Below are 288,358 nucleotides of genomic sequence, written 5' to 3'. Positions count from 1 at the left end.
ATATGAAATGGATAAAATATTGTGTATGGACTTGATATAATGCAAATGTACTAATCAATGAATGCAGGATGCAACTTATGTTTTTGGAGATCAGAGAACTAGACTGAAATGACTACCCAAACGGATGGAAGAAATGTTAGTAAGAAGAAATTAGACAGAGGACAGTTAGAGATGAAGAAAAACTTTCTTTCACCAATGCACAGAAGTAGGTGATAACCTTTATTTAATGTAGCAAAGCGGATGCAGAGCATCATGGCATTGAAGGCCAAAGCTGAAACGCAACCCCTTTTGCAAAAAGATAGACACATCACACACAAGGAATGAGTGAATCATCCTAGGGTGCATACATCAAGGGTCGAGGTATGTGCGGCGTTCACAAAGTGAACGTACTTATCATAGACACCCAATGATATAGTTGCCCCAGTTTGTGACAAACATTCCACAAACAGCAAACACAACAAAAAGGAAAGGGACCATGAACCATCCCGGTCACTCTAAATCACTCAATGACATCATCGAGCAACATAGGAACATGATCGAAGCCAAAGATAAACCAGTAAAAAGATAAGACTCACAAATTCAACCAAGTCAAACAAACATTGTGGTCGTCATTGTCAAAAGTGGAAAACAAGAATGATCATGCGGTCTGGTTTCAGAGAATGTGGTACCCCGTCTAAGATAGAACACAGTCTGGTTTCGAGTATACCACACCCTGTATAAGACCCATGATAATAGTAACAAGGACAAATGATAGTGATGTTGATTGATTGATATGACAATTTTAATCAGTTTGAATGTCTGGTTTGATTGAAAAGTTCATCTGTTAATGCATGATTTCATTAAAGCGTAGTGTGTGATTGATTGTCGTTGGATGTATGCTCAGCAATCTGTCTATGCACAGAGGGGATATTTTTGTTTTGTTTTTTTGAGTTTTTACAAAAAAAAATTTGTTCGATTTTTCAGGACTATATTTGACTTTTTAGGGATTATTTCAGGACATTTTTTTGATTTTTTTGGATTATTTCAAGACATTTTTTAAATTTTTTTTGGATTTTTGCAGGACATTATTTGATTTTTTTGGATTTTTTTAGGACATTATTTGATTTTTTTGGATTTTTTTAGGACATTATTCAGTTTGAAAGCTCCAGTAATTGATCACGACAAGGGGCGTGCGCATCCAATGAACATTTGAAAAATATGTACAACGACCAGGATCGAAACATATGCACAAGGACTGGAACTTGAGTATGCAAGACAATGATGTTGACCAATCACAGGCCTGGAACAGAACATTGGGTCAAAGCAAGGATAAGCGTGATAAACTTGCAAAGAGAAAGTATAGCTAGGGGTCATGATAGATGATGAAGCAATAATCTTTTACACATGGTGCCTGTTTGCCAGGTTTTCACCATGGTACTTGCCCAAAGCACCTGTTTGCTAGGTTTTCACTAGAGGGAGAATTATTTTTCTTTACTTTTGTTCTTTTCAATTTTTTTCACTTTTTATTTGATTTTTTCACTTTTTGATTTTTTTGTATTTTTTTGTATTTTTTGATTTTTTTGCATTTTTTCAAGATCATATTAAAGAACTGCTGACAAAAGAACTATGCCCAGTACTTGCCAAGGTGCATGCTATTTACAGGATCAGATAGAGGTTCTAGGGAGGCAAGCTGATATGCCCCCGAGCCATAGGCTATAGTAACTATGAAAGGCCCAACCCAATTAGGTTCAAATTTTCCTTTGATGATGTCAGTAGATTGTGCATTCTTCAGGTTCGCCTTTAAAACCAGATCTCCCACTTCGAAGTGTTGGCCTTTGACCTTCTTATTATAAGAGCGACGGAGATGGTTTTGATATGCTTGCAAATGTGTTAGGGCTATCTGACGTTTCTCATCTAACATCTCAAGCTGATGCAATCGAGAGACTCTATGCATCTCATCATCAATCAAGTGTTGCAAGGAAACACACAAAGAGGGAATCTCCACTTCCAAGGGTAAAATGGCTTCCGCACCATACACCAAGGAATAAGGTGTTGCACCAGTAGGTGTGTAGATAGAAGTGCAAAAAGCCCATAGTGTTGGATTCAACTGTACATGCCAATGTCAACCAGCATCATTGACAACCTTTTTTAGGATCTTGATAATGGTTTTATTTGATGCTTCAACTTGACCATTACCCTGTGGATAGTAAGGACTGGAGAAACGGTGTTGAATGTGAAAACATTTAACAGAGTTCCTTGACATCTTTATTCTTGAATGGACGGCCATTATCTGTGACTATTGCAAGGGGAACCCCATATCTGCATATGATATAATTCAATAGGAATTTTGAAATTTGCACACCAGTGATGTAGGTCATAGGAATAGCCTCAATCCATTTTGTAAAGTACTCTGTGACTGTAATGATAAACTTGTGTCCATTTGCAGATGTCAGGTGAGTCTTGCCAATAAGATTCAATCCCCATTGAGAAAAGGGCCACAAAGATATGATAGAATGAAGCTCTTGGGCTGGTGCATGAATGTAATTTCCATGGATTTGGCATTTGTAGCACTTCTTGACAAAATCATGAACATCCTTTTCCAGAGTGGGCCAATAATACCCAGCACGAACCAACTTTTTGGCTAAGCTTAGACCATTGAAATGGCCCCCACATATACCATCGTGAACCTCACGTAAAGCCGTTTGTGCTTCATTAGAATCCAAACACCTGAGGAGGGTGTGGTCAAAGGAACAACGGTAAAGGGTGTCGGCGATGATGACATATTTGGCTGTCTGGCAGATGAAGGCTCAATGTTGGTGAGAGGAAAGATTAGGTGGTAAGGTTTGGGATTTCAAATATTGATAGATGTCATTGTACCACAGGGAATTAGGACCAACAAGAACACACATCACATCTGCTGTCAGAATTTCAAAAGAAGGGACAAGCAACTGTTCAACCAAAAATTCACATATGTCCATATTGTGGGGCATATTTAACATGGAAGCAATCATTGCCATAGCATCTGCCGATTTGTTGTGAATTCTTGGAACCTGACTGAAATGAATAGCTGTAAATTTTGTCTCGAAGAAATCTACCATATGCTTGTAGGGAATAAGCTTTTCATCTTTTGTTTCATAGTCATCATTCACTTGACGGATGACTAACTGAGAATCTCCATAGACTTACAAATGTGTGATGTTCCAGTGAATCGCTACTCGGAGTCCTGCGACCAGAGCTTCATATTTTGCAATGTTATTGGTACAATGGAAAGTTATTCTATAGGATTTGGGAATAGCATCACCTTGAGGGGTTACAAATAATATACCTGCTTCGGACCCGAATTTGGTATGGGATCTATCAAAATATAATTTCCATTCATTAGAAGATGTGAGAGCAAAGACTGATTCATCTAGAAAATCCGTCAACATGGGATGATCATCATAAATAGGAGCCTCGACAAGTTGATCCGCTATGATTTGTCCTTTTATTGCCTTTCACTCAATGTACTCAATATCAAACTCACTAAGGATCATAACCCACTTTGCTAGGTGACCTGTCAAAGCTACCCTACTAAGCAAGTATTTCAAGGGATCAATTTTTGCAACTAGCAATGTCTAATGATTTAACATATAGTGTTGAAGCTTCTGTGTTGCAAAGACCACTGCTAAACATGCCCGTTCAATAGTTGAATAATTCAGCTCATAACCCACTAGTGTCCGATTGATATAATAAATAGCCCGTTCTTTGCCTGTCTCATCCCGTTGGGCTAAGAGAACTCCCAGTACCATTTCAGTTGTAGAAATATACAATATAAATGGCTTCCCTTCTATAGAAGGCATTAGAATAGGTGGCGACAACAGATAATCCTTTAGAGTTTGAAATGCTGATTAACATTGCTCAGTCCATTTAAAAGTGACACCTTTATGCAATAAATGCTAGAAGGGATGACATTTGTCTACTAATTGAGCTATAAATCGGCAGATTGACTGTAGCTTTCCTTGCAGACTTCTTAGTTGACAGAGATTGGAAGGAGGAGGCATATCCATTATTGCTTTAACCTTGGCAGGGTCGACTTCGATGCCTCTGTGAGAAACAATGTACCCTAATAATTTGCCGGCTGTGACACCAAAGACATACTTCTTTGGGTTGAGTCTGAGCTTGTAGGTTTCCATTCGGTCAAAGATTGGGCCAAGGGTGGCTAGATGACTATCTCTTATGATGGATTTGCATAATAAGTCATCAACATAGTCTTCCATCAAAGTATGCATAAAATCATGGAGAATTGTCATCATAGCTCTTTGATATGTTGCGCCAGCATCTTTAAGACCAAAGGGCATCACATTCCAGCAGTAGGTACCCCAAGAACATGTGAATGCAGTCTTATGTTGATCTTCAGGAGCAATACGAATTTGGTTATATCTGAAGAAACCATCCATCAATGATAGCATCTCATATCCAGTAGTCATGTCAACTATGATGTCTATATTTGGCAATGGAAAGTCATCTTTAGGGCATGCTTTATTGAGATCCCTAAAATCCATATATATTCTAATGCCCCCAATTACTTTGCTAACTGGTACCAAATTTGAAATCCAGTCTGCATAATCAATGGGTCTAATAAAGCCCACATCTAATAATTTTTTCAGTTCTACCTTGACCAAGAGAGCCACCTGGGGATGCATCTTTCTGAGTTTTTGTTTGACAGGCTTGGCATCTAATTTTAATGGCAAGTGATGAAGGACTAATTCTGGATCAAGGCCGAGCATATCTGCATAAGACCACACAAAACTGATCTTTTTCTCAAGAAAGAAATTGACAAAATCTATCTTTTCCTATTTTGATAGAGAAGCAGCGAAATGAATGACCTTAGGGTTGTCAGGTGTACCCAAATTTATTTCTTTGGTCATTTCCACAAGCAATGTTGATTTATCCTGACTTGATAGGGGCATGTCCAATCTTCCACCTTTGAGTGCCTCAGAGAGGTTTTCACTCGCAGGTACATCTTTTATTTTTACTTTTTCATGGTCAGAGAGCGCCTTACGGTTTTCACTCAAAGACCTATTCTTTTGATTTTTTACTTTTTTTTTTTTTTTTCATTTTTATGACTAGAAGATGGAGTTGACTCCCCAAAATATGCTGTGGAATCTAGATCAATAGTAAATCCTACTTTATGATCACCTTGTGGTATGCCTTCTCGTAGTCCAAGAAATTCAGCAATTGCTTCATCATTTTGAAAACAATCTAATGTGAGTGGTTCTTGTTGGTCATGTTGGATAAGCTAAGGATAGACAAGGGGCATGTCATCATCGGTTTTAAGGAGAGAGAGGGCTGAGATGGTAAAGATGTAAATGTCAGTGGTATCACTGTTTGAACTGCTCGTATCTGATTCAGAGCTTGGGTCCCAAAATGACTCTATCCAAGCATTAGGACATGTTTTAGGAGGGGGAGTTATTTCATGTTTGTCTTCCATGGGCAAATCATCAGGGTCAAGGAAAACATTGTCAAGGGCATAGGAGCTAGAAGAAATGGAACTCCACTCCCATTCATTGGAATCAGTTTCAGGTCAGGTATCCTTAGGTGTTGTTTCATCATCAGAGTCATGCCCCTTTCTACACGTGGTCACTTTGGTAGATGAGGGTCCAATTCGCAATGGTACAAAACCTAACCCTAAAGTTGGAGGTCGCATCTTGGGTATAATAGGTTCTATCCTTCCTTTCTTGTTAGGGCCCAAGCCACTGCAGTCATCATATCCCTTTTTTTGCAGCATAGTAAACCCTTTGTCGTACCGCTCCACCGACAACCTAACAGGTGGTGTCTCAGTTGGATCCTTATTAAGCCAATCTATGACATCATCATCCAAAGTTTCTTTGTCAAGTTCACCCCATCTGGTAAATGTAGTGGGGGGCTGATATTGAATGACTATCTTAGGTTCTTTTTGCAATAAATGTGGTTTGCCATGTGATTTTGGAGATATAGGTAAATTCCCAATTAGGAATGTTTGAGCCATTGAATACTCTCCACATCCTTGGTCCTGTATCTTCAATTTTCCTTTGACAACATCTAACAATTCATTAGGATCCACATAATTATGTGAGTGGGCCTCCCTATTGACTAGGACTTGTTGTTTCAAGGAATCCTTTAGATTAGCACAAAATTGAAATGGATTACGATCTCCTGGAATTGTTATCTCAGTCCCATTGTAAGTATATTTTAAACACTGATGATAAGTGGATGGAACTGCTTTCATTGCGTGAATCCACAGACGGCCAAGAATAAAATTGTAAGGGAGATCAAGGTCTAGGACCTGCAAGAAAGTGTTTTCTGTCACTGGACCGACTCTGATAGGCAATGAAATTACCCCTTTAGATGGACACTCAACATCATCATATGCTTTGATTATTATTCTTCTGGAAGAATCAATGTCATTTTCTATATAGCCAAGACCAATGACCACCCTCAAGGTACAGATGTTAAGACCTGCTCCGCCATCTATCAAGACTCGTCGGATCTTGCAATTATGAACAAAGACTTCAAGATGTAAAGGATCATTATGAGGGAGCTTATCAGGAGAAATATCATTATCAGAAAAGGTGACGTGTTGGGAAACAACTAGATGTCCAATTCGGGCTTGAAACTGGTCAACATCAATGTCTATGAGGATAGTGGACTCAATTGAAGCTTTATCTAGGACGACGTGATGCATAGGGGACATTTTCAACAACTCAAGAATTGATATTTGTGCAGGTGTCTTCCCTAGATGATCTAGGAGATTATATTGACTTGTAGGAGTTGATTTAGGAGGGATTGCAGGAGCTCCTTCCAGGACTATTTTGGATCGACTAGTGGTGACTGTGCAAGAAGGATCTGTAGATAGGAAATGTGGAAATCATCAAAGCAAATAGAAAATTGGATTAGCTCAATCACGAAAACTCAATTGCAATGATAACAATCCTAATTACACTCAATAAAGACATGAAAACAAGACATCAATTCAAACGCAGACCATTGCAAACTTGAATGTCTCCTTCATGTGGCTCCATTGTCCTTCTTTCTCCTTCAAATAGCTTTGTTGTGGATCTCACCTACTAGTGCATGAGCATGATGTGAAAGCAAGTAGACGAGATGATAGCGCAAGAATACTCGAAGCGTGATTGATTCGACTAGGGATCAGGGATTCAAAAATGCGATCAATTGGGGATCTTTGATTGAAGAAATTCATCCAATTTATAGATAAATTGGAGAAAAGACAAGATTAGCATGACTTTGATATTTAGAGGCAATTGATTTTAAAAATGGCACAATTGAGTTGAAGAAAGAAGGTTATGACACCTTCTATGTCATGAATTATGACATATTGCCAATGCAAAGATTAGAGGACTAGAAGCTTATGACATCTTACTATGCCAATAGTATGACACATGAGAAATTCATGCTTCCACTGAAGCACAAAAATAGGGAGAGACTAGAGAGAAATTGATTAGGTGGAAATTGAATTTAGCAAATTAGAAAATTAGATGGAAATTAGGAATTAGGAAAATTAGAAAATTAGGTGAATTAATTAACAATTCTTCATTTATTAATTAATTCACAAAAAGAGAGGGAATTAATTAGCCAATTAAATAATATTTAATTGTGACAAGAAGACTTAGGATAAATAAATAAATTATTTAACCTAGAGGGAAAATGACAATCAAGATTAAATGAATAAATCATAAAATTCTTAGAAGATTAGGTCTTGACAAAAGATAATTGATGTAGATTCGATTTGATCATGATTCTGACTTGATAAATGATTTGATTGATAAACAATTGAAATTGGTTGAAAAATTTACCAATATTGATAAAGATACCAAATTGATATGCGCTAATTGACATGATTGAAGAGGACAAGGATCGATGACGAATCGATCATAAAACGACGAGATTGACAAGTTGATAAGAGATTGACAAGATTGACCAAAATCATGATTAAAGATTGCTATCGACAAGACCTAATTCGAAAGCGAGAAAAATGAAGAATACAGAAGAAGGACTCGATGCTCGCAAATGATAAAGACCAAGTGCACAACATAGGAGAAATGTTAATGCGACGCAAAAACCCTAAAATAAGGCAATGTGCAAATGTTAAAGTATGACTCTGCAAGCGTTGACCATTTTTAGATGTCTACATTTTGCCCCTTTTTGAGACAATGCCATTCTAAGCATTGTTTCAAAGAACAATAATGAAATTGCCCGAGACACTAACAATGACATATGCATGCCCCCTCGAGGAATTGGCCGGAAACATCCAGAAAAGAGGCCAATTGATCGATAAGAATGATAGAACATGATAGGAGCAAACAGATTGAAAATTGGAGATCGGATATACGAAGGAAAAGAAATGGAAGGTACAAAAGACCGCGACCAGCATAAGAGGGAGAAGGTACACGTCCATCTATGCACTGACAAAGATCTATAAATGAGACAAAGAGAGTGAAAATTGCTCATTTACACTAGCCCAAGAAGAGGATTTGTTGCTCTGGAAACAGACACTTGCAAAGAGATGGCAAACATTCCAATGGCAGATCACCTCAGAGAACATGTATGCACGTACAGACGATCGGACAATGTGGGAGCAGCGGTATGTATCTCAAAAACCCATATTGTCAATTTTATGAATTTTGATCGCTTGCGGGACATTGCGGGGCCCATAGGGAATGCAGAAACTGACTTCTGCGCCTGTGTGAGTGCATCCTGCGCTTGTGTAGGGTATCCTACACTTGTGTAGGGTATAGGTGTAGGTTGTTGCTACACAGGCGCAAGACTTAGCATAGTTGTGCATTGGGAACCCTAATTTGGCCAAAAACAGCATGCGAATGATCCGAAAAGGGGGGATAAGAATAGGATAGGTCAAAGTAGATGAAAAACACCCTGATTTGGACAAGAAACAAGGAAATGCATCCCGTAGGAGCAAACCCTAAAATTGAAAAAATGTGCTCCAATTGTGATGCAGAGTCGATAGTATCCATTGATCATGCGGGAGAACCGACCTGACTGCTTCATGTTATGACATAGACTTAGGAGCATAGATAGAGATACATTAGCAGGACTTGGAATATACTATATCACATTCATGCCCAAGATTAGGGAAAACACAGGACTACTAACCACATTGGCAGAGCAATGGCATTCAGAGACCTCCTCATTCCATCTGGTGACTGGAGAGGCGACTATGACATTAGAGGATGTATGGCTTATCCTCTGCATTCTGATTCATGGGGAGATGATAGAGTATGACCCGGTGACAGGGAGAGATGCTTTGTGCAGATTATTTGAGTGCAACGTAGATGATCTGGATATCATAGAGAGGGAGATTGGCTAGGAGACAATGGCATCAAAGTATGATCGACGATATGTGGTGATAGCAGTGGTGATAACATGCCTACTAGCAGGGGACAGACAAGGACATGGATTCCCTATTGGATGGGGAAGAGTGCTAGAGTGGATGGCGACAGAGGGGATGGTGTATGCATGGGGACCATGTGTACTTGCTATGCTATATTTTCAGCTACATCAGATAGCATATCAGGGGGTGTAGACGTTGAGCTATGGAGTCACACTGCTACAGGTATGGGCATTTGAGCACATAGCCATATGTCAATCGATTGTAGAGAGACAGGTAGTACCACATCGACCATATATGTACTGCTATGGAGGAGCACTGAGACAGGGTCCTTTTGGATACATATTGTATTGGTGACATGAGCTAGACAGATTAAGAGAGTTCACATGGAGGCCATATCTTGATTGCCCTGGATGGTCAGATGATAGTGATGAGCTATCGTATTGCAGATAGGAGAGGTACCTGATTGGACGACCAGTGAATCACCAAAGAGTGATTGAGATGTACCTACTGGAGAGAGTCAGACGATAGTTTGGAGAGAGACAAGATGTACCTAGAGGGACTGCACACTTTGCCCGATCTCACAGAGAGACGAGTTAGTGGGGGAGAATGATTCAGCCACACATTGCATATGCTGACTTCACACAACTACAACAAAGACAGTGGGATTGGAGATCAGATGTGGTGGACGCCGGGATGACAAAGGAGTATGAGCGATGGTTTGCACGACGACGACCAGTGCCATTAATAGATCCTGATATTCCGGTACCGAGGAGACAAGAGGACTTCCCACTCGTAGGAGAGGATGAGAATAGAGATGAGGACGAGGAGGATGAGGGTGGTGATGAGGATGGAGATGATGAGGAGGATGATGACTATGAGCTAGACTTAGCTGATCAGGAGTCATTGCAGGATATACTCATAGAGCCGAAGACAGCTAGGATAGAGGAGATGGAGATGTACAGGGCTACCATAGCGAGTCAGCATGATCATATTGTGACATTAGAGAGATAGAATGCCATCTTGAGGATAGAGCAGGATCAGTTCAGAGTGGAGATAGCCAGACTTACAGCGGCTCGAGATACAACAATAGCTCAGGCATAGCGAGAAGAACAAAGAGTCACTGAGTATATTGGGTCGATTAGGGATGCCAGTGCACGGGAGATGGCACAGATGTTGGTAGAGACCAGAGAGGAGATATGCCATTGGAGGACACTATATGAGAGTGTAGTTCCACCAGAGTAGAGAGCATTGTCATATCGGGCATGATCAAGGATAGAGAGCAGGGCACGCTCTCAGAGGTCAGTGAGCAGCATGGGGGTGAGTGGACCTATGAGACCACCACAGCCAGGACCAGGAGGGACATCATCCGTGAGACATGGCAGGGATGAGGAGGACAGAGGGAGCACCCAGTGATAGAGGCACGTGCTCCTTAGGACAGAGACAGATGTAGTTTGACATTATGTAGTCAGCCTGTGGGCCATACTTAGGACAGACAGTCCAATTTTGTACTCCGATATTATTTTGATATATGATATGACATGCATCGATATGATGGGATGCAATGTGTTATGACGTATGTTATTATGCACCGTTGATGTACCATTGTGGAACATGTATGGATATATTTTTTTTGTGTGTTTTTGATGCATTTATAATATGAAATGGATAAAATGCTCGATGTGATATTCGATATAATGCAAATGTACTAACCAATGAATGTAGGATGTACCATATGTGTTTGGGGAAATCGGAGCACTAGACTGAACTGACTATCTGAACTGATGGAAGAAATGTTAGTAAGAAGAAAATGAGACAGAGGACAGTTAGAGATGAAGAAAAACTTGCTTTCAGTAATGCACTTTGTAGGTGAGAACCTTTATTTAATGTAGCAAAATGGATGCGTAGCATCATGGCATTGAAGGCCAGAGCTGAAATGCAACCCTTTTTGCAAAAGATAGACACATCGTAGACAAACAACAATCACAACAACAAAAAAGAAAGGGACCACGAACCATCCCGGTCACTCTAAATCACTCAGTGACATCATCGAGAAACATAGCAACATGATCAAAGCCAAAGATAAATCAATAAAAAGATAAGACGCACAAATTCAACCAAGTCAAACAAACATCTTGATCTTCATTGTCAAAAGTTGAAAGTGTTGATAGGACGATCATGTTGTCTGGTTTCAGGGAATGCGGTACCCCGTCTAAGATAGGACACAGTCTGGTTTTGAGTATACCACACTTTGTATAAGACTCATGATAATAGTGACAAGGACAAATGATTTTGAGGTTGATTGATATGACAATTTTGATCAGTTTGAATGTCTGGCTTGATTGAAAAGTTCATTTGTTAACGCATGATCTCATTAAAGCACAGTGTGTGATTACATGTCATTGGAGGGATACTTAGTGATCTGTCTATGCACAAAGGGGATATTATGCTGTTTTGTTTTTTTGAGTTTTTACAAATTTTTTTGGTGTTCATTTTTTCAGGACTTTATTTGACTTTGTAGGGATTTTTTTCAGGGCATTTTTGTGATTTTTTTTTTTTGGATTATTTCAGGACTTTATTTGATTTTTTATGATTTTTTCAAGACATTGTTTCAATTTTTTTGGATTATTTCAGGACATTTTTCAATTTTTATGTTTTTTTAAGGACATTTTTCAAATTTTTTGGATTTTTTAAGGACATTATTTGATTTTTTTGGAATTTTTTTCAGGACATTATTCGATTTTTTTGGATTTTTTTCAGGGCATTTTTCAATTTTTTTGGATTATTTCAGGACATTGTTTGATTTTATTTTTTTGGATTTTTTCAGGACATTATTTGATTTTTAGGGATTTTTTCAGGACTTTATATGATTTTTAGGGATTTTGCCTCCAGTGTCTAGCAAGGCAAGGAATATGACAGATGAATAAATAGGCTTTCTGAAATGATGGTGGATAGAGGGAAGACAAAGGCATTTTATCATGGAGACAATACAGATGCAATTTTCAAGGGCTGTTGCGTGATGGGACAAGAGACTGGATATGACAATGTAAAGAAGTGACATGGCATGAGGGACATGTCAAGAGGTTTTTGAAACTATGTTTAAATTTTGCATCCTTATGTCAGATCAAGATCAAGAAATGAAAAAGGGTGTATGGATAGTGATAAGATATGGATAGGATAAGCAAGACCAAGAATGGATAAGGGACATGGACTGAAGGTCGGGGTAGGCTAAGGGATAGTGGCAGAAAGTTGCAATAAGCTAGGGAATATGGATGAAAAGTTGTAATAAGCAAATGGATAAAGACCAAAAGCTATGATGGACTAAAAGCTGCAAACAAGATGCATGATGCTCATGACGATCCTTAGCCTTGTCAAGATCAAAGGTGGAAAGGGAAAATGGACATGAGGGACAATAGGATATGAAGGGTAATGACAGGGGTTCGATAGGATAATGGAATAATGAAGGACAAAAGGATATGAAGGAGGAAACCTGCCCCCAAGTATGGTATGCAAGAAGTTCATAGATTATGCATGACGCCTATTTGCCAGGTTTCCATCATGGTACTTGCCCAAGGCGTCTGTTTACCAGGTTTTCACTAGAGGGCGAATTATTTTTGCTTTACTTTTTTCTTTTGTCTTTTTTTTTCACTTTTTTTTGTATTTTGACTTTTTCAATAGAAGATGGACACATGATAGGGGATGGAAGAAGGACTCAAACATCTTTTTTTGTTTTTTGGATAGTAGCCTTGAAATAAATGGACCATGACCTTTAAAATTATGCTCAAAGACGTTGGTAGGATAAGGACATGGAAAAAGAGATGAAATTAAGGCAAGGATTTATGTAAAGGATTGGATCAAAGGGATCGAAGGATGGAAAATATGCATTGGATAATGGATAGGGTATTGGAAGAATTGGGCTTTAGTGGATGGAAATGAAGGCAAGATCAACATTGGCACACACCTTGAGGGGTGATGGACTAATGGAGGAAAGATGTATTTTGGATATTGAGATTTTGATGAAGGAATAGCTATGGATTTTGGGACATAAGGGCCCAAAATGGATGAAGAAGGTGATGGAGGAACAAATTTGAGAGGGTTGGATGGAGAAATAGTGATTTTGGATGCCAATTTTGATGTTTCTTTAGGCTTTTGTGCTTCAAGGAGCCACTTAGGGATCCACATGGTTTTTGATTTTTCATGCTTTTGTGGTTCCTTGGAGTGCATTGCTTGCACAAGGGATTTAGGAACCCATATAGATTTTGACTTTTCTTTATTTTGCTTAGTGGGCCTTTGTGGCCATTTGGATATATTTTTTTCTTTATAGATCATATTGTTCTTTGTTTTGACATGTCGATTATATTGGACATGTTGATCCTTGAATACATGTGGATTTCTAGACTTATGACTTTAATACTTGGCATCCAAATTGCTTGGAGGGGGAAATGAATGCATGGATGGATATGAATGAGATGGACTTCTTTTAGATGGATGAAATTTACTCAAGGATGTGTGCCTTTTCTGACCTTGTATAAAGGATGAAGGGATATAAGGACCTAAGATGGATGGAAAGTATGATGGGGAAGGTGTATGTTTTGATTTTGATGGAGGGATACCAACGTCTTGAGAGTGAGTTGTGTAGACATGACCCTTAACATTTTCTTTCATATTGAGGAGTTCTTTCTTATGGAGATCTACTCCTTTGCCTTTATGAATATCTTGACTTGTAGGATACTCTTTTCTTTGGGAAGAAGACGTGAGTCCATTATGAGGTGGATATGAGATGAGAGAAATAATGAGATCTTGAAGTGGATCAGATTGCACCAAAGTGGAAGAACCCATTATGCATGTCGAGGGTTCATGAACATCTTGCACTGACATGTTAGAATCATGAGTGGGATTAGGATCGTGAGGGGGACTAGGATTGTGTAGTGGACATGGTTCAATGACAAGATTTTCAAGAGATGGAATGGGAGAAATAATGGGATCATCAAAAGGAATGAGATCTTGGAGTGTATATGGAGCATTAAGACAAGGAGATGGAGGAACAAAAGGATCTTGTGGAGGATTTAAAGGAATAATTTGATCTTGACAAGGAGGAAGATCATTGGAATCCTCTTTAAAGTTACTTTGCTCTTGACTTTCAATGGGATCATTGGAAAGGATGGAAGGGATATCTTGATCTTTCTTAGGAAGTGGAATGCCAATGGGATTTGAAAGGACATTTTTTTCATGAAATGGAAGGGGATCATTTGGGATTGGATGGACTGGGATATCTTGATCTTTCTCAGGGAAGGGAGTGTCAATAGGGCTTTGGATAGGATGGACAATAATAGGGGAATCATCATGAGTGTCTAGGAAGATGGGGTCCTAGTCAACAATTGGATGGGATGATAAGGTTTCAAGATCTTGATCTTGATCTTTTTTAACACGCGTTTCTTCATGCTCTAAATTATCCTCTTGACATGGGGTTGGACTTTGGATATGCATGGGGGATTTTGGCAAGGGATGAATGTTTTGGCATGAAGGAAATGCACTTTGAACATTTGTGATGGATTCTGGCAAGGAATCAATGCTTGAACATGAGGAAGAGGGACTTCGAATGGGGTCCTCTAAAACAGGTAATGGCAATAAAGTGCATGGTGGCATTGGGTCTTGTATTTTTGAAACATGATAAGGATGTGTATCATGAATTGGATTATCCTGGCAATCAATTATGGATAGCCCTTGGATAATTGCATCCTTGGGTGTATTGTTTGATGAGGACAATATGGAAGGTTCTTGTGAAACTTCTAAAGGTGTAGGGATAGATGCCACTGGAGAGTCAATTTGTTTGTGAGGGGATGAGGCATTGCTAGACATAAGTGTATTATCTTGATCTTCCTCAAAGAACTCACTTGGTAATTTCCTTAAGATCATTGCAATAAAGCCACCTTTCTTTCGAGGTTTTGACATAGTTGTATCTGTAATGTGAACTTGTTTGGCAAGGAGTTGGTTCTGATTTGATGTCATGTTTTGATGTTGAACTAGATGTTGCTCAAATTGGTTTGACATGTTCAAAATTTGGCTTGGTGCATGTTGCAAGCTTTGTTTTTGAATTTTTGGTTGTGGTTGTTGACATTGATATTCCACCATTGGTTGAACTATTTGTTGATATTGTATAGTTGGTTGGACATATTGTTGAAATTGGACCATTGGTTGTGTTGGTTGTATATGTTGGACCATTGGTTGTGTCTATTGGAAATGTTCGAACTGTTGAACAATTGGTTGTGATGGTTGAAAATCTGATTGATAGTAAATACCTTCTTGTTCTTGTTGTGGAGGCACATAATGTTGAAATTGATGTTGTCTCTTTTCTTGAAATTGTTTCATCATCTCTATTTGTGAGAGGAGAGTTGGTATTTCTGATTGTTCAAGAAGAGATCTTACGTCAATTGGCTCAATCTTTGGATTTTGACCTAGAAATTTTTGAAACATTTTGGACATTTGTGATCTATTCTTCTCAATGTTTTTCACTCTTTGTTCCAATATCTCCTCTTCTTGAGCTAGTTTCTGTTCTAGTTTTTGTATTTGGACATTTACATCATCATGATAAGTTTGATCCAAGTTCTGAGACATGTAGAGATTGGATTGACATGATTGATTTCCCAATTGTGATGACATGGCTTCGTAAGAAGGTTGAGACCTCATTTCAACAAACATGTCACTATGAAATGCCACTAATGGGATTGACAAATGCAACCTAAAGGATGACAATGCAACTTAATGTTTTTGTTGTTTTGTCAAGATTTTGACAAACTCATGAATGCAATTCTAAAAATGAGACCCTTAGGAAATTGAGATGATGTCTAGACCTCAAAGGACAAAAGGACCAAGTGACAAAAGGACAAAATGACAATGTCTCACCTATATGCTTGGATACTAAGCTAGGTTTGACCAAATGACATTGATGACAAAAAGACAAAAGTTTGATAAGGTCTAGACTCCCTAACAATGACTTAGGGTTTATCAAAGATTTGGATTACTCAAGTATGACAAAACCTAGTTTTGAGACTATATGCAAGGGGACAATTACTATGCAAATGACCTTAATATGATATGATATTGACCTAAGCTTAATAAAGAGACCTAGGGTATGCAAATGTGACCTAATGTTATGAGGACAAAGATGCAAATGCAAATGTCAACCTAAGGCAAAACCTAAGGTTGAATTATGAAATGGTATTACTCTAATGCAAGAGGACACATGCAAATGGATGACCCTTATTGATATGCAAAGGAGTATGACCTAAGTGAAACCTAACCTTGGTAGTTGACAATGAATTTGTAAAATGCAAACCTAGGATGAACCTAAATCTAAGTGACATGAATGTTGAGACAAGATTTTAAAAAATGTTTGACAACCATGTTTGAAGGTGTTTTGAACTTTGTTGAATGAAATACTCTTGCGTTTAACCTTGTTTTGAATCAATTTGTCTTGTTTTTGAAATGAGATGCAATTCAACTTTTGACAAGCAAAGAAGACAAGATATTTCAACTTAGACTCAATACAATCATGCTCATTCACACATTTCTTATGGTGGGCAAGGACATTAGGTACTTAAGAGGTAGACTTGTTATGGGATTCAAGGAGAATACATAGATGCTTGACCCCACAGGCTCCCCTCCATGGCACTCACTTCTCAGGGCAGCCAAGCATCAGTCCCCATAGAAATCTCCCCATGGCGAACTTAGTATCTCTTCCAAGAATCCAAACTTGTCCTTCTGAAGCAACTAGAAGGATTTTTGGCCTCCAAATACAAGGTGTTTAGTCAAGATTTCTGTTAAGCATTACTCCTTGGTGTCACACAAGCGTGATTGAGACATTAAGCCCACCAAGATACCAAAAAAATGTAGTCGCACAAGAACGATTTAGACCATGAGGCCCTACTTAGATGTTGATATGAGAAAGAGTTCAAGGGTCATCACTTCCTAAGTAACTGCAATTCCCACGTAACCCTTCCTTCAAAGCTTTCGCCCATCAGGTATTTATTTATAGTGAGTTAGAATGCCAGGGTATTCTAGCCGTACTCACTTTGGGTCATTCCCTTCTCACGGTTTTGTCACTTGCTTGCAAAAGCAAATGGTCGGGAAGGCAGACCCTCTAAAGGTGACACACAATCAAAAACATGAGCATGGTATCGAAGATCTAGATTTCTGATCACCCTAAGAAGGATGAGAGCATACTCTCCTACTCCAATGTCAAACTCAACAATCAAAGAAAACATACGTTCATTCCATCCTATTTAGAAATCATACTAGGTGCCTAAATATTAATTACAAACACAAAGATTAGTTGTAGTCCAAGGCAACTTGCAAAACCACCAAGTTAGAAGTTTGATATGCTTGATCTTTGACTATCGAACCTACATAAAATGTGTTAGTAGTTTCATTTTTTGTCTTTGTCATGCATAATGCCAAGGTGCTACACAAAGAATCAGTACCATAAAACCAAAAAGCAGAAACAGAATGCAAAACAAACCAATTTGCAAGTAAAAACATTACTTTTTACCTCTGTTTCTGGACTTACACAGGCGCAGAATGCTTGACACAGGCACATAAGGATGTAACACAGGCACAGAATGATGCAACATAGGTGCAGATCCCTTTGACACAGGCACAGAAGTCTTTGACACAGGCGCAGATTGCTCCTACACAAGCGCAGAAGTGTCCAGAAAGGCTTGCATTACCCTGTTTCTTGGGTTTTTCACCTGCAAATCATCTCAAAAGCACTCAAGAGAATGGTTAGGGGGTTAGTTCACGTCGGGTTCACCAATTAATGTAGATAGGAAATGTGGAAATCATCAAAGTAAATAGCAAATTGGACTAGCTCAATCACGAAAACTCAATTGCAATGATAACAATCCTAATTACACTCAATAAAGACATGAAAACAAGACATCAATTCAAATGCAAACCATTGCAAACTTGAATGTCTCCTTCATGTGGCTCCATTGTCCTTCTTTCTCCTTCAAATAGCTTTGTTGTGGATCTCACCTACTAGTGCATGAGCATGATGTGAAAGCAAGTAGACGAGATGATAGCGCAAGAATACTCGAAGTGTGATTGATTCGACCAGGGATTAGGGATTCAAAAATGCGATCAATTGGGGATCTTTGATTGAAGAAATTCATCCAATTTATAGATAAATTGGAGAAAAGACAAGATTAGCACGACTTTGATATTTAGAGGCAATTGATTTTAAAAATGGCACAATTGAGTTGAAGAAAGAAGGTTATGACACCTTCTATGTCATGAATTATGACATATTGCCAATGCAAAGATTAGAGGACTACAAGCTTATGACATCTTACTATGCCAATAGTATGACGCATGAGAAATTCATGCTTCCACCGAAGCACAAAAATAGGGAGAGACTAGAGAGAAATTGATTAGGTGGAAATTGAATTTAGCAAATTAGCAAATTAGGTGGAAATTAGGAATTAGGAAAATTAGAAAATTAGGTGAATTAATTAACAATTCTTCATTTATTAATTAATTCACAAAAAGAGAGGGAATTAATTAGCCAATTAAATAATATTTAATTATGACAAGAAGACTTAGGATAAATAAATAAATTATTTAACCTAGAGGGAAAATGACAATCAAGATTAAATGAATAAATCATAAAATCTTTAGAAGATTAGGTCTTGACAAAAGATAATTGATGTAGATTCGATTTGATCATGATTCTGACTTGATAAATGATTTGATTGATAAAAAATTGAAATTGGTTGACAAATTTTCCAATATTGATAAAGATACCAAATTGATATGCGCTAATTGACATGATTGAAGAGGACAAGGATCGATGACGAATCGATCGTAAAACGATGAGATTGACAAGTTGATAAGAGATTGACAAGATTGACCAAAATCATGATTAAAGATTGCTATCGACAAGACCTAATTCGAAAGCGAGAAAAATGAAGAATACAGAAGGACTCGATGCTCACAAATGATAAAGACCAAGTGTGCAACATAGGAGAAATGTTAATGCGACGCAAAAACCCTAAAATAAGGCAATGCACAAATGTTAAAGTATGACTCTGCAAGCGTTGACCATTTTTAGATGTCTACAAGATCTTGTCCCTTTATTCTTATGGTGGAAACATACTCATTTGATGCTTGAAAACAATTGATGACATTGTTATAACCAGTATTTGCATAATTTGCTGTTTGGGTAGAGTTTGAAGAAGATGCTTTACCCTTGTCATGATCAAGCAAAGGAGTTTTGAAAATTGTATGATCAGTGTTAGAGGTCGCATTGGGCGGATCTACCTCAATTACTCCTTGATCTAACAAGTCTTGAATCATATGTTTCAATTGAAAACACGATGCAATTTTATGTCCTTTTGACCGATGGTATTCACAATATGCATTATCATTCCACCAATGCGGCTTTACCAATGGTTCTGCCTTGATATCTGGTAACTTGATAAACTTTTCTTGTATTAATTGTTTCATTACTAACTCAATAGGCTCTCCGAATGGCGTAAATTATCGAGGAGGTCCATCCCTTGATCGGAAAGGTTTTCGTTGCTGGTTTTGTTGCTGACCTTGTTGTTGATTAGATTGTTGAGTATATTGTTGGTATTGCGGCTGTTGAGTAACATTACTTGCTGGTGTTTGATTTTGTTCCATAGTTGACATATTAGGAGCACTCAATTTCTTTATTGTGAATGGGGGTTGATTTGCATTCACCGCTCTTGCATCAACAACTCCATCATTAGTGACATTCTTGTTTTTGTACCAAAATCTATTTCTATCCCCTGAATTGTTTGTGTTGTCACTGTCTTTGTTGAGCTTAATGATTCCCTTAGCTACAAGAGCAGTTTCAATGTTCATCCCTTTCTTAATGAGTTTCTCAATGGTACTGGGACTTTTCAATTTGAGTTCATACATCATTTTTGGGACCAAATTTTGAATAAATAAGTTCACTTGTTGTTCTTCAGGTATATCTAGGGAAGAATGACTATACAAGCTTCGCCATCATTGCAAGAAAGTCACTAATGGTTCACCTTGCTTTTGCTTGGTGTTGCATAAATCTGACATAGTCACTTCATTGTCAATATTGAATGCGAAGTGAGATATAAACTTTTGAGCCAATTCTGACCAAGCCTTTATATTCCCTAGCAAATGCGAATACCAATCCATGGCTTGTCCTATGAGACTTCGTGTGAACAAGCGCATTAAATATGTTTACTCATAACTCACTTCAGTACATGCTATGAAAAATGCTCGAATATGGTCTTTTGGATTGCCATTCCCTTTATATTTCTCAAAATTAGGTTCCTCAAAATGCTTAGGGAAGGGAGGCATGTACAAGCTCTTGTCAAATGGATTAGGACATAAATCTTGATATGTGTACAATTTCTTTGTTCCTTTGGTTTCCAATGCATCGACTTGTCGTTGCAACTTCTCAAGCTGTTGTACAATTGTGTCAGATTTTGGAGGTTCATCATTGATCCTAGTGGGTACTCTTTGTCGATAGATCGTGTTTCCCATCGGTTGTTGATGCTCTGAAATTGCCATCTTTGGTGTCTCCGGCATATAATGTTCTTGGTACAGCTCTTGTTGCAGTGGTTGTGCCATGCCTTGATATTGACCTTGTTGCTGTGCTTCTTGTGGTGGAATCATGATTGGTAGCCTTGGTTGATATTGCAATTGAGGGTGTTGTTGATATTGCACAGACATCAATTGTGGTTGTGAAGTATGATAACTTGTTTTGCCTGGCACATATTGAGGCACATGTTGTTGTTGATGCTGATGAATCAGAATTTGCCGACTTTGTGTAAATTGTTGTTGTCTTGATGTAAATCCCATCATTTGCAAAAAACTTTGTTTGGGAGGTTTTTGTTGTTTCTCCTTAAGATGGGGTATGGCACTTGCATTGACTTGCTGTGTTGTTTGTCCAATCCATTGTGGTGGTTGCAAGTTTGAATTAACTTGTAATGACCTATAGAAGACACTGCAACGTGTTGTTGAATGCGATATTGTTGTTGTTGTGCATTGTTTGTTTGCGCATTCGAGTGTGTCTTTTGTGCATTCCTCAATTGTTGCAACATTTGCTGTTGGTGCACACCACTATTTGTGGCTCTTTGTGTTGCCACTATCGAAGGATCTATCACAATATTTTGCATAACGGGTACTTGAGTATCTGGCAAATATATTGAACTTAATGGGACATAGGAACTTTGTTGTATTGTGGAATTGTTTTGGACATTGGTAAGATCAGGCATTCCAGTCGTAAAGATTTCTTGCATCTTAGATTTTGATCCAATTTTATGCATGCGAGGTACAACTTCTTGTTGAGGGACAACTATCAATATTTGTGTGGCCCTCATTTGATCTTGTGTTATAGGTGTTGTATTAAATAACGGATTGTTTATTGTTTCAAATGGTGACTTTTGAGGAATAGTCACTGTCAGCGTTTTTGAAACACGTTTACTCATCAAGGTGTGTTGAGTTTCTTGTTGCACATTTTCTTTGTTTGGATGTGGAGAGAAACTTAACAACTCACTGCCTTGTTGTTTTTGCACATTGATTTGCTCACTTGAGGAGGTCACATTACTCATCATGTCAAGATATTTTTGTGGGAACATCTTAAAGACCTTGTTCAAGAATTTATCCATCTTTTTTGTCAACTTCGGATCTTTAAGGAACATATCAACATCATCGGAAGCATCGAAATCTAATGAAGAATTTGGTAAAATATTTGGATTTGTTTCTTGTTGAATGCCTTGATCTGAACCAAATCCTTGTGAAAGAGTTTGTTCCTCATGTAATGTTTGAATTTCATGTTGCAGGTTTGGTCGATTCCAATCGAAAGGTGCATTTCCTCTTGGTGTTGGTGGAACACTCCCATATCCTAGTTTCATGGGTACAAACACTGGCTCATATAATGGAGGTGGTCCAAGTTGAACCATTCCATATGGTGGTAATGATGTGTTTGATGAAATTTCAATTTGTAATGATTGACTAGGTTGCAACTGTGAGTTTGATATGTCATCAATGGGTTGATATGTTGGTTCGCCCATCTTCTTATATTTTGACCTTGTTTCAACAGGCATGTCACTATGCAAATGGAATTTTTAAAGGATGATGTATGATATGCAACTAAATGCAAACTAAATAGACAAAAATGCAATCTATGGCAAGAATGCAACCTATGTTTTTGTTGTTTTTTCAAGATTTTGACAAACTTTTTGGAATGCAAATCTAAAAAAGAGACCCTTAGGAAATTGAAATGATGTCTAGACCTCCAAGGACAAAATGACAATGTCTCCCCTATATGCTTGGATACTAAGCTAGGTTTGACCAAATGACATTGATGACAAAAAGACAAAAGTTTGATAGGGTCTAGACTTCCTAACAATGACTTAGGGTTTATTCAAAGATTTGGATTACTCAAGTATGACAAAACCTAGTTTTTGAGACTACACACAAGAAAGCAATGATTATGACAATGACTTAGGATACGATATGAAAATGATCTAAGGATATGACATGACAATGCAATGATAAGGATATGCGAAGACCAATGACTTGGAATATGTGGAATTCAACCTATGCAACCTAAATGGAAATCTGTCTTGGATATGACAATGAAATCTAGACTTAGGGAAATGATCTTGGACCTAAGTGCAAAATGAGGACGCTTGCAATGAAAAGGACTAAAATGAAAGGAGATAACAATATGCCTTAGGACCTAAGTGGGACTATGCAAAACCTAACCTAAAGTGACATGAATTTTGAAACAAAGACATTTAATGTGTTGACAACCATGTTCAAATGTTGGATGAATACTTGGAAAAATTTGGAACTTTGTTTGGATTGTGTTTTGAGTTGAATGTTGTTGATTTCAAAAATCCAAGTTGATTATGAGCACTTTTGAAAGTTTGTTTTTAATTTAACCTTTGACAATCACGGAAGACAAAATGTTTGTTTGACTTTTGACTCAAAACAATCAAGCACATTTACAACAAATCTTATGGCTGACAAGGGCAATATCTGTTGAATCCTCTACTTGAAATACAACACTTAACCGGATAGCTAGATGCTTGGTAGCACTATCTCCCCCTTACAGTGCACTCACTTCTCAGGCATACCAAGCTTCGAGTTCAAGGGGCATCACTTCCCAAGAACTTGCTATCTCTAACTAAGGAGTACATGAGAGGTGTCTTCGGCATGCGCGTATCACAACGCCTGAGCCAACAGATAGAAGGTTTTTGGCATCTAAACAAGAGCTTCTAGTAAGGGCATCCATTCAGGTGGGTATTGATCTGGCGAATAAATCATCGCAATACCATTCCAACACCCATTGTCTACAACTTTCATTGCATCCATAGTTATTTAGAGTGGTTTGGAAGAGCTTGGTTTTAGCCCATCACCACTTAGAGTCATTCCCTCTCACCAATGCCTGTGCGAAGTGCCAGGAAAATTAGGAGGCAGGCCCAATTCTAAGGGTTAAAACATATAATCAAACTAAAAGTAATCAAAGCATGCATGGTGTTCATTAACCTTTAGGAAACTAAATGTGCAACTACTTTAAAAAAATCACATGCAAGATGTTTTAATAGAAGTCTTTGACCGCGTCCTGCATAAGATTTGTTAGTAGTTTCATTCTTAGTCTTTGTCACATGTAATGCCAAGGTGCTGCACAGAGAATCAGTACCAAAGAAAACTAGAATATAAGAATAGAATGCAAAACAAAGTAATTTGCATGTAAAAACACTAGTTTCACCTCTGTTTCTGGCCTTTCACAGGTGCAGAATGTCTCAACACAGGCACATAATGCCTTGACACAGGCGCAAAATGCCTTGACATAGGCACAGAATGCCTTGACATAGGCCCAAATCCCTTTGACACAGGTGCAGAATGCCTTGACATAGGTGCAGATCCCTCCTACACAGGTGCAGAAGTGCCCAGAAAGCCCTAAGTTGTCCTGTTTCTTGGGTTTTTACCTGTAAATCAGCTCAAAAGCACTCAAAAACATAGTTAATGAGTTAGGTTCACATCGGGTTCACCAATTAATGTAGATAGGAATTTGGAAATCATCAAAGCAATATAAACATTAAACTAGCTTAATCACAAAAATTAGATTGCAATGACAAATCCTAAAAACATTCAATAGAGATACTGAAAATAAGACATTTAAACCAAATGCAAACCATCGCAAACGCGAATGTCTTCTCCAGAATTCTCCATTGTCCTTCTTTCTCCTTCAAATTTCTTTGTTTGTGGATCTCACCTACAAATGCAAAGGTATAGCATGAAAGCAAGATTGACAAGATGAGATGACAACGTAAGGATACTAGAAGTGTGATTGATTGATCGGATCCTTTGATTGAAGAAATTCATCCAATTTATAGACAAATTGGAGAGATGACAAGATTAGCATGAAGAGATTTGAAAGGAAATTTCAAATCAAAAATGACAAATATGACAAATTATGACAAAATTGACACTTTCTATGCAAGATTGATTGATTGACAAATTATGACAAAATCGACAAGGTTGCTATGCAAAATTGATTGATTGACAAATTATGACAAATTATGACAAGATTGAAATGTCATTCCCATGAAATTAGGGGAAATATTAGAAAAATAGGAGAAAATAGAAAATTAGATGAATTGGAAATTAGGAAATTAGAAATTGATGAAAATTAGGTAAATTAATTAATAATTTTTCATTCATTAATTAGTTCAAAAAAAGAGAAGGAATTAATTAGCCAATTAAATAAATATTTAATTGTGACAAGAAGACTTAGGATAAATAAATAAATTATTTAACCTAGAGGGAAAATGACAAACAAGATTAAATGAATAAATCATAAAACCTTAGAAGATGAATTAGAAATGCAAGGACGACAATTAGGTCTTGACAAAAGATAATTGATGTAGGGTCGATTTGATCATGATTTTGATTGACAGAGGACCAATGCTGACAAACGATTGAGATTGGTTGACAAACTGACCAAGATTGATAAAGAGACCAAATTGATAGGCGCCAATTGACGAGGGACAATGACTAATTGATCCAAATTGACACGATTGAAAAGGACAATGATCGATGACAAATCGATCGCAAAATTGACGAGATTGACAAGAGGACAAGGATCGATGACAAATCAATCACAAAATGAGAAGATTGACAAGAGGACAAGGATCAATGATGAATCAATCACAAGATGACAAGATTGACAAGAGGACAAAACACTAATTCTATCATCGATTAGGATTGACGATGTCCAAAATGAAATCGAATTGCCGATGTCAAAATATGCCAAATGAGCATGCACATTGATGCGATAGGATAAGATCGACCAAAATCATGACTAAAGATTATTATCGACAAGACCAAATTTGAAAGCGAGACAAATGAAGAATGCAAAAGGACTCGATGCTCGCAAATGATAAAGACCAAGTGCGCAACATAGAAGAAATGTTAATGCGACGCAAAAACCCTAAAATAAGGCAATGTGCAAATGTTAAAGTATGACTCCACAAGCGTTGACCATTTTTAGATGTCTACAGAAAGGAACTACGAAACTCAAGTAAAACCCCCATGGTGGAATGATAACCATTATTGTGATTTCCATCGAAACAAGGGACATCACACAGATAATTGTTAGCAGTTGAAACAGGTCATCCAAGATTTGATTGGTAATGGAGTAATAACTATGGATGGACATACAACAAACGAATCTCATATAGCTTTTAAAACTCCACTTCCAAACTATGAGAGGGGTGAATCATCAATAACAAATAATGGTCAGGGTAAAGCAAAGGTAAACTACACTCATACGTATGATAATGTGGTAAATGTGATTGTAGTTAAAGAAAAACAAAATCAAGAATCTGCTCATGCTATCACAAGAAGCAAAGCTAAAATTATTTTTTTGGGTCCTACAAAAAACACGTCATCCACTAAAAAACAATATAATCTAGTGGAGCAATTGCAAAAAATGCCCGCGCAAATATCCATCTTAGAACTTGTAAAGCTTTCACCTGCACACAAAGAAATTGTTGAAAGAGCATTAGTAGATACAACAGTCTCTAAAGATTTGGATATAGATCAATTCCTAACCATGGTGGGACACCTCACAACCCCTCATTGCTTATCATTCACTAAAGAAGACAACATGTCCTCGCAACATCCCCATAATGCTCCCTTGCATATAAAAGTTATCATTCATAAGACATGAGTTAAACATGTCCTAATAGATGGAGGAGCTAGCTTAAACATTTGTTCTTTGAGTCTAGTCCATGCTCTAGGTTATTTAGAAGATGCAGTTGATCCCCGGAAAAAGAGCACCATTAAAGCCTATGATGAAGAAGAGCGTTCTTCTAAAGGAATTGTGATGTTACCCATCAGAGTGGGACCTTTATAGAAAGACACAACATACCAAGTTCTAGACTTGGACTTATCATACAACATACTATTGGGAAGACCCTGGATACATGACATACGAGTTGTTCCATCCACATATCATCAGTGCCTAAAGTTTCCCTACAATGGGTAGGAAATCATGGTCTCAGTAGATTCAAATCCATTTTAGTATTGTAGTAATCTCAAACCAGCTCAAGAAGTCATTGTTCCTCATAATAGGGAGGCATCATCTTCAAATACACAATCTAAAGAAAAATTATTTGCCTTAATTTTGTCAGGTATGGAAAAAAAAATGTAGCTAAGAGATCGAGGGAATGGAGAATATTCAATATCACAATTATTACTTTCTCCTAAATCTTTTGGAAAACCATCAAACTCTAAACAACAACCAATTGTGAAACATCTTCCAATATTTGATGGAGCATTTGTTAGTGATGGGACCTTATTAGAGGAAATAGAAGACAAAGATGTACTACGGTGGCTATTCAAGGACGAAGAAGTACAACAAAAGATCAACAATGTTCGCATACCTACAAAAAAGTATGGAAAAGGATTTAACATTCTCAAAAAAAGGGGATACATTGGAACAGGTCCTATAGGGAAAATAAAATAAGGTATATCAGAACCTATCCAACCTCATACTCAATAGGCTACAGACAAAGTAGGCTTAGGGTATGGACAAGTTACTCTACCAGAAGACACATATTTTAGCCAACAATAAGAAGAATATGAAAATAGACAAGAACAACTGGAAATTGAAAGAGAAGAAACATCAGCTAAGCAATGAGCACAAGCAAACATGAAATGGGGAAAGAAGAAAGCTTCAAATCAACAAGAAAAACAAACTAAAAGAACCTCCCAAGCAACCTTAAATCTCAATCAAAACAAGCATGAACTTGGTACTAATCAAGGAGAACTCATAGAAAGGTTGACAAAACTCAATCTTAGTCTAGAAGAGGTTGAATATGAAAGAAGAAAAGATATAGCAAGAAAAGCCAAAGAAAAAAATCAAATACTATATGAACAAATCTGTAGATTGCAAGCTGCAAGTGAGACAGATTCTAACGAATGGGAATGGGATTCTTATCACTCTGAAGAATCAGCTGAAGAAAATTTCTTTGAAGAAGATGTAGGAGTCGATGTAGTTCACATGTATGCAGGGCAAATGTTAGGAACTAGCTCACTTGAATTAGAATCACATTTGGCTAACTTGGACTTAATTGAGGATAATCAGGAGCTCCTTTTCCAAGGTCATTCTGACGAGAGTACCATTCTAGATATAGATATACATATCAAAAACTTTGATACATCCATCATGACCCTTGATACTCTCGAAACATATCAACCTAATGACCCCCTACCTCTAATCCACCCCAAACTTATTGATTGAGAAAATAAAGAAAACAATATCAGGTCTAATGTTTAAAACCATTTCTTGGCAAAATTAGATCAGGAAAAAGTAAAAAAGAAAGGACGCATCTAACGGTGAAAACCTCCTCGAGGCACCAGAAGATGGGAGATTTGACACTTTACCTATGCACTATCAAGAAAGGTCATCCATTTTGATCGAACCAACAAAGGTAGTTAACATTGGGACAACAGAGCAACCAAAGATCCTACATCCAACAACTTCTATGTCAAAACAAGAAATGCAACAATATATGGAATTCTTCAAATGATGACAAATCAATTTTGCTTGGTCATATGCAGACATGCCTGGATTGGATCCAGAGCTTATTATGCATCACTTAAATGTCATTCGAGGAGCCAAACCAATTAAACAAAAATTAAGGAAAATGCATCCGCATATTGCTCTTCTAGTCAAATCAGAATTAAAGAAATTATTGGATGTCAGATTCATCAAACCTGTAGCTTATCCTTAATGGGTATCCAACATTGTTCCTATTTCCAAACCAGATAAAACTATCAGAATATGCATAGACTTCAGAGATATTAATAATGCATGTCCAAAGGATGACTTTCCTTTGCTTAACATTGACATCATTGTAGATTTAACTGCTGGACACTCCATGTTTTCTCTAATGGATGGTTTCCCTGGATACAATCAGATTAAAATAGCACCTGAAGATCAAGAAAAGACAACTTTCACATGCCCATGGGGTACTTTCTGCTAGAACGTCATGCCTTTTGGACTAAAGAATGCAAGTGCTACATATCAGAGAGCTATGAGAATGATATTCCATGACATGATGCATACATTCATGGAAGATTATGTGGATGACATCTTGGAAAAATCATACAACAGAGAAGACCATATAGGAATACTCAAAAATATCTTTGACAGGTTAGAACAGTATAAGCTATGGCTCAATCCCAAGAAATGTGCCTTTGGTATCACTTTAGGAAAGCTATTGGGATACATTGTTTCAACTAGAGGTATCAAATTATATCCAACTAAGGTCAAAGCAATCATGGAGATGGCATCTCTTAGGAATATTAGTCAACTCAGATCACTCCAAGGTAGACTCCAGTCAATCAGAAGACTTGTTGCTCAACTAGCAAATAAATGTCAACCATTTACTCATCTATTACACAAAAATGTTCATTTCAAATGGGACTATCAATGTGGGGATGCATTCAACAATATCAAGGCATATCTCATGCAACCACTTGTCCTAATGTCACCAATTCCAAGAAAGTCATTGTTACTCCAGGTATCAACCACTGAAGTATCATAAGGAGTTCTTCTTGCACAACAGGATAATGAAGAAAAAGAATGGGCCATCTACTACATTAAAAGAACACTAGTGGGATACAAGCTCAACTATTCACCAACAGAAAAAGCATGCTTAGTGGTAGTTTTTGCTTCTCAAAAATTAAGACACTATCTACTATCTCAATCCATCAAGTTGATAGCTAAATTTGATCCATTGAAGTATTTACTCAGCAAAGCAACATTAACAGGATGATTAGAAAAATGGATGATGATCCTGAGCGAGTTTGATATTGATTATGTTGACAGAAAAGATATAAAGGGACAAGTCATTGCAGACCAACTAGCTGAGGCACCACTCCAGGATAATTGTCCTTTGCAGATTGAATTTCCCGATGTTGATGTCCTAACAGTCACAACAAAAACATGACAATTATACTTTGATGGTTCATATACACAACACGGATCAGGAGCAGGTATTCTATTCATCACACCACAAGGTCATACAATTCCAAAAGCATACAAATTAAGCTTTCCATGCACTGACAATACAACATAATATGAAGCTTTGGTTATAGGTATCGAAATGGCTATAGAATGGATCATTACACAACTTCAAGTCTTTGGAGACTCTCAGCTCGTCATCAATCAAATCAATGATGATTATCAAACAAAGGATGAAAAGTTAATGCCTTATAAAAAGATGGTTGATGATATCAAGAAATACTTTGTAGAAATAACTTTTCAGTAGATTCTAAGGAATGATAACAAAGAAACAGATGCCATGGAAAAATTGCTTCTCTCCTTCAGACACAGGAAAATCAACAGTGTTATGAATTCCTAGTGGAAGAGTTGTTTTATCATGCTCATAATTGTCCTTATTCCCAAACTATTTGTCACCTTGTTGGGCATGGTTCCTCCTACTATGGCCCAACTTACACATACCTGAAAAATAACACCATACCTCATAATTTATCAAAGAACCAAAAGAGAAACTTTATTCACCAATCATCCCATTATACTCTTGTCGTGGATACCTTTTTTAAATGAGGTCTGGACAGTACTCTTTTAAGATGTCTCGAACAAGAAGAATATGAGAAGGCCTTAAATGAAGTCCATAACAACATTTGTGGTACTCATTCAAGTGGTCTTACCCTTTCAAAAAAACTCATATGCTTGGGCTATTATTGGCCAACTATGGAACGAGATTCTTTTCAGATAGCTAGAACATGCAAACAATGTCAGATCCATGGGAATTTGATTCATGCACCAACACAAGAAATTCATGTTTTGGCAACATCTTGGCCTTTCTACCAATGGGGTCTTGATCTAGTAGGAAAGATAAATTCTTCTTCATCTAATGGTCACAAATTCATCCTTGTAGCTACAAAATATTTCTCAAAATGGATTGAGGAAGTACCTCTCACAAATATCACAGGAAAACAAATTGTTGCATTTATCTCGAATTACATCATCTATCGCTATGGAATACCCATGACCATTATCACTGATAATGGGCGACCGTTTAAGAATCAAGATTTCCAAGAATTATGTGAAAAATTCAAGATTCAACACAGATTTTCCACACCCTGCTATCCACAAGGGAATGGGCAAGCCAAAGCATAAAAAAAAAACATTATGAAAATCCTCAAAAAGATAGTGAATGATGTAGCAGAGATTGGCATATTCAATTAAACCCTGCTGTATGGGCCTACCATACTAGTATCTACACACCAACAGGTGCCACGCCTTTCTCTCTTATTTATGGATCAAAAGAAATACTACCAATAGAAGTGGAGATACCTTCTCTATGAGTATCATTAAAATGTCTTATCCTAGATGAAGAACAATGAGTGTCTTGATTGCAGGAGTTATAATTAATCCATGAACAAAGACAAAATGTTTTAGATCATTTAAAGGTATATCAGCAAAGAATGTGTCAAAGTTATAATCATAGGGTCAAACCATGAGACTTTCAAGTTGGGGAACTAGAACTAAAAGAAAATCCATGAAACCAGTCAGATCAAGAAAAGAAAGGAAAGTTTGAACCAAATAGGATAGGTCCATTTATGGTCACAATAGTATTTGGGTCAGGAGCATATCAACTATCAACACAAGATGAGGATCAGCTCGAGGAACCCATCAATAGCATGCATCTGAAGAAGTTTTATGTCTGAAAAAGCAAAAAATTCCCAAAATAGTGAAAAAGTAGAAAAATCCCCAAAACAGTGAAAAAGCAGAAAATAAAAAAAAAATGTCAAATATGAGAAAAAGTGCAATAAAAGCAGATGGTGAAAACCTAGTGAACAAGCGCTATTTGTTCACTATCTCTTCCATCTATTAGTTCATGCTTCCTTTCGCTTGTATTCATTCTTTTCCATCAACGCTGTTCATATTCGTAATATAGCTTTTGTACATACGTAGGCATCCCAGGTGGCTCCTTGAGATGGTTTGGATAATTGGGTATATCATAATGAATTTGTTTCTAGGCTTAAGGCAAAATCCTGCACCTAGCTGGAGGCAAATTTTTTGATCATTTTGAGCTTAATCAAACATGTAGAACAATAGTCGGGAAACTCTTATCAAGCAAAAAATTGAGACACATCCAACATCGAACACGAGATCAAATTGTCAACCATCAAACTATCACAAAGTCAGTCTAAGCACATCACACACTTTTCAATGGATGGTATCTTTTGGATAATGATTTTAACATGATTGTTCAACTTTTGTATCTTGATTTTTGCTATCATGATTTCTGAGTGACTTCAGGATTTCTTTGAATAGAAGAACAAGGAAGGAACATGATATTTTTCTTGTCTATTGTCTATAAATTAATCATTAATATGTGCAATTTTTTCTCGGGACATGATCATCGGAGTATCATCGAAGATATTTCTGATTTGCGTATTGAAATGGTTAATACTGTTAGGACCCGGAGGCAACTGAGAGGGGGGGGTGAATCAATTGTCTAATAATTTTATCTCAAATACAATTTAATCAAACTTGATACTTGATACTTAATACCAGTAAACCAAACTAAAGGTCGGTAAATAGATTAACAGTTAATAACAGTACCGGTGAAACTTAATGCATGAAATAGAAAGAGAAACAATATCCACAACACATAACACAAAGATTTGTACGTGGAAACCCTGTAAGGGGAAAAACCATAGTGGGAAACCTTACCCACAATCAGATGATACTACTGTAGATAGTATGTGTTTACAAATGGGGTTTGCACATGCAGAAAGGCCAGTTGCCTAGAGCTCACTGCTCAATCACAAAATAAGAGTCACATTGACTACAATTGGATGATTAAATCCAATGATAATGTACTGCTCAAAGTAGAATCTCCAATCCTAGATTCAGTACTGGTTAAGCTCTGATTGTCTCCTTCAAAACTTCCTTGAATATTCAAATGATGTCTATGTGAGTGGCTCTTCTTATATTTGCATATACCGAATATCACAACCTTACAATACCTTTTTACCTATCACCACCATATTAATCTCACAATTGAGATCTTACGTATATACCAAAACCTAAGACCAAATGTGTAGGTTGGCTCACTAAGAATATTACAATAAAAATCAATTACAACAAGTCAAGATGCGATGCATCATGTCAGCTCAACAACAATATTAATTTATTAAACTATATCCATAACATGTCGTGCTGAACTGGAATAGATAACTCATGCCAGTCCATAACCTAGACCAATTTATCGGTAACAACAAATATGCCAACCTAATTAGACCAATAACCAAATCTCCAAAACCAAGTTTCCAAACCATGTCTTTGACATAACCAAGTGATCTCCAGATGATACCAAGTCATCCTCAGTGTCGGTGAATGATATAACCTACCAGTGAACCAAATATTGGTGACTATGCATAACTCACTGAACTTGTCGGTGAACATAATCAAAGATCTCCAGAAGGATAAGTGTTGATAAGTGTTGACATCAATGACAAAACCAATGCAACATATCCAAAATACCAACAATCTCCCCCTTTGGCATTGATGGCAACACAAGATGGAAAAACCATCTAAGTGCCAAAGTAGAAATGCCAATAAACCAAAAACCAACAATCTCTAGAATAGATCAATTAAAATATAAATGCAGAGAGTAGAAATCTCTCCCCCAATGAATAATCTCTCCCCAAAGGATAATGTGTTTTTCCATAGATATCTCTCCCCGTTTGACATCAAATTCCAAAGTAATACAAATACTAGATACAACCAGTTACAAATACCAACTTATCCAGCTACTCCCCCTGAGAAGTAGCTCTCCTCCATCAAAGCCGGAAAAAGGTTTCTTTGTAAATTCCGTCAGTTTGATGCCAAGCATCAACTGTCTAAGTCTCTACTGGTGAGGGTATAACCCCAAGCTGTTCTCTGAGATATTCAAAAATTTCCTTAGGCAAAGGCTTAGTAAAGATGTCTACAATTTTCTCTTTAGTATTCACATAAACAATTTCACTTCTTTTGCTTCAACATTCTTTCTCAAAAAACTGTATTTGATAGAAACATGTTTAGTTTTAGAGTGAAATACCAGATTCTTGGATATATCTATTGTTGTTGAATTATCACAATAGATGATTATAGGTTCTTTTCATTTTACCTTTATGTCCTTCAACATTTTCTTAATCCATAATACCTGAGTACAATTAGTTGCTGCTACAACATATTATGATTCTACTGTTGATAATGATGTACAACTTTGTTTCTTGCTCAACCATGAAATCAATCTGCTACCAAGAAAGAATGCCCTGCCAGTGGTGTTCTTTCTATCATCTACATCTCCTACCCAATTAGCATCGGTGTATGCACATAACTCAAAATTTTCATCTTTAGGATACCATAAACCAAGATTTGTTGTGGATTGTGAATACTGGAAAATCCTTTTCACTGTTGATTCATGATTTTCTTTAGGATTACGTTGAAATCTTGAAATAATACATACTGCATTTATTGTATCAGGTCTTGTTTGTGTCAAATACAGTAAACCTCCAATCATAGATTTGTATCTTGTCGGATTAATAGGAGCTGAATCATCCTTCAATGATAGTTTATCAGTTGTAGTCATAAGAGTACCTACCGGTTTAGAGTTTTCCATACCAAATTTCTTCAGTAATTCCTTCAAGTATTTTGATTGACATCAGAATATACCTTTATGAGTTTGTGAAATATGTAATCCTAAAAATAATTTTATCTCCCCAATCATAGACATTTCAAATTGTTCCTGCATCTTGTTAGAAAAGTCTTTACACAATACATCTTCTCCTCCAAAAATGATGTCATTAAAAAAAACTTCAATAACCAAAATGTCTTCATTAGTCACTTTGAAATATAAGTTGCTTTCAACATTACTTTTAGTGTAACCAAGTTTCTTAAGATATTTGTCCAATCTAGCATACCAAGCTCTAGGAGCTTGCTTCAATCCATATAAAGCTTTCCTTAACTTGCAAACCATATCTTTATCATTTGTCAATGAAAATCCATCTAGTTGTTCAATGTAGACTTCCTCTTCAAGATCACCATTCATAAATGCACATTTAACATCTATTTGATAAACTTTATAGTTCTTGTGTGCTGTAAATACAAGAAATAATTTGAGTGCCTCAATTCTAGCTACCGATGCAAAGGTTTCATTATAATCAATTCCTTCTTTCTGTGAATACCTCTTACACACTAATCTTGCTTTGTTTCTGATTACCTTACCATCTTCATTAAGTTTATTTCTAAATACCCATTTAGTACCAATTATATTTTTATTTTTAGGTTGGGGAACCAGTGTCCATGTATTGTTCTTTCCAATTTGTTCTAATTCATCTTCCATAGCCATAATCCAATGTTTATCTTCACATGCCTCAATAATAGATGCTGGTTCAATTTGAGAAATTAAACATACCTCTTCATTTGCCAGTCTTCTACTAGTAATAACTCCTTGATACTTATTCCCAATTATTTGACTTTCAGAGTGATTCAATCTTACATACCTGGGTGTGTTCACTTGTTGTTGTTCTTTAGTCACTGTGGAATTCTCTGTTGGCATTATATGAACCGGTATGAGGAAATGATGACATTGTATGTTGTCAATGATGTCAATATGCTACAGAAAAGAGAACCGGTATGTTACCAAGAACTAGTATATGTGAGATTTGGTATAACATTGTGAATTGGTATATATGTCAAAGTGAAGCAGTGTGCTTGTTCAAGGTGAACTGACATGTGGTTATGGGAACCGGTACATGCAAGTTTTGTATGACTACTAGTTGGTAGTCTCAACTTCAAGGTTTCTGGTTGAAATGCTTCAAGCCTGCGTGATTCAACCGATGACTTTGTGTGATGAGTTAGCATTATAATGAAGAATAGATCATGTTGCCACGTTAGTCTTGTGTGCATGAAGGATCTTGCATGAAGGAAATTGTTCCTATCTACCTCGGGAATGTGCAAAATCTATAAATGGTGAAAATACGTGATGGGTTATCAGTCACCATGAAAGCAGTGGAGAATGAATGATGGAGAATGTCTTGAGATTGGTTCAAGATGGTTGCATTTAATGCAATATTCTCAATGGTCATGATTGAACCATTTGAATTGCTTAACCTAAAAAAGTTTAGGGTTCAGGGTTTATGCTACTGACCTATTTGTTTCCTATAAGGTCGATGTTGTGTTTCTTTCTAAAGTTGTTGGCAAAAGTTGTGTGTATATCCAAGTGAAGAGATACATGATTCTTGCCAGACCAGAGGAAAGAAGTGATACCTGCAGAGTGCAAGTGCAGAAGGTGAAGAGGAGCTAAAGTGGATCTGCATTGGCATTGAGTGCTATTACCAGATCATTGTAATACCTATTGATCTCTAACCACTTCAACAGTTGGGAATCACTTAACAGGGCAGCTTTAACCGGCTTACTGTAAATCCTTTGACAGTGTGACTCAAAACCATTGAGTTCTTGAAATCCTCTAACAAGGTAACCTTTAACAGGGTTTAACCCTTAACTGGGTATTCTAGCCATCCCTTAACCAGGTGATCCCTAACAGGATCAGTTCCTAACAGAACCTATTGTATCAGTCTTTAACCGGATAAGGATCTTAACAGAGCAGACTTCTAAAAAGTTCAAAACAGTTGTTGGGTATTCATCCCCACCGTGGTTTTTCCTAGTTGGGTTTCCACGTGAAAAATCTATGTGTCATGTGTGATGTATTTCATGTGATGGTTCAAGTGATTTGTGTCTGAAGGTAAATCATGTTGATCTAGTTGTTTATATTTTGATGATAGATTACTTGTTCATGCACTAGGGTGAAATGGAAATGAAGTACTAGATTGTATGAAACGATAAGTGTCAACCGGTTAATGCTTGTCACAGTCATTCTTATCTTTATCGGTTGTACTCTATTTTAGACTAGTGTTAGTGTTCATTTGCAGTGTTTACTATCTAACCTGTTTGAGGAAAGTGTTTTTGTCTATACTGATTCACCCCCCCTCTGAGTACCAGTTTGGTACTAACCATTCATCATTGAGTTATCAATTGGTATTAGAGCATCCCCGAGGTCCTCTATGTTATAAGCTTAACCGCTTGAGGAAAAGAACCCAGTCTAATGATGAAGAGGGAAGGTCCAAAGTTCAACAGAGATAATTTTAATAAATGGAAAGACAGAATGAAGATATACATCAGAAGCATGGGTGCTCAACACTCGAGCTATGTTGAGAATGCTTATGTTGCTCCTACCGATACTGTTACCAATGATCAAAAGAGAGAAATACAGGAGAATGGGCAAGTCATGGAAGCCCTAATTAGTAGTTTATCTGACATAGAGTTTATTGATGTCCAAAATAAAGTAAATCCCAAAGAAGTATGGGATACTCTTGAAAATATCTATGGCGGTGATGAGCATGTAAAACAAGCTAAGGAAGAAAGCCTTAGAGGGAAGTTTAAAGACATGCGAATGGTTGAAGGTGAGACGATTCAATAGTATGGAATAAGAATCAAAACTGTTGTCGGAGATATCAAGAGTGCAGGTGGTAAAATGAAAGATTCCACTGTGGTAAGCAAAGTTCTGAGATCCTTATTACCCATCTATGCAATAAGGGTTGCTGCTATTTAGGAGTTGAGATCAATAGACAAGACTAAGGTATCCCTAGACTCCATCATTGCAAAGTTGACAGCCTATGAGCTAAATAGTTTTGATGGCAGTGTTCAAAAGATTGAATCAACTTTTAAAGCTTCTGGTGTACCATCTAGAAAAGGAAAAGAAGCAAGCACCAGTGGTGAACCAAGACAGAGCAAAGAAATGGATGATGAGGAGACTTTGATGGAATTTGAAGCTCTTCTTGCCAAGAAACTTCCTAAAGGAACCAGTAAATACAGAGGTAAGCTCCCTTGGAAATGCTTTTCTTATAACCGGATAGGATATATTGCTATAAACTATCCTAATGGTGACTGTTAGGTCCCAGAGACAACTGAGAGGGGGGGGGGTGAATCAGTTGTCTAATAAATTCAAACCAAAAACTTATTAACCAACTTAATGCTTAATATTGGTAAACCAGTTAAGTATGCCGGTAGACAATGTTAACAGTAAATTGCCATACTGGTAAGAATTAATGCATGAAACATAAACACAAAGTCATCCGCAACACATGACACCTATATTTGTACGTGGAAACCCTGTAAGGGGAAAAACCATGGTGGGAATCCTTACCCACAGTCAAATGATACTACTGCAGATAGTAAGTGTACAAAGAGGGGTCTGCACATGCAGAAAGGCCAATAGCCTAGAGCTCAGTGCTCAATCACAAATGGGAGTCACACTGACTACAGTTGGATGGTTAAATCCAATAATAATGTACTGTACAAAATTGCATCTTCATATGCTGAATTCAGTATCGGTGTAATGCTGATATGCTTCTACAAAAGCCTAACTTCACCTTTAGATGATGTCTTCATGTATGCCTCTGCTTGATCTCGCATATACCTTCACTCAAATCTTTTTCGCATTCCACACTTGATCTTACAAATAAGATCTTACATTTATACCATACCCTAAGACCAATTTTAGTAGGTCGGCTCTACAAGATATTACAATAAAATATTTTACAAATAATATAATATCTGATGCAATAACCGATTAAACATGTCGGCTTAATGCATTTACATCAATAATAAATCATCTTCATAGTGTGCCATGCTGATCTGGAAAAGATAAACCTGCTGGTGTAACCCTAGATAACCTGGACCTATTTGCCGGTAAAGGCAAATATGCAAATAAGAATATATCAATGATTAGTACTTCAAAATAAAGTATCCACATGATGTCTTTGACATTACCAAGTGTCTTCCATGTCATTCCAGGTACCGGTGAACATTATATCCTGCCAGTTGATCATATACCAGTAACTGTTGCACAGATTATTGCTTGCCGGTGAATGTTGCTGGATCTCCAAAGTAGGTGTATTTAGTAGGTGTTGACATCAATGACAAAACCATACCAAAATACCAATAGTGACAACAAGGACAAACCGGAAAGGTTCAAGAAATTCAAAGGAGGAAATCGGAGAAACTATTTTGTGGCAGTTGATGAAGGTGTCACATATGAGGAATCAGAAGATGAAGAAAATGAAGATATTGTATTTGTTGCTATCAAGGAAGATGTGTCAGACAAGAAGGCTCCTGTCTCCCACTTTGATAATTCCAATGAGTGGATTATTGATAGTGGCTGTTCTCACTATATGACTGGTGATCAGAGCAAGTTTCTATCCTTGGAAGAGTATGATGGTGTTGTGGTTTGTTTTGGTAATGATGCACCATGTATGGTCAAAGGAAGAGGGTCCATCTCTCTAAATGGAAAGAGTAGTGCTAACAATGTGTATTGGGTTGATGGTCTCAGATACAACCTTCTGAGTGTTGCCTAGCTAAATGATAGTGGTCTCACTCTGGAATTCAAGAATGGAGTGTGTAGAATCAAAGGAAAGAATGGTGAATTGGTGGCCACCGACATACAGACCAAAGGTAACCTATTTCAGTTGAATGCAAATATCAGTATATGTCTCATGGCCAAGTTTGATGACAACTGGATATGGCATAGGAGACTCTACCATGTAAGCTTTGATAACATTGTGAAGGCCAGTCAGATCAAGGCAGTTAGAGGGTTGCTGGTGCTAAGTAAACTAGAAAATGCCTTGTGCAGAGAGTGTCAACTGGGAAAAATGTCTTCCTTAACTTTTAAAGGTAAATCTTTCACAACAAACAATTTACTTGATCTTGTGCATACTGATTTGTGTGGTCTTATGAAAACTAGGAGTGTGCAGGGTGATAGGTACTTCATGATTCTCACTGATGACTACTCAAGAATGATGTGGGTCACATTCTTGAAAGATAAGTCTGAAGCTTTTGGAAAGTTCAAATCTTTCAGAGTATTAGTGGAGAAGGAAAGCGGTAAAAGGATCAAGTGCCTTAGAATTGATCAAGGAGGGGAATTCACTTCCGGTGAATTCAACAAGTATTGTGAAGAACATGGCATCAAGAGACAACTGTCTGCCCCCCAGACTCCATAGCATAATGGCCTAGCAGAGAGGAATAACCAGACTATGGTTGAAGTAGCAAGAACAACGCTAATCCAAGGAAAGGTTACTCACACCTTTTGGAGAGAATCGGTGAGCACTACAGTCTACACAATGAACCGAGTACTCATCAAGGAAGGTAATGATAAAAATCCTTATGGGTATTGGACTAGTAAGACACATGTGGTTAGCTACTTTAGAGTGTTTGGTAGAAAATGTTACATCAAGAGGAGCGAACACCAGAGCAAATTTGATGCAAAATGTGATGAGGGAATATTCCTAGGGTATTCCACCAAGAGAAAAGCTCTCAAGTGTTTCAATAATAGGACTCAGAGAATTATGGAAAGCATCAATGTGAGAGTTGATAAAACCTCTAAGAAAGCTGAGGAAACTAACAGTAAGAAAGCGGTAAATGAACCGGTTGTAACCTTCTAGGAATCGGTTGCCAGTCAACCAAGTACCAGTAATAGTATTCCTACACCAGTAGATGTAGATGTTGATACTGATGGAGATGAGGATGAAGAAGAAAAGCAAGAGGAATTAGTTAAGACCATTCCTTGGTATGTCAAGCTGAATCATGATCCTAAGCAAATTATAGGTAATAAGAATGCAGGAATCCTTACAAGAAGAAAGATCAGAGAAAACTCATGTATGATCACTGAATTTGAGCCTAAATCATTTAAAGAAGCACATAAAGATGAAGACGGGATCAAGGCAATGGAGGAGGAACTTGACTAGATAGAGAGAAATGGTACATGGTCTTTGGTACCTATACCAAAGCATAAAAATGTCATAGGTACCAAATGGGTTTTTAGAAATAAGCTTAATGAGGATGGCACAGTGATTAGAAACAAAGCCAGACTGGTGTGTAAAGGATATGCCCAAGAAGAAGGATAAGACTATGGAAAAACCTTTGCTCCTGTAGCCAGATTAGAAGGAGTTTGTATGCTTCTTGCATATGCAACTTTTAATGGATTCAAAGTATATCACATGGATGTAAAATCTGCATTCCTAAATGGTGTGCTTGAAGAGGAGGTGTATATAGAGCAACCAAATGGCTTTTCCCTATCTAAAGATAGAGACATGGTGTGTAGGTTACATAAAGCCTTATATGGTCTAAAGCAGGCACCTAGAGCATGGTATGAATGCCTGCACTCCCATCTTGTGAAGATTGGATTTGAAAGAACAAGTGAAGATAGCAATATCTACTTGAAATCTGAAAAAGATCAGATCTTGATCTGTGAGGTGTTTGTTAATGACATTATCTTTGGTGGAGATGACAAGATGAGTCACGAGTTTGCAGATGAGATGATGAAAGAGTATGAGATGTCACTCATAGGGGAGATTAAGTTCTTCATTAGACTGTAGATTCAATAGATGAAAGATGGAATCTTTATCACTCAGTCCAAGTATGTCAAAGAGGTGTTGAAGACCTTTGGCATGGAAGATAGCAAACTAGTTGGTACACCAATGGTGACTGGTTGTAAACTATCCAAAGAGGATGACTCAGCATTGGTTAATGAGAAGGAATGTCAATTAATGATTGGTAAGTTGCATTATGTAGTGCATAGCAGACTAGATATTGCACATGCAGTTGGCATCACTACAAGGTTCTAAAGAAGTCCAAGAGAATCCCACTTGGTTGTAGTCAAGTGGATTATTAGGTATCTGAAGGGAACTATTGATTATGGATTGTGGTATCCATATAGTAAGGATTTCAAATTGAAAGTATTCACAGATGCTGATTGGGTAGGTAATGTGGATGACTGGAAGAGCACAACCGATGGTGCATTCTTTCTTGGTGGTAGACTATTCTCATGGATGAGTAAGAAGCAGAGTTGTATCTCTCAATCTACAGTGGAAGCAGAGTATGTTGCAGCTTTCATGAACTGCACTCAAACAATTTGGATGAAGCATGTATTAAATGGCTTCAAAGTTTCTGTATCTAAACCGGTAAGTATATTCTATGACAATACTAGTGCAATTAACATCTCCAAGAATTTGGTTTTACATTCTAGAACCAAGCACTTTGACCTTAAGTATCATTTCTTGAGGGAAAAGGTTCAGAACAAAGAGATTACACTGGAACATGTTTCCAGTAAGGAGCAGTTAGTAGAAATATTCACCAAGCCTCTCCCAAAGGCTACCTTTATGTACTTAAGAGGTGAATTAGGGGTGTTTCCCCTTCAGGAGGTGAACTAAAGGTATATGCTCCACATCAGTCAGGTATTGCATAGCAATTTTTTTTTCAGGATTAATGTGTTGAAGGATGCTACTCCTCAGGGGGAGCAGCATAATAGAACAAGGAAGCTTGTGCCTCCACTTTGGTATTGTTATCAAAGGAGGAGAAGAAGTGAAGTAGAGAGAAGATATCTGCAGAAAGTGTGGGAGAAGAAGTGAAGCAGAGAGATATCTTTGTATATTGCCATCAATGCCAAAGGGGGAGATTGTTGGCATTATATGAACCGATATGAGGACATGATGACATTGTATGTTGTCATTGATGTCAATATACTGTAGAAAAGAGAACTGGTATGTTACCAAGAACCGGTATATGTGAGATTCGGTATAACATTGTGAACTGGTATATGTGTCAAAGTGAAGCGGTGTTCTTGTTCATGGTGAATCGACATGTGGTTATGGGAACCGGTACATGGAAGTTTTGTATGACTACCGGTTGGTAGTCTCAACTTCAGGGTTTTCGGTTGAAATGCTTCAAGCCTGTGTGACTCAACCGATGACTTTGTGTGATGAGTAAACATTATAACAAAGAACAGATCATGTTGCCACGTCAGTCTTGTGCGCGTGAAGGATCTTTCTTGAAGGAGATTGTTCTTATCTACCTCGAGAATGTACGAAATTTGTATATAGTGAAAATACGTGATGGGTTATCAGTCGCCATGAAAGCGGTGGAGAATGAATGATGGAGAATGTCCTGAGATCGGTTCAAGATAGTTGCATTTAATGCAATATGCTCAACGATCAAGATTGAACTGTTTGAATTGCTTAACCTAAAAAGTTTAGGGTTCACGGTTTATGTTACAGACCTATCTGTTTCCTATAAGGTCGATGTTGTGTTTCTTTCTGAAGTTGTTGGCAAAAGTTGTGTGTGTGTATCCAAGTGAAGAGATACGTGATTCTTGCCAGAATAGAGGAAAGAAGTGAGACCTGCAGAGTGTAAGTGCAGAAGGTGAAGAGGAGCTAAAGCGGATCTGCATTGGCATTGAGTGCTGTTACTAGATCATTGTAATACCTTTTGATATCTAACCACTTCAACAGTTGGGAAATCCCTTAACAGGGTAGCTTTAACCAGCTTACTATGAATCCTTTGACAGGGTGACTCAAAACCATTGAGTTCTTGAAATCCTCTAACAAGGTAACCTTTAATAGGGTTTAACCCTTAACCGGGTATTCTAGCCATCCCTTAACTGGGTGATCCCTAACAAGATCAGTTCCTAATAGAACCTATTGTATCAGTTTTTAACTGGACAAGGATCCTAATAGAGCAAACTTCTAAAGAGTTCAAAACAGCTTGTGGGTATTCATCCCCACCATGGTTTTTCCCAGTTTGGTTTCCACGTGAAAAATATGTGTGTCATGTGTGATATTTTTCATGTGATGGTTCAAGTGATTTGTGTCTCAAGGTAAATCATGTTGATCTAGTTGTTTATATTTTGATGATAGATTACCTGTTCATGCACTAGGGTGAAATGGAAATGAAGTACTAGATTGTATGAAAGGATAAGTGTCAACCGGTTAATGCTTGTCACAGTCATTCTTATCTTTACTGGTTGTACTCTGTTTCAGACCGGTGTTAGTGTTCATTTGTAGTGTTTACTGTCTAACCTGTTTGATGAAAGTGTTTTTGTTTGTACTGATTCACCCCCCCTCTCAGTACTAGTTTGGTACTAACCATTCATCATTGAGTTATCATTCTCTTATGATGTTTGTGTGACTGGATCAACATTTTGTACTGGTGCACTCTGTATAGGTTCATTTATGATTATCTCAACTACCGATTTAGAATCCATAGACCTTGAATCTCTTCTAAAGTGTTCATCAATCTTCAAATTTGCACTCTCAATGATTCTCTGCAATCTCTTATTAAAACATCTATATGCTTTTCTTTTAGATGAATACCCAAGAAATATTCCTTCATCACTTCTAGGATCAAATTCACCAATATACTCATCTTTTCTAATGTAAAATTTGCTTCCAAATATTCTGAAGTACTTAAGAGTAGGAATATCACCAAACCATAATTCATAGGGTGTCTTACCCATTTCACCTTTGATGTGAACTCTATTTAAAGTGTAAACCATTGTATTCACTACTTCTCTCCAATACACATGAGGTAGATTTGCTTCTGATATCATGCTTCTAGCTACATCAAGAATAGTTCTGTTCTTCCTTTCCACAACTCCATTTTTCTGAGGTGTCTAGGATGCTGATAGTTGTCTTCTAATTCCATTCACTTCACAAAATGTATTGAACTCCTTAAATGTAAATTCACCTCCTTGATCTAATCTTAAATATTTGATTTTCTTGCCAGTTTCATTCTCTACAAGTGCCTTGAATAATTTGAATTTCCCAAAAGCTTCTAATTTCTCCCTGAGATTAGTAACCAAACACATTCTAGAATAATCATCAATGATTAGCATAAAGTATCTATCTCCTTGTAGACTTCTTGTTCTTGCCGGACCACATAAATCAACATGAGTTAAATCAAGATCATTATTGGTTTTCTCATAAATACTTTTGAAATTTGTTCTAACTTTCTTTCCCATTTGACATTCCTTACATACCAGATTATGAGGTTTTACAATCTTAGGTAAATCCCTTACTGCCTTAGATGAACTAATCTTCACAATGCAATCAAAATTTACATGACAGAGTCTTTTATGCCATAGCCAACTCTCATCAATGTGTGCAATAAGGCATGTCTTTTCAATGTTATTCAAATGAAAGATATTACCTCTAGTCTGATTACCGGTTGCAATTTCCAAACCAGTTCTATTCATGATTTTGTATTTAACATTCTTGAATTGTAACTGAAATCCTTTTTCAACTAATTGACAAACACTCAAAAGATTATGCTTCAAACCTTCAACATAATAAACATTGTTAATATGGTGCTTACCATCAAAAGATATAGTGCCTTTTCCTCTAATTAAACAAGCTTTGTCATCTCCAAATCTTACTAGACCTCCATTGTATTCCTGATAAGATAAGAATTTACTTTTATCACTAGTCATGTGATGTGAACATCCAGAATCTATAATCCATTCATCCTTTTCTTCAATTTTAGCTGCCAGGGCATGTTCTACCTGTGGAACAGTAGGTATCGGTTGCTCTTTTGTTATTGCAACAAAAGACCATCCATTATCTCCTAGTTCTTCATCGGAATCATCAGTAACTCCTTCATTAGCATAGTAACATGATTTGCCTCTATTCTTCTTAAATTTGTATCTTTGATATTCAGGGTTAGGCTTATATGTTCTTTTAGCTTCTTCTCTCAATCTTGCATGTGCGTTCAGACATCTAGATGCCATATGACCAATTTAATTATAGTTAAAACATTTAAAAGGTGTTTTACCTTCATACTTACTTCCAATAGGACCTTTAGGCATTTTCCTTGCAAGTAGTGCTTCAAGCTCTTCAAGTTTTTCATTTTCCCTTCTGATGTCTTCAAGTTCTTTTACATAGAGTGCTTTCCAATCAGATTTATCAGCTAATGATGAAGATGTTGCAGATGATGATGCTTTGAAAGCTAAATCTGTCTTAATTGTAGCAACAAGACCAAATTCTTCAAGCTCAAATGCTGAAAGTTTTCCAACCAAGGTATCTCTAGATACTGATGTATTAGGCATAGTTCTTAACTCATTAATAGAAGTTACTTTCATTTTGTATGCTAGTGGAAATTCTCTTAAAACTTTAGAAACAATTTTATCTTCACTTAAGGAACCTCCACAATATTATATTCCCAAAACAATTTCATTAACCCTTTCCATAAAAGCAAAAATTCTTTCATCTTCTTCCATTTTCAAATTTTCATACCTGATCTGGAAGCTTTCCAGTTTTGCAATTTTGACAATGGAATCACCTTCATTCAATGTCTCCAATTTATCCCATATGGCTTTAGTGGTAGATTGGTTTGATAGTCCCATGATTTGCTGATTTGACAAGGTGCTCAAAAGTGCTTCTCTTGCTTTGCAATCATTCTCTTGATCCTTAGCCAATGTAGGTGGATTAGATTGACCTTGTGAAGGACCAACATAACCATTTTGTGTAACATCCCATATATCTTTTCCAATGCAATTCAGATGTGTCTTCATTTTGATCTTCCATATACCATAGTTAGCTCCATCAAGTTTCAGTCTATCCTTCCTGAAATAGTTAGTTGTCATAGAATCTCCTCAAGTTGTTAACTTATGCAAAAAGAGGAATTTGCTTTGATACCAATTGTTAGGACCCAGAGGCAACTGAGAAGAGGGCGTGAATCAGTTGTCTAATAATTTTATCTCAAATACAATTTAACCAAACTTGATACTTAATACCGGTAAACCAAACTAAATTTTGGTTAACAGATTAACAGTTAATAATAGTGCCAGTGAAACTTAATGCATGAAACAAAAAGAGAAACAATATCCACAACACATAACACCAAGATTTGTATGTGGAAACCTTGTAAGTGAAAAAACCATGGTGGGAAACCTTACCCACAATCAGATGATACTACTACAGATAGTATGTGTTTACAAATGGGGTCTGCACATGCAGAAAGGCCATCTACCTATAGGTCACTGCTCAATCACAAAATAGGAGTCACACTAACTACAATTGGATGATTAAATCCAATGATAATATACTGCTGAAAGTAGCATCTCCACTACTAGATTCGGTGTCGGTTAAGCTTGAATTGTCTCCTTCAAACCTTCCTTGAATCTTCAAATGATATCTGCATGAGTAGCTCTACTTATATTCGCTTATACCAAATATCACAACCTTACAATACCTTATTACCTATCGCCACCATATTAATCTCACAATTGAGATCTTACATATATACCAAAATGTAAGACCAAATGTGTAGGTAGCCTCACTAAGAATATTACAATAAAAATCAATTACAAGAAGTCAGGATGCGATGCATCATGTCGGCTCAACAATAATATTAATTGATTAAACTATCTCCATAATGTGTCGTGCTGATCTGGAATAGATAATGCATGTTAGTCCATAACCTAGACCAATTTGCCAGTAACAACAAATATGTCAACCCGATTAGACCAATAACCAAATCTCCAAAACCAAGTGTCCAAACCATGTCTTTGATATAACCAAGTGATCTCCAGATGATACCAAGCCATTCTCAATGCCGGTGAATGATATAACCTGTTGGTGAACCAAATACCAGTGACTATGCATAAGTCATTGAACTTGCCGATGAACATAATCAAAGATATCCAGAAGGATAAGTGTTGATGAGTGTTGACATCAATGAAAAAACCAATGCAACATATCCATAATACCAACAAATACTGCCCGTTTTATGCAAGAAACACTCAGGTCATCTTGGTTCAATTATACCTTGATGCTTGTGCTAACTTGCCATATCAAAATCTAGGAAAGTATTGCTCATGTCATCATGGTTTAGCTATACCATTGATGTTTGCACTCACTTCCCACATTTAAAAAATCTCAATGATGACAAAATGCAATAACCTAGTGACTGGTCCGGTCGTAGCTTTCCATTTCATTTGCATTTAGCTTCCATTTTATTCTTGCATGGGATCCCACATGCTCATTTTATCCAAGGTTAAATCTATCGCAAAAATCATCAAGGTATCATCATGAGTGTATACGCAAGTAGACTGATGACTCATCCCTCTCTAGATATTGTCGACCCAACAAAAATCTTATGCTACCCTCTCAATAGAACCAACATCACCATATCTGAATCTTCCTACAACTTGATATCAACAAACTGTTAGTTATTTATCCAATCAACCTTATCAATTCTATCAATCGATCACATCTAATCTATCCTATTATGTCTTATATAGGATGTATCTTTCCTAGAACCATACATTCTGATCATGTCTTATACATGATTTATCATTCCTGAAACCAGACGCTTTGATCATCTTTGTCTTATATAGGAGGTGTCATTCCTGAAACCAGACTAAATCTCAATCTTATCAGTCTAACCAATCAAACTCTATCAATAATCAAGAACCACATCACCGTGATCATAGAACTCGCATTTTCATCAACCACAGTTGAAGAAATAAAATCATTTCTAATCGGGATATCAATTTTGAAAAGATCCAAAAACTCCAAAAATCAATTATCTCAATTGATCTCCTGAGGGGACATCATCATGCCTTAATTTATCAATCAATGTCTGGGGCATCCAATCAAACCAATATCATCATCAAAATGAGATTATTCTTTGAATCAACATGTCATCACACCTCGCTTCAAAGAGGGGAAAAATGCATATGCCTAAAAATGGTCTGAATATAATTCATTAAATAAGAAATTATTTAATTAATCCCCCTTCCTAATTTAATTGAATTCATTAGGCAATTTGATTAAATTCTCCCTTTCATCTACTTATTAATAAATCTAAGGATTTATTCATTAAGTTCATTCCATAGTCCCCTTTGATTAATTAATTCAAATTAATTAATCTTCTCCCCATTTCAATCAATTCTTCTAATCCCCTAATTAATTAAAACAAATCAATTTATGAGTTGTTGAAAATTAATTAGTCTTTTCCTATTATTTGAATTTTTAAAATTCAAATTACCCACATGCCTCCTAACTTCTAACCACCTAACCTAACCATCCCTCTAACCTAACCCCTTCCACCTAACCTTGGGTTTAACCAACCCTATCCTATCTTGCATATTCTAACCTCCTTATCCTAACCTCCTATGGTGTGGATATTCTCTCCTTAAGAAACATGGCACTTTGGCCACATGTCTCCTCTCTTGGACACTTTCCCTTTTATGAGCAAGGCTCTGTGACACTTGTCACCACAGAGATGACAAGTGTCCCTTCCTCCAACCTCTTCTCCAACCTCCTCCAATTTCACCCTTCATATCTTCAGACTCAATCTTGATCGTTGATTCCTGCCACCTCACCCTGGCCTTGGAAATCCTATAAATATCCCCTATTTTAGAGCACAAAGGATCCCATCTCATTATCAATTTAGTAATTGTTACTGTATAACCTAAAAATGGTCTTAAAATAATTAATTAAATAAGCAATTATTTAATTAATCCCCCTTCCTAATTTAATTGAATTCATTAGGCAATTTGATTAAATTCTCCCTTTCATCTACTTATTAATAAATCTAAGGATTTATTCATTAAGTTCATTCCATAGTCCCCTTTGATTAATTAATTCAAATTAATTAATCTTCCCCCCATTTCAATCAATTCTTCCAATCCCTAATTAATTAAAACAAATTAGTTTATTAGTTGTTGATAATTAATTAGTCTTTTCCTATTATTTGAATTTTTAAATTCAAATTACCCACATGCCTCCTAACCTAACCCATTCCACCTAACCTTGGGTTTAACTAACCCTATCCTATCTTGCACATTCTAACCTCCTTATCCTAGTCTCCTATGGTGTGGATATTTTCTCCTTAAGCCACATGGCACTTTGGCCATATGTATCCTCTCTTGGACACTTGCCCTTTTATGAGCAAGGCTCCTTGACACTTGTCACCATAGAGATGACAAGTGTCCCTTCCTCCAACCTCTTCTCCAACCTCCTCTAATTTCACCCTTGATATCTTCAGACTCAATCTTGACCGTTGATTCCTGCCACCTCACCCTTGACCTTGGAAATATTATAAATATCCCCCATTTTTTAGCACAAAGGATCTCATCTCATTATCAATTTAGGCATTGTTACTATAGGCATATCATTTGAGCATTGTTGTTATAGGAAATTGTGTCTTAGATTTAGCTTAATTTGATCATTTTCTAGCATAATTGTTGAATCATGTAGCTTAATAAATCTATTTTCAAGCTTAATTGCATCATCATCATAGCTTAATCATGCATATCATTAGCTTAATTAGTCTCTTGGATCAATCTAGCATAATCAATCTCATCTTTGCATATCATTATCATTTTAAATCCTCCATCTAGGTTTATTCAAGTCACTGGGATTTCTTATCCAGAATCTTTGAGAGCAAATCCATACTCACATCTCTTAGGAGGTGACACGTCGCTTTTTCATGGTTCATCTTTCATTTGCTTCTTATTTTCTAACCATGCTTGTAATGATCTATTGAGTGTTTGTGTTGCAGTTGCAGGTATCACACTTCATAGGCAAGACATGCATGACTGCACCATCTTTTGTAGAACTCGGCCCCATCCAACTGATAACCCATCTGACCTCCTGCCTAGAATTAGGAAGCTACCAATCAAACCTACCAATACTAATGATAGTGGGGCATAGTTGTCTACCATGTCCTGCCACGTGACTAAGTAGCCTGCAATCTGTGGATCGACAAACACCTCCCACAGAGCATCTATCCCACTAACCTCCTCCACATCATATATGACCATCTTTCTTGTAATCAAAATCCGAAGAATCCGATAGATGTCCTCGGGCATCACTATGATCTCACCCGTTGGTAAATGGAAGGTGTTATGCTCATTGTACCATCTCTTGACCAACATGGTGAGTAATGCCCTATTCTTCCGATAGGATGAAATGTGTAACAAGTGAATGAGACCGCAAGCCTCTATAACTGCCAAATCATTGACAGTCAATCGATCTCTCATCACAAAGGTCTTTGGGTATTTCTCTCGAAGCATGAGAACCCCTTGATGGACCTATATCAACACATGGGTATCATCTAGCTATCAGTTACTTCTATAGTAAAACAATCTGTAGACACTTAAAAATAATTATTTTTAATTCCTCACATAATTAATTAATTAATTATATTAATTCAAATTCTCCTCAATATTAATTAAATATAATTGATATTGTCACTATAGTATGTGACTGATTTATTTAATAAATCAATCCCTTTCTTTATTCTTCTAAAAATTGAATTCTCACAAATCTCCCTCTTAGCTAATTAATTTCAATTAATTAGTTAACCCACATGCTTCTTACAAACCATCTTCTTAATTTATCATTAACCTAATAAAGTCTTCTAGAAACTCCCTAAACTCACTTAACCTTATTCTTCTAATTTTTAATTCCCTCCACTCATTCTCTCTCCTAGTCAAATCCTCCTACAAATCCTAATCCCACCTAACATTTCCTCTAATGCCCCTCCTAATGAGTTTCTAATGGCTAATCATCATGATTAGCCATGAAGTCAACTCCTTATCCCTTCCATCCAACCACTATCTTTTAATGCTCCTTTCCTAGGTGAATGTGAGATCTTCAAAATCTCACAATCCTCTAGGCATCTCCTCTCCCAAGGAATTTTTAATTCCTTCTTATCTCTCTCCTAAGTCATTTGGCAAACCAAAAGAGATCAAAAAGGACCCAAAACCAGTCATGCAATGCCAAAATACCACCTTCTAGCAATGGGGCCCACTTAATGAGGAGAGCTTTGAAGCAGATGTCTCTTCTTGGTTGTACCGGGAAGAGGATGATGATCCAGCAAGAATATCCAAAAAAATATACCCAAAAGCATCTGTCATAGTTGAAAGAATGGGTTACAAAGGACATGACCTAGGAGCAGAGGAGAAAGGAAGAAAAGCACCCATAAATCCTATCTCCTATAGATACAATAGAGGCTTGGGGTACACCCCGGTGCCTAAGATTACTATTGTTGGTGCCCCTTCTAGTCCTTCTTCGGATATCGAAAGCGCTGACGAAGAGAAATTCCACGAAATTCCTTATGAATACAAGAAAGATATCTTCCTTGATATTTACATCAATACCATCACCCCCGTAACCCCTCCCACTTCACATGAGCTTCATCTTGTCCATCCTGAACTCATTGATTGGGGCCAATGAGACAAACCCAGTTTAGATATCTACGCTGACGATAATGCTCTCATTGCTCTCCTGATGGTGCGAAACCTAGAAGATTGTAATAGAATCGAGGGTATTCAACTACACAAAAAGGGATACTTTGGTAGTCAGGTTAATGCCCTTAGCCACAAAAATGATAATAAAAGGAAAAGACATGATTCCCTAGGTGAAAACCTCCCTGAGGCACCTTTGGATGAACAAAAAATAAAAACAAAGGGCATATCCAGAAGTGAAAACTTGGAAATGGCACTTGACGAGGAGGGACTTGACCTCCCTATCATTGGTTACCTTCCACAAGACAAATCAAATTTGCTAATAGAAGAAACAAACATCATCAACATGGGAACCAAAGTCATTCCAAAAAATGTGCTCATTACCAAATCCCTCACAGAAATAGAGAAACAAGACTTCATCAACTTCCTTACAGAGGTAAAAATCAATTTTGCATGGTCCTATTCTGATATGCCAGGGTTGGATCCTGCCTTGGTGGTTCACAATCTTGTTGTCCACCTAGAAGCAAAACCTGTAAAACAAAAATTACGCAAAATGCACCCACATATTGCACTCCTGGTCAAGGCGGAACTCCAAAAGATGTTAGAAGTAGAATTTATCAAACCAGTAGACTACGCTGAATGGGTCTCTAACATTGTACCTATTGGCAAACATGTTGGGGGCATCCACATCTACATAGATTTCTGAGATCTAAATGGAGCTTTTCCTAAAGATGATTTCCCACTCCCCAATATAGACATGGTTGTGGACCTTACAACAGGACATGAAATGCTATTGCTAATGGATGGGTTTTCCAGATACAACCAAATTAGGATAGTAGATGAGGATCAGCATAAAACTGCATTCACAACACCATGGGGTACTTTCTGTTATCGAGTCATGCCTTTTGGTCTCAAAAATGTTGGAGCTACATACCAACGTGCCATGACAACAATTTTTCATGACCTCTTACACAAAATTATGGAGGACTATGTGGATGATCTGCTAGGCAAATCTAAGACAAGACAAGAACACATTCCCATTCTAAAGCAGATCTTTGAAAGATTAGAAAAATACAAACTATGCCTGAATCCCAAAAAGTGTGTGTTTGGAGTCACATCGAGAAAATTATTAGGGTTCATTGTTTCCCACAAAGGCATCGAGGTCGATCCTGCAAAAGTAAAAGCTATCATGGAAATTCCTCCACCAAAAACTCTCTGACAACTGTGCAATCTCCAAGGAAAACTCCAGTCTGTCAGGCATTTCATTTCACAGCTAGTAGACAAGTGCCATCCATTTGCACACCTGTTGCATAAAGACACAAAATTCAAATGGGATTGCTTATGTCAAAAGGCCTTTGAGAAATTAAAAGAATATCTATCATCACCTCCAGTTTTGATGCCACCTACCCCTGAAAAACCCCTCATTTTGTACATATGTGCTACTATAGTGGCATTGGGGGCATTATTGGTGCAAACAGATGATCAAGGGAAGGAACAGACCATTTACTACATCAGTCGAACATTGGTAGGATATGAACTCAATTACACCCCCATTGAAAGAGCATTTTTGGCACTAGTGTTTAGCACAGAAACTATGACACTATATGCTAAACAACAAGACAAAATTAATTGCTAAAATTGATCCACTTAAATATCTCCTGTCAAAAGCTTCTCTCACTGGAAGAACCGCCAAATAGGTCATGCTCCTAAGTGAGTTTGACATCAAATATGTGGACAAAAAGGCAATCAAGGGACAAGTCATTGCAGATCAGTTGGCTGAAGCTCCACTTCTAGGTGACCATCCTATTCTCACAAAATTACCAGATGAGTTCATTATGATTGTTTCCACATCCTCCACATGGCAATTATACTTTGATGGCTCCTGCACCCAAAATGGATCAGGGGTAGGAATATTATTGGTCACACCTCAAGGAGATGGCATCCCCAAATCATACAAGATAGCCTTTGCATGTACCAATAACATAGCAGAATACGAGGCACTCATCACAGGTTTGTGTTTGGCTATCCACTAGAAAATAAAGGAGTTACAAGTTTATGGTGATTCTCAGCTCGTTATAAAACAAGTCAATGATGAGTACCAGAAAAAAGATGATAAACTCCTTCCTTATCATGCCATGGTTAAAGATCTTAAGAAACATTTCACAACAATCACATTTAATCAAATCCCATGAACAAACAATAGGGCTGCAAATGCAATGGCCACCATTGGATCCCTCCTTCAAATGCCAGCACACAGTCAGAAGTGTGAGTTCTTGGTCAAGCAATTATTTGTACTAGCATATGACCTACCAAAGTCTGAAATGGTGTGTGTTATCGTTGGTCCTGAGTCCCCTTGGTACCAGTAAACCTTCGCTTTCCTCAAAGACAACACCATTATCCCACATCTCACAAAAACCCAACAACAAACCTTCATCCGCCGATGTGCTCGTTACACCATCCTCGACGACACCGTATTCAGAAGGCATTTTGATTGTTCCCTCCTAAGGTGTTTAGATGAACAAGAGGCGGAATGGGCATTACGCGAAGTACACGAGGGTATCTGTGGGGCACACTCAAGTGGGATCACATTGGCTAAAAATGTTTTGAGAACAAGATACAATTAGCCTAACATGGAGGTAGATGCATATAATTATGTGAAGAAATGCATCCCTTGCCAGCAACATGGTGACAAAATTCATGCACCGTCACAAGAATTGCAGCCATTTATAATATCATGACCCTTCTCACAGTGGGGGCTTGATCTCATTGGGAAAATCCACCCTTCATCTTCCAATGGACATAAATTCATTGTCACCGCCACCGAATACTTCACCAAGTGGGTAGAGGCTATCCCTCTTACTTTCACCACCGGTAAGCAAATATCAAAATTCATCCTGAACTATCTAATCTTTCGGTATGGCATCCCAAAAGTTATTATCATAGATAATGGAAAACAATTTAAAAACCAGGATGTCAAAGAACTCTACCGAAAATTCAACATCCAACATCACTTCTCCACCCCATATTATCCCCAAGGCAACGACCAAGCTGAGGCTTCTAATAAAACCTTAATCAAAATCCTCAAAAAGATAGTCAATGAAGTTGGTCGTGATTGGCACCTCCAACTCCATCCCGCTTTGTGGGCCTACCGCACCTCCATCCACACCCCCACAGACGCCACCCCTTATTCCCTGGTCTTTGGCTCCGAAGCCATCCTTCCCCTTGAGATCGAGATCCCCTCTCTAAGGGTATTGTTGCAGGACATCCTACCAGAGGAAGAATACAGAATTGCCCACTTGCAAGAGCTAGAATTGTTAGATGAAAGGCGCCTCAAGGAATTGAACCATCTCCAACGTATATCAGAACCTCTTGCGGATGAGTTATCACAAAAGAGCCAGAACCCGGGAATTCCAAGTTGGTGATCTTGTCCTCACGGAGAATCAAAAAAATCTACAAGAAAGAGAAAAGAAAGGCAAGTTCAAGCCTAATTGGCTTGAACCATACGTAATCACAACAAAATATGGATAAGGAGCTTATCAGTTGGCTACTCCTGAAGGCGATCCTTTGGATGATCCAATGAATATCATGCACCTCAAAAGATTTTATGCTTAGTCCTCAGAAATTCTTAAATTGTAAAAAAAATCACGAAAAAAATTAAAATAAAAAATGAGAAAAAGATCCTGAAAAAAATAATTACTTTGGTGAAAACCTGGCAAACAGGCGCCTTATGACACAAAAAAATTAAAAAATCAGAAAAAGAAAGAAAAATAATTCATCCATTAGTGAAAACCACTTTGTGGCGCTACAGACAAGTACCTTGGTGAAAACCTCTGCGCAGGCACTAATGTAAGTAACCAGATCCCCTATCTATCATGTCGATACTACATATCATCCGCCACCCAGCCCACCCATGCGCAACATTCCTTATTTTCCACCTCCCAATAAAACATGCATATGATGATGAGTCTTCGCCTGAGTCATGAACAAGGAATGTCCCATTAAAACTGAGCTTTTATGCCTCTGTGTAAGCTTCAAGAAGTCTTGAGAAACAATCCCAAATCCACTAGTCACTCTCCAAGGGATGACCCCTTCCCTCGCCTAGCAACCTAATCCTTCATCCTAGTTCTACTCTTGGCAAGAGGTATCATTTGGTCGCAAGGAAGTGACTTGTTAGATTTTGTTAGATCTTTTCATATAGACTTGCATCTTTTTCCCTACGACTACCACTATTTACGACTGCCTGGGTTCTTCCATATCCAGGTATGTTATGATAGGCACATACTGGAGCATATTTCATAGTATGGAATGTTTGGGATCCCTCTTGTATAATCCGGCGACCTGGTACTAGTGTTTATCAACACTTACCTTCTTGTGTACAAGAGGTATTAGTGTGTTTGAGGGTTTCCTTGCACGAACCCACAACTTTGTATTAATGTTTCTTAACACTTGCATTGTTGTGTGCAAGAAATTCTTGCTTGTCTACAGAGTCAGTCCATGCCCTGGGTTTCTCATGGCATCCTGATTTCTATAATCAGTGGTGCAAGCCACTCAGGGCAACATCAAACTAGGTTGGCTCTCCACATTTGTTGTGCACAAAATCTCACCATCATCCCATCAAATACTAAACTCAATAATCCCATGGAGTTCTCAATTTCCCCCACTTCCCATCTATTCCATATTCTTCTATCTAAGATCATTGTGTTATTATTGGCATATTCCCTCTTTTTATTAATTCAAGTACATCATGTAGAGTGCATTTCTTAGACAGTCATTTTTTCCACAAAACATTTACCATAAAAGATTGCATCACATAAATAAAATATACACTCATCCATATAGCATTACATCTAGACTGCATCATAAATCATTCACATGTGTATTTATACATAAAGCATAAAAAACACTCATCCTGCATCCAAAAACTATGTCAGCAACACATCATAAACATACATACATAAGCATCCACTCTGCATCACAAAATAGATCAGCATAGCACATCCATGATTGCATCCATATATGACATCATAAGAGAAATAAAAATAATCCATCACAATAAATGCTACACATCATCTGTCACAAATCAAATCATGTACACACACACACACACACACACACATATATATATATATATATATAAAGAGGAAAATATGTCCGTCATGATACAATGACCCCTCATTGGGTCCGTTGTGGCGTATATGGGCCCCCGTGAGGGCCCATCTTCCCCCATAGTCTCGCCTCTACTATTCTTCTTTCCAAATTGTTCACGACAGCTTCATATTTCTTCCTCATTTATCCCTTTCACCTTGATTCTTCTTCCTCTTTTTTTTTTTAGATTTTTTCATCCTTTTTTTCAAAAAAATTCTCGAGGTGGCATACACCTCCCATGCTTTACGCTGGGGCATCATTTTCTTCTTCTATCTTCTACACATCGCCAAAATGTAGACACTTAAAAATAATTATCTTAGTTATTTTTAATTCCTCACATAATTAATTATATTTTGATCATGTCTTATACAGGATGAATCCTTCTTGAAACCAGATGTTGCGCTCTGATAATGTTTTATACAGGATGAATCCTTCCTGAAACCAGACGTTGTGATTAGTCATGTCTTATATAGGATGCATCCTTCTTGAAGCCAGATGTTGTGCTCTGATCATGTCTTATATAGGATGAATCCTTTCTAAAACCAGACGTTGTGATCAATCATGTCTTATACAGGATGAATCCTTCCTGAAACCAGACGTTGTGATCAATCATGTCTTATGCAGGATGAATCCTTCCTGAAACCAAACACTCTGATCATGTCTTATACAGGATGAATCCTTCTTGAAACTAGATGTTGTGATCAATCATGTCTTATACAGGATGAATCCTTCCTGAAACCAGACGCTTTGATCACCTTTGTCTTATACAGGATGAATCCTTCCTGAAACCAGACTGAATCTAGATCTTATCAATCGAATCAAACAAGATTATTCTTTGAATCAACGCATCATCACACCTCTCTTTAAAGAGGGGCAAAATGTAGACACTTAAAAATAATTATTTTTAATTATTTTTAATTCCTCACATAATTAATTAATTAATTAATTATGTTAATTCAAATTCTCCTCAATATTAATTAAATATAATTGATATTGTCGCTATAGTATGTGACTGATTTATTTAATAAATCAATCCCTTTCTTTATTCTTCTAAAAATTGAATTCTCACAAATCTCCCTCTTAGCTAATTAATTTCAATTAATTAGTTAACCCACATACTTCCTACAAACCATCTTCTTAATTCATCATTAACCTAATAAAGTCTTCTAGAAACTCCCTGAACTCACTTAACCTTATTCTTCTAATTTTTAATTCCCTCCACTCATTCTCTCTCCTAATCAAATCCTCCTACAAATCTTAATCCCACCTAACATTTCCTCTAATCCCCCCCCTAATGAGTTGCTAATGGCTAATCAACATGATTAGCCATGAAGTCAACTCCTTGTCCCTTCCATCCAACCACTAGCTTTTAATGCTCCTTTCCTAGGTGAATGTGAGATCTTCAAAATCTCACAATCCTCTAGGCATCTCCTCTCCCAAGGAATTTTTAATTCCTTCTTATTCCTCCAATCCCCATGATTATCCCTTTTTGGAGAATTTTAAATTCCTCCTCCCCATTCTTCAAGGAATGTCACATCCCTTGCTCCTCTCAAGACACATCGGGAAGTCTTCCCAATGCACTTTTCTCTTCTCAAGGTACCTTGGGAAGTCTCCCCAATGTACCTTGAGGAGTGTGGAGACAAGAAATGTCTTTAAGGCATATTTCTTGGTCTCCACACCCTCTCTTGGGCCTTGTGTGAGCTCACAAGCAACCCTAGCCCTTCATCTTGAATCCATCCTAGCCATCCATTTTTCCTCTCCTCTTCCTATAAATTGAGGATGCCATCCCTTCATTTTTCATCTCCAAGTTCAGTAATCTTATGCTGCCCTTTTGAGCCTAGGAAAATCACTTTAGCATCCTTATCATGTTCAAATCATATCTCATCCACACTTGATCATCTCATCCTTATCATCTTCCAAATCCATTCCATTTGTGCACAACATTGGAGAGCCATCCACATCAAGCAAGCAAAAGGAGCACATCAAATGGAGCATCATTCAAGGGCATCTCCACTTCATCAAGCTCCATCCAAAGGAGAAGGTAAAAGGATTGTGTGAGATATATACATTTTCATTATTCATGTTTTTATGCATTTCAAATTATGTCTTTGATTTCATATACTTTCATGTTTGATTTGCATGCTTATTAACTAATCCACCTCACAAGTCGTTTTCCCCTCTTCACAATCAGATAATCAACAAATCAAGTGATGACAGTCACGACATCAACCAAGGCTTATCTAATCATCTAATCAATCAATCAAGCATCATATCAAGAATAAGTCAACAACTTTATTTCAGAGATGTTTGGGGTAGTATAAGTGATCAGGGAGTGGTAACTCATATTACAGAAGGAAACTTTGCACAGAGTTCCATTATAATTAACGGGTGGCTTTGTGACTTTCTATGGGCACAAGCTTCTCAAGTAATCCAATCTTACAATTCTTCATTATCTACCTATGGCCTTTTATTCTTAGGTGCTCATTTTGTTTGGGCCTTTGGTTTAATGTTCCTATTTAGTGGCCATGGATATTGGTAAGAACTTATTGAATCTATTGTTTGGGATCATAATAAATTAAAAGTTGCTCCTACTATCTAGCCCAGAGACTTGAGTATTGTCCAAGGACGTGTTGTAGGAGTAGCTCATTACCTTTTGGGTGGAATCCTCACAACATGGGAGTTCTTCCTAGCAAGAATTATTGTTGTAGGATAATGACTAGGAGGATTTAAAAAGCATTATGGCATCAAGATTTTCAAAGTTTAGCCAAGGCTTGGCCCAGGACCCAACTACTTGTCATATTTGGTTTGGTATTGCTACTGCACATGACTTTGAGAGTCGTGATGATATTACTGAAGAGCATCTTTATCAAAAGATTTTTTCTTCTCACTTTGGTCAGTTATCTATAATCTTTCTGTGGACCTTTGGTAATTTGTTCCACGTAGCTTGGCAAGGCAATTTTGAAGAATTGGTCCGCGACCCCTTACATGTAAGACCTATTGCTCATGCAAGTTGGGATCCTCATTTTGGTCAACTGACTATAGAAGCCTTTACCCGAGGAGGTACCCCTAGTCTGGCCAATATTGCTTATTCCAGTGTTTATCAGTGGTGGTATACAATTGGCTTACGCACTAATGAAGATCTTTATACTGGAGCTCTTTTCTTGCTATTTCTTTCTGCTCTCTTTTTAACAACGGGTTGGTTGCATCTACAACCTCAATGGAAACCAAGTGTTTCATGGTTTAAAAATGCTGAATCTCGTCTCAATCATCATTTGTCAGGGCTTTTCAGAGTCAGTTCTTTGGCTTGGACGGGGCATTTAGTTCATGTCACTATTCTTCAATCAAGAGGAGAACACATAAGATGGGATAATTTTTTAGATGTATTACCACATCCCGAAGGGTTGGAACCACTTTTTGCAGGTCAGTGGAATCTTTATGCTCAAAATCCTGATTGCAGAAGTCATTTATTTGGTACTACTAAAGGGGCAGGAACTGCTATTCTAACTCTTCTTGGGTGATTTCACCCACAAACACAAATTTTGTGGCTAACTGATATCGCGCATCATCATTTAGCTATTGCATTTGTGTTTTTCATTGTTGGTCATATGTATAGAATCAACTTTGGGATTGGACACAATATAAAAGATATTTTAGAAGCACATGTTCCTCTAAAAAGCTTATTAGGACACGAGCATAAGGGTCTTTACAACACAATCAATAATTCTCTTCACTTTCAATTAGGTCTTTCTCTAGCTTCTTTAGGAGTTGTTACTTCCTTGGTAGCTCAACACATGTATTCTTTACCTACCTATGCATTCATAGCGCAAGATTACTACCCAAACTGCATCGTATACTCATCATCAATACATTGTCAGATTCATTATGATAGGGGCATTTTCTCATGGAGTTATATTTCTCATTAGAGATTATAATCTACAACAAAATAAGGATAATGTATTGGCGAGAATGTTGGAGCATAAGGAAGCCATAATCTCTCATTTAAGTTGGGTTAGTTTATTCCTAGGTTTTCATACCTTGGGACTTTATGTTCATAATGATGTTATGCTCGCTTTTGGTACTCCAGAAAAGAAAATCTTGATTGAACCCATATTTGCTTAATGGATACAATCTACTCATGGTAAGACCTTATATGGTTTTGATGTACTCTTATCTTCAACAAATGATACAACATTCAATGCTGGCAAAATTTTATGGTTACCCAATTGGTTGAGTGCTATTAACGATAATAAAAATTCACTGTTCTTAACAAGTGGTCCCGGAGACTTTTTGGTTCATCATGCTATTGCTCTAGGTTTGCATACAACTACATTGATTTTAGTAAAAGGTGCTTTAGATGCACGCGATTCTAAGCTAATGCCTGATAAGAAAGATTTTGGTTATAGTTTTCCTTGCGATGGTCCGGGACGGGGTGGTACTTGTGATATTTTTGCCTGGGATGCTTTTTATTTAGCAGTTTTTTGGATGTTGAATACCATTGGATGGGTTACTTTCTATTGGCATTGGAAGCATATTACCTTATGGCAGGGAAATCTTATGTATATAATCTACTGGAATCAACTCACATAGAATAGAGCAGATCTCACCCATGTTACATATAAAATCAAGCAATAATAGAATAATAGGGCAAATAGTAGGGCTATCGGCCCTTTAGAATAGTAGGGGTTTAGAGTAGGAGAATTAATTAACCTGCATGAATCGAGTCTTGACTGCAACTTGCTAGAGTCTCAATTAATTAACTTGCTACAATAAGACAGAGCTGCTTGTTAGAATAAGGTAATTCAAGCTTATTCTAGCATATTATATCTTAATCATAGGGTTCCCAATGCATTCTGAGGGGGGTAATTATAGTTCCCCACGGGGTTTGAATGCTATAATGCCCCCTTCGTTTATGGTAAAGTAGTCTATAGGTAGGGGCCCATCATCACCTTTCTGCTCTATAAACAACAAAATTGACTCTTGCTCCTTTGACTGAGTCAACTGGTACCCTGCAATCAAGTACCATATCAATGACCAAGTTCCATATCAAAAATCAATCTCAGAAACCAATCAATCAAAACTCATAGCACAGATCAATCAATCAATCAAATCAATCCCATATCAAAACTGTTCCATATCGAACAACATCAAGACCCATATCAAACAAGAGACTCATATCGACATCAAGACTCATATCGAAAAAAAATCCATATCGGACCAAGACTCATAACAACATTGACCCATATCGACATCAAGACCCATATCAAAATTTGGCTTATATTGAACAGAGAACCATATCAAATTTCACCCATATCAAAATTAGGACCATATCACTTCAAGACTCATAGCAACAATTGACTCATATCGACAAATGGACCCATATCAAAAATTGACTCATATCGACAAGTAACCCATATCGACCTTGAACCATATCGACTTTGACCAACTGGATCCAAACCAAAATTTGAACCATCTCTAATTGACACAAAGGACTCATATCGACTCATGACAAACATCAATTAACAATAAAAATCAATACAATCAACTCAACTGACACATCGACAAGGTGCATAAATTCATAATGAACCTAAAAATCCAAATGGCACATGTCAAAAAATTTCCAAAAATAAAAAAATTACTCATTGTGTCAAATGCGCTAAAACAATAATTAAATGTGTTGTTTCAAATGCATTGTTTAATTAATCGTATGCTCAACAAAATTCATCATATGCACTAAAAAATCACTTATATGCACTACACTATTTTTAATATGTGCTAAAATCTTACTTGTATGCGCTAAAAAATAAATCAAATGCGCTATCTAAAAATTCATATGTGTGACAACGTTCATCAAATGCATAAAAATAAAATTTGAATGCGCAAAAAGAAACCAAAAAATGAAAATGCGGAAAAATCCCTAACCCTAGCGCAAAAAATTCAAAAATCTTGCAAAATCACCTAAAAAATAAGATAAAAATTCACAAAGAGGGTAAGAAAATCAACTCACAGGTGGCCCATACTCTGGTGGCCTCAGGAATCGCCGAAATCACTCAAATAGATGATGATGGTGTTAGACAGTTCAAATAACTGGAAGACAACTGAGAGTGGGGGGGTGGTGAATCAATTGTCACCAGATTACCAAAACATTAAGCATTTAAACCTTTAATACTGAAACACATAAGATCAATACCAAAATACATAAACCAATTACCGAAACAACAAATATACCAATTCAGCAAAACCAATAATTAGAGAATAGATACCAAGTACATGACACCAAGATTTGTATGTGGAAAACTGGGTAAAGGGAAAAATCACGGTGGGAAGCCTACCCATAGTTAGATAATACTTCTGCAGTAAGTATGTGATTACAAATTGAGGGGTCTGCACTTGCAGGAAGGCCAATAGCCTAGAGTACACTGCTCATTACAAAATGAGTCCCACTGACTACATAGAAATCTAGACTACAATCTAGAAGAAAGAATGAACTACAATAATAGCATCTCCTATGTCTAAATATAGTTCCAGTTAAGCTCAATATCGGAGGACTTAATCCTCTTATATAAACCCAACTCGATCACCTATGATTGACCAAATCCTCTACATGAATAATTATTACATTATTCGCTTGCATACCATCCCTACATGATCTACAATAAGATCATACATCATATATATACAAACCCGTGACCTTAAACAATTAGGTTGGCCACCAAACAATAAAACCTATTACATAATTACAAAACATGTCGGCTTGAGACCAAACAAACATCATCCAACCCATAAGTAATCCCGGAAACACATCGAGGAGTCCCAACAACACATCATATTAAGCCGGTCCATAACCTAGATAGTACCAAACCCAATTTAGGTCCACAAACGCTAAAGCAATGATCCCAATCAATCAAGTATCGAACATGATCACCATCAGCATCCTCAAACTTTACTAGAAGCCGCACCAACACCCCTTACGTATAGTATCAAAAGATATTCAACAAAGCTCTGTCAGTGAAACCCTCACCGGATTAATAAACTAGGCTGACCAAAATACATAAACCAATTACCAAAATAACAGATATACCAATTCAGCATAACCAACAATTAGAGAATAGATACCAACTACATGACACCAAGATTTGTATGTGGAAAACTCGGTAAAGGGAAAAATCACAGTGGGAAGCCTACCCACGGTTAGATAATACTTTTGTAGTAAGTATGGATTACAAATTGAGAGGCCTGCACTTGCAGGAAGGCCAACAGCCTAGAGCACACTACTCATTACAAAATGAGTCCCAGAGACTACATAGAAATCCAGACTACAATCTAGAAGAAAGAATGAACTACAATAATAGCATCTCCTATGCCTAAATACAGTTCCGATTAAGCTCAATACCGGAGGACTCAATCTTCTTACATAAACCCAACTCGATCACCTATGAACGACCAAATCCTCTACATGAATAATTATTACATTATTCGATTACATACCATCCCTACATGATCTACAATAAGATCATACATCATATATACAAACCCTCAACCTTAAACAATTAGGTCAGCCACCAAACAATAAAACTTATTACATAATTACAAAACATGTCGGCCTGAGACCAAACAAATATCATCCAACCCATAAGTAATCTCGGATACACATCGAGGAATCCCAACAACACATTATATTAAGTCGGTCCATAACCTAGATAGTGTTGGCATATGCACACTCTAATGAGACATTGTAGGTGATTGAAGGTTTTGTCATTGATGGCAACCTTACAATCCTATGGCACTGACAAGATAATTCACCGGCATCATCAGATCACACTGTACACCAGCACTCAGACCACTAGTACCGTCAGGGAAAGGAAGCATACCGGCACAGAGGCCGATAGGATTTTTGATATATTATATTTTGTTTATTATTGTATAAACTTTGTAAGCCGACTTGGCAAGTTATAAAATGACTCTTATATATAAGAGAGATCATTGTAGACATTTTGTAAGCGAAGAAAAAAAAGATATTAGGCAGACCTATTATGCGAAATATAGGTTAAAGGTTTTATGTAAAGAATAGAGTAGAAACCAGTACTGGATCTGGGATTATAGATTCTATTGTAAAGCAGTACAAGATATTGGATTTGTATAATCCACATTGTAAGTCAGTGAGACTTCCCATTGAGCAGTGAGCTCTAGGCTATTGGCCTTCCTGCATGTGTAGGCCCCTCTTGTAAGTAATATTCTCTTATTGGCCAATAAGTGAATATTGTGGGTCACAAATCCCACTGAGGTTTTTCCCACACTGGGTTTCCTCATTAAATCCTTGTGTCATGGTGTGTTTTTCATGTGGATGCTTTTAATTCTATTTATTGCATTATTTCTTGCATACCGGTACACTGTTATAATATGTTCTACATGTTTTAAGTTAATAAATTCAATTCATCAGTTAGATACTGATTCACCCCCCCTCTCAGTATCTGTGGGCATCCTAACAATTGGTATCAGAGCCTGGTCCTCTATTTTTAGAAGCCTAATAGCTTGAGGAAGATCTTGACACCGATAGAGATGGAAAATCTGATGAAGCAACTTGAAGTAGCTCTCTCAGATTATGATACAGAGAAATTGAAAAATATCAAACTAGAAGATGATCTAAAAGTAGCTCAGGATATCATTCAAGCAATTCAAGAGAATCTTACTATTGCAAGAAATAAGAGAAGGGAACTTTGTGAAAAGATGCAAAATGAGAATGATGAAAAGGAGTCACTTAATGATATGATAAGAAAGTTGAAACTGGAGAACATGACAACAAAGAATGAGATGCAAGATATGACTATGAGATTTTGTAAAGAAATTGAAGATAGGAAGAAGAATGAAGAAAAATTGACTAGAAGACTAAGTGATGCAGCAAATGAAAACACAAGACTTATCTATGAAAATGATTTATTGAAGACAGATCTGATGCACACTCAGAATGACTCCAATGAACTGATGAGGCATAAAGAAGTCTTAGAAAGAGAACTAGAAATTGCAAATCAAAATAAAGAAAAATTCAAGAAAAGCTCAGAGGAACTTGGTAACTTGCTGAAGAATCAAAAACCTAAAGGTGACACTTTTGGAATTGGCTTTGAAGTTGGTGAAAGCACTGGTACTGCAAACACATAGGATCACAATGAACTAGTAAGGCAACCTAATGCTTATAAATTCAATGGAAAATGCTTTAACTGTAATAAGTATGGTCATAGAGCAAATGAATGTAGATCTAGAAATTATCAGAATATCAACACACCCACCGATCAATGTTCAAAATGCAACAAAGTTGGTCAAAACTCTAAAAATTATAGAATGAATGTGAGATGTTATGTTTGTGGAAGATTGGACATTTATCTAACCAATGCAGAACAAAAACTAGCATAGGTTATGGGAAAGCTATTCAGAAGAATAATGTGACTTGTTATGCATGTAACAAGATTGGGCATATTGCAAAATTTTGTAGAAGTAAAGGATCACTGGAAAACAACAAAAGTTCTAGCTTGAAAGGTAAAGAAAAATTTGAAGAGGTTAAGCAAGAATTCTCAAAACAATGGATTAGAAAAGCTGATCTAAATATTGGGAATGCTCCTCCACTGGTAGAACCAATCAATGCTTCACCGACAAGGCAAAGTGATGCTTCACCGGTAGGACAGAGTAGTGCTCCACCGGCAAGAAGTTCTTCATCAAATTGAAGAAAGTTTCCTTGAGGTTTTGGCAATATAATGACACACATGCTATTATTCCCTCGGTTAAAGATGAGAAGTTGGAAATTACTTCATTACCGGCAGACAATGTTAAGTGAATACTTAACCGGCATGCATTAAATATGGTAGATGGCAAATAAACATTATAAAGTTGTGGTTTTGGCTCCATTTCATTTCACCATGATTTCAAACATTCGTAGAGCACGAGAGCTAAGGATTTCCAAGCAAAGAGGTGAAGCAATTCAAACAATCAATCCATCCAAGACAGAAAAAGGTATTTATTATCATGGCATCCACCTTTGCACTTGAATATATAGCAAACCCTACTGTAGTCAAGGTTATAAAATGCCTTAGGCCTGTATTTCAACTAGTTCTCAAGGTAGCAAAGAAAGATGGCAATGTAGGTGCTTTCTCTCAAATACCAAAAGGAGTTGTTTATACTGAAGACCCCAGAATTTACATTCACTGTAACATAGAGGAATTGGGAGATGAAGAGATCAAAACAATGTATAAATCTTTCATATGTGATAATTCCAGAAATATGAAACCGGAACATAAAATCATTGAAACCCTAGGATTTACTGAAATCCTTTGCATTCCTGAATTTCCCAAGGATGTGATTAGGATAGTCTTAAGCAGGGTACATGGTGAATTTTTCTAGTTAGATGCAATTCACAAAATCACCAAGGAAGCTGTGAAAGCTATCACAGGGTTACCGTCCACCGGAAAAGACCAGACAAGACTAAGAAGGTCTCAAATGACCTAGTAACTAAACTGACTGGTGAAACATCCGACAGAAGGTCCTTGAGGGTAAATGATGTAACAGATACAAATGTGAGATTTGTTAGCATGATTTTAGGGTATAAAGCTACTCATGCAAATAGACTTAACTCAGTTTCAAGTTTATGCATTAAGAGTGCTTATGACACGGTTACAAATAATGTGAAAATTGACATATGTGAATGGTTAAAAGATGAGTTAATTGACAACTTAGGCAAGATAAAGAAAGATAAGAAAGGAACTTTTAGATTTGGTAATCTGCTTTTATGCTTAATGCTACACATAACCAAACAAGTTCCTGGTATAGGCTATAAAGTACTTGGATTTGATATACCGGTAGGAAAACAGTTAACAGAACTATTCAACAACATGGGTGAAGACAAAGAAAAGAATATCCATGAATACTTTCAAGCACTTAAGGCCAAAATGAAGAAGAGAATCAGATTATCATAGAAGATTGTTGAAAAGTACAAGGATGATATATGTTTTGTAATAAAAAAGGATGAGATCTGGATGGAAGCAGTCATCCCAAGAACAATCTGGGTAACAGAGATGGGTTATGAGACAGATGATCATATAATTGAGACTTATGCTAAAGCACTTCTGGAAGCACCAAATGAACCAAAGGAAGAAGTATTTGGTAGTGTTGAGACCATAGAAAAATAAATTCAATCTCAGAAGAGAGTGAAAAAGGTTGAGGCAGTTGTGAGAAGAGGTTCTAGACAGGCAAAGGCTATTAAAGAAGATGTATTAAAGCAAACCGGTATCACTAAGGATGAGTTAGGAACTCTATAGCCTGAGACTCACCTATCACCGATAGGCACTTCTTCGGAGAGTGGCATGCTTATAGCTTTCAAAAGAGTTGTAAGGAAAAGAGATCCTTCACCAGAAACCACACCCTCACTTAGGAGAACTAGACAGAAACAACAAGCAGTAAGATCTTTAGTTAAAAAGACTACACCAAAGAAGAAACTGACACCAGAAGAAGAAGAGTACAAAACAAAACTTGGCCCCTCTTGACATATTGCTAAATGAAATTACAGAGGAAGGGAAACTCAAAAACATAGGAAAGGTCTATGACACTTTGATAGCAGATGAAAAAGAACAAGTGGAAAATAGTGTTATTTTGCACATGGACATGTATAAGAAGTTTTTTATGGAAGTTGTAGATGAAGTACCAGATGAACTATTCAAAAGACTGGAAGCAAGAAGACAAGCTGTTATAGAGCCTGATAAGAAAGTCAAAATTGAAAAGTTACTAGTTGTTTATCCAGTAAACTCACCTAAGGAGATAGATGACTTAATTGTTGAAGCCAACCAGTCAGTATTCTCTACTGCACACCGGCATATTGCTTTAATGGTTGGAAGAGTTAATGAGGTAATTGAAGAAGCAAAAAATGCATGGGACATATTTCTTGTTGAGAAAGAGAAAGAGGAAGAATACAGGAACCCCAAACCAATAAAGGTATATCAGAAGTAGAGAGACAAAGGAAAAGGAAAGGTTGGTGGACCTTCGAGTATCAAAGTAAAAGACAACTTATCCCCACCTCCTTTAACATCACTAATAACAACTACAGAAGATCAACTGGCAGTTGAAAGTATAAATGTAGAGGATCTCAATCCTAAGCCTGAAGTCTTATAAACAGTAGATGTTGATACACAAAAGATCAACATTGTGGTAGATAAAGATACAACTGGTAAGAAAGACATGGATAGTGAGCCACCGGTAACTAAGCAAACTGATAAAAAATGAGAGAAATCGGCAGATGATAACACAGGAGAACAGACAGAGAAACAAGAAGAGCAAAAAGCCCCAGAACAGGAACAGGTACAGGAATAGAGTCATGAGGAAACAGTACAACCGACAACAGGAGAAGTACACAAACCACTGCTTAAAGAAATGCAAACACAAATAGACCTACCAGAGGTCACAACAAGCTTGGTTACTTCCTCCACCGGTGGAATTCAGTATGTTGGTTCCTCCTCAGTAGACCACAAATCAACAAATGTAACTGAAGTACTTTTGGATTCAATCAAAAGGATAACAGATTGTAGTTCACAGGCTTATAAAGATATAGATGACACAATCCCAATTTTGAAGGTAATTGCTCCTAACTGTAACATAGACAATAAAGATTCTTTAGGACAACTTGATACTTTGTGTAAATACATCACTGAAAACACAGTGACTATTGAGAAAATAAAGGAAAAGACTTTGAAGAATAAGGTAGAAATTGAAAAGAAAAAATTCTTTGAAGATCAGATAAAGAAGTGTACTAGAGAATTTGACACACTTCTACCAGAACTATGTAACTTATTAAAGGAATACAAAACTAAGTACAAAGACACATGCAAGACAAAAAATTTGACAGTAGACATAGATAAAAAGATGGGCAAGGTATAGGATGAAATCAATAAACTTGCAGATAATTTTGTTAACTCACCTAATACATTATCAGTTTTTGAGCAAAGGATAACAAATTTTGAGGAAGAGTTACTTAAGTTAGAAAGAGAAAAGGAGAGAATAGTGGATAAGGCAAAGAATTTGAGATTAAAACTGAGTCCAAGATTGGACTATCTAGCATCATTGCAGAAGGAAATATCTGAGGCACTGATACAGGGACAGATTACATCGGCAGAGCATATGTAGCACCTCACCGGTACAGTTAAAAGAATAGAGATAGCAATAAGAGATAGTAAGAAGTTTATGGAGAGTATAAACTTGATTTTGGCAGAACTATTTCAAATTGTAACTACCTAGTTACAAGGTTGAGGCTACAACTCTATTGACACCTTGACAACCTTTGTCATTGATGCCAAAGGGGGGGTAGTAGTATGAGAAAATAACTGGCAAAATACTTATTTACTCAGGGGGAGTTCTTATATTTTTGGTAACACATTTTTGGATTACAAGTTTTGGATACACTTTTGAATTTTCTCATGAGTGTTGCCATCAATGCCAAAGGGGGAGATTGTTGGCATATGCACACTCCAATGAGACATTGTAGGTGATTGAAGGTTTTGTCATTGATGGCAACCTTACAATCCCATGGCACTGGCAAGATAGTTCACCAGCATCATCAGATCACACTCTACACTGACACTCAGACCACCAGTACTGGTAGAGAAAGGAAGCATACTGGCATAGAGGCCGATAGGATTTTTGATATATTATATTTTGTTTATTATTGTAAAAACTTTGTAAGCTGACTTGGCAAGTTGTAAAATGACTCTTATATATAAGAGAGATCATTGTAGGCATTTTGTAAGCAAAGAAAAAAAAAAGATATTAGGCAAACCTATTATGCGAAATATAGGTTAAAGGTTTTATGTAAAGAACAGAGCAGAAACCGGTACTAGATCTGGCATTATAGATGTTATTGTAAAGCAGTACAAGATATTGGATTTGTATAATCCACATTGTAAGTTAGTGAGACTTCCCATTGAGCAGTGAGCTCTAGGCAATTGGCCTTCCTGCATGTGCAGACCCCTCTTGTAAGTAATAATCTCTTATTGGCCAATAAGTGAATATTGTGGGTCACAAATCCCACCGAGGTTTTTCCCACACTGGTTTTCCTCGTTAAATCCTTGTGTCATGGTGTGCTTTTCATGTGGATGCTTTTAATTCTATTTATTGCATTATTTCTTGCATACCACTACACTGTTATAATATATTCTACATGTTTTAAGTTAAGAAATTCAATTCACCGATTAGATATTGATTCACCCCCCCTCTCAGTATTTGTGGGAATCCTAACAGATAGTACCAGACCCAATTTAGGTCCACACACGCTAAAGAAATGATCCCAATCAATCAAGTATCGAACACGATCACCATCAACATCCTCAAACTCTACTAGAAGCCACACCAACACCACTTATGTATAGTATCAAAAGATATTCAACAAAGCTCTATCGGTGAAACCCTCACCAGATCAATAAACTAGGCTGACCAGCATATAAGATAGCATCTGATCACCAAATCAATGCCAACTTACTGAACATATATCTAACTAGCGTGAATAGCTAATCTAAGCCAATTCCATAAGCTAAAACATACCAGATTAACATGATCTAACCAACCGAATACCGGTAAACAACCAGAAGAGCTAGTGTTGACATCAATGACAAAACATCAATGCAACGCATAATCAATTCCTCCAAATTGCCAATAATCTCCCCTTTTGACATTGATGGCAACACTAGATGTGAAAAATATCCAAGTGCCAAGAAATTCCAAATGAATCTCCCACACAAGAATATGGGAATGAAGTTCCAATCCATACTCTCCCTGTAGATGATATCACAGTTAAGTTCTGCAAATTTCTCCCCCTAATGTATATAACTCAAGTTTTTCACATGAATATCTCTCCCCCTTTGATATCAATGCCCAAGATCTGACATAAATATAAAATCAAAATCATAAACCACTGAATCACAAGACTAACTACTCCCCCTGAGTAGTAGCATCACCACATCAATCCAGAATGAATAATAGCTTTGATAATGCATACCAGACTGATGCCAAATAGCATCAAATCTATTTTTTGTTGGAGGGGCAGATGCTGGCAATTGAAAATCAATTGATTGGTTTCACTATGTTGTCATTGATGGCAACATGGTATTGTGTTCCAACTTCATGTTTTTGATTCAGTTCTATTCCTCCAGGAACTTCACAGACACTACGCTGACTCTGATAGGACAAAAGGATTTCTTTGGTTACCGGCAATGGAAGCCGACATGGTTTAGAATAAGGTTATCAGTATTGGAGGTCGACATCTCTTGGATCCGACATCGATAATTGGTTTTAATATTTATGCATTTATGTTATCTAGCTAACATGTAATTTGATATTGTATATATCTTTGTAAGCCAACATAAGGCATGATAATTTGTATAGGGTATATAGGTCAGTTTGATAGATCATTTTTGAAAAAAACATAAATGAATCATCATGCAAATATGTAATTGAAAGGAGATGCAAAATATATCAGAGAGATTATGTATGTGAGGATATTCATGTAAGGGTTATTCTGATAAAGGGTTTAAGGTTACAAACTGGAACAGACAGAGCTTAAACTAGAACTGTATTCTGGCATAGAAGATGCTATCTTAGGAGTTCAATACTTCTCCAAATTGTAGTCTGGATTTTTATGTAGTCAGTGAGGCTCCTTTTGTGATTGAGCAATGTTCTCTAGGTTGTAAGCCTTCTTGCAAGTGCAAGCCCCTTATATTTTGTAATATCTCTTCATATGGCCAGTGGGTTGATATTCTGGGTCACAAATCCCACTGTGGTTTTTTCTCATTGAGGTTTTCCACATATAATTTTATGTGTTATTGTTCAAATTTATGTGATTGGCTTATTAGTTGGTTTACTTCTTTCAATTTTGTATGTACTGTCATACCTGTTGGTGTATGCATGTTTTAATAAGGCTAAACTTGATCATTCTGGTATAGCACTGATTCACTCCCCCCTCTCAGTGTTATTGGATTCCAACAATTGGTATCAAATTCATGTGCCTCAGAGGAAGTTTAACAACTTGAGGAATATCTTGAATCCAGAATCCATGGATATGGATTTGGAGAAGCAACTTGACATGGCACTTGAAGATTGTGATGTTGAAAGGTTGAAGAACTTAAAGCTACAAGATGAATTGAATTCTGCTAAGGAATTCATTTCTTGTCCAATACGAGAGGTTATCATCTGTTCAAGCTAGGAGGAAGGAACATTTGCAATGTCAGGATGATGAAGAGAAAGATGCACTTAAGGAACAATGTCAAAAATTGAGTCAGGAGAACATGGTTATGAAAAATAAAATATAAATTATAACTATGAGGATGTCTAAGGAGATTGAGGATTGAAAGAAAAAGAAAGAAAATCTTGTTGTATCTTTGAAGAACAAATTTGAAGAATGTGGTAGGTTGGTTCATGAGAATGATATGTTGAGAGTCGATTTAGTACAATCCTAGAGTAATGAACAAAATCTTGAGAGACAAATGATAATTCTAAGAGAATATCTAACTACTACAAGTGAGTATAAAGAAAAAATCAAGATTATCTCAGCACATCTAGATGAGTTATTGAAGATACAAAGGCAGATTGGAGATTCTAGTGGACTTGGATTTGAGCAAGGACAGAGTTCCAGTACTGCTAATGAAGATCAAAACCTTAACGCACCGGTAAGGCAATTTAATGCTTATAAATTTAATGGTAGATGTTTTTTTTGCAATACATTTGGTCACATGGCTAGGAAACATAGAAACAAAGCAAATCAGAACCCTAATTCTGCTCACGTTGAATGCTCTAAATGCAATAAGTATGGTCATAAGACAAAAGATTACAGAATGAATGTTAAATGCTATGCATGTGGAAAGTTTAGACATATGGCTAATTAGTGCAGGTCAAGCAATTTCACTGGTTTTAGCAAATAAATTCAAAGGAACAATGTTACATGTTATGCATGTAATGAGGTTGGACATATTGCTAAATCTGGTAGAAGCAGAAATCCACCGGTTGGTAATGGAGGATCAAATGAGAAAGGAAAAGAGAAGGTTAGTGAAATCTAACAAGATCATACTCAGAGATGGGTTAGGAAGACTAAAGAACAATCATCAGATGGAAATGCCTCAGTTATTTATTCGACATAAGAGGTTGCTCCTGTACCGATAAGTAGCTCATACGATAGCTGAGACAGATGCCTTAGGGGCATGAAAATTTCATAAAGATGTTGTATATGCCTCGAGAAGAGGTTCTGGAAGATGTTCCAGATATTGGAGATGATTATCCAACATGGATATGTTCTGTGTGAGTTCTGATATCTTTCACCGGTAGTCATTTATGTCAATGGAAGATTAGGGTTTTTCTTAGAGGTTAAAAGGTCGAATTCACTTCGTTATTGATCACCTTTCATTTAGAGCGATCAAAAGGTATTTATCTTTAAACATGGAAGTGGGATCATCATCTATTCCTATTTTTATTGCAAACCCGACTGTAGTAGACGTGAAGGACTGCCCTAGGCCAATTTTCAAGTGGTATCCACATGTGGCTACGCTGGAAGATTCGATTGGAGTATTTTCCCATATTCCAAAGGGAGTTGTCTATGTAGAAGATGTCAATGCATATATTCACTGTCACATTGAGGACTTGGGAACATCAAAAATTAAGGGCATGTATATGAGTGAGCTGATGGGAGAATCTGGAAATATCAAATCGACATACAAACACATTGAAGACTTAGGGTTTACCGACATTCTAGACATTTTAGAATTTGACGATGAGATAATCAGATATATTTTGAGTAGAGTACATGGGGAATTTATATGGTTAGATAGACCTTACAAGATCACCAAGGAAGTCATTCGGGAAGTCACTAGTTTACCATCAGTTAGTAAACATCTAGAGAAGAATGTTTTGAATGATTTCGTGAACAAAATCATTGGCGTGACATCTAACAAGAGATCTATGAGAGTGAACACTATTACCGACATGGACATGAGATTTGGTAGCATGATCATCGGGTATAAGGTAACTTAGTCAAGTTGACTGAATTCGGTTTCCAGTTCCTGCATATTAGCTGCATACAAAATGATGAGAAAAAATGTGAAATTGGATCTATGCGGTTGGATGCTAGATGAGTTGTTAATAAACCTAGGAAAAATTAAGGGTGAAAAGAAGGGAACCTTCCGGTATGGCAACTTGATAGTTTGCTTAATGTTATTTTTCATGAATGATACACCCTATTTTGGTAAGAGGAAATGATCATTTGACATCCCAGTAGGGAGATAATTGAAATAGTCAATTGTTGCTTTAGGCAGTCAGAGAGATGATAAGGTATGGGGATATTTCAAAGTGTTCCAGAAATCTATGAAGTCTAGGGTAAGGGTTCCTAAGCATATTGTAGAAAAATATTTAACTGACATATACTTCATGGTGAAGAAGGATGAAACGCTTATGGAAGCAATTAAGCCTCAAAAGATTTGAATCGAGGAAATGGGCTATGAGGTGGATGCACAGATTCTTGATTCCTACGCAAAAATGTTAATTGATGCACCTATTGATGAGGCAAAGAAGCCCTGTGGTACTGCACAATAGAAAACACATGTGTTGGTATTTTGGTATGGTTTTGTCATTGATGTCAACACCTACTAACACTTATCAACTCTGGCACTTTGGAGAATCACTTTGGAGAATCAACAACATTCACCGGCAAGCAAATGACTCATGCACAGTCACCAGTATCTGGTACACCGACAAGAAATAATGATCACCAACACTTGGAATGGCATGGAAAACACTTGGTTCTGTCAAAGACATCATTTGGACACTTTGTCTTCGAGATTTGATTATTGGTATATTTGTATTTGCATATTTGCTGTTATTGGCAAATAGGTCCAGGTTATACACCGACAGGATTATATTTTCCAGATCAACATGGCATGCTATGGAGATGATTTATTATTGTTGTAAATGCATTAAGCTGATATGTTGAATTGGTTATTGCATCGGATATTGTTTTATTTGTAAATTGATTTTATTGTAATATCTTTTAGAGCCGACCTACTAAAATTGGTCCTAGGTTATGATATAAATGTAAGATCTTATTTGTAAGATCGAATGTGGAATGCGAAGAAGAATTGTGTGAAGGTATATGCGAGAATAAGCAGAGTTATACACGTAGAAATCATTTGAAGGTGAAGCAAGGTTTTTGTGAAAGCGTATCAGAACTACACCGGATTTGAATCCAACATAATTGTAGTAAGTGTGACTCCTATTCTATGTTTGAGCAGTGAGCTCTAGGTGCTTGGCCTTTCTGCATGTGTAGACCCCATTTGTATACACTTACTATCTGTAGTAGTATCATTTGATTGTGGGTAAGGTTTCCCACTGTGGTTTTTCCCCTTACAGGGTTTCCACATACAAATATTGGTGTTAAGTGTTGTGGATGACTTTGTCTTTTTGTTTCATGCATTAATCTTTACCGGTATTGCAATTATCTGATAAAACTGTCTACCGGTATAAAAGACTGGTTTACCGGTATTAAGTAATAATTTGGTTAAGTTGTTTTTTGTTTGAATTTATTTGACAACTGATTCACCCCCCCCCCTTTCAGTTGTCAATTTGGAGAACAAGTTAGAGCCACCTTCAAAAGTATTCCAGAAAAATCCAATAATGCTCTTGACTTAATTCACACTTATTTATGTGGTCCATCTAGAACTAAAAGTTTACAACATGATAGATATTTCATGTTAATCATTAATGACTATTCTAGAATGTGTTGGGTTACTTTTCTCAGAGAAAAATAAGAAGCACTTGGGAAGTTCAAACTGTTCAAAGCAATGGTAGAAAATGAAACCGGTAAGAAAATCAAATGTCTAAGATTAGATCAAGGAGGAGAATTTACATCTAAGGAATTTAATGCATTCTGTGAAGTGAATGGAATTAGAAGACAGCTATCAGCACTCGAACACCACATCAAAACGGATTTGTTGAAAGAAAAAACAAAACTATCTTGGATGCAGCTAGAAGTATGTTATCAGAAGAAAACCTACCACATGTATATTCGAGAGAAGCAATAAGTACAACGGTCTATACATTCAACAAAGTTCACATCAAAGGTGAAACCGGTAAGACCCCTCATGAACTATGGTTTGGTATTACTCCTACTCTTAAATATTTTAGAATATTTGGAAGTAAATGCTATATTAGAAGAGATGAGTATATTGGGAAATTTGATCCTAGAAGTGATGAAGGAATATTTCTTGGTTATTCATCTAAGAGTAAAGCATATAGATGTTTTAACAAAAGATTGCAGAAAATTGTTCAGAGTACAAATGTGAAGATTGATGAACAATTCAGAGGAACTTCAAGGTATATAGACTCTGAACCGGCAACATAAATTATAACAAATGAACCTACACTGAATCCACTGGTACAGAATGAAGATCCAGTTACATCGGTATCATCTAAAAATTCCACAGTAACTGAGGAACAACAACAAACAAAGACACCCCAATATGCAAGACTGAATCATTCTAAAGATCAGATAATTGGAAACAAGTATAAAGGAGTTGTGACAAGAGGAAGATTGGAAAATGAAGAGGTATGTGTCATGCCCAAACTTTTGGGCACAACGGAATAATTTTTTTTTTATAAAATACTTAACTTTGAATGACTACTTAATTAAAATAATGCAAACTAGTTTGGTCTTAACTATGTTTTGAGTGAACCAAACAATTAAATTAATTAGGCGATAAATAATCTAAGTTATAAGCGAGCTAATATTTCTCCAAAAGAGTTATCACTAATCTTCCATTAATAAATAATTAAACTCTCTTAGCAATTAATCTCAAACTTAATATATGATCTTTAAATTAATTGACCAATAGTCTCTTATAGTTCTTAAATTACAGTGGGTCTAAAATTAATTTACCCTAACTCTTTGATTAATAAATCTATTAAATAAAATTTCCATTAATTAAAAGGTGTCTAATAAATTTCAGAATAAAGGGGCCAACTTGACATACATTGGTCATTTTAATCCCCTAAGATTTATCCTCCCAAGAGTTTAAAATCTTCTTGTTAAAATGCTTTTACCCCCCTTTTTTTTTAAAATTTAAAAGTGCAATAATTTATTCACAAATAATTTTTTTAATTCCATGTAAATATAGAATTTAATTACATATATACATATATGTTGATAAGACATATATATATATAACAAGTGTGAGGGAATGTAAACAAAATATATTCACACACACACACACACACACACACACATATATATAAATGTGTGTTATACCCAAGGGTTAATGGAGCTCTTTTTTCTTTTATTTCTTTATTTTCTTATTACCTCACATACCCTTTTCTTTTATTCCTATTGCTAATTTGCCCTAACCCGAAGTTAGGGTTATGGCATGTGTGTGACAACCTAATATCTTTATTTTTTTGTGTGTGTGTGTTGTGTGTAGCTTCTTTTTTTTTTTTGTGTGTGTGTGTGTGTGCAGGTGCGGGCGCGGCGGCCCAAGCTTCATCACTCAGCGGAGCCGAAGAGGAAATGGCAGAGGGGAGCCGAGCGGACGAAGCGAGGGAGGAAGGAAGGCAAAGGAAAGGGAAAATGGCGGCAGGGGTTTCCCCTGGGCGCCACTGTGTTTATCCACAGTGCGGTCGAGTGCTGTCCACTATGGGTAAACACAGTGGCGCCCAGGAGCCACCACCACAGTGGTTGCCCACAGTGGGGGACCCGGTGTCGTCCACTGTGGTTTCCCACAGTGGCGGCGCCGAGCCATCCACTGTGAGTAGCCACAGTGGAGGCATGGCCGCACTGTCCCCTGTGCTCACAAGGGTTCGGCCTTCACCAAAAACATGGTGATATTAATTTTTTTTATTTTACTTTTTTTGTATTTTTTTTTTTATAATATGTTCATCATTTATATATATATATATATATATATATTTTTTATATATATTTATATATGTATGTATATATATATATATATAAATATATATGTAGATATATATATCTATTTCATTTTGTTTAAGAGATATATAAGTTTCCAGATTAATATTTTTTTTATGTGTAAAAAAAATAAAATATATATATATTTATATATTATAACATGCAGAAAACTAATAAATGGTTTGCAGCATAAAATAGATGTAATATATATTTTCTAGGTTTTTTAATAATTAGGCTTTAAATTTTGCCCTTATCTTTTTTATTTACAAAACCCAAACTAATTATTTCCTTCACTTATTAGACCTAGTTTAGAGGAAAGAAGATGACTATATTGTTTCTTTGCTTAAAGCATTTTGTAACTAATAATGCATTCTAACAACAATCTTAAAATATAATCCCTTTTGGTAACAAAATAAAACTAAAACTAAATGCTAATCTTTTTCCTTTGATAAAATAAGCTACTAAAATAAGATTTATTTTCTGCAATACTAAAAGGACAAATAACAGATTTATTTTATTTGCAGCAGCACAAATAAACAACAGATTTAATTTATTTTCAGCAGCATAAATAAACATACACTAACAGATTTAATCTATTTGCATTTAATTAAAAAGGCCTATATGCTTGCTTTTCTCATTTTCCATAAGATTACCTACATGAGGAATAAATGAACTTATATTTTTCTATATGATAAGATCACTACAAATGTTATTTTGGTAACTATTAGGAACTTGATAAAAGTAGTACACATTTTATTTTGCAAAGGCAAATCAATAGGACAAAGGATTTCCTTATAACATATTTATGGTACAATGTAGATAAAAATACAAATGGGATTAAAACCCTACTAGTTTCTTCATTCCAATGAGAGGGAACTTAAATAAAAATACATATTTTACTTTGCTTTTGGAAAGATAAATACAACATTGACTCCTCTTTTCTTTTTGTTACAATTAAATACAATCTTTTTTTTTTCTAAAAACTTTTTCTGCAACTTAAAAAATAGCAACTATTCCCTTTATCTTTTCTTTTCCATCCCAAGCATCCTGCAATAAAAATGCAACTTGACCATGGAGAGCTCACCTCCCAGCCTAGGCTTACTAGAAGCCACCCCCGAGCTTGGAGAACCAAATACTAGACGGGTCACAAAGAAACAAACAACACAACAACAAAAGCAAACACTCAACATGCATTTTCCCATCCCAAACTACACTCTCACCACAACTTGTGATGATCTTTCCATGGGTGGAAGTGGACCAAGTACCATTGGGGAGATTGCAAGCATAATACAACTCAAGCCACCTCATGGCAAAACAAAATACAACAAATTTCATCTCCACACCTTATGCCCCCCAAAGGCATAAAAGCCATATTTTCTCCCCTTATGACCCCCAAATGCATACACAAGGCTATGCAGCAAGGGTCACAAAGGACACCCTTGAGAATCACTCTCCATAAGGAGAACCTCTCACCCAAGGCTGTCATACTTCTTCCACCCCAAGACCATCCTACTCTCCCAAGAGTAGGAGGTCTTGGACACTCCCAAAACAAGAACACATAAACAAAGAACATGGAAATGAAAATTTACATTTTTCTCCTACAAAACAAATTACATATACACATCTCTTCATACAAGCATTTCTTTCTTTCAAAAACAACATAAACAACATAAACAAAAAGAAGTAAAACCAACCTTAATCTGCCAATAGGTATGTTAGACTTAGTTGGGGATGAGCTACCCAAATCCACACAAACTTTCCACCAACCCTTCACCAAAATTCTATTCTACAACTAAATTTCAAAAATTGCATAATCTCCAACAATGGAGAGTGGGTGATTACTCACTAAGTCCCTAATCCTTGCCTAAGAAGGCCTCTCACACACTTCCCAACCCCTTGGGTGAGGTGAGAGTTCCCATTGGTTGCTCTTCCCAACCTCTTACATATTAATAAAACTAGAAAGGGAAAAGGTGAGAGAGGATGGGGAGAGAGTTTGACATCAAAAGGGAAGGTTGTCTATCCTAGGAGGAACCTTCTAAGTTGAATTTTCGCTCACCTTGGGAAAACCAATTTTTGAGGTGACTAAACAATCACATGGGAGTAGTCACATGCTTCAAAATACCCCTAACCCCCTTTGGAAAAGCCCTAAAACTAACCCTAGGAGTCCATTTGACCCCTTAGAAACCCAACTGAAGTTAACCTACAGGTCAAACCTGAGTTGACCACTCCCAAGACTCCCTACCCAAGGCAAATTTGGGACCACACTCTTTTGTTTGAATGGCTTTGGTAGAAACAAAACTCCCTCCAAGAGACAAGTCAAAATCAATGACACTAATTAGCACGTGTCAAGTGACACAATAAAATACAATATAAAAATCACACATGGAATTTGTCTCTTATAGGTTTACACAATTAAATAAAATCAAATTAACACACATGCATAATTTACTTTCACAAATAAAATACATTACAAACGGGGTGTTGTCTCTCCAAATAGACAACCCCTGGCTTAACAAACGTACATTGGTCTAGGTTTGGTTCTCCATATTTATTCCATGGTCACATGGATAATTTTCCTGCGCATCTCAATTAACACATTAGTAATTCCAAATAATCACAATTATACATAATTAAATACATAGATTTCATTTCACATCAAACACTCATACATTTGACAATAATAATTCAACATCTCATTCATTCAAATTCGATTCCACATAAGCAATTATCATAATTCTCAAAATTGAACCATTCATAAAATAAGCCTCATTTTTCTATCATCAAAATGAAGTCCTGCAATTCCAATAATGACATTCACGATTTCAAAGTAATTCTATTCTAGCAACATATAAAGTTTCATAATCAAAATGCATAAAGTGAAGCATCAATATACGTCAATGTGATCCAAATCATGGAGTCATATAGGTTCTAAATCCATAAAGCATCCATAATAGTCTCAATATGCAAATAACTGAAAATGTCAAGCTGAGTCGGGGTAGGACCTCACAGTATGTCTTATTTCACAAATTGAACCATCATCAGTTAATGAGGCATGTGAAGATAAACATTGGACTAAAGCTATGGAAGAAGAATTAGAACAAATTGAGAAGAATAACACTTGGACATTAGTTCCCCGGCCTAAAGATAACAATGTAATTGGAACCAAATGGGTATTCAGAAACAAACTTAATGAAGATGGTAAGGCTATCAAAAATAAAGAAAGACTAGTGTGTAAGGGATATTCTTAGAAAGAAGGAATTGATTATAATGAGACCTTTGCACCGGTAGCCAGAATTGAGGCAATCAGATTATTTTTGGCTTTTGTAGCACATAAGAACTACAAAGTATATCAAATGGATATTAAATATGCATTTCTAAATGGAGATCTTGAAGAAGAAGTTTACATTGAACAACTTGATGGATTTTCTTTGACAGATGACAAAGATATGGTTTGCAGGTTAAGGAAAGCTTTGTATGGATTGAAGCAAGCTCCAAGAGCGTGGTATGCAAGATTGGATAAGTATCTTTTGAAGATTGGTTTTTCTAAAGGTAATGTTGACAACAACTTATATTATAAAGTGACTAATGATGACATCTTGGTTATAGAAGTTTTTGTTGATGATATAATCTTTGGAGGAGAAGATGGATTATGTAAATAATTTTCTATTAAAATGCAGCAAGAATTTGAAATGTCTATGATTGGATAAATAAAATTCTTTTTAGGATTGTAGATTTCACAGACTAACAAAGGTATATTCTTGAGTCAATCCAAGTACTTAAAGGAATTACTAAAGAAATTTGGGATGGAGGACTCTAAACCGATAAGCACACCTATGACTACAAGTGACAAACTATCACTAAGGGATGAATCTACACCTGTTAATCCAACTAGGCACAAATCTATGATAGGAGGTTTACTGTATTTAACACAAACCAGACCTGATATCATGAATGTAGTATGTATTATTTCAAGATTTCAGAGTAATCCTAGAGAAAATCATGAATCAACAGTAAAAATGATTTTTCGGTACTTACAAGGCACTACAAATCTTGGATTATGGTATCCAAGAGATGAAAACTTTGAATTATGTACATACACAGATTCAAATTGGGTAGGAGATGTGGATGATAGAAAAACACCACCGACAGAGCATTTTTTCTTGGAAACAGACTAGTTTCTTGGTTGAGTAAGAAACAGAGTTGTACATCCTTATCAACAGCAGAATCAGAATATGTTACAACAGCAACTAACTGTACACAAGTACTATGACTTAAGCAAATGTTGAAAGACATAAAGGTAAAATGCAAGGAACCTATAACTATCTATTGTGATAACACTGCAGCAATTGATATATCTAAGAATCTGGTACTACATTCTAAAACCAAACATGTTTCTATCAAACTGAATTTTCTAAGGGAAAATGTTGAAGCAAAAGAAATAAAACTGGTTTATGTGAATACTAAAGAGAAGATTGTAGATATTTTCACTAAACCTCTGCCTAAGGAGACTTTTGAATATCTTAGGGATCAGCTTGGGGTCATACCCCCACCGGTAGATACTTAGAGAGTTGATGTTTGTCATCAACCGACACAATTAACAGAGAAATATTTTACTCTGGCTTTGATGAGGAAGATACTTCTCAGGGGGAGTAGTTGGTATACTAAATTGGTTGGTATTTTGTATATGAACTTGGTTTTATAGTAACTTTGGCATTTGATGTCAAAGGGGGAGAGATTGGTATGGAAAAATACAAGGAAACATTGTCACTCTCAGGGGGAGACATTACTTATATTTTGGGAGATTGTTGTCTTTTGTTTGCTTTTGGTATTTGGCATTTTTGTTTTGGCACTTTGATGGTTTTTCCATCCTGTGTTGCCATCAATTCCAAAGGGGGAGATTGTTGGTATTTTGGTATGGTTTTGTCATTGATATCAGCACCTACTAACACTTATCAACTCTGGCACTTTGGAGAATCACTTTGGAGAATCAGCAACATTCACCGGCAAGCAAATGACTCATGCACAGTCACCGGTATCTGGTACAGCGACAGGATATAATGATCACCGACACTTGGAGTGGCATGGAAAACACTTGGTTCTGTTGAAGACATCGTTTGGACACTTTATCTTGGAGATTTGATTATTGGTATATTCGTATTTACATATTTGTTGTTACCAGCAAATAGGTCCAAGTTATACACTGGTAGGATTATCTTTTCCAGATCAGCATGGCGCACTATGGAGATGATTTATTGTTGTTGTAAATGCATTAAGATGACATGTTGAATCGGTTATTGCATCAGATACTGTTTTATTTTTAAATTGATTTTATTGTAATATCTTTTAGAGTCGACCTACTAAAATTGGTCCTAGGTTATGATATAAATGTAAGATCTTATTTGTAAGATCGAATGTGGAATGCGAAGAAGAATAAGCAGAGTTATACATGTAGACATCATTTGAAAGCATATCAAAACTACACCGGCACTGAATCCAGTATATGAAGATGCTATTTTGAGCAGTACATTCTTATTGGATTTAATCATCCAATTGTAGTCAATGTGACTCCTATTTTGTGTTTGAGCAGTGAGCTCTAGGCACTTGGCCTTTCTGCATGTGCAGACCCCATTTGTATACACTTACTATCTGCAGTAGTGTGATCTGATTATGGGTAAGGTTTCCCACTATGGTTTTTCCCCTTATAGGGTTTCCACGTACAAATATTGGTGTTAAGTGTTGTGGATGACTTTGTCTTTTTTTTTCATGCATTAATCTTTACCGGTATTGCAATTATCTGATAAAACTGTCTACTAGTATAAAAGACTGGTTTACCGATATTAAGCAATAAGTTGGTTAAGTTGTTTTTGGTTTGAATTTATTTGACAACTGATTCACCCCCCCCCTCCTCTCAGTTGTCTCTGGGACCTAACAACATGAGATTGAAACAGAGTTAAATTTCTTGGAGAAAATAGAGGATTCTTTACTTCACCGAAAACCAAGATAAACACTATAGATACCCTGGTTGAAAGAAAAGGAAAGGGGATTATGGGTACTTTACCCTCAGTTTTGAAAAATATTAAGATAGTGGAAATTGAGCCCCCGGTAAATACAAATGTACAGACAAATATTGAGATACTGGTTAATACAGAGAGTGAACAAGTTAATGTTGTACAAGATGATAATATTGAAAGATAACAGTCCTCCAGATATAAATGTATAGGTTGAGGTTATAGTTCCTACAGAGGAACCGACAGTTACACAGACTGCACCAAGTGGTGAAGCCACTGGTGCGAGTGAGGAAGCTATAAAGGATAAATCTTCAGAAGAGAAGAAAGGGGAATCCAACAAGGAACTAGGAGATAGTCATACTTGAGAGACCTGTCTCTATTATTTTTTGATCACTTTGTTGTATTTTGACAAACATGATATCCCTTGTACATTTCGACAATTTTTGATATATGTGTGTGTGTGTGTGTGTGTGTGTGTGTGTGTGTGTGTGTGTGTATATGTATATGTATATGTATATGTATATGTATATGTATATGTATATGTGTATGTGTATGTATATGTATATGTATGTATATCTATGTATATGTATATGTATACATATACATATACATATACATATATATATATATATATATATATATATGTATATGTATATGTATCTATATGTATATGTATATGTATACATATACATATATATATATATATATATGTATATGTATACATATACATATATATATATATATATGTATATGTATATGTATCTATATGTATATGTATATGTATACATATACATATACATATAGACATATACATATACATATATATATATATATATATAATGCTCTTGATTTTTTTGATTTTGGTTATGATGTGAATGTATGATTCATGATGCAATGGGTGATAATGTGATAATGTATTGTTGTGATTATTTTGATTTATGAGATGAATCTTGAAAATGAGATGTATGATAATAATAATGATGTGAGATGTAACTTGAAAATGAGATATATGATAATGATAATGATAATGATAATGATGTGAGATGTATCTTGAAAATGAGATTTATGATAATGATAATGAAATGATACTAATGCAAGATTAAAATGATATGCAACCAAATGCAAGATTAAGATGATATGCAACCAAATGCAAGATTAAGATGATATGCAATTTTAATGTAATTGTATGCGGCTAAATGATCACTTTAATTTTGTCGTTGTGATTCCCGTTTAGTCACTTGTTTGTGATCTTTTTGTCATCATTGACTTTTTGATATGTTGAAAGTTAATACAAGCATCATGGTATAATTTAACCATAATGACCTGAGTAAAACTTACATGGATGTTTGATATTGCAAGACGACACAAGTGTCGAGGTATAATTTAACCAAGATGACGTGAGTGTTGCTTGCGTAAAATAGATAAGAGTTAACCATTTGCATGTGCAAAGTGGAAAATGTCTTCAATGATATGTTTATGATCATGTCTTGAGACAAATTTGTACCATACAAATGATTGCCTCATAGACAGGAAACCAAGGAAAAATATCAAATTCCTTCGTTGCTTCTCTAGCTCAGTGCATCCTTGAGTAGCTCAGGAGATCCAATGATTCAGAAATCAAAATACAAATAATCAAAACTTCATTTATAAAATGTAAGCAAATCATAATTCATAAAATCATCGATCTTGTATGTGTTAAAGATGCAGTTGGATAACAATCCCATTTTCTATCCTGATAAGCAGTTTCCTTAGTATGTTGCGATCCTTGTGTGTTGTCTGAATGCTAAAGTGGGATGAATGTTGCCCCTAGTTATGGACACTCGTCGATGTGGATATATACATTGATCACCAAGCCATGGTGAGATATGATATTGATAATTGTTTAGAGAATCAAGGATAGTGACTATGCTAAGTATGTCTAGGATAATGTTGTGTGTATAAGTGTTATGCGAAGGCTATGGGCTGAGACTAGATGGATCAGAGATGAGTACTGATAGATAGAGGAGTTGTTCTCTCACAAATAACACCTGCTGCCAAGTTTTCACCACTTGTTTTTATTGCACTTTTGATTTGTTTTTTATTTTTTTGTATTTTTTTAATTTTTTGTGTCACAAGGTGCCTGTTTGACAGCTTCTCACCATAGTGACGATTTTTGATACTTTTTTTTTTTGCTTTTTCGCTTGATCTGTGTATTGGATGACTAAAGTGTAGAACTTATTTAGATGTATGTTGTTGGTTGGTTCATCAATCATGTCCCCTTATAAAGTTGACAACTGATATGCTCCTGATCCATAGGTTGATATGATGACAAAAGGACGCAACCAATTAGGTTCAAACTTCCCCTTCTTTTCTTGATCTTGCTAATTTCTAGGATTTTTCTTTAGGATGAGATCACTGACTTTGAAATCCCTTGGGATGAATTTGTGATTATAGATTTTGCACATTTTTTGTTGATATGCCTTGAGATGGTCATAGGCATGTTGTAATTTTTCATCAAGAAGCTCCAATTTATGCAACCTGTTTACTCGATATTTCTCATCTAGTACGAGGTCCTTCAAAGATACTCAGAGAGATGGGATTTCTACCTCAAGAGGGAGAACTACTTCTAAACCATACACCAATGAATATGGGGTAGCCTCTGTAGGTGTCTGACTGCTTGTTTTGTAGGCCCAAAGTATCAAATTGAGTTGTACATGCCAATCCTTGCCAACATTATTTATTGTTTTCTTGAGGATTTTCAAGATTGTTTTGTTCGATGCCTCTACTTGACCATTCCCTTGTGGGTAGTATGGTGTAGAGAAGCGATATTGGGTTTTGAATCATTCGCATAGCTCTCACACATCTTGATTCTTGAAAGGACATCCATTGTCTGTGATGATGGAACTGGGAATGCCATAGTTGCAAATGAGATAGTTGAGGATGAATGATGAGATCTATTTTCCAGTTATAGTGGTTATCGAGATTGATCCAATCCAGTTGGTGAAATACTCTATTGTAGTGATAATGAACTTATGCCCATTTGAAGAAGAAGGATGAATTTTCCCTACCAAATCAAGTCCCCATTGATAAAAAGACCAAGATGTGGTGAATGGATGCATCTCTTGTGCTGGTGCATGGATAAGGTTACTGTGAATTTGACATTTAGGGAACTTCTTAGAAAATTGATAGGCCTCTCTTTCCATTGTCAGTGAGTAATATCCCATTCTCAGAAGTTTCTTGGTGAGAGTAGGACCGCTTGAATGCGTACCATAGGTACCCTCGTGAAGATCATGTAAGGAAGAGTTAGATTCATTGCGATTGAGGCATCGAATAAGAGTACCATCTAGACCTTAGTGGTAAAGTGTGTCAGCGGTTAAGGTATAGCGGGCGGCTTGCCGGATGAAGCTACATTTTTGGTTGTGAGATAGGTCGGGAGGGAGAGTATTATTTTTGAGATAATCATAGATTATCCCGTATAGAGGTGAATCTGAACCAGTTAGGGCACATATGACTTGGGATGCATAATTATCATAGGCTGGGGAAAATAATTACTCTACCAGGAACTAGTAACGACTCTATTTATCTAGAATTTGTAGTAGTGAAGCGATAGTGGCCATTGCATTGATATCTCTATTGTCTAATCTTGGGATTTGCTCAAAAGTGCACAAAGTACTATTTGAAATCATCCACCATTCTTTTGTAAGGCATTAGCTTATCATCCTTTGTCTGATAATCATCATTGATATGATTGATAACTAATTGAGAATCCCCATAGACTCTCAATTCTGTGATTCTACATTCCACAACCATTTTGATTCCTATTATCGGCGCTTCATATTCAACAATGTTGTTGGTACATGGAAACATCAATCTATAAGATCTTGGAATTGTGTGCCCCTCTGGAGTGACAAATAGGATGCCAGCACTCGATCCATGTTGTGTATAGGATCCATCAAAGTATAGGGTCTATTGCTTGGGGGTGATAGTGAGTACATCCATGTCTATAAATTCCACCTGCAGTGGCTGTTGGTCTAGTAATGGTGCTTCTTCCTGTTGATCTTCAATTACTTGTCCTTTGATAGCCCGACATTCTGGGTACTGGATATCAAACTCACTCAGAATCATGACCCACTTAGCTAATCATCTTGTGACAGTTTCCTTGCTAAGTAGATATTTGAGAGGATCAATTTTTGCTACCAGCTTGATTGTGTGGGCTAACATATAGTGGCAGAACTTTAGAGAAGCAAACACCACTGGCAAGTAAGCTTTCTCAATGAATTTATAATTTAGCTCATATTCGTTTAAAGTCCTACTGATGTAATAAATATCCTTCTTTTCCTGTTGGGTCTTCTTATGCTAGCAATGCCCCCAATGATAATTCTATTATTGATATATAGAGAATGAGCGGCTTGCCTGCTATCAGAGGTACCAAAATTGGTGGATTCATCAGATATTGTTTGAGCTGGTGAAATGATTCTGCACATTTATCTTCCCATCTAAAAAGTATATTCTTATGAAGTAGATGATTGAATGGGAGACATTTATCTATTAGTTGAGTGATGAATCATCATATGGATTGCAACTGTCCCTATAGAGATCTGAGCTGGCTAATGTTCTTGGGAGGTGGCATTTCCATGATCGCCTGTACCTTTGTTGGATCTACTTTGATCCCCTTTTCTAATATAATGTAGCCTAATAGTTTACTTGATGTGACCCCTAAGACACACTTCTTAGGGTTTATTCTAACCTTGAATTTCTCCAATCCTTGGAAGATTTTATCTAGTATGCCTAGGTGTTCTGCTCAAGTGAATTATTTAGCCAGTAAATAGTCCACATAGTCCTCCATGACAGTATGCATCATGTTGTAAAAGATTGTTGTCATGGCTCTTTGATAAGTTGCTCCAGCATTTTTCAAGTTGAAAGGCATGATGTTCCAACAATATGTTCCCCATGGACAGGTGCACGTAGATTTATCTTGATCTTCTGGGGCTATCTTGATTTGATTATAGCTAGAGAAGCCATCCATTAATGATAACATTGTGTGGCAAGTTGTTAGATCCACAATTATGTCAATGCTTGGCAAAGGAAAGTCATCCTTCAGACATGTTTTGTTGACATCTCTAAAATCTGTACATATTATAATGCTTTTGTCAGGTTTTGAAACTGGTACAATGTTTGAGATCCATTCAACATAGTCTATAGGTCGGATGAATCTAACATCTAATAACTAATTTAGTTTCGCTTTGACCAGTAATGCCACATGTGGATTCATCTTTCTTAATTTGTGCTTGACCGACTTAGCTCCTGGAGTGATGGATAAATGATGCATGATAAGATTTGGATCTATTATGGGCATGTCAGCATAAGACCAAGAAAAATTGATTTACTTATCCTTGAATAATTTGATAAAGTCTGGTTGTTCTTCTTCTGTGAGTGATTCTGCCAGATGTATGGTTTTGACTATTGCTTCAATACTGATGTTTATTGATTGAGTTGGCTCAATCAATATTGGTGACCTTTCTTGATAATGTTGAGGAAGAGTGTCAAGTCTCCCATCTTTAGGTGCCTTAAAAAGGTTTTCACCCTCAGATGCGTCCTTTATTTTTACTTTTTGTGATCTAATACTGCCATTGATTGGTTTTCACCATTAGATCCTTTGTTTATTTCATTTTTGTGACTAAGAGACTTGGCACTCCCCTGATTGCAGATATCATTATTTTTTTTTTAGATTCAATATCATAAAGTCATTACATATCACCAGAAATGTCTGAGAATATCCACATCTAGGTACTGTAGGAGGGTGAAATAACCAAAAATATATAGATCCACGAGTACCTCCACTTATGGGAAGATGATTACAATAATTACATCATAATTTTATGAACAAAAAGATCAAAATAGAGAGATATAACGAACTATAAGAAAGATATTTCAGATTTTGGAGAAAATTTGTCTTCCACTGGTGGGATCCAAGCCACCTAGCCCATGTTTCCATCCTGCCATACTTCCACATGGCCATCAAGTATGTCCTGCTTGTGGGGGTGTGAGGTGCGCTCATGAATCAAGTCAGCTTCCTCCCAAGAAATCTCCATGTGTAGGTGTCTATGGTCCATCTGTCTTATGAAGGTCATGAGTGCTTGCTCAAATGCAGCCTTTCCGAGTTCATCTCTCTCCCATGTGAAGCTATGGGACAGCTCTCTGATGTAAACAGTGGTGGCACCTTCCTTTATCCATCTATCAAACTTTTCTGAGTCTAACTTTATAACCATAGTGACCTACATTGAAACGTTATGAAAAATGAGTCTCCTAAGAGACTCAGTGAGGTGCCTAGTGCTGCTATTAAAGACATCATCATTACGGTATTTCCAAATGAGCCAAATAACTTCTAAAGATAAACAGGGCCAGAAGATATTTGCAATTTTCCTACAGCCCTTAATGTAGCCTAAAATAACATTTATGATTTCAACACAATTAGTTTCCAGATTCAGATGAAACAAGGTCCATATTTCCTTTGGAAAGTGATAGTCAAAAAAGATATGTTTCACAGTTTCTGGAATTCTACAAATTTTGCAATTTAGGTAGTTACCCTCCTTGTCCTTAATGGGGAGTTTATTTAACAGTAGTCTCCAACCAAAGAATTATTTTTTAGATTCATTTTGAGTCATCCAGAATTTACCTAATCTATCTTTCCATACCTTTGGTTCCCATTTTAGATCCCAACAATTATTTAGGTGAAGAAAAATGGTATCTGCCTCGGTGAGGGATGCATAAATTTTTTTGGCTTTAAGAGAGGGGAAAGGTGTGCCATCAACCCAACAAAGCGCTGAAAAGGAGAAGAGGGGGGAGAAGGGTGAGGTGGGGGAAGAGTATTCGCTATGGCCGACTTAAGGATGTTATAGGTTGTGCTCTGGGATAACGAGATAGAGAAGGTAAGTTTCAGATCCTCCCATGTTCTCAATTTGCTATTCTCCAAAATCTTATCAAAATACTTGATTCCCATATTGTGCCATTTAAGTGCAGAGTAGCCTTGAAGAGCTGCCAATGGTTTCCCATTATGTATTAGATTCCACCATATAGATCTATCACTGGTAATTCGCCCCTGTCTATTTCCATTTACATTGTATTGTACCAAGTGCTTCACCTGTTCCCAAGCTTTCCATAGGGACTTAAAGACCTCTGACCCAATTGGGGCTACCCCTATCTATCCAAGAATAAGGTTAATCATGGGGAGATCTTTCCATTTCTTGGGTTTCTTAGGAAATGAGGATGAAATATTGTTCCTTATTAGGATTTTCCGTGGCTCCTCTCCATCCATGGCTTTGAGGATCCATTTGGATGTGAGGGCTATCCCTTGTATTTTGAGATCTTTTAGCCCCATCCCACCATAGAGTTTATGCATAGTGCACCACTCCCATATCACTGCATGTTGCTTCCTGGTACCTTTTCCATCAAACCAAAGGAATTCCCTTATCTATTTTTGGATATGGTTAAATTGATAGTTCTTGAAGAGTTAAGTAGAGGAGAAATAGATGTTATAGGTTGCCAAGATCTTTTGACAGACCTGGAATCTTCTAGCCAGAGATAGATAGTTCCTATTCCATTTAGAGAGCTTCTTCTCTATCTTATTCCTTACCCATTCCCACATTTATTTTAGGTTTGGAAGGATAGAGAAGGGGATGCCTAGATATTTAACAATATGGGTAGGACCCAGCCAGTTGAGAGACAATTTTGAGAGCCAGTCTGGGGGGTTTTCATCCCAGCCAAGTAGGTTGGATTTGTGCATAGCAATCTTACTTCCAGAGGCTAGGAAAAATATATCTATATTTTTCAGTAGAGTAGTAAGGTTCTCTTCATCAAGTTTAATTAAAATTGTAGTATCATCAGCAAATTGAACATTACAGATTTCCTTTTTATTAGGTAAGGATATGCCCCTGATAGGAGGAGTGACAGAGGAGCCTTTGAGTAGATAGAACATTGCATCAGTAGCTAGGACGAATAGGGCAGGGGCTAGGGGGCAACCTTGCTTGATTGATTGGTTAGTGCAAATTTGGGGGATCTCATTCCATTCACTTCAACTAAGGCATTAGCATCACATGATAGTGTTTTGACTAGTTTGCAAAACACAGGGGGGATTCCTAGTGACTGGAGCATCTAAATAATATATTCCCATTCTATTATGTCATAAGCTTTCTCGAAGTCTATGAGTAACATAGCTCTATTCTGCCTTGATTCTTTTGCCCAATGGAGTGATTCCCAACATGTGATTAAGTTCTCTAGTATATACCATCCTTTGACAAACCTTGTTTGTGTAGTAATGATAATCTTAGGTAGAATTTTTTCCAATCTGCTTGCTGTCAACTTTGCTAAAATCTTATATGACACATTTAATAGTGTAATGGTTCTCTAGTTTTTAACTAGGGTTCTATCACCCTCTTTAGGAATAAGTTTGATAAGACCTTGGTTTATGTTTTCTCCCAAGGATCCATTGTGAATAGCCTCAGAGTATAGCGCATGGAGATCATCCACAATCCATTCAACATTTTCCTTGTAAAATTATACTGGGAATCCATCAGGGCTAGGGGATTTGTCATTACTGAGGGCCACTATAGCTTCTTTGATTTCAAGATATCGTTATTTTGTTCATTGGTAGAGCACGTTTCTGGGTAGACTGAACATAGGTATTGGACAATGGATTCATCATTTGGGAATATTGGTATATCATGATGTTTGGGCTCTTCCCAATCTATGAGATCAGGATATATGAGCGGTAAGGAGTCTTTTGGTGGGTTAAGATCAGCCTCTGTAAGTATCATAATGTAGTCCTCGTTATAGTTGTTTGGGATACTAGTGAGGTCTATGATATTTTTGAGGTCTTCAATGGTATTATCTTCAATGTTTCCTTGTTCGTATTGTTGTTGCTCATTCTCACTAACCTCATAGATACATCGTTGTCCAAATTCAAGCAATCGAGATTCTGAGCTTCGTCCTTCCTGAGAAAGGGGTGTGTATGCATGAATGGTATCCACATCAATATCCTTAGTAATATCAGAATAACTTTCCCACTCATATTCATTGGAATCAGTTTCAGAATCACTGTCTTAGGTTACCTCATTGTATCTGAAAGGTATGTTGTATGGTGAGAAAAAATAACTGATGATTGATACTAGTTTAGTAGCTTGTTCTGATTCGGGGTCGGTGCTAGCTTGTACTCTTTGCATTTGTTCATACACTATTTCCCTTATGTGATTAGCAATTTCTTTAGGTGATGGTTTCACCTTGGTTTGATTAGGTTCTTGCACATGATGCACTTTCTTATAAGAAGCTTCTTCCCTTTGAATGTCCAGTTCCTCTTGTCGGTTCTCGTTTTCTTGATGCTTTTTCTCTTTCCTTGTTGTTTATGCTACTTGGTGTAGTGCTTCTTGCCATGAGTCTTCATTATATTTTTTCTTTTCTCTCCACTGAGGTTTTTGATGGTTATTTTGCTTTTGCATAGGTAGCACATGTTGTCCATACCAAAGTCCTATTTTGTCTCTTGCAAATTGTGAAGGAGGTTGCAAGGGTTCTATAATGCCTTCTTGGCACTTGCTAATAGGTCCTTTTCCTTTGTATCCCATTCGTTGCATGATCCGGAACTCATTTCCATACCATTTTGTTGGTACATCCATTTCTATGGTAGCAGCTCTGAATTCTTCTTTATCCTTGTATAGCTAGCTAAGAATGTCTTTCTCTTTTGATTCATCGGCCAGTGTGCCCAGTTGGATAAATTTACCATCAAAATTGGTGATGGGCTAGGTTGCTTGATGTCTTTATGTGGAGGTTGTCCATAATATTTTAGTGACATGGGCAATTTAGATAGACATAAGGGCTCAAAAGAGTACTCCCCCATGCCTTGGTTCTTGATGTTCATCTTTTGCTTGAAGTCTATGGATAGAGACTAGACATCATTTTGATGATTGGATGCTAAGGAAGCTTGGGCCTCCCTATTATGTGGAATCAAGCTATCTTGAGCTACCCCCATAGCGTTGCAATATTGAAAAGGGTTATTATTTGCAGATATTGAAATTTCTTATCCATTGTAAGGGAACTTGATACATTGATGGTATGTGGAAGGCACCACTTGCATTTCATGGATCCATGTACGACCCAATAGTTTATTGTATGTCAAGTCTATGTCCAAGACTTGGCACATGGTGTCTTTTTGTATAGGACCTACCTGAATGGGTAGTATTACAGTTCCTTTAGGTGACCTCTCTTTATCATCATAGGGTTTGATGGTGATTTTCCTTTTTTGATCAATAGACTACCCAGAGAAGCCCAATGCATAGATAAGCTTTAAAGTACATATATTGAGACCAACTCCTCCATCTATTAGCACTCTTTTTACTCAATGTTTATAAATGAAGACTTCGATATGGAGTGGGGTTCTATGCAGATGATTTTAGGAGACATCATTGTTTTTAGAAAAAGATGTTATGTGGCCCCATCATATGGGCCACCATGGCTTGGAATCGATCAATATCTAGATCATTTGGAACATTTTTTTTTATAAGTGCTTGTTCGAAGATATCCTTGTGTTTTGGTGAGAGTTTGAGTAACTCAAGTATAGATATTTGAGTGAGAGTTCTCCATAGTTGCTCGATCAAGTTATAGTGAGTCTTGGGGAGAGTTGTCGACGTGGATGCGTTCCCTTTCAAGACATATTTTTGCACTTTGGTTGTCATATTTATTGACACATGTTCTTGTTCATCTTTAATTTTTATGACATTTACTTGATTGTCACATGTCGATATGTGATTGATGGTGTCCTCATTTATGTGATTAATACGAGCTCCCTTTGTATTGTTCGATGTTGAAGCTCCTCCCTTGTCGTAAGTTGGAAGAGAATTTTTGAAGGCTTGATGGTCACCATTCATTTTGTGACCATCAACTATTAAATCACCCTTGTCTATCATGTTTTGAACTATGTTCTCCAGCCTCATGCAATCATTGTTGTTATGTCCTTTGTTTCGATGAAAATCACAATAATGTAAGTCATTCCACCAAGGTGGTTTGACCTAGGGTTCAAAATTTCTTGTGGATGACAATGTGATGATCTTATTCATCAAGAGTTCCCTAAACACTGATTCTAAGGTTTGTCCTAATGGTGTGTATATGCATTGATATGGGAAAGTATTGGCGTGGCCTCTCTAATTTGTGTTGTTTCCTTGGTTAGTGTTGTTGTTGTCTTGATGATTTTTGTTGGTGTTTGATGTTGAAGCTCCTTGATTGGTATTTCACCGATAAGTGTTAGTTCCTTGATTAGCACTTTTTTTTATCATTATTGGATGGTGGGTTGCTTGATAAAGTCAACACTAGTTGTTTAGACTTCACATTGTTGGCATCAATTACCCCATCATTAATAATGTTTTTATTCCTTGTCCAAAATTTGGATTTGTCCAAAGTGTTGTTATTGTTTCGATTGTTAAAGGTGTTAGTATTTGATGAATTAACACCTTCCTTAAAGAAATTTAATTTTCCTTTCTTGATGCAAGCTTCCTCTACTTGGATACCATTTTCTATCAATTTTGCAAAAGATGGTATGCATTGGAGTTTGATTTGATAACTCATCTCACTATTTAGATTATTGATGAAGATTTCCATCTTTTCCTTTTCAGGAACATCGTGGGGATATCCCGAGACCACGCGCATCCACCGTTGTAGAAACACCATGAATGTTTTATTGCTCTTTTTTTTTTGTTACACACATCCAACATTATGATTGCGTGTTGAATGTTATAGGAGTATTGTGTTATGAATTTATTTACCAATTCATCAAATGATCTAATGGGAGGTGTAAGTTTAGACAACCACTCCATTGTTTTCCCTCCCAAAATTCTTGGGAACAATCTCATTAAGTAAGTGTCATTGTGAGAAAACTCTAAGCTCATGGTACAAAATTACCGAACATGATCACGGGGATCACTTTTACCAGCGTAATTGTCGTACTTTGGTATGTCTGAATTTGGGGGAAAAGGTACCATGTTTAATCTCCTATCAAAAGGATAAGGATAGATTTTGTCCAAGGAGTATCATACTATAGTTCATTGTTGCATGTCTTGCATTTGTCTTTGTAGTGTTTGGAGTTGTTGTGTAAAAGAAACCATGGGTGCATTTGTCCTTCAATGGGGAGATTCCCCTCATTCATTAAGATTGTCCCGATTGCGTGCATGGTCTTGTTTGTGGGTGTTGTCTTGTTCATGGGTACGATCTTGGTTGTGTATGTTTTATGGATCATGTGTCTCTTCTTCTCTTCATTGTTCTTGATAGACATAGTTTCTTGACCTTGTTCTTGAAATTTTCTCATCTATATTCCTTAGGTTTTTTGTATCAAAATCCTTAGGAATGTTGACTCCCTTGCCAATTAGCATGAGTAGATATTTTTCCTTATATGCTTCTATAAGTCTTTCTACAAGTTTTTAGAAAGCTGCATTTTCTTGGCATTCTTGGAGAAGTTCTTCGGTGATATTTGTTTCTCCCATGTTTGCATACTCATCAAAAGGATTGGACAATCTACAACCCATACTTGATTCTAGTTTTGATTCCATCTTTTTGTTTCTCTAAGATTGAGTGACAGCGAGCATTAATATATCTCAACTGTGATAAATTCTTCTTCTTCTATTGGGGTTCTTGGTGGAGTTAGTGGCTTAGGCTGAACTTCATTATAAGTGATAAGTAACTGTGGGAACAAAGCGAGGTTAATCCTTCCTCCACTATTTAAGCGTTGGTTGAATTCTTCTTTCTGAATGTAAGTCCTACTTCTCAAAGTCTCTTCATAAAATTCATTTGTTTTTCCTTGGATATACAATCACATATGACGCAAGAATGTGTGATGTGATGCAAAGAGTTGACAATTGATATAGAGAAATTTATTGCTTTTTATAAGTGCCTTAGAACTAGGTTGTCTCTTCTTCAATGTAGTCTTTTGATGAAGACTTCTTCTTAAAATATGAGGAGTGGTCATACACAAATGATCAATGTTTTATGTTGATGTTTGGATATGGATACTTTGTTCAAAAACTCAAGTTTACTTTATCAAGTAGAGGTTTAGTTTGATTTTCCTCCACGACAAAGTGTGTCAAATGATATGGATAATGTCTCCTAATATGGAAACTTGATTTGACAACTGGAGGACCCAACTAGGTATTTTTTGATACGATCTGTTGGATGGTAGAACTTTGATCATTGTTCTGATACTCCTTAATTTTGTTGGATGAAGTCTGATCTCAAGCTAGTTAATGATTTCAAAACTCATTCTAAGAGTGCTTTGTTGGATTTGGAAATTTTCTCAGTAATGATCTTTTTTGAAGCTTTGTTTTTGGATTTGCTAGAGGACCTGAAAGGGTATTTGAAACTGTTGATGAAATTTTTCCAAAGTGATTGGTTAGCTCTCTATTTTTCACTAATTTTGACCATGCGCTAAGACAAAGACCTGATGCGCTAAAGGAAGTTATCGAAGCACTAAATAATGTTCGCTATGCTGCCTTTCCCACACACTATTTCAGGTTGTTTGATAATAAATTTGCTAGATAGGTTATGCGCTAATATGTCCCTGTCATGCGCTGAGGTTTAGTATGTATACTCTATAATATGGTTTGAACATGTTAGGTTGATGCTTGAATGTGCTACAATGAATTTGATAAGCACTACCTAAATTTTTTACCAGTTTGACACTAGTCATGCGCTAAGTTGCGTGATGAAAGAGCTAAGTTTTGGTGTGAATGTGCTATTGAATGTTTGAGATGTGCTAGGTTGTTGCTCCTATGCGCTAACTGTCCTGATTTATTTGTTTGATTTTTTTACTGTGATGTTGAAAAATAACACTTGTGACTTGATGGATGATTTTTTGAAAATGACTTGAAAACATGACATATAGAAGAGATAACAATTTGTCTATGCTAAACAAGTAGTGTATGTTCTTTTGAGGATGTTTTCAAATCCCTGATGTTTTCACTGGTTTGGATTACAAAGAAAACATATCAAGCAAACTCTTTATTCAAGGGTCATCAACAATATCATAGCCCACTAGTCTCGATACTTTGTCAGCTCAAACAACCTTGTCACCTCCTAGGGGGTGCCCGTTTTTTTGCCTTTTGCCAAAAATTAACCCAAAGTGAATTGCTTCACAATTGAGTAGTTATCTTGGGAGATATATGGTGAGTGATCTTGGGGGCGGATTCTTCCTTACCCTTGCACTATGACATTGCCAATGTTTGGCAATTGGCTTGGTTCAAAGTCTCTAATGCTAAGGTTTTTAATCAGGCTTTCATTCGGTCTTGAGTGATAAACTCCCTCGGGAGGCTTCCCAACCTTTAGAACAAAGGCTTTACATATCTTAAAAATACTGGGAGAAGGCTAATCACTGAGAAAAACCATTGAAGGGGACTTTCGTTAGCCTCCACATTTGATTATAGTGGGTTGGAACACTTGGCGATAAAGTTGTTTCCCACTTAGGTTGTTCCCCTCTCATCGGCCATTAATGGCACCCTAAGGGCAACTCGAGAGGGCAGGCCTTCTAAAGGATTTAATTGCTTGAAGTATAAGAAAGTATAAGAGTGGTTTGGCTTTTTTCTCACCCAATTAAGGGGAGAGCATATACCTTTCACTTTCAAGGCAAGGAAAACAATATTATTTTTAACTTTCAAGGCAATGATTTACTAAGATCTATTTGGAGATGTTTCTCCAACAAGCATGGTGTTCTTTTTATCTCTTCTTAGCAAAATGTGTGTTTCAAAACTTTGGAAAATAAACCTGGTCAACAAAAATAAAATCGTGTATTGGTCAACAAAATGAAAATCGTGTAACCAATCGTCAATGAGGTTCTTTTTATTTTGTACCAAAGAAAAATGAGGTTCTTTTTAGTTTGCACCAAAAATGAAAGTGAGATCCTTTTTAACTTTACAAAAGTAAAGTTTTGTTTGTAATTCTTTTTAACCTTTTGCAAAATAGAAAGTAAGGTCTTATTTTAAGCACCAAAGAAATGATGAGGTTCTTTTTAGTTTGCACCAAAATGAAAGAGAGATTCTTTTTAACTTTGCAAAAATAAAGGTTTGTTTGTAGTTCTTTTTAACCTTTTGCAAAATAGAGTTCATTGGAACATGCTAATTCAAAGTCCACTTTTTGGGAGATTCATTGATGGCATGCGAGGGCGGCAAGTGCAAAGGTCGAGCTAGGGCATCCGCGCCCTAGCCCATGTTTTCTTTCTCGCAGGGCGGGTTCTAAGCGACATTCTAGGGAGGGGGCAATTTTTTTTCTCTCATTGTTGTAGGTGGTAGCTCGGGGGTATTGGGGGTGCTAGGTCCCTGATTCTCATTCGGCTGTTGCGATTGGTGGTGCAAGCGGGTTTGGGAGGGCTCGGGTTTGGGAGCCTCCTTTGGTGAATATTGGGAGGTGAGAGGGGTGGGTTTTTTTAGGGGGAGGTTTTTCTTTTCCCCTTTCCATTTGGGGTGGGGAATTTTCTATTGTGCATGATGGCTGATGCACGAGAAGTGGCTTCAGAGGACTCTCCTAGCCTGGATTTTTTAGTAGCTTTGGTTTTAAAATCCCTAAATCATGGCATTAAGACTTTTGATAATAATCTTTTTGCTCCCGACTCGGGGGTTGTTGGCGTTGGTGTATCCAATGAATCCTAGAATTCAAACCTTAACGATTGTCTAGAGAGATGCAAAGAGAGGCCAAAATTGGTAATTCTGCTTGAGATGATTGTCGAGGATGTTGAATATTTTTCAAAGCATTCACTTTACTGCAAATTTTTGGGACTGAGGGTTTCTTTGCAATTTCTAGAAAATTGGGCTCAAAGGACTTGGGCGTCAGAAGGGGAAATGGATATTATGTTGCTTGCAAACAATTACTTCATGGTTACATTCAATTACATGGAGGATCACAATAGGGTCTTTGAATGAGGCCCATATTTTAATAACCAGGTGGGGTTGTTCATCAAACCTTGGCATGCGGGATTTAACCCTTCGGAGGAACTCCTGAATTGGGTCCCAATTTGGGTTAGAGTACCTCATTTTCTGTTGGAATGTTGTTGGGAGGATGTGTTGTGGATGATAACTTCATTACTTAGGAATCATGTTGGATCTTCATTGCAAACCTTAGGGAGAAAGGTAATGACTTTCACTCGTATCTATGTTGAAATTGATCTTAGTAAGCCTTGTAGCTAGGAAATCAGAAATCATCACAAACAATATAAAAACTAATCTAGCTCAATCACGAAAGCTAAAATGTAATGATCTATCCTAAACACACTCAATAGAGACATGAAAATTGAAACATTCAAAACTAAAGATTATGCAAACCAAATGTGGATCTGAATGCTTCCTTCATGCGGCTCCATTGTCCTTCTTTCTTCTCCAAATAGTTTTGTTGTGGATCTCACCTTCAAGTGCATAAACCTAATGTGAAAGCAAGATTGACATTGACACAAGAGTACTCGAAGCGTGATTTGACAAAGTGATTAGAAATTCAATCATCTGATTAGGGAATTGAGATTGAAGAAATTCATCCAATTTATAGATAAATTGGAGAAATGATCAAATTAGCATGATAATGATTCGAATGGAAATTCAAATCAAGAATAGCAAAATTATGACATGTGTATGACAAATTGCTATGCAAGGATTTATGACAATTTATGTCAATTTATGACAAATTGCTATGCAAAGATTTATGACAAGATTTTGAAATAGAAATAGACATTTAGGAATTTAGGAGAAATTAGAAAATTAAGTTGGAAATAATGACTTGGAAATTAGGAAATTGATGAAAATTAGGTAAATTAATTAATAATTTCTCATTCATTAATTAATTTACAAAAATAGGAGGAAATTGAATTAGAAATAATGAAAATTAGAAAATTGGAAAATAGGAATTAGGAAATTAGAAAATGAGGAAATTAGGAATTTAGTGAATTAATTAATAATTTTTCATTTATTAATTAATTCACAAAGAGGGAATTTAGAAATTTAGGAAATTAGGAATGATGTGAAATTAGGTAAATTAATTAATAATTTGTCATTTATTAATTAATTCACAAAAAGAGGAACAATTAGCCAATTAAATAAATATTTAATTGTGACTTGAAGACCTAGGATAAATAAATAATTTATTTAACCTAGAGAGAGAAATGACAAACAGGATTAAATGAATAACTCATAAAACCCTAGAAGATGAATTAGCAATGCAAGGATGACAATTAGGTCTTGATGAAAGATAATTGACTCAATCATGATCCGGATTAACAAAGGACCAATGTGATAAATTATTTGATTGATAAATGCACCAATTGACGAGGAACAATGACTAATTGATCCAAATTGACATAATTGAGACAAACAACGATCGATGACAAATCGATCGCAAAATGACAAGATCAAACATAACAACGATCAATGACAAATCGATCGCCAGATGATAAGATTAATAAGAGGACAAAACCCTAATTAGGATTGACGATGTCCAAAATGATGACAAATGAGCACGCACATTGATGTGATAGGATAAAATCGATCAAAATCATAACTGGATAGTGTTGTCAACAAGACCAAATTTGAGAGCGAGATGAATGAAGAATGTAGAAGAATGAATCGATGCTCGTAAATGATAAAAACCAAGTGCGTGACATAGGAGAAATGTTAATGTGATGCAAAAACCTAAAATGAGGCAATGCGCAAATGTTAAAGTATGATCCCGCAAGCGTTGACCATTTTTAGGTGTCTACATTTTGCCCCTCTTTGAGACAATGCGATTTTAAGCGTTGTTTCAAAGAACAATAATGAAAATGCCCCAGACAATGACAATGACATATGCATGCCCCCTCGAGGAATTGGCCAGAAACATCCAGAAAAGAGGCCAATTGATCGATAAGAATGATAGGATCGAACGGATTGACAATCGGATATCGGATGCATGAAGGACAAGCAATCAAAGACGCAAAAGACCATGACCAACATGAGATGGAGAGAGTGCACGTCCATCTATGCACTGACAAAGATCTATAAATGAGGCAAAGAGAATGAAATTTGCTCATTTGCACTAGCCCAAGAAGAGGATTTGTTGCTTTGGAAAAGAACACTTGCAGAGAGATGGTGAACATTCCAAGGGCAGATCACCTTGGAGAATGTGTACACACATTCAGACGACTGGTCGACGTGGGAGCAATGGTATGTATCTCAAAAACCCATGTTTTCAATTTCATGAATTTTGATCGCTTGCGGGACATTGCGGGGCCCATAGGGGGTGCATAAACTGACTTCTGCGCTTGTGTAGGGTGAATCCTGTGCTTGTGTGAGGTCTTCTATGCTTGTGTAGGGTACATAGGCGCAGGTTACATGACACAGGCCCAGGTTCCTTGACACAGGCGCAGTTGTGCATTTGAAACCCTAATTTTGGTCAAAACAGCATGCAAATGATCCGGAAAGGGGGGATAAGGGTAGGATAGGTTAGATTAGATGAAAAACACCCTGATTTGGACATGAAAATGAGGAAATGCAACCCGTAGGAGCAAACCCTAAAACTGACAAAATATGCCCCTATTGTGATGCAGAGGCGACAGTATCCGTTGATCACACGAGAGAAGCGACCAGACTGCTTCATGCTACGACATAGACTCAGGAGCACAGACAGAGATACATTAGCAGGACTTGGGATATACTATGTCACATTCATGCCCGAGATTAGGGCAAACATAGGACTTCTTACCGCATTGGCAGAGCGATGGCATTCAGAGACTTCCTCCTTCCATCTGGCGACTGTGACACTGGAGGATGTATGGCATATCCTCCGCATTCCAATTCATGGAGAGATGATAGAGTATGACCTAGTGATAGGGAGAGATGCATTGTGTAGATTATTTGAGTGTGACGCAGATGATCTGGATATCGTAGAGAGGGAGATTGGCTGGGAGACCATGGCATCGGAGTATGATCGACGGTATGTGGTGATAGCATGTCTACTAGCAGGAGACAAATGAGGACATGGATTCCCTATTGGATGGGGAAGAGTACTGGAGTGGATGGCGACAGAGGGGACTGTGTATGCATGGGGACCATGTGTACTGGCTATGCTGTATTTTTAGCTGCATCAGATAGCATATCAGGGAGTTCAGACTTTGAGCTGTGGAGTCACATTGCTACAGGTATGGGCATTTAAGCACATAGCCATATGTCAACCAATTACAGATAGATAGGTAGTACCACATTGACCATATGTGTACTGCTATGGGGGAGCACTGAGACAGGGTCCGTTTGGATACATATTATATTGGCGACACAAGCTAGACAGATTGAGAGAGTTCATATGGAGGCCATATCGTGATTGTCTGGGATGGTCAGATGACAGTGATGAGCTACCCTATTGTAGAAAGGAGAGGTACCTGATTGGGCGACCAGTGAATCACCAGAGAGTGATTGAGATGTACCTACCAGAGAGAGTCAGACGACAGTTTGGAGAGAGGCAGGATGTACCTAGGAGGACTGCACACTTTGCCCGATCTCACAGAGAGACGAGTCAGTGGGGGAGTATGATTCAGCCACACATAGCATATGCTGACTTCTCATAGCTACAATAGAGACCGTGGGATTGGAGATCAGATGTGGAGGACGTTGGGATGACAGATGAGTATGAGAGATGGTTTGTACAACTACGGTCAGTTCCATTGACAGATCCGGATATTCCAGTTCCTAGGAGACAGGAGGACTTCCCACTCATAGGAGAGGAGGCAGGAGATGATGAGGATAAGGAGGATGAGGGTAGGGATGAGGATGATGGGGATGATGAGGATGGAGATGAGGATGGGGATGACGAGGACGGAGATGAGGATGGGGATGACGAGCAGGAGGCATTGCAGGATATACCCATAGAGCCAGAGATAGCTAGGACAGAGGAGATGGAGATGTACAGGGCTATCATAGCGAGTCAACAGGATCACGTTGCGACATTAGAGAGACAACAGGATCAGTTCAGAGCGGAGATAGCCAGACTCACAATGGCTTGAGATGCAGCAATTGCTCAGGCACAACGAGAGGAACAGAGAGTCACTGAGTATATTGGGTCGATTCGGGATGCCAGTGCACGGGAGATGGCATAGATGCTGGTAGAGACCGGAGAGGAGATACACCATTGGAGGACACTATATGAGGGTGTCGTTCCACCAGAGCAAAGAGAAGCTTCATATCGGGCACGATCTAGGACAGAGAGCAGGGCATGCTCTCGAAGGTCATTGAGCAGCATGGGAGTGATTGGACCTATGAGAACACCACAGCTAGGACCAGGAGGGACATCATCCGCAAGACCTTGCAAGGATGAGGAGGACAGAGGGAGCACCCAGTGACAGAGGCACGTGCTCCGTATGACGGAGAGTGGACATTATGTAGTGTGACATTTTATAGTCAGCCTGCGGGCCATACTTAGGACAGACAGTCCAATTTTGTACTCCGATATTATGATGATATATGATATGCATCGATATGATGAGATGCAATGTGTTATGACATATGTTATTTTCCATGTATGGATGACTTATGCACTATTTATGTACCATTGTGGAACATGTATGAATGTATATATTTTTTTTATGTGTTTTTGATACATTGATAATATGAAATGGATAAAATGCTTGATGTGATGCTTAATATAATGCAAATGTACTAACCAAATGGATGCAGGATGCAGCGTATGTGTTTGGGGAAATCGGAGCACTAGACCAAACTGACTATCCGAACTGACGGAAGAAATGTTAGTAAGAAGAAATGAGACAAAGGACAGTTAGAGGCGAAGAAAAACTTGCTTTCAATAATGCACTTTGTAGGTGAGAACCTTTATTTTAATGTAGCAAAATGGATGCGTAGCATCATGGCATTGAAGGCCAGAGCTGAAATGCAACCCTTTTTGCAAAAGACAGACACATTGCAGACAAACAACAATCACAACAAAAAAGAAAGGAACCATGAACCATCCTGGTCACTCTAAATCACTCAGTGACATCATCGAGCAACATAGGAACTGTAGCTTAGGAAATAGTAAATCATCACAAACAAGATAAACATAATAGCTCAATCACAAATGCATTCATTGCAATGAATCTATCCTAAGAAACATTCAATAGAGACATGAAAACAAAGCATACAAAACTAGAAATTATGCAAACCATAGACATGATTTGAATGCTCCTTCATGCGGCTCCATTGTTCTTCTTTCCTCTCCAAATAGTTGTGGATCTCACATACAAGTGCACACACAATTGAAAGCAAGTAGACGAGATTTTTGATCAAGAGTACTAGAAGCGTAAATTCGATAGTCTGATTCCCAATTAAGAATTAAGGATCAAGGGATTTGAGTGAAGAAATTCATCCAATTTATAGAGAAATTGGAGAAAAAGACAAGATTAGCATGAAATTGATTCGAATAGAAATTCAAATCAAGAATAGCAAAATTATGACATGTGTATGACAAATTGCTATGCAAGGATTTATGACAATTTATGACAATTTATGACAATTTATGACAAATTATGACAAATTTCTATGTCATTTCCATGAATTTAGGAGAGAAATAGGAGGAAATTGAAATTAGAAAATTAGAAAATTAGGAAATTGAGAATTTAGGAATTAGGAATTTGGTAAATTAATTAATAATTTGTCATTTATTAATTAATTCACAAAGAGGAATAATTAGCCAATTAAATGAACATTTAATTGCAATGAGAAGACTTAGGATAAATAAACAATTTATTAATCCTAAAGGAGGAAAATGACACACCAGGTTAAATGATTAAATCACGAAACCCTAGAAGATGAATTAGGTCTTGATGAAAGATAATTAACTTGATCATGATTTGATTTTGGATTGATAAATGACCAGTGTTGATAAATGATTTGATGACAAATTGACCAAATTGACATGATTGAAAAGGACAAGGATCAATGATGAATCGATCGCAATATGACAAGATTGACAAGGACAAAGATCGACCAAAATCATGATTGAAGATTGTTGTCGACAAGACCAAATTCGAAAGCGAAATAGATGAAGAATGCAGAAGAAGGACACGATGCTCGCAAATGATAAAGACCAAGTGTGTGACATAGGAGAAATGTTAATGCGACGCAAAAACCTAAAATGAGGCAATGCGCAAATGTGAAAGTATGACTCCGCAAGCGTTGACCATTTTTAGGTGTCTACAGGAACATGATCGAAGATAAATCAATAAAAAGATAAGATGCACAAATTCTAACAAATAAAACAAACATCTTGATCTTCATTGTCAAAAGTTGAAAGTGTTGATAGGACGATCATGTTGTCTAGTTTCAGGACATGTGATACCCCGTCTAAGACAAGACATAGTCTGGTTTCGAGTATACCACACCCTGTATAAGACTCATGATAGTAGAGACAAGGACAAATGATTTTGAGGTTGATTGATATGACACTTTTGATTAGTTTGAATGTCTAGTTTGACTGAAAAGTTCATCTATTAACGCATGATTTCAGTAAAGCACAGCATTGGATTGCGTGTCGTTGGATGTATACTCAGTGATCTGTCTTATGCACAAAAGGGATCATTTATTGCAAAATGCTTGTTTTTTGGATTTTAATGTTTTGAAATGTTTTTGTGTTCATTTTTTTCAGGATGTTATATGACTTTTTAGAGATTTTGTTTTTTAGGACATTTTTCAAATTTTATGATTTTTTCAGGACATTTTTCAATTTTTAAGAGATTTTTTCAGGACATTTTTCAATTTTTATGATTTTTTCAGGACATTATTTGGATACAAAAGTCCCAGTGATTGATCATGACAAGGGAAATGCACCTAATGTGCATCAAAAAGACATTCATATACCGGGACCAAAACATATGTAATGATGTTGACCAATAACAGGCCTGTAATAGGACATTGGGTCAAGACGAAGATAGACATGATAAACCGGCCAAGAGAAAGCATAGCTAGAGGTCATGACAGATGACGGAGCAATAATCTCATTACTCATGGCACCTGATTGCTAGGTTTTCACCATGGTACTTTCCCAAAGCACCTGTTTGCCAAGTTTTCACTAAAGGGCGAATCATTTTTCTTTACTCTTTTGCTCTTTTTTTCACTTTTTTTTTGTATTTTTTTTTTGCTTTTTTCAATTTTTTGTATTTTTTTTTTTGCTTTTTTCATTTTTTTTGTATTTTGTCAGGATCATATTTGAAGAAGTGCTGATAGCAAATTATGCCCAGTACTTGCGAAGATGCATGCTATTTATAGGATCAGACAGAGGTTCACCTTCTGGGGTAGCAAGCTGATATGCCCCCAAGCCATATGCTGCAGTTACTATGAAAGGCCCAACCCAATTAGGTTCAAACTTGCCTTTGATGATGTCAGTAGACTGTGCATTCTTGGGATTTGCCTTTAAAACCAGATCTCCCACTTCGAAGTGTCGCCCTTTGACCTTCTTATTATAAGAGCGACGGAGACGGTTTTGATATGCTTGCAAATGTGTCAGAGCTATCTGACGTTTCTCATCTAACATCTCAAGCTAGTGTAACTAAGAGACTTTGTGTGTCTCATCATCAATCAAGTGTTGCAAGGAAACATGCAAGGAAGGAATCTCCACTTCCAAAGGTAAAATGGCTTCCGTACCATACACCAAGGAATAAGGTGTTGCACCAATAGGTGTGCGGATAGAAGTGCGATAAGCCCATAGTGCTGGATTCAACTAAACATGCCAATCTCGACCAGCATCATTGACGACCTTTTTCAAGATCTTGATAATGGTTTTATTTGATGCTTCAGCTTGACCATTCCCCTGTGGATAGTATGGAATGGAGAAACGGTGTTGGATATGAAACTTTTCACAGAGTTCCTTGACATCTTTATTCTTGAAGGGGCGACCATTATCAGTGACTATGGAAAGAGGAACCCCATACCGGCATATGATATAATTCAATAGGAATTTTGAAATTTGCACGCTAGTGATATAGGTCATGGGGATAGCCTCGATCCATTTTGTAAAATACTCTGTGGCTGTAATGATAAACTTGTGTCCATTTGCAGATGTCAGGTGAATCTTGCCAATAAGATCCAATCCCCATTGAGAAAGGGGCCATGGAGATATGACAGAATGAAGCTCTTGGGTTGGTGCATGAATGTAATTTCCATGGATCTGGCACTTGTAGCACTTCTTAACAAAATAATGAACATCTTTTTCCAGAGTAGGCCAATAATACCCAGCATGAATCAACTTTTTGGCTAAGCTCAGACCATTGAAATGGCCCCCGCATATACCATCGTGAACCTCGTGTAAAGCCGTTTGTGCTTCGTCAAAATCCAAACACCTAAGGAGGGTATGGTCAAAGGAACGATGGTAAAGGGTGTCGGCGATGATGACATATTTGGCTGTCTGTCGGATAAAGGCTCGGCATTGGTTAGCGGAAAGGTTAGGTGGTAAGGTTTGGGATTTCAAATATTGATATATGTCATTGTACCATGGGGAGTTGGGACCAACAAGAACGCACATCACATCCGCCGTCAGAATGTCAAATGAAGGAACCAGCAATTGTTCAACTAAAAATTCACATTTGTCCATATTGTTTGGCATATTTAACATGGAGGCGATCGCAGCCATCGCATCTGCCGACTTATTTTGCATTCTGGGAACTTGATTGAAATGGATAGCCATGAATTTGGTCTTGAAGAAATCTACCATATGCTTATAGGGGATAAGCTTTTCATCTTTTGTTTCGTAGTCATCATTCACTTGCCAGATGACTAATTGAGAATCTCCATAGACTTGTAAATGCGTGATGTTCCAGTGGACTGCTACTCAGAGTCTTATAACCAGAGCTTCATACTCTGCAATGTTATTGGTACAATGAAAAGTTATCCTGTAGGACTTGGGAATAGCATCACCTTGAGGGGTGACAAACAAGATGCCAGCTCCAGACCCGAACTTGGTATGGGATCCATCAAAGTATAACTTCCATTCATTAGAAGATGTAAGAGTAAAGACTGATTCATCTGGAAAATCGGTCAATATGGGATGATCATCAAAAATAGGAGCCTCTGCAAGTTGATCTGCTATGACTTGTCCTTTTATCGCCTTTCTCTCCCTATACTCAATGTCAAATTCACTGAGAATCATGACCCACTTTGCTAGGCGACCCGTCAAAGCTGCTCGACTAAGCAAGTATTTTAAGGGATCAATTTTTGCAACCAACAATGTTTGGTGGCTTAACATATAATGTCGAAGCTTTTGTGTTGCAAATACCACTGCTAAGCATGCCCTTTCAATAGTTGAATAATTTAGCTCATAACCTACCAGTGTTCGGCTGATATAATAAATAGCTCGCTCTTTGTCATTCTCATCTTGTTGGGCCAAGAAAACTCCTAATGCCATTTCAGTTGTAGAAATATACAATAAAAATGGCTTGCCTTCTATAGGAGGCATTAGGATAGGTGGCGACAGCAAATATTCTTTAAGAGCTTGAAAGGCAGATTGACATTGCTCAGTCCATTTAAAAGTGACACCTTTATGCAGTAGATGCTAGAATGGGTGACATTTGTCAGCCAACTGAGCTATGAAGCGGTGGATTGACTGGAGCTTTCCTTACAGACTGCGTAATTGATGGAGATTAGAAGGAGGAGGCATATCCATTATTGCTTTAACCTTGGCAGGGTCGACCTCAATGCCTCTGTGAGAAAAAATGTACCCTAGTAACTTGCTAGCTGTGACACCAAAGACACACTTCTTTGGATTGAGTCTGAGCTTGTATGTCTCCATTCGGTGAAAGATTGGGCCCAGGATAGCTAGATGACTATCTCTTGTGACAGATTTGCATAACAAGTCATCAACATAGTCCTCCATCAAAGTATGCATGAAATCATGAAAAATTGTCATCATTTCTCTTTGATATGTTGCACCTGCATTTTTAAGACCAAAGGGCATCACATTCCAGCAATAAGTACCCCAAGCACAGGTGAATGTTGTCTTATGTTGATCTTCAGGAGCAATGCGAATTTGGTTATAGCCGGAGAAACCATCCATCAATGAAAGCATCTCATATCCAGCGATCATGTCCACTATGATGTCGATATTTGGCAATGGAAAATCATCTTTAGGGCATGCTTTATTGAGATCCCTAAAATCTGTGCAGATTCTGATGCCCCTAGTTACTTTGCTAACTGGTACTAAATTTGAAATCCAGTCTGCATAATCAATGGGTCTAATGAAGCCCACATCCAGTAATTTTTTTAGTTCCACCTTGACCAAAAGAGCCACCTGGGGATGCATCTTTCGAATTTTCTATTTGACAGGCTTGGCATCGGCTTTCAATGGCAAATGATGAAGGACTAATTCTCGATCGAGGCCAGGCATATCTGCATAGGACCATGCAAAGCTGATCTTCTTCTCAAGAAAGAAATTAACAAAATCTATCTTTTCCTATTTTGATAGAGAAGCAGCAAAATGAATGACCTTAGGGTTGTCAGGTGTACCCAAATTGATTTCCTCGGTCATTTCCACCAGCAATGTTGATTTGTCCTGACTAGATAGGGGTATGTCCACTCTTCCACCTTTGGGTGCCTCAGAGAGGTTTTCACCCGCAGGTACATCTTTTGTTTTTACTTTTGCATGATCAGAGAGTGCCTTACGGTTTTCACTCAAAGATCTATTCTTTTGATTTTTTACTGTTTCTTTTCTTTTTTCATTTTGATGACTAGAAGAGGGAGTTGACTCCCCAAAATATGCTGTGGAATCTAGGTCAATAGCGAATCCTGCCTTATGATCACCTTGTGGCATGCCTTCCCATTGTCCAAAGAATTCTGCAATTGCTTCATCATTTTGAAAATAGTCCAATGTGAGTGGTTCTTGTTGGTCATGTTGGATAAGCTGGGGATAGATGAGGGGCATGTCATCATCGGTTGTAAGGAGAGAAAGGGCTGATATGGTAAAGATGTTAACATCTGTGGTGTCACTATTTGAACTGCTTGTATCTGATTCAGAGCTTGGATCCCAGAATGACTCTATCCAAGGATGAGGACATGTTTTAGGAAGAGGAGTTATTTCATGCTTGTCTTCCATAGGCAAATTATCAGGGTCAATGAAAATGTTGTCCAGGGCATAGGAGCTAGAAGAAAAGGAACTCCACTCCCATTCATTGGAATCAGTTTCGGGTCGGGTATCCTCAGGTGTTATTCCATCATCAGAGTCACACCCTTTTCCATGCGTGGTCACTTTGGAAGATGAGGGTCCAATTCGCAATGGTACAAAACCTAACCCTAAAGATGGAGGTCACCTCTTGGGTATAACAGGTTCTAGCCTTCCATTGTTGTTCAGGCCTAAGCCACTGCAGCCGTCATATCCTTTCTTTTGTAGCATATTGAATCCTTTGTCGTACCGTTCCACAGGCAATCTGACAGGTGGGGTCTCAGTTGGATCTTTGTAAAGCCAATCTATGACATTATCATCTAAAGTTTCTTTGTCAAGTTCACCCCATCTTGTAAATGTAGTGGGAGGCTGATATTGAATAATGACCTTGGGTTCCTTTTGCAATAAATGTGGTTTGCCATATGATTTTGGAGATATTGGTAAATTCCCGATGAGGAATGTTTGATCCATTGAATATTCTTCGCATCCTTGGTCTTGTATCTTCAATTTTCCTTTGACAGCATCTAACAATTCATTAGGATCCATATAACTATGTGAATTGGCCTCTCTATTGACTGGGACTTGCTGTTGAGGGGTATCCTTTAGAGTAGCACAAAATTGAAATGGATTAGGATCTCTTGGAATTGTTATCTCAGTTCCATTGTAAGGATATTTTAAACATTGATGATAAGTGGATGGAACTGCTTTCATTGCATGGATCCATGGACGGCCAAGAATCATATTGTAAGGGAGATCAAGGTCCAAGACCTGCAAGAAAGTGTTTTCTGTCACTGGACCGACTCTGATAGGCAATGTAATTATCCCCTTGGATGGGCGCTCAACATCATCATATGCTTTTATTGTTATTCTCCTGGAAGCATCAATGTCATTTTCTGTATATCCAAGGCCAATGACCACTCTCAAGGTACAAATATTAAGACCTGCTCCACCATCTATCAAGACTCATCAGATTTTGCAATTATGGACAAAAACTTCAAGGTGTAAAGGATCATTATGAGGGAGCTTATTAGGTGAGATATCATTATCAGAAAATGCGACATTTTGGGAAACAGCTAGATGTCCAATCCGGGCTTGAAACTGGTCAACATCAATATCTGTCGAGATAGTGGACTCAACTAAAGCTTTATCCAGGACTGCACGATGCATGGGAGACATTTTCAATAACTCAAGGATTGATATTTGTGCAGGTGTCTTTCCTAGATGATCCAAGAGATTATACTGGCTTGCAGGAGTTGGTTTGGAAGGAGCTGCAGGAGCTCCTTTCAGGACTATTTTAGATCGACGAGTGGTGACCGCGTAAGAGGGATCTTGTCCCTTTATTCTTAGGGTGGAAACACACTCATTTGACACTCTGAAACAATTGATGACATTGTTATAACCAGTATTCGCATAATTTGCTGTTTGGGCAGAGTTGGAAGAGGATGCTTTACCCTTGTCATGATCAAGCAAAGGAGTTTTGAAAATAGTATGATCAATGTTAGAGGTGGCATGGGGTGGATCTACCTCAATTACTCCTTTCTCTAATAAATCTTGAATCATATATTTCAATTGAAAACATGACACGATTTTATGTCCTTTGGACCGATGATACTCATAATATGCATTATCATTCCACCAATGCGGTTTTACCACTGGTTCTGCCTTGATATTGGGTAGCTTAATAAATTTTGCTTGTATTAATTTCTTCAATACCGACTCAATAGGCTCTCCCAATGGTGTAAATTGTCGAGGAGGCCCATCCCTTGATCGGAAAGGTTTGCGCTGCTGTCTTTGGAGTTGGCCTTGTTGTTGATTATATTATTGAGTATGTTGTTGTTGAGTAACATTGCTCATTGGTGCTTGATTTTGTTCCATAGTTGACATATTAGGAACACTCAACTTCTTGATCATGAATGGGGGTTGATTTGCATTCACCGCTCTTGCATCAACAACTCCATCAGTAGTGACATTCTTGTTCTTATACCAAAATCTGTTTCTGTCCCCTGAGTAATTTGTGTTGTCACTGTCTTTATTGAGCTTGACAATTCCTTTAGCTACAAGAGCCATTTCAATGCTCATTCCTTTCTTAATGAGTTTCTCAATAGTACTGGGACTTTTCAGTTTTAGTTCATACATCATTTCTGGGACCAAATTTTGGATAAACAGATTCACTTGTTTTTCTTCAGGTATATCTAGGGAAGAACGACTATACAAGCTTCGCCATTGTTGCAAGAAAGTCACCAATGGTTCACCTTGCTTTTGCTTGGTGTTGCATAAATCTGACATGGTCACATCACTATCGATGTTGAACGCGAAATGAGATAAAAACTTTTGAGCCAATTTCGACCAAGTCTTTATATTTCCTGGCAGATGTGAATACCAATCCATGGCTTGTCCCATGAGACTTCGTGCAAATAAGCACATTAAATATGTGTCCTCATAACTTACTTCAGTACATGCCACAAAAAATGCTCGAATGTGATCTTTTGGATTACCATTCCCTTTATATTTCTCAAAATTAGGTGCCTCAAAATGCTTAGGGAATGGAGGCATGTATACACTCTTGTCAAATGGATTAGGACATAAATCTTGATCTGTATACAACTTCTTTGTTCCTTTAGTTTCTAACGCGTCAACTTTTCGTTGCAACTTCTCAAGTTGTTGCACAATTGTATCAGATTTTGGAGGCCCATCATTAATCCCGGTGGGTACTCTTTGTCGATACATCGTATTTCTGATCAGTTGTTGATACTCTGAAATGGCCATTTTTGGTGTCTCCAACGTATAATGTTCTTGGTACATCTCTTGTTGTTGCGGTTGTGCTATGCCTTGATATCGACCTTGTTGTTGTGCTTCTTGTAGCCTAGGTTGATATTGCAATTGAGTATGTTGTTGATATTGCACAGGCACCAATTGCGGTTGTGAAGTAGGATAGCTTGTTTGCCTTGGTACATATTGAGGCACATGTTGGTGTTGAGGTTGACAAATCATAATTTGTTGAATTTGTGCCAATTGTTGTCGCGGTGTATATCCCATCATTTGTAAAAAGCTTTGTTTAGGTGGTTTTCGTTGCTTCTCCTTAAGATGGGGTATAGCACTTGCATTAACTTGCTGTGTTGTTTGTCCAATCCATTGTGATGGTTACAAGTTTGCATTAACTTGTAATGGTGCCGAAGGCATTGCAATTTGTTGTCGAATGCGAAATTGTTGTTGTTGTACATTGCTTGTTTGCACATTCGACTGCACTTTTTGTGTATTACTCAATTGTTGCAACAGTTGTTGTTGGTGCAAACTACTATCCGTAGCTCTTTGTGTCGCCATTATCGAAGAATTTGTCACAATAGTGCTTGGCAAATATATTGAATTTAACGGGACATAAGAACTTTTTTGCATCGTAGAATTGTTTTGGCCATTGGTGATATCAGGTATTCCAGTTGTGAAGCTCTCTTGCATTTTAGATTTTGATCCCATTTTATGCATATGAGGAACTACTTCTTGATGAGGGATAGCTGTCAATATTTGCGTGGTCTTTATTTGATCTTGTGTTACAGGTGTTGCGTTAAATAATGGATTATTTATTGTCTCAAATGGTGACTTTTGAGGAATAGTCACTATCAATGCCTTTGAAGCATGTTTACTCATCAAGGTAGGTTGAGTTGCTTGTCGTGCATTTTCTTCATTTGGATGCGGATTGAAACTTAACAACTCACCACCTTGTTGTTCTTGCACATTGATTTGCTCACTTGAAGAGGTCACATTACTCATCATGTTAAGATACTTTTGTGGAAACATCTTAAAGACCTTGTTCAAGAACTTATCCATCTTTTTTGTTATCTTTGGATCTTGAAGGAACATGTCAACATCATCAGAAGCATTAGAATCTGATGAAGAATCTAGTTGGACATTTGGATTCATTTCTTGGTGAATGCCTTGATCTGAACCAACTCCTTGTGAGAGGGTTTGTTCTTCATACAATGTTTGTATTTCATGTTGCAAGTTTGGTTGATTCCAATTAGAAGGCGCATTTCCTCTTGGAGTTGGTGGAACACTCCCATGTCCTGGTTTCATAGGTACAAACACTGGTTCATATAATGGAGGTGGTCCAAGTTGAACCGTTCCATATGGTGGTAGTGATGTGTTTGATGAACCTTCAATTTTCACTATTTGACTAGTTTGAAACTGCGAATTTGCTATGTTGTCAATGGGTTGATATGTTGGTTCGCCCATCTTTTTAGATTTTGATCTTGTCTCAACAGGCATGTCACTTATGCAAATGCAATGTTTTTTTTTTGGAATTTTTCAAAGACAATATATGATATGTAACTAAATGCGAACTAAATGAAGGAGAATGCAATCTATGGCAAGAATGCAACCTATGTTTTTGGTTGTTTTTCAAGATTTTGACAAACTTTTTGGAATGCAAATCTAAAGGAGACCCTTAGGAACTTGAAATGATGTCTAGACCTCAAAGGACAAAAGGACCAAGTGACAAAAGGACAAATGACAAAGTCTCCCCTATATGCTTGGATACTAAGCTAGGTTTGACCAAATGACAATAATGACATAAAAAGAAAAGGTTTGACAAGGTCTAGACTTCTTAACAATGACTTAGGGTTTATCAAAGATTTGGATTACTCATGTATGACAAAACCTAGTTTTTGAGACTATATGCAAAGGGACAATTAATATGCAAGTGACTCTAATATGATATGATAATGACCCAAGCTTAATGAAGAGACCTAGGGTATGCAATGTATGACAATGGTATGACTTTAATGCAAGAGGACATATGCCAATGAATGACCCTTATTGATATGCAAAGGAGTATGACCTAGGTGAAACCTAACCTTGGTACTTGACAATGAACTTTGCAAAATGCAACCTAGGATGAACCTAAATGTAAGTGACATGAATGTTAAGACAAGATTTTGAACAATGTTTGACAACCATGTTTGAAAGTGTTTTGAAGTTTGTTGGATGAAATGCTCTTATGTTTAACCTTGTTTTGAATCAATTTGTCTTGCTTTTGAAATGAGATGCAATTCAACTTTTGACAAGTAAAGAAGACAAGATATTTTAACATAGACTCAAAACAATCATGCTCATTCACACATTTCTTATGGTAGGCAAGGACAGTAGGTACTTGAGAGGTAGACTTGTTATAGGATTCAAGGAGAATACATAGATGCTTGACCCCACGGGCTCTCCTCCATGACACTCACTTCTCAAGGAAGCCAAGCATGAATCCCCATGGAAATCTCCCCATGGTGAACTTAGTATCTCTTCCAAGTATCCGAACTTGTCCTTCTCAAGCAACTAGAAGGGTTTTTGGCTTCTAAAAACAAGGTGTTTAGTAAGGATTTCTATTAAGTGTTACTCCTTGATGTCATGCAAGCATGATTGAGACATTAAGCCCATCAAGATACCAAACAAATGTAGTCGCGCAAGCACGATTTAGACTGTGAGGTCCTACTTAGATGTTGATATGAGAAAGAGTCCAAGGGTCATCACTTCCCAAGTAACTGCAATTCCCACGTAACCCTTCCTTCAAAGCTTTCGCTCATCGGGTATTTTTTTATAGTGAGTTAGAATGCCAAGGTATTCTAGCCATACTCACTTTGGGTCATTCCCTTCTCACGATTATCACTTTCTTGCAAAAGCAAATGGTCGGGAAGGCAGGCCCTCTAAAGGTGACACACAATCAAAACAATGAGCATGGTATCGAAGATCTGGATTTCTGATCACCCTAAGAAGGATGAGAGCATACTCTCCTACTCCAATGTCACACTCAACAATCAAAGCAGAAACATGTTCATTCCAACCTATTTAGAAATCACTAGGTGCCTAAAAATTAATTGCAAACACAAGGTTTAGTTGTTTCTCCAAGGCAACCTGCAAAACCCACGTTAGAAGTTTGAGGTGTTTATTCTTTGACTGTCGATTCTGCATAAAACATGTTAGTAGTTTCATTTTTTGTCTTTGCCATGCATATGACAAGATGTTGCATAGATAATTAGTACCAAAAACCAAAAAGCAGAAAACAGAATGCAAAAACAAACAATTTTCAAGTAAAACACTGCATTTTCACCTTTGTTTCTGGACTTTACACAGGTGCAGAACCCATGACACAGGTGCAGAACTCATAACACAAGTGCAAAATGTCTCTAACACAAGCGAAAAATGCTTAACACAGGCACAAATTGTCTTACACAGGCGCAAAAGTCCCTAGAAAACCCTGCATTGCCCTGTTTTTGGGTTTTTTGACCTGCAAATCAACTCAAAAGCACTCAAAAACACAGTAAAGAGGTTAGATGGTTAGTGTTCACATCAGGTTCACCAATTAATGTAGCTAGGAAATCAGAAATCATCACAAACAATATAAAAACTAATCTAGCTCAATCACGAAAGCTAAAATGTAATGATCTATCCTAAACACACTCAATAGAGACATGAAAATTGAAACATTCAAAACTAAAGATTATGCAAACCAAATGTGGATCTGAATGCTTCCTTCATGCGGCTCCATTGTCCTTCTTTCTTCTCCAAATAGTTTTGTTGTGGATCTCACCTTCAAGTGCATAAACCTAATGTGAAAGCAAGATTGACATTGACACAAGAGTACTCGAAGCGTGATTTGACAAAGTGATTAGAAATTCGATCATCTGATTAGGGGATTGAGATTGAAGAAATTCATCCAATTTATAGATAAATTGGAGAAATGATCAAATTAGCATGATAATGATTCGAATGGAAATTCAAATCAAGAATAGCAAAATTATGACATGTGTATGACAAATTGCTATGCAAGGATTTATGACAATTTATGACAATTTATGACAAATTGCTATGCAAGGATTTATGACAAGATTTTGAAATAGAAATAGACATTTAGGAATTTAGGAGAAATTAGAAAATTAAGTTGGAAATAATGACTTGGAAATTAGGAAATTGATGAAAATTAGGTAAATTAATTAATAATTTCTCATTCATTAATTAATTTAAAAAAATAGGAGGAAATTGAATTAGAAATTATGAAAATTAGAAAATTGGAAAATAGGAATTAGGAAATTAGAAAATGAGGAAATTAGGAATTTAGTGAATTAATTAATAATTTTTCATTTATTAATTAATTCACAAAGAGGGAATTTAGAAATTTAGGAAATTAGGAATGATGTGAAATTAGGTAAATTAATTAATAATTTGTCATTTATTAATTAATTCACAAAAAGAGGAACAATTAGCCAATTAAATAAATATTTAATTGTGACTCGAAGACCTAGAATAAATAAATAATTTATTTAACCTAGAGAGAGAAATGACAAACAGGATTAAATGAATAACTCATAAAACCCTAGAAGATGAATTAGCAATGCAAGGATGACAATTAGGTCTTGATGAAAGATAATTGACTCAATCATGATTCGGATTAACAAAGGACCAATGTGATAAATGATTTGATTGATAAATGCGCCAACTGACAAGGAACAATGACTAATTGATCCAAATTGACATAATTGAGACAAACAACGATCGATGACAAATCGATCGCAAAATGACAAGATCGAACATAACAACAATCGATGACAAATTGATCGCCAGATGATAAGATTGATAAGAGGACAAAACCCTAATTAGGATTGAGGATGTCCAAAATGATGACAAATGAGCATGCACATTGATGTGATAGGATAAAATCGATCAAAATCATAACTGGATAGTTTTGTCAACAAGACCAAATTTGAAAGCGAGATGAATGAAGAATGTAGAAGAATGACTCGATGCTCGCAAATGATAAAAACCAAGTGTGTGACATAGGAGAAATGTTAATGCGATGCAAAAACCTAAAATGAGGCAATGCGCAAATGTTAAATTATGATCCCACAAGCGTTGACCATTTTTAGGTGTCTACAAGCCTTTTCCAGATGCTATAGATATGTGTGCGGGCTCTTATTCTTGGGTCCAATAGCTGGATTATGAGACCTTACCATTTTGGTGTTGCTTATGTCATGAGTATGGTCATTTATAGTGCAAGTGCCCTAGGTATAAACCAGTTGTGAATTAGCCTCAACTCACGTCACGTAACCTTGATGGGGCTGATAAAGGAAAATATCCCATGTCTAGTGTGACTATGGGTGTTGATGGCTTTGTCCCAGTTAAGACAAAGAATAGGAACCATGGACAAAAGAGGTCTTTGTAGGAACATTAGGAGGAGGATACTTTTAACATATTTGAAGCCTTGGATGACCTTAGTCAGTAGGAGGTGAATCTGAGGTTGATTCCCTTGGATCATAGTGCAGTAGGGTTGATGCCTGATAGTATGGACTTGGATCCTACTTGGGGTCTGCAGGAGGTTGGAAGTTAACAGATGGAGATGGATCAACAGGTATTGGCTCATATGGGACCCATCTCTAGTGTTGTAATGAAGATAGATGGTGGGGATGTCTCTCTTGCAACACAAAAATTGGACTCTGTTGGGGTTAAAAGTAATAAGATATCTTTATAACTGGGTCTTCTTTAGAAATATATCAAGAAAGGTGCAATGAAGATGAACTCGAAGGTGGGCAGAAATAAGGATTTGGATAATATTAAATTGATGGGGGAGAACTTGGTTGAGTTAGGGTCAGTAAAGACCCCAAATTCTCATTTTTCTAATCCCCTGAAATGATTGTACTTTCATGGAATGTGAGGGGCTTGAACAGTGGCCCTCGACAAAAAGTTATTCGGGATTTGATTAGGAGTCATTCTCCTAATGTCCTTTTCTTACAGGAAACTAAATTATCAGTAGAAATTATGTTGGGTCTGGTGCCTAAGGTATGGGGGAGAGGCGAATGTCAGTGTATTGGGGCAGTTGGCTCCTCTGGAGGCATGGTGTGTCTTTCAAACCCCTTGAGGATTCACCCTATTTGGTGGGTTTCTTCCATATCATCTTTATCCAGGGTGGCCTCTAGTCTTGAGACTAGGGAATATATCTTGCTTACTAACATTAATGCTCCCACTGATCTTCAGGGTAAGCAGAACTTGTGGTTGCATATTACTTTTATGCACGAGCTTTTTCCTCTTCATATGTGGCTTATGGCAAGTGATTTCAATGTCGTCTTATAATTGAGTGAGAAGAAGGGTGGTGTTATGCGGTTGGAGCCTTCTTCCCTCCTTCTTCGAGATAGTTTATCAACCTTGAATCTTGTTGACATAAAGCTCGGTAATGGTCTATTCACTTGGCATAATGAGATTAGGGGAGTATTGGATTGCAGAGTGGCTGGATCGGTTTCTGGTTTCTAATGTTTGGATTGGGGGGGGTTGGTCCACTTGCTCTGAGATTTTAGATTGGAAAGGTTCAGACCACTGGCCCATCAAATTGGTATCCTCTTCTTCTTGGGTTGCTCACTCTCCTTCTTTCAAATTCCATCTTATGTGGTTACGAGATTCTTCTTTGCAGGTTCTGGTTGCAGAGTGGTGGAAGAAAGGGAGAGCCTATGGCACTGCCATGTACACTTTTGCCAAGCAACTGCAATTTGTTAAGTTTTAGCTTAAGCGGTAGAATCGTCAGCATTTTGGTGATTTCTCTCATGCCAAGATAACTACTCAATTAGAGTTGAATGGAATTACTAGAGAGATTAGTGTAGACACTTAAAAATAATTGTCGTAATTATTTTTAATTCCTCACATAATTAATTTTAATTCTAATCATGTCTTATACAGGATGAATCCTTCCTAAAACTAGAAGTTGTGATCAATCATGTCTTATACAGGATGTATCCTTCCTGAAACTAGACGTTGTGATCTGATCATGTCTTATACAGGATGAATCCTTCCTGAAACTAGACGTTGTGATCTGATCATGTCTTATACAGGATGAATCCATCCTGAAACCAGACGTTGTGATCTGATCATGTCTTATACAAGATGAATCCTTCCTGAAACCAGACATTGTGATTTGATCATGTCTTATACAAGATGAATCCTTCCTGAAACTAGACATTGTGATCTGACCATGTCTTATACAGGATGTATCTTTCATGAAGCCAGACGTTGTGATTTGATCATGTCTTATATAGGATGAATCCTTCCTAAAACCAGACGTTGTGTTCTGATCATATCTTATATAAGATGTATCCTTCCCGAAACCATATTCTATGATCATGTCTTATACAAGATGAGTCCTTCCTGATATCAGACTGAATCTAGACCTTATCAATCGAATCAAACAAAATTATTCTTTGAATCAATGCATTATCACACCTCACTTCAAAGAGGGGCAAAATGTAGACACTTAAAAATAATTATTTTTAATTCCTCACATAATTAATTATGTGATTATGTTAATTCAAATTTTCCTCAATATTAATTAAATATAATTGATATTGTCACTATAGTATGTGACTGATTTATTTGATAAATCAATCCCTTTCTTTATTCTTCTAAAAGATTAAATCCTCACAAATCTTCCTCTTGGCTAATTAATTTCAATTAATTAGTTAACCCACATGATTCCTACAAACCATCTTCTTAATTCATCATTAACCTAATAAAGTCTTCTAGAAACTCCCTAAACTCACTTAACCTTATTCTTCTAATTTTTAATTCCCTCCACTCATTCTCTCTCCTAGTCAAATCCTCCTACAAATCCTAATCCCACCTAACATTTCCTCTAATCACCCTCCTAATGAGTTGCTAATGGCTAATCATCATGATTAGCCACAAAGTCAACTCCTTGTCCCTTCCATCCAACCACTAGCTTTTAATTCTCTTTTCCTAGGTGAATGTGAGATCTTCAAAATCTCACAATCCTCTAGGCATCCCCTCTCCCAAGGAATTTTTAATTCCTTCTTATTCCTCCAATCCCCATGATTATCCCTTTTTGGAGAATTTTAAATTCCTCCTCCCCATTCTTCAAGGAATGTCAAATCCCTTGCTCCTCTCAAAGAACATTGGGAAGTCTTCCCAATGCACTTTGCTCTTCTCAAGGTACCTTGGGAAGTCTCCCCAATGTACCTTGAGGAGTGTGGAAACAAGAAATGCCTTTAAGGCATATCTCTTGGTCTCCACACCCTCTCTTGGGCCTTGTGTGAGCTCACAAGCAATCCTAGCCCTTCATCTTGAATCCATCCTATCCATCCATTCTTCCTCTCCTCTTCCTATAAATTGAGGACTCCATCCCTCCATTCTTCATCTCCAATTTTAGTAATCTTATGTTGTCCTTTTGAGCCCAGGAAATCATCTTGGTAACCTTATCATGTTCAAATCATATCTCATCCACACTTGATCATCTCATCCTTATCATCTTCCAAATCCATTCCATTTGTGCACAACATTGGAGAGCCATCCACATCAAGCAAGCAAGAGGAGCACATCAAGTGGAGCATCACCAAGAGGTGCCTTCACTTCATCAAGCTCAATCCGATAGAGAGGTATAAGGTTTTGTGAGGTATACATTTTCATTATTCATGTTTTCATGCATTTCAAATTATGGCTTTGATTTCATATACTTCCATGTTTGATTTGCATGCCTATTAACTAATCCACCTCACCAGTCTTTTATCATCTTCAATTAGAGAGCATGGATTGTCAGAAGCCTTGTTGAGGGAGGAAGTCAGGCCAGTCAAGGTTTTAGAGGAGTGGGAGCTTAGGGAGGAAATATAATGGAAACAGAGAGCTCAAATTGATTGCCTTCAAGTGGGAGAAAAGAATATTATGTTCTTCTTCAATTTGGTGAAAGCAAGAAGGCATGGCAATTCCATCCTTGTCTGAGTTAATGATAGAGGTGAGCATTGTTTATCCTTGCAAGAGATTTATAGCGAATCTATACAGTATCTCCAATCCCTTTTTAGGGAGGATGCTAAGGGGGAATCAAAAGAGGAAATTCGGGTTCTTGCTTGTATCCCTTCTCTAGTTACTAGGGAGATGAATGAGAAGCTAATGGGCTCTATTTTGTTGGATGAACTTGAGAGGATTGTTTTTCACACGAAGAAGGGGAAGGTGCCAGGACCGGATGGGTTTCTAATTGAGTTCTATCAATAATTCTAAGATATTATCAAATTGGACTTATTGGAGGTGATCCAAGAGTCCCAGAGGAGTAAGGAGATGCTTTGGGCTTTGAATGCGACTTTCATTGCACTCATCCCCAAGTGTGATGGGACTGATCGATTAGGCCAGTTCTGTCCTATTTCCCTTTGTAATGTGATTTATAAGATTATTTCTAAGATGATAGTGGAAAGGTTGAAGAATTGGCATGGGCGGGTCATTTCAGAAGAGGAGAGTGGGTTTGTGCAGGGTCGTCAAATCTTGGATGGAGTGGTCATTGCTATAGAGACCATTCATTCTATGCTACATTCCAAGGAAAAAGCTATGTTTATCAAGCTGGACATGGCAAAGGCTTATGACAGAGTTTGATGGTCCTTTCTCCTGAATATTCTTAGGGCATTTGGTTTCGCTAATGAATGGATCCAATGTGTTATGAGTTGTGTTTCGTCTACCTCATTCTTGGTGCTAATTAATGGAGACCATATAGAGTTGTTTGGTGCATCCAGCAGCCTTTATCAGGGGGATCCTCTTTCCCCGTACTTATTCATTCTCCTGGTTGAGGGTCTAGGGAGATTGATTAAGTATAATGTGGGGCTTGGTACTATTCATGGTTGGATTTGGGGTAATGGCATACCTCCTTAGTCCCCTTTGTAGTTTATGGATGATACGACCCTGATGGGATTGGCTAGGATCAAGGAAGCTATAAATCTGCATAAAATCTTCCATTATCTTCTTCAATACGCCAAGAACTATTCAGTTGAGGATTGCTAATATCTTAAGATTCAAGGTTGGGTCTCTTCCCTTGACTTACTTGGGTATTCCTATCTCTACTGATAATCCACCCAGGGACTCTTGGAGGTTATTCTGGACAAATTTCGCATGAAGGTTGAACATTGGACTCATAGATGGTTATCCTTTGCTGGAAGGGTTCAATTGATCCAGTTGGTGGTACATTCTCTTCCGATTTATAGGTGTGTTCTCCAAGTGGCCCCAAAGTGGTTTGTGAAGGAATTGGATTCCTTGGCAAGGAAATTCTTATGGGCAAGCAACCTGTCCTCCCATAAATGGAGTCTGGTCAATTGGGACTTGGTGTGCAGCCTGAAGCAGTTGGGGGGGATTGGCTTAAGGAAGTCTTCTTTATTTGGGGAGGCTTTGGTGGCTAAATTGTATTGGAGGTGGTGTGTTGAGAAGGATAGAAGCTGAGCTAGGATTTTGTCATGCAAGTATATGCATAGGATCCCGAAAGAGGAAATTTCAAGATATCCGCTTGTGGGAAAAGGCTCTACAATTTGGAGTTCTCTCAAGAAAGGGGCTACACTAATAAAAGAAGGTCTATTTTGAATCTGTAAGAAGGGAGAAGAGGTTATTTTTTGGTTTGATTCTTGGGATGGCTATCCCCCCATTACTGATCAGTTTCCTAATTTAGTGAATCTTTGCTAGAGGTTCTTGGAGGCAGGGTCGTCTAGAGTGAGTGACTTTAAGTCTGGTTATAGGTATGGGCAACTAGAGATGGTGCGGTGGAAGGTTCCTACTGAATGGTCGGTTGTTGATATGGAGGAAGATTGCAATGAGCTTTATGGTATTTGGCTAGTAGACAATGTAGTTCCCTTAAGGATAGGGATAGACTTGCTTGATCCTCGAATCCTAAGGGTGTTTTTACTATTGCCAATGGGTACCACGAGCTGTTGTTCCATCACTTGGAGGGGAGGGAGGTGCACTGGTGGAAATATGTTTGCAATAATTTCTCTTGGGTGAAGTGTAACTATTTTTCTTGGACTTTGGCTTGGAATAGGTGTCTCACCTAGGACAATATTTGCAAGCATGGGTTCCATGGGCCTTCCATCTATATTTTGTGTGGTAATGGAGAGGAGGATTCCTCTCACCTATTCTTCAGATGTCCTTTCTCATTTTTTCTCTGGCATTACTGGTGGGGGGTGTGGAAGCACCCCTGTGTTCACATGGATTCTTTGGTGGAGTTTTGGAGTAGTTTGGGCAGGCCTCCTATTTTGTCCTCTTTTCTCTAGACTGTCTGGCACGTTGGGCCCATTTTTATACTGTGGCAGATTTGCTTAGAGAGGAATAGGCTATTCTTTAGGGATGTCAAACTATTAGTTCAACAAGTGTGGAATAGAATCATTGGCATGATCTAGGAGACAATGGAAGCTAAATGTGAGGTAAATTTTCCTCTTGATAGAGGAGAGGCTGGTATTGTGAGTAGGTTGGGTTTGTAGGAGATGTCTCTTGTCTCAGCTTGTGCCAGAAAGGTAGACATGCTAAGTAGAATGTCCAAAGGGATGAAAGTTGGTTGCCCCCTCAGGATGATTTCATCAAGATTAACACTGATGGCTCCTCTCGGGGTAATTTGAGCCCTGCTGGGATTGGAGGGGTTGGTAGGGATTGTTCGGGGGTTGTGGTTTTCTTCTTTTCAGTTCATAAAGGGTGGCACTCTAATAATTTTATGGAGGGATTAGAAATTGTGTATGCCCTAGAGTGTGCTTTTGAGTTGGGATGGCATAAGGTTATTTGTGAATCGGATTTGCAGATTATTGTTAACCTGTTGAATGAGAAAAAGGTGAGTGGGATTAATTGGCAGTTGGCAGGGATTGTTCACCAGATTTTGCAAACTAGTGCTATGATGGAGAAGGTTTCCTTCATCCACATTCCTCGGGAATGAAATAGGGCAGCTGATTGCTTGGCTAAGTGGGCCTTGGGAAATGGTAATGAATGGAAAGTTAAGGGTTGGCAGCATCTCCCCCCAGATTGTTGTTAGGACTTGCATAAGATATTTGCTGAGGATATGGATAGTTATGAAGCTGGTTGATTTTTGGTCGGGATTTTTGGTCTCTTCTGGAGCTTTGGGGCTCTGGTTTTGTTTTGTAATGCTGCATTTTGATTATTAATAAAGTTTTTACCCCTTTATTCAAAATCCTTTTGCAAAATAGAAAGTAAGGTCTTGTTTTAAGCACCAAATAAATGATGAGGTTCTTTTTAACCAACGGGAAATGAGTTCTTTTTAAACCAACTTGAAAAGCTAGGAAAAAAAAACAACCAAATTCCTACATCTAACTCCTCCAGTCTGCAAGAAATGATTAGTAACCTACAATAAAAAGAAAGTTATTGAAAAAAATTAAAACCTTAGGCAGGCTCACACAAGCCTAATTTTCCAACTCTGTTACAAACTATCCCTTTTCTCTGTCAGAGTTATGCATTGAACTTCTGCACAAATGCACTACAGAAAGGTATGCTGATGACTCCAATGCGCTACTTTGATTTCCTAATGTGCTACGCTGATACTTCTATGCGTAAGAAAAAATAGAGACTGTTATGCACTAAAAATAAGCTCCAAAGCGCTATAAGAAGGCTCCTACACACTAAACAGTGTAATGAAAGTGCTACTATTTGCCACATATGTGCTAAAGTATACTCCAGATGCGCTAAAAGGGTATTCCAGCATTCTTGTAATCCTTGTCCTACACAAAAAATGATGTTATGTATGGGGATGTGCCCCAAGGTGGGCGCCATAAATGTATGTGGGAAAATGTGGTGATGAAAATGAACAACTCGAATACAAAAGACCCACACACTAATGAGACTCTTGGTGCAAGTATATGAATTGATTCAATCAATTGAACTTCCCAAGGGGTGTCCCATTATTCTCTGTCTCACGGGATCCCTAAAGTCAATGTTTTGCTCTCAGATCATTGAGCAAGTGACTTAGGAATGACAACTCCAAGAACGAGTGATGTTTGATTTCTATGCATGAATGCATTCTAAGATGTATTGATATTAAAACTATGATGATTAAGCTAGTATAAAGATGACGATATGATAAAAGATTAGCCAATTATCCTAACATGAATATTCTATGATATTAAAAATGCGTCTAAATGCTATTATGATGATTTAACAAAGAGAGGCTAAAATGCTTAGTAAATTAAACTATAATGTAGATGCATGAAAGATTGTTGATATGAAAAATGAGGAATGAGAGCTCTATTTATAGGGAAAATAGGGCAATGGATGGTTAAGATTGAATAATCTTAAAAAGGGCTAGGATTGAAATTTAATCAATCCATGTTTACAATTCTCATCAATGAAATGGTGATAATTGTCAACAAGAGGTTGCTTGAGAGGAGATGTAAGAAGCATTAAATGCCTAAAAAGACATGAAGGTTACCCTAGGAGGTAAGGGTTAAGGTTAAGTTAGGGTTATCCAATGGATAAAGCTTATACCCAAGGGGTAAACTCTTGTGCAAGGGTTAATATGATAACCAAGGTTAAAGCCATGAATGCTTGATGAGACCTTTGGGTTATATGAGGGTTAAGTTAGAGAGAAAGTCTCTAACCATGCAAGAAGGTTGAGTTAACCATTAATGGTTAGGAAGACTTTGAGGGTTAACTTGTTGAAGACATAAAGCCTTTAATGTATTTCAAAGACTTTGGAGGCTTTGAGAAGTGACTTCTCTTTGCTTAGGAATGTGACAATAATTAGGAGATGAATTAGGCTAAAATGGAAGTGATTAGAAGAATCTAGAAGGGGTTTAGGAGGCAAGTGGGAGATGTAGGAAAATGCAAGTGGATGAGGGAAAAGGATTTTAATTAAAATAAAATTACTTTATTTCAACTAAAATAGATGCAACTTGCATAAATACAAGTGGGGGGATTTAATAAATAAATTAGATTTATTTATTTGCAAGGATTAATTTAATTAAATGTAAATTTAATTAAAAAGGGGTAAAGGGGAATTAATTAAATAAAGTGATTTATTTAATTAAAGGCTAGAAAAGGTTTACGTGAATTTAATTAAATGAATTGAGTAATTTATTTAATCATATAGATGAAAATGAAGAAATTAATTAAATAGAATTTAATTAATAAGAGGAATGGGGTTAAAATAAATATTAAATATTTATTTAAGAAAGTGGTTAGATTTATACGTCTACACCTTTCAATAACTAAAAACACATAGAACCTGAAATTTCCTTTCATTAATTGTGAGTGCAATTAAGAAAATAAATAACCATAGCTATATATCTCGAAACCCTACATTAAGCAACACACGCAGAGAATCAAAAATGTATGTTCATAAAAAACAATCAAAATGTAGACCTACTCATTAACTAAAAATGCTCATAATCTAAAATGTCCTTCCATTAACTACGACTACAATTAAGAAAATAAATAATAAGGCAGAGAGCCTGAAATTTCCTTTCATTAACTAAAAATGCAAAGAACCTAAAAATTCCTTTCATTAAGTAAAAACGCATAGAAGTTGAAATGTTCTTCCATTAACTACAACTACTCAAAAGAAAAAAAATATCAAGGCAGAGAATATGAAATTTCCTTTCATTAACTAAAAATGCATAGAACCTAAAATGTACTTTCATTAACTACGAGCACAATTAAAAATAAAAACCATAGCTATAAATCTCGAAACCCTACTTTAAGAAACAAAAATGACCTGCAATAGATGCACATAGAAGAAGTCAGAAATGAACGATAAAACACACATAGAGAATCGCAAATGCAGGTTCATAAAAACAATCAAAACATATAGCTCGCACATATGCAAACAAAAGAATCCTAAAACCCTAAAAACATAGAGAAGCTGAAATTTCCTTTCATTAACTACAAATGCATAGAACCTAAAATGTCCTTTCATTAGCTACAAATGCATAGAACCTGAAATGTCCTTTCATTAATTGCGAGTGCAATTAAGAAAATAAATAACCATAGCTATATATCTTGAAACCCTACATTAACCAATAGACACAAAGAATTGAAAATGCACGTTTATAAAAAACAATCAAAACGTAGAGCCCACTCATTAACTAAAAACACACAGAATCTAAAATGTCCTTCCATTAACTATGACTGCAATCAAGAAAATAAAAAACAAGGCAAAGAACATGAAACTTCCTCCCATTAACTAAAAAACTCATAAAACCTAAAAAATTCCTTTCATTAAGTAAAAAAGCATAGAACCTTAAATGTCCTTCCATTAACTATGACTAATCAAAAGAAAAAAAAAACAGGGTAGAGAACATGAAATTTCCTTTCATTAACTAAAAATGCATAGAAGTTGAATTGTCCTTTCATCAACTACGAGTGCAATTAAGAAAATAAAAAACCATAGCTATATATCTCGAAACCCTATATTAAGAAACATAAATGACCTGCAACAAATGCACATAGTGGAAGTTGGAAATGAATGGTAAAACACACATAGGAAAAATATACAGAATATAAGTGTAGAATTTCAAATTGAAAAGGTACTTGAAATCGGCAGCTAAAATCAATTACCTCCCTTCTGCACAAACAGACACTTAAACCAAACAGAGTCGAGAATCACCATTCAAGCAAAACCCACCAAAAGCCCAAAGAATCCCACACACCATGAAAACGAGAATAGTATCAAGACAATAAATACCAAAATTAATTATGAACTGTGAATGCGAACACAAGACAGATAAAAATGCAGAGAATGGAAAACCAAAATAAATGATGGTATGATGTTCGCAATGATAGAACCGACAGACACACTGCCCAAGTACATGAAATGTCCCTCAAAATAGCCAAGTCTTTAACCCCATTTAATGCAGGCTCTTCTCATGACTATCAAAGCCATCAATACAGGATGTGGTAGGTGTTATATGACCTTACCGCCATGTTCCTCTCAAAAAAAGAAGAAGATGATGTGGTTGTAGCTATCTTGTCATTGACTATCAAGCAAACGATGTGGCAGAAGATGTAAAGACTCACCAAAAACACGTCGGAAAAATGCACCTTGCTAGAAGGCTAACACTTTGGCGATCAAAAGCCGACACAAAGAGCCTATCGGCTAAAAATTAATTGTTACTTTTTAAAGTATTTAAAAATATTGAAAATTTAAAATTATTATTAATTAAAATATAATGTTAAAAATTTAATATGTAGATCACATCTTTTTAATATTAAAATTAAATGAGAAGAAGCTGGTTAATCAGTTAAGCTTGAATTTGTTTAATCCTTTGTGAACCACTTAGAATTTTAAAAGAAGTGGTGTCATTTATATGTGATTGAAAGTATTTTTTGTCAAGATAGTTTTTAAAGATTTTATATTTAATTTAATTTTTTTTTTTTTTTTTTGTGAATTGAGGTTTTCATTTTAGCAGAATATATAGATTAACTAGTAATGATATTTAAAAGTTATTAAGTTTTTAATATGCAAAAGTATTTTCAATTTATTATAAAATAGTTTATGACTACAGAATGAAGATTAATTATATTTATGAAAGAAATTACAAAATAATTTTAAAACAACAAATTATAATTAAGAGAAATAAATAAAGACTTTTGAAGTAAGATACATCTGAAAATTGGAAACTGTGTGCGGGAAAAGCGGGTCAATGAAACTTAAAATATGAAAATGTGGTCTCAAAGAGGCTTGTTCACACACCCATGGGACTTATTGGTGCAAGTTATGGAGTCATGAAGGATGACTCAACTTCCCAAGGTTGGTTCCATGGTTCTCTATCTCACAAGGTCCCTCAAGCCAATGCCTTTGCTCTCAGATCACTGAGCAAAGTGGCTTAGGGATGAGGAATGGAAGAACGAGGGATGCTTTGGATTGATGTACATATGAAATGCATCCTATCTATGCATGATTCTATAAATGCAATAAACTAGATTATAAGATGACAAGATTAGTAGCAATACTATCCTACCATGATATACTAGTTAGTGATTTAAGCTAATGATAAAGGAAATAGTCTAAAATGCTTATTAGATTAATTCCTATTACAAAGAGAAGCTAGATGTATTAATAAATTTGAGCATAAATGAGATACTAAAAGCTTGCATGGATCCTTAAAATGGAGGAATGAGAGTTCTATTTATAGTAAAAATAGGGCAATGGATGGTCAAGATTGAAGGAGTTAATCAAGGGTCAGGATTGAAAGTTATCAATCCATGTTTACAATTTTCACCAATGAAATGGTGACAATTGTCAACATAAGACTAGTTGAGAGGAGATGAAAGAAGCATTAAATTCTTGAGAAGAACTTATGGTTACCTTAGGAGGTAAGGGTTAAGGTTAGGTTAGGGTTATCCAATGAATAAAGCTTTTACCCAAGGGGTAAACTCTTGTGCAAAGGTTAAAGGGATAACCATGGTCAAGGCAATGAATGCTTGATGAGACCCCTGGGTTAGATGGAGGATAAGTTAGTCAAAAAGTCTCTAACCATGCCACTAAGGGTTAGTTAACCATTAATGGTTTGAAGACTTTGGGGACAAATTTGTAAGAGTCCTTCCAAATTTGGGGGTATTCAACAAGTTAGCTTGTTGAATGGATAAAGGCTTTAATGCTTTTAGAAGACTTTACTCCAAATTTGAGAAGTGACCTCCTCAAATTTAGGGAAAGGGGATAATGAATGGGTTTGGGTTAATTGATTAGGATTAGATAGATTCTAGAAGAAATTAGGAATAGGGTTTAGGATGGAAGTGGGAGATGTAGGAAAATGCAAGTGGGTGAGGGAAAATAGAATTAATTAAAATAAATTGCTTTATTTCAAATTGGTTGCAATTTGGGAAATTGAATAAATTAGATTTATTCAATTTGGGATAAACTATTCATTAAATGTAAATTTAATTAAAAGTAAGAAGAAGGGATTTAATTAAATAAAATGATTTATTCAATTAAATGATGTAAAGGGCTTAAGTGAATTTAACTAAATAGATTGAATAATTTATTTAATTAAATAGAAGAATGTGGGTGTTTTAATTAAATTAGATTTAACTAAATAGAGGAATGGGAATAAAATGAACATTGAATATTCATTTAGGAATATGGTCATTTTTATGCATTTACATTTTGCCCCTCTTTGAAGTGACGTTTGTGCACGTGTTGATTCAAAGAAAATGATGTGTTGCCATGATTTAGTTATGATCAATTTTTATGTCGTTTTGAGATTTTCATGTCGTACCCCAGATTTGATAAACGATGCCCTAGATTTTATAAATGATGTTGATAATACCACCTCGGGAGATGAATAAAAACTTTTTAACATTTGATTTGATTTGGATAATTTTGATAATTTTCATTGCGTTGTAAAATTTTGTCTATGTTGAATGCGGTTAGTTGATTCATCTCTCTATAATGATGTTTGGTAGGGTTGTATGAGACACCACGAGCAATTTACGTGTTCCTCCATATAACCCTACTTTCGATTTACCCTATAAAAGGGAAAAAGTGATTTCTTTTTGTCTTATTTGTGCTTGTTGACTTTTAGAGAAAGTGACACTTGGAGAAACATCAACATGCCAGTTCCTTATGCTTCTCATCAATTCGAGCGCTTGTGGAAGTATCAGAGGCCCATTGCGTATGGACCACCGGTAAGTCAACCTTTTTGACCCCTTTTGGATTTTTTATTTTGTCATTTTTTATCGTGTTTTCAATTTTGTCACACGGATTTTTCGATTTAGCTCGTCAGGGTCAAAGCATAGTGCATACGAAAGCTTTCGTAGCGCGTAGGGTTCAAGAAAATAGGCTAGTGTCCAAAAATATTAGGGTAGCACATCTGCAGGTTAGGATAGTGCTTAGGATTAGGTTAGCGCATCGAGATCGCAAGGTAGTGCAGAGGGCAAAATGGGTAGCGCATAGGAGATACCTAGCGCATAGGGTTTCTAGGGGGTCGCATGGGTACGCCTAGGTAGCGCGTAGGTATGACCTAGCACATAGGGTTATATTTGTAGTACAAGAGCAGGATAAAATAGCACATAGGGTAGTTTAGTGCTTGGGGTAGGTTAGGTCGCGCTTTGGAGAAAAGGGGTAGCATGTAGGTTCTATTTAGCGCATAGTAAGTAGTTTAGCATGTAGACAAAATTGTTTAGCGCATAGGGGAAAAATTTTGGTAAAGTGTGATGTGTGGATGAAGAAAATTGGTAGGTTGGTGCTAGTTTTGCTGGGATAGGTGCAAATTGTCGGTCTATGTGTCTGTTGTCATTGTTTTGATAAGTTGTCCAATATGAGTTCCGATATAACTTGATTTGATTTGCAATTTTTCAAGTTGATATAGATTTGATGTTGATTTGATATGATGTGGTTTTTGATATAATTTGGTTTTTGATATGGATGTTTTTGATATGAACTTGATTTGATTTGCATTGTTTCAAGTTGATATATATGTGGATCTTGAGTTGTTTTACAAGTTGTGTTGATTGTGGAACTTGAGTTGTGTTACAAGTTGATATAAATGTGAAACTTGAGCTGTGTTACAAGTTGATTTGATTGTGGAACTTGAGTTGTTTTATAAGTTGATATGATTGTGAAACTTGAGTTTTGTTACAAGTTGATATAAAAATAGATTGATATGATGTGGAACTTGATTAGATTTTCACAGTTTCATGTTTTGATATGAATTTGATTTTGATATCAATGTTTTTGATGAGGAAACTGATATTGGACTTGTTTTGCTTTTCAACAGGAGCGCCTTGGAGTGGTTCGGTCGTGAGAGAGATTTTCAAGACTGTGGTCATTGATACCATGATTGACACATGGTGATAGGGATATTATTGAGAGGTGTGGCTTGTCCTCATTGTTAGAGATGCCTCAGTTTATTGTGAACTAGGGTTTATTGACAACATTGGCTGAGAGGTGGCATAGTGATACGAATACCTTTCAATTGGCGACAGATGAGATCACAGTGATGCCTGAGGATTGTTATCTGATTCTATGGATTCCTGTGGTAGGTGCATTGCTACCCTATGAGCAGACTGAGGAGGGTGGGATCAAGGCACTTCACTGGATTCTGCAGGATGATACTATTTGCGGGTATGAGATCCCCTGGCAGGAGTTCTTAGATTTGGATTACGCTCTACCATCAGTTTTGGCAGGTTTCATAGGTGGTTTCCTATGTCCCGACCGTAGGTTGAAGGGACTGGCAGTGGGATGGGGGTTAGTTCTGGAGGACATGATGACATAGGGTCACCAATTTGCATGGGGGTCGGCTATGCTGGCCCACTTATACAGGGATTTACATCAGGTGGTATATTTGGGTTATGATAGTTTATCAGCTAGAGCTACGTTGCTACAGGTATGGGCATGGGAGCATATTCCCACAGCTAGGCTACTGGCGGACAGAGATAGGCCTATTGGGTGTGCATACACATACGAATATCAAGGGATAGTTGTCCAGTGTAAGCTGGGCAAACTAGAGCACTGGAGGAGAGTTTTGGATGATATTGATACGGTCGTTTGGCGACCATATACAGGTTGTGAGGTATGGGAAGAGGAAGGGATGGAGATGGCCTATGTATATATGTCCAGGAATCTGATAGGGAGGACTCCCTTTGTTATTGAGAGGTTTTTGCATAGCCGGGTGTTATGGCAGTATGGTCGATAGCAAGGGATTCCATAGGGAGCATGTTTTTATGCTCGATGTAGACAAGACATTCTAGAGTGGCGACCTATGATTAATAGCGCGGTGGTAGTTGAGGAGTTCTTCCACTTAGTCAGCCAGATATGGGACTATGCCCCTAAGATAGTGGATGCAGGGATGACTAATGAGTTTGCAGCACTCTTTACAGCGTGTGCAGTGCCCAAGATATCTGATCTAGCGGAGATGATTCTTGCTTTTGATGATGATGAGGATGATTAGCCTAAGAGACTAGGGAGACAGGGAGAGGTGGGTGAGGAGGTAGATGAGGGAGGTGGTGATGGAGGAGGAGATGATGGTGGAGATTGTGGAAGAGGTGGTAGAGGTTGGCGAGTGGATAGAGGTAGATTGGATCGGGGGAGGAGAGGAGATAGGGGTGGAGATGGTGGAGATAGAGGGATACGGGTGGAGAGAGCAGTGTTGTGGGCTACGATGGATAGAGGGAGAGGAGGTTTGGCTATCAGAGCTAGGGGTGAGGAGAGGGTTGGGGAGGTGATAGCGGTAGTGGGAGGGTATGATGACTTCAGACAACCAGCCCAGAGGAGGAGGTCAGATGCTTTACCTCAACCTACACTGAGGATAGGTAGAGGGATAGGGGGTACCCCTTCACAGGTACCCCTATAGATATGGATTCTGATGCATGTGGAGGATGCGCAGATTAGATCACTACAACTATCAGTGCAGCATTTGCAGACACAGTTGTTGTCGCATCAGCGTTAGATTATTCAGCTGACCATAGAGCATGATACTGAGATAGAGCATCAGGGTCGAGTAGAGGAGCTCGCAGTGAGTTTGCAGAGAGCGACAACAGGTGGCCCGATGAGAGACACCTTAAGAGAGTTGGCTTTGAGAGCCAAGGAGGCAGAGTACTACCGGCATCATTATGAGGATGTGGTGCCCAGGGAGCGTCGAGATCCAGTCGATCTCGAGAGACTGGATCGAGGACAGAGAGCAGAGGCGTGACAAGGCCTCCTAGACAGGATCCACCTGGAGATCCAAGTGCTGGGACATCTGCAGCGAGACCGTCTCCCTCAGGAGATAGTCATACCTAAGAGATGTTGTCTCTATTGTATTTTGATCATTTTGTTGTATTGGTACAAACATGACATATTTTGTACATTGATCATTTTGAGATATATATGGCATCATTTTCTTTGATCCTTATGTGATGTGTTATGGATTATGCTTTTTATATGATTTGGATTATTCTATGATGATGTAATGCTTAGATAAATGTATGTGATGTGAAATGGGATAAATATGATATGATAATGCATGATGTTGTGAGATGTACGATAATGATATGCTATGAGATGTATCTTAAAAATGAGATGTATGATAATGATATGTTGTGAGATGTATCTTAAAAATGAGATGTATGATAATGATATGCAACTAATTTTAAAATGATATGTAACTAATTGTAAAATGATATGCAACTACTATAAAATGATATGCAACTAATTTTAAAATGATATGAAACTATTTGATTTTGAGCATCCTTAGTCTGCATTCGTCATCCCTATATAGCCACATGTTATATGCTTTCTTTGTAGGTATCATCATTGAGCATTGATTTGTTTTGGGATATGTTGAAATTTTATACAAGCATAATGGTATAATTGAACCATAATGACCTAAGAAAATTTACATGATTTTTGATTTTGTGAGATAGCACAAGCATCAAGGTATAATTGAACCAGGATGACCTAAGTGCGGATTGTGTATAAACAGACAAGATTAAACCATTTGTATGCATAAAGTGGAATCATGTCTTCAGTGATATGTTGTGAATCACATCTTGAGACAAGTATTTACACAATACAAATGATCGCCTCACAGATAGAAAACTAAAAAAATTGGAGTCCCCATGACTTTCTCTAGCGTGAAGCTTTTGTTGAGAACATGTAGAGGATCCAATAATTCAAAAAGTTCAAGTGCAAAAATAGTCAAAACTTTATGCAAGATGCAACATTTGATACTTCAGAAAATCATTCATCATATTTTGTGAATCTCGTTAAGTGATCAATGTGTGGTTTTTGTGATTGTTGAGTTTTGTTTGTTGGATATGATGTTTTGAGTTTGCGACAAGTTTTTGACATCTTGAATGTACTACAAGCTGATTAATATTGCCCCTAGCCGAGTGTTCCTCTTAATGTGGATATGTACAGGGATTACCAAGCCATGGTGAGATGCGGTGAAAGGATATGATGATAAACCAGGATAGTGATTACTCTAAGAATGTCCTGGATAGATATTGTGATAAAAATATCGGGCGATGGCCGATAGTGTTTTACTTGTGGATATCATGGTATGGATATAGATAGAGGAGTTGTCCTCTCACAATCACGCCTGTTTTGCCAGGTTTTCACCAGTTGCTTTTATTGTTCCTTTTTATTTGCTTTTTCCTGATTTTTTGATATTTTTAATTTTTTTTTACTTTTTTGTGCATTTAGACTACTCAAGTGTAGTATTTCTTCAGATGGATGTTGTTAGTTGGTTCATCGAGCACATCTCCTTCTGAAGTTATTAGCTGATAGGCGCCCAATCCATAGGCTGATATAATGACATAGGGACCTAACCAGTTAGGTTCAAATTTCCCTTTCTTTTCTTGATCTTGCTGATTCCTAGGATTTTCCTTGAGTACTATGTCACCAATTTTTAAAATTTGGGGAATGACCTTGTGGTTTTAGCTTCTGCACATGCATTGCTGATATGCTCTAAGATGAGTGTAGGTACGTTGACGTCTTTCATCTAGAAGTTTGAGCTCTTGCAGTCGGTTAACTCAATACTCTTCATCTGGAATTAGGCCTTTCAAAGAGACTCTGAGAGATGGAATTTCTACCTCTAGGGGTAAAATTGCTTCTGATCCATATACCAATGAATATGGTGTAGCTCCCGTTGGTGTGTGGATGCTAGTTATGTATGCCCAAAGTGTTGGATTGAGTTGTACATGCCAATCTTTGCCTGCATCATTCACTATTTTCTTTAGGATTTTCAATATTGTTTTGTTGGATGCTTTTGCCTGACCATTCCCCTGTGGGTAGTAAGGTGTAGAAAAATGATGTTGGATTTTGAATTTTTCACATAGTTCTCATACATCTTGGTTCTTGAAAGGTCGTCCATTATCCATGATGATAGAACTTGGAATGCCATATCTGCAGATCAGATAATTAAGGATGAAATAGGCTATTTGTTTCCCTGTTACTATGGTCATGCAGACCACTTCAATCCACTTGGTAAAGTATTTTGTTGTAGTTATAATGAACTTGTGTCCATTTGAAGATGAAGGATGAATTTTGCCAACCATTTCTAGTCCCCACTAGCAAAAGGGCCAAGATGTTGTGAATGGTTGCAGTTCCTGTGCTGGTGCATATATAAGATTGCCATGGATTTGGCATTTGGGAAACTTCTTTGCAAAGTGATAAGAGTCTTTTTCCATTATCGGCTAGTAATATCCCATTCTTAGATGCTTTTTAGCAAGAGTAGGACCACTTGAATGTGTGCCACAGATACCTTCGTGAAGCTCTTGTAAAGCGGATTCAGATTCATTACAATCAAGGCAACGAAGAAGAGTACCATCTAGACCTCGACGATACAAAGTATCAGCAGTAAGAGTATAATGGGCAGTTTGCCAGATAAAGTTGTGTTTTTGGTTTCAGGATAGGTCAATGGGTAGGATATTATTCTTAATATAGTCGTATATCGGTCCATATAATGGAGAGTCCGAACTAGTCAAGGCATAGATAACATGGGATTCAGAATGGTCATAGGTTGGGGAGAACAGTTGCTCTACCAGAAACTCGTAACGATTCTGTTGCTCTAGAATTTGCAGTAGTGAAGCGATAGTAGCCATTGCATCAACTACTCTGTTGTCCAACCTATGTATTTGCTCGAAGGTGATGTGTACAAAATATTGTTTGAAATCATCCACCATTCGCTTATATGGCAACAGCTTATCGTCCTTTGTCTGATAGTCATTGTTGATTTGATTGATGACTAGTTAAGAATCTCCATAGACTTTTAATTCTGTGATTCTCCATTCTACAACCATTTTGATGCCTATAACTAGTGCCTCATATTCAACAATGTTATTTGTGCATGGAAACATAAACCTATATGGTCTTTGTATGGTGTGCCCTTCAGGAGTGATGAACAGAATGCCAACCCCTGAGCCATGTTGAGTATAGGATCCATCAAAGTATAGGGTCCATTGTTTGGTAGAGATAGCAAGAACGTCTCTGTTTGGAAATTTGATCTCCATAGGTTGTTTTCCAGGTAGTGGTGCTTCAGCCAATTGATCTGCAATTGCTTGTCCTTTGATAGCTCATCATTCTGTGTAGTGGATATCAAACTCACTGAGAATCATGACCCATTTAGCCAATTTGCCTGTAAGAGCTGCCTTGCTGAGTAAATATTTGAGAGGATCATTTTTTGCAACTAGCTTAATTGTGTGAGCTAGCATGTAGTGCTAAAACTTTTGAGAGGCAAATACCACTGTTAGATAAGCTTTCTCAATGAATGTATAGTTGAGTTTGTATCTGTTCAATGTCCTGCTGATGTAGTATATAGTGCATTCCTTGCCTTGTTGATCCTCTTGTGCTAACAATGCCCCCAGTGATATGTTTGTTGTTGAAATGTAGAGAATGAGTGGCTTCCCTGCTATTGGTGGTACTAGAACTGGTGGGTTCATTAGATACTGCTTGATTTGATAAAATGATTTTGCACATTTGACTTCCCATCTGAATGGTACATTTTTATGTAACAAATGATTGAATGGGAGACTTTTATCTACTAATTGAGCGATGAATCACCTGATTGATTAGAGTCATCCTTGTAGAGATCTGAGCTGACTAATGTTCTTTGGTGGTGGCATCTCCATAATGGTTTGTACCTTTGTTGGATCCACTTCAATACCCTTAGTTGAAACTATGTAGCCTAGTAACTTGCCTGATGTAACCCCGAAGACACACTTCTTAGGGTTGAGCCTGACTTGGACTTTCTTCAATCTGTCAAAAATATTTTCTAATATGTTTAAATGATCTGCTCTGGTGAATGATTTAGATAGTAAAACATCCACATAGTCTTCCATGAAGGTATGCATCATGTCATGAAAGATTGTTGTCATTGCTCATTGATAAGTTGCTCCTGCATTCTTTAAGCCAAAAGGCATGACATTCCAATAGTATGTTCCCCAAGGATAGGTGAATGTTGTTCTATCTTGATCCTCTGGGGCTATCTTGATTTGATTATAGCCTAAAAAACCGTCCATTAGTGATAGCATTGCATGGCTTGTTGTGAGGTCTACAATTATGTCGATACTGGGTAAAGGAAAGTCATCCTTGGGACAGGCTTTGTTGACATCTCTAAAATCAGTGCATATTCTGATATTGCCATCTGGTTTTGATACTGGTACAATGTTGGAAATCCATTCAGCATAGTCGATAGGTCGAATGAACCCGACATCTAATAGTTTCTTCAGCTCAGCTTTAACCATGAGTGCCACATGTGGATTCATCTTTCGCAGTTTTTGTTTGATTGGCTTAGCTCCTGGAGTTTTGGATAAGTGATGCATGATCAATTGTGGATCAATCCTAGGAATATCTTCATATGACCAAGCAAAGTTGATTTTCTTTTCTTTATAAATTTTAATAAATTCTGATCTTTCTTCCTCTGTTAGAGATTCTACAAGGTGTATATTTTTGGCTACTTTTGTAGTACCAATGTTGATTGATTGAGTGGGCTCAATCAATATGGGTGATCGCTCGTGATAATGCTTAGGAAGAGTGTCAAGTCTCCCATCTTTAGGTTCCTTACAAAGGTTTTCACCCTCATATGTGTCCTTTATTTTTACTTTTTTGTGATCTATTGCTGCCATTGACTGGTTTTCAGCAATAGATCCTTTATTTTGTTCATTTTTGCGATTGAGAGACTTGGCACTCCCCTGATTGCAGATGTCGTTACTTTGTTCACTGGTAGAGTCTGTCTTTGAGTTAACGATACATAAGTAATGGATAATGGATTCATCATTTGGGAAAATTGGTATATCATGAGTTTCAGGTTCGTCCCAGTCTATGAGGTCAGGAAAGACAAGTGGTAAGGAGTCATTTGGTGGATCAAGTTTTGCTGTTGTAAGTGTCAGGACGGAGGTATCATCGTGATTGGTAGGGGTATTAAAGAAGTTAAGGATTGCGTCAAGGTCTTCAATGGTATCATTTTCCGTATAGACTTGCTCATAATGTCGTTGCTCATTTTCCTTGGCGTCATAGATATTTTGTGGACCAAATTCAAGTGGTCTAGATTCTGTGTTGTGTTCTTCTTGAGAGATGGGTGTATGACTGTCATTTGCACAAATATCTTCAGTAACATTAAAATAGTTGCCCCATTCATATTCATTGGAATTAGTCTCAGAGGTATTATGTCAGATTCTAGTAGTGTTGTGAACTGGTATGTTGTAGGGTGAGAACAGGTCTTTGATAATTGATACAATTTTGATAGTTTTCTCTGATTTTGTGTCAGATCCTGCTTCCACTCTTTGCATTTGTTCATATATTGTCTCTCCTCGGGGAGGAATGATGTTATCAAGAGGTGATTCTTTTTTGTTGGATATTGGTTCTTGAATATGATGTGCTTCTACAGTAGATGCTTCTTTCTTTTGATTGATAGGTTGCCTTTGATATTGCTTTTGTTCTTGATGTTCACGTTCCTTACGTATTTTCTCAGCTAACTCAAATAGTGCCTCTTTCCAGGAGTCTTCTTTGTATTTCTTCTTTTCTTTCCATTGAGGTTTTTGATATTTGTGTGGTGCCCTCTTTGGTAGTAGAGTGAGTTCAAAGCCTAATCCCTTTTTGTCTTTATTGAATTGTGAAGGAGGATCCAAGGGTTATGTGACGGCTTCCTGACGCTTACCAATAGGTCCTTTACCCTTGTATACCATTTGTTGCATGATTAAGTAGCCTTTTCCATACAGGTGTGTCGGTATAGCTACCTCCACAGTAGCTACTCTGTCTTCTTCCTCATCTTTGTACAACCAACTAAGGATGTCTTTTTCCTCTAATTCATGTGCTAAAGTACCTAGTTGGATAAATGTGCCATCAAACTTGGTGATGGGTTGTGTTGCTTGATGCGTTGATGTTGTAGGTAATCCATGAGATTTAGGTGATGTTGGTAAGCTGGTCAAAAACATGGGTTCCAAAGAGTACTCTCCCATGCCTTGTTCTTTGATTTTCATTTTCTGCTTGAAATCCATAGATAGTGATGTAGACTTTTCTTGCTGAAGATTTGGTGTTGAGTAACTTTGTTTTTCTCTATTATGTGGAACCAAGTTGTCTTGGGCTGCCCCCATAGCATTGCAATGTTGAAAAGGATTATGATCTGGTGGTATGGAAATCTCTTGTCCATTGTAGGGGAACTTAACACACTGAGGATAAGTAGAAGGTACTACTTGCATTTCATGTATCCAAGGTCGACCCAATAAGATATTGTATGTGAGGTCTATGTCTAAGACTTGGCACATAGTGTCCTTTTGTATTGGTCCCACTTGAATTGGCAACATTACTATTCCTTTAGATGATCTTTCTTCATCATCATATGCTTTGATAGTGATCTTTTGCGTGGATCAATAGATTGCTTAGAGAAGCTTAATGCATGGATAAGTTTTAAGGTACAGATATTGAGTCCAGCTCCCCCATCTATTAATACTCTTTTGACTCAATGCTTGTAGACTAAGACTTCAATGTGGAGTGGAGTATTGTGTGGATGGCTCAATGAGATATTATCATGATCAAAAAAAGTGAGGTTATGAGGCCCTGTCATATGAGCTACCATGGCTTGGAATTTGTCAGCATCCAGATCTTGAGGCACATTTGTTTCTAATAACGCTTGTTCCAATATGTCTTTGTGTTTTGGCAAAAGTTTTAGCAACTCTAGTATAGATATTTGAGCAGGAGTTTTGCGCACTTGACTGACTAGATCATATTGAATTTTGGGTACGGTGTTTGTTGTTGACATATGCCCTTTCAAGTCATATTTTTGAGCTCCAGTTGTTACATTGACAGATTCATGTTCATGCTTATCTCTGATTGTGATGACATTTACTTCATTGTCCTCAGTTGATATATGATTGATGGTGTTATTGTATATGTGATTGATACGAGCTCCACGTGTATCATTCGAGGTTGGAGCTCCATCCTTGTTGTAGTTTGGAAGAGGATTTTTAAAGGCTCCATGGTCACCATTTGTCTTGAGACCATCAACTGTTAAATCACCTCTATCGATCATGTCTTGAACAATGTTTTTTAGTCTCATACAATCATTTGTTTGATGACCTTTGTTACGATGAAAATCACAAAAGTGTGAGTCATTCCACCATGGCGGTTTTATTTGTGGTTCAAAGTTGTTGATTGCTGGTAAGGAGATAATTTTGTTTGCCAGGAGTTCTCTGAATGCTGACTCCAATGATTGCCCTAGTGGTATGTAAATGTATTCTGGAAAATTGTTTGCATTACCCTGTGAGTTTGGATTAGGTCCTCGATTAGTATTATTGTTTTGGGCATTGTTGGCATTGTTTGTGTTGAGTTGATCTTGATTGGTAGTTGGTGCACAAGTGTTAGTGCCTTGGTTAGCACCTTTGGGATTCTTTGTAGTTTGAGGATTACCTGATAATGCGAGCATGAGCTGCTTTGATTTTGGATCATTTGATTCATTTCCTCCTTCATTTCCATTGTTTTTATTTCTGGTCCAGAATCTGGATTTGTCTAAGTTGTTATTGTTTTGGTTGCTGTAGTTGGGTGAACGCATTCCTTCTTTGAAGAATTTCAATGTTCCTTTCTTGACACATGCCTCTTCTACTTGGATGCCATTCTCAATCAACTTGGCAAAAGATGGTATGCACTGAAGTTTGAGTATGTAACTCATCTCACTATTCAAGTTGTCAATGAAGATCTCCATCTTTTCCTTTTCAGGCACATCACGAGGATATCTCGAAACCATATAGCGCCAACGTTGAAGGAATACCATGAATGTTTCATTATTTTTCTGCTTGGTATTACAAACATCTAGCATAGTGATAGCATGTTGAATGTTATAGGAATATTGAGTTATGAATTTTTTGACTAACTCATCAAACGATCTAAGGGGAGGTGTGATTTTGGATAACCATTCCATTGTTTGCCCTCCCAAGCTTCTTGGGAATAACCTTAACAAATAGGTGTCATCATGGCTGAATTCAAGACTCATTGTACAGAATTCTCGAACATGATCATGGGGATCACTTTTCCCATCATATTTGTCAAATTTTGGAATGTCTGAGTTTGGGGGAAAAGGCACCATGTTTAATCGTATGTCAAAAGGATAAGGACAAATTTCAATTAAGGAGTACCGTATTGTTGTCCCTTGCTGCATGTCTTGCATTTGTCTTTGTAACATTTGCATTTGTTGAGTGAGAGAAATCAAAGGTGCATTATTTTAGCGAGGGAAGAGTTCTTCCCTTGCATTAGTTCTAGGCTGAAAGGGTGTGTGGAACGGTATGTTTGGTTTGGGGATGTTTTGCTCGGGCAAGTTTTGTTCTGGTAGATCTTGCTCATGTATGTTTTGTTCTGGGTCACGAGCTTCTTCCTCTCTTTGTCGCTCTTGATATTCATAATGTTGAGATCTTGTTCTAAAAATGTCAATGTCCAAATCTTCAGGAAGTTTAACTCCTTTGCTTGTGAGCATGAGCAGATATTTTTCTCTATCATTTTCCATGAGCCTTTCCACAAGCCTTTGAAATGAAGTGCTTTCTTGACACTCTTGAAGGAGTTCCTCAGTAATTTCAATGTCCTCTAGATGCGGACGCTCGAAAGGATTTGATAATCTCCGATTCATGTTGGATTCCGGTTGCATTTCTCTTTGTTTGTTTCGTTGAGAGCGAGTAACAATGGGCATCTAGTAAAAAATTTCTATGACAAAGGGAATGAACTCCTCTTCGATGTGTTGCTCAGGGGTTGGTGGTTCTAATTGGGGTATGTTGTAAGTGATGCACTCTTCGGGAAAAAAAGCCAGATTTATTTCCCCTCCTTGGTTTATGCTTTGACTGAATGCTGATTTTTGACACAATGCTCTACTCCTCAATGGTTCCTTGTCAAATTTGTTGGTTTTGTTTTGAAGATACAAGGTATATGATGAAGGAATGTGCAATGAGATTTGAATAGTTGGCGATTGATGTATAAAAACTTATTTCTTTTGGCGAGTTTTGAAGAACTCGGTTGTTGTTTCTTCAACTTAGTGTTATGATAAATATTCTTTCTTCTCAGAATATGAGGATTAGTCATGCACAAGCGATCAACGGTTTCCTTTGATTTGTTTTGGATTCAGTTTAGCTTGTTTTGGAAACTCAAGTTTTACTTTATCAAAATGAAGGTTTATATGCCCCCTCATGACAAAGTGTGTCAAACGATATGGAATACGAGCTTTCGCGATATGGAAACTCGATTTGACAACTTGGAGTTTTAAAACAAGCGTGTTTTGGGATAAAAATCCGTTTGATTAAAGGACCTGTTTGACACTTGTGATGATGTTTCCTGATTTTGATAGGAGAGATATGTTTATCTTGCGACTAGCTTCAGATTTTGGACAACTTTGTTCGATGGAAATTTTGCTTGAGAAATAGCTTTTTATACTCTTTTTTTGGTTTTCTGCTTGATGAAGTTCAGGATGATGAAGGAAAGCTTTCGAAATTGTTTTCAAAATTTTCAAAATTGACCTCTGTTTTGCCCCCTGTTTTTCTGGTTTTGGCTATGCGCTAAAATAGAGATGCAATGCGCTATAGAAATTTCTCAACGCACTAACGAAAAGACTTCACACGCTAACTAGTTTATTTTGATTTTGCCTTGGTTCAAAAGGTTATGCGCCATATGGGCCACCTATGTGCTAACTGTTAAACCCTACGCACTAAGGTTTGGTTTCCACGCGCTAAGCTGATGCTTCAACGCAATAAACTATTTTCAAAATGCGCTACTTGAAATTGCTAGTTTTGGTTTCTGCTGAAGCGCTAATGTTTACACTTTATGCACTAAGGAAGGTCTAATGTGCTAAAAGATGGTTTCTACGCACTAAGAAGTTGCTCTTACGCACTAGGAAATTGCTATTACACGCTAAACTGTCATAATATTTTGACTTGGTTGTTTTTCTATGGTTTTTGGAATTTTTCTTTGAGTTTTTAGTGCTAATAGATGATTTTCTGAAGTAACAAATGAAATCATGGCACCAAAGAGACAACCATCTTTCTTAATCTAAACAATAAGTGTATGTTCTGCAAGGACGTGTTCAAATCCTCAATGTTTTGACAAGTTTAGATACAACATGCACTTCAGTCAGACTCTTTATTCAAGGGTCATAAGCAATATCATAGCCCACTAGTCTTGATACTGCGTCAACTCAAACAGCCGTGTCACCCCCTAGGGGGCGCCCGTTTTTTTGCCTTTTGCCATAAATTAACTCAAAAGTGAATTGCTTCACAATTGAGTAGTTATCTTGGGAGATATATGGTGAGCGATCTTGGGGGCAGATTCTTCCCCACCCTTGCACTATGATATTGCAAATGTCTGGATACTGACTCGGCTCAAAGTTTCTATGCTAAGGTTTGTAATCAGGCTTCTCGTTCGGTCGTCAGTGATAAACTCCCTCAGGAGGCTTCCCAACCTTTAGAACAAAGGCTTTATGTATCTCAAGGATACTGGGGGAAGGCTAATCGTTACGTGCAACCGTTGAAAAGGACTCTTATCACTTTCCACTTTTGATTATAATGGGTTGGAACACTTGGCTTGAAAGTTGTTTCCCACTTAGGTCATTTCCTTCACACCGGCCAAAAATAGCTTTAAGAGTTTTTCAACCCCTTGGGAAGGTAGGCCTGCTAAAGGATTTATTGCTTGAAATACGGAAAGTGTAAGAGTGGTTTGGCTTTTTGATCACTTAATTAAGGGGAGAGCATATACCTTCCACTTTTGAGACAAAGCACACAAGTTCTTTTTAGCCTTTTAAAGCAATGATTTGCTAACTCTATATGGAGATGTTGCTCCATGAAAACATGGTGTTCCTTTTAACCTTTCAAGGCAATGATTTTCTGATCTATTAAAAATGAACGGTCAACAAAATAAATACAATGTTTTGTCAACAAAAGAAATCGATTCGAAAGGGGGAGATCTTCCTTCTTTAGTTGCGAATGACCTTTGGACTTTGTGTGATTCTTTACCTTGCAAAAAATTTAAAATGGGTCCTTTTATGCACCAAAGGATGGTGAAGTTCTCTTTAAGCCATTTGTTTGCAAAACTTGAAAAATTGATTTGTTCTTATTAAGATCCAATTTGAAAATTTCTCTCCTAGAAAAGCAAGGAAAATTTGTTTTGTTTTGTGGTTCTTTTTAAAGCCCAAACAAAGTGAGTTCAATTTTATCCAACAAGAATAAAAAATCTTTAAATTTTAACTAACTTAACTAAGTTAGTAAAAATTTAAACTATTTATGATCCTAGAAGTAAAATTAAGCTCCCATATGCAAGAAACTGTTAAAAATCCTACAATATAACAAGTAAAATCGTTAGAAAAATATGTAGGTTTGGTGGACTTCAACAAGTCTAATTTCACATTTGGTTACAATTTTTAATTTTGTCTCTGTCTATGATGAGCTACAGAATAGATTGTATGCGCTACGAGATAATCAGGATGCGCTATCAGACAGACCCGATGTGCTAAATTGTTTTCCAAATGCGCTACTCTGTTATTCTCCCGCGCCGAGATCTACAAGAAAATGTTAGTGGGGATGATGTGCTAAGGTATGATCTGTACACGCCGATGAATGAGTCCCACGTGCTAAACAGTGAGCTAGATGCGCTGAAAGATAAACCAGATGCGCTAAGGGATGTTCCCTACGCGCTGATTCTTATTTCCCACGTACCTGCAAAAGTGTTTATTTTTAAAAACCGATTTGATTAATGGGGTAGTTCCCCACGGTGGGCGCCAGAAATGTGTGTGGGAAAAGCGGGTCAATGAAACTTAAAATGCGAAAATGTGGTCTCAAAGAGCCTTGTTCACACACCCACAAGACTTCTTGGTGCAAGTTATGGAGTTATGAAGGATGACTCAACTTCCCAAGGTTGGTTCCATGGCTCTATATCTCACAAGGTCTCTCAAGCCAATGTCTTTGCTCTCAAATCACTGAGCAAAGTGTCTTAGGGATGACGAATGCAAGAACGAGGGATGCTTTGGATTGATGTGCATATGAAATACATCCTATCTATGCATGATTCTACAAATGCAATAAACTAGATTATAAGATGACAAGATTAGTAGCAATACTATCCTACCATGATATACTAGTTAATGATTTAAGCTAATGATAAAGGAAATAGTCTAAAATGCTTATTAGATTAATTCCTATTACAAAGAGAAGCTAGATGTATTGATAAATTTGAGCATAAATGAGATAATAAAAGCTTGCATGGATCCTTAAAATGGAGGAATGAGAGCTCTATTTATAGTAAAAATAGGGCAATGGATGGTCAAGATTGAAGGAGTTAATCAAGGGTCAGGATTGAAAGTTATCAATCCATGTTTACAATTTTCACCAATGAAATGGTGACAATTGTCAACATAAGACTGGTTGAGATGAGATGAAAGAAGCATTAAATGCTTGAGAAGAACTTATGGTTACCTTAGGAGGTAAGGCTTAAGGTTAGGTTAGGGTTATCCAATGGATAAAGCTTTTACCCAAGGGGTAAACTCTTGTGCAAAGGTTAAAGGGATAACCATGGTCAAAGCAATGAATGCTTGATGAGACCCCTGGGTTAGATGGAGGTTAAGTTAGTCAAAAAGTCTCTAACCATGCCACTAAGGGTTAGTTAACCATTAATGGTTTGAAGACTTTGGGGACAAATTTGTAAGAGTCCTTCCAAATTTGGGGGTGGATAAAGGCTTTAATGCTTTTAGAAGACTTTACTCCAAATTTGAGAAGTGACCTCCTCAAATTTAGGGAAAGGGGATAATGAATGGGTTTGGGTTAATTGATTAGGATTAGATAGATTCTAAAAGAAATTAGGAATAGGGTTTAGGATGGAAGTGGGAGATGTAGGAAAATGCAAGTGGGTGAGGGAAAATAGAATTAATTAAAATAAATTGCTTTATTTCAATTTGGTTGCAATTTGGGAAATTGAATAAATTAGATTTATTCAATTTGGGATAAACTATTAATTAAATGTAAATTTAATTAAAAGTAGGAAGAAGGGATTTAATTAAATAAAATGATTTATTCAATTAAATGATGTAAAGGGCTTAAGTGACTTTAACTAAATAGATTGAATAATTTATTTAATTAAATAGAAGAATGTGGGTGTTTTAAATTAAATTAGATTTAACTAAATAGAGGAATGGGAATAAAATGAATATTGAATATTCATTTAGGAATATGGTCATTTTTATACGTCTACCGAAACAAATGCAAAAATATTGTAAAAAGTATTTTAATGTATGTTTTTTATTAAGCGGTGAAGGAAGGGCCCTAATCCTAGACATTAACATTACAACAAACCTATCAAAAAACAACCACTAGCACAAAACAACTAGAAGCACACAACAAACCAACCATGAGACAAACATAAATGTCTGTATTGATGTCCAAACTAAACTACTAAAAATATTAGCCAACCAAACATGCCATTAAAGATCATAATATAGAATATTACTAAAACCATAACAACAGATAACTAAACCTATATCTATACCCTATAAAAAAAAAACCCAAATCAAGAGACTACTTTCCTTAAGGAGACCCTAATTCTTTTCCAAGATTTGGAGGTTCTTCTTTTCCAAGATCCGAAGGTAGTTTAAATCTTAATGATGAAAAAATCTTATCGAATTCTTTTATCATCTTGCATTTAGGTCCGTTTGAATTGTTTGCTTTCAATTAATTTCAATTGAATAAATTGTTTCGATGTCAACAACTTCAATCTTGGACCCTACTCCTAACCCCGCTGATGTATGGGGCAAAAAAGATGATCCAGATCCTCCTCCCTCTGTCTCTGTTTTTGGTTGTCGCGGGGTGATCTTGTATCCCCCGGCCTAGGTATATTTTAGGATGTAGAGTCCACTTTGTAACTAAAAATCACCTTTAGAAATTTGTATTTCTAGTTTTTTAAAACTTACTAGATTTTTAACATTTCAAGATTTTAAAGATTTTTTTGTAATTTGCACTTTAGAAAATCGATGATGACTCACAACTTTTTATTTTAAAAATAGTTTTCAACTTTACATTGCAATACAAAACATAAATTAAAAAAATTAAGAAATTAGATCAAGCATTTGAATTTTAAATACAAATATCGAAATTAAAGATTTAATATTAAACATTAGTTTTGATTTACTAAAATTAATTAAAAATAAACATTTAATCATTAATATTTAAATTTTAATGTTTTCCAAATTTAAACTAATATTATTTGTCAAAAATATTTAGAAATATAAAATTGAATTAATTAAATTAAAACCTTTTATATACAAACTTTAATTCTTTTGTGACATAGGATGCAACAAGTTATTGCATACAAATTGATATGCAACATAGAACACAACATGAAGATGTATTCATAGACAAAAAATAAAATCACAATTAATATTGATAAAACTGAAAAACAAAGCCTCACATTACAACAATGAGCCTTTGTATAAAACCTACATTCTCCTTTGATTGATATTCTAAAAATAAAAAATTCATCCAACATTTTTAAAAATTGGTCTCACAAAAGCAAGTTCAGTATGTATAATTAGTATAAGTGCAAGTGCTAGTAAATAATACACATTTCCAATTTATCTGTGTTAGTATCACCTTATTGAAAATTTTCGTTGTCAACATTTATGAAGATTCAGTCTCATCCTTGAACAGTACATCTCCATGAATTTTCATGTTTAGACAGACCTCAAATTACAGAATTGTTTAATCAGTGGTTTCCATTCTGCCCCCTGCACTGCAGTTGGTGATATCCCCAAAGGGGTGGGGGCGCTTTTGCCCTGATCCAGGCGATGACGAGATACGAGATGGAGATTGGGCATTCATCCCCACATCTGAGAATCGTGGCCTGGCTGGCCTCCTCCCCACATCCGAGAGTCGAGGAGGTCTGGGTGGCCATTGATGGGGTTTTGAATGAGGGTGGGCATAATCACTTTGGGAGGCTGAATTAGGCGTCCTGCTTGGTTGCTGGAGACTCACTGTTTCAGAGACAGAATAATCTGCATAAAGCTTCCGGATGATATCCTCTCTGTGCTTGGTGAAGGTATTGTACTCTGTTTTCATAGTTTCAGAGTCCTCTTTCAATGCTTGGAAGCTGCTACTCAATTGGACAGTAGCAGGTGGAGTTAAAGGAGAAGAAACAAGTGGAGATGAGCAGGGCAGAGATGGAGTGGAACCAGGTGTTTGGCCTTCCACAGCAAGTAGCCTTTGTTTCAATTCCGCAATGTGCGATTTTAATTGCTCATTCTCCTTTTGCAGCTGCTTGTTCTGTTCAATTTGGGAATCGGGTATCTCTAACTCTTCATTTGCAATGCAAGCCTGTAACATCATTGAGGTAATTTTCCATTAAAGACCTCTTTCTTGAGCACTTCCAAACTACCCTAAATTAGTACATAGATTGAATAAAGTCTGGCCACAACTTACACTTGTTCGAATTTCCTTTGCTCGGTTTGCCCAATGAAGAGTATTCTGTGTTTCTGAATAAGATGTATTGCTAGGACTGATGTTTGCACTCATAGTTGTGTGGCAAGCTCCACCCAACGAATCCTGCAATCACCCAGTAAGATCTCTCTGAGTTATTATAAAACAAGTTTGCCCAAACCACCATTAGAAATTTCAGACTTTACTTGCATAACAGTGCTAAGAAACCTAGGTCGTTGAGGGTATGAATAATGGCATTCCTACCTTGAGAAGCTGTGTAAGTTTAGAAGCTCTATATGGAATGTGACTTTTCCCTTCCACCAGAGCCTTAATGCAGCTACTGAGGGCCAAAAGGGATTTATTTATATTGGCCCCTTCTACAGATCTCAGCGTCCGTTGATCTGTGGCAGTAGATCTCTCAGATCCAGCCAAATCTACAAGAGATAATTTACCTGAACGAGTAACAGTGGTTGATCCTTCCTTTAGTCTGTATTCCACCGCAACCTACAACATGAAGTTATGAACTGTGTAAGTGCAATCCTTGCATGGTATTAGGTAATGGAGAATTGCAGTGTAAACTTAGCAGTCCCATTAAGTTTAAGTTTAAGAGTGTGAAGTGCAAACCTGCAGGATAGCATGGGATCATGATGAGGTCTCATTGAGTCGAGTGGCCTCTGTTATTCGGTTATGGTTGCCTCTATAGAGCAAGATCATCACCTGTGAAACACCAATTTGCAGTGCTCCTTATAACTCCTTGGTAATCAGAATTAAGATGAGTTATGATTTTGAAGAGTTCTAAACATACCTCATGAACTGTACTCGTATGGTGTTGGGTTATCTCTGAAGAGACATTCCCCTGAAGGAAGAAGAGGGGCAAAGATCAGTTACCCAAGTATCAGAAGAATGCTCAGCTCAGCCTCAAACAGACATATTGGGAGAGGTTTACAACATACCTGTTTATCCTCTCTGAGAACAAGAGGCTTGCCAGGTGACAGGAGATCCTTCACTGCTTCATTGTAGACCTCAAGATAAGAGATTGAAACAACATGTTCACCATTAAAGCTCAACTGTTGAAGCTTTGCAAAGAGATCTTTTATGGCAAGAACCATAACACCTGGATTCCTCTCTGTTCCAAGCATAGTGTGGGTTTTCCCTGCCCCTGTTGCTCCATAGCACAACACAGAGGCATTTATTCCTTGCAGAACACAATCAACAAGCTCCGCAGTGCTGGACAAATTCAATGTTTTCCCAGTCAATCATATGCCACACTCAGACAATAGAACTTCAATAACATGCTAAGAAATTGTGCCCAAAAGCACTTCAGAAAAAAGAAAAAAGAAACCCAAGTTATATACATACCTTGTGTCATAGACCTGTTTCTGGTCCACAGAGGGATCGAAAACTGCATCAAATGTGTATTGCCGATCACCATCCCTCTTCAATCTCAAATAGTCATTGTCATTAACAAAGTCCTTCAAGAAGAGATCCTTGTTGTTGGCAACACAAACACAGTTTTGGGCACCTGCTTCCTCTTCTTTCTTTGACAGTGGCCTCACTCTCACATAAACCATTATCCTCTCTGTATCTTCTCCACAAATAGGCACTATCTCAGAGGCATTCCCCTGTTTGCCCCTTGTGCTTACTTCACTACTCCAATCTTCTGATTCAGGCTGTGAAATAGGAAAACATAAACTGGGTAAGGGATTAGTGCAGAACCTAGATTTAGGATTGCCATTACAGTGGCCAAAAGGTTTCCCCATTGCAGATGTTTTCCCAGAGACATCTGAATGTCTGCGGCGAGCCTTGTCTGTGAGTTTTTCAGCAGGCTTGCCCATACCTGGCATTTTGGACCCTGGATTATTAACCATAGACATTCTCCTGCCTGTTTTCAAAGGCCTAGGAGGAAGCTTTTGGGCTTCAATCTGAGGCTCCTCCTCCCACTGGTTCTGTGTCAAAGCTCTAACTTTTTGGCTGCAAGAGCAGAAGAAGAAGAAGAATTTAACCATCTTCCCCTAGCAGGGGAGGAATCAGCAGCAGGACAACCCTAAAATGCCATTTTCTTCTTTCCACTCTCAAATTGCAAATTGCGATGTATTCAATTCTTTACTGTCATTCAATCCCCAAATGCTATTCCATTCCTATTCATTCCCTTCTCTTGTGATTACATTGCATTGGGATACTGCCCAAAGGTAAGACATCTTCCGATAATTTAGTAGCAGAGATAAATCACAGGAAAGGATTGGAATTCGGGATAGCCTGCAAGATACCATGACGGAGGGGAGGAATGGCATATTTTTTAATTTGAATAGTAGCATTGTATTGTATATAAATTTCTAATGTTATTTGGCGCCTTTTAATTAGTATTTCTAAATTGATTTTGATATTTATTATCTTATTATGTTACATATTTATTATTAAGGATTATAGTTTAATAACATTTAAATTAAATTTTAACGGTAATTTTTTTTTTATGGAGGTCCAGACATGGGAGTACCACGGCCCAGCAAGGGCATGAAGTCTGGGCATGAAGTCCGCAAGCTATCAACTCAGTAACCATAATTTTTAGAAGATATAATATTTTTGAAAAATGTGATTATATAGATTGGGTGCTATTGATATTTAATACATTTGAATGTTCTCATTATTTAATTATATTGGTAATTTTTAGTAAATATAATATTTATGAGGACCATGATCATAAATATTAGTATGGTCCCAATAAATTTGAATAATATGATCATTAAATTAATTTGAGTTTTTTCATGTAGGTGGGAGGTTCAACTCTGACCCACGAGTTTAAATTAACTTTTCGGGCATTTTCACGGCAATGTTTAACAGATATATTTATGAGGAGAGTGATAATAAATATTAGTATGGTCCCAATAAATTTGAATAATATGATCATTAAATTAATTCTAACTATTATTTTTTGGAGTAGATTTAAGACTTTTGAAGAGCACAATTATAAATATTACATGCTCCATGAATCTTTTTGAAGAATATGGTCCTTATATACTCAACTATTATAAATAATTTAAATCATTACTTGTAAATCAACTTCAATGGTAATTTTAACAAGATACACTTTTTAGAAAGAGTGATTACATATATTATGTATGATATTAGTATTTTTAAAGAATGTAATTTAAATGCATTTGAATGATGTCAGTATTAGATAGAGGTCCTGCTAAATTTGAATAATATGATCATTAAATTAAATTCTAAGTATTTTCTAAAAAAATTAACACTTTTGAATGGTACAATTATTAATATAAAATGCTACATTAACATTTTTAAGGAGAATGGTCCTTATATATTTAAATATTATAGGTATTTAAATTAATTTAAGTGATTATTTATAAATCAATTTTAAAGTAGTTTTTACAAGTTATAATGTTTTTGAAAAATGTGATTTTAGTAGATATAATATTTATGGGTGTGATCATAAATATTAAATTGGTTCCAATAAATTTGAGTAATATAATAGTTAAATTAACTACAATTATATTTATTTTTTTAGATTTAACACTTTTGAGGGGCACCCTTATAAATATTGCATGCTACATTAATATTTTTAAAGAGCATTATCCTTATATATTTAAGTATTATAATTGGCCTGTTAAGGGGTGTGGTTGGGTTCAATCTAGCAATGACCGTCTCTCCATTGACAATTGGATGAGACCCTCATAAGGTTGGGTGAAAATAAATTTTGACGGAGCCTCTAAAGGTAATCCTGGACCATTAGGGGCAAGGATTGGAAGGGAGAAGTGGTAGCTCTAGGTGCTCAAAAAATTGAAAAAGGTGCAAATAATGTTGCAGAGACAGCGACGACGATGCTAGCAATTAAAGTTGGCAAGAGATTAGGTGCTAGGAAGTTGCATCTAGAGGGGGACTCGTTGATAATCATACAGCCTCTAATGAAGGGAAGTATAGAGGCATGACATTTACAAAATCTGATTGCTAATGTTATTGAGGAGCTTAAATTTTTTGAAGAATATCAAATTAGCCATGTTAGGAGAACAGGTAATATGGAGACAGATATATTATCAAAATGGGCTTTGTCATTTAATGAGGTGGGAGTTTTAAGACTTGAAGATTTTAGGTAGAAGTTTTTTGATGACGAATAAGATGGCAAGAGGATAACTTACATTGCATGAAGGAGCCCACAGATAACAGAGAAGTAAAGGGTAGAGACAACGAGCATTTAAGGCTGGGAGTAGTTTTATTGTTGGAGGTCGAGTGATTACTTATAACATTTAAGTGACTGTCTTCTCAGTTTAGTGTCGTCTTCAAGAAGAAAGCTGAGTGAATTACAGGGGCTCTTTGCAAGGAAGGAGCGAAATAGAGTGATGCGAGGTGGTAAAGCGATGTGGAAGGAAGCTATGGAGGCCAACTTCACTTTGCGCTCCAAGAAGCAACTTTGCCTATTCTATGGTGATATAACCATTAGAATACTCCAACGTTTTTTCAAATTCTCGGATGAGTTGTTGCCACAATGTGTGGCAATTATTCTGGAGAATTCTTTCAACCTGGTAAAGAACAGTTACAAGACGTGAATGGACATCTATTCGTTGATTATGGTATGGGGTTTGGAAGTTGGGGAGAGTATAGGTACAGTGAAGAGGGTGATGGGGATGACAATTCATGAAGATTTCTTGGTAGGAATGGACTCTTTCCTGGAGTGGGCAGTACCGGGTGTAGGTTTTGACATGCGGAAAGGCTTGGTGCAAGGTCTTCATGGTCACAAAGTAGGTGTAATACCATTTTTACGATGGCCGAAGGGGCTATGTCAGTTTCACTGTCAAGAGGAGGCGAGACAGGGATGAGAGGCTTTAAAATTGCTAGTTGAAATCAAAGAATTAGAGGTTGTAATTGAAATTGCAAAGGTGGAAGGGGATAATGGTGGGAGGAGAGTCTTGCACCCAAGGAAGCGAAAGGAAACAAAGATGCACAAGCCAACTGAAGAACGAGGCTCGTGGTAGAGGCGAAGTTAGTGAGTTGGTGTGATGTCAGTTATTAGGGTTTTTGGTTTGTTGTGGATTTCCTTTGTCCTATTTATTGTTTAAAATTAGTGGGATAGTGATTGGAGGGGGTAGTTTCTTTTTTGGGCACTGTAGATGCCAATGTTCATCTGAAAACCTTTTGTAATGGCATGTTTTAGATGGGGTTTTTGGTTTTATGGCTATTTAGATAACTCTGATGGAAGACAATCTCTTTTTGTAAAGCAATTTTTGAATATCAATAAAATACTATTATTACTGAGCAAAAAAAATAGTATTATAATTATTTAATTTAATGTAATCTTGATTTTTTAGATATGGGTTAGTCATTATAAATATCACCCTACATTAATATTTGTAGGAAATGTGACCCTATAATACATTTGAATATTTAAATTGATTTGATCATAATTTTTAATAAATAGAGTATTTTTTAGAAGTGTTTATTTACACAATGTATTGATAATTTATTTGAAGAAATATTATTTATCTATTCCATAAATATATCCTTCAAATTTAATTCCAACTCCAATTTTTTATTAGTGAAACATTTTAGGAGTATAGCGTCGTAAATTATATACCCTTACAATTTCACACTCTATTTGACCCCTTGCTTTATTGTGTCCTCTCTTGGGTCATTTCAAGCCTATTTGGGTCTTATCCTATCCATTATCGTCAAATACTCAAATTAGGACTTGATTTAGCATCACAAACCCTAATGCTCGTGACTCTTTTGGAGGCCCTATTTTGGTGGAACTATGTTCAACTGTTGTGAAAAGCGTCCCTTTTACACTCCAAAATCCTTTTATGCTCCAACATCCTTTTTACGCTACAACATCCTCTCTAATGTCCCACCAAAATTTACCAAAATTGTAGCCAATGCAAGAGTTAGTCTTTATGTTTTCAAATCTAATCTCAATTTTGATACGTGATAGTTTTATGTCAACCTAAACTCAAAAATACCTTGAGAACCCTATGTAAGACAATCATTTATCATTCACAAATCCCAATTTTCAAGAAGCTATCATCACAAATTCTAATGATCAAGCATTCCTAATTCCTTCATTCAAGAGTAGATTTGAGTACAAGGAACAAGAAGCTACAACAACCTAGCTTCAAGTATGATTTCATGATTGATTTTGTTATGATTTATCATGTTATTGCATCAACAATTGGAGGAATTGTCTAAAGAGCATTGCATCACCACCACTATCAATCTTAAGGAGTAGTCTTGTCAATTCAATATTTCAATTATGATTTAGCCTCTACCCTAATAGGGTAAGCTCTCTTTTTGCATCTTCATTGATGTTATGGTGGTGGGAACACCAAGATAAGGTTTGACTTAGGTAAGGCCCTAGACAACACAACCATTTTCTTCTCTTTTGTGTGTGCAGGTACAAACTCAATAGTAGAGAGTTGTAGAATCACACTGGGCAGACCGAGATAAACAATCCCAAACTTCAAATAGGTAAAAAGCCTTGGACTATGTTGATTAGCTCACTTGTCTAACACTTTTAGTTTAATTTTTTGGAGGGAAAGATTTATATAGCCTCTTAATCTAGGAATCAAAGAAATTTGTTGATAAAGACACCTTCAAACTAGGGTGCCTAGCACACTTGTCTGAAATATTCATCTCTAGATTGTTGGCACAAGTTCTTCTCTATCTCTTGATTCAAATTTGTAATTCTATGTTGGTTTTCAATTTTGTAACCTTATGTTTATGTTGAATGTTTCTAGTTTCCTATCATTTTACCTAGACAATGCATATTCATATCATATCAAATAGACTCTTCAAAAAGGGAACGATTGATCAAAGTGTTCATCTTTTCTTTTGGATTGAAGTTGAACTTTGTTGGTTGTTCCCTAGTGAAAAATTAATGAATGTGGAAATGGTGAATGAATAATATCTTAGTTTGCATTCCTGGGCTAAGGCTTCTATTTCCATCATTGCAAGGAGAATGATTATAATATTATGTTACATTAATATGTTTGGAAGTATGGTCATTCAATTAAATCTTTAAAAAATATATAAGTTAATGCACCTCTAGTTTTATGTTATGATTTAATTATAAATTATTAACAAAAATATGTAAGCTAATAAATTGTAAATTTTTCTTAATATCCTCTCATTCAAGGGTTAACAGATTCTTCTAGCAAGAGAATGGATGATAAATGAAAGGTTTCATCTAGAGGAATAAAACTTAATTTCAATGGGGCATGAAGCATTAAGGTCAAAAGATGAAAAATTTAATGGAAAAGGGAAGCCTTAAGAGTGGGAATTGAAATGACATATGTGATGTCCCTATTTCAAATATATAAATTACATTGAATGATTACCTTTAATCTCTAAACCATATTTGCATAAACTTGAAAATAAACAAATCGAGTGTGTCAAAATGACCCCAAAAAACTAACAAACTAAAACCTGACTTAATGCAACTAATGAAGATTATTTTATAATATATTTAATCATGATATTACACCCACTTTTATGTTCAAAATATTAGTTCATAGCAATGAACACCTGCTACAAATTACAATGAACAAACTTCCACTTTAGGTATCCAAACACAAGAAATAGCTACAATTTCAACTGAAACTTCTCCAAACTTCCCACACTTTATTTAATTTTAAAATATATAAAATAACATCCCAAAAATAGCCAAGAATAGCAATATAAAACTAAAACCAAAGTTCTAAACTATACATTGAAATCCTCAACAAATCTCTTGCAAACTGCTAGAGAAAACACTAAAAATGGAAAGCATTAAGCACCAATATAACCTCTAGATGACATTTACCTTGGATATCCTTGTTAACACTTAATTTGAGCCTCAATCTCCTTTTTTAATTATCCATAGTGCTACCAATTAAGAATCCACCCTCTCTTGTGGTAATATTTTTTAAAGGCATGTCACCATTCTTTTGTTGTGTTACTCTGATGCTACAAACAATGCACTCATCCATGTTTCCCATGAGAGGTATATAAACTCAACACCTTCATTGTTTTTATTCCAAGATTCACATTCAAAGATATCCAAAACATCCTCGTAAGTTCTATCAATAAGCTCTTCTACTAAAAATTCAAAGAGGATAATTTGATCATCCCCATGTTCCATCTTTTCTAGTGTAGCATCATAAGTTGTACTCACTTACAATTTCATCCTCACCTAGGCTTAACTTTGGTGTTCCGACTTTCGATTTTTTATTACTGTGTTGATTTTGCTCACACCCCCTGTTAATCCTACATTCTCATAATTTTCTCTGCTTCCCCCTCTTGTTGAGTCTTGATTTTTAAATATCAAGGCTTTGGGCTCCCTAGTCCTCCTAATCAGGAGCCATGTTTGGGCCCTACAACAATCATCTCAAATGAGCAGGAAATTGGATCATGTGTTGGCCTACTCCAAGAATTTAATTTGTTTTCGAGCAATCAAGTATAAAAGGAGGTCTACCTTCTCATTTCAAAGCTAACAACTTCTGTGATCTCAAGTACATTTTGACGAAATTCAATTCAAGTGAGTGAGAAATCAGTCATTCATCAAGCATTGGAGCAAAACTAAAGTCAAGTTCAAGTATTGAAGATAGCATCCATGATCAATGTTTTATGAAGGCATTCTATATGAAACCCTAAAACCTTTGTGTGAAGGTCAAATAAAACTTAATCAAGGTATACAATATTGTTTCAATAATTTCAACCTTTCCCTCAAAAGGAAAGTATTTTATTACAGTCTTTCATTACATTTATCAATTCAATTTCATGGTTAATTCCAAAACTGAGGTTTGACCTAATGCAAACCCCTATTCCCAACATCTTTCCCTCTCCTTCTATGTCCAAGAAATAGGTGTAGGAGCTATACTCAGGAATTTTGATAGAGTCGACAGTGATGAACATGGTCAACTTTCGATGACATAAAATTTAGAGGACCAGGCAAATCTGTGCTACCTAGTCCTGAAAAATCAAACTGAACTTTTGGGAACAGGTTCTAAACATCTTTTTTTGCCCAGATCTTAGTTTGTGGCTCTATGGGATATCTGTAGTAGTTTGTTTACAACAGTTTACTTCAATTATTCATAATTTAACCCTAATTTCATAATTGCATTCCAAATTCAACTAAGAAAGAGGATAACCAATAATAACCAATGAATCCAATCAAAATCTCAACCCTCTCCTCATTTGGATTGACTCTAGATCTATTTGGGTTCAATCCTCTTCCAATCCAATTGTGTTAATTAGGTTATTTAGTGGATTTACTTGGTGAAACCCTAATTCCTAATTTTCATAACATTACATTTTGGTGAACGCGACATCTTTCATGATTAATTTTAATTTATTGTTTCAGATATGATTTTGTATGCATTTTAAAATTAAAATTTGTACTCGGTTTTTATTTTCAATTGAATTACATAAATTTAGAGGTTAATTTCACAAAAAACCTTGTTTATTATTCTAAAATTAACTTTTGGGTTGCATAATTTTTCAGGTATATTTTGAAATGTGATTATTATGACATGTTATGTTATGATGTAAAGGTATTTATTGTTCAAAATCACAATTCACATTATTTAATTTCTTGGTTAGTCAATCATTGTTATAACAAATTATATTTCTTAATCATTATTTTCAATTTTGGAATTCAAATTTCCCTTTTTGGTGCATGAGTTTTGTTACCATTAGCCCTATATACAATATTCCAGTGAGAAAAAGTTGTAAACTTAAGGCTTCCCAAGGTTTAAACATTAAGGATATGGAGCCTCAATTGGATCACTTCTTCCATGAGAATGTTGGTGTTTCCTCTAACCAACAAATGATATCATTTATCCCCATTCTCCTCATACTTCTCATGATGTGGATGAATTGCTAACTAGGGTTACTATTGACCAATTAGAGAATATTGACAATTAATTTAAAAATCTTCAACAATGGATGCGTCAAAATAATGGCAAAAAGTGATAAAATTGGTGTTGATTTGTTGTGTGTTCTTTCTCATATTGTGGACACTAATATCATACCAATCAAAAGTTGTGTCAAAGTCCTTAGTTACTCTCAACCCACTAGTCAAGTTAATCATTCTATTCCTATGCCTACATCCTTGCCTAGTTACATCTTCTATCATGACTACTACACAAAATGTAAATCCTACACAGGTTAGTCATGGGGCAATCCTATTAATCAATATTCTTGCATACCTCCTTCTTTGAGCCTTCCATTTGTTTTACAACCATCTTTGATACCAACATACCACAATTTTCCACCTCCTTATGCTCAACCTCCACCTACATATAACAATGTTACTCCTCCATCACAATCCAACATGACCAATTTTAATCCATTCACCAAAGCAACCATCAATAACTTAGCTTAAACTATTACATCCCTACAACATCAATTGGCTTCTATTACTCAATCCAAGTTCAATGTTCCCACATTTGATGTAGTGAGCCCACTATCTGATGACATTGTCTTTGAAATTCCCCCTAAACATTTGGAAGTCTCTCAATTGGAGTTTTATAATGTAAAAGGTGACCCCTTGACTCATGTGAAGATATCTCAAAATTTGTGTAATGATTTTTGTTGGCATTTTGATGATGTTGTGATTGTCATTGATGGACACACACTTGCTTTGTGTACACTTTCTTGATTCATGAGTTATGCTCAACCGGTATTTGTTCCGACCGGTATTATGTATTACAGTCTTTAGACTATCGGTGTTTTGCAGAAAATGCTTACTGATCACAAACTGACTGAAGACCTAAAGCGGTATGAAGACCTCAAGCGGTTCAAGGATATCAAGCGGTACGAAGGAACAAAGCAGTAATTAACATTTTTCCAATCTTCATTTCTGACAACCGGTAATCGGTAAATTGTATGAACCAGTATTACTCTGTGATGAGTTATCATCCACAGACACTTTGGCGGTGATTTTGTGCCATGTTACCAAAAGTATCTAGATGCACTAAACCTAGGAACTTGTAATGTAATCCTATTGGACCAACATGAAATCAAACTCCTTTATAAGGACATCATGTCTAGGATTTTAGGTGATGATGAGGTTTTGTATGTGCGATCATAGAAGAGAAGATTAGGTCTGTGTGAAGAGTAGGAGTGTGGAGATATTGAAGACTGAAGTAATGCTGAAATGCAATAACAATGAGCTATAATGGATCTAACCAAGCATACTGTGCTAGTATCTAGATCACTCACTTGTTGATTACTCACATCTTTGACAAGTCTGAAACCCTTAACCGGGTAGGCCTAGCAAAGCCTTTTTAAATCCTCTAACAAGGTGGTTCACAACTGTGAATTTGAAATTCTCTCACAAGGTAGTCTTTAACAGGACTTATCTCCTAACAGTGATCTAGATTCCTAACAGGATCTGTTCCTGGTGAAGAACATTGTATGACCTTAACCGGTCTGACCTTAACTGGTCTAGTTTCTATTCTGCAGATAGTTACTTGTGAGTTTCTTCTCACCATGGTTTTTCCCATTTGGGTTTCCACATCAAAACTTCTTGTGTTATGGTGATTGTGCTCTTGTGGGTGAATGCTTTGTTTGCTATTTGGTTTGCATTTATTTTAACCAGTTTATTTATAAATTTGTCATAGCGGTTATCTGCTAAACTGTTTAAGTGTTTGAGTTCAGTGTTTTTTGGTATACTAATTCACCCTGCCCCCCCCCCTCCCCCTCTTAGTATTCATCAACTTTTCTCATGACCAAAGACTTGCGACTAAATTGTTTACTAGAACCTTTAGGTATAATGCTTTGCAATGGTATTGTTCTTTGTCTCCTTGTTCTATTAATTCTTTTCAACAATTGGCTAATATTTTCATTCAAAAATTTCAAAATAATATTGTCCTAAAATTACTTTGACTGATTTGATTCATTATAAACAAGGAGTTAAAGAAAAAGTGACTAATTTTATTGGTAGATATAAACATTTGCATTCTCAAATTGTTAACAAGTGTTTGGTCATGGTGTTCAAATAATTCTTATTACTAATTTACAAAAAGACATTAGAGATAAGCTTCTATTTTCTGAGTTTACTTCCTTCACATAATTGTGTTCAGTGCTTCATAATTATCAAATTCAAGTGAGTCAATTTGAATCATCCTCTTAAATGGCTACAATTGATAAGAATGAGGTTTCTCAACAATTTTTTGTGAAGTTTAAACCCAACAAAGGTTACATCAAGATAAATGACAACATCAACACTCAAGTGGCAGCCACAACATCAGGTGTAGCCCCTTTATCTAAATACTTTAGAAAAGAATTAACTCCTCTTTTTGAGTCTTTTTATAGTATAATGTCAAGGTTGATAAATTCTAATGTGTTAAAACTTCCTCCCATCAAGTACACTTCTAAACCATTCCCACTCTACAATGATCCCAAATCCTTTTGTCAATATCGTCGTCGACCTAGCCATGATATGAAAAAATGTTACACATTGAGGAACAAGATTCAAGACTTCCTTGATAATAATACTACATTCATAGTTGGTGTGAATGACAAAGGAAACAAATTCATAGCTCCTCCTAATCAAAATCTCCACATATTCACCAATTCTTGCTTTCGCACATTACCAATTTTGTTCAGTCTGAGTCTCTTGCTTTTTTCTCCTAGTGACTTTGGTATGGAATCTAACAATGTTGTCAATCTTGTTCACAAACCTACACCTCCTAAAGACATGCATTAATTTTGATCCTAGTAAGGCTATTTTTGCACCTGATGGCCTATTATATATAACTGCCAAGATCAAAGACAAACTCTCATGAGGGGTGCTCATTGGTCCAATCTATATGGTGAATGTGAATAATGAAGAATATCTTCATATCTTACAATTGCATCAAGTAGCATATGGTAAAATTATGTTGTGGTCAGGGTGTATGATGATTTCTCTTACCCTACTATTGGTTCTATTACTCTTCTTGTCTGGTACTAAGTTCTTAGACATGACTTTTGCTATTATTCCTACATCAGATCAATTTCATGTGAATTTTGGACATCCTTGGCTCTCTTCCATGAAAGATATCCATTCTACAATTCATAAATGTTTGAAATTTCTTTAGAATGGCACTATTATAATAATAAATCATAGTTTGAAATTCCCATATAATGACACTATTATAACAATTAATCGTAGCCTTTACCAACCCACTGTAAAGTGTGGAAATATATCTCTTGATTATTTTTGGCCTAAACAACCTGAACCTCTTAAGCCTCATAGTGACATCCTTTTGTTATCTTACCAAAAGTGGAAAAATGAGAAGATCATGTTCTTTAGTAGGCCTAGAGACCCTATACTTATGGATATTCCTCCTCCTCATAATGGATATGGTATTCTTCCTACTCCTTCTATTCCTCCTATATATGCCCCAGTTCTACCTACCACATCTTACAAAGTAAATTTCTTGGCATCTTCTACATCTCAACCAAGTGGGGTTTCTCTCGTTCCTTCTTTAAGGGAAGAAAAGAAGCCTATGTCCAATAATCCTTCACCTTCGCAACTCTCGACTAAAACTAAAAGGAATTGTTGTGTGAGAGAACGCTAACAAAGATGTTATTCTAGGGCTCATGAAATTTCTTCCCAAACCATTTCCTCCCTGAAGACACCCAATGTTGTTTTGATCCCATTTGTCCAACCTTTACCTAACCCTAGGTAGAAAGTTCAACTCAAATCACCGAGATAAAAAATGCTTAAGAAAAATGAAGGTTCGAGTTATTTTTGTATTAGAGATCCTATTTTTATTATTCTAGATGATGATATGGATTATTATGTAATTCATGCTAACAATGTTGATTTTAATCATTTTAATGATTCTAATGATATGTATGAGCTTATTTATGTTAATCATGATTTATCTTCACATTTTTCAAAAGCATTAACCCTAGCTCCTATTAACAAATAAAAGTGACTTGTCATCAAAGCATGGTACTTTTTTGGAACTTGCAGTAGATCCATCTATTGTGCTCAAAGTGGCTCCTCTTAAATCTTGTCCACTATCCCTAAATGATGTTCAACAAGATTAAGAGGTGGATGATTTGCTTGACTAGCTTCATTCGTGTAATAGATTCTCTTTTGTGTGTTTTCTTGTTTGTAATGTGCTTCCCTCACGATGTGTTGCTTGATATGTTTTTGTGCCATGTTAGGTTCTCTTTGGATGACCCTTTTTGTTGGTGTAAGGTAATAAAGATGTTGAATCTGTTGTGACATTCTTCTATTTGTATATCCTTTCTTTTATATGTTGTTCCTTTTGTTGTCTGTACTTGGGGATGATGCAAAGCATTGAGATCTCTTTTTGGTCTATTCCATGTTGACTCAAAAAGATACTTGTTCTCTTCTTCCATTGTGTTTGTAGTTCCACTACCTTTGGGGGATGAGGTCAATTCAATACAAATACTCTTGATATATATCATTTATCATAAGAGCATACTAACCCCACAATTAGTGGATCCCTTATGTGCTTTCTCCTATATTTTTTGTGACCATTATCCTTTGATTTGTCCTTTCTTGGGGTATCTCATGATGGTCATGTGCTTGTGTTTTGGATGCATTCCACCTTAAAGAAATTGATCCTGATAAGGTGTTTGCAATCACTTTAACATGGGGGCATACAATTCTCTCAATATTACACTTTTTGCATTCAACATGACATATTTTTGGTACTCAAGTTACTTTGCAAACTAAGCCCTTTGCTTTGTAATTTGGTATTATTCTTTTTCATGACCCACGGTAGGAAAATCTTACTAAGATAGTACAATCAAGTGCTCTCCCTTTTGATTTCTTATGTTGTCCCTTTTATCTTGATATTAGAGTAGTAAGATCCTAAAGTCCCTTGGGGCTTAGTGTGTCTTGTCTCTTTGATATCTTGGTGGAATTTTTTCAATGCTACTTTGTACTTTAACATGAGTATTCTTAGTCTCATACTCCCACTAAAGTGGAGGCTAAATGTAGTGTCATAAATTGTACTCACTTACAATTTTGTCCTCACCTAGGCCTCACTTTGGCATTTTGGCTTCCAATGCTTGATTACTATTCTGCTCACACCCTATATCAATCATGCATTATTATTATTTTCTCTCCTTCCCCCTCATGTTGAGTCCTGATTTTTAAAGACCAAGTCTTTGGGCACCTTAGTCCTCCTAACCAAGACCCATTTTTGGGCCCTACAATGGTGATCTCAAATGAGGGGAAACTAGATCCCGTGTTGACCTACTGCAAAAATTTAATTTGTTTCTGAGCAGTCAAGTATAAAATGAGGTATACCCCTCTCATTTGAAAGCTAACAACTTCTATGATCACAATTACATTTTGATGAAATTCAATTTAAGTGAGAAAGCAATCAATCATTCATCAAGCATTGGAGCATAAGTGAAGTCAAGTTCAATTATTAAAGATGGCATCCAGGATCAATGTTTTGTGAAGGCATTCTGTATGAAACTCTAAAACCTTTGTAGGAAGGTCAAACAAAACTTCATCAAGGTATACTTTATTGTTTCAAGCATTTCAACCTTTTACTCAAAAAGGAAAGTAATTTATTATGGTCTTTCATTACATTTATCAATTTAATTTCATGCTTAATTCCAAAACCAGGGTTTGACCTAAGGCAAACCTAGGTATTCCCAACTTATTTCCCTCTCTTTCTATGTGTAGGAAATAGGTGCAAGAGTTGTACTAAAAATTTGTGGCTGAGTCGATAGTGATGAACATGTTTAGCTTTTGATAGTGAAAAATTCAAAGGACCATGGCAGATCTATGCACCTAGTCTTGAAAAATTAGGTTGAACTTTTGGGAATAAGTTATAAACATCTTCTTTTTCCTAGATCTTAGTTTTTGGTTCCATGGTATATCTGTAGTAGTCTATTTGTGATGATTTACTTTAATTATTCATACTTTTACCTTAATTTCAGAATTACATTCCAAATTCAACTAAGAAAGAGGGTAACCAATAATAATTAGTGAATCTAATTAGAATCTCAACCCTTTTCTCATTTGGATTGAGGCTAGATCTATTTGGATTTTAAACCCTCTTTCAATGTAGTTGTGTTAATTAGGTTATTTAGTGGATTTACTCGGTGAAACCCTAATTCCTAATTTTCACAACATCACATCTAGTAAATTATTTTTTCCATATTTATTAACATAATTTTAGTATGAAATGCATGCTAATAAAAAATTTGATTGATATCTTCAATCAAAGAATTTTTACCTTCAACTTGTTAGATAGAAAGGTCGTTCTCTTCCTCCTTGATTGGTACAAATATGTCTTGTGACTATGATGAAATAGCTTCGATTCTAGGCAAACAACTGAGAGGGGGGGTGGGGCAGGGGGTGAATCAGTTGTCTCAAAAACTTACACAATTTAAACTTATTCTCAGATCTGATAATTAAGCATGAAAGCATAAATCAGTAACACATCAAGAACACACATAACACCAAGATTTTTGATGTGTAAAACTCAAGGGAAAAACCACAGTGGGAACCTACCCACAATATGATGATACTTTGTTATAATTATTGTAAATATTACAATGGGGAATGCAAATGCATTCAAGCATACTTCCTAGAGCTTACTGCTAAAAAAAAAAGGGCTACCAACTAGGAAAGACTCACTATCTTGTTTGATATTGTTGCTTCTAGGATATGTTGTCGTCATTGATGTAACATATTCCCATGTTTTGGTGTTTTGGTGATTGCAAAAAGTTGATCTGGTTGGTTTATTTATTTGATATGTTGAATAAACTAGAGATACTTGTTTCAATGTTGGTTTCATGATGTTATGTGGTGATCTGATCGAGTAATGGATTCTGGTATGAGGATTGGTTTTTCTATGTTCAGTGTTGCAGTGTTCTGGTATTTGATTTGTTGTGCTCTGGAATGATTACATCTTGAGTTGCAGATTTGGGAGAGTGTTTGGGATATTCATGTGTACCTTCAATTCAGATGGTTCATGATTTGGTGCTCTGCAAGTTATCTTTCTAGTCCCAGTTGCTGTTGTTTGAGTGTTCTTGAGTATCGACATGTTGATCGATGAAGATTTGATTAAGTGGTGTTGGTACAACTATTGTAGATGATTTTAACCTGATTGTTGGTGTTTCCTAATCATGTCCTATTTTTTTTGCTGGTCCCCATTGATCATTGTGTGCATTATTGTGGATCTTATGGGTCTGGTGATGTTCTTCATGTTATGCAACATTTTCGGTGGTGTAGCATGTTGTAAATGATTTTGGCAAGATTTCTAGTGGTGTTGCGTGTTCGAGGATTTGATTTGGGTCCATGCTATGTTGTCTTGGCATTGTATTGGTTTGGTGATTTATTTATGTATTGTATGATGTAATTTTATAATTAGGTCTTGAGGGTTGAGCCAACCTTGTAGTCAAGGTTGATGACTTGTATAAATGGGTATTATATTCATGTAATTTGGAGATTGATGGTTGTTAGGTGTTGTGTCTACATTATCATAAAGTGATGTATATGTGAATAAACAAATTCATCTTTTAGTGAGAAGTGTTGAGCAGAGAGTGTTGCAAAGTGGGCAAATGTGCTTAACTGGAACTTTCATCAGGCATTGGGAGATGTTATTCCTGTGCACTTGATTTGTTGGCGGCCTGCAAGACAACAAGAAAATATCAAATGCACCCATGAAACATTATATCAAGAAATCCTAATGAAGAAAACATGTTCATCATATCAAATTGCTCAAAATTGTCTCATGGTCCTCTATCTCCAAGGATCTTCAAGATTAAAGGTGGCTCTCAGATTGGAAGAGAACTTGATCTTTTAGATGTCAACCTAAAGAACGAGAGATGAAGAATGATCTAGGATCAAAATGGATGCAACTAAGATCCTAGTGATTAGATGAAAAACTATTGATATGATACGAATGAAGAACTCTGATAGATGATATGGAAGATGGAGGCGTATTTCCAAATTGAAAGATTAAGTGATTTAATTAAGCTAAGATGAATATGAGATGTGAGAATGCTATAGAATTGAAATGAAATTAAGCTAAATGATAATATAAAACATGATATAATCTAATCTATGATGCAATTAGGATGGCCTAGATGCTTGAGTGTGAACAATTGGAGCTCCTTGATAACCTACACAACAAAATAACTAATGTAGACACCTAAAAGTTGCACAACAAATTAAGTGAATTTTATTCATTTAAGTATCCCTAATTCTTCCAATTAATTAAATTAAGATTTAATTAATGTCCATATTCTTCTAATTAGCCTATTAATCAAATTAAAGATTTGATTAATATTTCCCTTCTTCTATCTAAGTCATTTAATTAAATTTGCATTTAATTAAATATCCCCCCCCCTTTAGCGATTTTAATTAAATTCACATTTAATTAAAAATTTCCATTTATCCCCTTTCCCCTTTTAATTAAATCCACATTTAATTAAAACTCCCCCCACTTGCAAAAATACAAAATTCACATTTAAATAAATCAATATTTATTTAAATCTATCAAATACAAGTTGCAACCAACAATTGAAATAAATCAATTTTATTTTAATTAAATCCTATTTTTTCCTCACCCACTTGTAAAATCCTACATCTCCCACTTGCCTCCTAATTATCCTTCTAGAAATCTCCTAATCCCATCCTAATCATTACTAATCTCCTAATCATGCCCTTTCCCTAAATTTGAGGAGGTCACTTCTCAAATTTGGAAGAAAGTCTTCTAAATGCATTAAAGGCTTCATTTCTTCAACAAGTTAACTTGTTGAGTTCCCCAAATTTGGAAGGAATCTTACAAATTTATCCCCCAAAGTCCTATTAAGTATTAATGGTTAATTCAACCTCCCCTCATGGTTAGAGACTTTCTCTCTAACTTAACCCTCATCTAACCCAAGGGGCTCATCAAGCATTCATGGCTTTGACCCTAGTTATCCTATTAACCCTTGCACAAGAGTTTACCCCTCAGGTAAAGGCTTTATCCATGGGTTATTCACTAACCAAACCCTAGCCTTACCTCCTAAGGTAACCATCATAACTCCTCACACATTTAATTCCCCTTACATCTCCTCTCAAGCCCTCTCAAGGTGACATTTGTCAACTTGGGATTGGATTGAATCCCTCACATGGATTGAAAACTTTCAATCCTAGCCCTTGTTGAGATTTCTCAATCTCAACCATCCATTTATCTATTTTTCCTATAAATAGAGCCCATCCCTTATTCAATTGATCCAACCACTTGTACATCTAAATTATAGTAATTTTGCTGGTTAAGGAGTTCATTCATGTCATCTTCAAGCATTAGCACTAGCATTATAACATTTAGCATTTGCATCATGTTTTAGGACATCATCTAGTTTAAATGCATATCTTTTTATAGCTTAATTAACTCATCTAGTATCAATTAATCTTTAATTTGGAATCAATCTAGTTTCATTATCTTCATCATCTTGAGAATTTAGTCTTGCATCTTGCATCCTAGCTCTCATCCATCATCTTTGCATTCACTAGGATATTAGTTGCATCCATTTTGATCCTAGAATCATATAAATCTCATTCTCTAGGTTGTCATCCAAGAGATCAAGTGCTCTTCCAAGTGAGGGTTGTTGGCATTTTTGATGATTATGTTGTGATTGTCATTGATGGACACACACTTGCATTGAGATTATTTTTGTTTGCATGAGTTATGCTCAACCGACAATTGTTCCAACCGGTATGATGTATTATAGTCCTTAGACTATTGGTGTTTTATAGAAAGTTCTTACCGGTCTGAAGCGGCATGTTAACCTCAAGCGGTTCGAGGATCTCAAGTGGTACGAAGGATCAAAGTAGCAGAGCACATACTTCCCAGTCTTCATTTTGTCAAACCGGCAACCGACATTTTGCTTGAACCAATATTTTGTATGAACCGGTAATACTCTATGATGAGTTACCATCCACCGATTGTTTGATGGTGCCAACACTTTAATGGTGCTTTTTGTGTTGTGTTACCAAATATGTCTAGATGCATTGAACCTAGGAAATTCTAATGTAATCCTACTAGACCGACATGAAATCAGATTCCTTTAAAAGGACATCATGTCTAGGGTTTTAGGTTGTTGATAATGTTGTTGTTGTGACAGTGGATATTGCGGCTAGGGTTTAAGGTGGTTGAGGAGTTAGATAGAGTATGAATGTGTAGAAGACTAAAGTAATGCTGGAATGCATTAGGAATGAGCTATCAAGGATCTAACCAAGCAGTCTGTGCTATTAGCTAGATCAATCACTTGTTGATTACTCACATCTTCGACAAGTTTGTAGCCCTTAATCGAGTAGGCCCAAAAGCCTTTTGTAAATCCTCTAACAAGGTGGTTCACATCTATGGATCTAAAATCCTCTAGCAAGGTAGTCTTTGATCGGACTTATCTCCTAACAGAGATTGAGATTCCTAACAGGATCTGTTCTCGTAAAGAACATTGTAAGAGCTTAACCGGTTTGACCTTAACCGGTTTGGTTCCTATTCTGCAAATAGTTACTTGTGAGTTCCATTTCACCATGGTTTTTCCCATTTGGGTTTCCACGTCAAAATCTCTTGTGTTATGGTGTTTATGCTTATGTGGGTGAATGCATTATTAGCTATTTGGTTTGCATGTGTGTTAACCGGTTTGTCTGTTAAACCATTTTACCGGTTTACTGTTAGTCTTGCAAAATGTTTAAATGTAAAGATTTTTGGCATACTAATTCACCCCCCCTCTTAATATTCATCAATTGGTATCAGAGCCAGCCTTTCTATAAGTTTAACCACTTGGAAAGAGATATGGGGGAATACACATTGAGGGAACTTACTCATCAGCTCACTCAGTCTGAGCAAGCCTATGATGATCTTATGGTCAAATACAAGGCATCTCAAGCAAAAAGGAGAAAACATGCAGAAAAGCTGATGGAGCTATCTGAAAATAGTTCCTCTGATGAAGCGAACATGGAAGCCCTGATTCAAGAAGTAGAAAAGCTGAATGAATCCAATTCCAACCTAAGAAAAGAATTGGAAGGACTAACTATACGAATGTGCCAAGAACTTCAGAACCGAAGGAAAGCTGAAGATCTGGTCAAAGACAAGGATCATGAAATCTCGAAGATAAAACAAGAGATTAGTGCCCTAGCTGCTCAACTCCATGCGAGCAAAGTGGAAAAGGAAGACATGCAAGGAGAACTGAACATTGCCATCTCTGAGAATGAAAACCTAATGGAAACAAATGTTGCTATTTCCAAAGAACTCTCTGAGTCAAAGGAAATACTTGCTAAGTTCAACAAGAGTACTGTCAAGCTAGAGCAAAAGCTTGAATCTGCCAAACCGACAAAGAATACCAATGGACTTGGTTATTCTGGTCATGAGGAAGGTGAGATCTCTGATACAAATGCTGGAGCATCAAAGAAACAACCGACGTCAAAGGATAAAGGTAAGCAAAAGTTTAAACTTGTTTACTTTAACTGTCTTAAAGAAGGACATACTGCAAATGTGTGTAGGAGTAAGGCTTACAACAATTTTCCTTATTTCCTAAATGATAAGCCTAGATCCTATAGATTCAATGGTAACTGTTATGCATGCAACAAGTATGGGCATAGAGCATCTGAATGCAAGTCAGTTATGAACAACATTGGTAGATATCCTTAGAGGACCCAAGGAGTTGGTCCTGAACCTTTTATGAACCGGAATCTCAACCGGTCTAGTTCCTTCAATCATCAGCCAAGAAGTGGTGGCTATCAAGCGGCAACCAGATGGAGAGAAAATTGTATGGTCTGTCATGGTCATGGTCACACTGCTGCAACATGCAGAAGGAAGAATGGCAATATGAATAATGGACCTTGGAGAGCACCTGGATTGGTCTGGTATCTCTGCAACAAACCGGGTCACATTGCCAGATTCTGTAGACCAAGAAAGAACATATCTGATGATATACCAGTCACTTTGGAAGGAAACATTGATGTTGACACTGTTCAAGCAGACATGAACAGAACCTGGAAGAAGAAACCAACAGTGTTACAAGAGGAACCGGTTTCTGCACCTAGTGTGGAAATCACGGAACCAATAAACTAAGCTTTAGAAAAGCTTAGGGGGAGCAAATGACGAAATGTTTCAAACCCCCAGTTTACACTGGTAAAAGACCTTAACCGGTATGCAATACCTGTCAATAGGCAGAAGACCAGAAATGGTTAAAGGCAAATTAGGGTTTACACCCTAATGGTGGAGCATTAATTGTAGTAGGTGAGGAATATGTTTAAAAGGATTTTTCAAATCATTTCTCACTATCTGTTTTCGAAGCAAAGGAGGTTTTTGAGTGTAGAGTGACGACAAAGCGATTTGTGTTGTGAGTCTGAGAATTTAAGAAACCTTGAAGGAGATTCAAATTCAAATTGCAAACAGCTAAGTGAAGAACACAAAGCGGTGATTCTGCAACCGACAGAGTGCGAGGTGGAGAAGAATCTGAAAGCCCTAAATTCACGTTTTTCGAAAGGTATTTTTTGAGTTTTCAGTTTCTATCATGGCTTCTGCATCCCATACTAGCTCTACTACATCTGTAAATTCAACAAGCTTTATTCAATGCAAGTCTAGATATAATACCCTATCACAAGTTCCAGTTGGTGTGATAGTAGAAGAGGGAATCTCAGATTACATAGATTGTAAAATAGAAGACCTAGGGTCTCTAGCAATTCACTCGCAGCTAGGTTTGTTCTGTGGACAAGATAAAAAGATCAAACCAAAGTATAGTATCTTGGAGAAGAAGAAGCTCCACAATGTTGTTTATTTTCTGGAGGATTTCATAGATAATCACATTAGGATAATTCTGAGCAGAGTTCATGGTGACAAGATGTACCCGGAAAGAACGCATGATATAACACCACAAGCAATTCATGTCGTTACCGGTTTCTGCAATACAGGGGAAGTGCCAGCCCTAAGGACGGTAAGCAAAACTGAAATGTCCAAGCTCACCAGTTCAGTGAGTGACTCATGAGGTATGACCGTCAATTCTATCAAGGACGATCTGGTGAAATATGCATGTATGGTGATTGGATACCAGATGTTCTGTGTGAGGCCTCACCTCAACTCAGTCTGACATTCAGTGGATTTTATATTTTAGACTATTATGGATACTTTATTTTGATGCATTTTGAGACTTAGAATTTATATGATTTCAGGACTTGGATAACATTGCTATGATTTGATGATTTACTTACATGCTTTATGAGATAGAACACTACATAATTGTTAGATAGGATGATATTGCAATGTTAGATGTCGTTATTGAATTTGCAGGACTTTACTCTGAATATAGAACCATGATGTATGTTTAGTTTATGCGAATTGGGATGAAATTGCTTATGTGAATTTGCTTGATAAAAGATGTATTCAATCTGCAGATGAAAATTGTATGCAAGTGATGATGTGCATTGTTATAGTATTGAATTATATTATATTTGGATATTTGGAAGTACTAATGTGTAAATTGAGATGCGCAGGAAATTTACCATGTGACCATGGAAAAATACGGAGAATCAAACCTAGACCTATGTATGTTCGTAAAGCCAGGGTTTGTCTATTTGGAGAGACAACACCCTGTTTGTGTTGTATTTTATTCGTAACAGTATATGCTGCATGAGTGTTAAGTGTTATTTAAATTTATTGTGTAAAAAACCACAAGAGACAATTTCATGTTTCATTTTTGTAAAAGTGTTTTATTTGTGTCACTTGACACATGTGTGGATTTAAATTTAAATGTTTTATTTTGTCTCTTGGTGGGAAAGTGTTTAATTTTAGTTTTCTTAAAATAAAATAATGTGTTGTCATAAATATTTTGGGAATATAATATTTGGGGTGGTCAACTTATGTTTGACCCGAAAATAAACTTCAGAGGGGTTTAAAATGGGTTAAATGAACACCTAAGGGTAGTTTAATAGGGTTTCCTAAAGCCCATAAGGTATACCTAGGGGTTAGGGGTAATTTTAGGCAAGTTTCTACCTTATAATGGCCTTTTTAACGCTTTAAAAATTGGTTTTTTTGAGTTGAGCGAAAATTGAAAATTAGAAGTTAAACCTAATCAAGATTTTTCCTTTTGGAATGAGAGTCTTTTTGCATTTTTGCTTTCTTTCTTCTTTTTTTTTTTTTTTTTTAGAATCCTGTGAGAACTCAGAGAGTGAGCTTCTTAAGGAAGATTTTTGGGAATAGCAGGGTAATCACCCACTCTCCATTTTTGGAGACAGAAGAAAATTTAGAAGAAAAATAATGTTATGGAATAGAGGAAATTGAATATGGGTAGAAGGAAAAAGATTTGTGGATTGGACAACTCTTCATCAGAAATCATAATAACCTTTGGGCAGATTAAGGTTGGTTTCAATTTTTACTTTTAATGCTTTTTTCTTGTTTATGTCTGGAAATTGTTGAATGAGAAATCTGTATTCTTGAAAATGGATGTTTGAAAATTCTTTTGGTGTTTTGTTTTATGAATGAATGTGTTTTGGGAGTTTTCTCAAGATCTCTTACTCTTGGGAGAGAAGAGGATCTTGAGGGTGGTAGCAGTGACAACCCTCGAGTGAGAGACTCTCTTTTGAGAGCGATCACAAGGGATCTTTGTGTGACCCTTGCTGCATGGCCTGTTTGTGCAATGGGGGTCATAAGGAGGGTTATAAGGCTAGAATGCCTTTGGGGGGCATAAGGATTAAGGGGTTGAGATTCTTGATATTTTTATTGTGCCATGAGGTGGCTTCTTGTTTATTTCATACTTGCAGTTCTCCTCAGGGTATTTGGTCCACTACCACCCATTGAAAATGTTCATCACCAAAGTGTGGTGCTGTGAAAGCCAAGTTGGGAATGTGTCTGAAAAAAAAAATCTATATGCAATGCCTTCTATGTGTTTGCCTGTTTGTTACCCGTCTAGGAATTGGTTCTCCGAGCTCGAGGGTGGCTACCAGTTAGCCTAGGCTGGGAGGTGAGCACTCCGTGGTCATATTTGTGTTTTCTATTATGCAGGAAATTCAGAGGAAAGAGGATAGGATTCATGAAAGGATATTCAGAAGATTGTATTTGAAGATATTTGAATTCAGTTGCAGATGTTTGTTTAAAGTTGTTGTAAATAAATGCCTCATTCAAGAGAAAGGAGAAGCAAGTTGTAATTTGTAATAGTAGACTTGAAGTCTTATTGTTGTGACTGTTCAGAGAAAACATTCTGTAAATTTGGTAGAATATCTTAGAGATGTTTTAAAGAAAGAAAAGCTTGTTATTTCTACTTCTGGTTTAAAAAAAAAGAAAGGTTAAATTGTGTTGCATGCAAAAAAAAAAAAGCTTCTTGTATTATGGAAAGAAATAAAAGATTTGTTTTTCATTTAGACTTTAATTATATTTCACTTGTGGCAAATAAAAGATTATTGTTGTTGAAAGATTTCTATGTATTTTAAAAAAAAAGTAGATTTATGAAATATTAGATTAGAGGAGAAAAATCGATGAAAGATTTCCTTTTATTTTAGAAAAGTATTTTGTAACCTTTAAAAGTATTTAAAATTGTATTTTGGGTTAGCATTGCTTTAAAAGCTCAATGATTTTATATAAATAAATATATATACTTTTAGATCTGAATTAACTTCATATTCTTTCCCTTTACTATATTAGTTTAAGTTTTAGCAAGTAAAATTCTTTTTTTTTTTTTTAAATATATGTAAATGTTATATTGAATTTAGGTTTATCTTCTTATCTATGATTATTTAATTTTGCAAATACCAACATATATATATATATATATATATATTTATATGTTTTATTTTAAAAAAAAAATTAATTAAAAAAAATAAATTAAGTTTTGGGGTCCCCGCGGACTCCACTGTGTGTACGCACAGTGGACGACCGCGCGACACCCACTGTGTGGGCACACAGTGGTGCCGCGACGTCCACTGTGCGCTCACACAGTGGCGCGCGCGCGGCCAGACTTGTTTGTTCCCTCCGTGACCTGCAGAAAAAAGGGGTTTTCATGGCCACCAAGGGCTTCGGCCTAGCCATAACATGGTCAAAAAAAATATATATAGATGAATTCATGGCCGCCAAGGGCTTCGGCCCAGCTAGGAACATTAACAGTTAAAAAAAAATATATAGGGTTTAAACCCTAACCGGGTGGGGTTAGGGCAGGATAATATTAAATAAATTAATAATTAAGCTATTTTGATTATATGAGAAATAAGAGGGAAGATTAAACCCTTAATTAGGGTTAAGGGAAATATGAAACAAATTTTAGGAGGATATAATGGTTTTTAAAATTGGAATTAAAATATTGGCATTTTTGCCAAATAAGTATTAAATATATATCTTGATTTTAATATTGGGATGAATTATAAAGAGAGATATAAATGAATTGAAAAGACTGTATAGTCATATCGGAGGATAAATTAAAATATCTCTCCTAATCCTTTAGTTTGATTAATTTAATAAAACTATTGAATAAGTATTTCTTGGAGATAAAATTCAGCCAGTAGGTTCTTTGCAACTAAAATTTAAAAAAATTAATCGATGCTCAGTTCGTTTCGGAATTAGCTCGAATTTAATAATGGAAAAAAATTCTTTAACGCTTGTCGCAAGAGCGAACTTGTTAATTAAAATAGTATCTTTTAAAAAAAAAAATTGTTCCGTTTTTGCCCTAAATTTTGGGCATGACATTTTGGTATCAGAGCAAGGTTTCCACACTAGGAACCTTACTCACTTACGTTTCGCCTTAAATATATTTAAAATTATTTTGTTAAATGGAATTTTGAATTTAAATAAATTTAATTCTCAAAGAAATAAATTAATTGTTTTTTTCTTATTTTCTCTTAGGATGCCTCCGTTGATGCGACAAGCTCGCAAGCGCGGACGGGGTCCTAGACATGAGCGCCTAGCTCGCGATGAGGAAGAGAGGGAGGCATCGGTTCCAGAGGAGAACCCAGGAGCACCTCCCGAACAGCCAAATGAACCTAACCGTGACCTTCTAGCAGCCATTTAGAATTTTATTGGCATTTTTCAGGAAAGGATTCCAACAGAGAACCCTCCGGTTAGGAGTCATGACTCTGGGAGTCATAGATTTGTTGATAGAGAACGAAGAAGGAGCCTAGCTCCAATTCCTGTAGAGAGCCAGGGTGGTAATGAGCCAGAGTCAGTGCATATGCCAGGACCACCTCCTGCGGTGGAACCAGTTTATTTTGAGAGAGGTCGTCGAGATCCAGGGGATCTCATCAGGGAGGTCATGCGCCTCCAACCACCATCCTTCGGAGGTTCTATAGATGGAGTAGAGGCCGAGGCATGGCTTCTGAGTCTTGAGAGGTGCTTTGCGTTGCGTTCTTATGAGAGCAACTTGAAAGCACGTGTTGCAGTTCATCTTCTGAGAGGGACAGCCTCCACCTGGTGGAGACAGGAAGAGTACAAATGCGGATTAGTACCTGATACACTCACTTGGGAGCTATTCACAGAGAGGTTCCATGAGAGGTACCTATCAGAGCACTTCAGGCAGTGTCGTATAGACGAATTTCATGATCTCCAACAAAAAGGCTTGTCAGTAACCCAGTATGAGAGTAAATTCTTTGAGTTGTTGCCATATGTAGATTATCTAAAGGATGAGAAACTTCTTGTAAACCGCTTCATCCAAGGAATGAATGCCGGTATAGCCGAGCCTATTAGGATGTCCGCTCCAGAGAGCCTTCGGGTTGCTGTAGAGAAGGCACTGATTGTCGAGGAAATTCAGGTTAGACCTCAGGACAATAGGGATCGGTATCAAAACCGAAATCCCGCACCTCAGACTTATGGATTCCAGAAACCACATTGGAAGGGGAACAACCGAAATTCTCAGGGGTTCTCCAAACCCCCTCCTCCACAACAGACACCACAGAACCAGAAACAAAAGCCTCCACAGTATCCGCAGGGCTCCAAGCCCAAGCAGTGGCAGACTCAGGGACAGAAACGTGATCAGAAAGCACAGGGGCAGTACACACAGCCGGCGGGGACTCAGCAGTCCTCCAGGGGTGGGTACAACAGATCCAGTAGGACAGGAGGTCAGGCTTTTTCTAGGCCTCAGGGTGCCCAGTTCCAGGCACGGGGTGCTTGCTTTACTTGTGGAGCCATGGGGCACTTGGCGAGGGATTGCCCTCAGGGACAGGTAGCAGGGAGTCAGCGGATGGCCGCTTCAGAGCCGACAGTTGGTGATATGGGTAGGTCCCATAGAGTATTCGCAGCGGTTGACAACCGCCAGGCTGATCATCAGGCCACGGTTATCGAATCTTCAGGTATTATCAGAGGTAACATTGTATCTATTTTGTTTGATTCAGGAGCTACTGACTCCTTTATATCTCCATTGGTTGTGGAGCGTTGCGGGCTAGTGGCAACTAGGCAGGATGTCAGTTGGGAAGTGGAATTAGCTTCAGGGGTTAGAGTGTCAGTGGAATCAGAGGTTAAGGCATGTCAGCTACAGATTGGCAAGACCACCACTTTAGTTGACCTTAGAGTGACTCCACTTGGATCTTATGGAATCGTACTTGGCATGGATTGGCTTTGTGCCCACAGAGCCAAGATGGATTGCCACCTGAAAAGGATCGAGTGTGAGGATGATCATGGTTCGCCCATAGTTATCATCAGAATTCAGAGGCCCGTGTCTCTTCGTATGATTTCCGCAATGCAGCTTAAGCGGAGCATGCGGAAGGGATGTCAGCTTTTTGCTATCACTATCAGTGATAGAGGAGAAGAGGAGGAAAAAGAAACATCGCTAGATGACCATCCTATCCTTCAAGGATATTCAGATGTATTTCCTTCAGAGTTACCGGGAATGCCTCCCCGCAGAGAGATTGATTTTCATATAGACCTAGTACCAGGAGCCGAGCCAGTTTCTAGAGCACCTTATAGAATGACCACAAATGAGCTTAATGAACTTAAAATTCAGCTTGAGGAACTTCTTGAGAAGGGTCATATCCATCCTAGCGTATCCCCGTGGGGTGCACCAGTCATCTTCGTTAAGAAGAAGGATGGATCTCTACGATTGTGTATGGATTATCGGCAGCTAAATAAAGTAACCATCAAGAACCGATATCCTTTGCCCAGAATTGATGATTTATTTGACCAGCTTCAGGGTGCCAAAGTCTTTTCCAAAATAGATCTGAAGTCAGGATACCATCAGTTGAGAATAGTGGAAAGTGATATCCACAAGACCGCATTTCGCACTAGATATGGTCACTATGAGTTTACCGTAGTCCCCTTTGGACTTACGAATGCCCCAGCAGTTTTTATGAGTCTCATGAATGGGGTGTTCCGTACCTTTCTAGACTGTTTTGTTATTGTGTTCCTCGATGATATACTGATATATTCTCGGAATGAGAAGGAGCATGAGGAGCACCTGAAACAGGTATTGCAGTGTTTGCGAGATAACCAGTTGTTTGGCAGCCTATCGAAGTGTGCTTTCTTTCGATCTGAGGTCAAGTACCTTGGACACGTTATTTCTAGTGATGGGATCTCAGTGGATCCATCAAAGATTAGGGCTATTATGGATTGGCCAGCACCTACCAGTGTGACAGAGGTCAAGAGTTTCATGGGTTTAGCAGGATATTATCGACGTTTTGTCGAGGGTTTCTCCAGAGTCGCACACCCTATTACCTCTCTTCAGCGTAAAGGGAAGAAATTTGAGTGGACAGAGAAGTGCAAGAAGGCCTTTCAGGAACTCAAGAAGGCACTTACTAGTGCTCCTATCCTTGTTGTACCAGATCCTTCAGCTGATTTCATGGTCTGTACAGATGCTTCCCTAGAGGGTTTAGGGGCAGTTCTTATGCAGGGTGGTAGGGCCATAGCTTTCGAGTCTAGGAAACTTAAGACTCATGAACTTAATTATCCCACTCACGATCTTGAGCTCGCAGCAGTAGTGCATGCACTTGTGAGGTGGAGACACTTCCTTTTAGGACATCACTTTGAGTTGCATTCAGATCATCAGAGTCTTCAGTACATCTTCACTCAGCCGAACCTTAATGCACATCAGAGGAGATGGATGGAGTTCTTGTGCGAATATGATTTTGACGTTCACTACATCAAAGGAAAGGAAAATGTAGTTGCAGATGCTTTGAGTAGGAGACGTCATGAGATTTGCACCATATCCATGGGAACAGACTTGAGGGACCGTATACTTCGACACTTGTCAGAGGATGGATGGTATGCAGAGGTATGTCAGGTATTATGTTCTCAGGTTACTCTAGAAGGGAAATATGCGGATTATTCTTTAGAGTCCGATGGACTGTTACGCCATAGAGGGCGCATTTATGTACCTTCCTCCGGAGGGTTGCGAGAGTTCATTGTCTCAGAAGCTCATAGAGCTCCTTATGCAGCGCATCCCAGGGTTAAGAAGTTGCATGCAGACTTGAGACAGTTGTATCATTGGCCGGGAATGCGGCAGCTCATTGCTGAGATAGTAGCTCGGTGTCTCGAGTGTCAGAGGGTAAAGGCGGAGCACCGCCATCCTGGTGGGTTGCTTCAGTCTCATGCTATACCAGAGTGGAAGTGGGATACTATATCCATGGATTTCATCATTGGTCTTCCTATGTCTTCTCGTCACCATGATGCTATCTTGGTGACAGTTGACAAGTTGACCAAAGTAGCTCACTTTTCACCAGTTTTTACTACATTCACAGCTCCAGCAGTAGCACAGGTGTTCTTGCGAGACATTGTTAGGCTTCATGGCGTGCCCCGCAAGATTAATTCTGACAGGGATTCTCTTTTTACTTCTACCTTTTGGAAGTCATTTCATACTTGCAGTTCTCCTCAGGGTATTTGGTCCACTACCACCCATTGAAAATGTTCATCACCAGAGTGTGGTGCTGTGAAAGCCAAGTTGGGAATGTGTCTGAAAAAAAAAAAACTGTATGCAATGCCTTCTATGTGTTTGCCTGTTTGTTACCCGTCTAGGAATTGGTTCTCCGAGCTCGGGGGTGGCTACCAGTTAGCCTAGGCTGGGAGGTGAGCACTCCGTGGTCATATTTGTGTTTTCTATTATGCAGGAAATTCAGAGGAAAGAGGATAGGATTCATGAAAGGATATTCAGAAGATTGTATTTGAAGATATTTGAATTCAGTTGCAGATGTTTGTTTAAAGTTGTTGTAAATAAATGCCTCATTCAAGAGAAAGGAGAAGCAAGTTGTAATTTGTAATAGTAGACTTGAAGTCTTATTGTTGTGACTGTTCAGAGAAAACATTCTGTAAATTTGGTAGAATATCTTAGAGATGTTTTAAAGAAAGAAAAGCTTGTTATTTCTACTTCTGGTTTTAAAAAAAAGAAAGCTTAAATTGTGTTGCATGTAACAAAAAAAAAAGCTTCTTGTATTATGGAAAGAAATAAAAGATTTGTTTTTCATTTAGACTTTAATTATATTTCACTTGTGGCAAATAAAAGATTATTGTTGTTGAAAGATTTCTATGTATTTTTTAAAAAAAGTAGATTTATGAAATATTAGATTAGAGGAGAAAAATCGATGAAAGATTTCCTTTTATTTTAGAAAAGTATTTTGTAACCTTTAAAAGTATTTAAAATTGTATTTTGGGTTAGCATTGCTTTAAAAGCTCAATGATTTTATATAAATAAATATATATACTTTTAGATCTGAATTAACTTCATATTCTTTCCCTTTACTATATTAGGTTAAGTTTTAGCAAGTAAAATTCTTTTTTTTTTTTTTAAATATATGTAAATGTTATATTGAATTTAGGTTTATCTTCTTATCTATGATTATTTAATTTTGTAAATACCAGCATATATATATATATATATATATAAATATTTATATTTATATTTATATATATATTTATATCTTTTATTTTAAAAAAAAAATTAATTAAAAAAAAAAAATTAAGTTTTGGGGTCCCCGCGGACTCCATTGTGTGTACGCACAGTGGACGACCGCATGGCGCCCACTGTGTGCACACACAGTGGACGGCCACGGCCGCCACTGTGTGGCCACACAGTGGTGCCGCGGCGTCCACTGTGCGCTCACACAGTGGCGCGCGCGCGGCTAGACTTGTTTGTTCCCTCCGTGACCTGCAGAAAAAAGGGGTTTTCATGGCCGCCAAGGGCTTCAGCCCAACCATAACATGGTCAAAAAAAAAAATATAGATGAATTCATGGCCGCCAAGGGCTTCGGCCCAGCTAGGAACATTAACAGTTAAAAAAAAATATATAGGGTTTAAACCCTAACTGGGTGGGGTTAGGGCAAGATAATATTAAATAAATTAATAATTAAGCTATTTTGATTATATGAGAAATAAGAGGGAAGATTAAACCCTTAATTAGGGTTAAGGGAAATATGAAACAAATTTTAGGAGGATATAATGGTTTTTAAAATTGGAATTAAAATATTGGCATTTTTGCCAAATAAGTATTAAATATATATATCTTGATTTTAATATTGGGATGAATTATAAAGAGAGATATAAATGAAAAGACTGTATAGTCATATCGGAGGATAAATTAAAATATCTCTCCTAATCCTTTAGTTTGATTAATTTAATAAAACTATTGAATAAGTATTTCTTGGAGATAAAATTCAGCCAGTAGGTTCTCCGCAACTAAAATTTAAAAAAATTAATCGATGCTCAATTCGTTTCGGAATTAGCTCGAATTTAATATTGGAAAAAAATTCTTTAACGCTTGTCGCAAGAGCGAACTTGTTAATTAAAATAGTATCTTTTTAAAAAAAAAATTGTTCCGTTTTTGCCCTAAATTTTGGGCATGACAGTCTGAGCCAGCAGAATTAACTCTGTATCTGCTGCAGCGGTAAATGCCACTTACCAAATGATCAAGGAGGATGTATCATTTGACCTATGCATGGGGATGCAAAGGCAACTCCTATTGAATCTGAAATCAATCAAACAGGATAATACATTGAGGTTCAAGTCTGGACAACTACTAGTTGGGCTATTCTTTTACTTCCAAGGCTATTTTCCAGGAGTAGGTGATGTCCAGTGGTTTGCTGACCAACTGGTAATGAAGCAAATCAAGGAAAGCATTCAAGTAGTTGGAACCGGTTACCCTAAAGTTTTGAACAAGTACTTTGATGATTTCAGACACAAAATGAGTTAGAGGGTGAGAATATCAGGTGATATTATCAAGAAATATGAAGATGATATCTGTTTCACCATTAAAGTGGATCAATGCATAATGGAGGTTGTTGAGCTCAGACAGGAGGAAGTGGAGCCTATGGGCTATGAGGTAATGAATGATATGCTGGAAGGATATGCCTCAACCCTTATTGCCTCACCACTTGATCCAAAGGCAAAAAGAACCGACACTTACCTTGAAAGGATAACACCAGTTGAGGAACCCTCAACAAAGAAAGGAAAAGAACCTTCTGTGAAGAAGGCAAAAATATTGCCTTCAACATCGACACTGGCTACTACAACCAGTCCTGTAGTGACCAAGTGGTCACCGGCGAAAAAGAAACCTGAAGCGGCACTTGCTAAAGTGTTCGAGAGAAAGAGGAAGACAAGGAATACCTCTCCAGACTTAGAAGAAACTGTGTCTGAGGAAAAACCAAAGAAGACACGTCAAGCAAAGAAAAAGACAAAGAATGAACTGACATCATCAGCACCAATAAATATTGACATCTCCTCCTACAAACCTTTGACACAATGTCAAAGAACTATCAAAAACATTAGGAGAAAAGTGTTGAATGATTTGATTGATTGTTTTGATGACTTTAATGATGATGAAAAGGAAGCAGTTGAAAATAAAATAATTCAGTATTTATGTGTTAATGACCGGTTGCCTTCAGAAATTAGATCTAAGACACTGGATTCTTTGTATAAATCCTTAGACAATAAATGGCGCATTGCCATAGAGCAGGAATAAGAAATGAGAGAAAAAGTTTTTGCTGAACATTTTCTTGATGTATCAAATTTGGAACTGTTCGAATTAATGAACAAATACAAAGGCCTCTTCTTCATGAGAAGAAGAAGACTCCTGTTACTGGAAGGGAAGGGTAAAGAAGTGCTCAAGAATACACACACCCTTGCTCTAGAAGCTCTGAAGATGCATAAAGTGGCTGAAGCCAATAGGAAGGCTGATCAAGAATTGACAATAACTAAACCAGATGAAGTGTTTGATGATGAAGGAAATCCAGTTGCTGAACCGATCTACACTATTGATGTCGATGCTCTGGATGGAGAAGAAGTTGTTCAGGTTACACCATTGGAAGTTACAGGATAGGAGAAGCAGGCAGAAAAGGAAGTAAAGCTAAAGGAAATAGAGGACAAAAAGGAGGAAGTGAAGAAGCAAGAGGAGAAGAAGGAGAAGAAAGATGAAGAGGAGAAGAAGAATAAAGATGAAGAGGAGAAGAAGAAGAAGGATGAAGCAGAGAAGAAGAAAAAGGAAGAAGATGAGGAAAAATGGAAACATGAAGAAAAGAGAATAGAAGAAGAAAAGAAAAGAAAAGAAGAGGAAGAAGAGAAAAAGAAACAAGAAGATGCAAGGAAGAAAAAAGAGGAAGAGGATGAGAAGGAAGAGGAAAAGAGAAGAGAAGTGACAAAGAAGAAAATAGAGGAAGACAAGGAAGGAGAAGCGGTAAAAAGCACGCAGATGGAGACACCTAAGGAAACTGGTAGTCAAGCCAAACTAGTTGACCTTACCAGTCCCATTGACCTCTAGTCTGAAAGTGTAATGGAGCTACTACAGAGCATCAAGGTTGCTCAAGAACGCCTTGAGGTGTTAAGGAGAAAGAAGGAGGAAGATGTGATCCAAGTTGCGGTGGACACTCTTACCGATTTGTTACCCGATACAAACCTCCCCAGTATCGACTCATCATTGGCACAACTAAAGCTCATGTGCACAATAGTAGATGATCAAGTGCAGAGCTTAGAAGAGGTAGAAGAAGCAAATGCTAAGAAAGAGCATCAAAAGGCTCTAAATATTACTCTGTTGAAGAAGTTAAATGGGCTCTGGACTGAACTCCAAAAAGCACAAAAGGATATAAGGGATGCTTTGGATGAGGGGAATCTTCTACTCAGCAAGATTTGCCAACCCCATCTATTCTGTATTGATGTGCTTGCATAGAAGCAAAAGCTTCAATCTAACTTGCAGTCCTACATGAGTACATTCAAGCCACCTTATGACTCCTTTACAACCTATGGGCAAACCGTTCATCGGTTTCACTCCCAGACAACAAAAATGGAGCATGAGATCAAAACCCAATCTTGAGATTTGCAGGAGCTACAAGTGGTTCTCCTCCCACGTCTACAAATTCTTCAGAAGTGCTATCTAAATTTGGATGCCTTAATAGTGACACAGAAGATGAGCACAATTGATGCCATGGAAGAATAGGTCTCCTAGATGCAGATAGAGAAAGAAGTAGCCACCTCCCTACTTGAGTCCTGGTCTTTATCTATGAAACAATTCTTCCAGGATTTTAAATATGTTTTTGACAAGTTTTATTCCTTATTGTCATAAACTTTTATTATTTTAATACCAAATGGAAACAAGGGTTGTTCAACTGTACTTTGTCATTGTTGGCAAAGGGGGAGAAGTATTCTAAGAGGGAGAAGTATCTGGTATTTAAAATTTTAATGTATGCTTTGATATCTCTATGTGAAAAATAGTTAAAGGGATATTGTATATGCTTAGGGGGAGCAATTTTGCTATTATCATGATTTTGTTCTAAAACACTTAGATGTCAAAATTTTATTTTCCTAAGTGTTGCCATCAATGCCAAAGGGGGAGATTGTTGGCATTTTTGATGATTATGTTGTGATTGTCATTGATGGACACACACTTGTATTGAGATCATTTTTGTTTGTATGAGTTATGCTCAACCGGCAATTGTTCCAACCGGTATGATGCATTATAGTCCTTAGACTATTGGTGTTTTGCAGAAAGTGCTTACCGGTCTGAAGCGGTATGTTAACCTCAAGCAGTTCAAGGATCTCAAGTGGTACGAAGGATCAAAGTGGCATAACACATACTTTCCAGTCTTCATTTTGTCAAATCGACAACCAACATTTTGCTTGAACCAGTATTTTGTATGAACCGGTAATACTCTGTGATGAGTTACCAACCGGCATTTTGTGATGAGTTACCATCCATCAATTGTTTGATGGTGCTGACACTTTAATTGTGCTTTTTGTGTCGTGTTACCAAATATGTCTAGATGCATTGAACCTAGGAAATTCTAATGTAATCCTATTGGACCGACATGAAATCAGATTCCTTTATAAGGACATCATGTCTAGGGTTTTAGGTTGTTGATAATGTTGTTGCTGTGATAGTGGATATTGCGACTAGGGTTTAAGGTGGTTGAGGAGTTAGAGAGAGTATGAATGTGTAGAAGACTAAAGTAATGCTGGAATGCATTAGGAATGAGCTATCAAGGATCTAACCAAGTAGTCTGTGCTATTAGCTAGATCAATCACTTGTTGATTACTCACATCTTCGACAAGTCTGTAGCCCTTAACCGAGTAGGCCCAAAAGCCTTTTGTAAATCCTCTAGCAAGGTGGTTCACATCTGTGGATCTAAAATCCTCTAGCAAGGTAGTCTTTGATCGGACTTATCTCCTAACAGAGATTGATATTCCTAATAGGATTTGTTCTGGTAAAGAACATTGTAAGACCTTAACCGGTCTGGTTCCTATTCTACAGATAGTTACTTGTGAGTTCCATCTCACCATGGTTTTTCCCATTTGGGTTTCCATGTCAAAATCTCTTATGTTATGGTGTTTATGCTTCTGTGGGTGAATGCATTATTAGCTATTTGGTTTGCATGTGTGATAACCAGTTTGTCTGTTAAATTGTTTTACCAGTTTACTGTTAGTCTTGCAAAGTGTTTAAGTGCAAATATTTTTGGCATACTAATTCACCCCCCCTCTTAGTATTCATCAAGGGTCACCTTGAATCTTGAGGATCTTTAGAGATAGAGGAGCATGGAACGATTTTAAAGAGTTTAGATTCACTAATTTATTTTGTTGATTTCTAACCTATAATGTAATGTTCCATGTGTGTGTTTGAGTTGTTTCCCTTGTAGTGCAGGCTGATCCCACATTTCTAGCACACATTTTTGGTGCCCATCATGGGGCTCGACCCTTGAAATTTCAAAATTTCTATTTTTTTTTCCGCAGGATTCACACCTACAATTTTTCAAACATAGATTAGCGCATACAACCTCTGTTATCACACATTTGACTAATCTTATAGCGCATTTGATGGATATTATCGCACATATGATAAATCTTCTAGTGCATTTAACTTTTCTTATAGCGCATATAACATATCTTCTTGCGCATTTAACTTTTCTTATATTGCATTTGACTGATATTTTTGCACATATGACTGTTCTTTTAGCGCATATGATCTTTGTTTTTGTGCATATAAGGAAGAGACAAAAATTTGTAACCAAGATTTTAAATTAGGTTTGTGGAAGCCCACCTAAGGTTTTGGATTTTCACTAACTTCTTTCTTTGCAGGTTTCTAACAGTTTCTTGTAGATTTGGAGGAGTTAAGTTAGGATTTAGTGATTACTTTTGTAGCTTTCTCAAAATTGGTTAAAAAGAACTCATATTTCCTTTTGGGTAAAAAAAACTTCATTTTTCAATTTGGTGTTCTAAAAAGTAAGAACAACAAATCAAATATTTACTTTCTTGCAAAGTTGGGATTCATACCTCAAATTCTAGGTTCTAAAAAGAAGAACAATGTTTCATTTTCCTGCAAAGGTAAAAAGCACAATCAATCTTATTTTTGCAAGTTAAAAAGAACAATCAACTTGTCCATTCTCACAAATCAAGTTACTTTCAAGCAAAACATGTTTTTATTTCGTTGACCAAGATTTCCATTTCCTAGTTAAAAAATCAATTGCTATGAAGGATTAAAAATTAACACCACGCTTGTTGAATAAAGGATAGAAAATAATTGCTTTGGAAGGATAAAAAGAATTCTTGGATTTCATGTCTCGAAAGTGGTAGGCATATGCTATCCCCTTAATTAGGTGATCAAAAAGACAAACCCACTCTTTTACACTTTTTTTACTTTAAGCATTTTACATCCTTTAGAGGGCTTGCCTTACTGAAGCCTTGAGGGGGCTAGTGAGAAGGGTACAACCCAAGTGAGTATGACTAAAGCCAAGTAATCTAACTCACTATAATCAAATCACCTTTTGAGATGAAAATCCCGAGCGACAAAGCATATTTGAGTTTTCTCTTTTGAGTTATCTTATATCGAGCACTTTGTAGGGCCTTGAGGTCTCAATCATTCTTGTGTGACTACATCTTGTTTGATATTTTTTTGGGCTATAGTCCTCAATCGTTCTTGCACGACTTCAAAGGATATCTTTGAACAAAGTCCTTATTATGAACCATAGAAGTAGAAACTTGGAGCAAACATTGGCAATATCATAGTGCAAGGGTGGAGAAGAATCCACCCCCAAGATTACTCACCATATATCTCCCAAGATAACTACCCAATTGTGAAGCAATTCACTTTGGGTTAATTTCTAGAAAAAGGAAAAAAAATAGGCACCCTCTAGGGGTGACAAGGCTTTTTGAGCTGACGGAGTATCGAGACTAGTGGGCTATGATATTGTTGATGACCCTTGAATAAAGTGTCTATTTGATGTGTCTTTTATTTTAAATCAAACCAGTGATAACATTGGGGATTTGAAAACATCCTCACAAGAACATACACTCAATGTTTAGCATATAGATGACCATTGTTTTCATGTGTGCTATATCTTCTTGTCATGAACATTGAAACATCTTGTAAGTTAAAAATCAACCAATACAACAATCAGTTTCAAAAACAAAGAGCAAAGAGCAACCTTAGAGAGAAGAGAATTTCCCAATCCAACTAGCACCTTGGGAAGGGGTATTGAATCTTCAATTATCTTAGAAGATAATATTTTATCCAACGAGATTAAGGAGTATCAAATAGAGTGATCAAAGGTTCCATCATCCAAAAAATATTATCCAAACAATACCAAGTTAGGTTCTCAAGTTGGCAAATTAAGTTTCTACATCGTGAAACTTGATTCATCTTTTGACACACTTTGTCATGGGAGCGAATAAAACTAAACCTCTACTTGGCAAGTAAGATGGAGTGTTCAAAACAAAGTATCCATATCAACCATCAACATCAACATTGATCATTTTGTATGACCACTCCTCATATTTTGAGAAGAAGTCTTCATCAAAAGACTAAGTTGAAGAAGAGACAACCTAGTCCTAGAGCCCTTAGCAAAAGGATTAAATTTATCTACATCAACCGTCAACTCTTTAAATCACATTGTGTTTTATTGCATCATATGTGGTTGTATCTCCAAGGAAAAACCAACGATTTTGACAAGGAACCTTTGAGGAGTATGGCTTACATTAAAAAAGCAACATTCAATCAATGCGTTAACATTGGAGGAAGGATTAATCCCACCTTATTTCCAAAATTTACATCAATTACAATGAAGCTCGACTTGAGCCACCAACTCCACCAAGAACCCCATTAGAAGAGGAGAAATTCACTACTATAAAAATCTATTGATGCCCATTGTCACTCAATCTCAAAAAAACAAAGGAAAAGATCCACAACCAGAATCAAGTACAAGTCAAATCCATTTAATATGAACATTGAAGAAGAAGAGATCACCTAGGAGCTTGTCCAACAATGTCAAGAGAATTCCACTTTCCAAAAACTCATGGAAAGGATTTTAGATGTCAATAAACAAAAAATATCTCCTCTTGTTAACTAGTAAAGGAGTCAGGATTCCTGAAGATTTTGACATAGGAAATTTAAAGAATACTAATGAAATATTCTCACAAAAAAGGGAAAGGACCTATACAGACAATAGCTAGAATCAAGAACATCTAAGAGGAGAGGACACACATGATCAAGACAACACCCACAATCGAGATGATATCCATAATTATGACAATGTTAGTGAACAAGGGGATGCCCGTCATAGAAGGTCCAATGAAGGAAATGTGCCCCTAGATCTTATTACACAACAACTCCATGCACTCCAATGAAAATGTGAGATATACAACAAGGGTCTATAATGAGGTATCCTTTGGAGGATATTTGTCCTTACCCTTTTGACATGAGGTTAAACATGATACCTTTCCTGCCAAATTCAAATATACCAAAAAATGATAAATACGATGGTAAGAGTGATCCTTGCGATTGCGTGAGGGAATATGTACTACAAGCTTAGAGTTTTCTCATAATGATACATAGATGGTGAGGCTATTCCCAAGAAGTTTGGGAGGGAAAACAATGGAGTGGTTGTCAAAACTCACACCTCCCATCAGATCATTCGATGAGTTGGTGAATAAATTCATTACACAATACTCCTACAATATCCAACATGAGATCACTATGCTTGACATATGCAACACAAAGCAAAATAAAAATGAAACATTCGTGGTGTTCTTACAATGATGGAGACATATGCTTTCAAGGTACCACGCGTTGTACCTAAAAAGGAAAAGATGGAGATCTTCATAGACAATTTAAATAGTGAAATGAGTTATCAACTCAAACTATAATGTCTACCTACTTTTGCAAAGTTGATCGAAAATGGCATCCAAGTAGATGAAGCCTCCATCAAGAAAGGGACCTTGAAGTTCTCCAAGGAAGGTGTTAGTTCATCAAGTAATAACACCTATAGCAATCAATATAATAACAACAACTCAGACAAGTCCAAGTTTTCGACTAGAAACAAAAATGTTGTTAATGATGGGGTCGTTGATGCCAACAATGTAAAGTCTAAACAACTAGTGTTGAATTTATTAGGCAACACATCATCCAAAAATGATCAAAGAAGTTCCAATCAAGGCACTAACAATTATCAACACACTACCAACCAAGGAGCATCAACATCAAACAATAATAATAATAACAACAACCAAGGAAACAACAACTACCGAGCTGACAATAACAACAATTAGGGGAACAACAATAACCAAGGGGCAATGCTAACAATCCACCTCCCCCACATCGAAGAACATATACACCATTGGGACAAACCCTGGAATCTGCATTTTGAGAACCCTTGGAAAACAAGATCATCACATTGCCAGTCATAAGTAACTTTGAACCCCAAGTCAAACCACCATGGTGGAATGACTCATAATATTGTGATTATCATCAAAACAAGGGGCATAGAACAAATGATTGCATGAGGTTGAAAAACTTGGTTCAAGATATGATAGACAAGGGAGACATAACAATGGATGGACATAAAACCAATGGTGATCATGAGGCTTTCAAAAATCCTCTTCCTAATGAGGGAGGAGCATTAATGTCAAACAACAACAAAGGAGCCCACATCAATCACATATACGAAAACACCATAAATCACATATCAACATATGACAATCAAGTTAATGTCATAAAGATCAAAGATAAACAAGAAAATGCATCGGTAAATGTGACAACAGGGGCTCAGAAATATATCTTGAAGGGGAGAACATCTAAAGCAACAAATATCCCCAAGACTCTTTATAACTTGGTCGATCAATTACAAAGGACACCCGCTCAGATATCAATACTAGACTTGCTCAAACTTTCACCAAAACATAAGGATATATTGGAGAAAGCTCTTGTAGAAACAACTGTTCCAAATGATCTGGATATCAATCGGTTCCAAGCCATGGTGGCCCATATGACATTACAATATAACTTATCCTTCTCAGAACATGATGATTTCTCTTTGAGTCATCCACACAACACCCCGCTCCATATTGAAGTCCTAATCTACAAACATCGAGTGAAAATAATGCTAATAGATGGAGGAGTTGGTCTCAATATATGTACCTTAAAGCTTATCCATGCATTGGGCTTCTCCGAGCAAGCTATTAACCCTAAAAAGAAGATCACTATCAAAGCCTATGATGATGAAGAAAGGTCATCCGAAGGCAGAGTGGTACTACCCATTCAGGTAGGACTAGTGCAAAGAGACACATTGTGCCAAGTATTGGACATAGACTTGACATAAAACATTCTCTTGGGTCATCCTTGGATCCATGAAATGCAAGAGTTACCTTCCACATACCATCAATGTCTCAAGTTCCCCTACAATGGACAAGAGATTTCAATATTAGTAGATACTAACCCCTTTCAATATTGCAATTCTATGGGGGCAACTCAAGATATCTTAGTCCCACACAACAGGGTGGCCCAAGATTCCTCATCATCCACCAATCAAGAAAAAATCAAGTCATTGTCCATAGATTTTGAGAAAAAGATGAAGTTAAAAGACCAAGGTATGGGGGAATACTCTTTTCAACCCCCATGTCTATCTAAGTTGCCAACTTCACCAAGGTCTCATGGACAACCTTCCACATCAAGACATCATGAAGCACAACCCATCAAGAAGTTTGATGGTAAATTTATCCAAATCAGCACACTGGTGAAAGAATTAGAAGACAAAGACATCCTTAGCTGGCTATACAAGGATGAGGAAGAAGTAAGAGTTGCTTCCCTAGAAGTAGTCCTTCCCACATAACAGTATGGAAATGGGTTTAGAATCATGTAGCAAATGAGATATAGAGGAAAAGGACCTATTGGAAAGCATCAAGAGGGCATCATAGAATCCATACAACTCCATTCACAACTTGCAAAAGACAAAACAAGACTTGGGTATGGCCAACATGTTCCATCTATGCAAAAGAGAGATCACAATCAAAAACCTCGATGGAGAGAAAAGATAACACATAACAAAGACTCATGGCAAGAAGCACTACATCAAGTAGCTGCAAAAACAAGAAAAGAGCAAGAGCATGAAGAAAATGAGAAATGACAAGAAGAACTTGCTATCCAAAGGGAGGAGGCTTCTTATAAGAAAGTACATCATGTACAAGAACTTGATCAAACCAAGTCTGAGCCACAACCTGAAGAAATTGCTACTCAAAGAAGGGAAACTCTGTATGATTAAATTCAAAGAGTATAAACAAGTACAAACCCTAAATTAGAACATGCTACCAAACTAGTATCGATTATCAGTGACCTTTTCTCACCCTATAACATACCTGTCAGATTAAGTGGAGTGACCAGGGACAATGATTTTGAAATAGATTCTAATGAGTATGAGTGAGATACTTGTTCTGATATTACTGAGGATATTGAGGTAGATACAGTCCACACGTATACACCCATACCTTATGAGGGACAAGGCTTGATATCTAGATCGTTTGAATTCAGACCACAACATATCTATGAGGCTAGTGAAAACAAGTAGCGTCAATACGAAAGAGGCAATATCGATGAGAGTACCATCAAAAACCTTGAGACTATTATAGACCTCACCCATGCTACAGACAACTATGACAATATCTCTATCATGAACCTCACAGCGGCAGACCTTGACCCGCCAAACAACTCCCTACCTCTCATATATCCTGACCTTATAGACTGGGAAGAGCCTGATCACCACAATATACCAATATTCGAAAATGATGAGGCCATTATTCAAAACCTCTATTATGTTAACCCAGAAACATGCTCCACCAACAAATCACATAACAATATCTACAATCAGGGGAGTGCCAAGTCTCTCAGTCGTAAAATAAATAAAATGAACACTCGATCTAATGATGAAAACCATCTAATGGCAGTATTAGATCATATTAGATCGTAAAAAATTAAAAATAAATGATGCATCTAATAGTGAAAACCTCTTTGAGGCACCTAAGGATAGGAGACTTAACACTCTTCCTAAACATTACTAGGAGAGGTCATCAATTTTGATTGAGCCAACTCAATCAATAAATATTGGCATTGAAGAAGAAACACGAACCGTACATTTGGTGAAATCACTCACAGAAAAAGAAAAACCGGACTTTGTCAAATTCTTCAAGGAGAAGCAAATCAACTTTTCTTGGTCTTATGTAGACATGCCAAGGATAGATCCAAATCTCATCATGCATCACTTATCAATCGCTCCTGGAGATAAACCCGTCAAACAGAAATTAAGGAAGATGAACCCACATGTTGCCATATTGGTCAAAGAAGAGATAAAGAAGTTACTTGATATAGGAAACATCTGACCCATTGATTATGTGAAATGGATTTCTAACATTGTGCCAGTCTCTAAACCAGATAAAATCATTAGGATTTGTATAGACTTCAGGGATCTGAACAAGGCTTGTCCAAAGGATGACTTTCCTTTACTAAGCATCGACACCATTATTGATCTAACAACATGGCACACAATTGTATCCCTCATGGAGTGCTTTTCTGGCTACAACCAAATCAAGATAGCTCTGGAAGATCAAGATAAAACTGCATTCACATGTCCCTGGGGTACATACTGCTAGAATGTCATGCCTTTTGGATTGATAAATGTTGGTGCAACCTATCAGAGAGCGATGACAACTATCTTCCATGACATGATGCATACTTTTATGGAGAATTATGTGGATGACTTGCTATCTAAATCATTCACAAGAGAAGAACACCTAGACAAATTGGATAAAATCTTTCAAAGACTAGAACAATTCAATGTCAGATTGAATCCTAAAAAGTGTGTTTTTGGGGTCACATCCAGAATTTTTTTGGGATAGATTGTATTAGAAAAGGGCATTGAGGTGGATCCAACAAAGGTTCAAGCTATCATGGAAATGCCACCTCTTAAAAACATTAGCCAGCTATGATCTCTTCAAGGTAGGCTACAATCCATTAGATGATTCATTGCTCAATTAGCCGACAAGTGTCTCCCATTCAACCATCTACTTCATAAAAATGTACCTTTCAGATGGGAGGACAAGTGTGCAGAATCATTCCATCAGTTGAAGCAATATCTCATGAATCCACCTATTTTAGTATCACCAATAGCAGGAAAACCACTCATCCTTTATGTATCAGCAACCAAAGTGTCACTGGGGGCACTACTAGCACAAGAAGATTCATCAAGCAAAGGAAGGGCTATCTAATACATCAATAGGATGTTGAATGGATATGAAATCAACTATACATTCATTGAATAAGCTTTCATAGCAATAGTGTTCACTTCCCAAAAGCTGCGACACTTTATGTTAGCTCATACTATCAAGCTAGTGGCAAAGATCGACCCACTAAAATATCTACTTAGCAAAGCCATTCTCACAGGGAGGTTAGCTAAATGGGTCATGATCCTAAGTGAGTTTGACATTCAGTACATGAAATGGTGGGCCATCAAAGGATAAGCAATTGCAGATCAACTGACAGAAGCACCACTCTCAGACCAACACCCACTACAAGTGGAATTTTGAGATATGGATGTGCTCACTACCACACCCAAGAAATGGACCCTATAATTTGATTAGTCCTATACACAAAATGGATTAGGTGTCGACATTCTATTTGTCACTCCAGAAGGACACATAATTCCGAGATCATTCAGGTTTATTTTCCCATGCACCAATAACATTTCTGAGTACGAAGCTCTAGTCACAAGTATTAAAGTAGTCATGGAATGGAGAATCACATAATTGAAAGTATATGGAGACTCTCAATTAGTTATCAATCAAATCAATTATGGCTATCAGATGAAAGATGATAAGCTCATGCCCTACAAATGCATGGTGGATGATTTCAAAAAGTACTATGTACACATCACCTTTGAGAAGATTCCAAGACTAGGCAACAGAGTTGTTGATGCAATGGTTGCTATCACCTCACTTCTACAAATTCTATATAAACATAATCATTATAAATTCCTAGTGGAGCAATTGTTTTCCCTGGCTGATGACAAGTCAACATCCCAAGTCATATGTGGCCTAACTGGTTTTGATTCCCCTCTATATAGGAATATCTATGACTATCTCAAAGATAATACCCTCCCACCAGACCTATCTTGTAACAAAAAAAAAGATTTATCCAACAAGAAACCCACTACACCTTAACCATTGACACACTTTATTGCTGAGGTCTGGATGGTACTCTGCTTCGATGCCTCAATCATAACAAATTTGACTCCGCCTTGCATGAGCTTCACGAAGGTATTTGTGGTACACATTCAAGTGGTCCTACTCTTGCTAAGAAACTTTTGAGGATGGGATATTACTGGCCGAAAATGGAGAAAGAGTCCTATCAGTTTTCTCAAAAATGTCCTAAGGGTCAAATTCATGGTAACCTCATACATGCACTAGCATGGGAGTTGCAACCATTCACCACATCATGGCCTTTCTATCAATGGGGACTTGACCTAGTAGGAAAGATTCATCCTTCCTCATCAAATGGACACAAGTTCATCATCACAACCACATAATACTTCACCAAGTAGATTGAGGCAGTTCCATTGACTGGAAAACATATATCTTCCTTCATTCTGAATTACCTCATATGTCAGTACGACATCCCTAGTTCCATTATCACAGATAATGGAAGACCTTTAAAAAATCAAGATGTACAAGAGCTTTGTGAGTGATTCCATATCCAACATTTCTTTTCGACACCTTATTATCCACAAGGGAATGGCCAAGCAGAGGCCTCAAACAAGACAATCTTGAAAAATCCTCAAAAAGATAGTGAATGATGTCGGTAAAGATTGGCATGTCCAGCTTAATCCTGCACTTTGGACCTATAGAAAAATTATCCATACACCTACAAGAGTTACACCACACTCATTGGTGTATGGATTAGAAGCTATCCTACCTATTGAGGTAGAGATTTCATCACTCTGGGTATCCTTGAAAAGCCTCATTCTAGATGAGGAGTATTGAGTCAATAGGCTACAAGAGCTAGAACTGCTAGATGATCGTCGACAATGTACCTTTGATCATTTCAAGGTATATCAACAAAGAATGTGCAGAAGCTACAACTAGGAGGTCACCCCAAGGGCCTTCAAAATCGATGACCTAGTCCTAAAGGAAAATCCTTGAAATTAGCAAATCGAGAAAAGAAAGGGAAATTTGAACCCAATTGGTTGGGACCCTTTGTTATCATATCAGCTTATGGATCCAAAGCATATCAGTTATCAACTTTAGAAGGGGACGTTCTCGATGAACCAACCAACAACATCCATCTAAATAATTTCTACACTTGAGTCATCCAATGCATGGATCAAAATAAAAGAAAAAGCAAAAGAAAAAAAATAATATTAAAAAGTATAAAAAATCATCACTAGGGTGAAAACCTAGCAAATAGGTGCTCTTTGACACAAAAAATAAAAAAATCAAGAAAAATACAAAAAAATGAAAAATAAATCAAAAAGTACAATAAAAATAAATGGTGAAAACCTAGCAACATGTGCCACTTGTGAGAGAGCATCTCCTGTATCTATCAATATTTGTATTTGAGCCCATAGCCACCACAAAACACTTATACACACAGTGTTATCCTAGACATACTTCACATAGTCATTATCCTTGATTATTTGAATCAGTTATCCAACTCATATCCCACCATGTCTTGGTGCTCAGTATACATATCCATAATGAAGTAGTATCAACAACAAGGAGAAAAATCCCGACATCGTTGGGGGCATTTCTCCTTGAGGGTTTTCAATATTGGACCAAACACATAGCAAGACAACAAGTTGCTAATCCTATGAGGATCCGGTTAATACTGAGAGGGGAGGGTGAATCAGTATTAAGACCAATTGAAAATTTAAACCCAAAAACAAACTTATTTTAGATCTGAAACCATTTAACAAATGTCTCAACTTCTGTAATCAGATCTAATAACCTCTTTATCAGATTTGCTTAACACATTAATCAAATCATTTACCAACACTTTCACCAGCAAAGAAATCTTATAAACTTGAACATTTAACAACTCATTTACCTTATCAATAAGATCAAATACTTTCTCAAACAACTTCATATCAGTACTGGTAACTTGTGATAAACTTTTGATAAAACATCATAACCAGTGTCTCAGAAATAATGCATGAAATGAAATATAAACAAGAACATCACATGAAAAACATTTCACACATGAACACCATAATTTTTTGATGTGGAAACTCAAATAGGGAAAAACCACGGTGGGAGTTGGCACCCACAAATATTTGTACTCTTTCTAAGTACACCCTGGTAGGAGCTTACAATATGCCCGGTTAGGAGCAGACCTTGTTAGGAGTCACTCAGTTAGGGGATTTGCCTTGTAGCCTAGTTAGGAGCTTGATGATCTATTAGGATAAACCTCATGAGAGGATTTAACACTCTTTTGAGAGTTACACTATTAGGGGACTTAAATGTTTAAGGCCTGTTAGGACCTACCTGGTCAAGGGATTTAACCTGCTGCAACTGTTAGGGAACAACAATGAAAGAATGATCTGTTACTTGCACTTCTCTGCTTGCTTGATCAGAACAAGTTATACTCGACACTCTGCAACTCTTAGGAAGATCTCACACTTCACTTGGATGGCTTAACACATTCTCTAAGACCACCAACACAATAAACATCAACTGTGTCAACCTAAATAGCCATTTCAACTAGGTCGGCCACAAAACCTAATTACATAATAAATTTACAATTAGATCACAAGAGATCATCATAGATCATTATACAAATTATTACAACAAATTACAAGGCAATATCAACTGTTGGATGATCGTAACTCATCACAGAAATTTGATATGTATCCTAAAAACACTCTACTAAGAATTTCGCTAATTCCCAAGAAACTCTTCCTTGAATCACACCAAAGCAATAATTAAATCTTTCATGTGGGTTGTGTCGTGTTACCAACTTCATGTAGACTCACCGTTGATCATCGTTATAATAGAAATTATTATCGGTTTGATGATTTCTTCACCAGTCTTTAAACCCTACTAAAAGCTTAGCAAGACTTCATCAGAAATTTGAAACATGCCTTCCCGTAATCTCCACAAGTTCCGATTCTAGTCATATGTATCTTTCCATGATACAATTTCACCATCCAAACCGCAAATCACCAATCATCGTCGATCAACCGATCCAATCAAAACAACTCTACTTTACTGGTTAAAGTCATATTTCATAGACTTTAGCTCTCTGCCGATAAACCCTGTCTTCCGGTAAACCAAATCACTTAGATGACCAAAAAAAACATCAAGAACATCATTTGATATCAGTTGCCAGCAATGACAACACAAATAACTGATCATGTCATATATTCATAGAATCTCAATTTCTTCATCACAAATAGACTTTTGTCCTTTACTGGTGCAGTCATCCAACTTCAACTGCATCACCTCATCTGTATCAGTTATGCCAAATACCAACAATCTCCCCCTTTGGCATTGATGGCAACACTAATCAGATATACAATCAGAGTAACATCATCATCTACAACTCGCTTGCCAATATCACATCATCTGTCAGTTCTCCTCCTTTTGTCATCTCCCCCTTAACCAACACTTCACTCAATCTAATCTTAAACTTCTCCCATATCTATCATATCTGATTTCTATTCATTTATTCTCCCCCTTTGATAACAATGCTAAAGATGCATCACTTGTCTTCAATTTTATTGCTACCTCTTCCATCATCTCTGCTACTCAAATCAAAAAATTATAAGAGAGTATTAAATCAAAACTTTACGACAGACTCTCTCCCCAAAGGAGTAGCATGTACCTTTATCAATCCTTAGTGAAAAATAAACATGAAATCCACAGGATTGATGGATCTCCATCATTTTAGTTCTTATAGTGTAGGGGTCTAGCCCCTAGTTTACCTCTAAGAAACTCAAAGGTAGCCTTCGGTAAGGGCTTAGTAAAGATATCAACTAACTGATCTTTACTCTTCACATATTCCATCTTCACCTCCTTTTCTTGAACTCTTTCCTTTAGGAAGTGATACTTCAATTAAATGTGCTTGGTTCTAGCATGAAGTACAAGATTCTTAGAAATTTCAATTGCACTTGTATTATCATAATAGATAGTCACCAGTTCTAACATATCTATCTTGAATCCTTCTAGCACTTCTCATCCATATTTCCTATGTGCAATTCATGGATGCAACTACATACTCAGTTTTAGCTGTAGATTGAGAAACACAAGTTTGATTCTTTCTCGCTCATGCCACTAATCTTCCTCCAAGTAGAAAATCGCCACTGGTTGTGCTTTTCCAATCATCCATATTACCTACCCAATCAACATTGGTAAGGACATCCAAAGTAAAATCACCTTTATAGCAATACCATAAACCATAGTCTACTGTTCCTTTGAGGTACCAAAAAATTCTTTTCATAGCCACCATGTGACTCTCTTTAGGATCTTTTTGAAATCTGGCCACCAATCCTATAGCATGAGCAATGTCTGGTTTGCTATGGACAACATAGTGTAGCTTTCCAATCATAGATCTGTACTCTTTTTCACTAACATCGGGTGAATCATCTTCCTTTGACAACTTGCAACCAATCACCATCGGTGTTCCTACTAGTTTGCAGTCTTCCATGCCGAAAGTCTTCAACATCTCTTCGATATAATTGGTCTGACAAATAAAGATACCACCATCTAGTTGTTGAGCCTGTAAGCCAATAAAGAACTTAATTTCACCGATTAGAGACATTTCAAATTCCTTTTTCATAATATTAGCAAAGTCCATACACATATCATCATTGCCACCAAAAATGATGTCATCAAAAAACACTTCTATTATCAGCATCTTGTCTCCATTAGTCAAGGAAAATCCAAAAATGTTGTTGTCCTCACTGGTACGTTGGAATCCAATCTTGATCAAATGTGCATGTAATCTCTCATACCATACTCTCGGTGCCTGCTTAAGACCATACAAATATTTGTGCAATTTACTCACCATGTCTTTATCATCAGTCAAGGAAAATCCATCTGGTTGTTCAATGTATACTTCTTCTAGAATCCCATTCAAAAGGGGAGACTTGACATTCATTTGTAGACTTTGAATCCTTTATATGCAGCAAATGCCAGTAGAATTCTTACACCTTCTAATCTAGCAACAAGTGAAAATGTTTCACCATAATCCTCACCTTCCTCTTGAGCATACCCTTTGCAGACTAACCTTGCCTTGTTTCTTACAATCCTTCCTTCTTCATCCAATTTATTCGTGAAGACCCATTTTGTTCCAGTTACATTCTTATCCTCCGGTCTAGGAACAAGTGACCATGTTTGATTCTTCTCAATTTGATCTAATTCCTCATTCATTGCCTTAACCCAATCATCATCCTTTAGTGCCTCATTTACTATCTTAGGTTCTATTGTAGATATCAAACATAAGTTCTCTCTGATCTTTCTCCTAGTTTGCACACCTACATTCTTATCACCAATTATCAGTTCTTGTGAATGATTCAATCTGACATATCTAGGTATTGCTTGTGTTGGTTATGTATCTTCTTCATCTGGTTCTTCATCTTCTTCTGCACTATAATCGCTTACTGATTGAGCACCTAGTTATGCATTTTCCGGTTCTTCATTATTCTTTGCTTCCAGTTCAATGATCACAAACTTTTCCTCATTATCATCCTTTTTAGATTCTAATCTTCTTGTGCCTTCAGACTTATCAGATAAATCATCAACTTTTACATTATCACTTTCAACAATTTTCTTAGTTCTCTTATTGTAATATTTATATGCCTTACTCTTAGAAGATTAACCAAGAAAAATTCCCTCATCAGATTTTGCATCAAACTTCTTATGTAGATATCTCTCTTAATAAAACATTGACTTCCAAAGATTTTAAAATAGCTTACATAAGGATTTTTTCCATACCATAGATCATAGGGTGTCTTATTGTTACCTCTTTTTACCAGTACCTAGTTTAAAGTGTATACAACAATACTAACTACTTCTCTCCAAAATTTTTTGGATACATTACCATGTAATAACATGGTTCTTGCAGCTTCAACTATTGTTATGTTCATCCTTTCTTCTACGCCATTCTGTTGTGGTATCCTTAGAGAAGACATCTATCTCTTTATACCCTATTCATCACAATAATTAACAAATTCATTGGATGTGAATTCACCTCGTTGGTCTAATCTTAAACACTTCAAGTTCTTATTGGTTTCCTTCTCAAATAGAGCTTTAAATGATTTAAATTTATTAAATGCTTCTGATTTCTCTCTAAAAAATGTTACCCACATCATTTTAGAATTGTCATTGGTGAAGATCATGAAATACCTATCACCATAATAACTCTTTGTTCTCATAGGGCCACAAAGATCAGTATGTACCAAATCTAAAACATTCTCAAAAATACCATTCTTTCTCTTGAAAGAAATAGAGGTCATCTTACTGATTTGAGAATCTTTGCATATCACACTATCTGGTTTGATAAGTTGGGGTAATCCTCTTACAACACTTGACTTTCTTATCTTAACCAAGTTATCAAAATTAACATGACAACATATTTTATGCAATAACCAACTGTCTTCCATTCTTGCAACCAGACAATTATTAATATTACTATTCAAATGGAATAAGTTACCTCTAGTTTGCTTCCCAGTAGAAATCAGTTCACCATTACCTCCAAGAATTCTGCAGACTCCACTCTTAAATTCAAGCACATAACCTTTATCATTGAGATGGCCAACACTTAAAATATTATGCTTAAGACCATCAATAATACATCATCAACATTACTCTTCCCATTTAGAGAGATAGAACCTTTACCTTTCACCATGCAAGGGGAGTTGTTTCCAAATATAACAACACCGCCATCAAATTCATTAAGGGTTATGAACTTACTTTTGTCTCCGGTCATGTGGTGTGAGTAGCCATGTCTATAATCCATTCATCACTATTCTCCATATGAGATACTAGTACCTTTATATCAAACAGTGCCTCCTTCATAGCTACAAACACAATTTTTTCATTGTCATCTTCTTCTTTGGCTCTTTGAACATTCTCATCTCCTCAATAGATTGTCTCTAACTTTTCCCAAACCTCACCTGCAGTTTCTAATCCTTTAACATCAATATATTCTAAATCAAAAAAAGTACTTACAATAGCTTCTAGGGCTTGCATGTTATCTTTCTTCTCTCTGAGTTCATCCGGTGTCAAGGGAGTAGTGGTAGGAGCAACATATGTTGTTTCAACTTGCTTCCAATATTGTGCACCAAGACCTCTGATGTAGATCTTCATTTTATCTTTCCAAATCTTGGAGTTATCCTTGTTGAACTTGGGACCCTCTTTCTTCATCATCTTGAATTCCTCATAATATTTTCCTCAAGCAGTTAGGCTTTTTGCACACAGAGGACCAATGCTCTGATACCAATTGTGAATCCTATTAGGATTCGGTTAATACTGAGAGGGGGGGTGAATTAGTATTAAGGCTAATTAAAACTTTAAACCCCCCCAAAAAATTATCTCAGATCTAAAACCATTTAACAAATGTCTCAACTTTTGCAATCAGATCTAATAACCTCTTTCTCATATTTGCTTAACACATTAATCAAATCATTTACCAATAATTTCACCACCAAAGCAATCATATAGACTTGATCATTTACCAACTCATTAACCTTATCAATAAAATCAAATACTTCCTCAAACAACTTCTTATTAGTACCAGTAACCTCTGATAAACTTCTGATAAAACATCATAACCGGTGTCTCAGAAATAATGCATGAAATGAAATATAAACAAGAACATTACATGAAAAACATTCCACACATGAACACCATAAGTTTTTGACATGGAAACCCAAATAGGGAAAAACCATAGTGGGAGTTGGCACCCATAAATATTTGTAATCTTTCGAAGTACACCCTATTAGGAGCCTACAATATGTCTGGTTAGGAGAAGACCCTTTTAGGAGTCATCCGGTTAGGGGATTTTCCTTGCAGCTCAGTTAGGAGCTTGATGATCTATTAGGATCAAACACATGAGAGGATTTACACTCTTTTGAGAGTTGCCCTATTAGGGGACTTAAATATTTAAGGCCTATTAGGACCTACCCGATCAAGGGATTTAACATGCTGCAACTGTTAGGGAACAACAGTGAAAGAATGATCTGTTACTTGCACTTCTCTGCTTGTTTGATCAGATCCAATTATACTCAATACTCTGCAACTCTTAGGAAGATCTCACACTTCACTTGGACAACTTAACACATTCTCTAAGACCACCGACATAATAAACATCAACTATGTCAACCTAAATAGCCATCTCAACTAGGTTGCCCACAAAACCTAATTACATCATAAATTTACAATTAGATCACAAGAGATCATCATAGATCATTATACATATCATTACAACAAATTACAGTGCAATATCAACCATAGGTTGATCATAACTCATCATGGAAATCCGATCTGTATCCTTAAAACACTCTACTAAGAATTTGGCTAACTCCCAAGAAAATATTCCTTGAATCGTGCCAAAACAATAATTAAAACTTTCATGCGGGTTGTGTCATGTTACCAACTTCATGTAGAATCACCGTTGATCATTGTCATAACAGAAATAATTACTGGTTTGATGATTTTTTCACCGGTCTTTAAACCCTACTAAAAGCTTAGCAAGACTTCATTAGAAATTTGAAACACGCCTTCCGGTAATCTCTAGAAGTTCTGGTTCTAGTCATATACATCTTTCCATGATACAAGTTCACCATCCAAACCACAAATCACCAATCATCCCGATCGACCAATCCAATCAATACAACTCTGCTTTATCGATTAAAGTCCTATTTCACAGACTTTAGCTCTTTGTTGGTAAACCCTGCCTTTTGGTAAACCAAATCACTTAGATGACAAAAAAAAATATCAGGAACATCATTTGACACCAGTTTCCAGCAATGACAACACAAATAACTGATCATGTCATCTATTCATAGAATCTCAATCTCTTCATCACAAATAGACTTCTATCCTTTTATCGGTGCAGTTATCCAGCTTCAACTGCATCACCTCATTTGTATCAGTTATGCCAAATTCCAACACAAGTATGAGAACAACCAACAGTATCCACAACAACGATACAAGAGGCTAGACATCAAGGAATTGAACTGGCTTGAATTGGACAAAAGGATCTATTTGCAAGATCTTTTATTTTGACAAGAACACTTTTCAGATAGCATGCATGCTTACGTATGGTTGTTAATATTTTTTCTTATCATATCTCCTAAGCAACTCAAGGATGTCTTATGACTAGAGAAGCAAGGAAGGAATGTGATGTTTTCTTTGTCTGTTGTTTGGGAGTGGAAGCTTCTATTATAACAATTTGTCTTACGACATGATCAGGCAACATATCACTAAAGACATTTCAGATTTGTATGGGACAAAGGTTAACTCTTATCTATTTTACGCAAGCAAAACTTAGATCATCTAGTGGATGAATCAACTCTCCTAGCTCTATCAGTCATGGGAACATGTGTGTAATAAAATACTCTCTATACTCCGCTGTCATCCCAGCATCAGCTACATCCTCCAACATGCTCCATACACAAAATTGCAAGGAGTAGAACTTAGCCCAGGCTATAGAAAAATCCAATGTAGGCCCCTAATTTGTCATCTCCTTGTGTACCCTAGTGTACACAGTCATAAGGGGTACGACCCAAAATAAATCTTCTCAAAAATAAATATGGCACCTCAAAACCATCCTCAAGCCAAGGCTCACACAGTCGTTATAGCCTCTACACTACTGAATCCATGTCATCCAAAGCCCTCCTCCAATACTCTAACTTCTTGAGCATTGGCTGGGAAGCGACCTAGTTATACATCATCACAAAAAGTACCCTTGCTGGTATAAAACTCTCTCCAAGTGGATGGGTCATTTCTATGTGCTCCCATGCCCAAATCTACATAAGAGTGCACCCGGAAGCTAGACTGGCTGCATCATCATAGACCACCTGATGGAGCTCATGATATAGGTGGGAAATAAAACATATCCTCCACACATATCATGTGCATGACTACACCATCTTTCATAGAACTTGGCCCCATCCAACTTATAACCCATGTGACCTCCTGCCTAGAATCAGGAAGCTACCAATCAAACCTGCCAATACTAATGGGAGTGGGGCATAGTTGTCTACCATGTCCTACCATGCCACTGAGTAGCCTGCAAACTATGGATCGGCAAACACCTCTCGCAGAGCGTCTGTCCCACTGATCTCCTCCACATTATAAGTGACCATCTCTCTTATAATCGGAATCTGAACAATCTGATAGACGTCCTCGGGCATCACTATGATCTCACCTATTGGTAAATGGAAGGTGTTATGCTCATTGTGCCATCTCTTAACCAACGTGGTGAGTAGTACTTGTTAGGTCCCAGAGACAACTGAGAGGGGTGGGGGGTGAATCAGTTGTCTAATAAATTCAAACCAAAAACCACTTAACCAACTTAATGCTTAATACCGGTAAACCAGTTAAGTATGCCGATAGACAGTTTTAACAGTAAATTGCTATATCGGTAAAGATTAATGCGTGAAACATAAATACAAAGTCATCCATAGCACATAACACCAATATTTGTATGTGGAAACCCTGTAAGGGGAAAAACCACGGTGGGAAACCTTACCCATAATCAGATGAGACTACTGCAAATAGTAAGTGTACATAAATGGGGTCTGCACATGCAGAAAGGCCAACAACCTAGAGCTCACTGCTCAATCACAAAATGGGAGTCACACTGACTACAGTTGGATGGTTAAATCCAATAAGAATGTACTGCACAAAATAGCATCTTCATATGCTGGATTCAGTACCGGTGTAATGCTGATATGCTTTCACAAAAACCTAGCTTCACCTTCAAATGATGTCTTCATGTATACTTCTGCTTAATCTCGCATATACCTTCACACAATTCTTTTTCGCATTCCACATTTGATCTTACAAATAAGATCTTACATTTATACCATAACCTAAGACCAATTTTAGTAGGTTGGCTCTACAAGATATTACAATAAAATCTTTTTACAATCAATATAATATCCGATGCAATAATCGATTAAACATGTCAGCTTAATGCATTTACAACAATAATAAATCATCTTCATAGCATGCTATGTTGATCTGGAAAAGATAAACCTGTCAGTGTAACCCTAGACCTATTTTCCGGTAAAAGCAAATATGCAAATATGAATATACCAATGATTAATTCTTCAAAACAAAGTTTCCACATGATGTCTTCAACATTACCAGGTGTCTTCCACATAATTCCAAGTGTCGGTGATCATTATATCTTGCCGGTGAACTATATACCAGTAACTGTGCAATAGTTACTTGCTTGTCGGTGAATGCTGATGGATCTCCAAAGTGCTAGTGTTTTAGTAGGTGTTGACATCAATGACAAAACCATACCAAAATACGAACAGTACCCTATTCTTTCGATAAGATGATATGTGTAACAAGTGAATGAGACTACAAGCCTCTATAACTGCCAGATCATTGACAGTCAATTGATCTCTCATCACAAAGGTCTTTGGGTATTTCTCCCAAAGAATGAGAACCCCTCGATGGACCTATATCGACACGTGGGTATCATCCAGCTATCAGTTACTTCTATAGTAAAACAATCAAACAATCAACAAATCTAGTGACGACAGTCATGACATCAACCAAGGCCTATCTAATCATCCAATCAATCAATCAAGCATCATATCGAGAATCAATCAATAGCTTCATTTAAGGATTCATATCAAAAATCAAGTACCATAGCAACGACCAAGCTCCATATCAAAAATCAATCTCAGAAACCAATCATTCATGTTTCAATCAATCAAGACTCATATCACAGATCAATCAATCAATCAGATCAGTCCCATATCGACAATCAAATCAGTCCCATATAGAAACTGTTCCATATTGAATAGCATCAAGATCCATATCAAACAAGAGACTCACATCGACATCAAGACTCATATCAGAAACAAATCCATATCGAACGAAGATTCATAATGGCATTGACCCATATTGACATCAAGACCCATATCAAAATTTGACTCATATTGAACCAAGAACCATATAGAATTTGTCCCATATCAAAATTAGGACCCATATCGCTTCAAGACTCATAAAAACAATTGACTCATATCGACAAATGGACCCATATCAAAAATTGACTCATATCGACAAGTAATCCATATCAACCTTGAACCATATCAACTTTGACCAACTTGATCCAAACCAAAATTTGAACCATTTCTAATTGACTTAAAGGACTCATATCGACTCATGACAAACATCAATTAACAACAAAAGTCAACACAATCAACTCAACTAACACATCGACAAGGTGTAGAAACTCATAGCGAACCTAAAAATCCAAATGGCACATGTCAAAAAATTTCCAAAAATAAAAAAATTACCTGTTGTGTCAAATGTGCTGAAACAATAATTAAATGTGTTATTTCAAATGCACTGTTTAATTAATCGTATGCATGACAAAATTTATCATATGCGCTAAAAAATCACTTATATGCACTACATTATTTTTAATATGCGCTAAAATCCTACTCGTATGCACCAAAAACTAAATCAAATGTGCTATCTAAAAATTCATATGCCCGACAATGTTCATCAAATGCACAAAAGTAAAATTTGAATGCACAAAAAGAAACCAAAAAATAAAAATGCAGAAAAAGCCCTAACCCTAGCATGAAAAATTCAAAAATCTTGCAAAATCGTCTAAAAACTAAGCTAAATATTCACAAAAAGGGTTAGAAAATCAAGTCACAGGTGGCCCGTACTCCGGTGACCTCTAGAATCGCTGAACTCACTCAAATATATGATGAAGGTGTTGGACAGTTCAAATAACCGAAAGACAATTGAGAGGGGGGGGGGCTGAATCAATTGTCACCAGATTACCAAAACATTAAGCATTTAAAACTTTAATACTGAAAAACATAAGATCAATAACGAAATACATAAACCAATTACCGAAACAACAAATATACCAATTCAACACAACCAACAATTAGAGAATAGATACCAACTACACGACACCAAGATTTGTATGTGGAAAACCTGGTAAAGGGAAAAACCACTGTGGGAAGCCTACCCACAGTCAGATAATACTTCTGCAGTAAGTATGTGATTAGAAATTGACAGACCTGCACTTGTGGGAAGGCCAATAACCTAGAGCACACTGCTCATTACAAAAGGAGTTTCACTGACTACATAGAAATCCAAACTATAATCCGGAAGAAAGAATTGTTAGGATTAATGATAGTCCCAAAGATACTGAGAGGAGGGGTGAATCAATATCTAACTGGTTGACAGATTCTTTAACCTTATTAAGTATTTTGCATTCCAAAATAGTGTATCGATAAATAAAAATTAATGCAGTAAACAGGAACAATAAAAACATCATAGAAAGCACACCATAACACAAGATGTTTAACGAGGAAACTCGATGTGGGAAAAACTTCAGTGGGATTTGTGACCCACAATATTCACTCACTAGCCAATGAATAAATATTACTTACAATGAGGGGCCTACACATGCAGGAAGACCAACTACCTAAAGCTCATTGCTGAATCACAAGATAGAAGTCTCACTGACTTACAAAATGGATTATGAAAATCCAATACAATGTATTGCTTCAAATCAGCATCAACTATGCCAGGTTCAGTACCGGTTTAAGCTCATACTATAACCATAAACCTTATACAAAATATGCCCTTATTATTTGCTCATTCCTATCTCATCTCCTATTCCATCCTATATACAAAAATGATTTACAAGATCTCATACATATATGAGTCTATTACAATATACCATGTCGGCTTTACAAAAAGATATTTACAATTAAATACAACAAACAAAAGTTTATTCCTGTCGGCTGGGGTGCCAGTATGCATTGTAGCCACTATCGGTGAAGTGTCTACTGGTGCTGGTGCTTGCCAGTGTCTTTACTAGATGAATGTCAGGTGGTTACCAAAAGGTTGCCAGTAGGTTGCTGGTAGGTTGCCATCAATGAAAACACCATCATTTCTCACTAGAGTATAGAATGCCAACAATCTCCCCCTTTGGCATTGATGGCAACACTCATGAGAAAAATCTAAAAACTGTTTCCAAAAAGTAAAGTCCAAAAAATTTACCAAAAATATGTGCTCCCCTGGAGCAGATGATCTCCTCTGAATAACCATTTTTCTCTATTACTACTCCCCCTTTGACATCAATGACAAAGGTTGTCAAAAATTGTCAAATGAGTGCGAAATTTCACCTTAGGTTTGTAACCTGTTGGTTACAATCTGAAATATATCAACCAAAACCAAATTTAAACTTTGCATGAATCTATTGCTATCATTCATGGTTGCCTCAGTTTGTTGGATTGTGTCGGTGAGATGATGCATATGCTCCTCCAGTGATATTTCTCCTTGAATTAATGCCTTAGAGATCTCATTTCTTAGAGAGATAAGGTTATCCAGTTTAGGAATAAGTTTATGCTTCAGCTCTCTGGCATTTTCTTTGATCCTTGCTTTTGCCTTCTCAAATTTCTCCAACTTTTCTTCAAATTCTACTATTTCTTGCTCAATAACTGATATAGGTTTGGATGAACCAATGATGTTATCAACTATATCATCTATTTCCTTTTGTACTCTACTTATTTCTTTCTCAATGTCCTTGGTCAACAAATGTGGCTTGCATGTTTCTCTATATAGTTCCTTATACTCCAAAATTATTGTATTTAGTGCTGGTAAAAGTGTGTTGATATGCTTAGTGCATTTCTTTATTGTTTCCTCAAAGAATTTTTCCTTTTCTTTTTCCATTTTCTCTTTGAATGTATCCTCATTTACCTTATCCACTGTTATTACATTTCCAACAATAAATTTAGACAATGTGTCTAACTTTCCTAAAGAATCCTTACATTATCTACATTGCATTTTGGTGCAATCATCTTAAGAATAGGTATTGTGTCATCAATTGCCTTGTAGGCCAATGCATTACAGTCAGTTATCTTCTTAATTGAGTCCAGAAGTACCTCTGTCACATTAGTATGTATGAATTCAGATGTCTGACCAACTGCCTTTATTATTTCAGTGCTTCCAGTGTTAGTAACCAATTTTCTTGTATCGACCACCAGTGGATCAGTCTGAGTTTCCATTTTTATTAGCAATGGTTTGGGTTTCTGAGTGATTACCAGTTTTGCTATCTCAACATGTACTTGTGCCTCTATCAGTTGGTCTGTTGGTTTCTCTGTGTTATCAACTACTGGTATCTCTATCTCTGTCAGTTTCTCAGTGTCAACATCCATATTACCAGTATTCATTCCACTATCCAAAGGTTGCTCTGTATGCTTTCTTTGCATTTAAACCTCAACATTTTCTATCGATTGCTTAGCAATGTTTCCACTACCAGCAATATCATTTTGTACCTCTATGTTGTCCTTGTCCACAATAATGTTCACTTCCCGAGTATCAACATTCATGGTGAATAGAATTTCTGATTCAGGGTTAGTTTCATCATGTGTTATGTCCAAATTTTTAGTAGCTGGTGTAGTATCAACATGTATCGGTGTAGTATCCAAGGGTGGTGGTAAGTTGTCAATTATTTTGATGTTTGGTATTCCACCAACTTTACCTTTCCCTTTGTCCTTTTCCTTTTGATAGACTTTGAATGTTTTCTTGGGTCGGTTTAATTCTTCCTATTTTTCCTTTTCTACAAAAAGGATATCCCATTTGTCAGTTGTTTCCTCTACAATTTCATTTACTTTGCCAGCCATTAAGCTCACTTGTTGGTGACCGCTTGCAAAAACTAATCTGTTAGCTTCACAAATTAATTCATCAATATCCTCTTTCAAGTTAACTGGATGTATAGCTAAAAGTTTTTCAACCTTAAGTTTCTTATCTAACTCCATTACTGCAATCCTCTTTGTATCTAACCTTCTATATAGATCATTTGGTAAATCATCTACAACTTCAATTAGCACTTTCTTATAGATGTCCAGATGTAGAATAATGTTGTTTTCAATACTTTCCTTTTCTACATCAGTGAATGTGTTATACAACTTTCTCACATTAGCAAGGTTACCGTCATCAATTATTTCATGTAGAAAGTTATCCAAAGGTGGTATCACATGTTTGTGTTTCTTCTTGGGTGTCAACTTCTTTGCCGGTTGTCTTACCACTTGTTGCTTCTTTCTCATAGTTCTTGTTTTCTTGGGTGAAGGTTTTCTCTTCCTATCAACTCTCTTAAACTCAACATGTATCTCATTGTCTGATGATGTGCCAACCGGTGAGATATGTGCCTTCGGTTGCAATCCTTCCAGTTCACTTTCCTTTACTCTAGTAAGGTTCATAACATTTTCTTTTATTTCCTTTACTTGTTTTGATGCACTGCTTATGTACTTTTCTCTTTTCTACCTTTGTTTCAGTGTTTGTACACCACTCTCAATTATTTCTGCACTACCAAACACTTTTTCTATTGGTTCTCTAGGTGCTTCTAACAGGGCTTTAGCATTAGTCTCAATAATATTTACATCAGCCTCATACCCCATTTCAGTTACCCATACAGTTCTAGGAAGAACTGCTTCCATCCATATTTCATCTTTCTTAATCACAAATCAAATTTCCTTTTCATATTTATCTACTATGCTCTGTGGCAATCTCTCTTTGTTTTTCATTTTTGTTTGGAAAGCTTTGAAATATTTGGTTATATTGTTTTCCTTAGTAGTACCCATACCAGTGAAGGCTTCTTGCAATTGTTTGCCTACCGGTATGTCATATCCAAAGTATTTATGTCCAATACCAGGGATTTCTTTTGAGAAATACAACAAAAGACATACCAAAAGATTACCAAAATGAAATGTCCCTTTCTTGTCTCCTTTTATCTTTTTCAAGTTATCTACAAGTTCATCTTTCAGCCATTCACACATCTATTTTTGCATCATTATTTACCATATCATAAGCACTTTTAATGCAAAGACTAGAAACTAAGTTAAGTCGGTTTGCATGTGTGGTTTTATAGCCTAAAATCATACTTATGAATCTCACATTGATATCCTTGATGTCATTTACTCTCAGAGATCTACTATTAGATGTTGCTTCGGTTAAGGTCATGATTGTGTTGTTATGTACCTTCTTTGTCTTGTTTGGTCTGCTGTTGGTAGAGGGTAAACTTGTCACTACCCTAATTGCTTGCCAGGTGAATTTGCAGACTGAATCTAACCAAATAAATTCTCCATGTGCCCTACTTAGGACAATTCTCACTACTTCCTTTGGAAATTCAGGGATGTTCAAGATTTCTACAAAACCTAAGGTTTCAATAACCTTGTGCTTAGGTTTGACATTTCCATTTTCATCACAAATTACGGTATTAAACATCTTTAATATTTCCACAGAACCTAATTCTTCAATATTACAATGAATATAAATTCTAGGGTCTTCAGCATAAGCTACACCTTTAGGAATTTTTGAGAATGCACCTATGGAATCATCTTGCTTAGCTATCTTGGGAATAATTTTGAAAACGGGTCTAGGGCATTTTACAATTTCCACAACAGTAGGGTTTGCAATAAATTTGGGAGCAGAAGATGAAGCCATTTGAAAAATACCTTAATCTGCTTGATAATGTTTGAGTGCTTGAAAGAAATCGCTTCACTTCTTCACCTTGAATGCCTTTGCTCAGATTTTTGCACTCTCTGCTAGTTTGAATGCTCAATGATTCAAAAATGAAGGAAAATCGATTATTTATAATGAAATTTCATTCAACAACCACAATAAATGCTTGTCGGTTAAGTGAAAACTTAACACATCTGCCGGTAAAGAAGAAATCTATCTTCTGACCATCTACCAAGGGTAATCAACATGATGTTCAATTTTCTGTAATACCCCCAAGGGTTACTTCTCAGTTGGATGAAGAATCTCCTGCCGGTGGAGTAATACTTTATTCTACCGGTGAAGGAATAGTCTCATCAACATTCTGATTGGTCTTTCTAATCCATTGTTTTGAAAATTCTTTCTTTACCTCATCAACCTTTTCTTTGCCTTTCAAACTGGGTCCTTTATTATTTGTCAGTGAAGTCTTACTTCTACAAAATTTTGCAATATGTCCAATCTTGCTACAAGCATAACAAGTCACATTATTTTTCTGAATAGCCTTTCCATAACCTATGCCAGTTTGTGTTCTGCATTGATTAGATAAGTGCCCAAATCTTCCACAAACATAACATCTCACATTCATTCTACAGTTTTCTGAATTGTGACCAACTTTGTTGCATTTGGAACATTGACCAGTGGGTGCATTAAAGTTTTGATTGTTTCTAGATCTACACTGATTTTCTCTATAACCATACTTGTTACAGTTAAAGCATTTCCCATTAAATTTGTAAGCATTAGGTTGTCTTACCGGTTTACTATGATCTTGATTGTTTGTAGTACCAGCACTTTCACCAACTTCAAATCCAAGTCCATTAGTATCTCCATTAGGTTTCTGAGTTTTCAGCATATCATCAAATTCTTTTGAACTTTTCTTAAATTTCTCTTTATGTTGATTTGCAGTAGCCAGCTCATTTTCCAAAATTCCCATCTGTCTCATAAGTTCAGTTTTATCATGTTGCATGTGAATCAAATATGTCTTTAACATATCATTTTCATGACAGATTCTTAGATTTTCATTTCCAGCATCATTGAGTCTCCTAGACAAGTCATCTTCATTCTTTTTACTATCTTCAATGTCTTTACAAAATCTCATTGTCATATCTTGTATTTCATTCCTCATAGCCATGTTTTATTGCCTTAATTTGTTCACAAGCTCATTAAGAGTTTCCTTTTCATCATTATCATTCTGCATCTTCTCATGAAGTTCTTTTCTTTTATTTGTAGCAATAGTAAGATTCTCCTGAAGTCCTTGAATGAATACTTGTGCAGTCCTCAGATCATCTTCAAGTTTGATATTCTTCAACTTCTTTGAATCATAGTCTACAAGAGCTCCTTCCAATTGCTTTCTTAAGTTCTCCATCTGTACTAGTGTCAGAATCTTCCTCAAGCTGTTAGGCTTTTGAAAATAGAGGACCAGGCTCTGATATCAATTGTTAGGATTAATGATAGTCCCAAAGATACTGAGAGGGGGGGTGACTTAGTATCTAACCGATTGATAGATTGCTTAAGATTATTAAGTATTTTGCATTCCAAAACAACGTATCGGTAAATAAGAATTAATGCAATAAAAAGGAACAATAAAGACAACATAGAAAACACACCATAACATAATATGTGTAACGAGGAAACTTTGTGTGGGAAAAACCTCGGTGGGATTTGTGACCCACAATATTCACTCACTGGCCAATGAAAAATATTACTTAAAATGAGGGGCTTACACATGCAAGAAGGCCAATTACCTAAATCTCACTGCTTAATCACAAGATATAAGTCTCATTGCCTTACAAAATGGATTATGAAAATCCAATACAATGTACTACTTCAAATCAGCATCAACTATGCCAGGTTCAGTACTGGTTTAATCTCATACTATAACTATAAACCTTATAAAAAATATGCCCTTATTATTCGCTCATTCCTATCTCATCTCCTATTCCATCCTATATACAAAAATGATTTACAAGATCTCATACATATATGAGTCTATTACAATATGACATTTTGGCTTTACAAAAGATATTTACAATTAAATACAATAAACAAAAGTTTATTCCTAACGGCTGGGGTGCCGGTATGCATTGTAGCCATTGTCGGTGAAGTGTCTATCGGTGCCGGTGCGTGCCAGTGTCTTTACCAGATGAATTCTAGGTGGTTGCCAGAAGGTTTCCAGTTGGTAGGTTGCCATCAATCACAACACCATCATTTCTCACTAGAGTGTAGAATGCCAACAAGAATGAACTGCAATAATAGCATCTCCTATGCCTAAATACAGTTCTAGCTAAGCTCAATACTGGAGGATTTAATCCTCTTACATAAACCCAACTCGATCACCTATGATCGACCAAATCCTTTGCATGAATGGTTATTACAGTATTCGCTTGCATACCATCCTTACATGATCTACAATAAGATCATACATCATATATATACAAACCATCGACCTTAAACAATTAGGTCAGCCACTAGACAATAAAACCTATTACAAAATTACAAAACATGTCGGCCTGAGACCAAACAAATATCATCCAACCCATAAGTCATCTCGGAAACACATCGAGGAGTCCCAACAACATGTTACATTAAGTCGGTCCATAACGTAGATAGTACTAGACCCAATTCAGGTCCACACACGCTAAAGCAATGATCCCAATCAGTAAGGTATTAAACATGATCACCATCAACATCCTGGAACTCTACTAGAAGCCACACCAACACCACTTATTTATAGTATCAAAAGATATTCAATAAAGCTCTACTGGTGAAACCCTCACCGGATCAATAAACTAGGCTTACCAGCATATAAGATAGCATCTGATCACCAAATCAATACCAACTAACTAAACATATACCTGAGTAGCATAAATAATAGATCTAAGCCAATTCCATAACATAGAGCATATCGGAGTATACCGGATTAACATGATTTAACCAACCAGAAACCAAACATCCTACCGGGACCAACCAGATACGAGTAAACAACCAAAAGAGCTAGTGTTGACATCAATGCCAAAACATCAATGCAACACATAATCAATTCCTCCAAATTTCTAATAATCTCCCTCTTTGGCATTGATGGCAACACTAGATGTGAAAAACATCCAAGTGCCAAGAAATGCCAAACAAATCTCCCACACAAGAATATAGGCAATAAAGTTTAGATCCATACTCTCCCTATAGATGATATCACAGTTAAGTTTTGCAAATTTTTCCCCCTAATGTATATAACTCCTTAAGTTTTTCACATAAATATCTCTCCCCCTTTGACATTAATGCCAAATATCTAACATAAATATAAAAGAAAAATCATAAACCATTGGATCACAAGACTAACTACTCCCTCAGAGTAGTAGCATCACCACATCAATCCAAAATGAATAATAGCTTTGATAATGCATACCGGAATGATGCCAAATAGCATCAATTAGTATTTTGTCAGAGGGGAAGATGTTAGCAATTGACGCTCAATTGGTTGGTTTCACTATGTTGTCATTGATGGCAACATGGTATTGTGTTCCGATAGGAAGTTCACAGACACTACACCGGTACCGGCAAGACAAAAGGATTTCTTTGGTTACCGGCAATGGAAGCCAACCTGGTTTAGAATAAGGTTATTAGTATTGGAGGCCAACATCTCTTGGATCCAGCATCAGCAATTGGTTTTAATATTTATGCATTTATGTTATCTGTCGACATGTAATTTGATATTGTATATATCTTTGTAAGCCGACATAAGGCATGATAATTTGTATAGGGTATATAGGTCAGTTTGATAGATCAGTTTTTAAAAAAATCATAAATGAATCATCATGTGAATATGTAATTGGAAGGAGATGTGAAATATATCAGATAGATTATGTATGTGAGGATATTCATGTAATTGTTATTTCGGTAAAGGGTTTAGGGTTACAGACCAGAACAGACAGAGCTTAAACTGGAACTGTATTCTGGCATAGAAGATGCTATCTTAGGAGTTCAACACTTCTCTAGATTGTAGTCTAAATTTTTATGTAGTCAGTGAGGCTCCTTTTGTGATTGAGCAGTGTGCTCTAGGCTGTAAGCCTTCCTGCAAGTGCAAGCCCCTTATATTTTGTAACATCTCTTCATATGGCCAGTGGATTGATATTGTGGGTCACAAATCCCACTGTGGTTTTTCCTCATTGAGTTTTTCCACATATAATTTTGTGTGTTATGGTTCTCATTCATGTGATTGACTTATTGGTTGCTTTACTTCTTTCAATTTTGTATGTACTGGTATACCAGTTGGTGTATGCATGTTTTAATAAGGATAAAATTGACCATTCTGGTATAACACTGATTCACCCCCCACCTCTCTATGTTATTGGATTCCAACAATTGGTATCAGAGCCTTGTGCCTCGAAGGAAGTTTAGCAACTTGAGGAAGATCCTAAATCCAGAATACAGGGATATGGATTTGGAGAAGCAACTTGAGATGGCACTTGAAGATTATGATGTTGAAAGGTTGAAGAACTTAAAGCTACAAGATGAATTGAATTATGCTAAGGAATTCATTCTTGTCCTACAAGAGATGTTATCATCTGTTCAAGCTAGGAGGAAGTAACTTTTGCAAAGTCAGGACGATAAAGAAAGAGATGCACTTAAGGAACAATGTCAGAAATTGAGTCAGGAGAACATGGTTATGAAAAATGAAATTCAAGTTATAACTATGAGGATGTCTAAGGAGATTGAAGACCGAAACAAAAAGGAAGAAAATCTTGTTGTATCCCTGAAGAACAAATTTGACGAATGTGGTAGGTTGGTTCATGAGAATGATATGTTGAGAACTGATTTAGTACAATCCCAGAGTAATGAACAAGATATTGAGAGACAAATGATAATTCTAAGAGAAGATATAACTACTACAATTGAGTATAAAGAAAAATTAAAGATTAGCTCAACACAGCTAGATGAGTTATTGAAGAGACAAAGGCAGATTGGAGATTCCAGTGGACTTGGATTTGAGCAAGGACATATTTCTAGTACTACTAATGAAGATCAAAACCTTAAGCCACCAGTAAGGCAATTTAACGCTTATAGATTTAATGGTAGATGTTTTTTTTGCAATAGATTTGGTCACATGGCTAGGCAATGTAGAAACAGAGCAAATCAGAACCCTAATTCTGCTCCCGGTAAATGTTCTAAATGCAATAAGTATGGTCATAAGACAAAAGATTGCAAAATGAATGTTAAATGCTATGTATGTGGAAAGTTTGGACATATGGCTAGTCAGTGTAGGTCAAGCAATTTCACCAGTTTTAGCAAATCAATTCAAAGGAACAATGTTACATGTTATGCATTATTGGACATATTGCTAAATTTTATAGAAGCAGAAATCCACCGGTTGGTAATGGAGGATCAAATGAGAAAGGAAAAGAGAAGGTTAGTGAAATCCGACAAGATCATACTTAGAGATGGGTTAGGAAGACTGAAGAACAATCATCAGATGGAAATGTCCCGGTTACTTATCCGACAAAAGAGGTTGTTGCTGCACCGACAGGTAGCTCATACGGTAACTGAGGCAGATGCCTTAGGAGTAGGAAATATTCATGAAGATGTTGTATATGCCTCATGAAGAGGTTCTGGAAGATGTTCCAGATATTGGAGATGATTATCTAGCATGGATATGTTTTGTGTGAGTTCTAGTATCTTTCACTAGCAGTCATTTATGTCAATGGAAGATTAGGGTTTTTCTTGGAGGTTAAAAGGTTGAATTCACTTCATTATTGATCACCTTGCATTTAGAGAAATTAAGAGAGACTAAGAGTGATCAAAAGGTATTTATCTTTAAACATGGAAGCGGTATCATCATCTATTCCTATTTTTATTGCAAACCTGACTGTAGTAGAGGTCAAGGACCGCCTCGGGCTAATTTTCAAGCGGTATCCACATGTGGCTACCCTAAAGATTCGGTTGGACAATTTTCTCATGTTCCGGAGGGAGTTGTCTATGTATAAGATGTCAGGGCATATATTCACTATCGCATTGAGGACTTGGGAACATTAGAAATTAAGGGCATGTATATGAGCGAGTTGATGGGAGAATCTGGAAAGATCAAATCGACATACAAAGACATTGAAGACTTAGTGTTTACCGACATTCTAGACATTCCAAAATTTGACGATGAGATAATCATATATGTTTTGACCAGAGTACATGGGGAATTTATATGGTTAGATAGATCTTACAAGATCACCAAGGAAGTCATTCGGGCAGTCACTGGTTTACCATCGGTTGGTCAACATCCAGACAAGAAGGTTTTGAATGATTTCTGTAGATAGGAATCTGGAAATCATCACAAGCAATTAATATTAAACTGGTTCAATCACGAAAACTAAAATGTAGTGATAACAATCCTAAAAACATTCAATTAAAACATGAAGACAAGACATTCTAAATGAAATCTAAGCAAACCAAATGCAGATGTCTCCTTCATGCGGCTCCATTGTCCTTCTTTCTTCTCCAAATAGCTTTGTTGTGGATCTCACCTACTAGTGCATGATCATGATATGAAAGCAAGTAGACAAGATGATTGCTCAAGAGTACTCGAAGCGTGATTGATTTGACAAAATAATTCAAAACAAGTGATTATTAGATTGAGATTGAAGAAATTTATCCAATTTATAGATAAATTGGAGAAATGATCAAATTAGCATGATAATGATTCGAATGGAAATTCAAATCAAGAATAGCAAAATTATGACATGTGTATGACAAATTGCTATGCAAGGATTTTATGACAATTTATGACAATTTATGACAAATTGCTATGCAAGGATTGATTGATTGTCAATTATGACAAATTATGACAAATTTCTCTGTCATTCCCATGAAGTTAGGAGAAAAATAGGAGAGAAATGAAATTAGGAATTAAGATAAATTAGGTGAATTAATTCACAAAAAAGAGGAATAATTAGCCAATTAAATGAACATTTAATTGTGATGAGAAGACTTAGGATAAATAAATAATTTATTAATCCTAAAGGGGGAAATGACAAACAAGGTTAAATGATTAAATCATGAAACCCTAGAAGATGAATTAGCAATGCAAAGATGAGAATTAGGTCTTGATGAAAGATAATTGATATCGATTTGATTCTGATTAACAAAGGACCAATGTGATAAATGATTTAATTGATAAATACGCCAATTGACGAGGAACAATGACAAATTGATCCAAATTGACATAATTGAGACAAACAACGATCGATGACAAATCGATCACAAAATGACAAGATTGACAAGAGGACAAGAATTGATGACAAAATAGATTGCAAGACGACAAGATTGAAAATGACAACGATCAATGACAAATTGATCACAAAATGACAAGATCTAACATAACAATGATCGATGACAAATCGATCGCTAGATGATAAGATTGATAAGAGGACAAAACCCTAATAAGGATTGACGATGTCCAAAATGATGATAAATGAGCACGCACATTGATATGATAGGATAAAATTGATCAAAATCATGACTGGATAGTGTTGTCGACAAGACCAAATTTGAGAGCGAGATGAATGAAGAATGTAGAAGAATGACTCGATGCTCGCAAATGATAAAAACCAAGTGCATGACATAGGAGAAATGTTAATGCGACACAAAAACCTAAAATGAGGCAATGCGCAAATGTTAAAGTATGACTCCGCAAGCATTGACCATTTTTAGGTGTCTACAATTTCATGAAAAAAATCACTGGAGCGACATCTGATGGAAGATCTATGAGAGTGAGCACTATTACCAACATGGACATCAGATTTGGTAGCATGATCATTGGGTATAAGGTAACTCAGTCAAACCGGCTGAATTCTGTTTCCAGTTCCTGCATTTTAACTACATACAAAATGATGAGAGAATATGTAAAATTGGATCTATGCAGTTGGATGCTAGATGAGTTGTTAATAAACCTAAGAAAAATTAAGGGTGAAAAGATGGGAAGCTTTCGGTATGGCAACTTGATAGTTTTATTAATGTTATTTTTCATGAATGATGCACCCTGTTTTGGTAAGAGGAAATGGGCATTTGACATCCCAGTAGGGAGACAATTGAAACAATCGATTACTGCTTTAGGAAATCAGAGAGATGATACAATATGGGGATATTTCAAAGCATTCCAGAAATCTATGAAGTCTAGGGTAAGGGTTCCTAAGCATATTATAGAAAAATATTCAACTAACATATACTTCATGGTGAAGAAGGATGAAACACTTATGGAAGCGGTTAATCCTCGCAAGATTTGGATTGAGGAAATGGGCTATGAGGTGGATGCACAGATTCTTGATACCTATGCAAAAATGTTAATTGATGTACCTATTGATGAGGTAGATAAGCCCTGTGGTACTGCACAACAGAAAACACATGAGGTTGAAACAGAGTTCAACCAGAAGAAAAGAGAGAAGAAAGAAGGAAAAGCAAGAAAATTTGTTGAGAAGGTCTAATAGGACATCAAGGCATTAATTGATGTTGTCCTAGAGAAAGGCAGAAAGAGGAAGATTCCAGAAGTACACATTGAGCCTGTCACTACAGAGTCTGAATCTAAGGATGACACACCATTGGAATTCAAGAGGGTTGTAAGGAAGAAAACAGAGGAAGCAAAGGTAGAAGCTAAAAAGTAATTGGTTAGGAAGGTTACATTCAAAATACCAGCTCAACAATAAGCACCAAAGTAACCACTTTAGCTGCATCTGGTATTGCAAAGAGGAAGAAGAAGAATGACACTGATACAACTATTCAATCTGGTAATGTGAATATCATTCCACCTAAAACTTGTGCAAAATTAGTAGGTGAAATCACCAAGGATGGCATGTTAAAGAATGTACATTTTTTCTATTCTCATTTAGAGGATGATGAATAAAGAGAGGTAGAGGAAGCAGTCTTATTATACTTAGATATTTATAAGAAAGCCTTAATAGAAATTGAAAATTAAATATCGGCTGAACTGTATAATATGTTAGATGCTAGGAGACTGTCTGCAATGCAAGAAGATAAGCATATCAAAATTCAAGAGTTAATATCTATTTGTGTTACTATTGCCCCATAAGAAATGGAAAGGACAATTGAGGTGGCAGATAGAAAAGTTTTAATAGCAAACATAGAATAACCAGTCTAATGCTACGAAGGGTAAATGAAATAATAAAGGAGACTCAAAAAGCATGGGTTAAATTCCTTGGAGAGAACAAAGGATTATTTACTTCACTGGAAACCAAGACAGACACTGTAGACACCCTGGTTGAAGGAAAAGGAAAGGGGATTATGGGTACTTCACCCTCAGTTTTGAAAAATATTAAGATAGTGGAAATCAAGCCCCCGGTTGATACAAATGTACAGACAAATATTGAGATATCGATTAACACAGAGAGTGAACAAGTTAATGTTGTACAGGATACTAATATTGAGGATAATAGTCCTCCTAATAAAAATGTACAGGTTGAGGTTATAGTTCCTACAGAGGAACCAACAATTACACAGACTGCACCAAGTGGCGAAGCCACCAGTGCAAGTGAGGAAGCTATAAAGGATAAATCTTCAAAAGAGAAGAAAGGGGAATCCGGCAGGGAACCAGTAGTTGGTCCATCATTGTTGTCAATTAATACCTCACAAGTTGAAAAGAAAAACATAACAAAGATGAGTCCTACTGAACTCTTGATGATGGCTGCACAAAAACTAATGAAGGAGGGATCTACAGATAAAGGGATTATTGATCAATCAATTACTGTTTTACACAGACTAGTCCCAGAGTGCAAGATTGACAATGAAGCGATCCCATCCGGAAAGCGTAAGACAATTACTGAGCATATTTCAAAGGATTTTCAATCCTTATAGCAGATTTAAAACCAACAAGCACTGGAGAGGTTCACTCAGGCTAAGAGAGTTGCATTTGATCAGGTGATTGAATCTGAGAAGAAAAAGATTGATTGGAAGTTGAAACTGATAGAAAATTCTTTAAAGCAATGTACAAATATTTATAGGGTATGTTGCAACACAAATATACTTACAGCTAATGTGGATAAGAAGATAAAAGAACTTCAGGAGAAAATTGAAAATATAGCTAATTCCTTTGACGGGTTGATTTCATTGACTACATCCATTGATGGTCAAATTTTGATTTTGGAAAACCAAATTTCTATTCTTGAGAAGGAAAGAGACAAAATTATAAGAAGATCTAGAAGTCTAAGAGGCTTGGTGAGTCCCCAGTTGGATTCACTTAGTGTACATAAGAAAGAGTGTATGGATGTGGTGGGAAAACCCACACTGGTAGAGGTAAATGAGAAAGAGTCATTTGCACATATATTAAGTGGACTTGTATCTATTTCTGACACATTCAAAACAGGTTAGGATACCTATCTTGAGCTACTGGAGAAGGCTTATCTAGAAATTTTGAAATTTGTTAAGCTCCGGTAAGCTATTTTTGGGATATTCATTGTATAGTGTTTTGGATCTTTGACATTCTTTTTAAAAATTTTGATGGCATTGATGTCAAAGGGGGAGTGATATAGATGAAAAAAAAGAATAGGAGTTGTATACATTAGGGGAAGATATGGAGATGTGGAGTATTTTGCATTAATGAATATTCAGCTCATGAGGAGCAGGCAGGATGAAACTGATAGATGAAACCTTGACCATTTTTCACATGAGTGTTGCCATCAATGCCAAAGGGGGAGATTGTTGGCAATTGACACTCAATTGGTTGGCTTCACTATGTTGTCATTGATGGAAACATGGTATTGTGTTTTGGCTTCATGTTTTTGATTCAGTTGTGTTCTGATAGGCACTTCACAAACACTACACTGACACTGGTAGGACAAAAGGATTTATTTGGTTACTAGCAATGGAGGCCGACATGGTTTAGAATAGGGTTATCGGTATTGGAGGTTGAAATCTCTTGGATCCGACATCGGCAATTGGTTTTAATATTTATGTATTTATGTTATCTGGCCAACATGTAATTTGATATTGTATATATCTTTGTAAGTCGACATAAGGCATGATAATTTGTATAGGGTATATAGGTCAGTTTGATAGATCATTTTTTAAAAAACATAAATGAATCATCATGCGAATATGTAATTGGAAGGAGATGCAAAATATATCAGAGAGATTATGTATGTGAGGATATTCATGTAAGGGCTATTCCGGTAAAGGGTTTAGGGTTACAAACTGGAACAGACAGAGCTTAAACCGAAACTATATTCTGGCATAGAAGATGCTATCTTAGCAGTTCAATACTTCTCCGGATTGTAGTCTAGATTTTTATGTAGTCAGTGAGGATCCTTTTGTGATTGAGAAGTGCTCTCTAGGCTGTAAGCCTTCTTGCAAGTGCAGACACCTTATATTTTGTAATATCTCTTCATATGGCCAATGGATTGATATTGTGGGTCACAAATCCCACTGTGTTTTTTCCTCGTTTAGCTTTTTCACGTATAATTTTATGTGTTATGGTTCTCATTTATGTGATTGGATTATTGGTTGCTTTACTTCTTTCAATTTTGTATGTACCGGTATACCGGTTGGTGTATCATTCTGGTATAACACTGATTCACCCCCACCCCCCCTCTCAATGTTATTGGATTCCAACATCAGAAACCCATAATCTATCTATGAGGTACTCAAATGAATCTTTAGGCAAAGGTTTAGTGAAGATGTCTGCAATCTACTCTTTAGTGTTCACATAAACCAATCTAACTTCATTTTCTTCTACCTTTTCCTTCAAAAAGTTGTACTTGATAGATATGTGCTTTGTCTTAGAGTGAAATATCAGATTCTTTGACATGTCTATAGCAATAGAGTTATCATGGTGAATAACTACCAATTCATTGTAATGCACTTTTATGTCCTTTAACATTTTCTTCATCCATAGAACTTGTGGACAGTTAGTAGCAACAACAATACTCAGCTTCAGCAATAGATAAAGAAGTACATGACTATTTCTTGTTGATCCATGAAATAAGTTTCTTTCCAAGAAAGAAAGCTCCACCAGAAGTACTTTTTCGATCATCAATATCACCTGTGAAATCCACATCTGTATATGGACATAAAGTAAAGTCATCATCTTTAGGATACCACAAACCATATTCAGATGTTCCTTGTAAGTATCTAAAAATCCTTTACATCATACTCTCATGATTTTCTCTAGGATCACTTTGATATATCTTGATGCAATTCAAAATGCATTCATTATATCTGGTCTATTTTGAGTCAAATATAACAGACCTCCAATCATAGACTTGTATCTCGTAGGATTTACCAGTGCTGATTCATCTCTCCTTGTCAATTTCTCACTTGTAACCATAGGAGTACTAACCGGTTTAGAATTTTCCGTACCAAATTTCTTCAACAACTCTCTAGCATACTTAGTTTGACATATGAAAATACCTTTATCAGTCTGAGTAATCCGCAAACCTAAGAAAAATTTCATTTCCCCAATCATAGACATCTCTATTTCATTCTCCACATTGTTAGAAAATTCTATGTACAACTTATCCTCACCTCCAAAAATAATGCCATCAACAAAGACCTCAATAATCAGTATATCATCATCAGTGACTTTATAATATAGATTACTGTCAGCATTACCTTTAGTGAAACTAAGTTTTAAAAGATATTTGTCCAACCTTGCATACCATGCCCTAGGTGCCTGTTTTAATCCATATAGGGCTTTCTTTAACCTGCAAACCATGTTTTTATCATCTGAAAGTGAAAAACCATCAGGTTTCTCAATATAAACTTCCTCATAAAGATCCCTATTCAGAAAAGCACACTTAACATCCATTTGATAAACCTTATAATTTGTATGTGGAGCATAGGCAAGAAATAATCTTACAGCTTCAATCCTAGATAGGTGCAAATGTTTCATCATAATCAATTCCTTCCTTCTGAGAATATCCTTTACAAACCAATCCAAATTTATTCCTAAAAACCCATTTAGTTCCAATAACATTCATATTTTTAGGCCGGGGAACTAAAATCCACATGTTATTATTTTCTATCTGATCTAATTCTTCTTCCATAGCTTTCATCCAACATTCATCTTTGCATGCTTTAGTTACTAATTCTGGTTCAATTTGAGAAATTAAACATTCATCAGCTTCCAACCTTCTTCTTCTCATCACTCCTTTGTTCGTATCCCGAATGATTCAACCTTACATACCTAGGAGTCTTCTAACTCTTTGTTCCTCTTCCCTCATCTTCAATTACTATTGAATTTTTTGATACTACCGGAGTAACTGGTGAACCAAGGGAAAATATCCTAATGCAAGGTTAGTTTGTCAATTAAAATCAAAGCACACAACATACAAATAAAAGACATAATCAACAATCTATTATACTTTGACAAGAGAGTTCTCTTGTTCCTTTGATTTGGACTCTTGATGAAGTCAAGAATGTGCCACTCCTTAGCTTGATTGGATTGGTCCAATGTAGATATGTGGTTGGCTCTCCAAAGTGTGCAAAATGATGATGGACATGGATAGATGGATGGAAGAGTGAAGTTGTGGATGATGATCAAAATGGATAAGTATGCAAATGAGAATGATTTGGCTATAGTTAGGGTACCTAGATGGATTTCACTAAGCAAATTACCAACATGCACTTACAAGATTTTGAGATGAGATACAAGGGGATGGAGTCCTTAATTTATAGGAGGAGAGGAGGAGAAATGGAGGGCTAGGATTGACCCAAGATGAAGGGTCAGGATTTCCTATGAGCCCACACATGGCCCAAGAGGAGGTGAAAAGACAAGTGTGGAGACCAAGAGATATGCCTTAAAGACATTTCTTGTCTCTACACTCCTCAAGGCTCAATGGGAAGACTTACCAATTATCCTAGGGAAGAGAAAGAAATAAACTATTCCTTGAGGGATGGGGATGAAGAATTAAAAGTTCTTCAAAAAGGATGATCATAGGGATTAGAGGAATAAGGAGGAATTAAAAATTCCTTGGAGGATGGGATGTCTAGAGGAATGTGAGATTTTAAAAATCTCACATTCACCTAGGAAAAGGGCATTTAAGGAAGGTGGTTGGATGGAAGGGACAAGGAGTTGACTTTGTGGTTAATCATGATGATTAGCCACTAGCAACGCATTAGGAGAGGGATTAGAAGAATGATTAGGTGGGATTAGGGTAGATGGGATTTGTAGGAGGATTTGACTAGGAGAGAGAATGAGTGGAGGGAATTTAAAATTAGAATAATAATGATAAGTGAGATTAGGGGGCTTCTAGAAGAATTCATTAGGTTAATGATGGATTAGGAAAAGGGTGACTTGTAGGAATCACCTAGATTAATTAATTAATTGAAATTAATTAATTAAAAGGAGGAATTTGGAGAGAATTAATATTAGGGATTTTAGAAGAATAAAGGTAGATTGATTTATTAAATTAATCAATCAACAGACTATAGTGACAACATTAATTATATTTAATTAATATTGAGGAGGAATAGGAATTGGAACAATTAATAAATTAATTATGCAAGGAACTTAAATAAATTAAAATAAATAATTTAAGTGTCTACATTTTGCCCCTCTTTTACACAGCGGCGAATTTGGCGATGGGTAAAAGATATAAGAAGAAGAAAAGAAGAAAAAGATGCCCCAATGTAAAACGTGGGTGGTGTATGCTGCCTTGAGAATTTTTTTTTTAAATTTGAAGAAAATTTTCTCGAAACAAAGAAGAAAGAAGAAGGGGGGAGAAATGAATGAGAAAGAAAGATAGAGCAGATTAAAAAAAATAGAAGAGGAGATAGAAGGAGTGAGAGCATGAAGGGAATGGGCCCACAAGAGGGTCCATATAAGCCACAAAGGGCCCAATGAGGGGTCATTGTTACACACATGCCTTGGAGCAACTTAGAGCCTAGAAGAAGAGAAGGAGAGATGGATCGCATTCCAACACATGAGCACCGCGTTGAGAGGATTTGATGTTATGAGAGACCCGTGGGCTATGGACCCCCGGTATGTATGACTATCCTCCTCTGTGAATTTTTAGGTTTAGGCTAGAATTAGGGCTAAAAGTTTAGTGAGGTAGATGCGCTAATCGTCATTTTAGCGTGCATGCTTCTAGGGTAGCATGAGCACTAGTGAATAGCGCGAGTGGAATGTGAGAAGCAAGCATTTTGGGGTAGGCACTCGTGCTCGTGCTTGAGGAGTTTTAGGGTTAGGTTGGGGATGAGATAGGGATATTGCAGTGCAAGCGCTCATGCTAGGGTAGTTTAGGATATGGTCGGGTGGGGGGAAAAGGTTGTCCTGCGCGAGTGGTCACACTAGTTCACTCTAGTGTCCCTAATGGGGGTCTGTCAGCGCATGCGCTTGTAGAATGGCGCGAGTGCCATGTATTTGGCATGAGCGCTGAGTGAATCAGCACATGCTCCAAGGAAGGAAGGGATTAGAAATAGGCTAAGAATTTTGAGGTGGCGTAAGGTATGGGTGCATAAGGGGGCAGGATAGGACTTAAAGATGTGAAATAATTAATTGGATTGTTGGATGTAGGCTGATTTGGGGCCATTGGCATCGAAGGAGCACTAGCCAACCACCATGAGATTATATCGACGGTTGCATTCGGATAAGTCAGACATCCTAGTTATTGTGGGGTTGCATTTTGTGGGTAGGTGGTTGAGGATTCGAGACCATACTAAGATGATGACAACTTTAGTTGAGAGGTGGGATAGTAGATATAAAACCTTCCACCTACCTACCGGTGAGACGATGGTGACTCTACTAGATGTATGGAGGATCTTAAAGAGCCTCATTCACGACATCATCTTGGAGTATCAATTAGATGCAACATATTTTTACCTGTGGGAGGTTTGGGAGTATGAGGCCCTACCAATGTTGGACAAGAGCAGGATGCATTTGGGTAGGGCGATGGGTATCTGACATATGCCTCATCTGGTACTTGTGATTTATGGATTTTTTAGTGGACAGATTCTACCTGATCTTGGAAAACATGGGTTTTCAGTTGGATGGAGCAGGTGTCTTTATTTCATGGTACATGATTTTGCGCAGTATGCCTGGGGAGCCACAATGTTGGCTCAGTTATACCACGATATGCATCTTGTGGTGTACATGGAGTATGCCATCTTATCTGCGAGAGTAATACTTCTCCATATCTGGGCTTAGGAGCATATTGTAGTTACCTGACCACTAGGTGTACACCATAGGTGGGCCAACAACCATATATAGACAGGTACAAGGGCTTGCTACATTATACACAGATAGGATCGATATGGTTTTGGCACCACATTTTTTATGAGCTTATGTAGTTTACATAGCGGCCATTTTTGGATAGTGAGACATGGAGGGGGGAATGACAGCTACACTGGGCTGGAGTGGAAATGTGGTTGTTTGGCAGGTCTGTATATATCATGGAGTACTATGCCCCTTACAGAGTATCGAGACATTTCGGCCTAGTCTAGGGCATAGTTGGAGACATACCATTGTATCCTCAGACAACATGAGAGGAGAGATTTTGGGGCCCGACAGTGAGTCCATTGGAGGGCAGCACTAGTTTCCCGACAATGTCATACTTGGTTTGGGATGAGAGGCTCAAGGAAAGAGAGGATCCAAGAGGATACGGGAGCTAGGGGAGGGACATTTTCTAGTGTACCTTACGATTCCTGGGGTTCTAGAGGATGATGAGCTACAACCGACAGTAGCTGAGATAGTCGATAAAGAGGATGATGGATTGGGTGAGAGGGTTGTGGTTGCAACAAGGAGGGGTGCTAGCGGACAACACATGAGGGTTAGGGTGGTATGGAGGAGAGATCTTGAGGTAGGAGAGGGATAGACAAGAGAATTACCAACAGGAGAGGCTGCAGAGGGAGGGGATGGTGGGGGAGGGAGGTTGTACCCATGGATAATCTAGAGACACAGGTAGAGGGTAGGGGAGGAGTGTCATGGGATGACTTTGATAGACTCTAGTGGGAGAGAGATGCCACCTGAGTGAGGCTTCACTCCCTCAAGGATGAGGTATAGATAGAGAGAGATGGGAGGTAGAGCCTGGAGGAAGAGGTGGAACGGTTACAGTGGGAGATAGTAGACTTGACAGAGAGCCTCCATACAGCGAGGAAAAAGGTACATGCTCTAAGAGGGGAGAGGGAGGATTTTGAGTGGATGCTAGAGGAGGCACGAATAGGGACCACCATTGAGGCTTTAAAGGATGGTCTCTGCCAGAAGGATGATGAGTTAGAGGAGTTGCGTATTGGCATATGTGCAGAGCATGATGACATGATGATATTGTATGTTGTCATTGATGTCAATATGCTAAAGTATGAACCGGTATGTTGTAGTAAACAAACTGGTATGATATGGTGAATCAGTATATGTGAGAACCAGTATGATGATGTAAACCGGTATATGTGAAAAAGTGAAGCGGTATGTTTTTTCAAGGTGAACCGGTATGTTGGAATGAGAACCAGTAAGTGGAAGTTTTGTATTGGGGTTTCATTTGGCATGACTACCAGTTGGTAGTTTCAGCTTCACGGTTTCTGGTTGATGCATTCCAAGCTTGTGTGATTCAACCGTTGACATCTTGTGATGAGTTAGCATTGTAATGAAGACCAGATAGTGTTGCCACGTTAGCCCTGTGTGCGTTTACAAAGCTATATATGACACAATCCCAATTTTGAAGGTAATTGCTCCTAACTATAATATAAACAATAAAGATTCTTTAGGACAACTTGATACTTTGTGTAAATATATCACAGAGAACATTGAGAAAATAAAGGAAGAGACATTGAAGGACAAGGTAGAAATTGAAATGCAAAAATTCTTTGAAGATCAAATAAAGAACTGTACTAGAGATTTTGACACACTTCTACCGGAACTGTGTAACTTATTGAAAGAGTACAAAACTCTGTACAAAGACACCTATAAGACAAACTTTTTGACAGTAGACATAGATAAGAAAACAAGCAAGGTACAGGATGAAATCAATAAACTTGCTGATAATTTTGTTAACTCACCTGATACATTATCAGTTTTTGAGCAAAGGATAACAAATTTTGAGGAAGAGTTACTTAAACTAGAAAGAGAAAAGGAGAGAATAGTGAATAAGGAAAAGCATCTAAGATTAAAACTGAGTCTAAGATTGGACTATCTAGCATCATTGTGGAAGGAAATATCTGAGGCACTGATACAAGGATAGAAAACACCGGCAGAGCATATGCAGTACCTCACCGGTACAGTTAAAAGAATAGAGACAACAATAAGAGACAATAAAATTTTTATGGAGAGTATAAACTTGATTTTGGCGGATCTATTTCAAATTGTAACTACCTAGTTACAAGGTTGAAACTACAAACAGTACTGACATCTTGACAACCTTTGTCATTGATGCCAAAGGGGGAGTAGTGGTATGAGAAAATTCAATATCATAGGAATCATATGCTCAGGGGGAGCACACATTTTTGGTAACATTTTTGGACTTCACTTTTGGACTTCACTTTTGGATACACTTTTGAAATTTCTCATGAGTGTTGCCATCAATGCCAAAGGGGGAGATTGTTGGCATATGCACACTCTAATGAGACATTGTATGTGATTAAAGGTTTTGTCATTGATGGCAACCTTACAATCCTATGGCATTGACAAGGCATTACACCGGCAAGATAGTTCATCGGCATCAACAAATCACACTCTACACTGGCACCGGCACAAGGAAGCATACCGACATAGAGGTTGATAGGATTTTTTGTTTATTATTGTAAAAACCTTGTAAGCTGACTTGGCAAGTTGTAAAATGACTCTTATATATAAAAGAGATCACTGTAGACATTTTGTAAGGGATGTAAGCAAAAAAGGAAGATATTAGGCAAACCTATTATGTGAAATATAGGTTAGAGGTTTTATGTAAAGAACAGAGCAGAAACCGGTACTGGATCAGGCATTATAGATGCTATTGTAAAGCAGTACAAGATATTGGATTTGTATAATCCACATTGTAAGTCAATGAGACTTCCCATTGAGCAGTGAGCTCTAGGCAATTGGCCTTCCTGCATGTGCAGGCCTCCTTTTGTAAGTAATATTCTTTTATTGGCTAGTAAGTGGATATTGTGGGTCACAAATCCCACCGAGGTTTTTCCCACATTGGGTTTCCTCGTTAAATCCTTGTGTCATGGTGTGATTTTCATGTGGATGTTTTAAATTTTGTTTATTACATTATTTCTTGCATATCGATACACTGTTATAATATGTTCTGCATGTTTTAAGTTGAGCAATTCCAATTATCGGTTAGATACTAATTCACCCCCCCCTCTCAGTATCTGTGAGATTCCTAACACCTTGTGCGCGTTAAGGATTTCCTTGAGGATCTTGCATGGAGATTGATCCTATCTACCTCGAGAATGTGCGAAGTCTGTATAAACGGTGGAGAGCGTGTGATGGGTTATCAACTTCTTGAAGTGGCAAAGAATGAACGTTGGAGAACATCTTGAGATATGTTCAAGACTGTTGTATTCAATGCAATGTGATTAACGGTCAGGATTGAACCGATTGAACTGTTAAACCTAAATGTTTAAGGTTTAGGGTTTATGTTACCGACCTATCTATTTCCTATAAGGTCGATGATGTGTTTCAATTTGAAGTTGTTGGCAAATGTTATGTGTATCCAAGTGAAGAGATGCTTGATTCTTGCCAGACCAGAGAAGTGTGTTGCTACCTGCAGAGTGTGATTGCAAAAGAAAAGGAGCTAAAGTGGATCTACCTTGGCATTGTGTGCTATTATCAGATCAGTCTATTACCTATTGACTTCTAACCATTTCAGCAGTTGGAAAATCCCTTTACCAGGTAGCTTTAACAGGCTTTTGTGTAAATCTTTTAATAAGGTGACTCAATTTAATGAGTTCTTCAAATCCTCTTGCGAGGTAACCTTTAACAGGGTTCTAACCTTTAACCGGGTATTTAGCCATCCCTTAACCGAGTGATCCCTAGTAGGATCGGTTCCTAGAAGAACCTATTGTAAAAGTCTTTAACCGGACTAGGCTCCTAGCAGAGAGAACTTCAAAAGAGTTCAAAGAACAGCTTGTGGGTATTCATCCCCACTGTGGTTTTTCCCAGTTGGGTTTCCATGTGAAAAACCTGTGTGCCATGTGTGATGCTTTAATATTTTCTGTTAAGTGGTAAAGCATGTTGAACTAGTGGTCATTATATTTCTGATGATATATTACCTGTTTATGCATAAGGGTAAATTGGAAATGAGATATTAGATTGTGTAGAGATCTAAGTGTTTAATGGTTTATGCTATTCATACTCTCACTATGTGTAACTGGTAGTGTCGTGATTTAGACCGGTGTTATGGTTTACCAGTTAAGTGCAGTCCTTGCAGTCAAACTGGTTGAGCAAAATTTTTTGTTTATACTGATTCACCCCCCCCTCTCAGTACCGGTTTGGTATTTACTGATTCATCATTATTCATCAATTGGTATCAGAGCATCTTCGAGGTCCTCTATGTTGTAAGCTTAACCACTTGAGGAAAAGATCCTACTCTAATGATGAAGAGGGAAGGTCCAAAGTTCAATAGAGATAACTTCAAGATATGGAAGGTCAAAATGAAGATCTACATTAGAAGCATGGGTGCTCAACACTGGAGCTATGTTGAGAATTCTTATGGAAGCCTTAATCAGTAGTCTATCTGACATTGAGTTTATTGATGTCCAAGATAAAGATAATCCCAAAGAAGTATGGGATGCTTTGGAGAATATCTATGGCGGTGATGAGCATGTGAAACAAGCTAAGGAAGAGAGCCTTTAGGGAAACTTTGAAGACATGTGGATGGTTGAAGGAGAGACCATTCGACAATATGGAATAAGAATCAAAACTGTTGTTGGAGACATCAAGAGTGCAGGTGGTAAAATAGATGATTCCACTATTGTTAGAAAAGTCTTGAGATCCTTATTACTGGTCTATGCAATAAGGGTTGCTGCTATTCAGGAGTTGAGGTCTATAGACAAGACAAAGGTATCCCTAGACTCCATGATTACTAAGTTGACAGCTTATGAGATAAAAAATTATGATAGCCATATTCAGAAGACTAAATCAGCCTTTAGAGTATCTGATGCACCATCTAGAAAGGGCAAAGAAGATAGTACCAGTTGTGAACCAAGACAAAGAAGAGAAATGGATGATGAGGAGATCCTGATGGAATTTGAAGCTCTTCTTTCCAAGGGACTTCATAAGGGAACTGGTAAATATAGAGGTAGGCTCCCTTTGAAATTCTTTTCTACAATAGGATAGGACACATTGCTGTAAACTGTCCTAATGGTGATAACAAGGACAAACCAGAGAAGTTCAAGAAGTTCAAAGGAGGAAATAGGAGAAATTGTTTTGTAGTAGTTGATGAAGGTGTCACTGATGAGGAATCAGAAGATGAAGATAGCGAAGACATTGTGTTTGTAGTAGTTAAGGAAGATGTGTCAGATAAGAAGGTTGTTGTCTCCCACTTTGATAATTCCAACGAGTGGATTATTGACAGTGGCTGTTCTCACCACATGACTGGTGACCGGAGTAAGTTTTTGTCTCTGGAAGAGTATGATGGTGGTGTTGTTCAATTTGGTAATGATGCACCATGTATGGTAAAAGGCAGAGGGTCCATCTCTTTGAATGGAAAAAGTAGTGTTGATAATGTGTATTGGGTAAAAGGTCTCAGACACAACCTTTTAAGTGTTTCCCAGCTGAATGATAATCGACTCACTCTAGAATTCAAAGATGGAGTGTGTAAAATAAAAGGTAAGAGTGGTGAACTGATGGCCACCGGTATGCAGACTAGAGGTAACCTATTTCAGCTAAATGCCAATATGAGTACATGTCTAATGGCTAAGTTTGATGATAGCTGGATATGGCATAGGAGACTCTGCCATGTAAACTTTGACAATATTGTGAAGGCCAGTAAGATCAAGGCAGTTAGAGGATTGTGTGTACTGAGAAAACTAGAGAATCCTTTGTGCAAAGAGTGTCAACTAGGGAAAATGTCTTCCTTAAATTTGAAAGGTAAATCTTTCACTGCAGACAATTACTTGATCTTGTGCATACTGATTTGTGTGGTCCTATGAAAACTAGGAGTGTGCAGGGAGATAGGTATTTTATGATTCTTACTAATGATTGCTCAAGAATGATGTGGGTCACATTCTTGAAAGACAAGTTTGAAGCTTTTGGAAAATTCAAAGCCTTCAGAGCACTAGTTGAAAAAGAAAGTGGTAAGAGGATTAAGTGCCTAAGAACTGATCAAGGAGGAGAATTCACTTTCAGTGAATTCAACAAGTACTGTGAAGAGAACGACATCAAGAGGAAACTGTCTGCCCCCCAGACTCCACAATAGAATGGTCTAGTAGAGAGGAACAACCAAACTATAGTTGAAGTAGCTAGAACTATGTTGATCCAAGGGAAGGTTGCTCACACTTTGCAGAGAGAAGTGGTGAGCACTGTAGTCTACACTATGAACCGGGTACTCATCAAGAAATGTAAGGATAAAACTCCTTATGAGTATTGGACCAGTAAGACACCAGTGGTAAGCTACTTTAGAGTGTTTGGTAGCAAATGTTATATCAAGAGGAGTGAACATCAGAGCAAGTTTGATGCAAAATGTGATGAAAGAATATTCCTAGGATATTCCACCAAGAGAAAAGCTCTTAAGCGTTTCAACAATAGAACTCAGAGAATTGTTGAAAGTATCAATGTTAGAGTTGATGAAACCTCTAAGAAACCTAAGGAAACTTGTAGTAACCTTCTGGGAACCGGTTGCAAAAAATCCTACCACCAGTAACAGTGCTCCTACACTGGTAGATGTTGATGCTAATGAAGATGAGGATGAAGAAGAAAAGAAAGAAGAAACAACTAAGATCATTCCTAGGTATGTAAAGCTGAATCATGATCCAAAGTAGATCATAGGAGACAAGGATGCAAAAATTCATACAAGAAGAAAGGTCAGAGAAAATTCTTGCATGATCTTTGAATTTGAGCCTAAAAAATTTAAAGAGGCACATAAAGATGAAGACTAGATCAAGGCAATGGAAGAGGAACTTGACCAAATAGAAAAGAATGGTACATAGTCTTTGGTACCCAGACCTAAGCATAAAAATGTCATAGGCACCAAATGGGTTTTTAGAAATAAGCTGAATGAAGATGGTATAGTGGTAAGAAACAAAACCAGACTAGTGTGAAAAGGATATGCTCAAGAAGAAGGAGAAGACTATGGAAAAACCTTTGCTCCAGTAGCTAGATTGGAAGAAGTTCGTATGCTTCTTGCATATGCACCTTCAAGGGATTCAAAATATATCAAATGAATGTAAAATCCGCATTCCTAAATGAAATACTTGAAGAGGAGGTGTATATAGAGCAACTAGATGGGTTTGCCCTATTAGAAGACAATGACATGGTGTGTAGGCTACATAAATCCCTGTATGGATTGAAGCAAGCACCTAGAGCATGGTATGAACGCTTACACTCCCATCTTGTGAAGATTGGATTTGAGAGAACAAGTGAAGATATAAATATCTATCTGAAGTCAGAAGGAGATCAGATTCTAATCTATGAGGTATTTGTTGATGACATAATTTTTGGTGGAGATGACAAGATGAGTCATGATTTTGCAGATGAGATGAAAAAGGAATTTGAGATGTCACTTATACGGGAGATTAAGTTCTTCATTGGACTCCAAATTCAACAAAGATGGTATCTTTATCACTCAGTCCAAGTATGTCAAAGAGGTTTTGAAGACCTTTGGCATGGAAGACAGCAAACCAGTTGGTACATCGATGGTGACTGGTTGTAAACTATCAAAAGAGGATGACTTAGCATTGGTGAATGAGAAGGAATATCGATCAATGATTGGTAAGTTGCACTATGTAGTACATAGAAGACCGGACATTTCACATGTAATAGGCATTACTGCACAATTCCAGAAAAGTCCAAGAGAATCCCACTTGGTAGCAGCCAAGCGGATTCTGAGATATCTGAAGGGAACTACTGACTATGAATTATGGTATCCATACAGTAATGATTTCAACCTGAAAGTGTTTACAGATGTTGATTGGGATGGTAATGTGGATGATCCAAAAAGCACAATCGATGGTGCACTCTTTCTTGGTGGTAGACTGGTCTCATGGATGAGTAAGAAGCAGAGTTGTATCTCTTAGTCTACAATAGAAGTGGAATATGTTGCAACATTTATGAACTGCACCCAGACAATCTGGATGAAGCATGTATTAAGTGGCTTCAAAGTTCTTGTATCTGAACCCGTAAGTATATTTTGTGACAACACAAGTGCAATTAACATTTCCAAGAATCTGGTTTTACATGCTAGAACCAAGTACTTCAAGCTCAAGTATCATTTCTTGAGGGAGAAGGTTCAGAACAAAGAGGTTGTACTGGAACATGTTTCCAGTAAGGAGTAGTTAGCAGACATAATCACCAAGCCTCTATCGAAGGCTACATTTACCTATTTAAGAGGTGAATTAGGGGTGCTTCCCCTTCAAGAGGTGAACTAAAGGTGTGTGCTCCACATCAGTCAGGTATTGCAATTGATAAATCTTTTTTAGGATTGGTGTGTTGAAGGTGCTACTCCTTAGGGGGAGCAACATAGTGGAACATAGTTGTTTATGCCTCCACTTTGGCATTATTGTCAAAGGGGGAGAAGATGTGAAGCAGAGAAGATATCTACAGTATTGGGGAGAAGAAGATGCAAAGAAGATAGATATCTTTGTATATGGCCATCAATGCCAAAGGGGGAGATTGTTGGCATATGTGCAGAGCATGATGACATGATGATATTGTATGTTCTCATTGATGTCAATATGATGAAGTATGAACCGATATGTTGTAGTAAGAAAACTGGCAAGAGAACTGCTATGATATGGTGAATCAGTATATGTGAGAACCGATATGATGATGTAAACCGGTATATGTTAAAAAGTGAAGTGGTATGTTTGTTCAAGATGAACCGGTATGTTGGAATGAGAACCGGTAAATGGAAGTTTTGTATTGAGGTTTCATTTGGCATGACTACCGGTTGGTAGTTTCAGCTTCAGGGTTTTCAGTTGATGTATTCCAAGCTTGTGTGATTCAACCGATGACATCTTGTGATGAGTTAGCATTGTAATGAAGACCAGATAGTGTTGCCACGTCAGCCCTGTATGCGTGAAGGATTTCCTTGAGGATCTTGCGTGGAGATTGATCCTATCTACATTGGAAATGTGTAAAGTCTCTATAAACAGTGGAGAGCGCGTGATGGGTTATCATCTTCCTGAAGCGACAAAGAATGAACATTGGAGAATGTCTCGAGATCTGTTCAAGACTGTTGTATTCAATGCAGTGTGATTAATGGTCAGGATTGAACCATTAAACCTAAATGTTTAGGGTTTAGGGTTTATGCTACCAACCTATCTGTTTCCTATAAGGTCGATGATGTGTTTTAGTTTGAAGTTGTTGGAAAATGTTATATGTGTATCCAAGTGAAGAGATACTTGATTCTTGCTAGACCAAAGAAGTGTGTTGATACCTACAAAGTGTGATTGCAGAAGAAAAGGAGCTAAAGTGGATCTGCCTTAGCATTGTGTGCTGTTATCAGATCAGTGTATTACCTTTTGACTTCTAACCATTTCAGTAGTTGGAAAATCCCTTAACCGGTTAGCTTTAATAGGCTTTTGTGTAAATCCTTTAACAGGGCTACTCAATTCAATGAGTTCTTCAAATCCTCTTGCAAGGTAACCTTTAATAGGGTTTTAACCTTTAACCGAGTATTTATCCATCCCTTAACCAGGTGATCCCTTGAAGGATTGGTTCCTAGAAGAACTAATTGTAAAAGTCTTTAACCGAACTAGGCTCCTAACAGAGCGAACTTCAAAAGAGTTCAAAGAACAGCTTGTGGGTATTCATCCCCACCATGGTTTTTCCCAGTTGGGTTTCCACATGAAAAACCAGTGTGCCATGTGTGATGCTTTAATATTTTCTGTTAAGTGGTAAAGCATGTCGAACCGGAAGTCATTATATTTTTGATGATATATTACCTATTTATGCATAAGGGTAAAGTGGAAATGAGATATTAGATTGTGTAGAGATCTAAGTGTTTACCAACTTATGCTATTCATACTCTCACTGTGTGTAACCGGTAGTGCCCTGATTTAGACCGGTGTTACGGTTTACCAGTTAAGTGCAATCCTTGCAGTCAAACTGGTTGAGTGAAAGTTTTTGTCTGTACTGATTCACCCCCCTCTCAGTACTAGTTTGGTACTTACTGATTCATCATTGCAGGTCCGAGTGTAGAGAGTAGAGGTAGATGTCACATGGCTGTGGGGGGAGAGGGATGCGGCCTCTTTAGATGGTCATCCCCACAAGGCTTGGATAGATGTATTATAATATGATATAGCAGAGGGAGAGGGCAGAGAGGGTAGGTTGGGAGGCATCCTACTATAGGGGCTATACCATAGAGTAGTACCTGTGGCACAACGAGTAGCCTCGTACACTGAGAGTGTGCAATCCCATAGGACATAGAGTTAGCGGTCCACACAGATCCAATAGACAGGTGGATTGGTGGGTTTTAGGCCACCTAGAGGAGGGGGAGCAGAAGGATTAGGGGGAGGAGGTGTGGAGGAGGGGGCTGGAGAGACAGGGGGAGAGAGCTAGCTCCATTTTGGCTTATGTGTTATATTTTGACCCTTCGGGGTGATCATTGTATTATGACAGACATATTCATCTTTTTGAGCGCTTATATATATATGATTTGCGGTGGCAGTGATGCATGTACTTTATTATGATGGACTCTATTTATTATTTTGTGATGCGATGCATGGATGTATTGTGCTGACCTAGTTTTGATTCAAGGTGGATGCTTATGATATATTAGTGACATGTTTATGGATGTAGGATGAGTGATTATGCAGGTCCACATGTTTTGATGTGCATATATGTTGTATATGAGGATGTTTAATGTATGATGAATATGTAATGCAATAATAGATGTATATGCAAATGATTTATGATAAATTATCCTAGATGCAATCTATATGAGGAATGGATGATGAATGTAATACCACCTACACAGATATTGTAATGTAAATGATTAATGCTATGCAAATGATGTGATCTAAATGAATGATGAAATGAATGAATAATGTAATGTAAATGTAATCTAAGTGAATGAATTAATGCCTTCTAATATGAATAGATGATGTATGCAATGCAATATAAATGCAATCTCAGTGGTTAATGCTTGTGAAAATGATAATCTAAGTGAATAGTATAATGAAATGAATAGATAATGTAACCTACATGGATAGATATTGGAATCTATATGAATAATGAAATGAATGATATTGCCTAAGTGGATAAAATGAATGGATAATGAAATGAGTGATGCATTCTAAATTCATAATGTTTTTTTTTTGTGAATACGCCAGTAGTAATACAATGATCTTAGATAAAAATAGAACAATAGGGGAGAGTTGGGGGGGGAATTGAAGACTCCATGGGATTATTAGATTGGTAAGTTTACGACTTTATGGAATGATGGAGAGAGTTGTGCACAAAAGATGTGGAGAGCCAAATTAGTTTGATAATTCCCTAAGTAACCCGCACCACTGATTATAGGAACTAGGATGCAATGAGAAACCCAAGGCGTCGACTGACTCACAGTCAAACGGGAATTCCTTACACACAATTATGCAATTGTTGATGAACACTAATGCAAAGTTGTGGGTACGTGCAAGGAAACCCTCAAACATACGAATACCTCTTGTACATGAGAAGGTAAGTGCTGATAAACACTAATACTAGGTTCCCGATTCATACAAGAGAGATCCAAAACATGCCATGCTATGAAAATATGCCCCAGTATGCACCTATTATAAACATACCTGGATATGGAAGATCTGGGCATTCGTAGATAGATGCAGTCATAGGGCAAAAGATACAAGTCAAAATGAAAATCCAAGAAATCAAACAAGACACCCATTCATGACCAACTAACACCTCTTGCCAAGAGTAGGATTAAGATGGATTAAGATGGAGGATTAAACTACCAAGCGAGGGAAGGATTCATCCCTAGGGTAAAGGATAGGGTGGGTGGATTTTGGATTAGGCAAATGGCCAGATGACCTTGAAGATTAACTTGCAGACTCAGGACTGACCTCAAGCCTTGATGAAACTCACATAGAGGCACAAAAACTCAGTTTGATGGGACAATCTTTATTCACGATTTAGGTGAAGACTCATCATCATATGTGTGATTTATTCCAGCGAGAGTGGAGGAATGTCGTGATGGGTGAATTGGATAGTGAGGATGATGGATATGAGGTGATGGAGTGCTGACCTGATAGACAATGGATCTAGATTATTTACCTTAGTGCCTACATGTAGGTTTTTACCAAGGTACTTACCCATAGTGCCACAAAGTGGTTTTCACCAATGGATGAATTGGTTTTTCTTCCCTCTTTTTTTTTTTATGTGTCACAAGGCACCTGTTTACCAGGTTTTCACCAGAGTGACAATATTTTTTTCAGGATCTTTTTTATCTTTTTTGTATTTTTCCTGATTTTTTTATTTTTTTATTTTTTTTTATTTTTTGACAATTGATGACTTTCTGAGGACTAGGCATAGAATCTTTTTAGGTGCATAATGTTCATTGGATCATCCAAAGGATCTCCTTTAGGAGTAGCCAGCTGATATGCCCCTGATCCATATTTTGTTATGATTACATATTGTCCAAGCCAATTAGGCTCAAACTTGCCTTTCTTTTCTCTTTCTTGAAGGTTTTTCTAATTTTCCATGAGGACGAGATCACCAATTTAAAATTATCGGGTTCTGACCTTCTTGTGGTAACTCATGCATAGGCAATTCTGATATACCCAGAGATGGTTTAAGGCCTTGAGGCACCTTTCATCAAGCAGTTCTACCTCTTGTTGTCTAGCAATTCTGTATTCTTCATCTGGCAGGATATTCTACAATGACATCCATAGAGAGGGTATCTTGATTTCAAGAGGGAGGACGACTTCAAAGCCAAAGACAAGGGAATAGGGGGTAGCACCTATGGGTGTGCGAATGGAGGTGCGGTAGGCCCACAAAGAAGGGTGGATTTGGAGGTGCCAATCACGACCAGCTTCATTGACCATCTTTTTGAGGATTTTGATTAGGGTTTTGTTAGAAGCCTCAGCTTGACTGTTACCTTGTGGGTAATATGGGGTGGAGACGCGATGTGGGATGTCGAATTTCTGGCAAAGTTCTTTAACATCCTGATTTTTGAATTGTCTATCATTATCTGTAATGATAACTTTTGGGATTCCATATCGACAAATCAAGCAGTTCAGGATGAATTTTGATATCTTCTTACCAGTGGTAAAGGTAATAGGGATGGCCTCTACCCACTTGGTGAAATATTTGGTGGTGGTGATAATGAATTTATGACCATTGGAGGATGTAGGGTGGATTTTCCCAATGAAATCAAGCCCCCACTGTGAGAAGGGCCAGGGTGGAATGAATGGTTACAATTCTTGTGATGGCACATGGATCTTGTCACCATGTTGTTGGAAAGGGATGCATTTCTTCACATAATTATATGCATCTACTTCCATTTTAGGTCAGTAATATCCTATTCTCAAGAGGTTTTTAGCCAAGGTGAGCCCACTGGAGTGTGCCCCATAGATGCCTTCGTGCACTTCACATAGTGCCCATTCAGCCTCTTGTTTATCTAAACACCTTAGGAGGGAACCATTGAAATGCCTTCTGAATAAGGTGTCTCCAAGGATAGTGTAACGAGCACATTGGTAGATGAAGGTTTGTTGTTAGGTTTTGGTAAGGTGTGGGGGAATGGTGTTATCTTTTAGGAAAGTGAAGGTCTCTTGATACGAAGGGGATTCAAGACCAACGAGTATGCACACCATTTTGGATTCTGGTAAATTATATGCCAGTATGATTAATTGCTCAACCAAGAACTCACACTTCTAACTATGTGATGGCATCTGAAGGAGGGAGCCAATGGTGGCCATTGCATCTACAGCTCTATTGTTTGTTCATGGGATTTGATCAAACTTTATTGTTGTGAAATTTTTCTTAATATCTTAAACCATAGTACGATAGGGAATAAGTTTATCATCTTTTGCTTGATATTTGTCATTGACTTGTTTTATGACAAGTTGGGAATCACCATAGACTTGTAATTCCACTATCTTCCATTGGTTGGCCAAGCATAGTCCGGTAATTAGTGCCTTATATTCTATGATGTTGTTGGTACATGCAAAGGCTATCTTGTATGACTTTGGGATGCAATCTCCTTGAGGTGTGATCAATAGTATTCCTACCCCTGATCCATTTAGGGTGCAAGAGCCATCAAAGTACAACTGCCATGTGGAGGATGTGGTGACAATCATTATGAATTCATCTGGAAATTTTGTAAGGATTGGATGGTCACCTGGAAGTGGAGCGTCAGCCAGTTGGTCTATGATTACCTATCCCTTGATTTCTTTTATGTCTACATATTCAATATCAAACTCGCTTAACAACATAACCCATTTAGCGGTTCTGCTAGTGAGGGCATCTTTTGACAAGAGATATTTAAGAGGGTCAATCTTAGCTATCATTTTTCTTTTGTTGTTTAGCATATAGTGTCAGAGTTTCTGTGTACTAAATATCAATGCTAAGCATGCTCTTTCAATGGGGGTATAATTCAGTTCATACCCCACTAGTGTTCAACTGATGTAGTATATGGCTTGCTCTTTCAATGGGGGTATAATTAACTTCATACCCCACTAGTGTTAGACTAATGTAGTATATGGCATTCTCCTTTCCTTGATCATCTATTTGTGCCAATAATTCCCCCAATTCCACTGTAGTAGCACATATGTACAAAATAAGAGGCTTTCCCGGAGTAGGAGGCATAAGAACTAGAGGTGATGCCAGATATTCTTTGAGTTTTTCAAAAGCCTTTTGACACAGGTAGAACCATTTGAATTTTACATCTTTGTGCAATAGGTGTGCAAATTGATGGCATTTATCTGCAAGTTGCAAGATGAAGCACCTGATAGATTGGAGTTTCCCTTGGAGTGATGGGATGGGGTTTGGGATAGACTAGCCTAGTCTATGCTCTTGGATCCTTTCCTTGGATCACCAGGTGTTCTAACCACCCCTAGGGTCTCTAGGACCTCCCCTGCTTGTGGAATCCCTTGACCTTGCCCAATCCACCCACCAACAAGTTGAAAAACTACTCCTAAGCTCTCACCTACTCATGAGATTCAAGAGTCGTTACTTAGGCTAATAAGGGTTTGGATTGCTCCACACCTTCCTAGGTCTTAGCAAGGATAGGTCAGGTTTAAAACATGGTTTTTCCACCCATTCATGTGCCCCCAAGAGGTTTCAAGCTTTCAACCCCTTACCGATTTCACTATTTTGTGTTTTGCCTACAAAATAGGGCTACAAGGATTATGACCAATTAGGCCTCCTATCCGGTCCTATAGGGCTCCCTCTTACAAATGATGCACTTGCTTGGGAAACTTCCTAAAAGACCTACTACTCATTTGGCAAGGACTCAAGGATTTTCTAGGTTTTAGGCCTCCAAGTGTTCGTACAGTGCCCTAGGTGGATTTTAAGGTTTTTAAGGGTTTTTAAGAGGGTTTTTAGGCCTGCCAAGGTCACAGTGTAGGTTTGGTGCTCTTTCCACCTTTCCTGGATTGGTGGAAGCTCCTCCTTCACACCAATGGTTCTTCACTCACCCCTCTACAACTCTTCGAAAGGGTGCCTCCTCCTTTGACCTTCCTTGCTCTCCAAGACCTCTGCAACTTAACCCTTCCTAGTCGGGCACTGTCCAGTCTCGCCTAGGAGTGGGTCTTCAAATGGCCTCCTTGCATTTTCAAGGGCCTTTCTTGCATTGAATTATAGTATAGGGTTTTTACTCTCATTCCCCATGGTTTCATGGTGATTCCACAATAGGGAATGGAGTCATGAACCCATTGACACAAACCAATCCAAAACTGGACAGTGAGAAGCAATTTATAAAAGATTTACAAGCACACCACACTTGCCAAACAAAAACATAATCTATATGCTCAAAATGAAATTATTTACACCATAGAAGACACTCCACATAGTTTTTCTTGTAAATCAATCCATTAATGATCTTTCTTTACTCCATTTGTGCCAACTGGCAACAAAATTGCAGTCACAGTCAAGTCACTTTGCTTGGGCCATACAATAACTGACATCCAACCCATTAACTTAGGGTTTTCAACTACTTATACTACCCTTCCCTCAATCTATGTTCCCATATTAGGGTTGTCCATGCTAACCTAAAGATTTTGACCTCTAGGTGGAAAAGTTGCTTGATAACTTTTAAAAGATGTCATGCAACTTTTGAGCAACTTTCTCAATGTTGCTTTTCTTGACTCTTAGGCCCACATTGGGCTAACCTAAGGACACCATCATGCTATGAAGGACCCCTAAACACCTCAAAGGCACACATACCCTCTATTTCCAAAAAAAAATCAACTTTTGACTCATGACCCTAGGACCTTAACTAGGACCTAAACTAAGACCAATGAGCACATGGCTCTTATTGTATATACAAAGGATTCTTAAAGAAGCAAGAACACAATCAAAACCAAATGGTGGGAGCCCTTTGAAGGGTGATCCTACACCATACTCCCCCTCTACAACAAACTAAGGAATTAGGGGAGTGAGAATAGCCGGATCAATGCCAAGCTTCTTGAACTTGCTCTCCTCCACCCAAGTAGCTTCAGATACAGGTTGGCCTGCTCATTTCACCAAGTGCTCCATGTAGACCTAGTGTCTAGTAGACTTCTTCACCCTTGACTCCAAAATATCCTCTGCTATAGGCTACTTCACTTGAGGTAAGGATTTCACATCCAGGTCTTGTAGCACCTTGGCTTGGTTCTCAGTCTGCCCTTCCATCTCACCCCTGTACATGATTAGATCAGCAACATTGAAGACTAGTGAAATGGCTAAGTCTGAAGGAAGTTCAACCTTATAAGTGTTCTCACCATATTTTGCCAAAATTCTACAAGGTCCTACCCTCTTCATTTTTAGTTTGGTAGGCTTACCACTTTGCATCCTAGCTTTGCTCAAATGGACCATCAAATAGTCACCCACCTTGAATTGAACCTCTCTCCTTTTCTCATCCATTTTGGCCTTTAGTTTTTGAGTGGATTCAAGGATGGCTTTCTTGACTTTCTCTTGGACTTCCTTGATGGTTTGAGTGAAGTCCTCTTCTTGGCCACTCTTCATCTCCATAGAACCAAGTTCCCTGAGTTCACACACTCCTCTTGGATGTCTACCATAGACAACCTCAAAAGGACTTCTTCTAGTGGTCCTATTTACACTATTATTATATGCATACTCTACTTGAGGAATGATTAAATCCCATGTCTACTCATACTCCTTAGTTAAACACCTCAACAAGTTGCCTAACACCCTATTGATGACTTCAGTTTGACCATCAGTTTGTGGATGGTAAGCTAAGCTAAATGAGAGATTAGTTCCAAGTCTCCTCCATAAAGTTTGCCAAAAATGGCCCATGAACTTGTTGTCCCTGTCTAAAACAATGCTTATAGGGAGTCCATGAATTCTAACAATCTCCTTAAAGAAGAGATGTGCAACATAGCTAGCATCATGTGTAGTTTTACATGGAATGAAATGGCTCATCTTGGAAAATCTATCTACTACCACATAGATGTTGTCCATACCTATCTTTGTCTTGGGAAGTCCTACTACAAAGTCCATGCTTATACATTCCCAAGGCCTATTTGGGACTGGAAATGGTTGATAGAGACCAGCATTACTTGATCCTCCTTTTTCTCTTTGACACACACCACATTGCTCCATATACCTTTTCACATCTCTTGGTAACTTTGGCCAATAGTAGTACCTCTGTACTAGATCCAAGGTTTTGTTGACTCCAAAGTGTCCACTTAAACTACCATTGTGTTTCTCTTCGATGAGGTTTTCCCTCATGGATCCTCTTGGCACACACAACTGATTACTTTTGAACAAGAGACCATTTTGCAAAGTGTAATCTGCATACTCACCATGGAAATGGTTCTCAAACTCCTTGCAAACCTTGTAAGCTGATGATAATTCTTCATCTCCTTCATAGAGGTCCTTGAAACCTTCTATTCCTATGCTCTGCAATTGTAACTCTTGAACTGTCAACAACTTCCTGCTTAAAGCATCTGCCACCTTGTTGAGTTGCCCCTTCTTATGCTTGATGGTGAAGGTGAAGGATTAAAGGTATTCCATCCATTTCAAATGTCTATTGCTAAGCTTCTCTTGAGTGTTAATGTAACTCAAAGCCTGGTTGTCTCTGAACACCACAAATTCCTTTGGAAGTAGGTGATGCCTCCATTTCTTTAGAGACTGCACTAACGCATATAACTCTAGGTCATAGGTTGAGTACTTCTTCTTTGCTTCATTAAGCTTCTCATTGAAAAATTTCATAGGTCTTCCCTCTTGACTCAATACACCCCCTACTACAATTCCACTTGCATCACACTCCAATGTGAATAGCTTGTCAAAAGTAGGTAGGAGTAGGATAGGTTTTGTGGCTACTTCTTGCTTCAATAATTGAAATGCTTTGTCAGCCTGCTCAGTCCATCTAAACTTAGTTTTAAGGCCTCCTTTTATGGTTCAAGGACTAGTGCACATATTCCACTGAAGTTCCTCACAAACTTCCTATAGAATTGAGCTAAACCATGGAAACTCCTAACTTCAGTCCCTGTTCTAGGTGCAGGCCAATTCAAGATTGCCTCCACTTTGCTTGGATCCATCTTCAAGGTTCCCTTAGACACCACAAATCCTAAGTAGACCAGATCTTGCTTCAAGAAGTCACACTTCTTTAGGTTGATTGATAATTTCTCTTCATGCAACCTCTCTAAGACTAACCTCAAATGCTTAAGGTGCTCCTCTTTGGTTCTGCTATAGATGAGAATGTCATCTAGGTACACCACTTCAAACCTACCTGTGAAGTCTTTTAAGACCTCATTCATCAACCTCATGAAGGTTCTTGGAGAATTGGTGAGTCCAAATGGCATCACAAGCCATTCATACAATCCTTCTGTGGTCTTGAAAGTAGTATTCCACTCATCTCCCTCCTTAATTCTAATCTGGTGATAACCACTTTTAAGGTCCAATTTAGTAAAATACATAGCACCTCCTAAAAAATCCATCAAATCCTCTATTCTGGGAATAGGAAACCTATACCTTATGGTGATCCTATGGATTGCCCTTGAGTCAGTGCAAAGACTCCACTTGCCTCCCTTCTTTGATGCTAGCACTACCGGGATTGCACATGGGTTAATGCTCTTCTTGATCAGTCCTTGTTCCAATAACTCCTGCACTTGCCTTGCTACCTCCTTGTTTTGGTCAGGTGTGAGCTTATATGTAGCTTTGTTAGGTAGGGATGCACTAGGAACAAAGTCTATTTGATGGCTTATAGACCTTCTTGGTGGGAGTGTTGTAGGTGCTCCATCACTCACTATGTCCTTATACTCTTGCAACATGTGCTCACCTCCTTGGGTACCTCTGCCTGCAACTTGTCTTCCTCCTCATTTGGCTTCACAAAGATGGCACACTTCACTATCTCCTCCTCATGTAGCAAGTGTAAGAACTCTTTACCAGTAGCCAATAAGACACTAGGTGTTCTTGAAGTTCCCTCTTCATTCTCTGTCAAAGACTGAATCTTGAAGGTCTTGCTATCCTTCTTGAAGGAAATGGAGTTCTCCTCTCCATCATAGATCACCTTCCTATCAAATTTCCAAGGTCTACCTAGCAATAGGTGATAGGCATCCATGGGTAACACATCACAAAGGATCTTATCCTTGTATCCTCTAATAGAAAACTCTACCCAAGTCTATTAACTGAGAAGCACACTCTGCTCATGATTCAACCATGTCACCTTATATGGGTTAGTGTGGGGTATCCTTGTGAGTTTCAACTTCTTGTTTGCCTCTAATATTATGTTATCATTTGACCCTAAATCAACTATCACCTTGCAAACTTTACCAAGGATCTTGCATCTCACCCTAAACAATGCTCTCCTATGCCTAGGTTCATTCTTGACTGGCTATCTTATCAAGACCCTATTGAACATTAGATTTTCTCTTATCTTTGATTCAATATGGTCCACCTTAGGTGTCTTTCTACTAGAAGAGTCTTCATGTGCATAAGCAACCCTCTTTCCACTATTTGATGATGTAGGCTTGACAGGGCATCTATAGGCCGGGTGTCCCAGTTGACCACAATTGTAACATTTCATGGTTGCAAAGTAGGAGTCACCCCTGCCGATACCTCTACCCCTACTTGGACCACCTTGTGCACCTCTTCCTCTAGAATGGCCCCCTCTGAGATTGGTTTCACTGCTATGCTCAGTCGACTTGGCTTCTCCTTGGTTCCTTTGCTCATTTGCCTTGCTTTGGTAACCACCTCGGTGATTCATTTGTTCTCTACCTCTGCCTCTACCCCTATTATTGGAGTCTCCTTTCCTTTTGTTCCTCTCTTCCACCTTGACAGCAAGTTGATGACATTTTTGGACAGTGGTAGGAGTCCATAGGCTTATCTCCTCTTGAATGTTCCACTTTAGGCCGCTTAGATACCTAGCCACCTTAATAGATTCATCTTCTTGGACTTTGGATCTAAGACAAAGCTTTTTAAATTCTTTGATGTAGGAGATTACATCAAGGTCTTTTTGCTTCAATCCCTGTCTCTTCTTATGAAGTTGGACTTCGTAATCCTCTAGTAAGTAGTTCTCCTTGATCTTACTCACCATGGCCTTCCAATTGGCAATAGGTAGCTTCCCCATGCTAACTCTCTCTTCTTGCAGGTACTTCCACCATGTTAAAGCTACTCCCCTTAATCTTGATTTGGCAACCTTAACCTTTTGAGCCTCTGTCACTCCCTCACACTCAAAGTGGTTTTCCATACCCTCAATCCATTCCATGATGGTATCAATGTCCATCCTTCCACTGAAATGTGGCAATCCTTCAAAAGCTTTGGTGTTCAAAGCCTTAATAGCCTTTACAAATGGTTCTTCATTGAACAAGGGATCTGGTTTAGGTATAATGTCATCTATGTCTATAGTTTTCTTGCCTTTATCCTTGGTGTCTTCACCCCAAGGTCCTTGTGTCCTCTGATCCACCACTTCCTGTAGCTTATCCCTTATCTCACTCATAACTTCTTCAAGGAGTCTATTCTTCTCCTTCTGCTCTTCTACCTCCCTAGCCAGCTTTGCATTAGTGACCATTGTGCTTTCCCCTACTAATTCACTAGAATACAGAGACATACATAGTCCACCAAATCTTTAACTTTCTCTGATACTAATCTGATGGGATGGGGTTTGGGATAGACTAGCCTAGTCTATGCTCTTGGATCCTTTCCTTGTATCACCAAGTGTTCTAACCACCCCTAGGGTCTCTAGGACCTCCCCTACTTGTGGAATCCCCTGACCTTGCCCAATCCACCCACCAACAAGTTGAAAAACTACTCCTAAGCTCTCACCTACTCATGAGATTCAAGAACCCTTACTTAGGCTAATAAGGGTTTGGCTTGCTCTACACCTTCCTAGGTCTTAGCAAGGATAGGTCAGGTCTAACACATGGTTTTTCCACCCATTCATGTACCCCCAAGAGGTTTCAAGCTTTCAACCCCTTACCAATTTCACTATTTTGTGTTTTGCCTACAAAATAGGGCTACAAGGATTTTGACCAATTAGGCCTCCTATCCGGTCCTATAGGGCTCCCTCTTACAAATGATGCACTTGCTTGGGAAACTTCCTAAAAGACCTACTATTCATTTGGCAAGGACTCAAGTATTTTCCAGGTTTTAGGCCTCCAACTGTCCGTACACTGCCCTAGGTGGATTTTAAGGTTTTTAAGAGGGTTTTTAGACCTGCCAGGGTCACAATGTAGGTTTGGTTCTCTTGCCACCTTGTTTGGATTGGTGGAAGCTCCTCATTCACACCAATGGTGCTTCACTCACCCCTCTACAACTCCTCCAAAGGGTGCCTCCTCCTCTAACCTTCCTTGCTCTCCAAGACCTCTACAACTTAACTCTTCCTAGCTGGGCACTATCCAGTCTCACCTAGGAGTGGGTCTTCAAATGGCCTCCTTGAATTTTCAAGGGCCCTGCTTGCATTGAATTATAGTATAGGGTCTGTACTCTCATTCCCCATGGTTTCGTGGTGATTCCACAATGGGGAATGGAGTTATGAACCCATTGACACAAACCAGTCAAAACTAGACAGTGAGAAGCAATTTACAAAAGATTTACAAACACACCACACTTGCCAAACAAAAACCTAATCTATATGCTCAAAATGAAAGTATTTACACCATAGAAGACACTCCACATAGTTTTTCTTGCAAATCAATCCATTAATGATCTTTCTTTACTCCATTTGTGTCGAATCACAACAAAATAGTCATAGTCAAGTCACTTTGCTTGGGCCGTACAATAACTGACATCCAACCCATTACCTTAGGGTTTGCAACTACTTATACTACCCTTCCCTCAGTCTATGTGCCCATATTAGGGTTTTCCACACTAACCTAAATATTTTGACCTCTAGGTGGAAAAGTTGCTTGACAACTTTTAAAAGTTGTCATGCAACTTTTAAGCAACTTTCTCAATGTTGCTTTTCTTGACTCCTAGGCCCACATTGGGCTAACCTAAGGACACCATCATGCTATGAAGGACCCCTAAACACCTCAAAGGCACACATACCCTCTATTTCCAAAAAAAAGCTCAACTTTTGACTCATGACCCTAGGACCTCAACTAGGACCTAAACTAAGACCAATGAGCACATGGCTCTTATTGTATATACAAAGGCTTCTTAAAGAAGCAAGAACACAATCAAAACCAAATGGTGGGAGCCCTTTGAAGGGTGCTCCTACACCATGGAGGCTGTGCAACTATCTGAGGGTCTTTGGGGGAGGCATTTCCATGATGGATTCCACCTTTGCAAGATCAACCTCAATGCCTCTACAAGAAACAATAAAACCTAATAGTTTTCCTGATGTGACACCAAAAACACACTTCTTAGGATTGAGGCACAGTTTGTATTTTTTCAATCTTTCAAAGATCTACCTTAAGATAGGGATATTCTACTGTCTTGTCTTTCATTTTCTTAGAAGATCATCCACATGGTCCTCCATGATTTTGTGAAAGAGGTCATGAAAAATTATTGTCATTGCACGTTGATATGTGGCTCTGGCATTTTTGAGTCCAAAAGGCATGACCCGATAACAAAAAGTCCCCCATGGTGTTGTGAATGTAGTTTTGTGTTGATCTTCCTCTATGATCCTGATCTGATTATATCTAGAAAATTTGTCCATAAGCGATAGCATCTCATGTCCCATTGTGAGGTCCACAATCATGTGTATGTTGGGGAGCGAGAAATCATATTTAGGGCAAGCTTTGTTTAGATCTTGGAAATCAGTACAGATGCGAATGCCCCCAGCAGGTTTGCCGACAGGTACAATGTTGGATACCCATTCAGGGTAGTCTATTTGTTTGATGAATTATGCATCCAACATCTTTTGGAGTTCGACTTTGACCAGGAGTGCAATATGTGGATGCATCTTGTGCAACTTCTATTTTATGGGTTTCGCATCTGGGTGGACAAGAAGATTATGAACCACCAAGTCAGGATCTAGACTTGGCATGTTAGCAAAGGACCAAGCAAAGTTGATTTTTGTCTCTGTGAGGAAATTGATGAAGTCACATTTCTCTTGATCAGTGAGGGACTTGGCAATGAGCATATTTTTTCAAATGTCTTCAGTGCCCATATTGATACTGTATATTTCCTCTATTAACAAATTTGACCTATCTTGTGGAAGATGACCAATGATAGGGAGGTCAAGTCCCTCATCCTCAAGTGCCTTTTCTAAATTTTCACTTTTGGATGCCCCTTTTGTTTTTACTTTTTACTCATCCGAAGGTGCCTCAGAGAGGTTTTCACCTAGGGAATTATGTTTTTTCTTTTTATTATCTTTTCATGACTAAGGGAATTGACCTGACTACCAAAGTATCCCTTTTCATGCAGTTGAATCCCATGTACTCTATTGCATTCTTCCAAATTTGGCATAGTCAAGAGGGTAATGAGAGTGTTATCATTGGCACAGATGTCTAAAGTGGGTTTGTCTCGTTGGCCCCAGTCTATGAGTTTGGGATGGAAAAGATGTAGCTCATGTGGAATGAGAGGGGTTATGGGAGTGATGGTGTTGATGTGGGTGTCAAAGAAGATGTCATCTTCATATTCAAAAGGCATTTCATGGAACTCCTCTTTGTCAAAGTCTTCGATATCCAAAGAAGGACTTGAAGGGCCACCAGTGATAGTGATCTTAGGCACTAGAGTGTACCCCAAGCCCCTGTTATACTTGTAAGAGATAGGATTTATTAGTTCTTTTCTTCCTTTCTCCTCTAGTCCCAAGTCGTGTCCTTTGTAGCCCATTTTTTCTACTATAGCTGATTTGTTTGTCTAGCCCTTTGGAAGTTTTGCAAGTTGTTGCCCATAAACCGACCAAAGAGACTTAGTAGGATCCTCTAGCCCTATAAGGGTTCTTAGCCTTGTGGAGGTCCGAGAACCCAATTTATGGTCGATTATCATCATATTAGACATAAATAAACTATCCCAATCATCAGATTGAAGATTTGTAGACATGAGGCCAGGTTTCCATATTTTGGTCAAATTTAGGGAAAGTGTCCCTAAAACCCAATTTGGGTTGGAGTTGTGTAAGGTCCCTAGAACCCATGGAAGAAGTGTGGGGTGTGAAACACACTTAGGAGATCATTCCTTCCATCTAGGAAGCCATTGGACTACCTAGGAGTGAGAAATCAATCTTTGGGTGTATAAACCAAGAAGTAGGCCCATTAGTACATTTCTTGTTCTATACTCTACATCATCCCGATAAAACCATGAAGAGACATCTATGTCAAGGCTCTCCTCATCAAGTGGACCCCATTGCTGAAAGGTGGTATCTTTGCATTGTATAACCAGTTTTTGATCTTCTTTGAGTTCTTTTGGTTTGTCGAATGAATTGGGAGATAAGGGGAGATTGCCTATTAATAAGACATCCTCCAATTTGTATTCTCCACAGCCATTATCCTGGATCTTGATTTTTGGGTCTTCTTGGGATGAGGTGGAGGTGATATTTGATGTGTCAGATGGAGGAGTTTGAAAGGGTCTATTTAGTGGGCAATTATATGGATGCTTCCCCTCTAAGATCTTGCAATATTGAAAGGGTTGTGGATCACCTTTGATAGTGATCTCTCTTCCATTGAAGGGGAATTTGATGCATTGATGATAAGTGGAGGGTACGACCTACAAGGAATGAGTTCATGGGTGACTGAGAAGAACATTATAAGGGAGATCAAGATCTAGGATTTGGCAAGGGGTTTCAATTGTAATAGGGCCCACTTGAAGAGGCAAGGTGATCATGCCTTTAGAAACTCTTTCTGCATCATCATATGCTTTTATTATGATTCTTTCTGATGTATCTACTAGGTCCTCAGAAAGTCCCAATTGTTGTTTTATTAACTTGTAAGTACACAAATTGAGTCAGGATTTACCTTCTATCAGAATATGTTTGGCCTTGTGATTCTAGATAAGGGATTTCAAGTGCAAAGGTTTATTATGGTCTTCATCTGTAAACGCATCATTAGAAGTGAACACAAGGTGTTGTTGGGCGGCAAGGTTTCCAATGAGAGCTTGAAATTGGGCAGCATTGATATTATCGGGAATGTGAGTCTCAAGGAGGTCTTGTTCCAAAATTTCCTTGTGTACAAGGGAAGTCTTGAGAAGTTCTAGGATAGAGATCTATGCAGGGGTCTTCCCAAGTTGGTCAAGGAGGTCATATCGGTGAGTGGAAGACATGGGGGGAGGGTTTGGTGGGGGAGGGGCTCCTTGAACAGTGACTCTGCCTCGGTGGGTGGTTACATTGCAATCATTCTGAGAGTGGGAAGTAAAAAGTGTAGTGCCTTGAATGACTATCTTAGCAGGGTTAGGTCTACTTTGGGAAGGGGGAGGGTTAGCTCCTTGGATAGTTATGACATTGACATGGTTGTCTGCAAGCTCAATGCAACCTATTAAAAAGTCAAAGCTTATTATATGATTAGTGTAGTCATAGTTCATAGCGTTAGATGATGAGCCTTTTCCTTTATTATATTTTGGGAAGGGTTCCTGGTACATTTTGATTTTGTCATTGTTGTTACCAGGTTTTGAATTTGCTGCCTCAATCTCACCTCTATCAATGAGATCTTGTATGTATATTTTAAGCTTCATGCACTTTCATGTATCATGCCCATTGATACGATGATACTCACAATAATTACTCATTATACCACCTAGGTTTGGGTTGATTGGGTTTGAACAAGGGAGTAATCAGGAAGGCCATTGTGCCTGCTTGGACAAGCTTTTCAAACACCACTTCAATGGGCTCGACAAGAGGAGTAAATCTTTTAGATTCTTGTTATTGGATCGAGGTTGTCGCCCCTAGACTGAGACATTGTTATGAGGCTTTTGAGATTGATTTTTATTATTTTGATTGTTGAATTGGTGATTGGTGGTGGTGGGCTTTGGAGGAGCGGCCACGATCTGGACTTGTTTTGCATCAGTTACACCATCATTGACTAAGTTCTTGTTTTTGGACCAAAATTTGGGTTTATCATTATGATAAGACGAAGAATTTTCACTGGATTTTTTATAGTGTTTCAAGGTTCCTTCCTCTAACAAGACACGTTCGAGGGCTAGGCCCTTATTAGTAATTTTTCAGAAAAATTTAATACATTGAGATGTCAGAGGTCTTAATAGTTTGGGCACCAGATTATTTTGAAATAATTCAATTTGGTGTTGTTCTGGCATGTCCCATTTGAATTTATTGATAAGATGTCGCCATCTTTGCAAGAAGTTAGCAAAAGTCTCTCCAAGCCTTTGTTTCATGTTACACAGGTCCATGATAGAAACATCATCAGCCATGTTGTAGGCATAGTGAGCCAAAAACTTCTCTGCTAAGTCCGAGAAGGAGGTGATAGAACCTCAAGGTAAGGATGAGAACCATGCAAGATAATATCCCATGAGACTATTAGGGAAGAGCCTTCGAAGGTATAAGTCACTATAGGAGACTTATTGACATAAGATGTGAAACTCACGAACATAGTCTCCGGGGTCCCCTTTGCCCTCATACTTCGTGAACTTAGGGATATCATACCCTAGTGGGTATGGTGAAACCGATATAGATGGGTCATAAGGACAAGGACATAATTCCTCAAACAAGTAAGGTTTCCTTTTGTTAGTCCCTTCCTTCATTTCTTTGATAATGTTTTTCATGTCCTGGATTTCTTTAATGAGGTCTTGTTGTGCATTTTGGACATGATGAATTGTGTTCACCCCTAGAATTGGATGAGTCATGGAAGGTCCACCACCACTAATGTATTGATATGGTGAGGAAGTAGGGATGTGAGATGTGATGACTGATGTCACAGGGACTTGAGTGACAGTCGGTTGTGACCCGCAAATTGTTGTGACATGAGGAAGTGAGGCTCGAATGAAGTTAGTGACATTGTTGAGATGAATGGAGGATTCTGGAATAGAAATGTATGGTCAGGTATAAGAAGATGACATAGAGGCATGTTGGAGAATAGACAAGATCAGATTTGATAGTGGCATAGATGCTAAGAAGGAAGAAGGCAGAATGGAGACCATGGGTGTTAGGACCCGGAAGGCAACCGAGAGGGGGGAGGGGGTGAATCAGTTGTCTATTAATTTCAACCCAATTATAACTTATTCAAACTTAATAATTAATACCGGTGAACCAAACTTAATATCAGTTAATAGATTAATAGTTAATATCAATACCGGTGAAACTTAATGCATGAAACAAAAAGAGAAACAACATCCACAACACATAACACAGAGATTTTGACGTGGAAACCCTATAAGGGGAAAAACCATAGAGGGAAACTTTACCCACAATCAGATGATACTACTGTAGATAGTATGTGTATATAAATGTGATCTGAACATGCAGAGAGTCCAACTGCCTAGAGCACATTTCTCAAATGGGAGTCGCAATGACTATAGTAGGATGGTTAAATCCTAGAATAATGTACTGCTCAAAATAGCATCTCCAATGTTGGATTCAGTATCGATTAAGCACTGAAAAACACCTTCAAACCTTCCTTGAACTTTCTCTAATGGTTTTTTCATATGATCTTCAATATTCGCATATACCATGTTACATTACCATAACCTTACATACCTTATCATGTCCCATCTCATCTCAAATGAGATCTTACATATATACAAAACCTAAGACCAAATGTGTAGGTCGACTCACTAAGAATATTACAATTAAATAAATTAGAAACAAGTCTAGATGCGATGCATCATGTCAGATCAATACATTTACAAAAAAATCCAATCAATAAATCATCTCCATAACGTGTCGTACTGATCTGAAATAGATAATGCATACCGGTCCATAACCTTGACCAATCTCCCAGTAACAACAAATGTGTCAACTTGATTAGACCATTAACCAAAATACCAAAACCAAGTATCCACCCCATGTCTTTGACATAATCAAGTGATCTCCAGATGATAATAAGTCATCCTTAGTGCTGGTGAACAATATAACTTGCCGGTGAACAATATAACCTGCCTGTGAACAATATAACCTATCAGTGAACAATATAACCTGTCGGTTCAACATAACCAAAGATCTGCAGAAGGATAAGTATTGGCATCAATGACAAAGATAATGCAACACACCCATAATACCAACAATCTCCCCCTTTGGCATTGATGGAAACACTAGATGGAAAAAAATCTAAGTGCTAAAACAGAATGCCAAAAACCAAAAACCAACAATCTCCAAAATAGATCAATACTAGAAATCAAAATTAAAATGCAGAGAGTATATATCTCTCCCCCAATGAATAATGTATCCAAAGAATAATCTCTCTCCCTAGGATAATGTTTTTCCATAGATCTCTCTCCCCCTTTGACATAAAATGCCAAAGCAAATAAATACCAAAACATATGACCAATTAATATAACCAACTACTCCCCTTGTGAAGTAGCTCTCCTCCATCAAAGCCAGAAAAAGGTTTCTCTATTAGTTTTTGTTGATTTGATGCCAATCTTCAATTGTCTAAGTCTCTACTGGTGAGGGTATTACCCCAAGATTCTCTCTAAGATATTCAAAAGTTTCCTTAGACAAAGGCTTCATAAAGATATCTACAATCTATTCTTTAGTATTCACATAAACCAATCTCACTTCTTTTGCTTCAGCATTCTATTTCAGAAAGTTATATTTGATAGAAACACGTTTAGTCTTAGAATGAAATACTAGATTATTTGATGTATCAATTGCTATTGAATTATTACAATAAATGATTATAGGTTCTTTGCATTTCACCTTCATGTCCTTCAACATTTTCTTAATCCATAATACTCGAGTACAGTTAGTTGTTGCTGCAACATATTCTGATTTTGTTGTTGATAATGATGTACAACTCTACTTCTTGCTTAACCATGAAATCAATCTGCTACCAAGAAAGAATGCTCTGCCAATGGTTCTCTTTCTATCATCTACATCTCCTACCCAATTTGCATCGGTGTATGCACATAAATCAAAATTTTCATCTTTAGGGTACCATAAACCAAGATTTGTTGTACCTTGTAGATACCGAAAAAATCCTTTTCATCGTTCATTCATGATTTTCTATAGGATTACTCTAAAATTTTGAAACAATACTTACTACATTAATTATATCAGGTCTTGTTTGTGTCAAATATAGTAAACCTCCAATCATAGATTTGTATCTTGTCAGATTAATAGGGGCTTAATCATCCTTCAATGTGAATTTATCAGTTGTAGTCATAGGAGTACTTACCGGTTTAGAATTTTCCATACCAAATTTCTCCAATAGTTCCTTCAAGTATTTTCTTTGATATATGAATATACCTCTATTATTCTATGAAATCTCCAATCCTAAAAATAATTTTATCTCCCCAATCATAGACATTTCAAACTCTTACTGCATCTTGTTAGCAAAGTCTTTACACAATCCATCTTCTCCTCCAAAAATGATATCATCAACAAAAAATTCAATAACCAAGATGTCATCATTAGTCACTTTGAAATATAAGTTGTTGTTAGCATTACCTTTAGTGTAACCAAGCTTCAAGAGATATTTGTCCAATCTAGCATACCAAGCTCTACGAGCTTGCTTCAATCCATACAAAGATTTTCTTAATCTACAAACCATATCTTTATCATTTTTCAATGAAAATACATCACACTGTTCAATGTAAACTTCCTCTTCAAGATCTCCATTCAGAAATGCACATTTTACATCCATCTGATATACTTTATAGTTCTTATGAGCTGCAAATGCAAGAAACAATCTGACTGCCTCAATTCTAGCTACCAGTGCAAAGCTTTCATTATAATCAATTCTCTCTTTTTGTGAATATCCTTTACACACTAATCTTGCTTTGTTCCTGATTATTTCTCCATCTTCATTAAGTTTATTCCTATATACCCATTTAGTTCCAATTACATTTTTGTCTTTAGGTCGCGGAACTAATGTCCATGTATTGTTCTTTTCAATTTGTTCTAATTCATCTTCCATTGCTTTTATCCAATGTTCATCTTGACAAGCTTCAATAACAGATGCTAGTTCAATTTAAGAAATTAAGAATACCTCTTCATTTGCCAGTCTTTCTCTTGTCATAACACCTTGATACTTATCCCCAATTATCTAATTTTTTGAGTGATTCAGTCTTACATACCTTGGTTTATTCACATGTTGCTATTCTTCAGTCAGTGTGGAATTCTCTCATGATACCAGTGTACTCTATATAGGTTCATTTATGCTCATCTCAATTGCTGATTCAGAATCTACAGACCTTGAATTTCCTCTAAAGTGTTCATCTATCTTCACATTAGCACTCTCAATGATCTTCTACAATATTTTATTAAAACATCTATATGCCTTGCTCTTAGACGAATAACCAAGAAATATTTCTTCATCACTTCTAGGATCAAATTTACCAACATACTCATCTCTCCTAATATAACATTTGCTTCCAAATATTCTGAAATACTTAAGAGTAGGAGTATTACCAAACCATAGCTCATAAGGGGTCTTACCAATTTCACCTTTGATGTGAACTCTGTTGAAAGTGTAAACCGATGTATTTACTGCTTCTCTTCAATACACATGAGGTAGATTTGCTTCCAATATCATGCTTCTAGCTGCTTCCATAATAGTTTTGTTCTTCCTTTCCACAATTTCATTTTGCTGAGGTGTCTGAGGTGCTGATAGTTGTCTTTTGATTCCATTCACTTCATAGAATGTATTAAATTCCTTTGATGTAATATACCATCCTTGATTTGATCTCAAACATTTTATTTTCTTGTCGGTTTCATTTTCTACCATTGCCTTGAACAATTTGAATTTCCCAAATGCTTCTCATTTTTCCCTAAGAAAAGTAACCCAACACATTCTAGAATAATCATCAATAATTAGCTTAAAATACATATCTCCCTGTAGAATCCTTGTTCTTTCCAGACCACACAAGTCAGTATGAATTAAATCAAGAACATTATTGGATTTCTCATAAATACTCTTAAAACTTGTTCTAACTTGCTTTCCCATTTGACATTCCTTACATACCGGATTATGAGGTTTCACAATCTTAGGTAAATCCCTTACTGCCTTAGTTGAACTGATCTTTTCAATGCAATCAAAATTCACATGACAAAGTCTCTTATGCCATAACCAAATTTCATCAATATGTGCTGTAAAGCGGAAAAATCGCGATCGAACCCTAGTTGTTCTCCCCTCTTCCAACTCCGAGGAGAGAGAAGGGAGGTTCGCTAGGATTCGATGGTTTTTCACTTAGGGGAGAGACTTTACATTCAAAAGAGGGGTTGAAACTCATAAGATCCAATCCCACGTAATGCAAGATTGGATGCTAAATGAATTTCAGGGGTTAGGAAAGCAAGGCTACCCTCTTTTGTAAAGAATGTTGTTAAGGAAATTAAGCTAAGCATGCATAGAAAGTCATAAAGATTCGCTTATAAACTGAGTTCGGATTATAGGATGAAGCTGCGGACCTAGAATTAGCAATAAAATGTCGATACGGCGCTGTCCTGCAAATTTGAGCAAAAGTTGTCGGGACGATGGCGCCCAGCGCCACGGTCCTCCGAAAAATCCGCGAAACGAAGGGGGATCTGTTCGTCTCTGCACAAGGATTCCAGATCTTCAATTTCAGCCGCGTACCTACAACCTACACACAGAAAAGCGAAGATGATTGGGGGGTTAGGGATTGGGGGTTTGCCTTTAGGTCAAACCCTGGTTTTGGAATTAACCAAGAAATGAGCAAGAGCTGTAAATGTAAATGACTGTAAAACAAGTACTAATACCTTGTTCTAAGGATGTTGGTATCCTTATGTGCGAAGGTTTAGATGTTGTATGTTGTATGTTGTAGTAATATGTTGTATGTGATCTCCTCTTCAATGGTTGAATCCTTGTCTTGAATGCAACACTTAGCCTTGAATGGAGACTTGAAATGATCAATTGCTTGAAAGAATGCTTGAATGCTTGAGTATAATTTCCCCGCTTTTGTACACATATCCTCTTCATGCCCAATGAGAGAGAAAAATGTAGTTTATATACTTGTCATTTAGGGCTGATAGACCGATTTTCCTGACCTTAGGCCGACCAGGGAAAGTTAATTTCCAAATTGCAAACAAAAAGACCCGAGCCCCTTAGGAAACCGGGCCCAAAATAGGACCCAGGGACCAGGGCGCTGGGCGCCCTGGTCCTGAGGGACCAGGGCGCTGGGCGCTCTGGTCCCACCTCCCGGGACATCAGGGTGCAAGGAGGTTCAGGCCAGGGTACTTGAAAAATGCAGTTTTCAGTGTCGTGAGCAAGTTTCAGGGTCTCCATTCAGGTTGCGTGTTGCATCGCCATCGTGAAGATCGAAATGCAGTCGAAATTGCAAGTGTCACAATTTTAGGACGCTACATTTAGCCCCCACTTTAGCGGGAGTATGTATGCTCATACTTCCGGTAAAGTACAAGGAAACAACATTGAAAGACTTTCACCACGTCAAGGAGGCAAGATACACCGAGCCCCCAGTGGACTAAGGATCTTACGACTTCGATTGACAAAGTAAAAGGGAAGATCGTGAGGAAGAACCATGACTGTCAGTAGTAAGGCTCCCTCACTATGAGTCATGCAAGAAAGATATCAAAAATTTTCAAGGCAAGGCTAAATTTGCTAAGAAATTTTCAAGTATCTTGAAAAGATATGAATGGGATGTATGCCCCCCTACATTAAAGCGATCGCACACGCCTCACCGGGGGTGATTGTTTTAACGTAGTGATACAAATAAGAAATGAGAAAGGAAAGGAGCACGTTATCGCAAGGATTTAGCCCCCAAGTGTGAGATAAACCCAAGGATAATAGACACAAAACACAAAGCACAAGGTGACTTCGCTTTCCTCGGGGTCAGTATGCTGTATGATAAGTCACGTATATATATGATATGTATGCATGAATAATTGTTCTTCATTCCCCAATCAAGGAAGGTCACCTAGAAGAAGGGAACACATGTGTCTTTTGAGTCAACATGAGAGAGATCGAGAGATCTCAATGCTTTGCATCGTCCTCAAGTAGACAACACTAAGGATGACAAATAGAAGAATGAGAATAACATATAGAAGAAGTAACAAAAGAGAGGGAAAGAGAATCTACTATGCTAATGTAACTAGTCTAGCATGTCATCTACCCCCCGATCTTGCTGATCAATGTTTCGGGAAGGCAGGGAACACGCTAGAGGAGGAACATCCAACACAGCAGATGGAGCTATCACAAGATCCAAACAAGGGCTATGTTCATGTTCTGAGCCACATTGTTCTTGTCTAGGAGCTAGGATAAGTGCTTTAGAAAATTCATTAGATAAATGGTTATCAACATCAACAAGTTCATATTCACTATCAGAAGCAAGAGGAGTAACATTTTCATCTATATCGTCATCAAGATTTATAAAAATAGGATCTTTAACTCGCACAGGATCAAGATCATCATGCATCTTATGTTTAGGAGATTTAGGCTCAATGTCCGGCTGAGGAGAAAATGGAATAATGCTTGTTGAAGGTGTTTTTGGAGATTGCAAAGTTTGAGCTCTAAGACGACATTTTCGTCGGCGTTCACGTGCAGAACGATTTCGTCTAGTCTTAGTAGGAAGTGGAGAAGACTAAGGAGGAGGAATGTTCTCATCCTTAGCACTTGGGTGTTTAGGTTGTGGTCTCTTAGGCTGGATAATAGGAGAAGAAGAAGGTCTCTTCTCTCTATAAAAAGAAGGAGGAGGAACTGCTCCATATAAAGGAGGAATTTTTGGTTTAGGGAGAAGACCAAGTCCATCATGATGAGGAGGTATAGGTCTACTCTTAGGAAGTTTATTAGGTATAGACATAGTCACATCCATAGGGATGGGTTGAGATTCTTCTTGAGGAAAGACATTAGTTTTATCTTTCAAAGGAAGAACTTCCTTCTCAAGAATGATAGGAATGTCAAGTTTAGGTGTTCTAGGTTCACTTAGAGATAAGATCATATCTGTTTTCCACTTTTGATAAGATTTGAAAAGATGATCACTTCGTGGAGGAAGAGATTGGAATTGTTTAGGCCAAAAGTAATCAAGAGGAACACTAGAGGTTCTTTCAGCTGGTTTAAAGAGACTATGATTGACAGTAACAACTTCACCATTATGGGGAAATTTCAAACACTTATGAATAGGAGAAGCAATAGCTTTCATGGAAGATAGCCAAGGATAGCCAAGCTTCACACGAAATTGTTCGGAAGATGGAATAATAGCAAAGTTCACATCAAGGGATTTGTTATGGACTTCAATAGGCAATGTAATAGAACCAATTGCAGGAGAAGAAAATGCATCAAATAATTTCACAATCACATCTGTTTTGTCATACATCACTTGATTCAATTGCAAAGTAAAAAGAAATTCTTCAGTAATAACATTAATCATGCACGAAGGATCAATAAGCACTCCACGGCAAGGTGTATTCTTAACTTTTGCAACTATGTATAAAGGACCATCAGGTGCCCTAATGGTTTCACTGGAATCAAATGTGATGGAAGGTTCTTCAGGGATTTCTTGCTGCTCTACAAAGTTAATCACATTCGGAGTCATAGACACAAGACCATCAGATGAGAGAGAGGAATCATTAGCCTCAATTGCATTAGAGGTATGAGAAAGCAATGGATCAGTGAAAATCTGAAGATTTTGATTAGGAGGAGCTACAGATGTGTTGCCTTTATCATTCACTCCAGAAACAGAGATAGTATTATTATCAATCAAATCTTGAATTTTACCCTTTAAAGAAAAACATTTTTCAGTATCATGCCCAGGCTGACGATGAAATTGACAAAAAGCTTTGTTATCAAAATAAGGTGAAGTAATCTTTGAAGGATCAATTTGTCTTATAGGAGGAAGAGTAAGCACATTTTGTTCCAATAACTTATTCATAATACTATGCAATGATTCATTCAAAGGAGTATACTTTCTTTCTCTCTTGAAAAATTTAGAAATAGGAGGCACACCTGATGCTGCATTCACATTGTTGTTGATGATGTTTTCATTGAATTTGATGGAATCTCTGTTTGGTTTAAACTTTCCAAATGCTTGTTCACTGCTATCACCCTTATCACTCGGAGCCATAGGATGTGATTGTTCCATTTGACTCACAGTCAGTTGATAATTGTGAAGAGTGGCGCACAACTGTTGGAAAGAAGTAAACTCAGAAAACAGAAGTTTGTCTCAAATATCTTTTTGTAAATTAGAAATAAAGATTCTTTGAATATCATTGTCAGGCACTGGAAAAGAAATTTGAGCATACAAATGCTTATATCTACCAATGAAATCAGTCACTTTTTCTTTAACACCTTGTTTACAATGCATTAAATCAATCAAAGTAACTTTAGGACTTATATTGTTTTGAAATTGTTGAATGAAAGCATTTGCAAGTTGTTCAAAAGAAGTAATAGAATAAGAAGGCAACGAGCAATACCATTGTAGGGCTTTGTCTCTTAATGTTCTCATGAATAGTTTTGCAAGCAACCTTTGGTCATAAGCAAAATCGGTACATATTGTTTGAAAAGTCTTAACATGTGTTAGAGGATCTCCTTTACCATTATAAAGCTCCAAATGCGGGATTTCAACATGTTTAGGAGGGATAGCTTGAACAATGTCAAGAGAAAGTGGGCTCGCAACGTCAAATGTGGGCACACTGAACTCAGATTGATTCATAGAGGCAATTTGTTGCTGTAAAGAAGAGACAGTTTGTGCAAGATTGTTAATGGTCGCTTCAGTCGAAGAGTTCATATTGGATGTGTTAGATTGAGATGGAGGTGTTATGTTATTGAAAGAAGGTAGAGAGTAAGGTGGTGGGACCCTATGATAATTAGTCATAGGAGATGATTGGACAAGAGGAACACTACAAGGAGGGATGGAATGGTTAAATGAATTGCCCCCTTGCGTCATGTTCATTTGTGGAGATATAATAGGGACACTCATTGAAGGAATGAATGAAGAAGTCGGATTGAATGAAGGAAGAGGGTTAATTGAAGAAGAAGGGTTGCCCCCATGACTGGTGATCACAGGAGGAATGTCTTGTGTAGAAGTAGCCATTATGTTTGATGTAAAGGTAGGTATACTAGCAATAGAAGTCATCAAAGGAATAGAATGATTGACTTGTGTAGGAGGTTGTGTATAACTTAAATTTTCAGCACAACTCTTCATAGGCATCACATTCGAATCCACAATGTGTGCAATACCACGCAAAATATCAATTCCATTCTTATCACTTTGAAGCATACGTTTTAGACCCTCAATTAAAGGAAGAGCTTGACTATCAGGGTATTCTTGAGACATCCATTATCGAAAATCATCAAATTGGTTATCCAATTTTGAAAGTTGTTCTACAGAAACCTCATGGAGAGCTTCTTCATGATTAAGAGGATTAGAGGAATTACCCATGTCCTCGTTAAAAAGACCATTCAAATTAGGTTCCATCTCCTCAGTAATTAAACCTTGGAAGGACTTAATTCTAAGGCTTCGTCTAACGGGAACAGTGTAAGTAGGGATTATTGTTGTAAAACTCATGCACTAGAAAGAGAGAGAAGATTTTGAATTTAGAGGTAGCAATTTTCAGTAAAATCAACCAATTTTCTGGATTTAAGCTGTTAAATGCAATCACAACAGTCTCCCGAAATTTCGGAAAAAATGTCCGGGACCGTGGCGCCCGGAGTGCAACACGGTCCCTGTAACTTTTTTCAAAATTTGCAGGGATGAAAGGTATGATGATTTTAGAGCTAATCCGAAAAAATTGAGTGATTTTACGATCTGTAGATAGGCCAAATTAAAGTTGCAAATTCAAAATTGAACCCTATCAAGATTGTCGAAAAATGCAAAATTTGAATTTTGAAAAAGAGAGGGAAACTGAAATTTTGAATTTTATGATTTTAGAGGGAATGTCAAGAGCAATGCAAATTTTGAAATTTGAAAATTGACTCAATTTCACGCAAAATTCAATTTTGAAAGCGGAAATCAAAGTTGTTGTAATTAAGCACTTAATTTCAAAAGTCACAAAATGCAAGAATTTGAATAAAGCACTGAAATTTTTAATGAATGATAACACACTTTTCAGATTTAGGACAGTAAGAACATAATTTTGACACAAAATTTTAATTTCAATGATTTTTGAATGATTAGAAGCCTTAGACCAAGCAATCGCAAGACCAACTTTGACTGTAATTTTGAAAGTGTTATAATTGACAAAATCAACCAAAATTCTAGATTTTAGCAGGAAAATACAACAAGATCTTGCTCCCGAAATTTTGGAAAAAATGTCAGGGACGATGGTGCTCAGAGTGCAACACGGTCCTCGCAACTTTTTTCCAAATTTTCAGGGATGAAGGATATTGTGATTTTATTGCAGAATCCAAAGTTACAGCTGATTTGGAGATGTTTTGATTAGTCAAATTGTCGGACAAAGGTTGAATTAAGAGGGTTTCAAAAATTAGGGTTTTGACATTTAACCACTTAATTTTCAGAATTAAAGCACAAATATGAATTGAAAATTTGTAATAGAAAGGTAGATCTGAAACAGGCATTAACATTTAGACATTTCGCAAGTTCAATTACTAAAAAGAAAATTTAGGGTTTTTATGCAATCACCTCTAAAATTTTGCAAAAGATCAAACATGGAAATGTAATCAATTTTTTCAGATCTAAGCATGAAAAATCAGAAAGGATGTTCACGTCGGGTTCACCAAAATGTAAAGCGGAAAAATCGCGATCGAACCCTAGTTGTTCTCCCCTCTTCCGACTCCGAGGAGAGAGAAGGGAGGTTCGCTAGGATTCGATGGTTTTTCACTTAGGGGAGAGACTTTACATTCAAAAGAGGGGTTGAAACTCATAAGATCCAATCCCACGCAATGCAAGATTGGATGCTAAATGAATTTCAAGGGTTAGGAAAGCAAGGCTACCCTCTTTTGTAAAGAATGTTGTTAAGGAAATTAAGCTAAGCATGCATAGAAAGTCATAAAGATTCGCTTATAAACTGAGTTCGGATTATAGGATGAAGCTGCGGACCTGGAATTAGCAGTAAAATGTCGATACGGCACTGTCCTACAAATTTGAGCAAAAGTTGTCGGGACGATAGCGCCCGGCACCACGGTCCTCCGAAAAATCCGCGAAACGAAGGGGGATCTGTTCGTCTCTGCACAAGGATTCCAGATCTTCAATTTCAGCCACGTACCTGCAACCTACACACAGAAAAATGAAGAAGATTGGGGGGTTAGGGATTGGGGGTTTGCCTTTAGGTCAAACCCCAGTTTTGGAATTAACCAAGAAATGAGCAAGAGCTGTAAATGTAAATGATTGTAAAACAAGTACTAATACCTTGTTCTAAGGATGTTGGTATCCTTATGTGCGAAGGTTTAGATGTTGTATGTTGTATGTTGTAGTAATATGTTGTATGTGATCTCCTCTTCAATGGTTGAATCCTTGTCTTGAATGCAACACTTAGCCTTGAATGGAGACTTGAAATGATCAATTGCTTGAAAGAATGCTTGAATGCTTGAATGCTTGAGTATAATTTCCACGCTTTTATACACATATCCTCTTCATGCCCAATGAGAGAGAAAAATGTAGTTTATATACTTGTCATTTAGGGCTGATAGACCGATTTTCCCGACCTTAGGCCGACCAGGGAAAGTTAATTTCCAAATTGCAAACAAAAAGACCCGAGCCCCTTAGGAAACTGGGCCCAAAATAGGACCCAGGGACCAGGGTGCTGGGCACCCTGGTCCTGAGGGACCAGGGCACTGGGCGCTCTGGTCCCACCTCCCGGGACATTAGGGTGCAAGGAGGTTCAGGCCAGGGTACTTGAAAAATGCAGTTTTCAGTGTCATGAGCAAGTTTCAGGGTCTCCATTCAGGTTGCGTGTTGCGTCGCCATCGTGAAGACCGAAATGCAGTCGAAATTGCAAGTGTCGCAATTTTAGGATGCTACATGTGCAATCAAGCATGTCTTCTCATTGTTGTTCAAATGAAAGATATTACCTTTAGTCTGATTACCAGTTGCAATCTCCAATCCAGTTTTGTTTCTGATTTTTCATTTACCATTCTTGAACTATAACTGAAATCCCTTTTCAACTAATTGACCAACACTCAAAATATTATGCTTCAAACCTTCAACATAGTAAACATTCTTAGTATTTTGCTTACCATCCAAGGATATAGTTCCTTTTCCTTTGACTAAAAAAATTTATCATCCCCAAACCTTACTAGACCTCCATTGAATTCCTGAAAAGACAAGAATTTACTCTTATCACTAGTCATATAATATGAACATCTAGAATCTATGATCCATTCATATTTTTCTTCAATTTTAGCTGTCAGGTCCTGCTCTACCGGTGGAATAGTAGGTGTTGATTGATCTTCTTTTATTGCAAAAAAATCTCATCCATTGTCTGTCAGTTCTTCATCAGAATCATCAGTAACTCCTTCATTAGCATAGTAACAAGATTTGTCTTTATTCTTCTTAAATTTGTATCTCTAATATTCAGGATTAGGCTTGTATGTTCTTTTAGCTTCCTCTCTCAATCTTGCATGTCTATCAGGACACCTAGATGCCATATGACCAACTTTATTGAAATTAAAACATTTAAACAGTGCTTTACCTTCATACTTACTTCCAACTGGACCTTTAGGCATTTTCCTTGCAAATAGTGCTTCAAGTTCTTCCAGTTCTTCATTCTCCCTTCTGATATCTTCAAGTTCTTTTGCATAAAGTTCTTTCCAATCAGATGTGTCATATGATGATGATGATGCTCTGAAGGCTAAATCCATCTTGATAGTAGAAACATGACCAAATTCCTCAAGCTCAAATACTGAAAGTTTTCCAACCAAGGTATCTCTAGATACTAATGTATTAGACATTGTTCTCAACTCATTAATAGAAATTACTTTCATTTTGTATGCCGGTGGAAAAGCTCATAAAATATTAGAAACAATTTCATCTTCATTTAAGGATCCTCCACAACATTGTATTCCTAAAATAATTTCATTAACTCTTTCCATAAAAGCGTAAATTCTTTCATCTTCTTCCATTTTCAAATTTTCATACCTAACCCGGAAACATTCCAGTTTTGTAATTTTAACAGCGGTATCTCCTTCATTAAATGTCTCCAATTTATCCCAAATAGCTTTAGCAGTAGATTGGTCTGATAATCCCATGATTTGTTGATCTGGTAATGCGCTCAAAAGTCTTTCTCTTGCTTTGAAATCATTCTCCTAATCCTTGCCCAATGTAGGTGGATTAGGTTGATTCTGAGTAGGACCAACATAGCCATTCTTTGTAACTTTCCATATGTCTCTTCCAATGCAATTTAGATGTGTCTCCATTCTGATCTTCCATATGCCATAGTTAGTTCCATCAAGTTTCAGACTGTCTTCCTGAAAATGTTAATTTCCATAAGATCTCGTTAAGCTGTTAGGCTTCTGCAAAAAGAGGACTTTTCTCTGATACCAATTGTTAGGACCCGGAAGACAACTAAGAGAGAGGGGGGGGGTGAATCAGTTGACTATTAATTTCAACCCAATTATAAATTATACAAAATTTATACTTAATACCAGTTAACCAAACTTAATGTCGGTTAACGGATTAATAGTTAATATCAATACCAATGAAACTTAATGCATGAAACAGAAAGAGAAACAACATCCACAACACATAACACAAAGATTTTGATGTGGAAACCCTGTAAGGGGAAAAAACATGGTGGGAAATCTTACCTGCAATCAAATGATACTACTATAGATAGTATGTGTATACAAATGGGGTCTGCACATGCAGAAAGGCCAACCGCCTAGAGCACACTTCTCAAATAGGAGTCGCAATGACTATAGTAGGATGGTTAAATCCTAGAATAATGTACTACTCAAAATAGCATCTCCAATGCTGGATTCAGTACTGGTTAAGCTTTGACAAACACCTTCAAACATTCCTTGAACCTTCTCTTATGGTTTACTCATATGATGTTCAATATTCGCACATACCATGTTACATTACCATAACCTTACATACCTTATCATGTCCTATCTCATCTCAAATGAGATCTTACATATATATAAAACCTAAGACCAAATGTGTAGGTTGGCTAACTAAAAATATTACAATTAAATCAATTACAAACAAGTCTAGATGCAATGCATCATGTCGGCTCAATACATTTACAATAATATCCAATCAATAAATCATCTCCATAATGTGTTGTGTTGATCTGGAATAGATAATGCATACCGGTCCATAACCTAGACCAATCTTCTGGTAATAGGAATTATGTCAACTCGATTAGACCATTAACCAAAATTCCAAAACCAAGTATCCAACCCATGTCTTTGACATAATCAAGTGATCTACAGATGATAACAAGTCATCCTCAGTGCTGGTGAACAATATATCCTTCCGATGAACAATATAACCTGCCTGTGAACAATATAACCTGTCGGTGAACAATATACCTATCGGTTCAACATAACCAAAGATCTTGAGAAGGATAAGTGTTGACATAAATGAAAAAAAATACTGCAACGCATCCATAATACCAACAACAGGGATAGATGTCGTGGGTTCTATTGATTGGGGTTGAATGATGGGTGGGGGTGTAATTGATTGAGTTTGAATAATGGGTGCGATGGTATGAGTAGGAGAAAGGTCTCCTTGTGGTTGTTGACCAAGAGTGGATATATTAAAATTGGGGGGGAGTTGAGCTCCATTTTCAAGGAGTCTTTAGAAGAGCACTAGGATTGTGTCCGATAAATTTCTCCAACATATCTTGATTATAAGTCTTCTAAGAAAGTTAGTACTTCCGAAGAGAGTTCATCTTGATCAACCATATTAGGATCTTGTGGTTGATTTTGAGTGTTGGGTTGCACACTTTGTGCAGTATCTTGTGTAGGGTCTTCATATAGGACACTAATGTTCGGCATACCATATTGTTGTTCGGCCATCTTTTTCTTTTGAGATCTAGTTGTGATCATACAAGAATAACCTTAGAAAATATTGATTGGAGGGGGAAGAAATTTGATGAAAGGACTTAGCAAGAATCTTGTATTTTGGGATTTGAATTTTATGATATTGGATTTGATTGATTGGTAGAGTCCTTGGATTAAGACACGGGTTTGATTAGGATTGCACCTTAGTCCTTGGATGAGGATTTTAGGTGGGAAATGTTGGTGAAACCACAAGTAGGGTAATGACCAAGTTGGGTAAAATAAAGACATGTGATAAGAGTCTTGATTGACTTAAGGAATAGGGAAAAGGTACTTGGAGAGGATTATTCTTCAAGCACAAAGCCAAGTGATTGATTGATTAAGGATGAGGTCTAAATAAAACTTCACAAGGCATAAAACCTTAACATGAGGTTAAATTGTATTAAAGGATGATTTGATTTGGATTTGAGAATTGATTCAATAATTGAAGGTGATTGATTTGTGGTTAATTGATGTGCTAAGTGCTTAGGAAAAGATTGAGGATGATTGATAAAAGAGAGATGATAGTGATGATTAGAAGAAATTTGATGACTAGGTTATCCTTGGCATGAACATGGCTCAATAGATGATTGGTTCGGATAGCAAGTTGTATGAAGGGATGTGACCACCTTGATTCTGATGATAGTTGGTGTTAAAAGACAAACCTAAACCTTGATGGAGGGCATGAAAACCTAATTCATCACTAGCATCAAACTCAATGCTATGACCATGGATGTAATCATGGTAATGATGCAAGAAGGTCCTATGTTTAAGCAACAGTTTGCGGTTTGTGTACCAAAACTTCCAACATCTAATAAGTTGTGCTTGTGTGAGCTTCTTCTTCTTGATAGGTTGGTGGATTAACTCCTTGGGATTCTTATACAATGAGTCTATGAAACATGAGATAGATGGAGTTTTGATGCAATTGGGACTTTGTGTGGAAGACTAGTAGGATGTGACTTGGGTATGACTATGATTGGAATTGTGACTAGGACTTTGACTTGGATGGTTTTTGTTTTTAGAGAAGTGTTTTACAAAGTGTTTGGGGATAATGATGTGTTTAGTCTACTCTTGGTAAGAAAGTTTCAAGCAAAGAAAACACAATAATGAAATGAATTTTAACTCAAAGACACTCATGCTCATATACAACATTCATAGGGCTAGCAAGGACAATAATTAGTTTCCTAGCTATGCTTACCCAGAGTGGACACTTAGATGCTTGACCCCACTGGCTCCCTTCCATTAAACTGACTTCTCTGGGGCAGCCAAGAATCAATTCCCATTAAAATTCCTCATGGCGAACTTTGTGTCTCTACTAAGGGCCATAAAAATATGGGCAGCTTCAGAGGTTCGACCTCCTACACAATTGACTAGAAAGTTTTTGGATACTATGCACAAGGTGTTTAGTATGGCTTCCCATTAGGAACTACCTTTCATAGTTGTGCAAGCACAATTGAGGCCTATATCCCAACAAAGCACCAATAACTTAGTAGTCACGCAAGCGTGATTGAGATCTCTAGGATCCTATTAAGCACCCAATGTGAGAGTGAACTCTCAATAGCCCCAACCATTGAGTCTTTCATTCCCAATGGCTTATTTATTATAGTGAGTTGGGAACCCCAGGTCTGGGTGTACTCACTTGGGTCATTCCCCTCTCACTAGCTCTAAGAGGAACTTGGGAGGGCAGGCCCGCTAAGGGTAAACATGCAATAAACATGAAAAGCTTGGAGAATCTGGATTTTTGATCGTCTAGATAGACGAGAGCATACTTTCCTACCTTTATGCTTTTCACAAACATGGAAAACAATGGTTTGTTTACCCTCTAATTAATTCTAAGTGCCTAAAAAATAAAAACACAAGGTTTAGTTGAATCTCCAAGGCAACCTACAGAAAATCAGATTAGTAGTTTTTTTTTTGTTTTTTTTTGTCTTGAACGATCAAATAAAGCTACAAAACTCACAAAAATGTGATTAGTAGATATAGGTCTGTAGAAATAGCACTCACGTTGTAGGCCTTTGTAGGCACTGAAGTGCCTGTGTACACGCTAAAGTGGGCCGAAAATTAAAAAAAGGAAATGCAAAAAAAAATAAAGAGACCAAAAGAAATGTCGATTTATACCTGAGCGATTGTGATGTTCTAATTTGGTTGCACTGAAGCGCGTTTGCTCATGCTAAAACAGGAAAGAAATCCAAAAAAAGTTAGCAGTTATAAAATTCAAAATTTCAAATTAAAAAACAAGCAGGATTTTGTCAAAAACGGTCGCGCTAATATAATGACGGTCACGCTGAAGCGCGAGTGTACACGCTAAAGCAGGTTAGTACATACAATAGATATTTAAAATTTTAAAATTTAAAATTAAGTAGGAAACACGGTAGAGCACCCACACTATTCGCAAGGTACTCGTGCTGAAACGAGACTACCAAAAAAGAAATACTAGTTATAGCAAAATTAACTAATTATTTTTGTTTTTCTGAATTTTTTGCCTTTTTAGTATTTTTAAGGTTTTAATGATGAAATAGAAAGGAGGGAATTTTGTTAAACTAAATGAGAAAGTCCTGAGAATGAACATGTTGTTCCCGCAACGCTTGCACTGATGTGCAAGCCTGCAGAGAAGCAAAAAAAAAAAATCAAATTTTCAGCACTCGCACTAAAGCGCGTGCACACGCACTGAAAACCTTGTCACTCACCCTAAACCCAAATCAGTCACGTCGATTTGCAGATGCTCGCACTGTTCCGGTACCTGTGATCAAAAACTCGCAAAAAACTTGATAAACATTAAATTCCAAGGACGTGGGTCCCACTGTGCGTGCCAAAATGAACCAAGGGAAAATATTCTAATGCAAGGTTAGATTGTCAATTCAAATTAAAGCACAAAACATACAAATAAAAGACATAATCAACAATCTATTATACCTTGACAAGAGAGTTCTCTTGTTACTCCGATTTGGACTCTTGATGAAGCCAATAATTAGCCACTCCTTAGCTTGATTGGATTGGTCCAATGTAGACATGTGGATGGCTCTCCAAAGTGTTCTCAAATGAGGATGGAGATGGATAGATGGATGGAAGAGTCAAGTTGTGGATGATGATCAAAATGGCTAAGTATGCAAATGAGGATGATTTGGCTATAGTTTGGGTACCTAGATGGATTTCACTAAGCAAATTAGTAGCATGCACTTATAAGATTTGAAGATGACATACAAGGGGATGGACTCCTTAATTTATAGGAGGAGAGTAGGAGAAATGGAGGGCTAAGATTGACCCAAGATGATGGGTTGGGATTTCTTGTGAGCCCACACATAGCCCAAGAGGAGGTGACAAGACAAGTATGGAGACAAGAGATATGCCTTAAAGGAATTTCTTGTCACCACACTCCTCAAGGCTCATTAGGAAGGCTTATCAATGTGCATGGGAAGAGAAAGGAATAAAATGTTCCTTGAGGGATGGGGATGAGAAATTAAAAATTCTTCAAAAAGGATGATCATAGGGATTGGAGGAATAAGGAGGAATTAAAAATTCCTTGGAGGATGGGATGTCTAAAGGAATGTGAGATTTTGAAAATCTCACATTCACCTAGGAAAATGACATTTAAGGAAGGTGGTTAGATGGAAGGGACAAGGAGTTGACTTTGTGGTTAATCATGATTATTAGCCACTAGCAACTCATTAGGAGAGGGATTAGAAGAATGATTAGATGGGATTGGGGTAGATGGGATACATAGGAGGATTTGACTAGGAGAGAGAATGAGTGGAGAGAATTAAAAATTAGAAGAATAATGATAAGTGAGATTAGGGGGCTTCTAGAAGAATTCATTAGGTTAATGATGGATTAGGAAAAAGGTGATTTGTAGGAATCACCTAGATTAATTAATTAATTAAAATTAATTAATTAAAAGGAGGAATTTGGAGAGAATTAATATTAGGGATTTTAGAAGAGTATAGGTAGATTGATTTATTAAATAAATCAATAAACAGACTTTAGTGACAACATTAATTATATTTAATTAATATTGAGGAGGAATAGGAATTGGCATAATTAATAAATTAATTAATTATGCGCGGAACTTAAATAAATCAAAATAATTAATTTAAGTGTCTACAACTGATTCATCATTATGTTCTGATAAAGATGTTACCAGTTCAATTATGATCATTTCCACTATCGGTTCTTGCTCATAAATTATTATTTGACTTCTATTCTGCTTATCCACCTTGACATTTACGTTGTCCACAATTATCTACAATCTTTTGTTAGAACATCTATATGATTTTCTTTCATTAGAATAACCAAGAAATATTCCTTCATCACATCTAGGATCAAATTTTCCAATGAAATCATCTCTTCTGATATGACATTTACTACCAAAGATTCTAAATTACTTAACTGTAGGTGTATTGCCAAACCATAACTCATAAGGTGTCTTATCAATTTGTCCTTTGATATGAACTCTGTTGAATGTATAAACTGTTGTACTCACTTCTTCTCTCCAGTAGATATGAGGTAGATTAGCTTCCATCATCATTATGTTCTTTCTTTCCACAACTCCATTCTGCTAAGGTGTCCTAGCAGTAGAAAATTGTCTCCTTATGCCATGCTTCTCACAAAAGTTATTAAACTCACCGGATGTGAATTCTCCACCATGATCTGACCTTAAGCACTTAATCTTCAATCCTGTCTCAGTTCCAACTTTAGCTTTAAATATTTTAAACTTTTTAAAAGCTTCATATTTCTTCCTTATAAAAGTAACTCACATCATTTTAGAGTAGTCATCAACGATTAGCATAAAATATCTATCACCTTGAATTTTTTTTATTCTAGCGTGGCCACACAAATCAGTATGAATAAGATCAAGAATAGCATTAGATTTGTCTTGTATACTCTTAAAAGAGGTTCTGACCTATTTTCCTATTTGACATTCCTTACATACCAGATTATAGGGCTTCACTATCTTAGATATATCTCTAATTGCCCTAGTTGAACTGATCTTTACCATGCAATCAAAATTCACATGACATAGCCTTTTATGCCAAAGCCAACTCTCATCAATTTGTGCAATCAACCAGGTCTTCTCACCATATTTTAAATGAAATATATTACTTTTTTTTTGAGTATTGGTTGCAATCTCCAATATAGATCTATTAATGATCTTGCATTTTCCATCCTTGAATTGTAATTGAAATCCCTTATCCACCAACTATCCTACACTTAAAAGATTATGCCTTAAACCTTTAACATAATAAACATAATCAGTATTGTTCTTACCATCTAATGATATTATTTCTCTTCCTTCAATCATGCATGCTTTGTCATCTCTAAATTTAACCAGACCCCCATCAAATTCTTGCAAAGATAGAAACTTCCTTTTATCTCTAGTCATATGACGTGAACATCCATTGTCTATTACCCTTTCATCCCTATCTTCAATTTTAGCAACAAGGGCCTTTTATTCAAATACAATCTCTAGTACCAGATCATATTTATTGATAGCCAGGAACACCCATTCCTTTCCATTGCGGGAACCACTAGTAGAGTCTTATGTCAGTTCATCATCAGAATCAATCACACCTTCCTCATCTGCAAAGTAGCATGATTTATCTATGTTTTCCCTGTACTTATGCTTGTTCTGATATCCAGGGTTAGGCTTAAAAGATCTTCTATCTCTTTATTCAAATCTTGAATTCCTTTCATGACATCTAGATGCAAAATGACCTATCTTATTACATGCAAAACATTTAAAAGGTGATTTTCCTTCATACTTACTTCCTACCGGTCCTTTAGGTACTCTTCTAGCAAATAGGGCTTCAATTTGCTCAAATTATTCATCTTCCCTTTTCATATCATCCAGTTTCTTTGCAAACAAAGTTTTCCAATCTTGCTTGTCGGTTGATGATGTAAATGCATGAAAAGAAGGTTCAGACTTCACAACTCTAGAAGGTCCAAATTCTTCAAGCTCAAAATTAGATAATTTCCCAACCAAGGTATCCCTATTGACAAAAGTATTTTCCATTGTTCTCAATTCATTAATTTCAGTAGCCTTCATCTTATAAGCCAATGGTAAACTTCTCAGAACTTTTAAAACTATTTCATATTCACTCAGAGATCCACCACAATATTGAATTCCCATGACAATTTCATTTACCCTTTCCATGAATGCAATAATCATTTCATCTTCTTTCATCTTCAAATTTTAATATCTCAACTAGTAACCATCAATTTTAGCAATCTTAATAGTAGGGTCACCTTCATTTAGAGTCTCCAACTTGTCCCATATAGCTTTTGTTGTTGATTTGGTAGTCAATTCCATTATTTCTTGATCAGAAAGTGCACACAAGAGGGCTTATCTAGATCTACAATCATTCTCAAGCTCCTTATCCAAATTTGTCAGAGGAGGATTGCTAGATGCCGAATTAAAAGGAATAACCCCATTCTTTGTGATCTCCCAAATTTCCTTACCAAGACATCTCAGATGAGTCTCCATTTGAATCTTCCATACTCTGTAATTTGTTCCATCAAGCCTAGGAATTTCTCTTTGAAAGACAGTTGCAGAGGAACTAGATGAACTTGAACTGTTAGATTCCATAAGATCTTCCTCAAGCGGTTAATCTTCTACAGAGAGAACCATAGCTCTGATACCAATTGTTAGACAGTTTAAATAACTGGAAGACAACTGAAAGGGGGGGGGTGAATTAGTTGTCACTAGATTACCAGAACATTAAACATTTAAAACTTTAATATCAGAAAACATAAGACCAATACCCGAATACATAAACCAATTATCGAAACAACAGATATACCAATTAAGCACAACCAACAATCAGAGAATAGATACCAACCACATTACACCAAGATTTTTACATGGAAAACCTGGTAAAGGGAAGTATCATGGTGAGAAGCCTACCCACAGTTAGATAGTGCTTCTGTAGTAAGTATGTGATTACAAATTGAGGGACCTACACTTGCAAGAAGGCCAACAACCTAGAGCACACTGCTCATTACAAAAGGAGTCTCACTGACTACATAGAAATCTAGACTACAATCTGAAAGAAAGAATGAACTACAATAATAGCATCCCCTATGCCTGAATATAGTTCTGGTTAAGATCAATATAGGAGGACTTAATCCTCTTACATAAACCCAACTCAATCACCTATGATCAACCAAATTCTCTGCATGAATGATTATTACATTATTCGCTTGCATACCATCCCTACATGATCTACAATGAGATCATACATCATATATATACAAACCCTCGACCTTAAACAATTAGGTCGGCCACCAGACAATAAAACCTATTACATAATTATAAAACATGTCAGCCTGAGACCAAAAAAATATCATCCAACCCATAAGTCATCCCAGAAACACATCGAGGAGTTCCAACAACACGTCACATTAAGTTAGTCCATAACCTAGATAGTACCAGACCCAATTTAGGTCCACACATGCTAAAGTAATGATCCCAATCAGTCAAGTCTCAAACACGATCACCATCATCATCTTGAAATTCTACTAGAAGCCGCACCAACACCACTTATGCATAGTATCAAAAGATCTTCAACAAAGCTTTGTTGGTGAAACCCTCACCGGATCAATAAACCAGGCTTACCAACATATGAGGTAGCATCTGATCACCAAATCAATACCAACTTACTGAACATATATTTGAGTAGCATGAATAACAGATCTAAGCCAAAGCATACTAGAGTATACCGGATTAACATGATCTAGCCAACCAAAAACCAAACATCCTACCGGGACCAACCACGTACCGGTAAACAACCAAAATAGATAGTGTTGACATCAATGACCAAAAATCAATGCAACACATAATCAATTCCTCCAAATTGCAAATAGATGGTAGGGGGGTGCCATCTCTCCTCTCTCCTCCAAGCTCCAATTCTCCAAAGATAAGTGTGTAAATGAGCTGGAAATGGGCCCTTGGAGGCTTATATATCCCATGCTAATGCAGGTGACTGTGATGCCTTAGTGGACATGTGGGGCATGTGCACGCTATCCCCACATATTCCTAACCCCATATTTACATATCCTTTTTAATAAAATCTATCAGGCGATAAATTTTCAAAAAAATCCAAAAAAAAAAAAACGAACAAATCCGAAAACTGTCGTACTTTGTGCTACTCCCTCAAAAAATGTAATTTTTCTCAATTTATTGCCCGAGGGGGCATATCATCGTTATCATATCTATATTTATATATCGGCTTCATGTCAAATTGACATTATCATTAGTCTCATATCGATCGATTAGTATCACATCAACATATCATATCAAAAAATCATTTTTTATCTAGGGAGTCATATTGACGACTTTGGCAACAACAAGATATAAAAAAAAATTGACAACAAATTGAGCATTTTTCTTTGAATCAACATGTGGTCACACATCAACTCAAAGAGGGGCAAAATGTAGACACCTAAAAGTTGCACAAAAAATTAAGTGAATTTTATTCATTTAAGTATCCCTAATTCTTACAATTAATTAAATTAAGATTTAATTAATATCCATATTCTTCTAATTAGCCTATTAATCAAATTAAAGATTTGATTAATATTTACCTTCTTCTATCTAATCCATTTAATTCAATTTACATTTAATTAAATACCCCCCTCTCTAGCCATTTTAATTAAATTCACATTTAATTAAAAATCTCCATTTATCCCCTTCCCCTTTTAACTAAATCCGCATTTAATTAAAACCCCCTTTGCAAATAAATAAATCAAAATTTATTTATAAATCCCCCCACTTGAAAAAATTCAAAATTCACATTTAAATAAATCAATTTTTATTTAAATCTATCAAATGCAAGTTGCAACCAACAATTGAAATAAATCAATTTTATTTTAATTAAATCATATTTTTTCTCACCCACTTTTAAAATCCTACATCTCCCACTTGCCTCCTAATTATCCTTCTAGAAACCTCCTAATCATGTATAATCTCCTAATCATGCCCTTTACCTAAATTTGAGGAGGTCACTTGTCAAATTTGGAAGAGTTCCCCAAATTTGGAAGGCCATTTTAGAGTTGTATTCTGACTATTGGGTAAGCACCCTTGGCATCTATTTCAGCTACACCAACTACATCTCCTTTGAATCAGAGGAGTCAAATAGTGAAGACAAGGAAATTATCCAAAAAAGGGTAGCAAGGCAAAGGAAAAAGAACTTCATTCAGGAGGCATGGGAGGTGTTTAGGGTAGGGCTTAGGAATGGGAATCTGGATCCCTTCTGCAGACTAGTCAACTCTGATGATAATTGGCTCTCAGCATCTATCACTGTCAAATTAATGGAGATTGGAGAGAACGTGGTTGTAATACTCCAACACATTGGGAATTAGGCATCATGTATAAGGCACTGCCTTAACGTTCGTTTTACAGTAGTTTGGTTAGTTTTCTATTATGAATTCTGGATGAGACATGTATGGGAGTTATCCCCCTTGAATAAAACTTATCTATAAAATAAAATTAAAAATCAATATTTATTTAAATCTATCAAATGCAAGTTGAAACCAACAATTGAAATTAATCAATTTTATTTTAATTAAATCCTATTTTTCCTCACCCACTTGTAAAATCCTACATCTCCCACTTGCCTCCTAATTATCCTTCTAGAAACCTCCTAATCCCATCCTAATCATGTCTAATTTCTTCATCATGTCCTTTCCCTAAATTTGAGGAGGTCACTTCTCAAATTTGGAAGAAAGTCTTCTAAATGCATTAAAGGCTTCATTTCTTCAACAAGTTAACTTGTTGAGTTCCCCAAATTTGGAAGGACTCTTACAAATTTGTCCCCCAAAGTCCTATTAACCATTAATAGTTAATTCAACCTCCCCTCATGGTTAGAGATTTTCTCTCTAACTTAACCCTCATCTAACCCAAGGGTCTCATCAAGCATTCATAGCTTTGACCCTAGTTATCCTATTAACCCTTGCACAAAAATTTATCCCTTGGGTAAAGGCTTTATCCATTGGTTATCCACTAACCCAACCCTAACCTTACCTCCTTAGGTAACCACTGTTGGCCATTTAGTGGAATTGATTATGTGTTGCATTGATGTTTTGTCATTGATGTCAAGACTAGCTATTTGGATTCTTTATCGACACCCTTTTGGTCTCGGTAGGTTGAGTGGTTTCTGGTTAACTTGGATTTGGTTGACTCCGGTATAATCTGGTGATGGAATTGGCTTGTTCATAATGCTTATACTCATATTTGGTTAGTTGGTTTTGGTCTGGTGATTGGATGTTATCCTGCTTACTTAGAAGATTGGTTTCTGGTTCCAGCGAGGGTTTCACTGACAGAGCTTTTGGTGGAGATCTTTGATGCATTGCATAATTGGTGTTGGTGCACGTTCTGATGGATTTTCCGGATGTTGTTAGTAATCATGTTTGATACTTGGCATTTGGAGATCGTTGCTGAAGTGTGTGGACCTATACTTGGTCCCAGTTAATCTAGTTTATGGGCCGACATTGATGTAACATGTGGATACAACCTATTGTTGTATTTTATGAATGTCTTATGTGTGGATATTATTTTTTTTGTTCTAAGACCGATATGGTTTGTAATTATGTAATTGGTTTATTATCTAGTAGCCGACTTGATTGTTTATGGTCGAGCATTTGTATAAATAACATGTAAGATCTCATTATAGATCATCATGGTTATTGTAAGAGGTCATGGTCAAGGAATATAATGTGAGAATAATGTAATATCATTCAGGCAGAGGATTTGGTCGATCATTGGAGATCGAGTAGGGTTTGTAAGAGGAATTAGTCCTCCGATATTGAGCTTAACCAGAACTATACTCAATCATAGGAGATGTTATCTTTTGCAGTTCAACACATCTCTGGATTGTAGTCTGGACTTGTATATAGCCATTGAGACTCATTTTGTGATGAGTAGTGTGCTCTAGGTTGTTGGCCTTCCTGCAAGTGTAGGCCCCTTCATTGTAAATTCATGTACTTACTGTAGAAGTATTATCTGACTATGGGTAGGCTTCCCACTGTGGTTTTTCCCTTTACCGGGTTTTCCACGTACAAATCTTGGTGCTGTGTGGATTCTATTTATCCCATGTTTATTGTTTATGCTTAATTGCATAAACTGTTATTCTAGTATTAATGTTTTGTGTTCTGGTATTGTTGTTTTAAATTGCCAATGCTTCTAATAATCTTTGACAACTGATTCATGCCCCCCTCTCAGTTGTCTTTCGATTATCTGAAGTGTCTAACAATTGGTATCAGAGCTTTGGTCCTCGTTGCAGAAAGCTTGACCACTTGAGGAATATCCTATGGTGATTAACAGTTCAAGTTCATCCAGTTATTCTGGAGCTATCTTTCGAAGGGATATACCAAGGCTTGAAGGAATAAATTATATAATATGGAAGATTCAGATGGAGACTCATCTGAGATGTCTTGGCAAGGAGATTTTGGAGATCACACACAATGGTGTCACACCCTTTAATCCGAGATCTAGCAATCCTCCTCTGGAAAACCTAGACAAGGAGCTTGAGAATGATTGTAGAGCAAGAGAAGCCCTCTTGTGTGCACTTTCTGATCAGCAAATTATGGGATCAATAGACAAATCATTTGGAAAGGCTATATGGGATAAGTTGTAGTCTCTTAATGAAGGTGACCCTATAGTGAAGATTGCTAAACTTGATGGTTACCGAGTGAGATATGAAAACCTGAAGATGGAAGAAGATGAAAGGATTACTGCATTCATGGAAAGGGCAAATGATATTGTTATGGGAATTCAATATTGTGGTGGAACTCTAAGCGAAGATGAGATTGTTTCTAAAGATATGAGAGCCCTACCACTAGCTTACAAAATGAAGGCTACTGCTATTAATGAGTTGAGAACTATGGCTAATACATCTATCAACAAAAATACTTTGGTTGGAAAACAATTTGCTTTTGAGCTTAAGGAATTTGGATCTTCTTGAGTTGTGAAGATTGAACCTGCTTTTCATGCATCTAAATCTGTAGCCGGTAAGTAAGAATAGAGAGCTTAATATGCAAAAGAATAAGAAGATATGAAGAGAGAAGATGATGAGTTTGAGCAACTTGAAGCACTATTTTCTAGAAGAGTACCTAAAGGATCGGTAGGAAGTAAGTATGAATGAAAAGAGCCTTTTAAATGTTTTGCATGTAATAAGATTGGTCATTTTTCATCTAGATGTCTTGAAAGAAATTCAAGATTTGAAAAAAGAGTTAAAAGATCATTTAAACCTAACCCTAGAAATCAGAACAAGTATAGATTCAATAAAAATAGAGACAAATCATGCTACATAGTGGATGAGGAAGGCATTACTGATCCAGATGATGAATCAGTAGAAGACTCTGCTAGTGGATCTGGCAATGGGAAAGAATGGGTATTCTTGGCTATCAAGGAAGATGATCTCGCACTAGAAGAGAATGTACCTGAGGAGAAGGCACTTGCTGCTAAAATTGAGGATAAGAATGAATGGGTAATTGACAGTGGTTGTTCACATCATATGACTAGAGATAAAGGGAAGTTTATGTCTTTGCAATAATTTGATGGTGTGCTAGTTATATTTGGAGATGACAAGGCATGTATGATTAAAGGAAAAGGAACTATATTATTGGATAGTAAGAACAATACTGACAATGTTTATTATGTTGAAGGTTTGAAGCATAATCTTTTGAGTGTAGGAAAATTGGTAGATAAGAGATTTCAATTATAGTTCAGGGATGGAAAATGCAAAATAATTAACAGATCTGGCTTGGAGATTGCAACCAATACACATACAAAAGGTAACATATTTTATTTGAACTTCGGTGAGAAAACATGTTTGATTACACAGATTGATGAGAGTTGGTTATGGCATAAAAGGTTGTGTCATGTGAATTTTGATTGCATTGTGAAGATCAGTTCAACTAAGGCTTTTAGAGATATACCTAAGATTATGAAACCCTATAATCCGGTATGTAAAGAATGTCAAATGGGTAAACAGCTCAAAGCCTCTTTTAGGAGTATACAAGATAAATCAAATGATGTTCTTGATCTTATTCATACTGATTTGTGTGGCCCTGCTAGAGTTAAAAGTTTTCATGGTGATAGATATTTAATGCTAATCATTGATGATTATTCTAGAATGATGTGGGATACTTTTTGGAGAGAAAAATATGAAGCATTTGAAAAGTTTAAAATCTTTAAGGCTAAAGTGGAAATTGAGACAGGATTGAAGATTAAATGTTTGAGATCAAATCATGGTAGAGAATTCACATCCGGTGAGTTTAATAACTTTTGTGACAAGCATAGTATAAGAAGACAATTTTGTGCTCCCTGGACACCTCAGCAGAATGAATTTGTGGAAAGGAAAAATAGAACTATCTTGGATGCTTCTAGAACAATGATGGTGGAAGAAAGTGAAGAGGGAAAAACAGATTTGAAGGTCAAATGATCAAAACATAATGAAATAAACATGCAGAATGCTAAAATATCATTAAAAGGCCATTTCACCTTGCTATTTTACCTTCTCCTTTGGATTGAGCTTGATGAAGTGAAGGCACCCCTTGATAATGCTCCACTTGATGTGCTCCTTTGATTGCTGGATGTGGATGGCTCTCCAATGTTGTGCACAAATGGAATAGATTTGAAAAATGATAAGGATGAGATGATCAAGTTGCCAAGATGATTTCCTGGGCTCAAAAGGGCAGCATAAACTTACTGGATTTCAAGATGTCTTGAATGAAGGGATGGAGCCCTATTTTATAGGAAGATGAGAGGAAAATAGATGGCTAGGATGAATTCGAGATGAAGGGTTAAGATTTACTTGTGAGCTCACACAAGGTCCAAGAGAGGGTGTGGAGACCAAGAAATATGCCTTAAAAGCATTTCGTATCTCCACACTCCACAAGATGCATTGGAGGAATTAAAAATTCTCCAAAAAAGGATATCATGG

General features: G+C 37.1%; 2 pseudogenes; one reads left to right on the top strand and one right to left on the bottom strand.

The window, feature by feature from the left end:
• The first annotated feature begins 59,939 nt into the window (after positions 1-59,939).
• Positions 59,940-61,788, top strand: LOC131057082 (photosystem I P700 chlorophyll a apoprotein A2-like; annotated as a pseudogene).
• Positions 61,789-151,560: 89,772 nt separating this feature from the next.
• On the bottom strand, positions 151,561-154,665 carry LOC131057105 (kinesin-like protein KIN-8A; annotated as a pseudogene).
• Positions 154,666-288,358: the final 133,693 nt, after the last annotated feature.

This window comes from Cryptomeria japonica, chromosome 8 (assembly GCF_030272615.1).
Source record: "Cryptomeria japonica chromosome 8, Sugi_1.0, whole genome shotgun sequence".
In the NCBI taxonomy this organism is placed as follows: Eukaryota; Viridiplantae; Streptophyta; class Pinopsida; order Cupressales; family Cupressaceae; genus Cryptomeria; species Cryptomeria japonica.
The sequence above is the reverse complement of the archived record's forward strand: the minus strand, read 5'-3'. Positions and strand labels throughout refer to the sequence as shown.